This window comes from Prinia subflava, chromosome 1, assembly GCF_021018805.1.
Source record: "Prinia subflava isolate CZ2003 ecotype Zambia chromosome 1, Cam_Psub_1.2, whole genome shotgun sequence".
In the NCBI taxonomy this organism is placed as follows: Eukaryota; Metazoa; Chordata; class Aves; order Passeriformes; family Cisticolidae; genus Prinia; species Prinia subflava.
In genome coordinates this window covers 151,231,608-151,475,400 of record NC_086247.1, presented here as the reverse complement: position 1 = coordinate 151,475,400, position 243,793 = coordinate 151,231,608, and the positions used below count along the sequence as shown (strand labels likewise).

General features: G+C 47.3%; 10 protein-coding genes across 24 annotated transcripts; 6 read left to right on the top strand and 4 right to left on the bottom strand.

The window, feature by feature from the left end:
- The first annotated feature begins 636 nt into the window (after nt 1-636).
- LOC134560777 (obscurin-like) lies at nt 637-27,120 on the top strand. The gene is made up of 23 exons (XM_063417105.1): nt 637-784; nt 2,008-2,176; nt 2,640-2,721; nt 3,205-3,405; nt 3,916-3,976; nt 4,622-4,699; nt 4,846-5,018; nt 5,575-5,601; nt 5,889-6,041; nt 6,753-6,798; nt 7,212-7,289; nt 8,140-11,689; nt 12,267-12,389; nt 14,408-14,518; nt 15,135-15,302; nt 15,697-15,819; nt 18,018-18,188; nt 19,444-19,564; nt 20,399-20,638; nt 22,278-22,501; nt 22,941-23,016; nt 23,498-23,647; nt 24,280-27,120. The coding sequence occupies exons 1-23, from the start codon at nt 683-685 to the stop codon at nt 24,455-24,457; spliced, it is 6,405 nt and encodes a 2,134-aa protein (XP_063273175.1). The 5' UTR covers nt 637-682; the 3' UTR covers nt 24,458-27,120.
- Nucleotides 27,121-27,266: 146 nt separating this feature from the next.
- On the bottom strand, nt 27,267-28,955 carry LOC134560784 (7-alpha-hydroxycholest-4-en-3-one 12-alpha-hydroxylase). The gene has a single exon (XM_063417117.1). It carries the CDS (start codon nt 28,938-28,940, stop codon nt 27,411-27,413), a length of 1,530 nt encoding a protein of 509 aa, XP_063273187.1. The 5' UTR covers nt 28,941-28,955; the 3' UTR covers nt 27,267-27,410.
- A 2,277-nt stretch (nt 28,956-31,232) lies between these two features.
- Nucleotides 31,233-35,058, bottom strand: ACKR2 (atypical chemokine receptor 2). 3 transcript variants are annotated; one of them, XM_063417141.1, is made up of 3 exons: nt 34,718-34,984; nt 34,068-34,129; nt 31,233-32,354 (listed from the first exon to the last, which is right to left on the bottom strand). In XM_063417141.1, the coding sequence occupies exons 1-3, from the start codon at nt 34,736-34,738 to the stop codon at nt 31,244-31,246; spliced, it is 1,194 nt and encodes a 397-aa protein (XP_063273211.1). In that variant the 5' UTR covers nt 34,739-34,984; the 3' UTR covers nt 31,233-31,243. The 3 variants fall into 3 exon arrangements, 2 of the variants coding, with proteins under 2 accessions (XP_063273211.1, XP_063273202.1); XM_063417132.1 differs by having other exon boundaries at nt 31,233-32,358; nt 34,107-34,129; nt 34,718-34,979; XR_010082797.1 differs by lacking the exon at nt 34,068-34,129 and having other exon boundaries at nt 32,229-32,358; nt 34,718-35,058.
- Nucleotides 35,059-37,347: 2,289 nt separating this feature from the next.
- HIGD1A (HIG1 hypoxia inducible domain family member 1A) lies at nt 37,348-43,933 on the top strand. Of its 2 annotated transcripts, none has more exons than XM_063417092.1 (4): nt 37,348-37,433; nt 39,257-39,364; nt 41,142-41,276; nt 43,021-43,933. In XM_063417092.1, exons 2-4 carry the CDS (start codon nt 39,262-39,264, stop codon nt 43,068-43,070), a joined length of 288 nt encoding a protein of 95 aa, XP_063273162.1. In that variant the 5' UTR covers nt 37,348-37,433; nt 39,257-39,261; the 3' UTR covers nt 43,071-43,933. The 2 variants fall into 2 exon arrangements, with proteins under 2 accessions (XP_063273162.1, XP_063273152.1); XM_063417082.1 differs by lacking the exon at nt 37,348-37,433 and adding an exon at nt 37,474-37,630.
- A 128-nt stretch (nt 43,934-44,061) lies between these two features.
- Nucleotides 44,062-74,030, top strand: CCDC13 (coiled-coil domain containing 13). 5 transcript variants are annotated; one of them, XM_063417071.1, is made up of 15 exons: nt 44,062-44,319; nt 47,162-47,382; nt 50,726-50,874; nt 52,761-52,903; nt 55,162-55,251; nt 55,472-55,588; nt 56,401-56,505; nt 57,711-57,875; nt 58,477-58,653; nt 60,031-60,219; nt 61,021-61,112; nt 63,281-63,364; nt 66,569-66,717; nt 69,809-69,908; nt 70,122-74,024. In XM_063417071.1, exons 2-15 carry the CDS (start codon nt 47,168-47,170, stop codon nt 70,279-70,281), a joined length of 1,935 nt encoding a protein of 644 aa, XP_063273141.1. In that variant the 5' UTR covers nt 44,062-44,319; nt 47,162-47,167; the 3' UTR covers nt 70,282-74,024. The 5 variants fall into 5 exon arrangements, with proteins under 5 accessions (XP_063273141.1, XP_063273121.1, XP_063273113.1 ...); XM_063417051.1 differs by lacking the exon at nt 44,062-44,319 and adding an exon at nt 44,331-44,570 and having other exon boundaries at nt 60,031-60,090; nt 70,122-74,030; XM_063417043.1 differs by lacking the exon at nt 44,062-44,319 and adding an exon at nt 44,331-44,570 and having other exon boundaries at nt 61,024-61,112; nt 70,122-74,028.
- A 4,154-nt stretch (nt 74,031-78,184) lies between these two features.
- HHATL (hedgehog acyltransferase like) lies at nt 78,185-95,484 on the top strand. Of its 4 annotated transcripts, none has more exons than XM_063417004.1 (12): nt 78,185-78,654; nt 80,325-80,477; nt 80,976-81,043; nt 81,329-81,442; nt 82,612-82,806; nt 83,824-84,033; nt 87,289-87,460; nt 88,797-88,941; nt 89,287-89,322; nt 90,041-90,242; nt 92,171-92,312; nt 94,186-95,482. In XM_063417004.1, exons 2-12 carry the CDS (start codon nt 80,369-80,371, stop codon nt 94,308-94,310), a joined length of 1,518 nt encoding a protein of 505 aa, XP_063273074.1. In that variant the 5' UTR covers nt 78,185-78,654; nt 80,325-80,368; the 3' UTR covers nt 94,311-95,482. The 4 variants fall into 4 exon arrangements, with proteins under 4 accessions (XP_063273074.1, XP_063273087.1, XP_063273079.1 ...); XM_063417017.1 differs by lacking the exon at nt 78,185-78,654 and adding an exon at nt 78,671-80,173 and having other exon boundaries at nt 94,186-95,483; XM_063417009.1 differs by lacking the exon at nt 78,185-78,654 and adding an exon at nt 78,671-79,862.
- Nucleotides 95,485-99,285: 3,801 nt separating this feature from the next.
- Nucleotides 99,286-112,666, top strand: KLHL40 (kelch like family member 40). The gene is made up of 6 exons (XM_063416992.1): nt 99,286-100,573; nt 104,321-104,481; nt 105,843-105,950; nt 107,039-107,224; nt 107,804-107,950; nt 109,181-112,666. The coding sequence occupies exons 1-6, from the start codon at nt 99,428-99,430 to the stop codon at nt 109,290-109,292; spliced, it is 1,860 nt and encodes a 619-aa protein (XP_063273062.1). The 5' UTR covers nt 99,286-99,427; the 3' UTR covers nt 109,293-112,666.
- Nucleotides 112,667-116,611: 3,945 nt separating this feature from the next.
- ZBTB47 (zinc finger and BTB domain containing 47) lies at nt 116,612-136,216 on the bottom strand. Its single transcript, XM_063416980.1, has 6 exons — nt 135,785-136,216; nt 123,447-124,814; nt 119,910-120,057; nt 119,277-119,392; nt 118,731-118,875; nt 116,612-117,600 (listed from the first exon to the last, which is right to left on the bottom strand). The coding sequence occupies exons 1-6, from the start codon at nt 135,785-135,787 to the stop codon at nt 116,993-116,995; spliced, it is 2,388 nt and encodes a 795-aa protein (XP_063273050.1). The 5' UTR covers nt 135,788-136,216; the 3' UTR covers nt 116,612-116,992.
- Nucleotides 136,217-154,983: 18,767 nt separating this feature from the next.
- On the bottom strand, nt 154,984-189,156 carry NKTR (natural killer cell triggering receptor). Of its 3 annotated transcripts, XM_063416948.1 has the most exons (17): nt 189,118-189,156; nt 188,788-188,867; nt 180,649-180,723; nt 178,537-178,644; nt 177,927-177,971; nt 176,149-176,236; nt 168,222-168,251; nt 167,254-167,399; nt 166,107-166,329; nt 165,431-165,580; nt 164,319-164,406; nt 162,771-162,916; nt 158,867-161,803; nt 158,173-158,268; nt 157,984-158,043; nt 157,029-157,127; nt 154,984-155,319 (listed from the first exon to the last, which is right to left on the bottom strand). In XM_063416948.1, the coding sequence occupies exons 2-17, from the start codon at nt 188,843-188,845 to the stop codon at nt 155,241-155,243; spliced, it is 4,428 nt and encodes a 1,475-aa protein (XP_063273018.1). In that variant the 5' UTR covers nt 188,846-188,867; nt 189,118-189,156; the 3' UTR covers nt 154,984-155,240. The 3 variants fall into 3 exon arrangements, with proteins under 3 accessions (XP_063273018.1, XP_063273027.1, XP_063273037.1); XM_063416957.1 differs by lacking the exon at nt 189,118-189,156 and having other exon boundaries at nt 157,029-157,124; nt 188,788-189,065; XM_063416967.1 differs by lacking the exons at nt 178,537-178,644; nt 180,649-180,723; nt 188,788-188,867; nt 189,118-189,156 and adding an exon at nt 177,585-177,612 and having other exon boundaries at nt 177,927-177,947.
- Nucleotides 189,157-208,572: 19,416 nt separating this feature from the next.
- SEC22C (SEC22 homolog C, vesicle trafficking protein) lies at nt 208,573-227,960 on the top strand. Of its 3 annotated transcripts, none has more exons than XM_063416917.1 (8): nt 208,573-208,672; nt 212,889-212,940; nt 213,497-213,706; nt 216,142-216,305; nt 217,697-217,879; nt 222,394-222,512; nt 223,103-223,168; nt 224,454-227,960. In XM_063416917.1, exons 3-8 carry the CDS (start codon nt 213,525-213,527, stop codon nt 224,652-224,654), a joined length of 915 nt encoding a protein of 304 aa, XP_063272987.1. In that variant the 5' UTR covers nt 208,573-208,672; nt 212,889-212,940; nt 213,497-213,524; the 3' UTR covers nt 224,655-227,960. The 3 variants fall into 3 exon arrangements, with proteins under 3 accessions (XP_063272987.1, XP_063272995.1, XP_063273005.1); XM_063416925.1 differs by lacking the exon at nt 208,573-208,672 and adding an exon at nt 211,022-211,458; XM_063416935.1 differs by lacking the exon at nt 208,573-208,672 and having other exon boundaries at nt 212,928-213,065.
- Nucleotides 227,961-243,793: the final 15,833 nt, after the last annotated feature.

The window sequence follows — 243,793 nt, the reverse complement described above, 5'->3', positions numbered from 1 at the left end:
CTCAGAAACATCAAGCCCACAACAATGCTTTGTCAAAGAAGGGTAAAAACAGGTTGGAGAGAAATTAATCCTCCCCCCATACCAAAATTCTTCCTGCATTAATTTGAAGCAAATAACGCTTTGTCTGATGGTTAAACAGGACGTAATGCTGCACCTCTTGTGTGTGGCTGTGCCATGATTCTTTCTCTTGGGTTTCTTGAAAGAACGTCACCAGAGGCAGGGACAGGAGGCTGGTCCAGGAGAGAAGGTGATGTGGTCTGGGATGTGCACAAGGAAGTTTACATTGAGACCACAGAAAGAACTCGTGTGTATAAGACTGAGGAGAAGACTCCAACAAGTAAGACCAAACTCTGTTTCCCTTCCCCAATCCCATGTCACTGTCTTCTCTTTCGGTAACAGCTCCTGGTTTTTTTTAATATTCCAATTTTTTGAGTGGTAACTGTTTATTAAACAAAAAGTAATAGGTAAGTGTGAAGATAATAAACCTAAAAGTAGTGCCAACATGAAGAACCCCAAATATATTGCTGTTGTACCTCTTGAATTGACTTTAAACTGCTGGTGCATCCTAAATGGCCTGTCCTATAAATCCCATGGAGTAGCTCCACCTCTGTCAGCAAGCTGGGAAAGAAGCTCCAGTGCTGTGCATGCAGCAAATGCTCTTTTCTCACCAGGTCCTCCCTACATGCAAGTGACAATAGAGGATGTGCAGGTGAACTCTGGGGAACGTGCCAAATTCCAGGCAGTCATTGAAGGAACCCCTCAGCCCACAGTTCTGTGGTTTAAGGTGAGTGCAGACTCTTCTCTGGCTGAGAGTGAGGACCATGGGAGGGACTGTAGTGCTCCATTCCACAGGGAATTCTGTGCTCTTTCCTCCCATGCCTCTCACACTGACTCTGGATCGTGTCTGTAGGGTTTGTGGAACCAGCTGTTCTCACTGAACCACCACCTGAGCCTCCCACCCTGGGCTGCCACCGTGTCACCCCAGATCCTTTTGCAGAGAGGGCACCCAAGATGGTTTTGGGGACCAAAAAAAGAGCAGGAAGAGAAAGTGTTTCTGCCTGAGTGCCACTGAGATGTGTGCTGCAGTTTGGGGGGCAGGAATGGGATTGAGTGGTTTGTCTCAATTCTCAGTGTGACTTCCAGGCTCTGTATCCTTCCTGCAGCTACTTAGGAAAATTGGTGTGACTAAGGACGATGAGTATCCCATAGAAAGGAGAGACATTAATTATTATTCCTTGGAATATTGTTGTCATACCTTGCTAGAGCCTCCCTTCCCCAATCTGCTGTCAATCTGAAGAGCCCCAATCTCCTCTCAATCCTCATCCAGAAGCTCTTACAGAGGACACTGATGATGATTTAACAAATAGTACTACACCATGGGCAAACCAAGCATTTATCAAATTATGCTTTGTGCCTTATCCTTCATTTCTTCCCTAATAATTTCAAGTATCTGGTACCTTTTAGCTTCCACCAAGCACTGAACTGGTGCTGCTGTGGAGTGATTTACTCTAACTTAAATTTTTGTTATAGTGTAATAAGGAAAAGCCCAGAAACAGATTTTATGTGGGAAAACAGGAAATCACTCCATTTTGTGTTTTTGTATTCATATATGTACATATTGTATTATGTATGTTTACCTTGCATTGTACTGTCATAGGCACCTTCAGCAAATGCTCACAATCTGCTCTGTGTCACACACACTCCATCCTGCCCCTTTCTTCAGGGCATTTAGGAATGCACAGCCACAGAGCCTGTGACCTCCAAGATCAGTGAGTGCAGCCTCTGACAGAACACCACCCTGTCAACCAGACCCACATCCATTTGTTTCTTGAACATTTCCAGGGATGGTCACTCCCCCACTCCTCTGGGCAGTGTTTTCTCTGTGAGGTTTGCTCACATAAATTGCCTGTGTTGGAGCTCTGCTGCCGTATCTTGTTTCTTGAAGAGCGGAAATGTCTGTTTCTATCTCAGCCTTCCCAGTGCCAAAATGTCATTTCCTTCCCTCAGGGCACTTCTCTGCTGACAGACAGCAGCAGGATCCACCAGGGGAAGGAAGGAACAACGTATTTCCTAGTTGTGGACAATGCTGCCATGGAAGATGGTGGTGTTTATACCTGCGTTGCCAAAAATGCAGGAGGAGAGGTTTTGTGCAAGGCAGAGCTCGTTGTACGTGAAGGTAATGCCACCAATTCTCACTTGTGAAAGCAATGCTGTTGTCTCACCTGTGGAATCTGTTCTGTATTCCTGTGTAGCATTTACACACGGCCAGTATGGCAGGATCCAGGATAAAAGCAAATCACAAAATACCCAGAATGGTCTGGGTTGGAAAGAACTTTAAAGATCCTCTACTTCCAACCCCCTGCCATGGGCAGGGATTCCTTCTACTATCCCAGGTTCCTCCAAACCCCATCCAACCTGGCCCTGAATGCTTCCAGGGATGGGGCAGCCACTTCTCTGGGCACCCCCAAAGTTCATTTTGACACGTTCTGTTATCAAACAACTCTATGTAATTCTCCTTAGAAGTTTAGAAGACCCCTCTAATTTTTCCTCCCTTAAATTGTCCTGTAATAACTTTGCACACTATTAGCAAGGCATTGTTGTCTGAATAATCACCTTTATGTTTTCCTTCATTTCCAAAGCTAAGAAAGACCAAGAAGGAAAGAAAGTGGCCACCAGGAGAAAGCTCCACTCCCATTATGAGGTTAAGCAGGAGATTGGAAGGTAAATGAATTTCCCAGCATCACTGCCAGGGAATATCTCATTGCCCATCTGAGCTGCTGAGGCAGAGGTGGGTCCTGAACAGTCTGAAAAGGTGGAAGTAAAGGCAGAACTGGGAGGTCACTCCAAGGTGTGCTGGGGCAGCTCCAACCAGAAAAAACACACAAAGGCTCAGAGATCAGAGCCTGGATGTGGCTTCCCAGCAATGGGAGCATCCCAAGCCCATCACATCGGCTCTGTCCAAGGCATCCAGGAGCACCAGCCTTTGCCAGAGCCTGCATCAACTGCAGCAGCTTTCCCTCGATGGGAACACTTTGCTTCCCGTTGGAGACAGCCAGGAGAGGGCAACAGCACCTCACACACTGCAAAATGAGCTTCTGGTGCTGGAGAACTGAGGCACTGAGCAGCAGGGAGCTGCCAAAGGCCAGACTGTGGGAAAACCTCTGCCCAGGTCTGATCAGGGCTTTTCTTTCAATTCCTGCACAGGGGCTGCTTCAGCTTTGTGAAACGGGTGGTGCACAAAGGGAACAGGGTGTCTTGTGCTGCCAAATTCATCCCTCTGAGGAGCAAAACCAAGTCTCGGGCCCATCAGGAGAGGGACATTCTTGCCTCTCTGTCCCACGATAGAATTACCAGGCTCCTGGATGAGTTTGAAACACGAAAAACACTGATTTTGATTCTGGAGTTGTATCCTTTTTCTTTTGTGCAGCTGTCTGAAGAGGCTGGGAAGTACTGGGTAGAGCTCATTTATTTAATAACTAAGCAATTTATAATTTTTTTTTCCTGTGAGAGAAGGACACACACAATCCTTCTCTGCACTGCAGGATAGCATAGCTTTGTGAGAGCTTCACTGCAGTCCTCAGCTTCTGCTGGGTGAGAAAAATCAGACTTGTATGCACAAGTGTGAAATTGTTAAGCACCAAAATTATTTTCTGAAACATCTGGAAGTCATGAGCTCTGTTTCCGTGAGATCCAGTCTGGGTGAGCATGAGGGAATTGCAGGACAGAAACCCCAAAATCAACAAGCAGATTTTAGCAGCAGTGATACCAGGTTCAGAGCAGCCCAGTTCTGCAGCAGAGACTTTCATGATGACCTGGGATCACCTGGTGAATTCTGCTGTTGGCTGGATGGAGGTGTTTCCACAGTCAAAATCAGCTTTTCCACGTGGTTTTGTTGTCCCTTAACGCCACTGCCAGGTGCTCCAATGAAGAGCTCCTGGACCGTCTGTTCAAGAAGAGCGTGGTCACTGAAGCTGAGGTAATTTCTCATTTGAAGGCCCAGGGTTGGTCCTTTCTGCATTTCTATTTGGGAATATGAGAAATGTCTTTGAAGCAGTGATAATCTATCAAAGCAGAATCAGCCTTTACAATGTGTTCCTGTCAACTTTCACTGCTAGTTGGGTTTCTTTGGGGAATAACTACAAACAGCCAGGGGGTTTGGCCACCAGCATTGCATTCAGCCTAAAAAAAAAAAGATTATATTTACTCTATTGTCATAATTTCTTTGCTATGTGTCATCTGCAGTTCCTATCTCTGCTTACTTAATACCACTTTATCCCCCTGTAACTGTATTCTATCTACTCCCTTTCTGTCTTTAAAAGAAAAGCTGAAGTTGTGGTTTCTAAGGGATTTTTTTACATCCTTGGTGCTAAAAATGCAAAATGTTTCACATCTTCCATCTAGTGGCCAGGTGTCCAACATTTATTGGTAAAATCAATATTTTTTATTTTTTTAGAAATTCTCAGAGGGAAACATCAGAGGGAAACATCTCAGAGGGAAATTCTGAGAGGTTTGGATTGGGAGGGACCTTTAAAGATCAAATCTTGGAGAAATTAGGGCCTCTCCTATTTACTCTCCCTGTTTACTAATTTATTAATTGTTTGATAATTGACCCAATCCTTAGGTCAAACTGTATATCAAGCAAATTTTGGAAGGGATCAAATATCTCCATGACAACAACATCCTTCATTTGGACATCAAGGTAATGAGCAATGACCAGTCTGGCTTTTCCCAGCCTCTTGCTGGCCAGGGACTGGGTGTCCTCTGTTTGAATTATTCTTACAACTGAAAACACTCCCTGCTCTCGAGGAAAATTCCCCCATTTATTTATTTTTTTCCATTCAACAGCCGCTGAATATCCTGATGGTTTATCCTGAGAGGGAAGACCTGAAGATCTGTGACTTTGGATTTGCCCAGAGGATCACCCCCGTGGAGCCTCAGTACAGCAAATACGGCTCTCCAGAGTTTGTGGCCCCAGAAATTGTTTCCCAGTCACCAGTGTCAAAAGCAACTGATATCTGGTAATCTCTCATTTTCCCTAAAAGCCTTTCCAGGCCCTCAATGGCCTGGATTTCCATTAGCTGTTAATTAGTAAATGGAGCAGTGATAATAACACAAGAAAACGAAAGTGAACGCTGACAATCCAAAAACCATCAAGGCTCTTTCAAGCTCCTTCTGTCTAATTTTTTTTCAGCCATAATTGAACTCTGACTGCTAATTAATGCAAAGGAGCACCTTCAAGGAGATGATCTCTATTCCAGGCAGCAACTAGAGGGAATGATCCTAAAGGGCTTTCTAGAAAAGGCTAATAAAATTAAAAAAAAAAAAAAAAAAAGTATTTTCAGTCTTTTCCTCAATCTGCACTTTAGAAATGAAGGATTGGTTGAGAATAATTTTTTAAAAAATTGAAGGTGAAAAATGAATGGAAAAACCAATAGCTTTTGGGATTTATTATCCTTGAAAGGTGAGGACAAGGTGATCTTGTAGTTCCAGGGTTTCTACTGGCAGGAAGAGGGGATGATGAGAAGGATGGAAAAATAGTGACAAAAATGACATTTGTGTTCCCTCTCTCCTCAGGGCTGTTGGAGTCATCACATACTTAAGGTAAATCAGTCTCAGAAACGCTCCCTCAATAACCCTTTGTCCATCAGAGCCCTCCAATACTTTCAAGTGAGGGACTTGAGAGGAGCATTCAGTCCTTCCATAATAAGGACAATTTATTTTGTGGTTTCCTCATTTCCTGGTTGCTCCTCACGAACATTGCAAGTCCCAGGCATGGAGCCCCTCAAGTATTTAAAAACCTCATATAAGAATTTGTGCTTCTGTCATTTGAACAGAAAGTAGAAATCTAAAACCTGTCTCCTTTCATTTTGTGCTGTTCAATAAATAAGCCTCACGTGCAAGTCTCCATTTGCTGGGGAGAACGACAGGAAAACTCTCCTGAATATCCAGGACGGGGAAATTTCCTGGACCATTCCTGACGTTGTTCACTTGAGTGAAGATGCAAAGGACTTCATGAAAGGGATCCTGCAGCAGCAGCCCAAGTGAGTGCCCTCCTGTGCCTCCCTCTGTGCAGAGCTCTGGGTGTCTCAGCAGGTACAGCCCAGCTCATCATTTGGGTTGAAAAGCTGAAAGCTGAGTGAGATGTGGTGCATTTTGCCCTAATTCTTCCTCATTATTCCCCATTCCCCAACCAAAAACTCGGATATTTGCCAAATTGGCCTCACTCTGGTGTAATGATGTCTTTGCTCCCTGCCTCCTCCAGCCTGAGGAGTTTCTGGAATGACACAGCAGGATGAGCACAGACTGGTTTGGAGGCAGTTATGTGAGAATTAAATAACATTGACCACATTCGTTAAGCAATTTCAAGTACAAAAGTTGGCTTGAAGGCATATTTACAGGCACTTGGTTTTAATTTCCTTTCTACTCCTTCTGCCTGCTGCCTAAGCTATTTTCACTCTGGCCACCTAAAGAGGCAAAGTCACTCTCAGAGCTGCTCCAGACACCCTTGAACCCCTGCAGGGAGCCATGAGCTTTTCCTCAGCATCTGTGGGGAGTGTCAGACTGAAAAAAGAGGATATTTTCCCGTCAGGGGAAGGAAATCTTGAGTTGGAAGCTGCTGTGTCTTTTTGGCTTCTCTGCTCCAAATCATCATTCTAAGGACACACCCCTGAGTGTACCAGTACCTTCAGGAAGATCAGTGATTGCTGCTGGAGGTGATTTCCCACTAAAATGGCAATCTCTTCTCTTACCAGATCCAGGCCCAGTGCTTTGGACTGTCTTTCCCACAAATGGTTCATGGTAAGTTTGTCCTGGTCCTTTGTTAGTCAATTTTCCCTAATATCCAATCTAAAGCTCCCTGGTGCAGCCCGAGGCCGTTCCCTCTTGTTGTCTCATGTCAGTACAGAAAGGAAACTGGCCTTGCAGACCAAAGTTATCGTTTATACTCCAAAGCCTTAAATCACTAAGGAAAAGAGTTAAAAATTAACAACAGCAAAAAGGATTGGTATTGAACAGGTTTTGATTTAATCACTGCAAAGCCGATTTTTTCTGCAATTTAACTATGAAGGGACTGCAGCTTTTGATCTACTGTAACTTTCCTAAATTAAACAATTGTGTAAAGAGAGAATTCTAAAAAAAACCCACAATAATTCCCGAAGAAATGAAATCAGGACTTTTTAAACCAATGGTTTTCCTCTCATTCCACCTGGCAGCACAATGTCCCTCTCGAAGCAGCTCATTTCATTAATACCAAACAGCTCAAATTCATTGTGGCTCGGAGCAAGTGGCAGGTGAGTTGCCTCTAATCTGTGTTGATTCTGTTTAGTTATATCTGGTTTTAATTGCATCTGAATCTTTGAAAATCTTTTGGGCTAGGACAGCGAGCTCAGCAGAGACCTGAGCATGGCTGGGAGTTGGGAAAAAGCTCAGGGAGATGGAATGTCAGGAATTAATTATCCCAGGAGTGTCAGAAATTGATTATCTAGGCTTTTACTGCCTGGAAACCCGTGCAGGTTCCTGTAAGACACAAGATTGTGTCTAAGTTAGGTGCCCTCAGCTGCCTTTGCAATCGGAGTGGAGTTATAGACAGGTGCCAAAAAATGCCTCTTTTCCTGAAGTTCTCTCAAATAATTGCATTGATTACCTTCTGAACATGCCAGTTTCTCTCTGCTGGCTGGAAGGAGAGGCCCAGCTTCATCTGAGATGCCCCACGTAGCAGGATTTAGAGCAGAGGAATCCCATCTCCAACACTTGGTAGGTCTTTTGCTGGCCTAAGTCACTGTAGGTTGCATTGCAATCAAAGGATTTAAAGCCATCTACTCCAGCGAGTCTGTCATCTGATGTTTTCCATCAAAAACTCCATCAGTTTTGAGTGGCCAGATTGACTTTGGAAATCTTAAACAGAGTCCTGTTTATCCCAATCACAAGAGCAAATGTGTTCCCTTAAGTCAATTTAATTTCATGTCTGTGAATGAAGAGGAAGATTTGGAGAGAAAATAAGGCCTGGATTGGTGACACGAGCAGGGGGTGGCAGTGTCTGAATATACCCGTGGGTGTGGTATTTAGGGTGCAGGAGCTCATTTTGATGTGTTTGCTTTCCATACTCCCACCCCTTGTGCTGTGTCTCGTTTTCCTTCCCAGCGCTCCCTGATGTGCTACAAATCCATCCTGGTGATGAGATCCATCCCAGAAATCCTGGAAAGGACCCACGACAACAGCTCCCTGGCCATCTCCCGACACCTCATTGAGGAGAGCACTTCATCCAGCACCAGCGGCTCCTCGTCAGACAACGAAAACTCCAATTTCCCCAAAAAGAGGCACTTTGGCTCCACCCCGGAGCTGCACCTGCCCGCATTTGACGCCCCGAGCCACCCCGAGCCTCTGAAACGTGCAAGTGAACGGCAGCACTCCAAAGCCTCCGTCCCTCCAGTGAAGCCCATGAGGAGGAAACATGCTTCCATGAAGGCTGAGGTGGGGGACAAATCACCCACAGAAAGCAAAGAGCTCATGGCGAGTGTCTTACAGGAGAGAGAGGAGAGGCTCCTTCCCAGCCTTCGGGCAGAGCCGTCCCAAAAAAGCGGTGCCGCCGAGCCTTCATCCCTGAGGGCTTCCACAGAAAGCACCTCACCTGTGCAACAGAAAGAAAAACCAGACACATCTTCATCTGGAAAGGACAGAATTGAAGAGGCAGGGGATGGGGCAGAAAAGCCATCTGCCTGTGTTCCCAGGCAGAGTGTCATTAAGAGCACCTTCTACAGCCAAGCAAGTGAGCTGCCTGCAAGGCCGCCCTCCTCACCAGGCAGGGAGTTCAGGAGGCACCTGGACAGAGCCAGAAGGACTTTCCGGAAGGCTGGGTATTCAAAGGTGCCCCTCAGTGGCCTCCGTGAACCCCTCCTGGAGCAGTTTGAACTGGAAGAAGAAGAAGAGGGAGGAGAAGAGGATCGCAGAGAGAGTCTGCTGGGATCCTTGACCAAGTCGGCGTCATTCGACACCGCCAGGAAGCCACCACACCCTGCCATTGCCGGGGCCAGCCGCAGCCGTTCCCTGGACGACTACAGGCTGAGAGCCTCCAGATCCCTGAGGGAACAAGATATTCTGGAGGAGGACTGTGATGTGCTGTCCCAGGAAAGCTGCCCTGAAGGCAGCGAGCACTGCGACGTTTCCGCAGGGCCCGGAGAGGGATGTTCCGTGGGCACGGCGGAGCAAGGGAGAGCCAGCAGGGAGTGCTCAGGAGAGAAGGCCTCTCCCTCCACACACTGTGAGGGGAATGGGTGCCCACCACCTGCTCTTATACAACAGGTAGAGGGACCTCCAGTGTCACCTCACAGGAGTGAGACTAGGAAGCCTTTGCTGAAGAAATCAAAAGCCACTGAGATTGAGGAGGACATTGAATGTTTGGAGGGCAAAAGGCCCATTCCAGCTGCCTGGTGCTCAGATGTAACAGCACCATCAGCTCCAAAACGTGAGAGCACAGAGGGTAAATCTGCCTCTGGCCGTGCCTCTGACTCTGCTTTTCAGGAGGGCAAAGAGTCCATTTCAACCCTCACACAGTCAGAGAGCACCCCAAAGTCATCTCCTCCGAGTAAGGGAGGCGTGTGTCTGCCCCAGGAGTCTGCTCCCACTGGAAGCTTGCTTATCAAAAGGACAGCCCCAGCCCCGCCTTGGAAAGACAAAAGGCAGAAACATTCAGATGAAAAGACTTCTGCTCATGGCACTGCTGAATCTGAACTCATGGAGCATGAAAGCTCTGCTGTTCCAGCAGAACAAACAGAAACTGATTCACTTCCAGTATGTAAAGACAAAAGTGAGGGAATTCCTGGGAAAAGTGTTCCAGCAGCTACTGTCATGCTGGGCAAACAGCCAGGTACCCTCACAGCTGGTGAAGGTGTTCCTCAGAAGCTGAAGACCCATAAAGATGTGAGATCTGCTGTCCTGGAAGATGCAGAAGCAGCTGTTACAGGAATCACTCCACCATTAGCCCACGGTGAGGAAAGCCAAGCACACAAGAAGGCTCCTGTTCGCTTAGACACAGCATCAGCTGTCCTGAAGGGAGACCAACTCGCTTTTCCCAAAATCCCACCACCAGGATCAGTGCCAGCCCTGGTCTCTGATGGAGCACAGCAGGCTCTCAGCAAGGAGAAACGTGCTGCTCTGAGGAGTAAAAGCTCAGCTGCCACAGAGGTTGTTTCCAGTTTGGCCCATGAAGGAGCTGAACCCCAGAAGGTTCCTGAAGGCCGTGGCTCAGAGGCTGCTGCTCTGGAGAGCAGACACCCAGCCAGAGCTGCATCCTCCCAGAGCACTGCCCTCCCTCAGGTCTGGGAGAGTGAAAATCAAGAACATCCAGAGGTGCCAGTTCACAGTGAGATGAGATCTGTTGTGACAGCAAGTGGAAGCCGAGCAGCTGGACAAGCTGTGGCTGCTCCTTTCCCCAAGGCTGGACAGGGGGTGCTTGAGCAGCACAGGGCTGGGATTTCGGATGGTCTGGAGAGAGGCAGTTCAGGTGCATTAACTGCTTCACAACCAGAAGTTGCTCCAGCTTCAGCCTGTGAACTGGAATATGAGGAATATCCAGAGGTTTACGGCGAGGGGAGAGGCATTGCCTTAGAAAGTGGAAGGTTTGATGCTGGAAAATCTGCCCCGCCGCTGCTCCGCAGGGATCACGGTCAGCAGCTGTCACACCACAGGTCTTCCTTCTACAGTGACGAGGAGTCTGCTGTGCTGGAGGGCTTGGTGGATGAGATGGTTTCCCTCTCTGAAGAGATGAATGTTTGGGCAGAGTCAGTTTCTGGAGAGAAGGGAAGCAGGAGGCACATTTCTCCTCACAGAGAGATGTTCTACGAAGGCAGCCAAGCACACATGGACACCTCCTTCCCTTCTGTCCAACAGGGTGGAAGAGGAGCAGTCTCTGAGCAGGATGACCTTGCAGAACCCTACCTTGCTGTGAGTGAGGAGCCAGGAGTCCTGGAAGGGCAAGGAGCACAGACAGTTCCTCATGAATGTGAGCACCTGGAGGACCTGGCATTTGAGACCTCCCCTTCCAGCCGAGAGAGCGTTTCCTCCACAGAGAGCCTGGACACCGCAGAAAGACCCATCCCCGTGCCAGTGATCAAGGACACTGGGAAACACCCAGAAGTTTCTTTGGTGAAAATCAAAGACCTGTCAGATGAAGCCCCCAGTCATGGCAGCGGCCCCCAGAAATTTGACATCTCGGAAGTGGAGCCCGCCTACATGAATTTCTCGGATTTGTACGACATTGTCTATTTTCCATTTGAGTTTCTGAGCTACAAGAAGCCTTCGCCCAAACCAGTTCCTAGACGGTTTATGCTTCTTGGTGAAAGGGCAAGGTCCCCTCCTGCAGGACATCTCCATAAGGATAAAAGATTGTGCATCAGGGAACAGGAAGACAAGAACAGGAAGAACCGTTTGGAAATATCCGAGGATTCCAAGGCAGCCAATTTATCAGCCATGGGGAAAGGGGCAGAGAGCCACAGAGAAATGTATAGCTCCCAAAAGGACTCCAGTGGGAAGCAGAAAAGCTCCCTCCACACCAAGCCTGGACTCTTTAAGCCATATGCAAGGTCTCATTCAGTGGAGCAGTCGGTGGAGCAGAGTCTGAAAAAGAAAGTAAAAGCTTCTGTTGCCCATATTTCAAGAATCCTAAAAGGAAAGACATCTCCTGAGCCAGAGGAAGGTAATTATTCCCCTCTGTTCTTTCACAGATTTGCTGCCCTAACTGGGCTCTGCTACAGCTGCCTTTTTTTGTCTCCCAGCATATTTGAAGCTGTGGTTAGACTGGAATTGCAAATCTGGCCGTGGCAGGTTCTGAAATCAGCAGTCTCCACCATTAGGTCTCTGTTACTGGCTGCCTTCAGTGCAGAGTCAGCTGGGTTAATCCACTGAGGGAAGGGGCTCAAACTCCCTGTTTGAGGTTGCACAGAAGCAGATCAGGGCTGGGTGATGCTTTCCTTGCTGCAGTTGTCACTTGGCTGTGGCAAAACTCTGAGGTTAAAGTGACTGGGAGAAGCTGAAGCCACCCTGGCTACTGGACATGGGGATCTGTCCTTCCTTCTCTGCCATCCCTGGATATTCCCTTTTCTTCCAGGGTGCTGCTCTGTTTGCAGCAGCTGTCACAGACTTCCCTGTAAATCTAACTCTGGTTAATAAGGGAACCTGTGACCATTTATGAGTGAAGGCAGAACTGTCACTGCCAGTGGGTGCCACGGGGAGAAGGATGGCCTTGAATGACTTCTCATCCTTTCTCACAACAGAGTTTGGTCAGCTGGGAAGTGAGGCAGCAGAAAAGGAGCTGTTAATAGGGGCTGAAGGATCTCTGAAGAGGAAATCAGCGCTCCCTTCATTCAAGCTACCAAGCCTCATCCCAAAGGAGAAAGGTATTGCTGTGGCAGCAGTCACTGGTTTGTTTTACCCTCAGGAGAAAGAATTCAGGAAAGAATTGCTTTTTCCCTGGCATGTTTTCCCTTGACTCCATCAGGAGCATTTTTTGAGGTCGTGTTATAGTCCCAGCATTCAGCAGAGCCCAGACAAACACTGGGAAGGGCAGCTGGGTCAGGCTGGCAGCCCCTGGCCACTGTGGAGAAAACCCCTGGAGAAACACAGAAGAAAACCTGAGTTCTCCCTTTCCCATGGAGATAGGAGCAGATTTGATGCTCCACAGGGTTCTTTTCTTCTTTGATTTCCATATTTCATGTTTCTTTCTCTCTTCTTGTGTTGTCTTGATCACAGAATCATTTAGTTGGCAAAGACCTCTAAGATTACTGAGTCCAACCATTAACCCAGCACTGCCAAGGCCACCAGTGAACCATGTCCCCAAGTGCCACACATCTGTTAAATCCCCCCAGGGATGGGGACTCCCTGGGCATCCTTCTCCAGTCCTTGACAACACTTTCCATTAAGATATTTTCCCTAATATCCAAACTAAACCTCCCTTGGGGCAGCTAGAGGCCACTTCCTCTTGACCTTTTTGATCCCTTCATCGTTGAAATTCTATAATTCAGTTTTGCCCCCACATTTAGGCTCGGCCAGAAGAAAACCCTTGCTGTGACAGGGTCTCTTTCTTCTCTAGGCTGTTCTGCTGCTTTAGCTGTACCAGGACTGGGCAATGCAGATACTCCCCATGGATTTTCCAAGATCCAACCGTGAAATATTCCCCCTACAGCCCCCCAAAGTTCCTAGGCTAGCTCAGATCCTAGAAGGCTTTGGAGGAATATTTCAGGGACAGGGCAAAAGATTCCAAAAGAGGTTCTAACCCTCAGATGTAGTTCAAGACATTTATTCCAGGTGGTTTCCAGGGGGGAAAGAGGAAGAATGAGGAAGAAGAGGGCCTTATCTAGGCTTCTACTAGGGAGAGATAATTGAAACTCAGCCAATAGGGTCAGAAAGGGGAGGAAGGGTTAAACTACATGGTTACAGACTCCAGGGGTCTCTGGGGAGGAACAAACCATTTCCCACAGAAATACAACACATCTGGATCTGTCACACTCCACCCATGGGTGAACAGGGTTCCTTCACCCGTGAGCTCTGTGCCCGGGGGATTCTCCAAATGGTGGTCGAAGGAATGGGAGACCAAGAACCAGAAAGGCTCTTGACCCCATTAAAAAACGTTTTGGTGTCCTGCAGGGTTTGTTTTCCACAAAGCTCTCCGGGTTGTTCTGAACCCCCTGTTACAAATGCCAATACACTTTGCCAATTAAATATAATTTGGTTTATTAAAAAAATCAAATTACAGAATTTTGGTAAAACCAACAAGCAGAGTTATGATGACAATTCCCGGGATCGTCAGAGGGTGAACAGAAAGCAGCCTCTATCACACTGCAATTCCCCAAAGTTCACAAACTGGCCCCTTCTGGGGTCCAGGTTTTATACAGCTTATTTTGCCCCTGGCATAGGATTTCCCCACAGTTCTTTGTTTTCTTGGGGTGGTTACTCGAATGCTGAATGGGGTCTCCTCTGGGAAGGAGAAGTATCAATTTCTTTCCCCTGGTGGGTGGATGGAAGGTGAAATTCTGAATGGGCAGGCGTTCTCCTCCCATGATCAGCGTGATGGTTGGGTGCTCATGGCTGCTTCTGGGAGGAGAACTGATTCCTTATCTTGATGAGTCCTCCTTTCCGATGCCAATGGCAAACTCTCCAATTCCTGGCATTGCACTGTCCTCCTCTGAATGGCCGTTTCTGGGTGTTGCCTCCCTTGGAATTAGTCAGTTCCGTGTCTGACTTGAACTAGTGTTACATTTTACAGAACATATTTACAGTTTGCATGCATCGAAACACGAATTAACATACTGTATTTACTACAATCCATCAAAACACAAATTAAATACTATATTTACTACAATCCATCAAAACACGAATGAACATACAATATTTACTACACCCTTTCCCTCCTCTGCAGCGCCGTCGTTCGTGGAGGAGCTCATGGACCAGGCTGCGGCCGCCGGGCAGTGCGTGACGCTCTCGTGCAGGACGGCAGCTCACTCCTCCCTGCACATCAGCTGGTTCAGAGGTGACACTGCCACCCCTCCAGAGAGCCCCTGACCCCCAGGACAGGGCTGCAGGGAGAGCTGTCAACACCTTGGGATCAATTTGCAGGGTGCTGACTGTGACAATCTTACAGGAGGCCCGTGTATTGTAAGCCCCTTGAAGATGTATCAGGTCCTGAGGGTTGACCTGCAGCCTCTCAGAGTGGCTTAGAATAATATTTGATGGCTTCTTGGGTGTGTTTTGTAAAGCAGAAGGTTTAGTAAATGAGAAAATACCAAGCAACACAGAAACAAAAGGACAGAAGCCGTGCAAAGGTGTCAGAGAAGCCCTTACCTGGCTAGGACACCCCAAAAAGTCCTGAGCACCTCTGTGCTCCTTAAGTACTGAATGTTTTGGGAGGGCTTTTTGCTTGCTGCCCGATAGAAACCAGGCCCATTTCAGAAGAACAGCTACAGAGACCAGCAGGTGCCTCTGTGCTGGACTGAGCCAGTTACCATGAGACAAACACAGAAAGTTCTGGTGCTTCTTCCTTAAAAGTCAGGGGTGAAACTGAAAAACTGAACCCCTTTTTCTTATTTGGAAACATTTGTTTGGGTGTGGAAATGCACTGCTACAACTCACCTCTCTCATCTTTCCAGATGGGATACCTGTCCAGAGCAGCAGCCGGATCCTCATCTCATCCACCCTCAAACATTTCCAGCTGCTAACCATTCTCTCTGTTAATGCTGAGGATTTTGGCATTTACACCTGCGTGGCCACAAACTCTCTGGGCTCAGCCTCCACCTCTTGTGTCATAAGAAAAGCAGGTGAGAAAAGGAGTAACTACAGAAAGAGGTGTTTAAGTACTTCTGCCCCCAAAAATGTAACCTATCAATACCTTTGAGGTGAGATTTCTGCACATGGGTGCAGAGGAAGATCTCTCCTTTGCTGTGGTCCACAACCTGTGCAGGCTTCATTCCCTCTTCATTTTCTCTTCTGGATTAAGAGCCACTCCAAGGCAAAATCTTAGTGCTGAGTTTAAATTAGGGATGGTAAAATTGCTGTTCCACTAGCTGTGTGTATATATATGTATACATAAAAAACATATACATGTTTTATATATATATATCATATCTTTAGCTGAGACATGCTGGGTGTAGAGTTTTGTATCGCAGCAGTGCTGCTGTTAACACTCATGGGGTTTGTGCCTCCTCTCCACAGAGGTTCCCCCCAGCCCTCCACCCCCTGACATCGTGGAGGTCTTCAAGGATGGAGTGCAGGTGGTTTGGAAACCTGTGGAAACCAACACCCCTGTGCACTACACGGTCCAGTGCAAGACTGAAGGTAAAGTTCTGCCCTCATGCTTTGCAAGGAATGTCTCTGTTTGTATGATCTCTTCACCAGCTGGGTATTCCATTGTTATTCAGAAACAGCCTGATTTAACTCCCCAGTTTAGAGTTAGGAATGGGGTTCATACAGCTATCATTTAATCATCTAAAAGTTGGAGGTTGTGCTGGTTAAATTAGCCTGGGATTTGCATATTTATAACAAGGCTTTCCTAAAGTGTGACTCAAACAGGGCTGTGTGGATGCTACCACCATAAAGTGAGCAGCTGCAGGAGAAAATGCCTGGTCTGATACGCAGCTCTGAGTAATCTGACAAAATTAGACACTAATGGAACAACATCATCCCAGGCTCAGGCTTTCTGTACAGTCTTGGAGGAAGATGATTTATCAAATAGGCAATTTACCCTCTGCTGAACAGCCGTGCTTTCTTTGCCCTTTGACTATGGAGGAACCTCAGGGCAAAGAGCCAGGACAAGACAACCAAAGTTTGACAAAACTGCATCAACCCTTTGAGAGTCTCTCTTTTGAGGCTTGGTCCAGAGGCTGATGAAAGTCAGAGGATCATTTAATCATGGAATGGTTTGGAAGACACCTTAAAAATCATCTAATTCCAGCCCCCTGCCATGGGCAGGGACATCTTCCACTATCCCAGGGTGCTCCAAGCCCTGTCCAACTTGGCCTTGGACACTTCCAGGGATCCAGGGGCAGCCACAGCTTCTCTGGGCACCCTGTGCCAGGGCCTCCCCACCCTCTGGATAACAAATTTTTCCTGACATCTACTCTAATTCTCTCACAGTTGAAAGCTGTTCCCACTCATCCTGACACTATCTGCCCTTGTCAAAAGTGAATGTTTTCCTGTTTAGTTACAGAAGCTTTGTTTCAAATCCCCAAGGCTGTTCTGCCTCTCTTGGGAGGGATTTGCTGTTGTTATTGTGAGTGTGATGTCTGATAGCAATTCCTGCTGCAGCCACACAAACACAGCCCTTCAGATGCAGCTGCTCCGTGTTCCTTCGCTTAATTCTCCAAACAAGCAAACCCACAAACACTCCCTTCTGGATCAGCACGGGCAGCAGCTTTCTGCCTTTCCCTCACAACATCACCTCCTTTATCATTATTCCTTTTGACACAACTGCAGGAGAGATTTTGAGGAGGATACAAACACAGGTTCTTCCAATTAGGAAGAAAAATGGGAAACAGCATCTTCAATTTTCCACTGTGTTCTGGCAGTTCCAGGGCATTTGGCAGGAACATACAAAATCCTGCTGTCCTGAACACAGGAGGATTAAGACAGTCAGGAACAAATCCCTTGTTTTATCCATTATTTGAAAACAGGCTTTTCCATGCTGCTTCTGCACATACTTTTCTCTATTTCTAAGCCTTATCTGCTCCTTCTTGCACAAACAGCCCCAAATTCAACCAGTACCCTGTAAAATCATTCATACCTTGAGTTTGGGTGGGGAATTGCTGCTTATCCAATGGTTTGAGGCTCTTTGCCAGAGTTTATTTGAATGGAAGGATGGGTTTAATCTCAGGCAGTTGCAAAGAGTTCAGCCTTGAGCACAGCAGCAAAACATGGGATGCAGCATCATGTGGGAGGAATGCTGATTAAATGTTTGCTGGGGATTTTCTCCTTCCTCACTTAGTCCCACGAATAATGAGTCCAGAACGTACCTACAGTTCTGTGAGAAATCATCTGAATTTCATAAAAGCTGAGTAAAAATGTTTCAAACACTGTGTTTGCTGTGATGGTGTCAATGGATGGTTCTGTCCAGGAATCCTGCACTTCATGGTCTCAACTGGATTTAAGACAGGGCCAACAGGAAAAAAAATCGAGATTTATCTTTGATTTGGAGTTCTGGATGTAAATTTCCAGTAGAGTTTGGTGGCATGAATTAGATAAAGAGAAAAAAAATACAGGAAAATTTCACCCCTCCTCTGAAACAATATTGGCACAACTTGGAATTACCAGATATAAACCAGCTGATTTTAGAGAATAACATGGGTACATCCCCAAAGTTGGCCGTGGTAAGTTGGTTTCTCCACATAAGTAAAATTGGTGGGAAAAACAAACAAACAAACAAACAAAAAAATGAAATCAAAAAACACAACAAAACCCCAAATCTCAAAAACCTCCAAAAAAACATTGTGACCTTCTTAAATGAGTCCTGATCTGTTTTCTCTCTTCTCTTGGTTAAGATGGGGAGTGGACGACTCTTGCCTCTGACATCACCGACTGCTGCTACCACGCCAGAAATCTCCCCCAGGGGTTCACCTACCTCTTCAGGACAGCCTGCAGCAGCAAGGCAGGGATGGGCCCCTACAGCCAGCCCTCAGCCCCGGTGAAAATCACTGGGAAGGATCAGATGGGTAAGACCAAACACCAGGAAAAATTTGGGATTTTCCTGCATCAAACCCGCTGCATCCTTTAGATTTCGGCCCAGAAGCCAAGAGAAAGTGAATCAAGGCCAATTCCACTTGGCTTAGGGTTGTTTGGGGCTTTTGCATCTAAAATTAAGTTGTTTTCTAATTGTTTTCTAATTCTGGACACAGGGGAATAGGTATAAACACATCAAAAACCCCCAATAAGATAACAACATCATGTAAATATAAACAATGTGTAACTATAAAAAATGTAATAATAAAACAAAAACCTGGGAACTATAGATTACCTGCTGAAGACACAGTTTTGATTTGAGGTTATGAGGAAATGGGTCTTGTACAATAAATGTTTTACTGGAGGCATTTATCTACCGATATAGATCTTGCACTGGTGAAAACTCTGGACTTGCTTATGTTACAGACTAAATCCTAAATTCAGTAGTTAACTTGTCTATCCTGGTGTTTTCCATTGGGAATTATTGTCCTTCTCTGGTGAACTTTCCAGCTGTCTTTTGTCTCTGAAGTAAAGAAATCTCTATTTACTATTTTTGTCACGTGTTTGGCTACTTTGTACTGCACAAATGTTTTTAAAATTAAGAGCTCCATGGCCCCACAGCAAACATGTCGTCATGACAAAGGAAATGTGCTTTCTGTAAAGAAAGAGAAGGATGGTCTAGCTGGAACTTCCTCCCAATGGGGAGGATTTCTCTGTAAAAATCGGTTCACAGAGATATTTTTAACTCACCCCAGGTCCTCTGCTTTCCTTTTTCTCAGGATTTGTTATCATACCTCAGCATGTCCAGCTTTTCCAACCAGATGCTTTAAAGGGATGCTTTAATATTTCAGGGGGTCCTGGGACACAGCCACACGCCAGAACCAGAGCAACAAGTTCCAGCTGCTGCTCTGAAATGTCCAACCAAAAGTTTCTAATTTCTTGTCAGTTTTTTACCACATCCCAAGGATTTGTTGTGTGAGAAACTAAGAAACAGTGGCTAAGATGTTTGATACCACAGCACACAACACAGAATCCATCTCGTTCTGTCTGCAGTGGCCGCACCAGGGAATTTGTGGGTGGACAGAGCAGAAGCTGTTGCATTCCAGTGGCACTGGGTGCCACAGCTGGGACACAGAGTCACCTGGAGGAATCTCTCGTTGTTCATGAATAGCAGGGGAGGCTCAGAGAGGCTCCAGTTTCCTCACAGAGCTGTTTTCCCCTGTAACCCCTGTCCCCTTCTCCCTGCAGAGCTTCGTGCTGCCATGCAGGAGCTCCCATCGGCTGCCCCCGAAGAAGAGAGTGAAATGATCACTCCTCCTGAGCCCTTCCCAACCTACCAGACCTACGCCTTCCAAACCGAGATCAAAAGGTAGAGAATCCAAACGAGTTCCTAATGACCCAGGGGGAGATCCCACAAGTGATGGAGCAGCCCTGATACAAAGAAAGGCTGGGAAAATTGGGATTGTTCAGCCTGGAGAGGAGAAGCCTCGGGGTGGCCTAACTGCACCTTCCAGTACCTGAAGGGAGCCTACAAGAAAGATGGAGAGGGTCTTTCTATAAGGGGATTTAGGGACAGGACAAGGCAATGGCTTCAGACTGAAAAAGGGATTAGGTTTAGATTTGATATTAGGAAAAAATTGGTGCCTGTGAGGGTGGGGAGGCCCTGGGACAGGTTGTCCAGAGAACCTGTGTCCCATCCCTGGAAGTGCTCAAGGCCAGGTTGTTTTACCACACTTACTGTAAAAAAAAAAAAACTTCTTTCTCATATCTGGTCTAAATCAACCCTCTTTTAGTTTAATATCATCTCCCGTTGTCCTGTCACAACAGATGTGCTGGGCAGGGGGAAGCCACTTGATTTATCATGAAATGAGCCCAAAGTTTCTTGTCCTTGCTGCACCAACCTTTGCAGACACCACTTCAGTCAGGGTGCTGGGATTCAACTCTCCCTGCCTAGAAGGAAGACACTGATTTCTGCTGCCAACAGGGGTGGTTCTCCTGCTCTCTCCTCTCTCTCCAGAGGAGTTAAGCTCTCACTCCTGTAATTTAAAGTGACTGTACAGTTTAAAGACACAGGAGGGTGTGCAAACTGTGACAGCAGATGCAACAACTCCCCGCCAGGCACAGATGAAAACCAGCCTGGGATCCTGGTGGTTTGAAAGAACAGAAGAGAAGCTTGATGTGCCTTTGTGTTCCTCTGTGCCAGGGGCCGGTTCAGCATCGTCCGGCAGTGCCGGGAGAAGGTGAGCGGCAAGGCTTTGGCTGCCAAAATCATCCCTTACTGGCAGGAGGACAAGCAGGCGGTGCTGCTGGAGTACCAGGTGCTGAGGAAGCTCCACCACACTAACATAGCCCAGCTGAAGGGCGCCTACGTCAGCCCCCGGCACCTGGTGCTGATCCAGGAGATGTGTGTGGGGCCGGAGCTGCTCCACTCCTTGGCCTTACGGTAAGAGCAAGAGGGAAGAGTTTTCCAGTCCGGGCTGCTGTTGGGGAAAAGATACTGATCCAGTCTTACAGCTGGCCAGAGTGTAATGAGCCCCCTGAAGATGGATCAGCTCTGAGGGCTGACCTGCAGCCTCCCAGAGTGGCTTCATAATATTGTGAAACGATTCCTTGGGCGTGTTTTATAAAGCAAAGGTTTTAAAAGGAGAGAAAATGACAAACAGCACAGAAACAAAAGAACAAAAGCTCTGTGGAAGTGACAGAGAAGGATCTGACACCTGACTAGGCACCCCAAAAAGCACTGAGCACCTCTGTGCTCCTTCTTAAACACTTCATGTTTTAGGAGGGACAGTTTGGCTTGCTGCCAATCAAATCTAGCTACATTTCTGAGGAACAGCCAAAGAGACCCATCAGTGTTTTCATCTTGGCATTGAGCCAATCACTGTCAGGAAAACAAAGAAGTGTCTGGGGTCCTCCCCTACAAGGGCCTGGGGTGAAGCTGGAACCCTTTTCCTTAAAGAGAATCACTTGCTTGGTGCAGTGCAACAAGATACCTGTTGCTTTCTCCTGACAAGCTGGATTACCCCTCTCCACGTGTTCCAGTGTGCTGTCATTGTACACGGGATTTGTAAAGTGTTTGTTCTGCATCTTCTTGTGAGATAAAAAAAAAATTACTGAGTTCTCTGCAGTGGGACAATTCAGGGCCACCCAGCTGAGATGCTGAAAGCAGTTTACAGTGGTTGATATGAAACTCTGTCTCCCATAATGTGATAGATGAAAGGTTTCCTTACACCACAACTCATTAACCCCAACACCATAACACGGAGGTTACTGTGGGTCAGGAAGATCCATTGTTTTATGTTGGATTATGCTTTTTTTTGACTTAGACATGGGCAACTGAAAGGCCTTTTAAAAACTTTTATTCCATTTTCAGTCTCATGTGAAGGGTGACATAATACAGATGTTATAATCCACACCATTACAATCAGAAGCCAACCTATTTCCTAATTACAATACAGTATAAGCTTTTCTTGGGCTATCAGCTTTTGCCACACAATGCTGTTAATGCCTTAAAACAAATCATCTAAAATTATCCCTCGTGGGTCCTACTACAATGCATCTTTCACAGTTCTATTTCTCCAAAGTATCCAGTCTTATTTGCAAGGCCATCCTTTGAAACTTGTTTCCAGTTCCATTTCTCTCTCAACAATGTCTGTCCTATTCCCTGGCATTTCTAAGTCAGCGTTTCTTATCTCAAAGTTTGCACACAGATACACACTGTGTGAGCCTTCTGTCAGGCTTTGAGAATTCTCTACAGATCCATTTCCCACAGTTTCTCACAATGGCAGAAAATGGATCTGCTGAAATCCTGTGATTAAACAAGAGGGAATTGTGGGCATCAGATCTGCTTTCTCTCTTTCAGCCCTACAGCATCCTGAGCTTGTTGCACCTGTAAACCTGACTCACAGGGTGCACCAGCCTCTCCACACAGAGCTGATTTGCTAAGCTAGAGTTGTTTGTTCCTGACTCTCAGGGGTCTGATGGGATCAGACACCCAGGGGAGGGTGACAGTGGGTGTAGAAAAGGCATTTTTGGGCCTGCAGACAGGACACCTGTGTTTTCTATCCCCTTTCTCCCACCAGGACATCGTACTCAGAGGTGGAGGTGCGAGACTACCTGTGGCAGATCCTCAGTGCCACCGAGTACCTGCATGCACACAACATCCTGCACCTGGACCTCAGGTCAGAGAACATGATCATCACCGAGCCAAACCTGCTGAAACTCCTGGATTTTGGGAACGCACAGTTCTACACGCCAGACAAATTCATTACCATGGACAAATGCTCGGACTACGTGGAAACCATGGGTGAGTAGAGCTCAGTCATAGCCACTTGGGGCTTATCTGCAACCTGGGATAAACAGAAAGACACAAACGTTGGTCAAGGCAGCAGGTGGTGCCAGCAAGAAAAGTGTTCCAGGTGGTGCTCTCCAGTGACAGGGTGACTTTGTGGGTGACAGCTGTGCCACTGCAGACCACAGGGGACAGAGCTCACAGCAATGCCACTCTGGCTGGCATCCATGTCTGCATTTATCCAGGGATAAAGCATTGCTGCCATCTGCCCAGAGGTTCTCATGGTTTCACTGCAATCAGCATCCATGTGGAAGCTCCTTAACCAGCTCCCTGTCCCGGGAGCTGCCTCTTCTTCCCTCTTGGGAAGGCAGCAAAGCACAGAAGTATCCACTGCCTTTGTGCTGCTCTCAGTGTGTTGGAGAGGAGCTGGCCTCACACCACTTCACTTTTCCAGCTCCAGAACTGCTGACAGAGCAAGGAGCCCTTCCCCAGACTGATATTTGGTCCGTCGGAATCACAGCCTTCATCATGTGAGTCGGTTAATTGTTCCCTACCCTGTGAGTGGCTTTAAAATTACGATTTCAGAGAGTTCATCTCAGCTGTGCCCCTCCTTTGGCTATGCCATGGAAAGCTGGGGGATGGAGGGGATCACTGGGCAACTTGTGCCAGGGCCTCAGTGCCCTCACAGGGAAGAATTTCTTCCCAATATCTAATCTAAAGTTCTTCTCTTTTAATTTAAAACTGTTCACCCTTGTCCTGCTATTACAAGCCCTTATCCAAAGTCCCTCTCCAGCTCTCTTGGAGCCCCTTTATGCACTGGAATGGGCTCAGAGGTCCCTCTGAAGCCGTCTCCAGGATGAACAATCCCAGTTCTCTCAGCTTTTCCCCAAAGGAGAGGTGTTCCATCCCTCTGCCCTCCTGGGTGGCCTGCTCTGGACTCGCTCCAGCAGCTCCACATCCTCCTCATGCTGGAGGCAGCTTCATGTTTTCAATTCTCTCCTCCTGGGGCAGGCTGAGTGCCAACTACCCCGTCAGCTCGGATGTGCCCTGTGAATTCCTGAGAACAGCCAGGAAGGGAAAGCTGAAGCTCACGCGGTGCTACGCGGGTCTCTCCGGGGGAGCAGTGTCCTTCCTCCAGAGCACTCTGTGTGCAAACCCCTGGTAAGAGGCTGGCTGATGGTCCAAACCCCTGGTAAGGGCTGGCTGATGGTCCAAACCCCTGGTAAGGGCTGGCTGATGGTCCAAACCCCTGGTAAGGGCTGGCTGATGTGACAAACCCCTGGTAAGGGGCTGGCTGATGTGACAAACCCCTGGTAAGGGCTGGCTGATGTGACAAACCCCTGGTAAGGGCTGGCTGATGTGACAAACCCCTGGTAAGGGGCTGGCTGATGTGACAAACTCCTGGTAAGAGGCTGGCTGATGGCCCAAACCCCTGGTAAGGGCTGGCTGATGGTCCAAACCCTTGGTAAGGGGCTGGCTGATGGTCCAGACCCCTGGTAAGGGGCTGGCTGATGTACAAACCCCTGGTAAGGGCTGGATGATGGTCCAAACCCCTGGTAAGGGCTGGATGATGGTCCAAACCCCTGGTAAGGGCTGGATGATGGTCCAAACCCCTGGTAAGAAGCAGGCTGATGGTCCAAACCCCTGGTAAGGGGCTGGCTGATGTGACAAACCCCTGGTAAGGGGCTGGCTGTCCTTCCAGCAGCACAGCTGGTACAGATCCTGGGTTTTGCCCCATTTGCTCCTCACGCAGCACGGGTCCCTGACTGACCCCTCACCTTTGTCTGTCCTAGGGGAAGGCCGTCAGCCTCCGAGTGCCTTCAGAGCCCGTGGCTCCAGGAGACAGGTCTGGACAACAGGCAGCAAGCACTGGTCACCTTCCCCACCACCAAACTGAGGAACTTCCTCATGGAACGGGAAAAGAAGAGGGGCCTGCTGTGCTCCAAGTATGGCCTCATGGTTGCACAGTGAGGTGGACGTGGTGACGGATGGGAATTGCCTCCCTGTGTCCTCCTGCACCGAGTGTTTGGTACCAAACCCTCCTGCCAAGCTGTGGTGCAGCAGCTGAGCTGGGGGAGCTGCTCTCTGCCAGACCCCACTGTGTTTTATCTGTGTGTCCTGCCTGCCACGGGCTGTGTCTGTGTATGTGTGACTCGTGGGGGGAACTGGAACACTGGACAGTGAAGGCAGCAAATCCAAGAGTGACCTTGTAAAGTGCAGATTTTGTACCACTAAGAGACTTTGCCCCTTTGGAGCTGATGAGCTGCTCTTCCCTGGGCAGCAGGGACACATCTACCTGGAGATGTGGCAGCAGTGTCCGTGGCAAAGGCTGAGTGCTTTAATTCTTTTTAAAAATCCTGAAATGTCACGTTCCTCTTTGACCTTCAAACCCTGCTTTCCTCTGCAAAGGATGGTGTTGGCTGTGTCGTTGCTTTGTACTCATGACTTCAGTGTTCCTTTGAGTTTCTGTGCAGTGATTGATGTATCCCTCAATTTTCCATGGGAGCAGCAGTAAGAGGAGGCTTTCTCAGAGCTGTGTCTGGCTGTGTTTAGAGGAAGGAGAACAGGAGAACAGTTCCTGATGCATCACAGTTCAATACTAAAAGAGGCTGTTTATTTAGGAAAGCTCCTTTCCAACAAATTTAACCCATATTGTTCCAAACCTGAAAGGTGGAGCATCGTGACTCCTTCCCTTGCTGAGCATGCAGAGCAGGAATTGTGACTGAGCAGAGAAGCTTTCCCTGTGCTCTGGAGAGCAGGCACCAACTCAATAGACTGTAAAATTTGGAATGTTGAAGTGATATTGCCTTCACTGTGTGCTACAGGAGAGAAACCCAAGGGCTGAGGGCCAGACTGTGCTCAGTTCTCTGGGAGGAGAGGAGACAGACACTGCAATGAGGGCTGCCCCCAGGAAACCTCTCAAGACTCTGGGTTCTGTCCAATTTAAATTCTTTCACAAATCCAGTCAGGTTTTTGTTGGCACAGGCTGGTTCTTTGCTCTTGCTGGTGCACTTTGGGATCGAAAGCTCAGTGCCAGGGAAAAACCTATCTAAACACAAAAATTCATTGTAGATTAATTCACTTGGAGCTTTCATGCTCTTCCATATATGACTTCTTTTTTGCTTCTCACAGTTGCATGCATTTGAGCATGTCTGAGCTCTTTTATAGACTCAACACTGTTTGGTTAAATAAACCATTCTGATGAGTAAATAAAGCCACATTTTTCTGCTGAATCATTGTTGTTACTTTTACATCCCTTCCCCTGTCCCAATCCACATTTGTGCAGCACACATCCCTCACCCCTCAGCTCTGACCTGGGCTCTTTGTGATAACCATTATACACTGTCTGCTAGCTGGGAACCACTTCCACGCAAGACACCCACATGAAAAATCCTTTTCCTAGAGTTTTGGAAGGAGCACATCACTTGGTCAGGGTGTGATGATGGCTCTGAGCTGCCCAGCTACCCCGAGGCATTCCTGGGCATGGTTTGGAGCTTGCATTGAATGTGAGAAGGGCTTCAGAGAAGTGAACCCATGGGTGACAAAAAAAAATAGGTGAGAGGTGTAGATGGAGCATGGAAGGAGAGAAAAGGGGCTGGAATCACAGCCAAGTCTTACAGGTAGTTTTTGTTTTTCTTGGTTCTGCCACAACTGCTTGATAGTTTCTGCCTGAATTTCCACCACCCTGAGGTCAGGGCTAATGACCACTCTGGCAGGCTGGGATAGTTTGCCCTTGATGTGCAGTTACAACATCACCCTCCCCCCTTTGCAGAGCAAAGCAGAACCTGGATCTGATGTTTGGACATGTGTGAAAATGTTTGAGTTTCATTCCTCAACCACAAATGATCTCCAAAGTTCAAGGTTAGTGTCAGCACTAAAATCAATCCACTGTTCTCCACGCAGGAGAGGCTTGGATTTAACTTCTGCAGGGAAGTGGGGAGAGCCCTAATTGTTGAAGGGTAATAAAGCAAAGCAGAGCATGTTGAGCAAAGTTTTATCCTGCACTCATCCAGCAGATAAAACATATGTTTGAGGGCTATAAGGTCACAGTGGCTGTAGCCCATGAGGGATTGAGGTTACTCCATTCGGAGGCCTCATCGAATACAAGAAGGGAACCAAGACAATTTGAAAGCCCCAAGGAAATTCTTAAATCTCTGGAGAGGCTATTTGCTGTTCTCTGACCTTTCAGGGGTTTACCATGAGCTGATACCATCTTTCCAATGATACTTCATGTGGAAAATAAATGATCAGGTGCAGGGTGTGACCAGACAAGTCTATGGGCCAGTCACCTATTTGCACCCAACCAGCCAAAGGGCTTACATCCCTTTACATTTCCATTTTCCTCCCCAGATCACCTAAATCCCTCCTTTATCCCCCTTTGGTGCCTCCCCCGAACACTCTACTATTAAAGTCCTGTGCAAATCCCAAATGCTCTTCCCCTACACACCACAGGATGTCTGTCCTGCCTTGACACAATCCCCCTTATCCCAGGTAGTGATCCCGAGAGCTGTCCCATGACACATCTCCATGGGAGGCATGCTGGCACCGTGGGGCTGATGCTCTGCTGGGACAGCCCTGAGAGGAACCTGGACAAAACCCTTGGAAGCCCTGAATTTGGGTCCCCACCTGCCAATCTGACCCTGAGCTCCTCTTGGCTTTCAGTGGGCTGATGGTCCCAGGATGGGGCTGGGAGTAGCCTGGCAGGGCACGTTTTGCCTCTCTGTGCAGATTAACTTCTACCCTGTAACCAACACAACAACACAGCAGCAGCGCATGAAGAGCAGGTAAAAACAACAGCCATGATAAACATTAGGCAAACAAGATCATATCAGTGTTGGCACTGCACGGATCTGATAAGCCCAGGATCAGAAAATCTGTCCCATAGGTGACACCAGAGCAAACAACACCACCAGGACTCCCCAAGTTAAACACGTGGCCGGTATCTGAACCGAACGTCGTGGACAGGCTGCATCGTCCCGAACCCCCAGCGGCTGATGTCTATGGCTGGGATCTCCTCCTCCTCATTGACCAGCTCCAGGTCAAAGTGACTCAGCATCAAGAACACAAACAGTTTCATTTCAGCAGTAGCAAAGAACCGCCCGGGACAGGTGGAAACTCCTGCCCCCCAAGGCATGCTGACAAATTTCAGCTTCTTCCCGTTTCTGTAGAAATCTTTCCTGGTGCCATCTGGGTTTACGAAACGGTCGTACTTAAATTTGTGAGGCTCCTCATGAATTTCTGGGTTCATCTGCAGGGACATGTGTGGGAACAGAGCCACCCTGTCCCCCTTGCGGAGGGTGAACTCTGTCCCACTGCTTGTCCTCAGGCTGGTGTCCTCGAGGACGGCTCTGACCAGTATTGGGGCCGCCACCAGCCTCAGGGTCTCCTCCAGGGCACTGTCCAGCAGAGGAGTCTGGTTCAGCATGTCCCTAGTGACAGTAACTGGGGGGCTCCCTGCCTTTACTTCCTGCCCACTCTCCCTCGAGACCTTATCCACCTCCTCTCTCACAGCCTTCAGAGCCTCTGGATGTTTCAGCAGATACAGGAGGAGCCAGAAGGCAGTTGGGCCCGTGTTGCCTTGGGATGCCCAGAGGAGCACGAACATGAAACGATCCCGCATGTGCTCGGGGACACCACTTTCTGCCAGAAGTTGGTCTTGATCACTTATCCAGCCACTGATATTATCCTTCTGCCAGACCTTCTTCACAGACAGCACGTTCCAGAAGTGCCTCTTCAGCCGCTCAGCTTCTCTCTTGTCCTTGGGAGGCAACAGAGCAGAGGCCAGGTGAGGGAAGAGGCGGTCGTACTTTCGAAACTCCTGGAAGAGCTGGTTGGAGTGGAGGCGATCCTGCTCTTCAGCTTTGTCCTTGTTCCCTGCCCCTCGGGGTGGCTCGGTGCCATACAGAGCCAGATACCCAGCTCTGAAGACAATGTTGTAGCAGTAGTGGAAGAGGTTTTCCTCCTGCCACACCCTCCTCTCTCCTGAGCTCAGGTTGAAAAGCAGCAGCTTCCGAAAGCTCTCCATGGTGGCTTGTGTGAGGACAGTGAGGCCATCTCCCATCAGGTGCTTTAGGCTTGCTGCATGAACGATGTTAGTAGTGGATTCAGTGGGCTTGTAGCCAAAAACCCGCACGACCAGCTGAACTGCATTAGTCCTAAAGTCCAGTTTAGACCGTGATTCCTTCACAATGGTGCCAAAACAGAAGGGATCCATCACAAAGGTGAAGTAATAGCCACCGATCAGCACCGTGAAAATATCCCCGTGTTTCCTCTGCATCCTTTTGAGAAACTCTGAGCTGTCCCTTCTGAATTCCAGCAGATAGCCCAGCCAGGGAATGGTACCTTTGTCCAAGGGCGGCTCATTAGGTCTCCGTCTCCGAAACGCACCCAGGACATAGAGCCCACCGAGCAGCGATGACACCAAGGTGCAGAGGAGAATCACCCAGAGCTCCATGAGAGCCCTGTGCCACCCGGGAGCTGAGACTGGAGACAGGCTGGGGCAGGAATGTGCATTTTATCCCCACCCAGCAGCTGATGCAGAGCTGACATCTGTCCTCATTGGCTGCAAGTGTTTGCCTTGCCCCCGCAGTGCGCTTCAGAGTGAACCTGTCCCTGGATGAACAGAGATTTTTAAGGTGGAAGGTATGTTGGAATCCCGTTGGAGTATCCATGCTGTGTTACGGGGATGGGCTTTGGCAGGAGATAAATTCCCTTCTCTAGGCTGCATGGAGCTTTTTGTAAGGAAAATGTTTTGAGAATCCCACTCTGTGATTTCTGCCAGGCTATGGACACCCACTGAAAAAAATGAAACCAAGAATGGATGTTGGAAATGCTACTGGAAATGAGCACAGGACCAAGGGAAAGGGGTCGAGCTGAACTGATTTGGTCTCAAAAGCCAAGGGAAGGAAAAGGCTCTGACATTTTGGTGTTCTCCACAGCACACGGTGTCCCAGGAGTGCTTTGCCAATGAACAGTGCAAGCACTACTGCTCTGTCTGAGTGAATAGCAAAGCAGCTGAGCTGCCCCACGAGTGAGGAGAGCTTGAGCCACTGCATTTGCTTGGCACCAGAGGAGCCCAGAGTCTCCAAATGTCCCACCCAGCCCCTGGCTGGAGAGCAGTGCCCACATGGTGACCACAGCACTTCTTTTTTACCCACTTTCCCTTTGGCTTCTTGAACTTCCCTGTTACCTCTCTCCAGATGGGGTTTGGGGACAATGTCAGGGACCCTGTGTCCCCACCTAGCACTGCTCCTCTGGGTGCTGCCACCCTGATCTGCCCAGACTGTCACCACAGCCTGTCCCAGCCGCTGGCACTTGGATCTCTTCTCATGCAGGATGGAGAGTGACATTAAGTCCCCTCTATTTCCTCATCTTTGCTCTTCCCCAGAGCATCCCATCATAAGTTTTTCCACTCCAAGAGTCCTCCTCTGCCTGGGATCACAATCTTCATCTTCTTTTTAGCTTCCCAGCTGCTGTCCCTTTCCATGATCCCTCCCGTGACCTGACCCGTGGAGTGAAGGCCATATCATAGCATCAGATAAATATTTCTTCTGGCTTTGTTTTTTTAAGGAAAGCTCTAATCTTACCATTTTGGAAAAAAACACTGTAGTAATTCTGGGATGGAAAATAACAGCTGTGATCAACTCAAAGCCCTTCTCAGTCCCGTAACCTTATGTTGCAGTAAAATAAAGGTGACGAGTGCTTTCCCTTAAGTTCGTAATTTTATTTGCATAACTCTAGGCAACTTCCAGACTTAATAGGTTTGCAGGATGGAAAGGGACCCTTTAAGGTTCAGGAGCATTTGGGGTGAATAATGCCTTTAAATAAAAGTCAGCAAACTCAGAACCTTGACCTTCAAAGCTGCACTGGGGAATAAGGATTGACCATCAGCTCTCTGTGCTCTTCTGTTCGGGCCATGCTCTCACTCTGTGGTGTTTCAAAGCCAATATTTATGTCACAAGTGGTATCCATGGATCTTTTTATCTTGTCAAACCTGATCTTGGAAGGCAAATACCTCCACCACTGTTCTGCCGAGCCCACTTTTTATCTCTTTCTCACTGATTGTTACTGGTTTGAACTTTGCTCTGGTCAACGTGGTCTCAAATCAGCTGATGATCAAACTGACCTCCAGCCAAGGCTCTGCCCCTTGGAGAGTCACAGTTCTCTGCTCAGCAGGTCTGAGTGTGGCACCGCTCATCATCTGAGAGAACAGCTCAGCTCAAAGGTGTCCAGTCCTTCCTGTTGTATCTCCTGCTAGAAAACAAGATTATCCCAGTTAAATCACCTGGCAGATGATAAGATCCAGGAGAAGCAAAGCCATCCTCCAGCAGTGTTTCTGGCCTGATGGATGAGCATGGAAATCCATTCCTCAGCCCATGCCAGGGAGGAGAATCTCTTCTCAAGGTTCAGTTTGCACTTTTTAAGGCACAACACTGAGAAATCTACTCCTTTATTTGCTACTGCCCCACATACTCCAGATGGGAACTGGGTTTCTTCCACTAGTGTAAATCCAGGGACAATCCTTTAGAAATAATTCCACTTGCAACAGAAACAGATCCCACATGTACTTTTCTAATCCCAGTATGGGAAGTCCTCACCTTGAGGTTGTTGCTAGGATGAACTATCTGGTTACACAGTGCTGTGAGCTCACATCAACTCCATCATGGGCAGGACTAGTAAAATACAGCATAGAGAGGGCACACACTGTAATGTAGATAATGTAAATAATGTAAATAATGTAAATAATGTATATATTCATTATGCATTTGTGATGCTCAACATTTCTATCTCAGCTGCGTATCTGCTGCAAGATGGGCTCGTCTGGGAGTCCTGGATGGGAAAGAAAGTGCCTCTCCTGAAAATGGCCTGAGGGATCTTCCACAAATATGCCCTGAACCTTTTCTTCACAAAAGCATAGAGCAAGGGGTTGAGACAGCAGTGGACAAAGGACAAGCTCTCCGTGATCTGTAGGGCATAGTCCAGTTTCCTACTGCTTTCACAGCTCCTGATCACACCGACATCCTGCAGGGAGTGGAGGATGAGCACAACGTTGTAAGGACACCACAGCACAAAGAAGACCCCCACCAGAGTAAGGACTAAGCAGAGAGCTCTCCTGGAGCCAGGTATCTGTGAGGTGTTGAGGACACACGCGATGCGGGAGTAGCAGAACGTCATGAAGAGGAAGGGGAAAAGAAATCCCAGGACATTTTGAATCACCCGAAAGACAACTTTCCAAAATAAGTGCTCCTGGCCATAATCCTGGGTGCACATGATGGTTTTGTTGTGAATTTGCCTTGTGCTGGTGAAGAGGCCATCAGGAATGGAGAGAGCTATGGAAAGGAGCCACATCACCAACAAGACGCGGATGGAATTCCTCCACACTGTGGAGCTGTGAGGAGAGCAAGCATGAACTATCTGCAGATACATGTCCAGGCTCATGGAGCTCACAAAGAAGATGCCACTGTAGAAGTTCAGAGTGTACATGGCGTTCAAGAATGGGCACAAGATGTCCCAGGTGACCCACTGAGAAATGTACAGAGCCCAGAAAGGAAGGGTCAGTAGCAGGAAGAAGTCTGAAACCACCAGGTTCAGCAGATACAGCTCGGTCATCTTCTTCTTCTTCTTGATGTAAATGAGGAGGACGGTAAACAGGAGGGCATTCCCAGCCATTCCAACCAGGAAGATCACGGTGTAAAATGATGGCAAGAACACCCTGCTGAAGGAGAGCACCTCCTCTTTGGTGCAGAGGCCATAGAGCCCATAGTCCTCCTCATCCAGGTACTCGTACGGGTACTCACTCGAATTGGCAGCGTCCTGCCACGTGTCTGTGGTTGCTGCTGTCACTCCTGAGGTTTTGTTTGACCGGTGGCTGCCTAGGAGCAAGGGAAAGGGATCAAAGTGTTGTTCCAATTCACACAGGAAGCAAACATCACATCACAGAGGGTTTTTCTTTAGTTCACAGAATCACAGAATGGTTTGGGTTGGAAGAGACTTCCAAGATCATCCCATTCCAACCCCTGCCATTTGCAGGGACCTTCCACTATCCCAGGTTACCCCAAGCCCTGTCTAACATGGCCTGGGACACTTCCAGGAATTTAGGGCCACAGCTTCTCTGGCCAATCTGTGTCAGGGCCTCACAGCAAAGAAATTCCTCCTAATATTTGTTCCAAACCTACCCTTTTTCAGTTTGAAGCCATTACCTCTTGTCCTGTCACTCCATGCTCTTGCAAAAAGCCCCTCTTCATCTTTCTTGTAGGCTCCCTACAAGAATTCCTACTGGAATTTCAGGTGTTTAAACTTCTGCCACTGTCTGGTGAGTATTTTGTGTCCTGAACAACTTGGCCTTTGCCTAAGCATGGGGATAGCTGTCTACATGTAAATATAAAAAAAAAACAAACCAAAACCAAAACCTAAAATTAATTCTGCTTTCCTTAGTCACATAAAACTTAAAAATGAATGATCATGGTTTCCTCTGACATAAGTCACTACTTCCTCTTGACACCACCATCAGCTTTTAGCGGTTTCTGCTCCAAATTACGGGAAATCCACCACCACAGCTCACTGTGAGCTGCTTATATTCACTCCTGAGAAAGCAGCATCTCAGTCCTTGGTAAAGGAGAACCTGCCACCAGCACCTTTATGTCAGTGGGGCTGTTCCCAGAGGGCAAATGCTGAACATCTCTCTCTGCTCCTGGGAGGACATTGACCCCTCTCCATGCCAACTCTAGGACAACAGACATGGATTCTGGTAAAAGGCATTAGTAAGTGGAAAATATAGAATTCATAGGATCCCAGAATGGTTTGGGTTGGAAGGGACCTTGAAGATCATCTTGTTCCAACCCTTCTGCCCTGGGCAGGGACACCTTCCATTATCCCAGGCTGCTCAAAGACTCATCCAAGGCGAGGACATGGAGGCACCACAATCCCGTCCTGAGTTATGGTGAGAGATTCAGCTGGAAGACATTGCTGGAATCAATTCTGCAAAAGGCATGAGACAACCCCTGCAGTGGTCACTCCCTGGAACCGTGGGTGTCAGTGTTTAGACAGCTGCAGCTAAGATTTCAGGAAATGGTGAGTGATTGGGAGCCTCCTACTTTTGGGATTCCTTTTTCACAAAAACAAGCTGTCGCTGAGGAGCCCATTTCAGACAGTAAGAGATGGGATTTGTCTGGTGACGTTAATCAAGGTTAATCTTCAGATTCTGACAGCAAAACAAAAAAACGGTTTTGCAAAAAATCGTGTAAACCCCTAAACCTAAACCACATGTTTTTTCATCCATGGCCAAAGCTACCCATATTTTCCCTGGGGCTCATTTTCCAGCAATGCCAAACAGGCCGGGCCGTGTAGCTCCAATCTCTCCTCGAGGATCTGTTTCTCCCTGCAGAGATCTGCAGCCGCTCAGAAATGAGAATGTGAAGCTGTTGGTCCCTGGCTGTGCTGTGCATCCCAACAAGGACACATCCATGGTGGATCTGCAGGTTTTAGGGATGGCTCCCTCCCCACAAACACCCGGGGAAAGGGGAGCCCATCCACCCCACGGGCTCAGAGTGGGTGTGCAGCTGTAAGGGGTGAAGCTCTGGACGTGCCTGCTGAGGTCCCATGACTGAAGTTGCTTAAATACCCATTCCAGGCAGTTCCAGGCAGCTGAAAAGAAAAGCAAAAATGGGTTTGAGCTGGATTGAAATGTTTTTGTGCCGTCTCACAGTTCTTTGGCAAGTGCTGCAGAGCACTTCAGACAGAGCAATGGGGGAGCAGGGATCTGCCATGGGAAAGTGCAACAAAAAGACTTGTCTGGGAAGGAGTTTTTAAAATTTTCTTTTAAGTATCATGTTTTGGAGGATATTCACCCTCAGCTGTGACTGCAGGCCTTCGAGAAGAAAGCAAAGCTGCCCACCCTGCTGATCACAGCAACACCTGAGACTCCTAAACACCTTCCCCCTTCCCCCTCACACCCTCTCTGCCCACAGCAGGACAAACCATTCCCAAAATTTGCATTTGGGATCTTTCCCAACCCACCGAGATGCCTTTCCTCCCTCTGCCACATCCTTCTCCCTCCACATGATCCCAGCACTGGCATCCACATCCCCATTCCTTAGCTCAGAGTGGAAGGGAGGGCTGAGCTCAGGAATTAATCCCAATCCCAAACTGGCTACCTTTGAAAAACAAAAGAGAACCTCGCCGGGTTTCTTGTGTGGCTTTGTCTTAAAAGCAAGAAGCAGAAAAGGCACTTACAGGAGCTTCTTCTGTTTCCATCCTGCCAGAGGCTTGAACCAGGCTTTTAGGAACTTCTTTCGTTTGTGTAGGAGGCAAGTCAGGAAATATTATGCTTAGCGTAACTTCCCTGATTTTGTTTTGTTTTTCCTGGTGTTCATCATTCCCTGGCAGTACTGGAAGAATGACCTCAACCTTGTATTTGAGCACATCTACAACAGCTCCCAGGGCTGAGACCCTGCTGTACAAATCCACGTGTTTTCCAGGAAATCTGGACAACCCACGAGCCATCCTGATGCTGCAGGATCCTCATCCCCTGCCGGAGCAGAAATGGCCTCTGCCAAAGTGCTTCTGATGAAGTGGTTGATTGGAGGAGTTTTTTGGCATCAGCATGGGTGAGTGGTCACCCTCCTGCTCGTTTCCTCATCTCACCCACAAACAGGGCCATGGGAACACCCTGGCTGCGCCAAGGCTTCCCCTGTGCCAATGGCAGTGCATTTTATACACCCCAAACCACCCTGGTGAGAACAGGAGAGCAGAGCAGCAGTGACGGCCACAGCTCCACATCCAACCTGCCCTGCGTCCCCTGCCTGGTGGACTCACAGAGAGAAATTTGTGTTATTTTTACCCATTTCCATGTTTGCCACCATCAGCTGCTGCTGCACCTGAAATACATCCTATAATAAATAAATATTATTATAAAGTGTGTGCAACACACACATTAGCAGAGAGCAAGAAGCCACTCATAGAGCTGAGACACTGGGCACACACACAAGGAACCTGCAGGTGACAGAGGTTTCATTAGGCCAGCATTTAAAATGAAATAAGTTTTTGTTTTTAATTGAGTTTCTGCCCTGAGGCAGAGAATTAAACGTGCCTCTGAGAGTCGCTGGACAAAGTGGCCTTCATTGTAATTTATTACAAGATTTTAACTCAATTTCGGGGCTGGTAATTGCATAGATTTTTTGTTTCCTTTCAGACTGCAGGGCCCTAATGGCTTTGGCAATTAAAGTAACCAGATTAGGGGTAATGGGCAGCCCATTTAGAGAGATGCAGCGCTTCTCTGAGCCACTTTATTTTGTGCTGCCCAAAATGCCACATGTCGGTGGCAGCAGCAGCCCTGCCTTCATCAGCTTGGAGATGGGGAGGTACAAACACCACACTGCATTGGGCTTAGGGACAAAAGGGTTTATCTTTGCTGTTTTGCTCTTACAATCTGTTCTCAGATTTTAGGAGAAGGTTTTAGGCATCTTTGGATATTTCTTCCTTTTCAGAGTGCAGTTTAAGTCAGGAATAATTTCTAGGTTGACTTTGGGCATAAAAATCCTGGCACACAGCGGGGGTTAAATGAAGTCTGAAATATGAGAAGCTGAAGCTGAAGTATGGGAAAACAGTCAATGGCATAATTCAGCGGCAAGAAAATCAGACTGAGGGAAAGCCAGAGGAGCTGTGATGCCCCATTCCTGAAGTATTCCAAGCTGGATGGGGCTTGGAGCAACCTGGTCATGTCGAAAGTGTTGGCAGGGGGTGGACCAGGATGAACTTTAAGGTCCCTTCCAACCCAAACCATTCCATGATTCTGACATCAAGTGGAAGCTCTTCAGCAAAGGACAAAGTACGAGCCCAAATTTCACAGCATTTCAGAAGGGTTTGGAAAGAACCTTAAAGATCATCTCGTCTAATAGGGAAGATGTGTGCTGATGTCTTTACAAACAGTTCCATGGGTGAGGGGATGGCTGTTAATGGCCTTGAAATGGGTCTTAATGTCTCTACCCACTCCAAGCTGCGGTTTGTTACAGAGCCCAGGCACTTTGATTTCTGAAACAGACAAACAGGGCAACACAACCTCGAGTTTTTAAACTTTGGGAGTAAATCACATGCTCAAGGGGGGATATGTGGTGTGGGCTGGGGAAGGCTGCACCTTCCCGGTTCCTCGGCCAGTGGGGGAAGGAAGAGGGCAGCGAGCGGCCGGAGTTTGGGATGAGAGGAGGCTGCGCCCTCCGAAACCTCGAGAGAGAAAACCCCGCGGGGATGTGCCCCAGGGGCCTCTGTCCCTTTATCCGAATAAAGCTGTGGGACTTCTCTGTCTCCTTTATGGACACTGGCTTTTCCCAGCGGGGGACACGCCATGGCAGGGACACTTTCCACTATCCCAGGCTGCTCCAAGCCCTGTCCAGCCTGGCCTTGGACACTTCCAGGGATCCAGGGGCAGCCACAGCTTCTCTGGGCACCCTGTGCCAGGGTCTGCCCACCCTCACAGGGAACACTTTATTCCCAGTATCTAATCTAGAGCTCTTCCCTTTTAATTTAACACTGTCCGCCCTTGTCCTGTCAGACAAGCGGCAGAAGGCACCAGCAGCTGTTTTTTCCGCCCTGTACACGCACTGTCCCGGGGCTGATCCAGAGCCCGGCCCCGCCCGGGTCTCGGTACCGGGGCTGAGGCAGGGCCGGGCCCGAGGCAGGGCCGGGCCCCGCAGCGCCCCCTGGCGGCCGCCCCGCGCCACCGCCGCCCCGCCGCAATGCGGAGCGCCGCGCGTGACGTCACCGCCCGCCCCGCCTCCGCCCCCTGTTTGGAAGCACGGGCCGCGGCCACGCTCCTGATTGGCTGTGGGCGGGCGCGCGGGCGCGCGGCACGCTGGGAGTTGTGGTCCCGGCCGAGGGGCGGGGCGGAAGTGGCCAATAAGAGGCGGAGGCGGGGCCAGGCACGGCAGACGCCGGCCGGTATCGGATCAGCGCGGTGAGCGCCGGGCTCGGGGCGGGCGGGACCCACGGCACAGCCGGGGACACAGCCGGGGTTCTGCAGGGGCGGGCGGGTGCCCGCGGCTGGAGCGAGGAAGGGCTCCCATGTGGGGTGAAAGTGACTGGGGCAGGAGTGGAGCTGAGGCCCCATGTGGGCTGTGGGGACGTGGGGCAGAAGGCCGGAGTGCGGTGAAGGTGCGTAGGGCCGCAGTGGGGAGGAGTTCCCGTGTGGGGTGCGGGGGGCTGGAGTGGGGAAGGATCCCCATGTGGAGCTGGGCAGGCGGAAAGCAGCCTGGGGGTACCCGAGGCTTCCCTCTTGCTGGGAGGGATGCTGGGACCTGTCACCTTCTCACCCATGGTGGGCTCGCTCGGTGTCCCCTGCGGGTCACACAGGTGCCCTGGCCTCCCTGTTCGGTGTCGGCAAGGTCAGGGCAGCCGGGCCGTGTGTTCCACCCAGTTTCTTCTGCCCTGTGCCCATCTTGGTCTGAGCTGAAGGTCACAGGAACTTCTCGTGGTGGATGAACTGTTTCGCTTTTAATATAATTTTCTTGTGTAAATCTCACCTCTGGCTGTTTCCTCCTCTGCTGAGTGACACGGTTCTTTTATGCCCGTCTCTGAATGAGTCAGGCTAAAATTATAATTTACATTTAGTGAATAAGAGCAGTTGTAGCAGGCACAGAGAGACCAAATGCTGTGGCCTTGCAGAGGAAATGGTTTGAGAACCAGTCAGTCTGCTCGCATGGGCGTGCACAAAATGCTGCGTAACCAGGGCGCACGGCCACCTTTGAAAAGTCTCTTCTGCCTGTGGTTACTGGCACCTGCTTAATGAAATTCTTCTTGGTTCATTCTGGGAGCTTGGAGCCTTTCCATGTGCCCCTGAGCTGTGTTTTGCCGTTGGTGGCAAAGCTGAAGAATAGCAGTAGAGATTTTTCTAGCAGGACCCTCTGTGGTATCACTGGCAGAAATTGTCATTAACTGGATGATGCTTAAGCCGAGCACTGAGGAGGGAACAGGTCTTGGTGTAATCCATGCAATTCCCAGCACAAAAAGCTGGGTAGTTCTGGAGGATAATCTCACTTTGGTGGTGATGGTTCTGTGAGTGGAGGCTTCTCAGGGCTGTCACTGCGTTTTGTTTTCCTTGGGGAAGTTGAGAAATCACCTGTGGATGAATTCTCCTGATGCGATCCCCCACGAGTCTGCACCTATTGAGGGTATCAGGAGTTGCTCCAGCTCCTCGGTGGTGGCTGTTCTCCATCCCCGTGTTCTCCATCAGGAATTTGGAATTATGTTGATGTGGGATAGGCTGTAGTGACTGAGGGGCTGCCAGGCAGGGCTGACCTTGTGCAGCAGCTCGTGCTTCCCAAGCCGACTGCTGTGGCCGCTGCTCTTGGCAGGGAACGAGGGAGGAGAAGTGAACTTTGCTGAGGTCAGAACTGCCAGAGAGGACCAGCCTGCTAAAGCCAAGCGGAGTAGTGAGGCATGGAATTCCTGAAAGGAAAGGCAGGCAATGACCAAAACTTTCTGTGGCTGCCTGCGGGCATGGAAGGGTCACGGGGATCTGTAATGGTGTGAAAACAGATGGGAGAAATTTGTTGCTTTCCCACTTTTTTTGGTTTTGTTTTGTTCTTACCTCTCCTGGTAAGCAACAGTCCTGCTTCCCAGGCTTCACTTTGAATTAAACTGTCTGTCCATGGTGCCTGTTCTTATATCTCACTACCTGGATATTTGTGACTGGTGGAATACACAAGGGATTTTCTTTTGCTAAAGATTCTCTTTCTTTGGGGTTTCCAAAAGCTGAAGGGAGGCTCTTTGTCTTCACAGCCACCATGTCACCCAGCCAGGAACCCATTTTCCCTGAGTATGAGACAGAGACCAGCCAGACCTCGAAGCTGATCAGAAAATTTAAGGAGACACCACTCGTGCCCATCGGTGAGTTCAGAAATGGAGAAATGTGTTTGCATAATCGATGTGGGAAACACCATCACTGTTCACCTTTTTTCTGTGAACAGGAAATTACTTAGAAATTACTTCCCCATAATAGATGTCCTACCAGAAAGAGGGAAATTAAGTACCTTACATAAAAAACTCAGAACCTACAAGTATAAGAAAAAGCCCCAAACCAAAAAACCTGTAAGGCTTTTTAGGTGAGGCTAGAAAACGTGTGAAGGTGATGCTGTCAGGTGGTTAAGGAGTGTGTTGTGAGCTGTTCTGGAGCACAGCTCCTGGGAATTATGTGACCACTACAAAGTGACTTAAAAGCTATCAAAATACAAACTAGAAGGATTTAAATTGCAGCCTCTCTGGTAAATGCTTCAGCCCTTGGCTGCCATCACTTAGTTTAAAATGCATTTTTTTTAGTAACTTTTATGTTACCCCAGCTTGAGGAAGTTGTTCAAGTCCTCAGCCTCTCTGTTGAGACTCCCAAAAAGCTTGTGAGGAGAGCAGGGATCAGCTTTTGTCTGACACAAGCCACGTTTTGATTTCCAGCCACCTTAAATGGAGAGCAGCGGGGTCACTCGGGGTGAACAGTTCCCAGCGTTTGCCAGCAGATTTCCGTCACTCTTTCCGTGGTCACTGGACTTTGTCTCCACCTTGCTGGGCTGTACCATGAACTCCAGGAGTTCCAGTTCCCCGTAGCAGATTGGCAGAACTCGCCTTTGACCTGGCTCAGAGCTGGGTTGAAGGCTGTAAAACACTTAATTGCTATTTAATGAGAGCGAATTGAGTGTTTACAGCTTCCTAGTGGCACTGGTAGAGCTCTGGCTCAGGAAGATAAACTGCCCATTCTCTACTCACTAAAACACACAGCACTTAAAACTTGGCATCCACCTATGAACTGTGCAAATTATGCTAAAAATGGAATGAAATAGATGGAACTGGAAAAGTTTGTGCATTTCTGCTGTGTATTCTGTAAGAGCATCAGTGTTGGAGCTGGCAAAGCTGGGGCTGTTTGCTCTGCTGAAGGACTATCAGTGAATCCTGGCCCTGGGAAAGAGCCCTGGCAGAGCCTCCCTTATCACAGCTTGGGGACAATAACCTGTGACTTGTCCTGTCCTGGTGGCACCTGGCCAAACGTGACAACACCCAAAACAGCAGCTGCAGCAGGCCAGTGGATACATCAGGAAGCATCCACACACGGAGAGTCTGAGCAGCAGCCCAGTGGAGGTCATGGGTGTGTCTGGGCAGGAAAGGAGGTGCGAGGAGCCCTGGTTCTGTCTGGAAAATATCCAGGGAATTCTGACACCTTGAGCTGCTCCTTTGGCAGTTTAATGCTGGTGGAAGTCTCTTGCTGTTCCCTGTGCTGACTTGTGCATTGAATGAGGTGACACTGGGGTAAAACCAGGGCTAGGATTTACCACTACACAAAACCAGAGTGAGTAGACCAAACCAGGCTTATTTTAGGATGAGAGACAATGGCCTCAAATTGTGCCAGGGGAGGTTTAGACTGGACATGAGGAAAAATTTCTTCAAGGAAAAGGCTGCCCGGGGCAGTGGTGGAATCACCATCCATGAAGGTGTATAAATGTGACACTTGGGGACACAGTTTAGCAGTGGCCTTGGCAGTTGTGGAGGGATGGTTGGACTGGGTGATCCCAAGGGTCTTTTGCAGCCTCACAGCTCAGGGATTTGCAGGCTGTTTTGTTTGGGTGGGTCCCATGGCTCGTGGTGGATCTCCACTCAGAGCCACGCTCTCCTTGCCTTGCAGGGATGGGTGGCTTCGCTGCCGTGGTCGCCTATGGGCTCTACAAGCTGAAGCACAGAGGTGACATGAAAATGTCCCTTCACCTGATCCACATGCGCGTGGCAGCCCAGGGCTTCGTTGTGGGGGCCCTGACGTGTGGTACGTACGGAACAGGAGCTGTCCTTGGCAGTGGCAAACCATGGAGAGCCTCCTGTATCTCTGTATCTTGGCTGGTAGGGCTGGGTGGAAGCATCCAGAACATTTGTGTCAGGATGTTTGTGCTCCTTACTGGTGTAATCTGATTTTATTTACTTTAATATCTCATTTCAGAGTAGCGGTTTGGATTATGTCTAGACATGGAATGTGAGGTTCTGCATCTCTGCCTCTTACAGGCCAAAAATTCCAAACATTCATCTGACATTAATATTTTCCCTTGTAAATATGCTGCTGTTTCTGAATTTAATGCATTGAAAAATGTGCACCATGGTATTATATATTTTTATGCTAGGGTTTATGCTAGGGTTTATGCTAGGGTTTATGCTAGGGTTTATGCTAGGGTTTATGCTAGGGTTTATGCTGCATTTTTAATAACTTTTTATACTACTTTTTATACTACTTTTTATACTACTTTTTATACTACTTTTTATACTACTTGTTATACTACTTGTTATACTACTTGTTATACTACTTGTTATACTACTTGTTATACTACTTGTTATACTACTTGTTATACTACTTGTTATACTACTTGTTATACTACTTGTTATACTACTTGTTATACTACTTGTTATACTACTTGTTATACTACTTGTTATACTACTTGTTATACTACTTGTTATACTACTTGTTATACTACTTGTTATACTACTTGTTATACTACTTGTTATACTACTTGTTATACTACTTGTTATACTACTTGTTATACTACTTGTTATACTACTTGTTATACTACTTGTTATACTACTTGTTATACTACTTGTTATACTACTTGTTATACTACTTGTTATACTACTTGTTATACTACTTGTTATACTACTTGTTATACTACTTGTTATACTACTTGTTATACTACTTGTTATACTACTTGTTATACTACTTGTTATACTACTTGTTATACTACTTGTTATACTACTTGTTATACTACTTGTTATACTACTTGTTATACTACTTGTTATACTACTTGTTATACTACTTGTTATACTACTTGTTATACTACTTGTTATACTACTTGTTATACTACTTGTTATACTACTTGTTATACTACTTGTTATACTACTTGTTATACTACTTGTTATACTACTTGTTATACTACTTGTTATACTACTTGTTATACTACTTGTTATACTACTTGTTATACTACTTGTTATACTACTTGTTATACTACTTGTTATACTACTTGTTATACTACTTGTAATACATTTATTTTTTACATTTATATATTTTTAATACATTTATTTTTTACATTTATATATTTTTAATACATTTATTTTTTACATTTATATATTTTTAATACGGATATATATTTTTTCAGGACTGGACTTGTCTGAATGTACAGGGACACCGTGCCCCTGCTCTGTACATCCCAGGTGTCACCTCTGTGTGAATGTACATCCCATGGAACACTGTTTGTCCATGCTGCATTCCCAGCAGGAACAACAGAAAAGCTCGACTTGGGCCACAAAATCAGCTAGAATTAGCTCAGGATCTGCATTTTCATAAATTGTATCTTTTCATACCCAGTTTCTCTGTATATGATGAATTTTGTAGTGTCCACCACTGCTATTAAAAAAATGCAGCTGAGGAGGAAGGGAAATTCTGTCCTCCTGAGAACTGTTCATATTTTGAAACCCATTATTTCTTATTGAACACAGCTCTTTAATTGTGCTTTTGTTCTTTCTTGCAGGCGTGTTGTATTCCATTTTCCGGGATCACGTGGGGAAGCCCAAGGAATAGCGGGAAGCTGGCTGAAATCCCTGTCCTGGTGTGGTGGCCTGTGTCCTGCAGCTCCAAACCTCCCGTCGAGGAGTTCTTGAGGAAAACAAATAATACATGGCATTAGAGAATTGTTCTATTTTGTGTATGGTACACTGTGCTGAACCTGCAGCCTCGGAATGTGCCCCAGGGGAGCGGGTATGGGGGTCTGAGTCTCTCTGATTGACACCACCACATCCCAGTTTTTAGGGGATATCGTGGAGTGCAATCCCTCTATTTTTCTTTTCAACTCAGTCCTAAAACTGCTGAGTTCTTTTTTTGTTGTTGCCCAAAACCACGATATCTGAACTGGCTTCTGTCAGGGAATGTCAGGAATGCCCTGCTGTCATTTTCTGTCCTCTGCCTCCAACTTTGTAATTTAGAAGCTTCCAGTAGCACTAAATGACTTCTAAAATATTGAGAGAGATATATAAACATCTATTTTTTTTATTTAAGGCATAACTATGTTGCAGCTATTTAAATGTTATATTTATTCATTGTTATCGAAGACACAGGCTCCCTATTTTTGCTATTATCAGAACCTTGGATTATGACATTTTGTAACTTTATTTAGGGTGCTCTTCTGAGTAACATTAAATGTAACATTTAAAATATATATTGTGAAAACTAAACCTTAATTTGGTGGTTTAATGCTTTTAAAGTGTATGATCTAGCTGATTTCTGCAGTACTGTTTCCTACAGAAAATTTTAAACCATTTAAATCTGAAAAGCCCCCCATCACCTTTGAGGTATTAAAGTCCTTGTCTGTGAGTTATTTTACACTCAAACTCCTTGTACTTCCAACGGCAGTCACGAAAATAAAAGCCAATTTCTAAAAAAAAGCACATACTCTTCTTGTAGCTGTCATTCCATGGTGACAGTCTCAGATGTTACAAGGTACAAACTGCACCTGTCTGTGACCTCTTAAACAGAGCAGGGGGAGATTAAACACGAATAAAAGTGAGCGGTGGAGCTAACAATTGTTCACTTATGGATTTGTGGCGGGGGAATCCCATCCCATTGCAGCGGGATGACCTAAGCTTAATAAAAATCAGCGGAGGAGGAAAGGCAATTCCCACCCGCTGCTCTCCTTGATTCCCAGCTGGTATCACCCTGCTGCCCTTGGCCGCTCCCTCACGGATGGAGATGGGGAGGGGCGCCGGTGCCTTTTCCCGTTCCTACCCCCGCGGAGGAGCGGGGGGAAGGAGCCGCTGCCTCGGCGCCGGGCTCGGTGCGGGCATTGCGGGCACGGCGGTGGCGGCGGCGGTGTGAGGGTGGGGGGAGCCATCATGGCGGCCGCGCTGAGGGGAAGGGCGCGCGCGCGCTGCCGTCGCCATGGGCACCGCGTCGGGCCCGGAGCGGCAGCCGGAGCGGGAGCCGGGGCCGCGTCTCCGGTGCCGCCACTGCCCGGGAAAAAACCGCGACAGGCCGGGAAACCCTCCCGCTGCCCTCGGGAAACGCGGCTCGGGTAGGCAGCGAGAGGTGCGGGAAGCGCGGGCAGGAGTTCCCGGGATGGGGCAACAGCGCGGCGCTGCCAGGTCCTAGCAGCTCCTGGCAGGTCCTGGCAGGTCACAGGGCGAGGCGGGAGGGTGACAATTACAGTTACAGGCTTGCAATTCAAAGATATAAACGTAAAACAGGAAGTTCCGCCTCAAAATCAGCAAGAAATTCTTTCCGCTGAGGGCGGCAGAGCTCTGGAAAGGCCTGGCCAGGGAGGGCGTGGAGTCTCTGGAGACTTTCCAAACCTACCTGGATGATTCCTGTGTCACCTGCTCCTGATGACCCTGCCTTGGAGCCAGGCGTGGTTTAGATGAGATATTCGGGAATATTTCCTCACCCAAAGGGTGAGACAGGCTCCCCAGGGAAGCTTGGGAATCGCCGGCTGCCCTGGGAAGCCTGGGAATCGCCATCCCTGGAAGGGCTCAGATCCCACCGGGATGGGGCACTTGGGGACAAGGTTCGGTGCTGTGTTCATGGCTGGACTTGTTAGAAATGAGAGGCTTGACATGGCAAATATATCAAGCAGCAATTCAATTTAATAATTAATTAATTAGCATGGTAGAGTGTGAGCAAAGAAAGCGCACTGGGTACAGTGGAAGGATTTTCCCTTCAGACTGCACCCCGATTGCTGGACTTGCTGGGATTTTATTGGCTATATTCATACATATTCGCTTTTCTGAGCAGTTTCTATTTCCAGTTTTTAACATCATTATTCAATACCTATTGTGGTCTAGTTTAAATTTCAATATTCCAGGGTGTACATCCAGGATATGTATCCCAGGTGGTGGGGTCCAGCTGCTATTTTCCAGGTCTATCAGTCTTTGATAGTGATGTTCAGTTTTCCTTTTTTCAAGAACCATATATCAGCAAGCTGAAATCTTTTCTTCCGTATCCAGGATGTTTTGGGGGTTTTTTTACCAGTCTGTGAGAAAGCCTTTTTACATTCTAAAGCTACAGTTTAAAATTCCTTAATACAAAACAAGCTTCTAAAGTTATAATTCAAAGACACTTATTACAGAATAGCTTGAGATTTATAATAGGTAATTGCAAGCAAAGTTTGTTCTAAAAACCTTCTTCCAGGCTTTCCTCGGTTGTTTATTAGAACTCATCTTTATAACTGTCCCATGGCCGTGTTCTACAATTACAATTACACAGATTCTCTTTATTTACCTGACAGGAAACACAACTTTGTATTTCACAGACTTGAGGGTCTGAGAGGGCTTTTCCCTTGTAGAATTGTGTGATGGAGCTGCACCTTGAGTACCGTGCATGTTTCTGGCCCATAGATTAGTAAATAACTCGATAAGTTATAAAATAATAAATTAATCAATAATGCAGTCCAAGTAAAGAAAATTCTGAGAAAAATCATGAAGGAGATTTAAGGCCTAAAATAAGAATTCTAGGATATTTCCAGAACAGACACAACTAGTGTTTGAAGATATTATTGCTTATCTTTGCTATCTTTAAGGTCAGTAGCTAAAGCCATCAAGAGGTGCAATCTAATTATAAATTTAGTTATCAACCCAAAGGTTGCTGAAATCTGAAGAGCTGTCTGAATTTTATATCCAGTTTGCTTAAGTAAGTAGAATGGACTCCTTATCTCTGTAGGCTTTTCCCAAATCTCAGAATCTACTTTAATCAATTAAAATTAATTTTCCAAGCTCACTGGGTCAGTAATTCTTTGATCCCTCATACCCAGAACCCTGTGGACTGTGCACCTTGTCCAGGTGACTCTCTGCCCATAAGGTACACAAAGGGACACGCTGCATTTTGGTGCATTAATCAGGATTAATTACTCAGTGTTAATTACTCAGTGCAGGGCGTGCCTTTGGAGGTATTTATGTATTGGTTTTCCTAGACCAAAGGTGCAATAGGGCTTTTTTGCTGACAATAAATATCAAACACAAGGAGAAAGTGGCTGCAGTTTATCAGAAAACTGTCTTTTGTCATTCTAAGAAAATGTTTGGGTAGTAATAGTATTATATAAAAATAACGAATAATAATATTTTTTATAATTAAGTATACTTAATAATGAATACATTTAGTTACTTAATGTTATCACTCCGTGATTAGAAATTTGGAGGAAAGGTGTAAGCCACACTTCTGTCTTGCCCAAAGGGAGCATAAGGAAAAAAAAAAGAAGATTTTTCTTCCTCTGTCAGTCCCCTATTAACCCAAAAATGGGGGGATTTGCCCCTTTCCTGGACGTGGGCAGGGAGCCTGGATGGTGTTTGGGACCCTTTAGTGTGATGTGGCTGCCACATTGGCTTGGGTTTGGCCCCAACCTGCTCCTCTGTTAAAATGTTTATTTAAACAGGTCTGTTTAAGAACATTTGGAAACATTGCTTTTTGAGTTCTAGAGTGAAAAAGACCCAACATTTTTTTATTTTAAGGGCTGTTTAAAAGCCATTTATGGAGAAGCAAGGCCGTGGGGCTGGAGAGGAGGAGGAGGTGGTGGGAGAGGGGGCAGAGGTCAGGGAGGAAAAGCTGCAGAGCCAAGAGGGGATGTTTTTCAGAGCAGTGCTGGTCTCTGCTCTCTGTCACTTTTTATTTTCCTCTTGTTATGCTTTTAGTTAACAATGGAGCCAGACATAAAAGCGAATGAAGATGTCAAAAGCCAGTTTAAGGCTTTTCAGGAGCAACAGCAAAGGCGGCTGCAAAATTTGATGGAGAGGAAGAAGGAGAGGCAGAACAGGCACAAGAACACTGGCAGCACAATGGAGACTATCAGAGCTCTGAGTGATCTAAACCTGTTTAAAAAGGAACTTCCTGTGAAGGAAGATACCAGCAAAAGGTAAAGGTCTGGCAGCACCATTCCTTCAGGAAGTCACTGGAGTATATTTTGCTTATGATCTCATGAAACTCAATGTTCTTGAGCTGACAGGACACTTTCTGTCCTCACACAATGCTTTCATTATCCTGAGATGCTCCCTGACCATAATTATCCTCAGGGCATTGTGCTGTGCTCTTTAATATCAGTATTTAACATACTGATATTTCATGTACTTTAATATCAGTACTACCTGACAAAATCCACCCCTCTGGGATCACTGGCATCCTCTGAACTGCTGCTTAGGTCCTGCCTAGCTTTCAGCAAATAGGTTCCCTACATGAATAATTTCCAAAGATGGACAGAGGCAAAACAGCCAATGGTAGCAAGCCAGAGGCCTGCAGTGCAGATGAGTGTTCCCTGGGATTTCTTGGCAGTATATCCTGATTGGGTGGATCACAAGATTACCAGGACATTGGGTATTTTGGTATGGATTTCCCTTAATCTTATTTTTCCTTTTGAGCTGGGTTTCCTTTGGAGCAGAGGTTTAAAGCCCCAGCTGAGATAATTTCTCTTCCTCCCAGGATATGGTCAGCCTTTCCTTCTGACCCAATCAATGCTTCTTTTCCTGACTAAAACAGGTTGGACACATCCCAAATATCTGCAGTGCTGGCTGTTCAGGGCTTTGCTCTGTGGTAGTGGAGAAGCCAAGTGAAGAAACTCCTTCACCCACTGGTGCCTCACCAGAGCTGATTTGCCAAGTTAAGCCCCTGATCTGACCTCTACCAGCTGTCCTCTTCCCTTCAACATTTTTTTCTGAAAATCTGTAGAAGATTACGAAGGAAATCTGATTTTTTAAAAATCTCTGTGAGGCTGATTCCCATGGTTCAGCTGTTAGGCAGAGGAAAGGGGTTTAGGTGCTCCCATGGCACATCATGGGCAGTGTCAGAGTTCAGGAAAGCCCAGCAGTTCTCTGCTATTTCGAGTTCAGTACTGTAAGCCTGAACAATCCCAGATGTTTTATTTACCTCTGTTTCTGTGTCACTGACTGTCAGAAGTCCCCATTTGACATGGCAGGTGTGGCAGACACATCTGACTGTCCTTTGCTTGTGTACATTGAGCAGAGTGGTGGTTGTGAGTGATCAAATCCAGGCAGGATTTGTTTCTGGAAGGGCTTCACCAGGATGTTCTCTGCAGTATTCCCATGACAACACATCAGAGGATTGTTCCAGGATCACAGGACTCCACATGGCCTGCAGTGGCTGTGATTTCAGCTTGTCACTGTTGTTTATGGCAGCAGTCAGAAAACATTCTCTCCTCAGAAGTCTCCCTTCCTCTGAGCCCTGGGAATTCTTTCTTCATTCCTCCCGTCCTCCTCCCAGATCTTGTTTAGACAAGTGTTTAGCTGATATTTCTGCCTTTCTGTTATGTTCTCTCTGTAACTTTATCCTCCCTTCTCTCTTTGGTGTACTTGAATATATCTAAGGGACTTTCCCCATCACATGGAGAATCTCTAACAAGAGCTAGGAAAGGCACAATTTGACAAAAGTTAAATTCCTTACTTTTTTTGGCTTGAACAGGGCATGCAGTTTAGGGAACCACCTGAATTCCAGGCAGAGCCCTGCTCAAGCTCCACCTGGCTGTGATTCCTTGAGGGAGAGGGAAAAGGGGCAGCTTTTGCAGCCTGTTTCTTTTGGCTCATTTTCTGTAGCTGAGGCACTTGGGTGGATCTGCTGCCTCAGTGACAGGGAGAGTCACTCTGGGATGGGGTGGGAGGTTCCTCAGAGGAGACTCCAGCTCTGTGCATTTGGAATTTCTGTTCATCCTCCTCTGAGTGCTTTTCCTCAAGGCTTGGACTCCAGCTCTGAGAAGACTTCACTGCTCAGGTGTGTTAAGAGCTTAGAATCTTTTTTCCATGTTAATCTCCCAACTTTTCAAAATCTTCTGGTTCAAGTGGCTCTAATTGGATCTGAGTTTGATTGCTCACTCCTCTGAGAGGTTCATGTGGGAATAACGCAGTTCTGCCTCTCCTCTGCTCACATTGCCTCTTGCTTTCTTCTTCTTTGTGAGCAGCTGCCTTTGATCTCCCTTTGATTTGCAGCTTTGAAACACAAGTGCATTTCTTAATTATGCATTGTGAGTCCTCTCTAAACTGGCTGTGCTGTTTGTGGCAGTGCCTTAAGGGGTCATTTATTCTGACATGGGCAGATGGAGGGTTTAAAATCAGGTCCAGTGGGTGCTAAGAGCTTGCTAAAACTTTGGAATAAAAAAAAATGAGATGATTATTGAGACATCTGACTTGGCTGTGTCTACAGGTACATGCTGTAACAACTGGGCTTTATCCAAATCACATCTCCAAAGTGTAAACATTTAGGGCTATCCTGTAGAAAATAAGAATCTAGGAGTCAATTTATCCAGCTGATTTATGTGTCTGGATAACTGAGGTGCTGTAGATTATCAGGAACTTCCACATGGGAATCACAGGGCACTGGAGACCTGCATCTTCCACCAGCAGCAGCAGCTGGGGTCAGGTGGGCAGCTCAAATGTCACCTGTGTGTGGGGAATTGTATTTATTCCCAAGTTTTATCAAGGACCTGGGGCAGGGAGCTCAGATAATTCTGAACTCCCACAACTGCATTGAGCCCCTGAGGCCACAGCTCCTGGATTTTATATTTGAAGGACCCATCAGATCAGGGCAGTAAAGAGATTGAAGTTATTAATTCTCTGGATGTCTTAGAGAGATGAAACCTTTAAATGTTGCTAAATGTCCTGAAGGATAGGAGAAGCAGGACTATTTCTTTCCATTCAGAGGGCTTTTTTTGATATTCTCTGTTTCTAAATGAATTCCAAAAGGCACCATTAACAATACAAATGGATGCTCCCAGGGTTCCAAGAGAATCAGCTGAGGACACGGGAAATTGGTCTTTTATGAATTGCTCTAAAACACTGATTTTTAAAGGACCCCAGGGGCAGCTTTGTAGTCGATGCTCTGTTGGCTTCTCTTGGCTTTGTCAAGTAGAGAAAAGGAAGCCTGAATGTCCCACATGTTGAATGCTGCCTGGTTTCCTCTGAGGAACCAGGCAAGTAACACTCAGATGACACTATTTGCTAACCTCCATACACCTGTTCTGTGATGTTTTGCCCCAGACAGCTCAAGAAAGTGCAGATTTTTTATTTTTAGGAAGATGTTAACAGAATAGATCAGATAACCAGCTCCTATTCTATCTGAGGTTTAGGATATTCTGCCTAATTCAATAAACTCACTCCTGGTAAGCTCAGCCCATCTATCGTGCAGTTGTTTCATTATTTTATTTCTAGGAGCACCTATTTGTACATTATTTCCCATTATAGTTTCTTTTTTCCCAGTTTGCTGGAGGCTGAGAATGAGCAGCTGCAGGATCAGCTCCGAGAGGTTCGGGATGAGAACTGCAGGCTCTACAAACTGGTGTCAGAGAAAGATTTTGAAATCCTACAGCTCCAGAAAAGAGTGCAGGAGGAGAGGTTGGCTCTCTCAGGTAAACACAGCAACTTTGGAGTCTCACCAAGTTGGTTTGCTTGATGCTGATGACAGAAAAATGTTCCTGAAAAGAATAGTGCTCTTTTAGGGTACACAGTGATTTCTGTTCCTCACAGAACTATAAATTTGCTATTGTTGACACACAAATAATGATCTTCCATAGAAATAATATTTTGGAAAACTTCCTGTTAGTGTCAAAGAGCTGTGCTGCAACTTTCACTTCTCTGTAGGGTTAAATTTCTTATTCAGGGTTTGTTGTTTTTTTGGGTTTTTTTCTGCCTGAACAGGGCACAGGCAGGATGCTGGGTGAATGCAAAATTCAGCTTCTCAAGTAATTTTGTATCTTTTGAAAACTGAACAGTGCAGGCTCCTCCACTGGGTGCCACTGTTGGTCAGGGCAGCAGTGACGACCAGGCTTGAGGAGAAGGGGGAAACAGCAACGAGGAGAACTAAATAACATTAAATTCCACCTTAATCCTTGAAAAGCAGCTGTAGTTTGTGTGTAGGAGAGGTGATGAGCTCTTCCTGGTCAGGACCACGAGCCAGATGTGCTGTTGCAGCTTCTCTGGCTGATGCCAATCCTTTGCCTCTGTTTTCCCTGTCTGCATTGTGGCAATCCCCACATTGCTTGGGAATGAAAAGCTTTGGTTGAGGGTGTGCAGTGCATTTGAAGACCATCAATTTAACAGGGAAGCAGCAACCTGGCTTTGATTAATTCAGTATTTACTGTAATTCTCAGCAGCATTATTTCTCCTGAAAACTGAGATAAAAGAACCTCCTAGGTGGGAGGGGTAACACAAACCAGAGTGAGAACAGTGGAAATGCTTTTAAAAATAATAAGTTGGTTTTAAGTGCTTTTAAAAAAGCATTTCAAATACTTTTAAAATAAATCCATTAAAAACAATAAATTGTGTTCTTTACAAGTTTTTTAAATAATGGTATAGGAACAAATTCTGTTCCCAGCTGTATTCTGTGGAGCCCCATTAACGTCTCTGGGGATTTATAGGCCTCAACATTCATTTATGAGTGATCTCTCACCTCTTATCCCATAAATAGCTCATAAATATCAGAGAAAAGTGATCACTGCAGAGCTCTGAAGGAGGATGAAAGGGTTAAGAGGAATGACAGCAGCCAAATTCAGTCTTCACACCCCCCACCAGGGGTTTGTTGTTGCAGGCTGGTGTTCCTGGCTGAGCTGGAAGCTCCTGTGGGCATTGTTGGCCATGACATTGATTTTGCACTTGTACAAGAGCTTTCCTTCACCTGTGTGGTGTTAGCAGAGCGAGGGGACACAACAGCCAGGCCTGGGGTTTGCTGTGTTTGTGGCACTAATTAAACCCTCCTTGATGAGGGAGCCAGTGATGTGGCTGTTTAAAAGAGCAATAAGAGTCATCCAGTAAAGCTCCCTGTGTAATCCCAAGGGAGTTATAAATAGGCACAATGAAATTTCCTGGACCTTGTCCAGGACCCAACAGTAACATTGTGCCTGACCTTTGGGGACTGATGTCTAGAAATGTTCACACCACTCTTCTAACAACTCCTCCAGTAGTAAACAACCAGGCAAAGCAGGGGGTTGCCTTTTTCTGTGATAATGCCAAAAAATCCTGTTCCCAAGTGTCCTTCTCTTCCACTGTAGTGGCCTTGTGACACCAGGCTGCTGCCACAGTGGGAAATGTGGCCATGGGGAGCTGCTGAATCAAAGGACCAACCCCTCCAGCTGGCACCTCTGACATCTCTTCCCTCACTTGTTCATTTAAGTGCCTGGCACAGCTCTGAGAGGAAGGGATGGCACAATGAAAGTCCATTGTGACAGAGAACAAAAGCAGCATCTATCCTAAATCCTGCCTGTAAGATGTGCCCTCTGCTTTGCTGTGTTCTTTGCAGGGTTGTCTGGTTTAGGTGGAGACGTGGCAGCCACTAAAATCGTTGAGCTGGCCAAAAAGAACCGTGAGGTGACTGCTGAGTTTGAGAGTGAGAGAGCCAGAGTGAAGCAGCTGAATCACAAAGTCAAAGAGCTGGAGAGAGAAGTGAGGCCTTTTTCTTGTTCTCTTTTGGCACCCGTAAACATGGAAATCCTTTGGGATAGAAAATGGGTTTGATTCATGTTCCCATGTTGAATTTGCTCTTAAACCTGTGTTTGCTTTGGGTTGTGGTCATTTCTGTCTATGATGTGTTCACTCTGCAGACAGGAGGAGCTAGGAAAGGATATCCCCAAGTTATAATGAGCCAAGGATTTATTAAACAACAATTAGGAATGTTCATTTGGAGAAGCACAGAGACTTTTCTCCCAGTTTGGCAAGGATATTTCTCTTATTATTTATTTTTTATGAGGAGAAGCAAATTTCACACCTTTATGTCTTACATTCCCACCTCGTTAATACCAGTCAGTAATTAGCTCTTTATTCTTCTAAGTTTTTGTCATCCCTGTAATGAAAGCTGTTTTCTGGAATAAGTACTTACAGAACTGAAACAACACCAAACTATATCATATAAGACAGCAAATCTTCACTCAGGCTGATTAAATTTTCTGGTTTACTGTGACTTTTTGCCAACCTTTCACAGAAGTAATTTTACTCAGGTGGCTGCTGAATTAAAAATGAGATGTCCTGATGTCAATATTTGCTTTGTCCTTGTACTAGTGCTCCTCTTCTTTACACACTATTGGTGATTTTTATATATTTTTTAATTTTTTTTCTGAACTTTGCTTTCCTAGAAGACATCAGTTAAATGAATCAATAATGCTGACAGATGCATTTGGACTCAGTCTTTCGCCATCACTTATTATCATGAGTCATGCATCTGTCTGAATTGCACTCCAGCTACCTGAAAGATCAAGAAGTCGTAGATTAAATTAAATTTTGGAGAACTCCTGCATAAATCCACAGTGTTCTGGTCAGATGGGTCTTGTCAAACATTTGGCAGGTTGGCAAACAAGAATCAGGTGTAGTTTGGGACCTACAAAATCACACAAGTAGTGGAGCAATTCATGAATAAAATAAGGAAAAATCATCTTGGTTCTGCTCCCTTACTGCAGGAGTGTAATGATCGTTGTTCAAACAGAAATATTAAATATTCTCAGATTTTGACCCAAAAAGAAAGAATCACAAACTTTTCAGAAAGAAGATGAAGATGTAAATGATGTGTAAAATGAAAGCCATGTTTGACACCAGGAGGTGTCTATTAAAAATATGGAGTGATAGATAGAAAACGCTGTTATTTTACATATTTTTAGCTCTGTCCTTGCATGAAAACTGAAAAATCTGTAAATCATAAGTATTTTACCATGATTATGTTGCTCCAAACAGAATGGAAGGTGTGGCCACTGAACAATCACTTGGCAAAGGGTGGACCATGTAAGCAAAGGGATGTTTGCAGAAAACTTCCTCAGAACCTGAGCCAGCAGCTGCCAGCTCCAGCTGAAATTCCTCATTCTCACTCCATTGACTACAAGACTTTATGAACTGGGCAGAAGGAGTGAAACACATGAAAAAGGGAGAAATTAGAGCTGGCTCTGCGTTAGTTTTTCCCCAGATGCCTCTTTAATGAAGGAGCTCTTCCTTAGAGCCTTCTTTATTCAGGCAAATAATCAAGATTTTTCCACCCATCTCAAAGAATGAAGTCCCAAATTTCTAAATCAACACTTCCTGGCCTTTCCAGCCCTAAATTCCTGCACTCTCATTGATTTAGAAATCTTTGCAACAGCAACATAAGGCATGATTCAGAGCAGGAGGAGTTGTGTGTCTGTTTTCTTTTGCTGTGGTAAGCAAGAGGAGACAGAGCCTTTATTTTTCATGGGTTAAACAAATGCTACTTTACAGCTCCCAGCTAAAGAAAAAGAGCCTTAACACCATTCAATCTCAGTCATAAGGTGTCAGGTATATTTTTCCCTTTGTATTCCTCTAGTGAGTGGAACTATTTGTTTTTTATGAAGCATTCTGGGCTGGACAGGATTTGGTTCATGTATATAAACATTAATTTGAGGTGCTTTTGGTGATAAAATGCCTCAGGAGTCTCCATACTTGAAATCTGATCCCATCTTAGTAAGTCAGAGACATCTTCTGAAGTTATTCCACAGTAAAATATAACATAATTCTTTGGGAAGCATTTCAGAAAAAAATAATTATACTTCCCTACTGATTGTATTAAAAAACAAGGAAAAATTAGTGGGTTTTGGCTTTTTTAAAAGTAAATAACACCCAAATTATACTTTTTTACTAATTAATACTCCATGGAGTGATGCTGTTCCCTGCTTCCATTCTGCACTAACAATGGGGTTCTTTTCCAGCTACAGACAGCCACAGAAAAAATCCATTCCCTTGGTGGCAATGCTGCAGGAATGAAGGAATCAACTCTGAAAATGCTGGAAGGAAACTTGGTAGGAGTTGGGATTGAAATGGGGAAAGCAGCAGCTGATACTCAGCTCCTTTGTAGAACAAGGATGTGTCCCTGTCACCAGTTTTGAGACCAAATTCCCCTGTACCTCCTCTGTGCCCCAAAAATTAGGTCTGGAAAAAATAATTCAGTGATCCTGATGGATCTCAATCACTTCAGTTTTTCCCTGAGGGTTCTGTTCTTACCAATTCCTTTCCTCAAAGGCTGAAAGTCCAGAGGTGAAAGCACTGCAAGAAAAATTGAGCGCAGCCAACGCCAAAGTGACGGACTATCGGAACCAGCTCCAGAATGTGAGACAGGAGCTGAGGCTGACCCAAAAGGTACAAAAGGGAGCAGTCTGGGGCTGGCACCCCTGCAGCAGGTGCAGGCTTGGGAAATTGGGGGGATTTTGGCCTTTGGTTGACCCCCAAGGACTATTCCAGTGGAGCAGGGAGGTGAGGAAGACACAAGGAATCGAAATTGTGCTCCTGGACACAATTTCAATTTCAATTTTGCCCTCACTGTGTCCAGCATTCCCACTGTCCAATGGACACAAATCCTTTTGAGTTTCAAAGTCCCAGATCAGCAGAGCTGTTTGTGGCATACATTCAGGTTCATTCCTCCTTTCCCATACATTTAATTATGTATTTATTTTTAATATAGGTTCCAGTCCCATGGGAATCAGTGGGATTAAAGGCCATGCTTGAACTAAAGCATGTGTTTAAAGAGTTTGTTGGAATGACATCCAGAATAACCTTTTCCTCTGATTCATGATGGATTTAAGTGTTATTATGTGCTCTGATTCTCTTTGGTTTCCCTACTTTGTGTAGGAGACCTGCAATGCAGATCAGAGTAGAGAATATGGTCCTAAAAATAGAACTCTGCTGACCTTTTTATAAATAATTTAAATGCTCTTCATCCTAAGTTTAGCTGTGTCAGAATTTTGCAGGGGAGATTGGCTCAATTCCTGGTGTGTATGAAGACAATATCTCCACTCTGCTCCTGGTTAGTTATGGCTAAATACTCATCATATCAAAAATAATTGCGTATATTGAAAACTGCTTGTGTTCCCTGTTAGAGAGAGCTGCTTTTCCTCCCTTCTCACCAGCACATCCTTTTAAGTTTTATTGTTGATATTAATCCCTTTTCCCAGGTTTTAGCCAAAGAAGTTGGGGAAGATGTGAATATCCAAAATCTCTTGACCAGTTCTGGCAGCTGGCGTGGACGAGCTCAGCAAATTCTTCTTCTCCAAACCAGGGTGAGTTACAACCCTGCACGGTGCCATTCCCCCTGGAATTCTCTTTCTAAGTAGAGATACCACCTCAATTTAAGGTAAAAGTGCTGTTAGTTCTTCATTAATTCTTCACATCTCTGTGTTGATGTGTGCACACCGTGTTAATGACTCTGTTGCAGCCGTGCAAGCTTTGGGTATTTCAGCTGGGAATCTTTCACATCTGTGTCAAAGGAAGGAGTTCAGCGACCTTGGAGAGCTGTGGCAGCCTAGTTCAAGTCCCAGGGTGTTTTGAAGGTGCCTCTCCACTGAGAACAGAAGGAGCCCTGTCAGTGTGTGTGCTCTGACTTAGACACCTTAGAAACAAAGACACTTAGAAACAAAGGTTCAGTGCTTGGAGTCAGATGGGAAGAATTGAGGCCAGATCAGGTTTTCAAGTTGTTCCCTCGGGAGCTTCTGTAAAATCTTTAACTCTTGAGTCTTCTGAAGGGCAGAGTTTAGCTGAAATGTCAGCAGGAGGCAGTTTTTTCTGCATCTAAATAAAACTTCTCTCAGGCAATTTGACACATAATTTTCCTATTTTTCTGCTGTTCAACTATATGCCATCAAACTGTGATGTTTTGCACTTTGACTGAGATTTTTAACCTCTGCTTTCCCTTGAGCAAATTCCATTTCCCTCCCTGGGAAATTGTTATATCCCCTGCCTGAAGTTCATCTGAACATTGTTCCTACTGTTCTCTGCTCTAAAGTACAGATTTCTTTCTGATCCAGACTCCTCAGGCCCTCTCTGTAGTCGGTGGAGATCTTACAAATCCAACCACTGCATCAAAAGTGAGGCAGGTTCCTCCAAAACAGGGCAGAGGAGCTGGGCTGTGGCAGTGCCCAGTTCCTTCTGCTGACTGTGAGAGCAGCCTGCAGTGAGCAGTTGACAAGCTGAGTTCACTTAGATTCACACAGCAGCAATTCCAAATGCTCTGGAGTGCCTGTCTGGCCTCCAAACGTGGCTCCACAAAGGCACAGATCTCCCATGTGTCCCAGATCTCCTTCCTGCACAGATGCCCTAAAATCTGCATGTTTATTAGCAGCTAAATTCCAGTCTGAATGGCCAGACACTGCTCTGTGTCATTTAACCATGATAATATCAAGAAATAATCTGAGCTGCCTTTGGCTGTGTCCTCTTTGTGCTGTATCCCCAGTAAAACTCTGGGTGAGCTCTCATTATTGTGCCATAGGTTCAAGAGCTGGAGCATAAACTGAGTCAAAACAAGATCAGAACTTCACTGCTTGAGATGGGTGAGGGATTTCTGGATTTTCCTGATCCTAGGAAGTTGTCAGTCCAAGAGAAGAACTTGCTGAAGATTCGCACCTTGGAAAAAGAAAAGAAAGAATCTTTGGAGGTAAAACCCTGTGAACTGACAGAGTCCTGTTTGGGTGTGGAGCAGTGTGTAATAACTTGTCCTGCCTTCAGGGTGTGTTACACCCCACCTAAAACCATTTCATAAACCCACCTAAAATCATTTCACAAACCCACCTAAAACCATTTCACAAGCCCACTGGTCTGCTGCAGGAAGTTCTGCCCCACTTCACAGCCAAGCCCTGCTGCAGCTGCCCTCCTTAGCACCCCTCTCACCCCTTGGCCAGGTGTGCATTCTTCATCCCAAATCCAGACATCCCCTCACACCTCCTGTGTCTCTGGGGCTCTGGGCTTCTCCATTTGAACAGAATAATGGAGAATCAGAGTTCAGAATAATGGGGAATCAACCCAGACCACCTGCATTCCTGAGCAGACAGACCCTTTTGGATGCTGGCAAGCAGGCAGGAGGTAGCCTTGTATTTATTTAGCAGAAAAATTTATAATTTCTACTTTCTTTGGAATAATGCAGTATTCCACTCCCATTTTTTAGATTCTACCAGGTAACGTGTGGTTCTTTTTGCTCACCACAGCACCTGGAGCTTGGTGATGAGTTATAACTTTGATTTCCTTTTGCATCACTGCAGAAACTCACGGGGCAACACAACACTCTCCAAAAAAACCATGAGGAATTGAAAAAGAAATTTGATGCCTCAAAAGCCAGGAACCAAATTCTGTGTGAAGAAGTGAAGATGCTGAAGAGACAGATTGGAACCTTGCTGGAGAAAGGGAAACACGATGATGAGCTCATAAATGTCTTGCTGGTACAGTCTGTGTGTGTTGGTCCCAGCCCTTTTTCTGTGGGTGACAAACATGATGTCACTTCATGGCACACACAGCCTTAGGGTCTGCAGGAGACTGATGGATCCAAGTGTGACAGCCAGAGGTTTCCTTGTCAGCTGAACTCCTTCTGCAGTTTGGATCAGGTCATGTGAGGGCTGTGAGACAGCACCAGGTGTGACAGTGACAGTCAAGTGGCCCTGAGCTGCAGGCACTGGCAAAAACATTTTGCAGAAGGGTTGAAGCAGGTAGAGAAAAGGCTTCAGTCCTGACCCAAGGTGCTGTGTTCTTTCTTCTGCTTTCAGCTCTACTGCTAGATTTTTTTTTTCCCTTAGAATGTCTGCAGTCCTGCAGGAATTTTTTTGTTTGTAACAACACTTCCATTTATTTTGTTACACAGCCCACAGCACACAAGCTGAACTGTGAGTACTAAACCATGTTCACACTCCTTGCAGTAGCTGGAGCTGAGAGAATTTGGCCTCTTCAAAACCAAGAGCTTTAGCAAAGGCTCAAAGCTGCTGAGAAAGAAATAAATGGCTGCTGGCTTGGTCTTGTTGTGGTTCTAGACAGCCTTCCTCAATTAAAATAGCAAATATATTAGAGAATATGCCACCTCCTAGCAGGGTTAATTCTGTGTTTCCTGATCCAGCCCCTCACTAGTTTCAAAGCACTCAGATTTCCCTGCTGCTGGTTTTAGTTTCTCCCACCAGGCACTGTGGGTGCTGACCAGCAGATTAGTGAAGCCAAAGAACACTTGGCAACTTGTCACTTTTTCTAAGAATTCCCACTAAAATCAGTACAGAAAGATGCGAGTTTATTTGGGAAGGGATGGTTAATCTCTTTTATCCCTTCCATCACAACAGCACTTTACTTGTAGGTTGTTGTAGAACAACTGCCTGACAGGTATTAGATTTGTCAGTGTGGAAAAAAGCCTCCAAAACCACTGGTGAAGCAGCCTGGCCTCATATCTGTCACCCCATGGTACCCTCAGCTTTTAATATCACTATCACACGATCTGATCATGTTCTAATTCCACAAAAAGCACATTGAAATCTTGAGTTTCATTTGGTTTTTACAAAAAGTCACTTCTTTATCAAAGGCCAGCCTTTCTTGCTCTGTTTTCTGCTACACTGAGCATCAGAGCTGGCAGCAAATTGAATCTGGCCATTGCTCAGGTCAACATAACAAATCAAATTGCCAAAGTGGCACCAGTGACTCCAGTGTGCTCCCACCAAGGAGTGGGCTTGGCAGGGCAGGGGCTTGCCCTACCATTCCTAAATGGATATTTGTCTTGGAGGGGGTGGGGTTTAAAACAATCATTGTGTACAAAATAAAGATCTCACCTGTTTCTATTTTACCAGAGCCAGCAGAAGCAAATGCAGGAGATCTTAAAGAGCCTGAGCATGAAGGAGAATGAGAAGATGGGGCAGTGCTTGAACGTTGAGACTCAGGAGCAAAATGACCTGATAGTCCATCTCAGGGAGTTGGGGGCTGAGCAAGAAGCAAAGGTTAAAATGCCAGAGAAGGAGATTGGGCAACTCACATGTCAGGTAGGCAGAGCAAATTAATTAGAGGAGCACACTTGGTAATCATTTTAGTTCTGCTCTTCCACTTCCTTGTCCCTTGTTATCTGAGATGGTCACTGCCTCCAGACAGTGATTCCTGTTCTCCTGACAGTCTTTCCTGGTGGAATAATAAAGCAGGAATCTCTTTTGGAACTCCTCAGTTCCTTTGTGCATAACTTCAGGCTGTTTCAGCAGCAGCAAACACAGAAATACCAATCCCATCCACACGTGGGCCCGTGTCAGGGCTGTCACTGAGTGACAGCAGGGCCTGGGGCTGCACTGGGGCCTCCTCAGTGCTCAGCACCCTTGGGTGCTGGAAGAAGGATGCAGACAAATGTGTCACACCAACACCAGCAGGTACCCAGCTACTGCTGTCCCACAGTCAGGATTTGTGGGGAGTGTTTGGGCATCCCATTCTCATTGATCCAGAGCCCTCCTGGGGTTGTGGTGAGGTTGTGAATCTGCCAAATACCTCGGGAATGGGGCTGGAGCATTGAACCCAGCATCAGACCTGGGTTAGGGACACAAAGCAGCTGTGCTGGCAGTGATGGTGCTGCACTGTGGGCTTTAGTGCACTCTGATTTCATATGAAACTGTCCTTTTTCCTGGCTTCTGCTTTGTTTGCATCCTGCAATGGATGAGAATCAAAGCAAAGCTTCTGAGGAGGTCCTGTAAATCAAAAGTTCTGGCCTGCTTGTAGCAATAATCAAATCTGCTGATTTGGCATTGGTGCAGCTGTTTTCCTCTGAGCTATGTAATTTGGTTTATAACATGCTCCACCATTAGCAGAAGAGATCTGCCCATCCATGTGACAAGTCAGGAGCTGCTCACCCAGCACCCTCTGAGCCCTCAGGAGCTGGAAGGACAGAACCTGCCCGGTAAGAAGACCAGAAAGTCAATATTTCATATTGTTTGAGTAATAATCAAGGAGCCTGGTTCTCCCAGGGAGTTTCATCAAACCACAAGTGCTCTGTGCCAACAGCTGTGGCAGCCTGTTTGCAATATATGGGGATCTCTAATCACATTATCTCTTGGACTTTTGTCCTGGAACTGAGAAGGATGCACAGACTTGCAGACGTGACTAGATTTGGCATGGTGGTGGAGCAGCTATTTCTCCTCCTGCAGCTCAGATAATGTTTATGTGGTCAGCTTAAGTGCCTGGGAATCTTTTCCCTTATGAGACACAGGATTCTAACGAGATTTCTGTGAGCAGGGTGGGGAATGAGTGCAAAGTGCCATTTTAGGTAAGCACTAAATCACCGGTGCATTATTTAAATCAATAAATGCTCCTTGAATAGGATTTACATGCAGAAATGTTGAAAACACACCACATCATTTGTTCTTACCAAACACCCTCTTTAAAGCTGAGGACTGTGTAAATTAAATTACACTAATTTTAGTGCAGCAATAAATCTGATTTCTGTTTACACTGATGTGACTCTGGGTCATTCTGGCTGTGTGAAGGGACCATGGTACCACAGCAAGTTATATCCTTTCCTGTTAAATTGCTGCTAAATTTGTTGCTAAAAAGTACATGGTCTAACTGATAGTAAGGATTTGAGACTGGTCTGATGGGGATGGGGGAAGTTTTTCATCAAATTGAAGTTACAGCTGATCTCTTCTGTGTAATTTCCTACCTCATTACTTTAGACACCAAATGTAACTTTAAAATCAACTCAGTATCCCTGAGTCTAAACAAATCATTACTATAAAATTTAAGAATTCTGTGGTTTTGAGTTAGAGTTAAAATGTTCTTAATTTGAAAGTTTCTGCACCCTTCTGACTGTTTTAATTCTCCCCCTTCTAACTCTGCAGAAGCTGTTGTGCTCTCCTGGAACAAACCTATATTTTATCCTCCCCCTTTTTTTTTTTAAGCTCACATGTCTGCTGATGGTAAGCAGGAACCAAAGCTGGGTAATGGCTTTGTGGAAACCATTAAGTGCAATGCATAAATTATTGCTTGTGTACAGGGCCAAGGGCTCTATCATGGAAAGAGCTGACGTGTCAGGTGGGCAATGAATGATCCTGAAAAACTCTGAGAGCTGTTAATAACTTGGTCAGCAAGGCTCACTCCTTCCATTAACTTTAATATGCTGATGAACTCTCAATTCTGTCTCACTGTAGTGAATCATCTTTTCCTATCAGAAAAGGTGAAATGAAAAATGCTATAAATAGATGCTAAACCCTTTGGAGGTGGCAGAGTAAAAATCTGCATTTTTAGACTGGGCCAAGGCTGTCGGTATCAGCCTTAACTTGATTTTAGCATTAACCACTCCTAGCCTAGAAGGCCCCTCTGTCACTTCCACAATATTAAAGCTTTATCCTCTTGTTAGCTACAGCTAAAATAAGGAAACATGGGGTAAATCTGCAGGAACTTGGCTTTGGGCAAGTGAACTCGTGTTGAGGAAACAAAGTGCCCCTGAAATGTGGTGTCCCAAACAAACCTACATCAAAATGAAATGTCCCAAACCAACAGAAACTGAAATGGGATATCCCAGACACCCACTAAAATGAGGTGTCCCAAATAGACACACAATGAAATGTGATGTCTCAAACAAACCTATATCAAAATAAAATGTCCCAAACCAACAGAAACTGAAATGAGATGTCCCAAATAGACACCCACTGAAATGGGATGTCCCAAACAATCACACATCAAAATGGGATGTCCCAAACACACATCATTATACATAAAACCCATCCAGGCTGGCAGTGATACTCCAGTGTTACCAGCTGGCTCCTCCTCTTACAACAGTGACCCTGACAGATCTTCCCGAGGCTTTTCACAAAGCAGAATCCACAAAGCTGTGTAAAACATGTTTTTAAAGGGCACTGGGAAATACCAGTTGTGCACTGCGTTGCAGAGCAGGGGTGGCTTTGTTAGGAAAATCTGTGATTTGCAAACACCATCAAAGTGCAGAGCTGGGATTGCCTCTCCCAGTGCTGGGTGAAGGTGTGAGGTGAGGGAACTCCTCCCCACAAAGCCCAGACATTGGGAAAGGACTGGAATTCTGTGTGAGGCACTGACACAGCTTTCTCTCCCCAGCACAGTGTCCACCATGGGCCACACGCTGGTGGAGTCAGCAGCCACGGAGCCTTTCTTCCTCAGGGATAGCAGCCCCTCTGGAAGGTGGGTGTATGAACTTCACACTCAGCAGGGACATGCACTGCCATGCTCTGCAAGCTGCTGGAAATCCTTGTCCTGCCTGCCCTGTTTCTGTAATGAAAGCTTCTTGCACCATCCCTCCTACCTGAAGTTGTCCAAGAGCTCTAACATCTGATTTCTCTCTTAATTTTGTAATTGATTGCTTGCTTGACACCAATCTTTTCCATTTTTACTCCCAGCCACTGAGATTTCTCCTGGTTTTTGGTTTGTTGTATTTTTTTTTTTTTTTGTTCTAAAGATCTTCCTGAATGCAGAGAGGTCAGAGAAGTAATGAAGTCCACAATAATGGGATACATGGGAAAACTGCCCCTTCCTTTCAGCACATATTGGACACAAGAACAGCCATTGTGCAAGTGCTGCCTGAAGCCTTTCAGAGGGAGAAATCAATAGCAGGGCATTTGATAGTTTAGTGTAGCACTTGGGAGATACAATCTCCTTTTACTTTGGCAGTAGCAGTGGGAGGAAAGTCAGGGATAATGAATTGATCAGAGGTGGAATTTTGTTCTCGGGGCAATGGGGAGGGGAAGCATCCTGGAAGCAGCTTTCTGATGATGCTCCCTGTGACTTTATATCCAAATATTTCTATTTCTTGCAGTCTAGAGATGGGTGCTGGGGGGAGATAGTGAGCCTGGCTGTGCTCTCTGCCTTCCCCTTCAGACAAGTGTATTGGAGACAGTGCTCAAATCCTGCCTTTGTTTCATTTCTTTCGTTTAAGAAGTGGCAAAGAGACTCTCTGTGCCTGTGCTTTCCTCAGGTCTGCTGGCACAGACAGCTCTGGCTGGGATGTGCTGCAGAGAGAGATCACAGAGCAGAAGGCTTTGCGCCAGGCTGCTGAAGTGGAGAGGAACAAGCTCCTGGAGCTGCAGGAAAGGTGCAGCCTCATCCCAGCAGCCTCCTTTGTGGGGTGCTGGGATCAGGGAACGCTGCAGACTCTGGGACATGCACTGCAGTACATCACACGCTGCCAGCCTTGCCTGAAATAGGGGCTTTTCCTTTTTTTCTGCTCAATTTTCCTGCCTGGCTGATGATTCATTCTTTTTATTATTCTTTTAGAACAAAGGGCAGAAAAAATGGAGCTATCTTCCAGCTTGCTGCACCTAGATAAAACCAGAATTGCTGTATTTATATATGCATGGCCTTATTGAGGCAGCAATATTATTCATCAGTAGTAAATACTATAATTATTGGTATAATATTCTCTTCCAGAGCTTTTCCAATTCTTTTTAAGTTTCATTGTATCCTTTTCTAAATGAATTTATTCTGGTTTAACGGAGGCATAGCAGTGATTTTTTTTTTTTAAATTTTATTTTCTATGGTTCAATTCAATATAGGATGATGTTAAAAGCCAGCCATGTTTTAGGAGAGAAGGGAAAGCAAAGTAATTTTTTTTGGACACCTTTCAGCTACTGGTTTGGGTTTTTTTCCCAGTGTTTGTTATTTGATTCCCAAATCTGTATTCCAGTATTGGAAGTATATTCCTGTCTGTGTGCTTGTCAATACAATAAGCACTGTTAGTTATTTGCTTTAATTCACCACAGTTCTCATTCTCACTTGTAGAACTTCTGTCCTGCATGATTAATCATAGTCAGAAAAAACAGATTTTTTTTTTCTTTTAGAACTATGGAAAAGGTGCTTTTAAAGCTAAATTCTGGAAATACACACTGGGAAAAATCTTTTTCTTGTTTGTAAGCCCAGTGGCTTTAGTGGAGCTGTGAGTAACTGGTAACTGAAGTGTGGCCACCACCAATATGGGATAATGAAAAACAGAGTCAGTGAAATGCACAGTTGCTTGTGAAATGTGCCATAAACTGATGATTCAGCAGCTCCACAGTTATCACACATTTATCAAGCAGGTAACATAAATTTTGTGAGACTGTGTGCAATAACTCTCAGAAGACCACAGGGTAATATAGCACCAGTCAGATTTTCAACGTGAATGTATTTTTAAAGATCAGGTTTTCCTCCTCTTCCCTCCACTGCTGGAGTGTAACAAAGCTCAGGTAACAGAGATAATGCTTAAATCAAGAGAAGAGCTGTGAGAATTGTTACAAGTGGGGTTTTTCTACAGCATTTTAGTTTAAATTATTCCATTTGGCAGATAATTCCATTAAAAAATCCCACAGATCTTGCCATTTTCCTCCAGTTTTTTGTGTAAAGTGGATGCCAGAGGAGCACCAGGGTCAAATGAAAGTTTAGTGAATGCAGAACCACTGAGAGGAATAAAATGTCTCAGAGCACATCACCAGCCTGGGAATTCACTGCCACAGGAGGTCAAGTCTTGCCTGTAGCTACATTTTTAAGCCAGTGATATAATTTTATTAGAGCTGTAATATTTTTTTTTTAGTTATGCCAGCTAGGAGGGAGATAAACTCATCAAGTCTCTTGATTCAGACAGTAACCAGCTCCCACCTGTGTGGTCAGGAGGGAAATTCTCTTATTCACTCCAATCCAGTGAGTCAATCTGTGTTTCTTTTTAGCTTTAAACTCCTTGGAATCACTTGGGTGTCAGTCACTGCCCCACTGGCAGCATCTGTGGGTGCACATCAGATTTTTGCAGTGAATTTTCTGTGAGGTTATGCAGGATGAAGAGAGGAAATTTGCTTTTTCGTGGTGTAACCACCAGTTTCTTTTCCACCCTCTCCCATCCATGGTCATGTCTAATGGCCAAGTTTATTAAAAGCAGCCTCAAGTTTCTTTTCTTCCTCTCAGATAACTGACGCAAATGTTAGGCTGTGTTTTTATAAACTATTTGCCTTCCAAGCTTTCCCAGAGTGTCTAAAAAATGCAGTTTATTATTCCTGTAATAAAAGATCTCTCTCTGCTCAGCAATCTGCAGCTTTCCTGCTCATCTGAGGGGTGCATTCACACAGAGAGCCAGAATTGAGGGATCTGAGCAACCTCCATTAACAAACCCATTGTTCCCAACTGTACTCATCAGTTAATTCTCTTCTGCATATTTAGAAGATGTCATCTGATACAATTTCACTGAGATTTCTGCCTTTGGATGCAGAAAAGTTCTGGAAAAAACCTGGAAAGTTCTTCCCCTTCTGTTGGGAGCTCTGCAGAAGGAGGCAGGATTCAGTACCAAGACTGATTTGATGCAGGCATGACACAAATGAGCTGAATTCCCTTTTTTTGTTGTTTTTTCTTTGGTTTTTTACCTGTCAGGGTGGAGGAAAGCAGCCACGAAGTCTTGGAAGCCGAGAAGACCCTTCAGGGAGAGCAGAGTGACATCTTGGAGCAGCAGCTTGAAAAGCTGCAGGTGGATCCAGGGATCAGCACAAGGGCACAGAGCCCTGCCCTGAGCAGCACAAAAGGTGAGGGAGAGCCCTGAGCCACAGCCACAGCCCCTATTTCACCTCTGGGCTTTGCAGTGACAACTTTGGGGCTCCACCTGCCAAACCCAGCTTCACCTTGCCCGTGGTGCTGGGACCTGCTCAGACCCAGGATTGAGGCAAAATCCTGGCCCTTCTTAACTGAAGAGGCTTTCCCCACAGGTCTGAGTGGCACCAGGATTTTTGCAGCGTGTTTCCATGGGATAACTCCAGGAAAAAAAAGCTTTTCCCTGCTCTGTGTTGCCCCCAGAGCTCCCTTTGCACTGGTGCCTGAGGGATTCAGCTGAAGGTTAAGAGCAGAATTAAAGGACGTATCCCAATTTAAGGCCTGTCAGTGCCTGTGAAAAACTATTGCTGGTGATGAAGTAATTAGATCTGGTGTAATTTATTATCCCATGAACGTGATAATCTCCTGCTATAAATATGAAAGCCTCCCTGGCGTAGTTAAAGAAGAAGAATTCATGGTGGATGTTAAATTTTTATTTCCCTGATCAGATCCTTTTATTGCTTAAGGACTCTGATTCTGTAAAGTGTCTAAACCAATAAAATGGCACATATTCTTAAGGAAATTTTTCCAGTGGTTTCTCTTTTTATGTGTATTTTCATAAAGTAAAGGGGCTTCAAATGCCAGAAGATGAACAGCAGGGAGGGGAATTTCAATTTGGCAAATGTTGGGGTGATGTCAGGCTGAGCTAGGGTGACCACAGGGCTCATCAGAGACCTTGGATGAGCCCTTCAGAGGAATCTTTATATTGAATGGGTGCTTCAAACCTACTCCTCTCTGTAAAACATGGATTTGTTCCTTAGAGCAGGATTGCTGTGTCCTTGGAAGGGGCTCCAGCCCACACTGACTCATTCTTGTGTTGTTTTTTATGAGCACTGATTCTTAGAGTTATCTCACCTGTATTGACTGAGAGCAGAAAAATTTAGATCCCAATAGTGTGGGAGCATTTTGGTGCTGTTTTGTACAGAATTTAACAGAGTTTCTGAGTGCTCAGGCTTCTGCACAGCCTGGTGAAGTGTTGATGTGTTCTGTTGTCAAAGATTCCCCTTGCAAGCTCCAGGAGAGACAAACTCTCCAGGTTTTGAGGCTTTTTGGTCAAGTTTTGTTGTGCTGTAGTAAAGTTTGAGTAACTCCCCTCTGGTAGCTGGCATTTCCTAGGCAGAGGAGGAAGCTGTTTTCACCACTGTGACAGATCCCTTCTCACTAAATGTTTAGTTCATTAATCTCCTCTGCTTAAGGACTGAAAGCAAAAGTAGAAAAGGATTGGCAGTAAGGCTAATAAGGAGAAATCCTCTCTAAATCCACGAGATGAGTAGGTAACAATCTGCTTCACTCCCCTGCTTTGATGAGAGCTTCGTGATGTGCCAAAACTGGAGTTTGTACAAAAACCAAGACTACAAATCTGTAATACACCTCTTCAGCAGAGCATGGAGGTTATCTCAATGCTTTCATGCCAATGGTTGAGGAAATGAGAAGAAATGAAAAGCTTGAATACAAAATAAAGACTGGAGAACCTGCTAATTAACATAATATTTTCCTTTATTTCTGAAAGTGCAAAATTGGAGCGAGCTGATCTAATTGCTAATCTAATGTTTCTGGTCTCCTCAATTCAAGGGAAGGAGATAATGATGCTAAGAAGCTGGAAACAACCCAGTTGTGTTTTAAAATTATTCAGGCTTTTAATTTTCTCTGCTTTTTTTCCTGTTTTATCCAAATTCCAAATTATCAAAGAGTGATCCCAGAGGAGGGATAGGTAAGTAACAGCAGGTTTTCCTCAGCCCTGTAAAGCACAGCCTCAAGATCAAAAGCATTTTTAGTTGCACAATGCAGCCTTTTCTTCTCATTTGTTTTTGTCAGAGTTCAGTCCTCTCCAACCAGGTTCTTTCAGATAATTCCACACAAGGAGGATTTAGTGTTTTAATGCCAAATGTACTTATTTGAAGATATTTGATGTTATGAGGGGTATGAATTGAGAAAAGGGATCCAGAAATGTGCCAACATGACAACACAGGCACCGACCAGGAATTGCAGGGTTCAGTAAAGTCACAACACAGGTGCCTGTCATGGTGCTGTGTTCCCATTTATAAGGACTGCAGCCAGCTCCAGGCTGTTTTCTTCATTTAGCTGTGGGTTTTTTTTAATTTTTAATAATTTATTTGGGGCTGAACCACACAAATCCTTCCCTCATGTTGCCTGACCCCAGGTAGGTGGTGCTGGCTATTGAATATTTTAGAGAAAGCCATTTATTTACATTTGCTAAAATGACTCAGCCTTCTATCTCCAGCAGAGATCACCCTGCAGTCCCTCAGGGCTGGGATAAGTTCAGCATCCTCTGCAATAGCTGTGCTCACTTCTGCACTCCTTTTTGGGCTCCCAGAACACTTCTCAGGTCCTCCTTCCACTGGAGGGATTCACTGCTCACAGGTTTTGCTTCTCCAGTCCCAGTTGTAAATTTGAATTATATTTTCTCTAGAACCCTTTCTGAACTTTGAAATTTTTTTGGAATGACCGAAGCTGCATGTTTTGTGTAGACCTTTATTTAGGAAAGCATTCCTGAGTTAGAACCTTGGTTTGAAGTACACCTTGAAGTACATTTAACCTACATTTTGTTTATGCTGAGGATCAAACTGCTTTACAGAAGTTGTTTCAATGGGTGCCATGTGCAAACTTCGTCCCAGACATTCAGGAAGCAAAACTGTCATAATCTGAAACACAATTACAAGATTAACATCAAATTAATCCTTTTCAGCTGTTTGTCACCTCTTGTTTTGGTCACTTCAATGTTTTGGATTCATTGTTTACTTGTATGCATATGTAGGCACATATTTAGCCCTGAAATGCAAATTCATCATGTTTTCATTTTGCTGGAAGGAAATTAAAATAAGTCTGTCATATATTTATGATATGTTATGGATGTAACATAGAATTTAGGAGATTAAATATTTATTTAAGAGATTAAGTACATTATTTAAGAGAATATTTACTCAGTGTTTCTTGTAATTGACTCAGTGTGCTGCCAAGACTGATTTGCTGTTTTACTAAAGCTCCATCCTGTGATTGAACCCACAGCCCAGCCAAGGCCCAGCCTGAGTGTGAGTGACAGCCAGGAGCTCCCTGCAGCCCCATCCGAGCTGCCCCTGGGCTCTCAGGTGGAGGAGCTGATCCTCAGGTATGTTCTCCCTTTCTCCATGCTGGGATCCCTCTTTCCCACCTCAGGCAGAGGAGGAACAAGTGCTCACTCTGCTCCTTCTCAGGGCTCTCATATAATCACCACAGCTCCTGGGTTTCAGTGTTTCTTCCCCGGAACAGAGGTGACTGTTCTAAATTTGTTTGAAGCTCTCCAGCTCACGAGGAGGTTTTTTTTTCTTTTGTTTCTTTGCAGCCTCGGGATCCAGCTGAATGAGAACCAAGGTTTGAAGGCTCTCCTGGAGTCGACTCTGAGAGACAGAGGAGAAGATTTAAAGCAGTATCAAATCATAGTGGAGCAGCTGAAGGATATTTTTTTACAGGCCATTCAGCAGCACACACAAGGGAAGGGTTAAGCCAGATACTCCCATTCCTTTGAGCTGCAGAGAAGAGAGCGAGCCCAGGCACCAGTGTCATTTTGCAGCCTCAGATCGTGTCACTTCTTTAGCATTTGCAGCAGAGGATGAGAAGCAGAGATGAAATACAGCAAGTGAAGGTTTTATGTGTCAGCAGTTTGTCTGTGAGGGTTGGCAAGCAGGGCTGGTTGGTGCAGCTTGGGGAGCTGCAGTTCTGCAGGGGATTTTGGGCAAAACCTCCCAGGGTTCAGCACAGTGTTCCCTGGGAGGGCTCCATACTCAATCTGCTGCTGCCTTTATCAGTTCAGGAAGGAATTTGCTGTACAAAAGTTTGGCCAACCCCCTTCCTTAGAACAAAACAAGCTCTGTTTTTATCCCCACACTGCTACCTGCCTGTCTCAGCTTTCTGCAGCATTTTCAGTGCTGAGGCACAGGATTAGGCTGACCTGGAACTATCTGCAAATCAACTTTGGGTGGGCTCCTCTCACCATTCCAGCCTCTTTCTTTGCTTGAGCACACTGGCAGCAGTTTTCTGAAACTCCAGTGAGTTTCCACTGAAAAGCTGTGCAGATTACCCCTGCACTGAGTCACCTACCTTAAATTCATCTCATCCCATGCACAACTTGTCATCCAGGTTATGAATTCCCTGTTTCTGCTTCTCTGCATTCATCCATGAGGCAGATCTTGTTCTCTCTGGGAAGAAATGCTACAGAAATGCAGGCAGGGCTTCACTGCAGCAGTGCTGGGACTTCTGGAGCTACTGCAAACCCTGCCAGCCCTGTCCTTCTCTGCTGCAGCACAGTGAGGACACAGAGTGCAAGCTAATCAGGCATTGCCATGCAGCCTGCCAGTGCAGAGCAGCCTTGGGGATTCCAGGCAAATGGAGAGGCAGGCAGTTTTGTACAGTGCTGCTTTGTTTCTCACTTGAAAGTCTTGAAAGCTTTTCTTTTTCTCCTTTGCTTTGTCATTCTCTTTTTATGAGCCTGAAGTTTGTCAGGCTTTAACCCCAGCCAGCACCAGCAGTGCCAAGTGGGCATGAAAACCACTGCTCCCTTCCCTAGCACAGGGATTTTATCCTGTGCAGAGCAGAAAAAAAGCAGAGCAGGAGTCACTCCAGATGTGTTGTCTCTGTCTATTTTCCTGCTTCGGTTCAGAAATGTCTCTCTTCAAGAAATGTCTCTTTTCAAACAGTTCCTGGGGTCCCTGATGGAGGAAGTCAGGGAGAAGAGGATAAGCTCAGCACCTGGGAGTTAACAGGGAATTAACCCTCCCTGTGCTCACAAGGCTCCCCCAGCACTGCCCTAGAGCTCAGCCAAGCTCTCAGGGGCCTCTCTCACAAAAAGCAGGACCCTTCATTGCAATATTTTTCCTGACAGTAGGATCAGAGGAAAAAGCACCTTGCAACCCTCAATCATCTCTGGACAACCTGAGGAATAAATCCTGGACTTTGGTTTCTGTTCAGCTCCATCCTGGTGTCTCTGTAGAGGGGAGGGATCCTCTGTTAGGGATTTTAAGGACCTGCAGGAGTGAGGAGATCCCTTGGAAAAGCTGCCTGAGCAGGAGCAGAGCTGTGGGGACTGTGCTGTGCAGTGGCTGCTAAATTCAGGCTCTAACTTGGAGCTGCAGGTTCTGATTTCACTTACACAGGAGTGTGAATCAGTGATATTTTCCCGGGAGCAGAGCAGAGGCATCTGCTGCCCTTCCTTGTGCCCTGTCCCAGGGAAGCTGTGAAGATCAAACCTCTCTCCAGGAAAAGGGTCCTGAAGCACAGGGAAGAAACTGGGATGTCACAGAACACACGTGGCTCTCCTGCAAGCCTCTTCTCAAGTGCTGCAACACTCATTTCTTTAACCTTGTGCTTGTTTGGGGCTGCACAGAAGCATTTCCTCCTTTTTTTCTGCACCACCGGATGCCTTATCAAGGAAAGAATCCAACCACTATAAGCCAGTTTATTGAGGCAGCCTGTACCTGTAAGCAGCTGCTGCTCATGGAAATGTGCAATCTGTCTCCTGTCACAGAGGGTGGGGGCAGAATGCCCAGAGCTTCTCACTATTTTGAATTACACTCCCCCTGCACTTCCCCAGAGCGACCTGGCTCGAATTCTCCCCTTGCTGGCTCTTGCTGGTTCCCAATTTTCAAGGGGTGAGACCAATTTCCTTGCAGCATTTTGCTAAATGTAAGAAACCCTGGCAGACCTTGGGAGCAGCAGCCCCCTGTACCCCAACCCATCACTCAGAGAACAAAACCAATGGCAATATTTTTCTCTCAGCCTGAAAAATCCCCACACTGGAGAGCCTCAGCCCCAGGATCTCTCCAGCACACTTGTGCTGCTTGTGCTGCAGCATTTCTTTAAGGGATACAGCTGATATGAAATCACCACGACCCCCTGCTTCCCTTGGAATTTTCAGTGTTTTTTTCCCCCTCCTGGATAAACATCAGCCTGTTAAAATCCTGTATTTCTATTCCAATTTAATTTCTCCAGCTCCACTTTGCAGCCAGCCATCGTTTTGCCTCTCTCAGATAAAAGCACTGTGAGTCCCCAGTGTTTCCTCACTGGGACAACCCTCATCCAGCAAGAAGTTGTGTCCCAGGCAGCTTTTTGATAAGCTCTGAGTTTTTTCAGTCTCTCACTGCAGCTGATGGTGGTGACAGCCAAAGGTGACATCGCTGGCATGGGCTGGTGGCTACAGTTAAGGTTAATTTTGCTGCCAGTATTTAGTTATGGGCACTCCTTGTTAGGATTTAGCCGGTTCTTACCTCCAAATATGAGTTCTCCAAACACTTGGGCTGAGCCAAAATTTATCTCCTGCCCTGGAGCTGGGCTGAGCTCTTCCATGGAGCAGCCATAAAGTGCCTGATGGATGCATCCCATTTTACAGTACAGCTGAACTGCTGGGAATAAATGATCTTTGATGAATTGTCCTCCTTTCCTTTGGGCCTGTTGCCAGGAGTTTACCTGCAAAGAGCTTTCCAAAGGGGCTGTAATGTGAATTGAGTTGCATTAGGGTGGTTAAACGGAGACACTGCTGGCACAGGAGAGCTCTCCCTACCCTGGGATCTGCTTGGACAAGGGGCACAGGATCAGCTGGGGGGTCAGAGCCCATCCCATGGGAATTCTGAGCTGTGGATTGGGGCTGTGGGTGGCTCCTGCCCTCCCTGAGTCTCTAAAGCAGGAGGAGATGGATTTCAGTCCTTTACATGGGGAGGAAGCTGGTGGGAAGGGGGAACTGAGTTGGAAACTGCTTTGCTGACCCCCCTGCAGCCCCAGCCATCAGCTGCCACTGCCCTGCAAGGCACAGTGCAGGACAAAAGGGAAGAGGTTCAGCTTTAAATGGAAAAACACTCTGGCAGAGCCCCTGTGCTCTAAATTAAGCCACGGCAGAGCCAAGAGGGGTATTGGGTTTCTCATTTCTCCCTTCATCCTCTCCCCTCCGGGCCCAGCTCCTGAGCTGGCTGCTCCCATGGCACAGGGTGAGCCTCACTCCACAAATGCCACCTAAATCCCTGGGAGTGTCCACTTACAGCTCCAAAACCATCCCAGGCAGGGGCTGAATCCTGGGCTCAGAGCAGCTCAGTGGTCAGGGAGAAGAGGGATCTGTGGGATGCAGTGTGGCAGCAAGGAATAGAGGGGTTATTCCAGCCTGCCACCAACAAAATTGGGGCATTTTTGGGGAATGGGAGGAGATTGTGAGGAGAGGAGCTGGAGGCAGTGGGGTTTGACCCGATCTGGGTAAGGGGAGGTGGTGGGAGCCTCCTTCAGAGCCCTCCCCTGGGGTGCCTGGAGCTTTGGGACTTTTGGTGGGGTCAGTGGGTGCCGTGAGGGATGGGCAGAGCCATTCTGGGGTGCTGAGAGGGCTCCTGGAGGTGATCATGGATGGATGGAGGGATGGAGGGATGGATGGATGGATGGATGGATGGATGGAAGGATGGACGGACGGATGGATGGACGGACGGATGGATGGACGGACGGACGGACGGATGGATGGATGGATGGAGGGATGGATGGAAGGATGGATGGATGGATGGATGGATGGATGGAGGGATGGATGATGGAGGGATGGATGGGTGGATGGATGGAGGGATGGATGGATGGATGGATGGATGGATGGATGGATGGATGGATGGATGGAGGGATGGATGGGTGGATGGATGGAGGGATGGATGGATGGATGGATGGATGGATGGATGGATGGATGGAGGGATGGAGGGAGGGATGGATGGAGGGATGGATGGATGGATGGATGGATGGATGGATGGATGGATGGATGGATGGATGGATGGAGGGATGGAGGGATGGATGGAGGGAGGGAGGGATGGATGGAGGGATGGATGGAAGGATGGAAGGATGGATGGACGGATGGACGGATGGACGGACGGATGGACGGATGGACGGATGGATGGAGGGATGGAGGGATGGATGTATGGATGGAGGGATGGATGGATGGAGGGATGAAGGGATGGATGGATAGATGGATGGATGACACATCCCTCTCCCCTGAGCCATCCCAGTGGGATTGGCATGTTCCCAGTGATGTTTGCATGAGGAACCCGACGGGACAGCCTCAGGCAGTAAAAACAATCCATGTGGGACCTATGAGAACAGGAGAGGGACAAGGTGTGGGAAAAAGGGGAATGGCTTTAAACTGACACAAGAGAGTAGGTTCAGAAGGGATACTGGGAAGGAATTCCTGGCTGGTAGGGAGGTAATGCCTGGCACAGGGTGCCCAGAGCAGCTGTGGCTGCCCCTGGATCCCTGGCAGTGTCCAAGGCCAGGTTGGACAGGGCTTGGAGCAGCCTGGGACAGTGGAAGGTGTCCCTGCCATGGTAGGGAATGGAATTAGAAGAACTTTAGTGTCCCTCCCAGCCCAAACCATTTGAGAATTCTATGATTAAAACCTTCTCTGCTTCCCATTCACACTTCTGCTCCAGCAGCAGGAGCACAGCAGCCAGGGAGTTTCTTTGGTGTCCCCATTAACATCTCCAGTTTGTCCCAACACTCCCTGAGACAGAGCCAAGCACCTTTCTGGAACTCCACCACCTTTCTCAGGCACTAAAGAGGGGCCTGGTCTCAAATCCTGTGCCACAACTTCCAGCAACCCCCCAAATATTTGAAAAAATATCACTTGGAGCAGCTTAGATCCATAAACACTGGGGCAATAAAACACAGAAATGTCCCAGTGCTGAGGAAAACAGCCCGGTCACATTAAAAATAAATCTTATTATACTAGGAATCAGGAGTGAAGGTTAATTTTTTATAATATCTATAAATTAAAGCTAAATTAAGTTTATCACCACAGCTCCCAGAGCCTCCTGACAAACCACTGCCTCGCCCTTCACCTGTGTTGCACTTTGAATTCAGCAGGGTCATGGATTTCTCTGGATTAGAATAAATAAAAAAATAAAGAGGGTGAAAATCTACCATCTGCCTGAAACTCTGTGGATGCCAGTGCCCAGGGGGAGCAGCACGATGGGGCTGGGACAAAACAAAATGGAAAAAAAATGGAAAAAGCATGGAAAAAAAATGGATTTGAGGGTTGCCTTTGCTTTCTGCATGGATTGGGATGGGGAGGGTGACACTGATCTGCTTTTCCTCACTGCACATCCCCATCACCTCACCCAGCCCATGTCCATCTGGGCCACAGCCTTATTTCCCCTCCTGCTTGCTGTCCATAAACCTCTGCCTGCCACGGGCACCGGGAGGGCAAGGAACTGTGAGGAATTATGAGGAATTGTGAGGAACTCGGGGGAATTGTGAGGAATTGTGAGGAATTAGGAGGAATTGGGAGGAACTGGGAGGAATTGGGAGGGACTGGGAGGAATTGTGAGGAATTGTGAGGAATTGTGAGGAATTGTGAGGAATTGTGAGGAATTGTGAGGAATTGTGAAGAATTGTGAGGAATTGTGGGGAATTGTGGGGAACTGTGGGGAACTGTGGGGAACTGTGGGGAACTGTGGGGAACTGTGGGGAACTGTGAGAAACTGTGAGGAACTGGGAGGAATTGTGAAGAATTGTGAGGAACTAGGAGCAATTGGGAGGAATTGTGAAGAATTGTGAGGAACTGTGAGGAATTGGCAGGAACTGTGAGGAATTAGGAGGAATTGTGAGGAATTAGGAGGAATTGGGAGGAACTGGGAGGAATTGGGAGGAATTGGGAGGAACTGGGAGGAACTGGGAGGAACTGGGAGGAACTGGGAGGAATTGTAAGGAATTGGGAGGAATTGGGAGGAACTGGGAGGAACTGGGAGGAATTGTGAAGAATTGTGAGGAATTGTGAGGAATTGTGGGGAATTGTGGGGAACTGTGGGGAACTGTGGGGAACTGTGAGGAACTGGGAGGAATTGTGAAGAATTGTGAGGAACTAGGAGCAATTGGGAGGAATTGTGAAGAACTGTGAGGAATTGGCAGGAATTGTGAGGAATTGGGAGGAATTGTGAGGAATTAGGAGGAACTGGGAGGAACTGGGAGGAATTGGGAGGAACTGTGAGGAACTGGGAGGAACTGGGAGGAATTGGGAGGAACTGTGAGGAACTGGGAGGAATTGTAAGGAATTGGGAGGAACTGGGAGGAATTGGGAGGAATTGGGAGGAACTGTGGGGAACTGTGGGGAACTGTGAGGAACTGTGAGGAACTGGGAGGAATTGGGAGGAACTAGGAGCAATTGGGAGGAACTGTGAGGAATTGGCAGGAATTGGGAGCAATTGTGAGGAATTGGGAGGAATTGGGAGGAATGGTGAGGAATTGGGAGGAATGGTGAGGAATGGTGGGGAATTTTGAGGAATGGTGAGGAATTGGGAGGAATGGTGAGGAATTGGGAGGAATGGTGAGGAATTGGGAGGAATGGTGAGGAATGGGGAGGATTTGTGTCCCGTGCTTATCTGCACCCATCTCTCCTTACCAGGCCCCCAAGCAGTCAATTACTGTGAGGTCCTGGGCAGGGATGGAGCTGCAGCAGCAGGATCTGGGCTGGAGCTCCGGAGCATCCGAGGGGCTGAATCCTGCCCTGGCTGCTGCAGATTAAAACTCCTGGTGAGGTGCTGGAAATGTCACCACAGAGCCCTGGCCGGGGAGAGCCTCTCTCTGTGCACACCAAGTGAAAAACCTGCTAAAAAGCCTTTTTGTTGGCAGGGGATGATCCCAGGGCTGCAGGCTGCCCGGAGCACAGCATCTCACCCCAAAACAAACAAACCATGGAGGGATTGATAAAATCCAGGGCTCTCTGCCTTGTTTCTCTGTGCTGACCCCTCAGGCAGCCCGGAGATGCTCAGGGAGGTGGCCCAGGGTGAGCTGTGCCCGGACCTCACTTGGTGACAGATGTGGGCACAGGCCAGACCCTGAGGCTGTGCTGGCTTCTCCCCTTGGCTGAGCTGTGTTTGCCCACCCTCAAATAACAGAGGCCACAGCCCAACCCTGCCCCTTCCTCCCCATCCCCATCCCTGCTGGGGATGCTGGAAGCTGAGAGGGAGACCCCAAAGGTGTTTTGTAGAGATCCCAGGGTCGTTAAGGTTGGAAAAGAACCCTGAGATCATCGAATCCAAGTGCACTGAACCGTGTCTCCAAAGTACAACTATGTGATTTTTTGAACTCTTCAGGGATGGTGATTCCACCTCTTCCTTCACAGTCTGTTCCAGTGCCTGACAACACTTTCCGTGATTTTCAATAATATCCAACTTAAATCTCCTCTGGCACCTCTTGAGGACGCTTCCTCTTGTCCTGACCCTTCTTACCTGGGAGCAGGAGATGCTGCAGCCTCCGAGCCTCGCTTAGATTAGAACACTGCCCAAGCTGAGTGGGAATGACGCCTCCTTTTGGCTCCGTGCCTCAGTTTCCCCCATCCCCATGCAATGATATCTTCCCTAGGAAAGAGGTGATGGGGACAACCCCCTCCCTTGCAGGGCTAAAAGTGGGGAGGGAGCCGGTTGGGATGGGGAGGAAGGCTCCCTGGGAGGGAGGAAGGCTCCCTGGGAGGGAACCGGTCCCTGCCCGGGGCTGCCGTGCCCCGGAGCTCCCCGGGCCAGCTCCCCTGGCTCGGGGTGAGCTTTGGCAGCCAGCACGGGTCCTCTCAGCAGCTGCCGTGACAGACAGCTCCCGAGCCACCCCCCTCTGCAGTGCTGCTCTAAAATAAAAATACCTCCCGCCTGCTCCGCTCCACTCCCAGCCAAACTTCCTCCAGGGGCAAGGTGGGGGACGGCAGCCCAAAAATACCCGCGCCCCCCCGCCCCAAACCGGGCCGAGAGATGCTGTAGGGCAAACCAGCGGCCCCCAAACCCTGGGTAGCTGTCCCGTGTCCCTTTTTCCACCTCCCGCCCCCACCGCGGTGCCGGACGCTGGATCCCCGACCCTCGCCCGCCTCCCCCGCGGCCCCGGGGCTCAAGGTCAGTAGCGGGGGACGATGCGGGGCTGGGGGGGGACACTGCGGGTGTGACACGCTGCGGGTGTGACACGCTGCTGCTCCCGCACCCCCGGGGCTCCCTGTCACCTCTGCCTGTCCCCAGCGCCCGGCCGGGCTCCGGGGAGGGGAGCGGGGGGATGAGGATGATGAGGATGATGAGGATGATGAGGATGCTGCTGCCACTCGGAGCAGCCGGTGGGACACCCCCGAGCCTCACTGGGCAGCCCGGGAGCGATCGGGAGTCAAAATTGTCCCAGGGGTCCCCGCCAGCCCCCTCGCCCCCGCAGGGTTGGTCACCGCCTGCCGCCGGCTCCTTCGAGGGGTGGCCTCGTCCGCCCCCTCCCAAAAAAATAAAATTAAAAAAAAGAAAAAAAGAAAGAAAAAAAAAAGGCTTCGGAAAGCGTGGAGAGGAGGAAGAAAAGCTGAAAAGCTTTTTTTAAAGCTTTTTAAAAGCACCTCCGTGCGCACCCTGCCGCCGCAGGGGCACCGCAGCGCCCGCCCCGCACCAGGAGCGACCGCGGGGCCACCCCCGAATCCCTCCAGGGATGAACCCGGAATTCCCCCCGGGAAAAACGCGTTTGGTGCCCGCCGGGGGGAGATGGGGTCACCCCGCATCGCTGCCAAGGACCTCCTCCGCCCCCCTTAAAAACCTCGGCGACCAACCAAAAAATAAACCTTCAAAACGAAAACGATGATTTTAATACTATTTAGATTTTTATACGGGATTATTTTAATAACCGCAGGAGCTTTGCAGCGCGGAGGGTCACCAGAGCTGGGGGTGACCGCGGTGCCTTTTACGCCATAATCCCTTCAGCCTCTCAGGGATGGTGGCGGGTCGGGGGTGCCAGCGCGGGGGGACAATGTCCCTGTCCCTTGTCCCTGTCCCTTGTCCCTCATCCCGCCTGCTCCAGCCCCAGCCGCTCTCTGGCAGCTGCCGGACACGCAGTCGAGGAGGCTGAGGAGCTGCAAGGCACGTCGCGCCGAGGTTAATTAGTCTCGTCAGGAGTAATTAGCCCAGGGCTAATTGCGGGGCTGGGTGTCGCCATCACCCGAGCGCTGCTGATGCTGCCGGGGTCGGGGGCACTCAGCCGTGTCTGCGGGGTCCTAAAGGCTCCTGGCAGGGGAAATTTGGGATCACGGGGCTTTGGGAGCCCCCCAAGAGCCGGAGGTTGGGGAAAAGCCCAGCAGAAGGTAAGAGGGGAGCTGGGGACACCCATCACGGCCCCTCCACCAGTGGTGCTCTATCCTGGATGCCCTCCACGGATCCAGCTTGGAATTAGAGGCGGGGACATCGGAGACAGGCTGAGGAGCCGGGTCCTGGACAGCTGGCATCCTGGAGCAGCTCTGAACATCGGGACAGATGGGAGAGATGGGAAAGATGGGAGAGATGGGATAAGAGGGGACGAGCCCCTCGCCAGGAGCACCCGCCCCAAATCCCGGCTCCCGGTGGGGTTTGCAGGAACCTCTCTGCCCCCGGGTGGTGCCCCGGGGCTCAGCCCCAGGTGTGACCCTCTCCTCCTTCCCTCCAGCCTTCAGGGAAGCCCCCAAAGCAGAGCTGGGGAGGAGCAGCAGGGATTCGGGCTGTTTGAGGGGTGGGAGGGCAGGTGAGCTCTCACCCCGGGTTTTCCTCCCTCTGCTCTTTCCCTTTCCCAGGTGTGCATCCCTCCCTCCTTTGGCCGGGGCCGTGACCTCCCACCATGGGGGTGGTTAAGGCGATGCTCCCCAGCTACGAGCTGGGCTTTTATGCCCTGGTGGTGACCTGTGCTGTGCTCTACAGCGGCAGCGGCATCTTCGAGGCGTCCCGAGGTAACGCTCCCACCCTTCCCCCAGCGGGGACCACGGGTGCCAGCAGAAACCTGGCTTTAACTTCGGCAGAGAACAGCTTGGGAAGCCTTTTTAAAGGGATTTTTTTTTTCCTGGTTGTTTCAGGGCAAGAGTATGTGGGATGCCACAGGTCCCCAGGCAGTGCCACACCAGGCACCTACTCAGGACTTTTTTTGTTAGTTTGGTGGAGTTTTTTGTTTGTTTTTGGCTTTTCTGTGTGTTTGCTTGTTTATTTTTGTTCGTAAGCCCCCAAACCTGAAAACTTTGTGGGATCAGCCAGGGGATGTGTGATGAGAAAAAGGCTTTGCTGAAAACTCCTGCAGAAACCTGCGGTCGCTGTTTTGGTAATCAGACACTTTTGGGACGGGGCATTTGAGCCCTGATGGCTCATTATCAACACGAGGAAGGGTCTGGGCCTGGCCTGAACGTGGATCCAGTTCCCAGAGCTGTTTCTCTCCCGTAACTCTGGTTCTTTTGCAGACAGCATGAACAGAAAGGCCTTTCGGGATGGCATAAAGCCAGGCTGGCACTACTTTGGCAGGAAGATGGTGAGTGAGGAGGGCCTTGGGCTTTTCTAGCTACAGACAACCTGGCCAGTGGAGAAACAGAGCTGGTTTTCCTCCTACTGACACACTGTGAGGTCTGGGTGACTTGTATTACTCTTTCTAAAGTAATAGGGAAAATACCAGCCCTGCAGGGCTGTGGATGCTCCTCTGCCCAACCTCCTGGGGTTTTATGTCTGAGCCAAAGAGCCCTCGGGTGGAAAACGGGAAGAAAAAGCTTTGAAAGCCGTGGGGCTGGGGGCAGTAAAGTGCCTGGTGCTGTCCCTGCAGGACGTGGCTGATTTCGAGTGGGTGATGTGGTTCACCTCGTTCAGGAATGTCATCATCTTTGCCCTGTCAGGACACGTCCTCTTCGGCAAGATCTGCTCCATGACCGTGCCACAGGTGAGGCACAGGGACGGGGGGACACGAAATTAGACACCAAATAAAGGTGCAGAGCAGTTAGACACCAAATAAAGGTGCAGAGCAGTTAGACACGAAATAAAGGTGCCTGACTCTTGCAGGTAGAGGAAAATCAGAAGGCTTTATTACCAATTCATTCAGCCTTTTTTTAACATGTTGTGTCCACAGGTTGGACACCTCTCTCTGTTGGTTCAGTAACACAAACAACACCTGGGAGAGAGGTTGTTATGGGAAAGGAATATTGTTTACCCAGAAATGTTATGGGAAGGAAAAGTCATTTACACAAAGCTGCCTGGGGAAGGAGAAACTGCTGAAAACTTTCTCTTGGGAAAGACAGCAATTCTCAGGCTTCAGAAAATGGGACCCACACTCCAGGGGAGGCCTGGGGTCTGTGGAAGGGGTTTTGGGGGGATGTTCTGGGGTCTGTGGAAGGGGTTTTGGGGGGATGTTCTGGGGTCTGTGGAAGGGGTTTTGGGGGATGTTCTGGGGTCTGTGGAAGGGGTTTTGGGGCATGTTCTGGGGTCTGTGGAAGGGGTTTTGGGGGATGTTCTGGGGTCTGTGGAAGGGGTTTTGGGGGGATGTTCTGGGGTCTGTGGAAGGGGTTTTGGGGGATGTTCTGGGGTCTGTGGAAGGGGTTTTGGGGGATGTTCTGGGGTCTGTGGAAGGGGTTTTGGGGGGTGTTCTGGGGTCTGTGGAAGGGGTTTTGGGGGATGTTCTGGGGTCTGTGGAAGGGGTTTTGGGGGATGTTCTGGGGTCTGTGGAAGGGGTTTTGGGGGGATGTTCTGGGGTCTGTGGAAGGGGTTTTGGGGGATGTTCTGGGGTCTGTGGAAGGGGTTTTGGGGGATGTTCTGGGGTCTGTGGAAGGGGTTTTGGGGGGTGTTCTGGGGTCTGTGGAAGGGGTTTTGGGGGATGTTCTGGGGTCTGTGGAAGGGGTTTTGGGGGATGTTCTGGGGTCTGTGGAAGGGGTTTTGGGGGATGTTCTGGGGTCTGTGGAAGGGGTTTTGGGGGATGTTCTGGGGTCTGTGGAAGGGGTTTTGGGGGATGTTCTGGGGTCTGTGGAAGGGGTTTTGGGGGATGTTCTGGGGTCTGTGGAAGGGGTTTTGGGGATGTTCTGGGGCTCTCCCCACGCTGACTGAGCCGCTCTCTCGCAGCACCGGGCTGTGATGTACATGATCTACGGGGCCCTGGCCGTGCTGGGCACCATGGGGCTGCTCTACCTGATGATCATCCTGTCCCACTGCCTGCTCCTCTACTCGGTGGCCCTGGCCAAGCAGAAATGGCTCTGCTACGTGGCCGGGCTCTGCTGCCTCGCCTCCTTCAAGGTGGAGCCCTTTGGCTCGTGGCAGGTGGGTGCTGTCCTGGCCCTCCTCTCCAGCCCACTGGTGTCCATCTCCTTGGGGTCATCCCCAGGGAGGGCTCCAGGGTCTGGCCATTCCTCCTGGCTGCATCAGAGCTCCCACAGCATTGTAGAGGGAAGGGACTGTTGAGGTGTGAGCTTGGGAATAACCCCACAGTGCTTATGTCATGTTCTGGTGGCTTCATGCTGTTCCAGAACAAAGGGCCTCCGAGTCCTTCTTGCTGCCCAGGCAGCGATTTGTCAGCCTGTCGCTGCCCTGTGCCTCAGTTTCCCAGCTGTAACACACAGCTGGGGTGGATTCAGTGATGCCCATCCCTTAGCTCACAGCCTAGCTATGATTTTATCTCACTGGTGAGTGGAGAGAAGCCAGGAAAGACCTTATAAAAATATTCAGTCCCTCAGCAGGGCACTGTTGCCTCTCCCTGCCCCCAAAGTTGTGTTTCCTCCCTCTCCATCACTCCCATGCTGGCTCTGCTTCACTCCACGGGGACACCTGTGACAGGGTGACATTGCCACCCCTGACCAAAGCCTGTGTGACCAACAGCTGCATGGTGACATGGCCAAGAGGATCTACCACTTCCTGGCTGCTCCGGGCTGCAGGAGCCAGCTGGGAAATCGAGCCCCAGTTTCATCTTTCCAGCTCATTAACTTCAGAGACAATTGGTGTCAGAGCATAATTAGAGCTTTTCCTTGAACTGAAAACTAAACTGACAGAGGTCAGGGTTAGATGAGATGTTAGGAAAAAAAATTCCTTACTGTGAGGGTGGGGAAGCCCTGGCACAGGTGCCCAGAGCAGCTGTGGCTGCCCCTGGATCCCTGGCAGTGTCCAAGGCCAGGCTGGACAGGGCTTGGAGCAGCCTGGGACAGTGGAAGGTGTCCCTGCCATGGCAGGGGTGGCACTGGATGGGTTTTAATTCCCCCCAACCCATTCTCCGCTGCCCCACAGAGCAAGGCAGCACAGGAGGGACACCCCATTCCTGGGGATAACTCTCTGTTTCTTGTGCAGAGCGGGTTTGTGACGGGAGCCTTTGATCTCCAAGATGTTCTTTTCTACGGGGGCTGCACCTTCACCATCATGCGCTGCATGAGCTTCGCCCTCGAGAGCTCCGACAAGGAGGAGGGCATCTACTCCATCTTCGACCTCCTCAAGTACAACTTCTACCTCCCTTTCTTCTTCTTCGGGCCTGTCATGACCTTTGACCAGTTCCACGCCCAGGTGAGTGATCCTCAGGCCGGACTAGAGCAGGATTTCTCCCCCAAAAAATTTATTTGCTTGGGGTTAATGTCTACAAAAACCCCAGCTTGTGCCACAGTGAGGATGCATGTGGTTGTAGAACTTCTTGTGGTCACCTCTAGTCTTTGGCTGTGCGTTTTTTGTGGGGAAGGGCATAAACTGATGGATTTCTAACCTTCTTTTTGGCTTTTTTTAGCCATTTTCACTGACCAGTTCACAATGGAAGGTCTTGCTGTGATGTTCTTGCTCCCTGGGCATCTGCACTGCTCAGTGCCTCAGTTCCCTTGTGTTGTCACCCCAGCACCTTCACGGTGAGGGTCACACATGTGGTGACCCCCATGGGGCCTCTGCATGCTGTGACAGCAAGGACACTCCTGTCTCCCATTTCTGTCTCCCACTTCTGTCTGTCTCCCATTTCTATCTCCCACTTCTATCTCCCATTCCTATCCAGCTGCTTCACCCAGGGAGCAGGAGCTTCCAGGGATGGCTTGTGGGTCCTTAGATCAAGTTATTTCTCAGGAAATGAGTAAGATTGGGTGCAAGGCTGAGTTCCAGCAATGGGGGGCTCCATGAAATACCCTGCTGCCCCAAGTCTTTGCATGTTCCGCACAACCAAGGGAGCTTTTGGATGAGCAGACTGCAAACAGAACTGGAAAACAGCAGCAGCAGCCTGGGCTGGGACCTCTGAAGCTGTTCCACAGTCCAAGATCGAGGAAACCAGCAGTGCTGTGTCCCCCCTCACTCTTCCCACCTCAACCTTCTGCACCAAGGATCAGCCTTGGCCCCCAAAGCAAACTGGTGCTGCTGGCTGGGGGAGGTGTTTGCTCAGCAGTGATGCTGTGGAGGATTCCTGCCACCACCCCCAGTTCCTTTTGCAGAAGAACAGCTACACTGAGTTTTCAGACCCAAACTGATGCCTGGGTACAAGAATGTTCTGGAAAAACTTTTGTGAATTCAGAAGAAAAACCAGCTCAGGGCAGAGGAGAGCAGCCAGAGCCTCACAGTGAGGAGAAGACTGATGACCCACCAGCCCAGCACCTTCTCTCACGTGTGGGGCTGGTTCTGGTTGCCTGAGGGTCTGCCCTGGGGTGTTTCCTCCAGGATGAGCCATGATCCCAGTCCTGCTCTTTGCCTGCTCTTCACTTGTGGGATTAACAACTTCATGGTGCCTCCTAAAAGGAACAAAAAACCTCGGGTCTTACTGGATTTATTAAAAATCATTTTTAGAGCATTCCACCCTGAAGATCAAAAGGTCAGCTCTGGTGTCCCTGTCAGGGATGCAACCAGGTCCCCACGAATGGGGACGTGACACTCCTCCTGTCCCCAACACCTGAGCTCCCACTGCTCCTGCAGAGCTGGATCCAGGGGGAATGTTATTCCCTGCTCCTTTGCACAACCCCAAACCAGGATGTCTAAAGCCACTTAATGAGCAACCCCCCTCTCTGCTGCTTCCCACGCTCACCCCAAAGGCACAAGGATTAAGTCCCCTGCCCTGGCCAGGGGTCCTGGCTTGGCCTGGCCACCACTGCCATCTCCTGGCTACATCCCCCCTGCACTGTGGAGCTGCTCCTGGCTGCAGAGGTGAACTCTTAATTGCCCAAGAGCAATTAGGGCAGGAAGCAGATAGAATCCTTCCCCAGGGTGGGATGGCTGGCCCAGTTGGAGATTGGATCTGTCCCTTTGGATCCTACTGGCCCTACAACCTGGTGGAGCTCTTGCATCCCTGTGTGAGATGGGAACTCAGCTGTGCCTGGGCTTGGCCAGCCAAATTTGGGTGGAGAACCATCCTTCTTACTGAGATCAAGGGAACAAATCCCCTTCTCTAGGGTTGGCAGTGTGGGGGACACAGCCCTGATCCCAAGGGCACAGTGGCCAGGTGCTGGCACCACACAGTGGTGTGAGTATGAGAGGAAACAATCTTGAGTTGTACCAGGGAAGGCTTAGACAGGATATTAGGAATAATTTCTCCAAGGAAATGGTTGTTAAGCATTGGAACAGACTATCCAGGGCTGTGGTAGAGTCACCATCCCTGGAGATGTGTAGATGTGGCTCTTGGGGACAGGGTTTAGTGATGGGCTTGGCAGTGCTGGGTTAATGGTTGGACTCGATGATCTTCAGGGATTTTTCCAGCCTAAACCGTTCTGTGATTCCACGGAAGGAGGGTTCTGTGTCCTCCCACACGTCTCCATGCCAGACCCTGTCCTCCCTCAGCTCAGGGTCCAGTGACCTCTTTGTATCTTCAAAGCACCTGGTACTTAACAGACACACACACAAAAATCTGGCAAAGGCTTTAATTCCCAGGAATCATCTGGATTTGACAACAGGGCTGGTGAGGCAGCCTGTGGATTATGCAGGGAGAGCTCCCACCTCTCGCAGGGAATAAAGAGGAAGTAATAAACATAAGAGGATTTTGAATGCAGCAGCAATTTTACGGCGATGCGGGGAAGCAAGGACACGGCTCTGCCCTGTGTAATCCTGAGAGCTCGCCCTGGTGATGTTTGTGTGACAACCACCAGAGATGTGACAGCTCCTGGAGGCAAACCCCAGCCCCTGCTCGTGCAAGACTCAGCAGGGATGAAATCCCCCTCAGTCAGGACCCTCTGATTCAGGATGGCCCCTCCAGCAAGTCCCCCTCTCGTGTGCAGCAGGGGTCTGCAGCAGAAGCCTCAGACACCATCAGCTCTCCTCCTCCTCCTCCCACATGACCCTGGACAAAACACACCAGGCCCTGGCAGAGCTGTCAGGCTGGGATTCCCACCCTGGAATCCACCCTGGAGATGTGATGGGTGCAAACATTTGCTTCCTCCTAGTGCCTTTTGGAAGGGGTCATCCTTAGGCAAAGTTGATTTTCTGGGCACGGAATGAGTGTGAAACCCTGGGATCTCCCTGGTCAGAGAGGATTTCACCCCACCTGGAGTCCCTGAGTGCAGCCAGGCCTTTGTCTGACCACATGCCTGCTCTGCTGGGAGATCCCAGGATGCTGCAGTGGGGACATCTCTGCTGTCCTCAGCACTGCTGGGGGTGGGACATGTCCTGTTCCTTGTGGATGTGCTCACCTGAGCCAGCCCTTGGGTCCTCCTCAGCCAGCAGAAATTTGGGCCACGCACTCCATGGTGTGATTTCCGAAGGAGAATGATGAATCCATCCCTGTTTGGACCTTTCCCATCCTTCTGGATGAAGGAGCAATGCCCGTCCTGTCCCCGGGCTCAGCCCTGCTGTGCTCTGTCCCTCCTGCAGGTGAGCACCCGAGAGCTGCGGTGCAAGGACGACGAGATGAGGAACATCCGTGTCCACGCCCTGCTCCACGTGGGGGCCATCGTGGCTGTGGACATCTTCTTCCACTTCTTCTACATCCTCACCCTCCCTTCCGACCTGAAGTTCGTGAACCGCCTCTCGGACTGGTCCCTGGGTGAGTGGCCGTGCTTGGGCACGTTCACCCCCCTGTGCTCAGCTCCGAGGCAGTGTTGAGGGATCCAGACCTCCACCCACCCCCCTTGAGAGGCTGTGGGGATGCCTGTGCTGGACAGGTTTGAGTAAAAACCCCTCATCCTCCCTCTGGCCAGAGCTGGGGCTGGGCAGCCCTGGAAAGCAGCACATGGTGCTGGTCTGGGCTTTTCACAGTGTGAATTGTTTGGTTTGGGGTTAGGAAACTGAGCACCAAGAGGTTTTTGTTGCCTGTGGACTGGAATTGGGCTCAGCACCTCTAAAAATCAGCAGGACACAGCAAACCACGTGCAACAACGCAAGGCCTGATTGCATGTAAAGAGAGTTGTGCACAGAGTGGGAGAGGTGCCCAGAGAGGTTATGAGCTGCCCCTAAAGTGTCATATTCAACACTTAGGTGGACAATGTCTAGGGCACTGTAATCTCTACCTAAAGTTGTGTGTTCTCCAAGCATGGCTGGACTAGAGACCTCCAGAAGGCAAATTCCCAGGATAAGGGATGGAAGCAGCCCTGGCCTTCAGCTGGCAGCTGGATGGAGGATTCCAGATGATCAAATCCATGTCTGATGGCAACATTCCAGGCACCACCGCCCAGCAGAGGCCAGGCAGGGGCTGGAGGAGCCTCAGCCTCTCCAGAGTGGCAGCTTGAGGCCAGGATAAAATCCTAAAGCAGCTGGAGTGGCACTAACATGGATTTAGGGTGTCCCAAGAGCCCTGGATAGAGGGATCCCATGTTACTCAGAGGGAGCTGAGTTCTTCTGACTGTGCTGGCCACTCCTGCCTGGCCCACAGTGGGAGCATCCCTTAATCTGGGAGCTGATCCCACCAAGGCAGGGGCATTTTAGCAGCTCTTTGCAGAGGCATTTGAAATCTTTAGTAGCTGTCCCTTGCAGGGTTTGTTTCCCAGTGTCAGACACCTCTTTAAGCCAGAGGTTCTGACCGTGGCTCTGCCAGGGACAGAGTATAATATATAATAGACATTATATCCATGGCCAGAGGGAGCTGGGGTGGGGAGAATTTTGATGGAGGTGCCAATAAAACCTCAGAGGCCAGACCTGAGAACTGTGCTGAGCTCATCACAGCTTAACAAGCCTCAGAGAGAAGCCACAAGGATGGAATAAATCTACAAACAGAATTTCTTGGGCTACTACGACCAATAAGCACCTTGCTCCCTAATACCCTGAGAAGAAATTGTCCTTTGGTTGGAGCCTTTTTAAAATATTATTTTAAAAGATTTGCTCTGCAGAAATCCTGATGCATTCCGTGTTCCCTTTTCCCCGTTTGACTCCCATTTTTGCTCCAGCTGGCCTGGCCTACTCCAATTTGGTGTATGACTGGGTGAAAGCTGCTGTCATGTTTGGGGTCACCAACACCATCGCCAGACTGGACCACCTGGAGCCCCCCCAGCCCCCCAAATGCATCACCATGCTCTACATCTTCGCTGAAACGTGAGTACCCCACGAGCAGGAACAAAGAGTGTTGGAGCTGGAGAGGACCTGAGAGGAGGGGGGGACACCTGGGCTGTCTGGGCAGCTGGTCTGTGAACTGGAGATCACCTGAAACCATTGTGTAAACCTGGCCAGAACCCAGGGAAATATTCTGAGGTGGGCAGAAATAGGTAAGGAGAAAAGTTAAACCGTATCTCTGGTGGCCTCTGTCCAAGGAAGGAGCCTGGAGGATTTCTGTGAGCAAGGCCCAAGATGTGCCTTGCCAGGGGATTGGGTGTTTTCTCTTTTTCAACAGGTTTTTATTGTCATTGTGTGTTTTAATGTGTTCTTATCATCTTATTTCAGGCATTTTGACAGAGGGATTAATGACTGGCTGTGCAAGTAAGTGACACCTCTGGTCTGGGTCAGGGTCTTCCCTCCCACCCCAGAGCAGTGAAGCCTCACATGCTGTTCATCCCAAACCTGGGGTGTCCTCTGCTCTGGATAAATCCCACTGATTGCTCTCTTTAGCCCCAAACCTGTTGAATTAATTGCACAAAGAGCAGCAGCCCCCTCCTCCAAAGCTGGGAATAAAGGAGTGCTGTCCCAAAATCCCTTTGAGGCTGGTGGGTTTAGCAGTCCCTCAGAGGAGGAAGAGCCAGCTTTATATTCCTCCAGGAGGAAAGGGGAACTGAGTACTGCAGCTCCATCTGCATCTTCCCCAGCCCTTCACCTCCCCTCATCCCTGAGCTCACACCAGCAAACCTCTGCTGAGGAGGGTGGTGGCTGCTTTGGGATAAAATCCTGAGCACCAGCAAGTCTGAGAGAGCCTCCAGCTCTAAGTTTTACCTGATGGAGGGGGAAAGTGGATATTTTGTCCTTGAGTATTTACAGGACACAAGTCACAAGTGGTTTGGGCTCAGCAAAAATCAAAAGTTTATTGCAGAACGACCAAAAAGTTTAAAGCAAAAAGTTTATTGCCAGAATGAGTCATCCAGAACATCCTCCCTGTTTTCCTGGGATGTTCTGGACCGGCCTGTCTGTGAGGAGCTTAGGAAAAGAAACTGCAGAGGGCTCTCCTGGACTGCAGGGAGCCCCAACCACCTCCCCTGGCTTTTAGGTACGTGTATGACCACATTGGGGAGAGCCACGACAGCGTCCTGAAGGAGCTGGTGGCCAGCACTGCCACCTTTGCTGTCACCACGCTGTGGCTGGGGCCCTGCCAGCTCGTTTACATCTGGTCCCTCGCCAACTGCTTCGGCCTCAACTTCGAGCTCTGGGTGCAGAAGTTCTTCCAGCTGGGGCCCTTTGCCAAGCTGGAGGTGAGGAGCTGGGCTGCACAGGGGCTGGGGACAGCTGGAGGGGGCTGGGGACAGCTGGAGGGGGCTGGGGACAGCTCTGGTGCTGGGGAATGTCCGGGAGTGGAGGGAGCTCATGCTGGTTTGTAGAGGGGGCAGATTTTTGGCTGGGGCTGGAGAGCAGGATCCCTGAGGATGCTGTGAAGCTCCATGGCTTGGCCTCCTGAGTGGAGACCTGAAGCTCTTTCCTGTGGCCTTTAAAATCATGGAATCATTAAGGCTGGAAAAGGCCATGAGGTCCAGCTGTCTACCAGCACCACCACCACGTTCACCACTAAACCACATCCTCACGTGCCATATCCATGTTTTCCTGAACGTTTCCAGGGATGGTGACATCCCTGGACAATCCTTGGGATTGGCTACTGAGCTGTGCAAAGGAAGAACAGCTCCGGTGCTCTGTGTCCCTTCATTTTATGCACTTTGTCACCCACCCAGAGCAAACAAACTCCTGCCCCTGTGATGCTTCACAGGAAATTTAGGTTGGGGTGGAAATTCCAGAGGGAAAACAGAGGTCCAAGAGAAGCAGGAATGTGTCTCCAGTGAGGCATCAAAGTGCCACAGATGGGCACGAAATATGAGATCTGTCCTTGGGAATACATCTATGCATATGGAGAATTCTGTGATCCAATAGGGAAGTGTTTATGTATTTCCTTATGGGAATAATTTGTTCTTGTTCTCCAAAGCATCTTGGCATTCTCTGTGGTTTTGATCTGATTTGTTTTAAAAGCAAGTTTTTGGATGCTAGAACAAATTATTTTTAAAAGCTTAGTGTCCTGTCTCTGTTTGGGACCAAGGTGTCTCAGGGACATACTGGAAAAAAAAATCTTTAAAACTTCCTTTAAAACTGGAAACAATTATGTTCCTTATTTCTTTTTCCCAGTTTAAAGCCTGGAGGTCTTAAATTAGTTAAATAAAGATCTATTTTGAATAAAAGCCGTGGAGAGCAATCCTCCTGTTTGCTCTCCTTGTTGAACTCCTCCTAATCAGATTAAGGCTCTCACAGGCAGTGAAATCTCCTTCCCTGAGGCATCACAATTGCCAGCACTAAGTGGCCTGGGGATTCACCGTGCTCTTTGAAGGCTGCCATAAACTCCTTCCCTGCTCCTCTCACAGCAGCTGATCCTGGTGATTATGTGCCAGTGACAATTCCACTCTGCTGCTGCTGTCATTCGTTTTGAACTTTTTTTTTTTTTTTTAATTCCTAAGAAACTATTTTTACCAGTACCCAGGAGTGATTTGCATGTAGGGCTAATAATAATCCTGAGCTACAACAGATTCCTCTGCCTTGAGGAGTGGCTTGCCCTAGGCAAGAGGTGGAGAAAGCAGGACTCAACCATTTCATTTTAAAGAGGCTCTGAGAGAGCTGGAGAAGGACTCGTGACAAGGATGTGGAGGGACAGGACAAGGAGTAATAAATTTAAACTGGTGGAGGGCAGGGTTAGATGAGATTGTGGGAAGGAATTCTTCCCTGTGAGGGTGGTGGGGCCCTGGCAAGGAGAAGCTGTGGCTGCCCCTGGATCCCTAGAAGTGTCCAAGGCCAGGCTGGATGGGGCTTGGAGCACCCAGGGAGAGTGGGAGGTGTCCCTGCTCCTGACAGGGGATGGAATGGATGATCCTTAAGATCCCTTCCAACCCAAACCCTTCCACATGTCTGTGACTTTACAATTATCATGAAACTCTAATATCTTGCCCCTACCCATGGGTCCCAGCCCAGAGTCCCTGAAGAGCAGGGCAGCTTTGCCTTCTCCTTTTATTTCTTCATTCCAGAGGCACTGAAAGCTGCTCTGAGTTTTGCCTCCTCTCTGGGATCCCAGCAGGAGTGTGCTGGAGCTGCACCAGTCACTCCTTTTCCTTACAGACCCCTTTTCCCTCTGCTGCTCTCTCCTCCACAGGCCAAGCTCTCAGGGGCCATGTCTCGGCGGATCAGGGCAGCTTTTGGGGCTGTGAACTTCTGGGCCATCGTCCTCTACAACATCCTGGCCCTCAACAGCCTGGAGTTTGCCCTGCTGGTGACCAAGAGGCTCCTGGTGATGGGTAAGGTGCTGCCAGCCTTCCCCATTGACACACCCCTGGCTTAGTGGGGGGACAGCAGCTGAGGATGGGGATTTTGAGTCCTTTTTGGGTCCAAAGTGCCCTGGCCACTGGTTTGTGGTGTGGCAGCTCCAAATGTCCTTAACTCTTAAGGTGCAAAAGGTGCGGGCAGAGTTTTCTTCACCCCAATGCTCCTCACTGGGTGCTCTGGGGTGGCAGCTGCCTTCCAGGTGTGCTTGCACAGCTCCTGGCACAGCCTGGCACTGCTTGAGCCTCCCTGGAGCTCTGCAGAGGTCACGTTCACCTCATCAGGCAGGTCTGGGTGAGAAAAGGATTGACTCATCCTGCCTCATGTCCTCTGCTCCAGCAGACGTTCCTGCATCGCCCCGAGGGCGACAGGTACAAATCCTCACCCTGCAGTGTGTACACTTCTGGTCAGTGCTTTGTGGCACTGTTTTGAAGCCCTCCTGAGCTGCCCAGGGTATAATTAGCCATCAGGAGCCGTTGTCCTGCAGCCCTCTCCGGGCTGGGGCTGGCACAGGGAATGGATAATGTCACACTCGGTGTGCCAGGAGTGCCAGCCCGCTGAGCTCGCTGCCTTTTGCTGGTTCATTATTCATTGCAGAGCTCCTGTTTTAGCAGGGACAGACCCTGGATCCACCCCTCTGCTGTGGATACCAGATCTGTGATTGCAAACACCCTTCTGGAGAGGAGGGAGAGCTCCAGGCTCTGTCACTGACGTAGGTGACAAAAATATGTATTTTCCTGGGTGGACACGGTGTCCCCACTCAGTGCAGGACAAGGCTGGGGTTGATCCTCAGCATCAGTGGGGCCCAAAGCTTCCAGAAGGTCACAGTGATGAGTCCATGACCATGATTTCTGAACTTGGGGAGCAGAAGGGTTTTTGGGGGTAAGAGGAGCTCAAAGCCCCTCCAGCACGTCCCCACGTTGGCTGCAGCCCATGGTGCCTTGGTGGGCTCAGGAAAATCTTAATCTAAAATCCAGTCCTGAGGATTTCCCTCCTCTCCCAGTGAAGCTGCAGGGCTGGATCTGTGATGAAAGATGTCACTGGCCACCCTGAGCCTGTGAGACCTCCCAAACCCACCTGAGGGGCAGCTGTGCTGGTGAGGAATTGGTGTCACCAACAGGACAGGACAGAACCAGTCTGGGCTTGCTCAAAAACCCAGAAGGCAGCTGCTGCAGTGTCACCTACAAAGACACCTTTAGCTAGCCAGGGGCTGCAAGAGGTGGGGTTGAGTATGTGAGGACAGCCTGGACTTGCCTGGAGCTCTGGAGAGTTCTCAGTGAGTGAGAGCTGCCTTTTACAGAGGGTAGCTCTTCTTCAGGAATCCTCTGTCGGTGAAGCTTTCGGACTAATGGTGAAGAAGAGAGTCGGTTCTGGTGGGGAAGTTCAAAACAGAGTTTTATTGTAGCTTACAGGCTTCCAAATTCAGCAACAGCCCCGCCAGAACTGCCCAACCACCCCGTTCCCCTAGGTTTTATCTGGGAGAGGGGAGATGGGAAGGGGCAGGAGACTCACCAGTCAGGTAGGGGAGGGATGGGGGGTCTCAAGGGAAGAAGGACACCTGGATAGCAAATACTCTCCAAAAGGTGAAGGGCATCTTTTAAATCAGCCATTCACTCAACACTCCTTAGGAATTTCTCCAGGATAAGGGGAAGGTCTCTTTTTTGGTGACAGCTAGTGCTCTGGAGATTGGCAAGGATCTGGGTGGGGAGAGGAGGAAGGATTGACACAGCTTGGAGGAGGAACCCAGAGGAAGGACCAGGGGTTCAGGGATAAACCACAAAACTACACTGCAACAGCGAAGGGCTGGCCTGGTTGTTTTTGGGTGACCGTGTCTCCCTCCCTCCCCAGGTTTCCCTGTGAGCACCTTGTCCATCTGGTTCATCACCTACTGCGGGGTGCAGCTCATCAAGGAGCGCGAGCGCGTCCTGGCCCTCGAGGAGGAGCAAAAGGCTGACAAGGCAAAGGTGGAGTAGGGGAGGCACCACAGGCTTGTCCTGGAGCCTCGTCTCCCTCCCAGCCCCTGCTGCTGCCAGCCCAGCCACCGACCAGGGCTCCCCAAGCCCTCCTGACACTCGGACTGCTGTAGCTCATCCACGTAGAAGCCACCTGGAAGGCACAGATCCCCCCTTGCTGCAGGGAAGATTTTCCATCAGGCACAGCGGGTGTTTCACAGTCTCCCTGGGCGTGGCAGGATGCTGAGGCAGCTCCCAGGACAGTTCTTTCGTGCCAGAGCTGTCCCCATTGTGTTTCTGACCCTCTGATGTTGTGCAGAGATCCAGAGATTCCACCCCCTGCTTCCCACAGCTCTTGGTCCACCAGCACTGGGCTCCCCCTCTCCCAGAGGAGACTCTCCAGATCCCATGGCTGGAATTTTTAGGGCCCTGCACTGCTGGATCTGAGACTGATGCGGCCACCACGACCACCCCCTGTGACACCTGTCCTGGGACTGAAGCCAAACCCCACCTCAGTTTTTTTATGTGCCATGGACACAGGTCTGAGCTCACATTCCTGCCCACGGCTGAGGGACAGGACGTGCTGTAGCCAAGCCTTGCTCATCTCCATCCCTCTCCTCAGCTGCCTTTGGTGTGCACAGCCCACAGCTGTAGGGCTGAGTGAGCACACGGGAGAACAGTCAAAGGAGAAATAACCCCAGATGAAGGGCAGGGGCTGGGTGGTGGAGGGAAAGCCCATGGGAGACTCCTTGGAGAGTGAGACTTTGGGAGTGTGTGAAACACAGTGCCTTGGGGGAAAGGTGGGTTTGGAACAGAAAAATAGCTCTGGCTCTCTTGCACTTTAGAGTAACTCTCAGTGGCCTTATGTCTGAGTTGTGAGGCTGTGTGGGGAGGGCAGGATCCACACCCCTGTGCAACAGGGGTCGAGAGGCTTGCTGCATCCCTGGGGATGAGCAGGATGGGCTCCCAGCCAGCTTGCAGCTCTGCCAAAGCAATTTGTGGAGTACCTGATAAATGTCACTTGTTTATGTAGCCAATAAATGTTGGATAACTCCGGCACCTGCTGCTCATCCCTGTCACGCTGCTGGGCTGCAGGTGACATCCCCAGAGCTGAGAGGACAAGGATCTGTTTGCAGGTCCTCACCTGGCCCCCAAAGAGTGACACAAGACATTTTTGACTTCAGCAGGAGCCCACTCTGGTGTCATCACCAGACTGAAGGTTGTGCTGCAGCTGGATTCACACTCACCTTTGTTTTGACTCTGCTTTTGTACGTATCTTGAGCCTGTGGCCAGCAAACTGTCACCCATGTGAGTTTGGGGTAAGAAACCAAGTTGGTTTTATTTTTGGGAGCCTGACCAGCAGTGCTGGGAGTAAGAGCAGATATTGTGCCTTGGTGGCATCTTGTCACATCCCTTTTTGACACATCTGTCACTGCTGGATTTTTCATGGGTGTTTCTTGGCATCTCCATTATTTCAGATTTATTTTTTTTTGTCAAACCAGCTCTGCCACCGTTGCTTCCTGCAGGGTTAAATTCATCCCTTCCCCTCCCTAGGGGTGTCCTTGCTCAGGTGGCAGCACCCCGGGGTGGCTGTCACTGTGGTGGCTCAGCTCAGGCCTGTGGCTGCCTGGGAGGACAGAGTCACCTCCCAGTGCCCAAGTGGGTGACTCACATGGCCAAGCCCAGTGACTCTGCACTGCCCTCCTGACTTGGATACTCCAGGAGAGAAAATAGCCCATTCACTAAGGGTCTATATTTACCCAGCAGCTGCATCTGCTGAAGCTGCCAGAAGGAGCTAATCTTAGACACCAACCCAGCCAGTGCTCTGTTAGAGACAGTTCATGGGAGAATTTGGGCTTTGCCCTCCTTTTCCAGGAGTTATCCCTTCAGCTTTTGCTGCTCTGATGAGCCCAGGAGGTCTGGTGGGCCAGGAGCACCCTGGTGCTGTCCCAGGCAACTCAGCCTTGCACAGGACACCCTCAGCCTCACTGAATGCCTCTGTAGGATGGGATTTATCCACTGCTCATCCCTCTGGAAAAGAGCATCTCATCTGCTCTGGTTATTGCCTGCCCCTTCATATAACTCTGCCAAGAAGCCAAGAAAAGCAATTTTTTATTGTAATTACAAATCCCAGTTAATAGCCCTACACTGGATGCTTTCTTGTTCAGCCTGACGTGGCTAAAATTCCTTCATCCATCCTTTTTGTTCCAACATTTTTTATGGATGGGAGTGATCCTGCAATGCTGCATCCCTTTAGGATGTGTCTGTGTCTCCTCACTGTCGTGGTTTAATCCCACGAGTTTCTCACTCAGTCACTCCCCGTCACCCCATAAGGAGGAGAATCAGAAAGAAAAGGTAAACAGGTAAATCTGTTGAGATAAGAACAGTTTAACATTTAAAACAAAACATAATGATGATAATAATAATGCCAATAAGAGGAGAAACAGCAACAGAACCCAAGAGAAACAATTGATGCAGAACACAATTGCTCATCAGCCACTGACTGATGCCCAGCCTGAATCCCAAACAGCAAATTGGTTCCCCCCTGGGTAATTTCCACAGCTGTATCCTGGGAATGATGTTCTGTGGTATGGAATATCCCTCTGGCCAGTTCAGGTCAGCCCTCCTGGCCACGCTGCTGCCCAGCTTTTGGAGCAGCTCCTCACTGGCAGAGTGTGAGACGTGGGAAATCCTTGACTCGGGGTGAGAACGACTCAGCAAGAGCCAAAACATGGGTGAGTTATCAACCCTATCCTCATCCTAAACCAGGAAAACCACAGCACTGTAGGAGGAAAATTAACTCTCCCATTCAAAGCCAGGACATCCACCCTCTCCCATGTCCTGGGGGATTATTGCCCACTGGGGACACACTCAGTGACTGCTCATTGGAAATCCCTGGCTGTGGCTGTGTCAGGTCCAAGCCTTGGAGCTGCTCCAGCTGCTGGGCAAAGCCATGGAGCCCCCAGGGCAGGATTGGGACCAGCACAGCGCCCTTTCCCTGGGTGGGCCACCAACCTGGGAGATGCCAGAGACCCACCAGGTCCCAGAGCTGCTCTAAAGGATGGGCTGTAGCTGCGTTTTAGCAGTGGCACCTCATGGGGTGGGGCGTGAGGAGGCAAAACTCAGATGGCAGCACAACGAAAAGGAAAACAACGCAGAGCTCAAGGGAGATTAGAGGCAGAGGGAGGGGGGAAATCCCAGCTGGTGGCACAACAACACAGGATTAAACCTGGGATGGCACAGAACTAATGCAGAGGGAGCAGAGGGGAGGGTGGGGGTTTCCAGATGTCAGGGAGCAAAGACTCCTGAAGTTAGACCCAGTTCAAAGATCAGCACTCAGGGCTTGATCCCGTCACAGATGAGCAGCACAGAAGAGATTATGATGTGAGCTCTGAAAACAGCTTGTGATTATTCCCCTGCTATATTGGTACTTCCCAGATGCTGCTGGAACCACACCAGCACAGAAGGGCTTCATACTGGTGTAGCTCCTTCCCTCTTCTGGAGATAACCATCATGGCAATTTTTATAGATACATCCCTACCAGAGTAAGGGGTTATGTGGCTTCAAATACACCAAGAATAATGGCTAATATTTTTTCACAGACTTAATTAAATCGTTAATTAAATCTGTGCCATCGCTGAGTGTCAGACAGCCCAGGGGGTCCACAGTAAGAGATAAAACAGATTCATGCACAAGTTTTACTATGGCTATAAATAATTAGAGCTACTCTGCTCACCCATGTCTGTCAAAACTAATTTGCTTCTTTGTGAGCTCTGTGGGAATAGCTGGACCTGGACTGGTCATTTGAGGGCCCAGGGGACTGCCTAGACATCCGTGGGTGGGCAAGCAGGACACAAGAGCTGCTGGAGAGTTCAGACACTCTGCAGCATCAGCTCCAGGCCAGGCAGGTTGTCCTGCTGTGGCTCTAGACTTCGTCATGGGGGTGATGAACCAGAAAGCCTGAGCAGAAGACCTTCAATTTACTACAAGGTATTTGTGTTCAGATGTCTTGATCTGTGAGTTGAAGCCCACCATTGCATTTCCTTTTCTTCTAATCTCCCTCAGACACCCTCTCTGTCACCAGGGTCTGGAAAGGATGGATTTATTGGTGCCAAGGTGCCCAGAGACTGTGCCACTGTGGCCCATTTATGTATGACAGAGCCACAGAATCAGCAAGGCTGGAAAAGAGCTCTGGGATTGACTCCAACCTATGACTGAACCAGACCATGGCCCTGAGTGCCACGTCCAGTCTTTCCTGAACACCTCCAGGGATGGTGACTCCACCACCTACTGCAGGGAAAAAGAGCCATCCCTCTACCTCAGTCCTCAAATCTCCTGCTTTGGTGAGAATTTTAAAGGAACTTCCAGCATAAATCTCGTATCCCATACAGGGCTGTAAATAAACAGCTCTATCTCCATTTCCCACCCACTTCCAGACCCCCGGAAAGTGACTCTAGAGGAGAATAAAGGACAAACCTGTGCCCCAAAGCAGCCCTGGGTGGGAGGTGGCTGGAGCTGGGGATGCCACAAAGCCCACACAAGACCCTCCCTTAGCAAATCTTTCCAGCTTTGACTTCACGGTCTATTTTTAGCCCAGCTAAAGGTCCAGCACTTTCAGAGCAGCCCATTTAGCATCGTCAGGAGGAAGTCCCAGCCTTGCCCATGACCCCAAAGGCAGATTGGGCTGTTGGACTCACCCAGAGGCCTCTTCCCAAGCCCGTGGGTCACACACATCCCCCGTGGTGTCACAGCAGCGAACGCTCCCGCTCCCCCCGCGGTGACTCACGAGCTGACAGACCCTTCCTGAATTACCGGGGCTGGAATTACAGCTGTTCCCCCGGCCCCCTCCCTTCCTCCTTGTCCAGTGTGTCATATTAAAGGGTGATCGGCTTACACATGCTGCAGTATGGATGCCTTAAGCTCTGCAGAGCTGTGTCTATATATAAAGCCCCGCGCTGGAGGCTGAAGTGCACAGACAGCTGGGAGCGCAGCGAGCGTTCCACATCCCCGGTGTGCCGGCGGTCTGGAGGCTGTCAGCTCTGCTTTGAGCAAGTTTCTGTACTCAGGTGTAGGTATAGCCACCAATCTTTATCCATAAAAGGAGGACAGGGGCAAAGAACGAGCGGTTACTCGTCACCATGGGTTTGCCTCTTGACCAAGTGGAAGAATTGCGTCTCTACCAGCAAACTCTTCTCCAGGACGGGCTCAAAGACATGTTGGACCACAACAAGTTTCTGGACTGTGTCTTGAAAGTCAAAGGGAAAGAGTTTCCCTGCCATCGGCTGGTGCTGGCAGCCTGCAGCCCCTATTTCCGGGCCATGTTCCTCTCAGACATGGAAGAGAGCAAGAAGAGGGAGATCAGCTTGGAGGACGTCGATCCGGATGTCATGGGCAAGATCCTCCACTACATCTACACCTCCGAGCTGGAGATCACCGAGCAGAACGTGCAGGACATCTTCTCCGTGGCCAACATGTTCCAGATCCCCTCCATCTTCACCGTGTGCGTGTCCTTCCTGCAGAAGAGGCTCTGCCTGAGCAACTGCCTGGCCATTTTCCGGCTGGGGCTGATGCTGGACTGCGCGCGGCTGGCCGTGGCCGCACGCGACTTCATCTGCGACCGCTTCGCGCTGGTCTCCCGCGACGAGGAGTTCTACCAGCTCTCCCCCGACGAGCTCATTGCCATCATCTCCAGCGACTCCCTCAACGTGGAGAAGGAGGAGAGCGTCTTTGAGGTGGTGATGAAGTGGGTGGGGGCCAAGGACCGCGAGGGCCGGCAGAAGGCCCTGCCTGTCATCTTCGAAAGCATCCGCTTCCGCCTCATGCCCGACGACTACATCAGGGAGCACGTGGAGAAGCACGCCGCCGTCAAGGCCAGCCCGGAGCTGCTCAAGAAGCTGCAGATGGTGAAGGACGCCCAGAAAGGCAAATTCACCGTGGTGAAGAAGAAGAAAGTGAAGAAGAACAGCGAGAATCAAGCAAAGGAGAACGTTGTCAATGGAGCAGTAGATGAAGGGGAGGATACAGAGGAGGATGCTCTGCCTGGGATCTTGAATGACACGATGCGCTTTGGGATGTTCCTCCAGGACCTTATTTTCATGGTGAGCGACAGCGGAGCAGTGGCCTACGACCCCAACGCCAACGAGTGCTATTTTGCCTCCCTGTCAACTCAAATCCCAAAGAACCACATCAGTCTGGTGACCAAAGAGAATCAGATCTTCATTGTTGGAGGACTGTACTACAACGAGGACAACAAAGAGGATCCCATGAGCTCCTACTTCCTACAGGTACTGCCTTTATCTTTCTTTTATTTCTTTGGAGCATCACCGAGCTTTAGCTTCCAAGCAAAGCCCATAGTATTTGTTGTCATGTGATGTTAAAGTTGTAAACAAAGGAGAATGATCTGGATTGCTTTACTGGAGATGCTTCTCCCTTTATTTTTAAGGCAGATGCCACTGAGGGGTGGTTGTAGTAGGTGAGGAAGAAGGTTTGAAGGAGTAGGAAATAGGAATGAGCCTTCCTGATCCAAATCCTGAAGAGAGGATTGTTTAGAACAGTGAATTTGGCCCAGACCTGGCTGCCATAATTTTCACAAACTGGGAGGTTTGTGGCATCAGACCCAGGTTCTGCTTTGCATCCCCTGTCTTCACTGGTTGTGAACCCCAGGAAGACCCAAGGGTGACACTGCCAGGTGCCAAAAAAGGAGCAGCCACAGAGCAAACACCCCAAGGACACAGGGCCTGTCCCTGCCTCCAACATGTGTCCCATTCCTTGTGCTGTTCCTGCCCCTGGAGATGGGCTTGGTCCAGCTCAGTCTCTGCCTCAGCCATTCCCATCCTGTGAGGGGGAAACCACCATGAGGAGCTATTGAGGATCCTCCTCAGGGAAAGTGGCTGCTCTAACCCAGCAGTGACCAAGTTGTGACTGGATTGAGCTGTGCAGGCAATCTGAGCCCCAGCCTGGGCTGCAGCCCAGATTTCTTTCCCTCTGGATAGCTAATGCAAGGCGCCTACCCTTCCTGCTGACCCTGAGGAATCCAGTAAATCCTCTATTCTTCCTCCCATACCCAGAAATCCCTTTTTTGTTCCTCTCCATGGCTCAAGTCTTCTGGAAAGAAACAATAACGTGTCCTGGGCTCACATCTTCTGGGGAAAACAATAACATCTCCAGGCAGAAAGGATAAAATGAGGGTGGTTGCCAAGCTTAGAGCCCTGATCCCTCCCTTGACTCATTGCCCTCATCTGTAGGGCTGCACACCATGCAGGGACCATGCTTGTCCTCACCTGGAAAGGGGGCAGGGGGATGTGCAGGTCAGGTGAAGTCCAGGGAATGAGAAGGAAAAAACCCCAGCCCCATAAAGCAGGAGGGAGTGGGAAAGCTGAGGAAGAGCTGAGGGTGTCTTGTTTGAGATAAACCTTTCACACTGGACAATCCATGGTGACAGAGGTGTGGCCAGCCTCAGCAGTTACCTGGGAAGAGCAGGGTGATGCATCCAGCCCAAACCTGTGCCTAAAGATCAATCTTCCCAGCAGAGGTGGAGCAGGGTCCAGAGAGGTCACAGAACCTTCACAGAATCATAGAATGGCCTGGGTTGAGAGGGACCTTGAAGATACCTTGTTCCAAACCCCTGTCATGAACAGGGACACCTTCCACTAGACCAGGTTGCCCAGAGCTCCATCCAACTTGGCCTTGAACACTTGCAGTGGGGCAGCATCCTTGAAAACATTTAATATTTGACTGCACAAAGCCCTGGGAAACTGCTCTCACCCCAAATCTGTGCCCCTTTGAATATGTGGGTTGGATGAAAAACCTTTGGTGGTCCTTTCCCCCAAAGTACCCTGTGGTTCCAAGCTGCAAACAGCAAAAATTCCCTATTCAGCTCCCATTTTGACTCAGTGGCAAATGCCTTGGGCATCTTGGGGCCAGTTTTAGCTCTTCCCCACAAGAAGGGTCTTGTCACACGTCACCATGTCACTTGTGCTTGGGAGAATCAGACAAACCCTGGGACTGGAGAGTGCAATCAGTTTTCAAATGTTTGATTTATTACATCAGTGTCATTATGTGGCTCACCATTGGTGTATGAGCAAGAGAGGTTTTGAGCCCTTTTTTTCAGCTCTACATATTTAGACATGCAGCTCTATGACAAGCCACTGTGCCACAGCTCCCTACACCTTCTGACTCTTTCTATCCTCCCAAATTTCACATTCCCCCTGCCGGAGCCAGGGCCATCAGGTCAGGGATAATTTAGATTTAAGGACAGGCAGCAAAATATAAAAATGCTGATAAATCCCAAGGGCCTTGCAGATTTTGGCAGGAGCAGAATGATTCCATTGACATTTCGGGTGGAAAAGGGTCTCCTTCCTTTGTCACTTGCAAGATTTATGGCTCGAAAACAATGCAGAATCCATCAAGAAGCAGGAACTATCCCGATGACTGGACTGCTCAGGGTTGCACTATAAATAACACATGTGTGGACCACAGCTTACAAAGAGACAAAAACCACAGGCACCCAGCTGAGGCCGAGTCTTTGGAGCCAACCCATCAGTCTGAAGCTCCTTGGCCTGAGCCCATGGCAAACAATGCTGCAGGCAGTGCTGCGTTACAGCTTCATCCTGCAGCCCCACAAAACTGGCTGCAAGACAGCCCTCCCTCCTCTATCAAGCTACATTATTTTTTCCCTAGTTCCCATTAAGCCACAGTGCTCGGTCTCCAGTCTAAGATTTTTTTTAATTTTTTTTTTTCTGGGTGGGAGATGAGGCAATGCCTTGATTTACAGATGTCCAAGGATTTGGTGATGTGATCCAGCAGCTTGCTCATCTGTCAGATGGGTCTGGCACACTTTATCTGTTACCTGGCAGAGATAAAAAATACCATGATGAAATACTGTGAGGTGTTCTATGCATGAAAGAGTTCAGGAAAATTTCTAGGACTGAAATTCTTCCATTCTTCCAGTCCCAGGAGCAATCTGTTATTAGTCCAGCAAGGGAGTCTTTCACCCAAACTTGACCAAGCTTGCTCCAAGTTCCAGGTTAGAAGAGGAGACTCAGGAGAGAGCTTTTCACTCTACAGCTCCCTGAAGGGAGAGGGGACGGGGAATGGCCTCTCCTCCCAGGCAACCAGTGACAGGGTGAGAGGACAAGGCCTCAAGCTGCACCGAGGGAGGTTCAGGTTGGACATCATGGAGAATTTTTTTTACTGAAAAGGTGGTCAGGCTTTGAGATGGGCTGCCCAGGGAAGTGGTGGAGTCACCATCCCTGGAGGTGTTCAGGAAATGACCTGATGTGGCACTCAGTGCCATGGAATTGACAAAGAGATGACTTTGGATCCAAAGACCTCAGAGGTGTTTTCCAACTTTGGTGTGATTCTATCAAGTCCAGGCTCTGATGGATAGAGCAGAACATGTTGCTGCAGACCCATCTCTGCTCCTATGCCCTGCCATAAAAGGTTTATATACAATACCTGACTTGGGTTTGCACCCAGATCTCCCATCCTGCTCCAGGTGACAAAGGCACAGCTGCAGGAACATTGCAGGGGGTGCTGCTGGGGTGACCAGGCTGCACAGGGGAACAGACTTTGTCACAGAATCACAGAATGACCAGCCTGGAAGAGACCTCCAGGATCATCCAGTCCAACCCAGCCCTAACACCTCAACTAATCCATGGCACCAGTGCCACATCCAGTCTTTGTTTAAACACATCCAGGGATGGTGATTCCACCACCTCCCCAGGCAGGCCATTCCAGTACTTTATTACTCTCTCTGTGTAAAACTTCTTCCCAATATCCTACCTTATAGTTATTTCCCTTGGTGCAGTTTGAGGCTGAGTCCTCTCCTTCTGTCAGTTGTTGCCTGGAGAAAGACACCAAACCCCCCCCGACCACAGCCACCTTTCAGGGAGTTGTGGAGAGTGATGAGGTCACCCTGAGTCTCCTTTTCTCCAGGCTGAACACTCCCAGCTCCCTCAGTCCTCCACCTCTGTCCCCTGACTCTTGCTGGACAAACAGGCCCACCCCAGTGACCATATTTTCCCTTCCAGTACGACCATCTGGATGCAGACTGGCTGGGGATGCCCCCCCTGCCCTCCCCTCGCTGCCTCTTCGGCCTGGGTGAGGCGGAAAACTCGATTTTTGTGGTTGGAGGGAAGGAACTGAAGGAGGGAGAGAAGACCTTGGACTCGGTGCTGTGCTACGACCGGCTGTGAGTGTTCAGTGGGCTGGGAGGGGGCTTGGAGGAGGAGGTGGAGCAGCTGCCATGCAAAGTGGCTCCAGCCCTCCAGGGCTCAAAAGGTCTGGGAGAAGGGCTGGAACTCTGTATTGGGCTGCTGGGACTGCCTGAGCTGTGCCCTGGGGCTCTGAGCTGTCTCTCTCCAGCTGCTCCCTTTATTGAGCCTCCTGGAGAGGGAAGCATTTATGGGGATTTTTTGTTATCTGATATTAGTAGATATTAGATGTTCATGTGAGATGTGTACAGAGGTTTTTTTTTTCTACTGCTGAATCTTCTGCTCTTGCCCATTGATTAAAGGTTCAGTGACATTCACTGTGGTCTCACCAAAATAGGTTTGAACAGAAAAGCTTGTTTTTAAAGTTTTCAGATGTGTCACAGAATGGCTCGTGCTGATTGATATCAGGCTTAATATCTGATTATTTTTGGACAATGGGCTCTGACCCATGCTGGCTCCTGAGCTTTATTAAAAGGCACCATCCTGTTCTTCTCTCAGGGGACAGAAACTTCCAAAGCCTGCTGCTCTCTGCCCCAAAGAGCCAGAGCAGCAGACATCAACAAGCCTTTGCTTGGTCTATATTTAGATGTGTGTGCTTCCAAGCCTGTTTTATGGGCAGAGATTTGAAACCAGTTCCATTCCCACAGAGTGGGGCATTTATCTGCCCTTGCAGACTCTGGGAAAGAATTTGTCTGCCCCCACTAGGTTCTCGGGGGTGGTTTGAGTATCAGTTTAAAGCTGGTAGAGATGTGATCAGCACCACTTTATCTCTGGTTTTGTTTGGTTGGTATTATCCTGCTTGACAGTGACTGAACATGAGCCAGCCGTGTGCCCAGGTGGCCAAGAAGGCTGGTGGCATCTTGGATGTATCAGCAGGACCAGGGAAAGGTTTCTTCCTTTGTGCTGGATGCTGTGAGGCTGCACCTCAAATCCTGTGTCCACTTTTGGGCCCCTCCAGACAAGAAGGACATTGAGGGGCTCGAGTGAGCCCCGAGCAGGGAACAGAGCTGAGGGAGGGTCTGGAGCACCAGGAGCAGCTGAAAGAACTGAGGGGGCTCAGCTTGGAGAAAAGGAGGCTCAAGGGGTCCTTATTGCTCCCTATACCTACCTGAAGACCTCAAGAAAATAATGGATATTAGCATAAATATCCTGCTTATTTCACTGTCACCCCCTTTTAAGATCACATCATTTACTGTCTGAGCCTGTCTCATTGCAGACCTTGTGTTTCTGAGACTGAGCCCAACCCTGTGCCCACCTCTAGGTCTGGGGAATGCCAACTCCTCTAGGTGTCACCCAGCAAGTTACAAATCCTTTTGCTTCCCTTCTCTCTCTGACCCAGGTCCTTCAAGTGGGGCGAGGCCGATCCCCTTCCCTACGCAGTCTATGGCCACGCAGTGGTGTCACACAAGGACCTTGTCTACGTCATCGGGGGCAAAGGAAGTGACAAGTAAGTCAAAAAGAAAGAGAAAATCCAGGAGGCAGTTCCCCAAAGCAGTGGGAGTGCAGAGTTGATACCTCCTCAGCCTGGTTCAGGGAGGGCTGGATGGGATGGGAGATGTGGATCCTTCCCTCCACACTCACCTTTGTGCTTGCAGCCCTTTCCAAAACCTTAGGAGGCCAACAGGGACATCAGGAAGATGGCAGTGTCCTTACAGGAGAGAGAATGGATTGCCCCATCCCTAGGCAGGCTGGAGAGGGCTTTAAGGGAAACTGTTCCAGTGCAAGGTGGCCCTGCCCATGGGGGTCGGAATGAGATGATCTTTAAAGATCCTTCCAAATCAAACCATTCTGTGATCCCCTTTGCTCACAAAGAAATAAATGTCACACAGGTTGGGAGAGGCACTGAAGAGCAAGAAGCCCTTCACTTTTAGGGTCTCCTGTCTTGGACTTGTGGAACAGGGTGGTCACCATGGTCAAATCCAGACATGTATTTGCAACAGGAGGGCGAAACCTCATCCACCCTGACCCCATCCTGCTCTCCTGCAGGAGAGGAGCTCAGCAGGAAAAGCCTTTCTCAGGACCAGCACAGTGGCTGCCTTGCAGGGCACAAATGTGGCTGTTTGCAGAGCAAACATTCCACAATCCAGCAAGGGCTGGTCCTGCCTGGGAAGGGTTTTGGTCTGAAAGGTGTGAACGTGCGTGCATTTCACACCTCACACTGCCCACCTGGCCACAGGAACGTCTCCGAGGATATTTTGCAGGGTCACAGTGGATCAGGAGCAATAAAACAATGCCTTGATGGCTGTCAGAAGTCCTGAGGGGCTGTTGGCTGCCTGGACCTGTATCCAGGTGTGTAAGCACCAAGCTGAGCTCTCAGGGCTCCTATCCAAAGTGGGCACAGCAGGAGGGGATGTGTTACACACACGAGTGGTGACCCCAGGCATGGACACCCTTGGGTGTACCCCCAAAAAAAGGGGTGTGTTCCCCCACTCATGCCAATGTGAAGGAGCAAAATCCTCCCAGCAGACACCCTGCAGTGCAAACCCACCCCTTGGCAGGCCCTCGAGGCTCCTTTCCCTTCTCGTTTTCCTCCAGGAAGTGCCTGAAGAAGATGTGTGTCTACAACCCAGCCAAGTTCGAGTGGAAGGAAGTGGCTCCCATGAAAACGGCCCGCTCCTTGTTCGGAGCCACCGTGCACAAGGACAAAATCTACGTGGCAGCTGGTGTGACAGACTCTGGCTTGACCAGCTCGGTGGAGGTCTACGACATCGCCAGCAACAAGTATGTCCTGAGCTGGGCTTGCACGAGGAGTAGGGGCAGGTGCACGTTCAGCAACTTCCAACCTTTCTGGAGGCTGTTTGTGACTCCTCATGTCAGTTCCTCCAGTTTGTATGCCCATGGCAGGGGAGTTGGAAGTGGATAATCTTAAAGGTCCCTTCCAACCCAAGCCATTCTAGGGTTCTATGGTTCCTCAGAGAGCTGGGTGTCACCAAAGTCACTGGGGCTGAGCTGTGGATCATCTCAGGCTCATCCTCAAAGTGGTTTCACCCACTTTGTGCCATCCTTGGGTTCCCTGGCAGCTTCACCCAACACAATAAACCCTCAGAGTCTGGGTGGCTCTTGCAGCTGCAGTCCCAGCACTGGGACATACTGGTCCATGTACTCAAAGAAAAACAAAATTGAACAACGATGATGGGAACAGTTTCCCTAAAAACAACCAAGGTATGGTCCCATCCCACCTAGACCTGCACGACTGGATCAGTCACCAGTTGAGCTCAGCTGCTGAGTCCTGATTTGAGGCCATCCTCAGCATGGGGGTGGCCAGGATGCTCTAACTTGTCCCCTCTCTTGTTGTGGCAGGTGGGACACCTTCACGGAGTTCCCTCAGGAGCGCAGCTCTGTCAGCCTGGTCAGCCTGTCCGGGGTGCTCTACCTGCTCGGGGGCTTTGCCACGGTGGAGACGGAGTCGGGAGAGCTGGTGCCAACGGAGCTGAACGATGTCTGGAGGTGACCACCCTCCCCAGGGCTGTCCAGGGGGGCATGGGAGGGATGTCAGTGATGATGATGCCTGGAGAGGCTACCTGGAACAGAGGCTGGACTGTGTTAAAGGAATAAAGTAGGTATTTATTAGAAAGGCCTTCAAAGGATACACCTTGGGCAGTACAAGAGCCTGCCCGTGGCTCTACCCAAGATGCACCCAAGATGGACAATGAGTTTTCACATTTTTGTGAGTTTTGGTCCATTGACATATTGGGGTTAATTGTCCAGTTACAGCTTCAGGTCATGAAGTCCCATCCTCTCAGATTGCTCTCCCACTGTTGTTTGCACTTTTTGGGCCTGAAGCTGCAATGGTGTCCTTGGTTCTTGGGCTGGAAAAGGATTGTTTTGTCTAAGCTGTGCAGAGAACTTGCTAACACTTAATATGAAGTTCAGAGTTACATACCAATGCTGTCGAGAGTCTGAAAAATATGAAAGCTAAAACTGAAGGCATCAATGAAATGGACAATTTCTGTCTTTTTTTTGTGCTGTCAGTGTGAGATGGAGGCTGTCACCCCAGCACGAGGCTGCAGGCTCAGCACAGGATGTCTGGGAAGTTTGCCCTGTGCTGTGCTGGAGGGCACACAGGCACTTCAGTGATCTCTCCCAGCCTCACACAGCAACAGACCAGGGAAAACTTGCTCCTTTGGCTTTGCTGTGCGTTGACATTTTGCCTGGAGCTGGTTCCAGCCTCCTCTTTGGTGTGGAGCAGCATCTGTGATGCTTCCTCTCCCTGGGAACAGCCAGTGCCTGGGCTGGGAAGCAGATAAGCTTGGCTAGGAAGCAGATAGGCTTGGCTAGGAAGCAGATAGGCTTGGCTGAGAAGCAGATAGCCTCACATGCAAGAGGAGTGGGCAGAAAGCACCTAGTGACAGCTGCTAATGCAGCCTTGGCTGCTCCTGTCCCTCACGTCAGTGCTCTGGCACCCTCAGCAGGATCTTGCTGTCCTTTACCATGGATATTCCACCTTGGTGCCATCAACCCAATTCCCAGAAGAAAAAATATCCCCTTCCCTGCAAGACCACGTGCTGATATCCACGTCCCCCAAACCAGAGCTCGCCAGGGCTGAAAGTCCCCATGCCAAATAACTCCTGAGGGGTGTCACACAAGGCACCGGGGCTCCCACCGCTGTGGAGGGCAGCTGGAGGGAGGGAGGGGAGACCTTTCCTCACCATTAAGTGTCCATCTGCCTCTCCCCAGGTATGATGAGGAGCAGAAGAAGTGGGAAGGGGTCCTCCGGGAGATCCAGTACGCCTCCGGTGCCACGTTCCTCCCCGTGCGCCTCAACGTGCTGCGCCTCACCAAGATGTAGCCAGGCTGGAGTGGTCTTCTTTCCAAGGGGGATGGGGGGAGGTGGGGAGATGCTGATCAGAGATGTGGCATCTGGACACTGCCCAGGACATTGCATCTGTGATTGGTACTCTTTTGGATAAGTGGGAAAGAGGGGGGAGTATCCAGGAAACCTCTGGGAACTCGAAGGTGCTCACAAGGTAACTGGAGAGGGGATCTGGAGCCTGCAAGGAGCAGGGGAAGACTTAGAAGCACAGAAAAAATAGTTATTCCAGTCTCAGGAGACGGGACAAATAGATGATACATTTTTAAACTTCTGTCTCCATGTTTTTCCCCATCTTTTCAACCTCCAACAAACAGAGGATGCAGGAAGTGGGGACTAAGATGACATTCCCCAGGGAAAGGCATCTACAAAGTATTTCCCAGCCTAAGGTGTCTGTGAGCACAGTGTTCTTTGGAGAGGAGAAGGAAGGGTTAAAGTGAAGTGGTACAGGAGAGACCTGACAGAATTTAAAGAGTTCCTGAGTGAAGAGGGTTGTTGGGATGAGACAGTTAAAAGAAAAGATCGTGTGAGCAGCAGAAGCACCTTGGGAGTTGTAATGAAAAGCAAATAATCTTTGTTCTTTTCCTCCACCTTGGCTTTGGGGTGATGAGAGGCGGGGAGCTGAGTCTCAGGAAGGGAGGGGTCATGGAAATTGTAGGGTGGGAAAGGGAGAGAGATGCACAGGGGATGCTAAGTGTGGTCATCTCCAGCCTTTTGGGCTCCTCATCCTCAATCACAGATCACAATGTCCTCACCCACAGATGGACAAAGGCTGTTTTTTACAGAAAGGTTTTCTATTTTTGCTGTTTCTCTTATTTTTAATGTTCAGACTGTTTTTTTAAGAGTATTTTACTTTGCTAAGGAGATCTCCAATGTGTTTGGTTCAAAGAGAGCTTCTGACTGAGGAAAAATGCATATTTATTTTAAGTTGTCAATAACAATGTTTTGATAGAGGCATGACTGTACAGGCAGCAGGAAAAAAGATCTGTAAGAGCAGAAATCTCCTGATGCCCACACCATTGACCAGTGGTTTATTTAAAAATAAATGTGACTATTCCAAAAGAAATACCCTGTGTTTGCACACTGATAAGAGCTGAAACTGATCCTTCACAGAAACCAAAGACAAGGACTGGGCACAAGTTGTGATGGACACAGGCAGCAAAACAGCCCCATGGAGAAACCCATCTTTTCTTGTTCTTTTCCTCCATTTGAGAGCTGAAATTTTAGAATCTGTATCCTTACAGCTCTTCCCCATGGATACCACAACTAGGAGTTTACCCAGGACTTGAAGGAAGCTGGATGCCTACACTGACAGGGTGAGAGGAGACAGCCTCAGGTTGTGCCAGGGGAGGTTTAGATTGGATATCAGGATGAGTTTTTTTAACAGAAAGGATTTTAAAGCACTGGAAGAGGCAGTGGAGTTGCAGTGGTGGAGTCACCATCCCTGGAAGTGTTCAAAAAACTTGTGGAATTGGCACTCAGGGACATGGTTCAGTGGTGAACGTGGTGGTGGTGCTGGGTTGGTGGCTGGACTCTATGAAATTAAAGGTCTTTTCAAACCTTAACAATTTTATGATTCTGTGATGTCATTGTACCATTTACAGGGGTGATAATCAATAATTTTTTTTTAAAAAAAAGAACAAATACAAACCTTGCAAAATAATTGCCTCAAAGTAGCATGAAAATTCTGGTATCACAAATGATACCTGGCTGATTCATCTAGATCAAAATGCAGCTGTGATGGAACTAAAACATTTTTGGAAGGAAAAAGAATTCAAGGGAAGTAAAGGAACCAGAGACTTGTCCTGGTTTCATTTGAAGGATTTAGGAAGTTACAGGATAAGGTCCTTAGAGGGCAATCACATTAGAACAGTAATGAAATATTTCAGAAGAAAAAGAAATCCAAGGTGACTGGCTGTCACAAAGTAGCTTAAAAAAAAAAAGGGAACAAAAATCTTTGAAACAATCAAATGTGTGAAAAACACACGGAAAAGAAATAAACACCTTCTGCCTAGTTCTGCAGAAATTCATGTAGACAATTCCCAAGATAATTAAAGATGAATCTCTCAAATAGCTTCTGGCACAAAAGAAAAAAAGGAAAATTAAGAAAAAAAAATTAAAAATTAATCCCTGCATAGAATAATCATTTTTAAAAGCATTTATTGCAGTGTCAGGATCCCACCTCCTGCCCCCAGCAACACCATCCTTGGAAGTGTTTAAGGATTGAGTGGAAGTTGCACTCAGGGCTCTGGTCTGGCTGACAAGGTGTGGATTGGTCCAAGGTTGACTCAATGATCGTGAAGGTATTTTCCAGCCCTAATGATTCTGTGATTCCGTGACCTTTGCTTCAGCTCTTCTTGCTGAATGCAGGCTGGAAAGTTGTTGATTATCCTAATAATTAAGAGCTTTAATCCCCACTCACCTCCTGCCACATTTCTTGGCTCTCCTGGAGGAATTCTGGGCTTTTTAAAGCCAGCAGGAGAATGCTGCTAATCTTCCATGAGTTGTTGTGGTGCGGTCCCTGATAAGGACTCAAGATATTTCCAATAAACTGGAGTTTGGTGCTCATGTGTGCTTCACATCCATTATAAAGCTGTGGAGAAGCCACCACTGGCACAGGGCACGAAATGGTAAAAGGAAAATTAGCTGTTGTATAAAAAGACCCAGAAGAACTTGAAATATCCCATTGCTTGAGCAGCAAGAGGCAAATCTCAGCACATGTTAGTCCGAGGAAGGAGGCAAAGCTGGACATCACCAAGTGAAAGTGGGGCCTGGGGATGTTCCTCCACATCTCCAAGAGGCTGTGCCGGTTTAAAGGCCATCACAGATTAGAAATGCCACCAGGAATGCTCAGAGAAACTTCATGCCTTCCTGCTGCCTGATGTTTTCCTGGCTCAGATGCAACAGCTTCAGTGGCAGAGGTCCCCCTACAGATAATGACAGTGGCAAGGACTGCATCCAGAGGCTGAGGGAAAACTGTCTCTTCTTCCATTATCTTCCCAAAATCCATGCTGATGTTGTTGGCAACATTCCCCATGCTCCATTCTAAATTAATAAGGGCACTGGGTACTTTTGGGTGTCCTCCTTGGTTTCTCTCCACTGCCAAGAAGAGGAGATCTTACAGCCCCTACTCAGAGTTCACACCGACCTGATGGAGCCAGTAGGACCAGGTACTCAGTCCTTACTCCAGGGCTGTGAGCACCAAATTCCTTCTTCTATCCACTCATCACCCTTCCCTGAAAAGCCTTTTTGTTGGCCCCACAGCAGTCAAGCTGTCTCACACACACACGCACACACCTCCCACCAAACCCAACACAGAGCCTATACACACAAAGCAGTGGCAGCAGTCAACATTCCATTCCTCATCCTCCCCATCACTGGCTGCTTACACAGTTGCCTGAAAAAAACCCTTTTAAAAGAAAAGGGGAAAAAAAATCGGGAAGAAAAAGATAAAGCAAAATTAAGGTAACAAAGAAAGTGGTGGAGCTTTTGGTTTTCTTTTATAAAAGACAAATCGTTTATTGATTCAGTCCTTCCACTTGCAACCTCTTTGGTAACAGTCATAACACTTCCAGACTGGGAGAACGCAGTGGAAAGGCCCAATTCTGACCTCTCACCAATTCCAGAGCTCAGCGAGCCCCAACGTGCCTTGGTGAGAGGCCAAAAGCAGATTTCAAAGCATGGCCAAGGAGCTGGCCTCGAGGGACAACCCAAACCAGCCTCCCTACCGTGACTCGTCGCGCTTGTGGGCAGCACAGAGAGCAGCCCCAGCACCCCCAGGCAGAAGATGGCTCGGGATGGGCATGTCTGACTGGGAGCTGTGCCCTGGGAGGTGGCTTTGATGAACTTCTTGGGACCTCCTGGACGTTGGCCAACGGGACCATCCATGAAGCAAGACTCGCCCGTTCCTGCGGTAGACAATGACTTGCCTCAGTTGGCCCCAAGGGGATGGACTAATCCAACCATCTCAGCCTCCCCCTCCTCACACCATCCCAAAGAGAGTAACTGCTGTACTTGGAGTTAAAGATAAACATATATTGATTACACATGGTCATAAAAAAAAAAGTAATAATAATAATAATAATACGTTTCCTAGAACATTACTTAAGATGCTTCCGAAAAGCATCCAAGCTTCCCCTCCCCTCCCCGCCTTCCCTTAATCTATACAGAATAAAGTGCTTCGTTTAGTTTGTTCACACTTGTAGAGCCACCAATACACTCCTAACTTGGCATGTTTGGGCAACCGATACTGAATGCCGTAAAATAATACAGAGCCAAACACCAGGCATGAGAAACTAGTTTTGAGGCAAGTGCTTGGGGTTTCATTCATTTCCTTCAAGTTCCATGCTACAGAGGTTGTTCTTATTCCTATTTTTTCTTTTCTCCTTTTTTTAAAAATTATTATTTTCTTCCTTCGTAAGTTCAACCCAACCAACTCCCGTCGTGGTTCCGTGTCTCTAGGCAGGGCTGCGTGTGGGGAAGCTCTCGCCGTCCGTGTGAACAAAGGGCGTCTGTCCGTCTGTCCTTCCCTCCTGACTTCGGGCAAACCAAGAGTCACCTCAGAGGAGTTGTCTAGCAGCGGATGCTCGTCTCTATTGCACTGTCACAGCCATTCCCACCCGTCCGTCCGTCCGTCCATCCGTCACCTTCCCACCGCGCCAGGGTTATGGCTGTGGTCCGAAGGGCCAGCTGTGCCTCATGGATACGTGAGGCGAACTGGTCTGTGCTACCAGGCTCCTGGGATATATAAACCAAAAATGACCCTCCCCACGTGATTCCCTCCCTCCCCAAAAGTTCAAACGAAGGGTGGAGTGGGGGGAAAAAAAAATTCCGACCCAGACGGGTCTGGGGTTTAGGTGTGTGGGAAGAGCTGTCAGCTGAACATTGCGCTACGGCGTATTCAGGAACTGCGTAATGGAAATCAAGCCCCTCTCCACCCTCGCGGTCTGTCAAAGAAGGGATGTGAGAGATTAAGGTGCAAGAGTTAAAAAAAAAAAAGAATTAAAAAAAAAATTAAAACATAAAAAGCTTGAAAACAACGGACCCAGCTCTCCTGCCTCCTGCCCTGCCTAACCCCAAGGGGTGCAACAGCGCCGGCCGGGACGGATCCGGGATGGACGAGGCACTGCGGGAGCGACTCGTCTGAGCTCTCAGTATGCAAACGAAAACCAGACATGAAGACACACTGGGGCTGAGTCAGGGCGTAGACAAAAGGGCTCGGAGGCCTCGTAGGACTCCTGGGAGCTACCCAGGCCTTGGAGAGGGGAGGGAGCAGCAGGGATCTGGTTCTCCAAAGTGCTGTGTGCATGGTCACATCTCGACGTCTCCAAGTGGCTCTAGGAGCAGGCTCTCGAAGGGGATCGACGCGGCTGGGATCAGTCACTGGGCTTTCTAGTGGGCTCCCAGCCTCAAGGAAGCGCTCTCATCTCACAGAGATGTCCAAGGGGAGCAGGTCCTCGCTGGGAGAGGATGAACTGGGACAGGAACAGGGAAAGCCACCTCCAGGTGAGTGGAATGAGGGAGCACAATGCTGGCGTGGGTGTGTTTACACGGGGGGAAGTCTATCAGTGGTGGGCTCCATCACAGAAGACCATCAAAGCAAGGCGAGCCCTCCTCAGGGCACAGCGCTCCCATCCTGTCTCAAGGCTGAGCATGAGGGGAAGGAAGCACAAGGAAGCCCAGGGAGACGGGATCTGGGAGGCAGCAGAGGAAGGGACAGCATGGACCACTCCAACACCTCCACGGGTTTCACTGAATGCTTCTCTAGAGCAAACATCTTCCAGTACGGGTCATGGTCCCTTCAGACAGCCAATGGCCCCAAAGCCCTCATCCCTCACAGGTGTGTTTGAGAAGGCTTTGCACCATCCTGACGAGCCCCAGGGTCATGGAGGGGGACAGCAGAGAAGCCTTTGGAACCCACCTGAGAAGGTCAATATGGTGAGGCAGCTCTGCCATAGCAACCCCCTCGTGCTCGGAGCAGATGGAAGTGGGGGTGAGCTCACTGGTACTGAGAGCCATGCTGGGGATCCACAGGATCCCAGCCAACACAGAGAAAAGGACTTTATGGCTCCAAAATGGCTCCATCAGTCAGCTTTCCCAAGATGCCAGGCACCAGCGGGGCACCACTCAGAAGGAGGTGTCACCACTCACCTCAAAGAGCACAGATGCTGTTCCCTGAGTCCTGTCCCTGTCAGGCTCCTGCATGTCCCCAAGTCAGCAAAGCCCCTGAGCATGTGGCTGAATGCTCCCATCTCTGCAGGGACAGCCTCAATGCTGCCCAAGTGCTTTGCTGATTTGGTCCAGGAGATGAAGCACCAAGACTTTTCACAGAGCCAGGTGTGGCTCCCTGTCCCCAGGACTCTGCTGCCACCCAGCACAAGCTGCATGAGAAAAGGCTCCTGCAGCCCACTCTGCACCCCCCCTCTTCCCTTCTTACCTACCAACGGTGCTTCCACCACCTCCTCCATGACACGACCCACAGGTGACCTCAACACTGGCTTTAGAAGCACTAAATCAGCTGGAAGACCACCCCCACCTCTTGCCAGCCCTTCTCTGCCCACACTGGGTGCTCTCTGACTCCAGAGGGGACAATTCCCCAGGCAGGGACCACACAGCCATGGTCAGGACAATGCATGGCACCCTGGGGCAGAGCACAGCAGTGAGAGACCCTGCTGGCACCTCTGTGCCCAACAAAAAGGGGACAGCAAAGCCTTCCTCTTCTCCTCCTCCTCAGCATGAAGCCAGCCATATTATTTGTAAGTGAAACCAAAGACCAGCTCGACTTCAACATCTTCAACCAGCACTAAGCAACACCACAGGGCTTCACCAAAACAACCACAGCCCTCACTGGTCCCCTCTGGTCCTCCCAAACCAGGACAGGGCAATGAATGCCAGCACCACAAGGAGAAGTGAAGCTTGGGAGAGCAACGCAGGCAACAAACTGGAGATTGGGACATTATTGTCCCCAGGCTGAACACGGTCTTGCTCTAGCTCTGAACCTTGCAGCAGGACTGACCTGGAGCTCACCCAGGGGTCCCTCAGGGGTTATTCAGATTGTTAAGGCACTATTCTGGGCCGATTCTGCCAACAAACAGAAGCGTCCTGCTCCTCTGCCCCAGGCTACCCTCCTGCCAGTCCCAAAGGTGTCTGAGCTCTCCCAGGAACAGCTCCCTGACTCCAGAGCATCCCCAGGAGCCCAGCTTCTGCTGGGATTAGCAGAAAGGGCACACCAGAACCCAGCTCCCTTAGGGCACCCCGAAGCTGAATGGACAGCGAGCTGTAGAAGCCCCGAGATGCAAGGTGGGTGTTTGTGCTTTTGCCTGTGGAGGAGGAAAACCTGTTGTAGGGAAGGAAGACAAGTCGAGGGCTGCTAATGAGAGCATGCTAATGGCTTTCCAGTGGGGACATCTGCTCGCTCGCCACGGGCCACTGGGGCTGGCAGTGGTGGGCTCCTCTGGGGTGCCCACCTTTCCACCCCGTGGGTGAAGAGCCTGACTTGAAAGACCAGCTTTACAGTACAGGGATTCAAGCACCACTAACTAAAATTCAGCTTAGAAATATTGATGCACCAGCCAGCAAGCTCAAGCCCGGACATCCTGCTCCTCCCAGCCTCACCAGCATCCCAGCAGGAAGATGGAGCTGGTGTGTGGGGAGATGAAACTGAGAGTGACACATTCTACCTACACCTTATGGACGGACGGCCGCCTTCCCCCCAACACCCACGCTCCTCCCGGGGGGCTTCCTCCTGCTCCCCCTCTCTGCAGAGAATGACGGGTGAGAATGAGGAATAAAAACCCAAAACAACCCCAAAATGAGGAGGGATGGGGGACGGGGCAGAGAGCAAGCAAAGCCTTGGCTCCCCGGGGGGAAAGGCGTTCCCGAAGGGCAGCGCAGTCCGTGCAGGGGTAGAGGGGGGCACCTAATTGTTGTTTGAATTTATCCTCCCCGCAGGAAACAGGGGAGGGGGGTGGCGGTAGGTGAGGAGGAGGAGGGAGGCTCTGTGGGAGAGGGTGGAGCAGCGGCAGGGGCAGCGGGGACACGCCGGGGCCGGGGGGCAGCGGAGCCGGGCTGGTGGCGGGCTGGGGGGCGGCCGTGTCCGAAGCCAGGGGGTTGCTGACGCGGAAACATTTCTCCTTGTGGGCCTTGAGCATGTTGGAGAAGCGGAAGCGCTGGCCGCAGACGTCGCACGGGTACGGCTTCTCCCCGGTGTGGGTGCGGCGGTGCCGCTTCATGTTGGGGCGGCTGGTGAAGCTCTTCCCGCAGATCTCACAGATGTAGGGCTTCTCCCCTGAGGGAGGGAGGAGAAGTTCCTGGTTAGGCTGGGTGTCGGAGACTTGGAAAGGTTTGATGTCTCAGTTTTGGGGTGTGCGTGCGTGCCTTGCCCTCGCGAGGCAGTGAACACCCCAAATCCCAGCCCCAGAGCCTGTATCCCAGCCTGGCAGTGTCTGTCAGGCATGGCACACTGGAGGCAATGCTCCATTCTCCCCTAATCCACCTCCTCAGGGGCCAAATGACCAGGAGTCCTGTCACCCTGGTTTTGAAGACTTTTCTAAGCCTTCTGTAATGTTCTTCATATTTGAGTCAGAAATTTTACCTTATCACACTTTCTACTACAAACAATGGCCATGTTTTGCTAACTGTAATTCATTGTTTACATATTTCTAGGTGGGAGGAGAAAGGTGATTGACAGTTGGCTTGACCAATGTGGATTGAGAGGTGGAATTCCATCCTCCAATCCGCAGGCCCCTTAGGAAATGCATAAAACTGAGTTTTGTAAATAAACTCATCCCTTTTTCCTGCTTTGCTCACCAGCGTGTCCTCATGTGGTTCTTTCCGTGTCCACTGTGACAGAGTCCCACATGGGAGAAAGGCCTCTGAGGACCAAGGGGTAATTAAAGCCAAACATCAGGACATAACATTCAACTAGATCCCACCTTTCTCTTGGAAGTTCTGTCTGAATTCAGGAGCTTATAGCTATTTATGTACTTTTCTATATCTTTTATGTCTTTCTCTCCTTCTTCTGATTCTCTCTCTTTGGAATATTTTGAGTACCTTCAAATATTTTGAGTACCATCAAACGTGTTTAAAGTTTGCTAAGTTGGATGGGCCAAGTTAATGCTGTGAGAAGTGTTTTATGTTGGTTGAATGCTTTACTAAACCTTTTGCCAAAGTTCCCTGATTTTTCTAAAGTTTGCCACCAAACCTTTGTGTTGTTTTGACCTCTTAAGAAGATCATGTTGGCATTTCTCCTGTGTGCCCAGCTCAGAGATCATAAATTGAATTGTAAGCCCTTACAAAACTCTCGTTGAACGAGTTGACTGGAGACTCACCAGTGCCCCCCAAAACCCACCCAAAGATGTTACCCCCACCCCATCACTCCTCCCAGGGAGAGCCTGCCTGCAGGGATGTGGGTCTCACCCGTGTGCGTCTTCATGTGCTCATCGAAGTACTGCTTCATGTTGAAGTCCTTGCCACACCACTGGCACATGAACTGCTTGTGGCCGATGTGGATGCTCATGTGGGAGCGCAGCTGGTACTTGTACTGGAAGCGCTCGTTGCAGTTCTGCGGGGGAGAGGAGCTGTTGGTGAGCACCCAAAACATCCCCACATTCCCCTCAAATCACCAGCAGCGAGGAAATCCCTTTTTTTTTTTGACAGGAAACCCCCCAAAACAGGCTTTGTGGGACATACCCAGCCAGGTTTGCAGGCTGGATGGGCTTGGGGTGGCTGCAAAATCCAGGCACTCGGGGACAGATCCTGGCATTGGACAAGCTTCATCATGAATTTGGTGGGACCCTCAAACCAGGAGGTGATGCAAAGTTTGGAAAAGCTGTGGGATCATCCCTGCAGCTGCACTGGCACAATGCACAGTGGAAGCCCCAAGGAGTGGAAGATCTTTCCCCAGATCAGTGGTTTTGCCCTCATTTGAGAGGCTGAGGGATGGGGCCACAGCCAGGACCTTACCTCGCATTTGAAAGGCTTTTCCCCGGAGTGCTGCAGCGAGTGGACCTTGAGGGACATGCTGCGCTTGAAGGACTTCCCGCAGGTCTCACAGGTGAAGGGCATGTCCTTGGTGTGTGCTGGTGGGACAGGGGCAGGTCAGGAGCCTCCACACACCTCTGCCATCCATCTCCCCGCACCCCAGCTGTGAGTCCCAGTGCCAACCCCAGAAAACCCAAAGCCTCTTTGGAAGATACATAGCAGCAATATTTCAAGCATTTCCCTTCCAAACTCCCATTTTTTTGGATCTGTTTGGTGGCTCCAAGGCCCAGGGACCCAACCCCTGTTGTCACATGCAATCTGCATTTCAAAGCCCAGCACTGGTGTGATCTGGTCCTTTCACACTGGTTACACTTCAAACCTTCCTTTGATCAATAAAATAAACGGGACTCCCCAGCACCACATCCAGCACTGAGCAGACATTCCTTCAGCATTGAATATCAGGCCAAATTTCAAGATGGGGATGTGGGAAAGCTCACCCAAGAGTAAGCTCAGCCCTGAACACCCAACATGACAGCAACAGGAAAAACCTTTCATTGCCAAACTGATGGACCAACAGCCCTGACAAGACCTCCCCGTGGTGCCCCCCACACTCACCAACCATGTGTTTGCGCACGTGGGCCATGGTGTAGAACTTCTTCTCACAGATCTCACAGGAGAACTTCTTCTCTGCATAGCCATGGACAATCTTGTTGTGCTCGTGGAGAGACCAGAGCTTCTTGAACCCCTTCCCACACGTCACGCACTGCAAGGACACGGGAGATGGTCAGGGGAGAAGGGGAAGCAGCTTCATCCATGGAAAGGGAACGTCACTGGGAAAGCTACAGCTGATATCAAAAATAATAACAACCAGCAGGTCTGATACAGACCTTGCCACTTCAAAACCTCCAAACTTCATATTTCTGTCCATGGGATGAGCAAGGGACAGTGACCTCCCAGGGGAGGATGTGGAATATCCAACAATGGCTACATCATGACTTGGATAAGCACCAGCTCATGCCCTATTCCCAACTGGAATTTTATTCCTAAATGAGGATGTTAGGTAAAATAATCCCAATCCTCCGTGCTTTGGAAGTTTGCAAAAAATATAAAAACAAGGAAAACCCCAAGCCAGGGTCGTACATCTTCAGTCTTCAGCAGATATTATGGATAGTTCACCGCTAAATTGGTTTTCCAAACAGATCTATGATTCCATGATATCCAAAAGGACCAAAATGGACCCAAACCACCAGTCCATCAGCACAAGGAGAACAACGTGACATGCAAAGTCTTCCCCAAGAAGTTAAGACAGAGAATCACTTCAGCTCAAACAAGTTCAATGTTCCTCTGGAAGCTCCCAGGAAAAGCTCCAGCTTCTGTGTGAGACCTCTTGGAGGCACGTGAGACCAGTTCAGTGCCCAGGGAAGCACAGGAGGGAGATGCAGACAAAGGAAACCATGCCAGGAGCCAAGGGTCAACTCTTGACCTTTCCATGGCTCACATTCCTCTTGGTCAGCAGGGATAAAACTATCCCTTCTCTCCTTGCAGATCTGTTGAGAAAATAATTCATGCCTTGAAGGCATCTTGCAACAACGTGGCTGAATTGTACTGGTGAGCCTGGGGAGGGATTGCTCCACTTCTCCTCCTTCCCAGAGGAACAGATGCTCCTTGGTGGGCTTCAACCAAATTTTGCTGTCATTCCGTGGAAAACATACCATTATGCTGTGAAGTCACTGTATTTTTCCATATATATTTATATTTAGGGGCCCCAAAGGAAAATTGAAGGTAACAGAACCATTTCCAAGCCTCATCATCTTCATCTTGCCATGCTCAAATGTCAACATGAGTAGTCCTCCAAGTCCTACTGTTCCCAAGTATGCATTTCCATGGCTCAGAACAGCTTTATCTCTGTTTTAAGGGATATTTCAGGGCAAATTCAGCACTGGAGCCTGGTATCAAGACACATCAATATCCATTTTCTCCACTTAGAATGAAAGAGGCAGGGGAATTTCAAAATAAAAGGTAGAGGAAAGCAGGGGAGGTAGAAAAACCTCCAGGGCTGGGACCAAACACCCTGGAGGGCCATGTTCTCACTTAATGCTGAAAATCATCACTCAAAAATATGGAAGTAATGTCCAAATGAGAGGGAGAAAATGAGGATATAAATTCTCGCAGGTTAAAAGGAAAACCATACTGAAGCTGGCCAAAAAAAGACCTTGAGGGACAACTCAATAAAGGAAAGGATGAATCACTTTTCAGGTGGCAGAGGTAGGATGCACACTATGCAGAAGGGGAATGAACACAGGGAGCAGCATGGTGCTTAAATCCTAAAGCTTTATGGATGAAATTTGGGGATAAAACGGGGAAAGAAAGCAGCAGACCAAACTGGGAAAAGATGGATAGTCCCTCTAAGGATCTGATTAAAACCATTATAGGTAGAGTGTCGAAAAAAAATTCCTTTTCCATCCAGACATAATTCTCTGGGATGCTGATAAAGTTGTGAAATATTATCAGAGCAAATGGAGTGGATTTAGCTATTTGTAAAATTAAAAATGCACAGTTAAGTGGGAGACAATCCCTTTTTATGCAGAAGGAGGTCATTACACGGGCAGTTGTGGTTCATCCTATTCCAAAATGATCTGGAAAAGGGATAAAAAGGAGAGGGCAAAACAAAATACAAGCAATGAGGTGACAGCCCCATGTTATCCACCTGGAAAGTAGATGAAGCTGAATAAACATGCTGGTAAAACTCCTTTTTAACTGCCCAGGTTTTGTGTAAGGCTCTGGAATAGCCAGCACCACGCAGGTATTGGAGCTACACTCATCCATTCTAGGAAAAAGCATCCAAAAAAAAAGCAGCTTCAGTACTGTGAATTTACAAGGATGATGCACCAAAGGGTCAGTGACTGCTTCATCTGTGGACCAAGACTGTTCCTGCATGCCAAGATCTGCCTCATTCCCCATTTTGCTTGGGATGCCATCAGTGAAGGGCTCCAGTAGCACTTGGTTGTGTTACCTCCATCAACGAGAGGTCATTCAAAATCTGGTGGCTGGTGGGAAGGGTGATGGGAGAAGCTCTCCATAAATTGGTATATTTGTAATTATTAGCAGCAGCATCCTGTAAAACAGCTCATCAGGGATTAAGAGTTTGGAGGGATCTTCAGGAACACACGTGTTTGCTGCTCTGATTGGGTGCCTCCTATCCCCCCAAAACTGCTCTGATTTAACAAAGTCAATTTGCAAACACACGATCTCATTAGCACAGGGGAAGGCCACACCAAGCCCGAGCCACGCATGGATGTCAAATGCACTCAGGAATTTGCTAACACACACAAAAAAAAGCACAAAAGGCAGATTAAAACCATTTTAACTCCTGTCAGCAAATCTTCAAATTAAGCTAAAATGGGTTCAGCCTGGGTGGGAATGCTGGAGTGTGTCTCCATCAGGGGCTTGCAGTGTTTTATCCAGATTACTGAATAAACTCAAAAGAAAAACTATTCCTCAAAAATTAACTCTGTGTTTCCACCCAGCCAGTAAGAGGGAAGCCACAGCCCCCTCTGGCACAAATCCTCTGATTCCAGGCCACTGTGGGACCCTCCTGAGTCTGAACACAAGTCATGGGTGAAGGAAGGTTCCCTCCCAACAGCCATGTCCCAACTGCAACACCAATATTATCTGAGCACGAGCCCATCCCATGGTGCAGCTGGACGGGATGACCTCCATCACTGTGTTTGGGATGCCCTTCCCTCACTGGGATGTCCCACAGTGGTGGGATGCTCCTCCTTGGGTGGGCTGTCCCCACCTTGATGGGACATCCATCCATTTTGGTGGGGAATTTCCCCCTTGGTGGGACATCCCTCTCTCGCGGGACTCTCCATCCCAGGGTAAGGCATTTCCCCCTTGGTGGGACGTTCACCCTGGTGGGATCCATGCCCTGGATGGCTCCATGCTCACCTCTGTCCCCATCTTGATGGGACATGCATCCACTTTGGTAGGATATTCCCTCCTTGGTGGGACATCCCTCTTTAACAGGATGCTCCACTCTGGGGTAAGGCATTACCCCTTGGTGGGACGTTCACCCCGGGGTAAGGCATTTCCCCCTTGGTGGGACGCTCACCCCGGTGTGGTCCATGCCCTGGATGGCCCCATGCTCACCTGGATGTTCTTCTCACAGTCGGTCTGGTGGTGCAGCAGGAGCTCGCTCTCCAGCAGGAAGCGTTTCCCGCACTTGTCGCAGATCTGCATCCGGCTGTGCGTGACGTTCATGTGCTTCTCCAGGTACCAGCGGTTGTTGAAGATCCGGGGACACTTCTTGCATGGGTAATGCTGCTTCTCCTCCAGCTTCACCTTCTGGCCCAAGCCATCTTGCTCCTTCTTTCTCTTCCTTCCCCTCTGGCCTTCTTCTTCTTCCTCCTCCTCCTCCTCTTCCACCTTGGCCATCTCCTGGGACCTGGTTGCCATGGCAGGTTTGGTGGCTTTGGATGCCCGGCTGCCCCTGCGGGGCTGCCCGCTCTTTTCCCTTTTCATCTCTGAGGCATCCTCATCGTCATCGTCCTCTTCTTCCGTCGTCTCCTCCAGGTCTTCCTCCTCACTGCGCTCCTCCTCCTCCTCCTCCCCCACCTCCGCATCCTCCTCCTCTTCCTCCTCCTCCTCCCCTTCCTCATTCTCCTCCTCCCCATCCTCCTCTGTGTCGCGCCCATCCCCGTCCGGCCGCCCCATCACGGCCGCCTCGCTGGCGGCCGCCTTCCCCTCCGTGCCCTTGGAGACGTTGAGGGTCTGGTTGTTGAGGTTCACCTCCACGATGATCTGCTCACGGTTGTAGGAGCCCTGGCTATCCAGGTCCTCCTCGGACTCCTCTCCCTCCATCTTACACACAGCACCGGCACCTCCATCCTTCTCCTCCTTGTAGTACTGCTTGGCTGGGCCTGGCGGGAGCGTCCCGCTGCCCGTCCCGTCCTCCACCCGCACCGAGAAGGGGTCGTTGCCCTCCCGGGCGTAGATTTTGGGGTGGGGGGCGTCCACCTCCTGCTTGATCTCGCAGTAGTAGGGCGGGGGCCCGGCGCAGCCCTCGGCGGGCAGGGCCATGTCGGCGGCCAGGCTGAGCGAGCGCGTGTCCAGCAGGTCCTGGCAGGACGACGCGATGTTGTTCATCTGCAGCACGGCGGCCGCGTTCAGCACGTCCTGCACATTGCAGGAGTTGACGAGCAGCTTGGAGGTGTAGATGAAGTTGAGGATCTGCTGGAGGCCCTGCGAGGTGAGGGCCTCCAGAGAGAGCTCCACGCGCTGCAGCTGCTTGTTCTGGGTGAAGAGGGAGTGGAAGAACTGGCTGTAGGCTGCCAGGACCCCCTTGTGCGCCGGGAAGATGCTCTTGTGCTGCACCAGCACGATGTCCACGTCGCACAGGTCCGGCTGAAAGAGGCGCTGCTCGTTCAGTCTGTCCATCAAACACGTGAAGTGGAGGGCTACATCCTCCACCAGGGAGTACTCAGCCGAAGGGTAGTCAGTCGTTTTTTCGACTATCAGCTGTGGGGAGGAAAGAAATAAAATCATTCGGGGCTCTTTCCCCTGAAAACACCCTTCTGGCCACGCCATCTGTCCCTGTCTGTGCATCCCCAAGTCAGAGATGCCACCTGAGAAGCTCTACTGCCAGCCCCAGCTTGGAGGTGCCAGCAAAACATTCTGTCACCAACCCCAGCCTGGAGATACTAATCATGAAGTTCTACCACCAGCCCCAGCTTGCAGATACCAGCTGAGAAACTTCACCACCAACCCCAGTTTGGAGATACCAGCCAAGAAACTCCATCACCAACCCCAGCTTGGAGATTCCAGTAGAGAAATTTCACCACCAACCCCAGCTTGGAGATACCAGCCAAGAAACTCCATCACCAACCCCAGTTTGGAGATCCCAGCTGAGAAACTTCACCACCAATCCCAGTTTGGAGATACCAGCTGAGAAACTACATCACCAATCTCATTTTGGAGATACCCACCAAGAAACTCCATCACCGAACCCAGTTTGGAGATACCAGTCAAGAAACTCCATCACCAGCCCCAGTTTGGTGTTACCAGACAAGAAGGTCCATCACCAGCCCCAGCTTTCATATGTCAACCAAAATACTCCACCACCAGCCCCAGCTTGGAGATACCTGCCAAGAAACTCCATCACCAACTCCAGTTTGGAGATACCAGACAAGAAACTCCATCACCAGCCCCAGCTTGGGAACACCAAGAAGCTCCAGCACCAGGCCAAGCTTGGAGACACCAACCAAGGAGCTCCACCTCCAACTTGAGTCCAGGAGACCCAACCAAGGAGGAGAAGCCCCAGTGAAAGGGCAGGTCAGGGCCACAGGAGCACCCACTGATATTCCTTCAAGGTGAGTAGGAGGCCCCAAGGCCACCAAAGAGGTCCAAAGGCAGGCTCGGGTGTCCACTCACTCAGAGATGTCACACAGAAAAAAGGGATGCCTTGACCTCTTGAACCAGATGGAGATCCAGGTGGATCTTTACCCCAAGCAGGAAGCCAATTTTAGGCACCTGCTGAGATTTAACCCCCTCAATAAAAGGAAATTAAGATTTCATAGCTCCCTGCTTCTACAGATAATTACATAAAGCCCAATATCCTCTGATATTTCTGAATTACGCCGCGTGCTCTCGCTCACGACAGCAGCTCACTCACAGCTGGATTCATTGGGATGATTTATGCACTTTTTAATGCTCATTTTCCATTGCCTGGGGAAAGGCACTACCTGGAAAAATTCAAATCAGGGAGCAGCACCCCCAGGCTGGGAAATGCTGCGACTGCCAACCCTCCCCAGGCTGAGTTTTCTGGGTGTTTAATTCAACTCCCACGTACTTCACATGGTCCAGACCATTCCTGGTGTTCATCCCCCAGCCCCAGGATGAGTCTGCCTGCTCCATCCCAAATCCAAGGGATATCCCCCACCCTAAATCCTGTGCCCTGTATTAAAAGGAGGTGGGACACGCCCTTTCCCTCTGCTGAACACCCAAATCCTGGAAGGAGACAGACCCAGACCCCATAACTCCCTCCTTCCTGACCTTTGTAGGGTGTGACCAAGGACATGGTGCAGAACCTCCTGCCCCAAAAAGGGTTTTTCAGCTCCCATTTTTTTTTTGGAACAAATGGCAGCTCTTGATCAACACACAAGTTTCAGCATGACATGTTCTGTTTGTCTTTCTTTTTTTTTTTTTTTTTTTTTTTTTTTTTTTTTTTTTTTTGACTGGTGAGCCAAAGGCAAAAGCACACACAGACAAAAATGTTTAAATAATAAAAAAGGGTGTTTTCTTCTTTTTTTTTTTCCCAACAAGCAAAAATGCTCTTCCCCCTCCCTGCCAAATTTTTTTCATTTTCATTGGATTTCTGCTCCACAACCAACCCATCCAGCCAATTGGGATCTCAGCTTTGCATGGTCCTGATAGCCCTGGAGAGCCCCAGCAAGTGCTGGCACACAGAAAATCATGGAAAAATCAGTTCTGCTCCAAATTCTTGGCTCTGCAGCCTGGAGTGGGGCAAAGAGGTAGGAAAAGGGTTGGGTGTTTATATATTTTTATATACTTTTAATAATTTATACATATATAATTTGTATATATATTTAATATATAATATTTTATAAATTTGTGCTTATATGTAGTTAAGTACTTACATATAAAAATATAAAGATATAATAAATATATAAATGTATAAATATAATAAATATTATAAATTTATAAATATATAAATATATAAATATATAAATATATACATAAATATTCCTTATTTATGTATTTGTTACAAAATGCTGCTGCATCCCAGCTGGACCACTCATCCACCCCACCATTTTCTGAGCCTCTCGCCACTGCCAAGAACATTTTGATGAGACCTTGGATGGTTCAGCCCCCCCAAAAAACACGTACAAAATAGTTAGGGGTATAATAAATATCAAAAACTGAAGAGACAGCAGGAATTCGGCAGAGCAGTTTGCTGTCTGCCACGTTCTCTCCTGCACAAAAAAAAAAAAGACCTAAATTCAGGTTTTTCCCCCGGGGATCCATCTCACCTCATTCCCCATTTAGGATACGCCAAGCTCGGCATAGACACCACGGAGGAATGGGTGCAAAACAGGGGGAAACGGGTCTGTGGGGCGGCATGGCAAAACAAAAGGCGGCTTTTTTCCCCTGCGGATGGAGGATTTTTGGCAGAGGGGGCCGATCCCTCACCCAGCGCCGGCCCTTGCCAGGCGGCTCTAATCAGTCCCAGCAGCGGCGAGGACAATGCGTGTCTTGGCCGCGTCCCGCCGCTGACTTCAGCCCGGCCTTGTCAGCGGGAGCCTTTTGCTCTTTATTGCTCTCAGATGCTTTTCGTGAGCCTGCCCGGAGCCAGAGCCCCGGCCGAGACGAGAGAGAGGCGCCTGCCGGGGTGAGATCCCCACAAAGACCCCAACTTGCCCCAAAATGCCCCTGCGGCAGCTCTGCTGGGGAGGAGGAACCTGAATAATGGGGATTAATGGGAGGGTTAAATCCAGTGCTCTTCCTCTGGGAAAACGCAAATATTTGATATATATATATATAAAATTTAATATTGCTTATATTAAAAATACATATTTTTAATAAAATAAGAAGAAGAATCACGAGTTTTGCCCTTTTCCACCATCACCAGGAAAAACATGGAAAAAGCAGTTCTGCTCCAAATTCTTGGCTCTGCAGCCTGGAGTGGGGCAAAGAGGTAGGAAAAGGGTTGGGTTTGTCCAGTGCCCATCCCACCTCCATCCCCTGCCGGATCTGGGCAGCTCACTGGATGTACTAAACCAGGGTGAACCCTAAAACTGCAGGCCCCCACCACACATTGCCAACGTCTAAGCAAGATTCTGGCCCCACCAGAGCAGAAAAACACTCCTAAAAATTATTAGAAAGCAGCGTGGCCACGAATTCCGCACCCCGAGGGGCCGGCGGCGCCTCCAGCCAGCTCTCCCCACCCCGGCGCTGCCCTGGCTCTATTTTAAGAGAGTTTTGACATGAAAAAAGTCCCATCCCAAAACAGCCGCTGGGGCAAGAGGGCGGCCAGAGGATGGGGAGGATGCTCGGGGCGAGGGATGGGGGTTGGATGAGCCCCGAGGGCAGGGGGTGGAAGGAAAGGATGAGTAAAGAACGGCGGTGGAAGGAGATGCTGATGTTCTGGCAGCTTCCCTCCAGCCAAACACCAAAACCCCCACCCCAAGCTCCAGTTCCACCTGCACCCCACCCTGTGCCTCAGTTTCCCTAAAGAGCCCCACCACCATCACCTGTCCCCCTGCCCTGAAAGGTGTTTGCTGCTGGATTTAATTCAGTGTACTGTGACAAAACACACTTTCTCTCAGCAGCTACTGAGAACGAGATCCCCCGAACGTTCCTGCAGCTCTAAACCTCCCCAGAGGACCAGAAGATTGGGCCACTCCGGATATATTTAAATACTCAAATCCTCAGACCCCCAGAAGACCATCTCTGACCTTCAGCAGCCTCCTGTTTAATTAATTAATTAATTATTCGTTTATAGCGCCCTCATCGCCACAGCATGGAGGACCACGAGTTATTCTTTCCCACATAAGCACAAGGACAGGGGGTTTTAGGGCACAAAATTCACATTTAAGTGGTGACAAGACCAGCTGCTTGTGAACCACTTTCCATTCAGCACAAAATTTGGGGCTTTCTTTAAATTTTTCACCCTCAAGATGTATAGAAAAAAAAAAGAAAGAAAAAAAAAAAGGCAAGCAATCTGCTTTTCTGTATCATTTCCAACTACCAAAGCATTCATAGCTGACCTTCAGTATTAAATTGCATTAAAGAAAAGTGCTTTAATAAGGAGCTAAATACAATGTCAGCACTTGCTCCTCAAAAAAAAAAAAAAAAAAAAAAAAAGGAAAAGAAGTCTTCCATGCCCTCCTCTCAATTTGGACATTGCTTCACTACAGGACAAAAGAGCCGGGCTGGAACTATTTAATGTCAAAACTTGACTTTTTGCTAAAGAAAGAAACAACATTAACCCCCCATTTTCACAGATTAGTTGGGATGGCACCAAGGGGCATCGTCACGGATCCCAAACACTCGCGCTTTCGGTTTTAATTCTCGGCCTCCTACAACCTGCCCTCTGCCTTCCAGACCCTCGCGTGAAACCCTCAGCCTTTCCTGCCTATTTTTGAAGCTGATTAAAGAGATTTTTCAGGACGATGTGACGCCCGCAGCCCCCCACCCCAGGACACACCGAGGCCGCCCCGGAGCGAGCAGCGCTGCCTGGACCGCGCACATCCCGCGGCCAAACCAGCCCGTCCCGGAGCACGGCCGTGCTGCAGACCTGGCAGAGGGATGGAGCACATCCCAAAGCGCCCGCCCCTGGTGTCGCCTACCTTCACCCTCTGCTGTCCCCTCCCTCCCCGGGGAGCTCTCCGTAGGTGCTTTCGCGGCGGGACCGCGCTGGGGGTGGGGTCCGCTCGCTCCTCCGACGGGTGTTTTTATTTAATTAGGAGAGGGTTGTCCGGAAAAACAAGCAGGAAGGGAAAACAATAGCCCGGCCACAGCCCCGCCTGGCCAGGCGCCGGCCGGCACGGCCCCGAGCGCCCACCGCCGGCATCCTGCCCGCCGGGCACCGGGGAGCGCCCGGGCCGCTCCGGAGCCCGCGGGGATGCTGCTGACACCGTCCCAAGTGGTGATTTTTTCCTCTCTGTGTTGTCTAAAAGGGTGCCCAAGCAGAGCCATGTGCAGCCACAGCGAGAGCAGGTGAGGGGAAGGGGGCTCAGCAATGCTCCTGTCTCATCCCGGGGTGTTGGACGCCCCAAAAACACCTCCCAGCCTCTGCTGGGTGAAGAGGAGCATTAACCCAGCTGTGGGACAGTCAGATCCTCCCCAGGCTTTTTTTCCCCTCCCTTTTGGTTGTTCCTATTTTTTTATTAATGATATCCAGCATTTACAGGCTTTGGCTCAAGGATGCTTTTCCCTGGAAGTTGGTAGCAGCACCAGGCCCACCAGGGCAACGGAACAGGGACAACTCCTTCCCCATCCCTGTCTCCCTAAAACCAAGAGCACACCTTTGCAAAGGGGAAAAGGTTATTTTGGGGTTTCTTTGGAAGCACCACGGCCACCAACACCGTGGGGAGAGGAGCAGGATGAGGTGGGATGAGCAACACAAAGCTTCATCCACTGGGAACAGGCACTGTTCCCAACAGCACAGCCCACAGAGGGTTAATGGCTTCATGCTTTTTTATTTCTCCTGTATTTTTAATTTTTTTGAACCCTACCAGCCACTCTGGGTGCTTTTCTCCTTTCTTTTTGCACACACAGAGCTGAAAAGCCAATGTGACACTTCCAAGGATGGATGGATCAACCCTGCTGTCACCCCCTGTCCCCAAATCATCCCACTGAGGTGATGCTGCTCCTGGGGGATGCCACCACGGTGATGGCATCGAGGACACCGTCCCTCTGTTCCACCAGGGGGGACAGTGAGGGCAGTGCCAAGCCCTGGGAGTCCGTCCCAACAAAGTCAAGCACCGTCCCCTGCTCAGACACTGCCTCTGCTGCAAAAATACGGAGGCTTCAGCAACGCCACCTTATTTTCATCCCAGGATAAATCCCAATCCCTCCACGAGAGCAGAGGCACTGAAACCTGGATGGATGCACCCTTCTGTGTGTCCCTGTCGCCTCGGTCAGGGCTGAAGGAGGTGCAGCTCAGTCAGACCCAACACGTGGTGCAAAAGCTCTGCAGGTGATCCCAGAGCCACACAAAGCCAGGTCTGGGGTTAAACCCCGAAGGGAAGATGCTGGATTTCAGCAGAGCTGGCATGGCCCTGGCAAACACTGAGGGCACACAGGGCAGGCAGGACAGACAGGACAGACAGGACAGAAAGGCCATGGGGGCTCTGCCAGCACCTGGCACAGCCAGTGACATCCAGATGATGGAGATGTCCCCAAGCCACTGCTCTGGCACAGGAGCAGGCAGCGGGATGGGATGGGATGGGATGGGATGGGATGGGATGGGATGGGATGGGATGGGATGGGATGGGATGGGATGGGATGGGATGGGATGGGATGGGATGGGATGGGATGGGATGGGATGGGATGGGATGGGATGGGATGGGATGGGATGGGATGGGGTGGGGTGGGGTGGGGTGGGATGGGATGGGATGGGATGGGATGGGGTGGGGTGGGGTGGGATGGGATGCTGCCTTCCATCTGCAGGATGCAGGACCGCCCACAGAGTCGCTGCCGGGGTGGAAGAGCCCAGGGGACACGCACACGCACGCAAAGCCACTGTCCTCCTCCCTCCCCTGCCTGAGAAAAACAAGCAGAGGGAAGGCTGAGGGAGGAAACGAGGACAAAACCCAAGGCTGACCTCCCCAGCTGGGCTGGCGGCCAAGTGCTGTGCCAGGGGCCAGCTCCAGACCACGGCCCAGCCCAGAGCACCCCACGAGGAGGTGGCATCACCCCCCAGAGGTGTCCCCGCTGCCTCTGAGGGAGGGCGTGGGTGAAACAGGACAGGCGGTGCTCAGATCCCCCCATAGGTCACAGGATCCCCCCCAGACACCCCAAATTCAGTGCTGGGAGCAGGGATGGGAGCAGCGGGGCAGCCACCACGTCTCTTGTGCAGAGCCTGAAGGCCAAGGCACCCCACTGCCAGTGCAGCCAGGGAATGCAGGGATGTCCCAACGCAGGGTGGGACGGATGGATGGATGGAAGGATGGATGGATAGATGGAAGGGTGGATGGATGGATGGATGGATGGAGGGATGGAAGGATGGAAGGCTGGATGGATCGATGGAAGGATGGATGGATGGATGGATGGAGGGATGGATGGAGGGATGGATGGAGGGATGGATGGAGGGATGGATGGAGGGATGGATGGAGGGATGGATGGAGGGATGGATGGAGGGATGGATGGATGGAAGGCTGGATGGATCGATGGAAGGATGGATGGATGGATGGATGGAGGGATGGATGGAGGGATGGATGGAGGGATGGATGGAGGGATGGATGGAGGGGTGGATGGAAGGGTGGATGGAAGGGTGGATGGAAGGGTGGATGGATGGATGGATGGATGGATGGATGGATGGATGGATGGATGGATGGATGGATGGATGGATGGATGGATCGATGGAAGGATGGATGGATGGATGGATGGATGGAAGGCTGGATGGATCGATGGAAGGATGGATGGATGGATGGATGGATGGAAGGCTGGATGGATCGATGGAAGGATGGATGGATGGATGGATGGATCAATGGAAGGATGGATGGATGGAGCCTCCTCCCAAGCGCTGCTGAATGAGGTTTCCATCAAAGGGCAGCGTCCCCTGCCTGGCACCACAGTTCCCATTCCTGGGGCAGCCACCACAACCCTCCAACAGCATGGTGGGATGTGACACCTCCAAGGTTTGCCCCACACTCGGCCCTCAGTAAACCCCAAAACCACAGCATTTCCTAACCCAACCACAAACCTGCCAGAGATATCCAAGACTGATCCCATCCCAACATCCTGGGCAGGACTTTCCATCCATGCTCTCCAAACCCTGGCTCTGACCCCAGGGATGGTCTCCATCTCCAGTTCCATCCTAACCCCAGCCTTGACCAAGGCTCTTTGGGAATGAGCCATGATCCTCCAATCCAGCCATGGAATGGTTTGGGGTGGATGGGACCCTAAATATTATCTTGTTCCAGCTTCCCTGCCATGGGCCATATTCCTTTAGATCCAGTTGCCTGGATCAGGGACCTGGATGCACCAGATCCTTCCTGCCCAACACTTCTAACACTTTTATCAACATGCATTATTTTTATCAACATGCATTATTTTTATCAACATGCATTACTTTTATCCTTATTTTTATCACAATTTTTCCAGTAGCTCGGGGAGCAGGGCTTTAACTCAGACAGGGTGTCAGCAGCCCTGGCTCCAGGCAGAAGATGTCATCATAAAAATAATAATAAAAAGAGACAGTTCATTGTAATTAAGTCTTCTACCCATCACATCTGCAGCACCATGGCCAGTCTTTCCCCACATCCAAAGGCATCCCAATTTTCATCCTCAGGAGAGGTGGATGAACACCGAGCTGGCTGAAGAGGGGACAGCAGCCCCAGAGGACACGGGGACAAGTCCTCAGGTGTCCCCACGCAGGAAACCCAACGGGGCCATCCCTGCCCTGCACAAACCACTCCAACAGCACAACACAATTCCCTTGGAAATGAGGAAAAATTGGAGTCAGCAGGCACAGAGCCTGACCCTGAGCTCATCCTGCCCACCAGTGTCCACTCCTCCAGTTTCACAGGAATGTCACAGGACATTTAGGATGCAAACCACATAGAGGATCTAGATATCCACATTTTGGGGGCCAGGCAGATGTGGCAGCAAATTAAAAACTTCATCCCTTGCTCCTCCTGGAGAGTCACTTTGTCACGACCATCACCAGGTCCCCTCTCTAAAGGCCTGGGAGAGCCCTCAGTTTTCTCCTCCAGCAGGAGCACGGAGGGAGAACGGGGAAAATCTGCAATTCCCCCAAAACCTTCAAAGACCCTCTGATGCTTTGACACATTCAGTTCATCTGCAAAAGGTTTGGGTTCCCCCCACCCTCCTCCTTCTTTTTCCTCGAGCAGAAAAATCTGCATCTTAAAAAGAACCAATATTTAATCAACTCGCGGGCACCCGAGTTCCCGTCCCTCCCTCCCTTTTCCGAAGGATCCCTCTCCAGGGCGGCAGCGGGTTATTTTTGTGGAGGGGGTGGCGATGTCTCTGCTCCAGACAGGAGCACGGGGCCGTTTATCTCTGCTGCTGATAACGCTCCGTTAATTCCTGGCGGGGAGAACAAAGCTCCGCCGTCATTCCAAGCCCAGGTGGCGAAGGGGACCCTCCGGCCATCCCCGGGAAGAGCCCCCGGAGCGGTGCCGAGCCCAGCCAGCATCCTCAGGGAAAACTCTGCAGGCGGAGGCAGAACGTTTGCACCCAGCGAGGTTTCAACACAGATCCAGGAAAAAAAAATTAAAAAAAATAATAAAAATTCCTTAGCGTCTTTCCAAGGAGGAATTTTGCTTTGTAAAGCAAATTTTCCTCTGGTTCTTGAGGGTGTGGAAGGAAGGGCGAATTCCCAACTTTTCCCCGTCCTCCTGGCGGGGTTGCTGGCTCGGGTGGGCTCTGGGGGTCCCCATCCCCACCTCAGGGCAGGAAAGGCTCCCCAGAGCAGCCCGGGGTGTCCCCGGTCCCTCAGCATCTCCTCCGGGCAGGGATGTAGGGCCGGTTCCAGCAGGGATTTCACAGGCCGAGCGTGAACCCGACCCCAATCCCCACCAGTTTAACCCCAGTACCGCGGTCGGGGGGTGCCGAGCCCCATCCCACCATCCCATCCAAGCTTGCACTTTCTTCCCCTTGCCAAAAATCCGCTCGGGCGCTTCCCGGGGCGTTGGGACGGGCACGGAGCCAGCGCTGGGGCAAACCCACAACCCCGCACTTTTCGGGATGGGGGAGGCTCCGGGGTACCGGGAACCTGGATCCCGCGGTCACGGCACATCCCAGGGGGATTTCCCGGGGATCTTCCCAGCTCAGGCCTGCCCTCCGCAACTCCAACTAACCCCCTCCAAAAAAAACCTCCACCGGCCGATAAAATAGGTCACTGCTGCAGGCGAGAGCCTAGAGCTGGTGTTATTATGATTATTATTATTGTTATTATCATTCCTTTTGAAGAGCAGGACTGGAAAATCCCTTTCCGACCCGCGGAGGGGTGGGATGCTGCGCCCTCCCTGCAGCCCCGCTCCTCCGGGAGGGTGGGGAGCGCCCCAGGGCCCCCAGACCCCCCGGGAAAGGGGGGCCCACCACGGGAACCAGCCACGGCGAGGGGGGGGAAGGCGGGCAGGAATTGGCAGAAGGATGGAGTCATCCGGGGAATGGGAATGGCCGAGGAAGCGGCAGATCGTGCGCCACCCCCCCCAGCGAATCCTCTGGCCTGGGGGGCTCCAAAAGTGTGCGCGTCCCCCCAAATCCTCCAAGCAGGGCTGGGGTCCTCCCAAAGGGAGGGGGGGAAAGGGAGTCAGACCCCTCCTCAAGCCCCTTCTGCACCCCCATCCCCCTCTAAAGCATCACATTTTTCTTTTTGTTTTTTTTTTGGGGGGGGCGCGTTTTTAATACCATTTTCACCGCACACAGCCCATTTTCTCCTTGCAGCAGGGGGAAACCCCCATGCAGCCTCCCCTGCACAGCAGCACCGGCCCCAAACACGGCCGGGCTGCGGATTTGCAGCTCTCCCCACCCCCCAAAAAATAAAAAAATAACCCACGACACCCCGAGCCCCCCCACGCGTGGATGCAGCATCCCCCCCCTCCCGCATCCCCCTCCGCAGCCCCGGCCGCGATTTGGGCAAGTTTCGAGGCCTTTGGGAAGTCGGGAAAGGCCCGGGAGAGCGAGGGAGCGGCGGAGGGAGGAAGGGGAAGGGGAGAGGGGAAAATCCAAGCGAGGAGAAAAGGGAGGAAGGGGGAGCGGGGGGGTTCAGGCTCTACCATTTTGATGCAAAGGTCTCCGCGCTGAGGAGTCCCGGTCCTCCTCCGCTGGCCTGGGGTTTGTGCTCTCCATGAAAAAAACAAGGAATTGGTGGGTTGGGTGGCTTGCTGGTTTGGTGGCTTTTTTCCCCCCCTTTTTTTTTTTTCTTTTGGCTGCCTTATTTCTGCTTTTTCCTTTTTTTTTCGCCTTTTGGAGTAGAGGGAGGGGGGGAGAGGAAATCACCGCGCCAGCGCCGCTTGCATCCCCGTCCCTCTTTCCTTTTTCTTTTTCCTATATATCCCTTTTTATATTTTTCCTCTCCCCCTGTTTCATATATATATTTTTTCCTTTCTTTCTTCTTCTTATTTTCTTCTTTTTTTTTTTTTTTTTTTTTCAGTGTTTCCCTCTCCTCCTCCTCCTCCTCCTCTTCACCTCATCCTGCCCATCGCCATGTTCGCCCCTTTTGGGAAGCCGGAGGAATGCGGAGCGGCGGCGGCTCCGGCTGCCAAGAGCCGCGGGGCCGCTGATTGGAGCCGCCGCATCAGCTGGGGCCGCGGCTGCCCCTTTAAAGCGACAGCAGCCACCGCCACCCCCAAGGGGACACCCCCCCGGACACTGTCCCCGCACCCCAGCCCCTCCGCTGGGGCCGCCTCCGCAGCGCAGCATCCCCCGGGAGCATCCCCTGGATCCCGCTGCGGCGGGGAAACTGAGGCACGCACGGCCCCGGCCCGACCTCATCAAAACACCCGGGTTTTGGGGGGTTTTTTGGGGTTTTTTTTTGGTGGGGGGAGTAAAACCTCACTTTGGGGTGTCGTGGAGTGACGTCCGTTTGCTTAAATTGGGATTTTTTGGGGGGCAGTGTTTTCCCATCTCCATGAAACGGGGATGCCCCACCTGGATGTGTTCAAGGCACATCTGGAGCATTAATTGGAAGCATCCTCTGGATCGTGCTGTGGCGGGGGAAACTGAGGCACACAACTCTTTACCCCCTCCTCAAACTCAATAAAAAGACCCCAAGGCTTTTTAGGGGGTGTAAAACCTCATTTGGAGGGACGGGGATGCTGTGGCGGGAGAAACTGAGGCACACAACTCTTTACCCCCTCCCTAAACCAAATAAAAAGATCCCAAGGCTTTTTAGGGGGTGTAAAACCTCAATTTGGAGTGTCATGGAGTAACAGCAATTTACTCAAAGTGGGATTTTTGGAGTGTTCTCCCACTGTTTGGAGGAAATGGGGATGCCCCACCTGGATGCATTTAAGGAACATTTGGAGCATTAATTGGGAGCATCCTCTGGATCGTGCTGCAGTAGGGGAAACTGAGGCACACAACTTTTTAACCCCCCTCCCCAAACCCAATAAGAGGACTCCAAGGCCTTTTAGGGGGCATAAAACCTGAATTTGGAGTGTTATGGAGTAACAGCTCCATGGCAGATTTACTTAAAATGGGATTTTTGGAGTGTTCTCCCACTGTTTGGAGGAAATGGGGATGCCCCACCTGGGTGTGTTTAAGGCAGATTTCGTTTTTGGGGGCACCCCCTATGACAGGGGAAACTGAGGCACACAACCTTTCACCCCCTCCCCAAACCCAATAAAAAGACCCCAAGGCTTTTTAGGGGGCATAAAACTTCAGTTTGGGTTGTAGTGGAATGAGGTTGGTTTATAGAAAAATGGGATTTTGGGGTGTTCTCCCACTGTTCAGAGGAAATGAGGATCCTCCACTGGGAGGGTGTTTAAGATACATTTGGTTCTTGGGAGCACCCTCTGGATCTTGCTGTGGAGGGGGAAACTGAGGCACACAACCCCTCACCCCTCCCCAAAACCCAACAATAAGACCTCAAGGGTTTTCTGGGGCTTAAAACCCCAATTTGAGGAGTCATGAGGCGACATTAATTATTACAAAAGAGGATTTTTTGGCACGTTCTCCCACTGTTCAGAGGAAATGTGGATCCCCCACTGGGATGGTGTTTAAGGAACATTTCCTTACAGGAGAGGGATCCCCCAAAACCTCCTCAGGGCCTGGGGTAGGACCTGTGGGACACAGCCAGCCCCCAACACGCTCAAAAATAAACAGAACTTCATTATCTCACCCCTGCTCTGCTTGGCTCTCCCCGAAGCTGAGCCAGGGGTGGGTTTTACCATCCCAACACCCCCAGCCTCATCCAGGAGCTGGGTACCCCAAAATCCTCCCAGGGTATCCCTGGAGGCCCCGTGCAGAGTCCCAGGGTGCTCCCACACCTCCAGCTCCGGGACAGGCTCTGCCCCTCGGCAGGAAAAGCCCCAGGAGTGCTCAGAGGGGCTCATCAGGATGGTGACACCTCCAACACCACTCCTGCCCCCAGCCCTGCTGCAGACACCGCCCAAAACCTCACAGGCACACGGATCCCCTTCCACCGCCCTCAAATCAGAGCAGCACAACAGCTCTGAAGGGCGCTGGGGCACCCCCAGCACCCCCAAAAGGGGATTTTCACCCCACCTTCCCTGCTCCTCTGGCTCCCCCAGCCACTCCCAGCTGCAGACATCCACGTGGTAACGTCTTGCACTTGTTTAGACCCAGTAACTCCTTCCAGATGTGAGCAGCTCTTTGCATAACACCCCCGTGGCCACGTCCTGCCTATGCCGGGTTTGTTTCTGAGCTTTTTGCATTTTTTCTCTTTTTAAATTTTGTTTTTTAATGCTCTTTCTTGCTTTTGACCCTGCACTGCTCTACAGGAAAAAAAATTCCTGGCCAGTGGCACCAGAACATCTTCCCCATCAGAAGGTTTTTTGTGAGAGGAGTGCTTGGCCTGTCTGACATCTCTCCTACCCTGGAAACCTTTCCAAAAAGCTACATAAGCTCGTGGAAATGCAGCCAGTGCTGGGGGTGAGGGTGAGATGAGGCTGGAGGTGAGAGACAGGGATTGAAGCTCTGCTCCAGGGCCCGAATCCCTGTGGCCTTTTCATGGATGTAGCACAGGGGACCAGGGAGCTCCAGAACCCAGAGCCCTCACAGCTCTGAAATGTGAAGGTCTGCAGGGGTGGTCCAAGCCCTGAGACCACTCTGAGGGGCTCTCCAACAGGTCCTGGCTTTGTTGGAAGAAGCTGAGCCCACCTCTCACATGGAAATCTGGTCTTTGCAGTTTTTCCTTCCTGAGAAGGAAAAGGGAGAAACTGTTCCTGCAGTGGCCACCAAGACAAGGGGAAGAACCTTGGAAGGGGCACAAGCAATGACACACTTGGGTGAAACCCTTTATTTGAGCACAAAGAGCAGAGTTCCTGAGAGACAAAACTCAGGTGGTTTCTCAGCCACAGCCCCACCCAGGGGCTACGTGGGGTTTGCTGAAACAACCTCCTGGAGCTCCCTGTAAATCCCACCCTGCCCAGTTTGGAGAGATCCCACCCAGTTTGGTTTGGGGGCTTTGTTGTGTTGGTTAAAGGGCATGGGGGGACTAACCCCTTGCTGGAGCTGCTTCAGCTGCTGGGATTTCTGAGTGAGGGTAGCTCCAAGCTCTTGGTGCCTTCATACAAAGGTCTGGAAGTTCTGGAGCCTTCCTGGAAGGCTGTGGGCTGGGAAATGGCTCTGGCATGACTTGCACAGCATCACTGACTGTGAAAAATGATGAACAGGGTTAAACAGGGTCCACAGAGGATCTGAGGGTCCAGAGCTCAGCTCAGCTGCTGGTAGGGAACAGGGTCTGCAGGAAGGCAAAATTCTTCCTCCTTCTTCCTTCTTGCAAGGAGCACATGGAATGAGCTTGTTGACACAGGAGGAGTCCTTGGGTCTCCTCCCTCAGACTTTCCAGCAGTGTGGTGGCCACAAAAGGGACATCTCTTGTAGCTTTACCTCTTTATTTCTCTCCCCAGGCCATGAGAGGGTCCTAAATGAAAGATCAGCCTCAACAACACAGAGGAAAATGTTTAGGGAAACCAGAAGTTCCTATTTCCTTGGTTTAACTGACAAATGGTATTTCCATTGCATTTCTGTAGTTTCAGACTTCTCCAAAGGAGGTGTCATCAAGGACAAGGGACAAGCAGAAAGCTGAGACCCCGTGAGAGCTCAGAGGGCTTTGGGTTTGTGAGGAGCCGTGGAAGAACCTGGGGGTGTTTGTGCAGAGGGGACACCTGGGGACAGAGTTTGGTGGTGGATGTGGCAGTCCCTGGCAGTTAATGGTCGGGCTTGATGACCTTGAGGGCTTTTTCCAGCCTAAATGATTCTGTGAAGAGCCAAGTGGACCTGGAATGGTGAATTCCAAGGTGGAACCATGGCTCTGCCTGCCTGGGATTCCCTGCTTTTACAGCTGTGCTCTCCTGCAGCCTGGAATTCTCATGGAGAGGTGCTCCAGGAGATGGTTGGAGGAGGTTCTGTGGTGTCCACCCCTCCTGAGCGGGTCAGGGCTCGGGCAGAGCAGGAGGGAAGAGCCCTCCAGATCCCCTCGGGACACAGGATGGAGGCTGGGGACATGGGCAGCCCTTTGGGGACATACCCTGGGCTTGGCTGGTGGTTTTCACTCAGCAGCTGGTTTTCTGAGCAGGATCATGGGAAAAACGGGATCAAATCAGGCCAAGGGAGGGAGAGAGAAAGAATAAAAAATAGGGGAAGCAAGAACATTCCTGGAGGCTTTCTGGCCTCTCTTCCTCCAACCTCCTGAGAGGAGCAGGAGGAGGAGAGAGACAAAACAAAAGGCACAAGAGAAGCACGAGCCAAAACAACACCAACACGAGGGTTGTGAGGTCCAAAGCAAGCAGTGGCGGGGCAGGCCCCTTCCCAAAATCCCGTCAGCTCCCGGAGGATCCGGGGGTCCTGCAGAAAACGCTGCCCTTTTATGGCCAGGCGAGGAGGGCCGAGCACGGGATGCTGCCCTACTAAGGGAAAACATCTCCCGCTCAGTGTTTGCAAGGAGAACACCCACAGTGAGTATAGACGAGCTCTCAAAGGACGACTGAAATACTGCTGCTCGTGTTGACCCCGATTCTTCTCTTCTTTTTTTCCTTTTTTTCTTTTTTTTTCTCTCTTTGAGTTCTCTCTTCTGCCTCCAAACTGAGGCAGGGAGGGAGGGTGGAAAAAAAAAGGAAAAAAAAAACATTTAAAAAGAAAAGTGATGATCCAGGCAGGGCTGGCTGGGTGCAGGGGACACCCTCCCATCATGGGGTGGGGAGGTGGGTGAAGCCCCCTGAGCTGTTCCCCTCCCTGCAGGCAGCAGAGCAGCAGCTGTGCCGGTGTTTATCCTGCCCTGGGCCGGTGTTTATCCTGCCCTGGGCCCTGGAAGGGCTGTGATCCAAGCAGGGAAGACGTTGTTACTCCACTCTCAAGCACGATGTCGTGTGCCAAGCCCATCCATCCACTGCTGTAAATCCCAGCCCCAGCTGACCTGGAATCTTGCTGCCTGGGGGGGAACCACCACCCCCCAAAGCTGCAGAAGACACTCTATCCCATGGCAGGTGGTGTTTTTACCAGGAATGACTTTTTGCCACTGCTTGGCTGAGACAGGGAGAGGAATCCACACCGCAAGTAAGACCCTGACTCATAGAAACCTCACTGAGATTGTAGTTTCTGTATTTCTAAGAATTTATCCACTCATGGATATCTTCAGGATCCATCAGCAGTCAGGTTTTAAGTTTCAAAGTAGCTCATATTGGATTCTAGACCTTCTTTTTTTTCTACCAACTTTGTAATCACCAGGTTTAATTTAATATTTGGTAACACCAATATTGGGAAGTTTTATCCTTTGAGTCAGCACACAGCAATGAGAAGATCCAACAATTAATGAGAAAATGCTTTGAGGAGTGAATTTGGTTTGGTGGCCGGGTTTTGGTAGTGGGGGGCTACAGGGGTGGCTTCTGTGAGAAGCTGCTGGAAGCTTCCCTTGTGTCCAGCAGAGCCAATTCCAGCCTGCTCCAGGACTGACCCAGCACTGGCCAAACCCATCCGAGATTGGGGCAGCACCTCTGGGGAAAAGAGATTTGGGAAGTGGGGAAAAAACCCTGTGAGGCTGCAGAGAGAGAGTGAGGATATGTGAGAGGAACAGCCCCGCAGACCCCCAGGTCAGAGCAGGAGGAGGGGCAGGAGCCAGAGCTGTGATTCTCCTGAGATTCCAAGGTGCAACCCATGGAGAGGCAGCCCCTGCAGCCCATGGATCCACCTGCAGGACATGGAGGAGCCCTGGGTCTTGGTTTGGGAAAACAGGTGTCTGCCAGGGAAAGCTGGAGCTTCCATTGGAATGGAGAATGTAAACCCCCTCCCTCCAAATTATTGTAATTTTGAAATTAAGGGGCTCTCAGGCAAAGATACGGGAGTAGCAATAACGGTTCTTTAATGTGAAAATTAAAAACCAAAAATGCAGTAGTACAAAAAACCCAAACAAAACAAAACAAAAAAAAACCAACCAACCAACAAACAAACAAATAAACAAACCAACCAAAACAAAAAAAACCCAACCCTGACAGGGTCAGAACACAGCCTGACACCCTGTTGGTCAGGGTGCTGGTACCAGTCCAGTCAAGCCCTCCTGCAGTGACAGATGTGCCTCTGTTGGAGCAGAGATGATCCTGGAGAAGGGTGGAGTTTCCTCTGAAGCTCCAGTGGTGCTGAGATGGGTCTGCTCTTCCTCTGGGAATGCAGAGCACACAGGCTGTGCTGGGCTCTGAATGCCAGGGTTTATCCAGGTGGGAATGCAGAGCACACAGGCTGTGCTGGGCTCTGAATGCCAGGGTTTATCCAGGTGGGAATGCAGTGCACACAGGCTGTGCTGGGCTCTGAATGCCAGGGTTTATCCAGGTGGGAATGCAGAGCACACAGGCTGTGCTGGGCTCTGAATGCCAGGGTTTATCCAGGTGGGAATGCAGAGCACACAGGCTGTGCTGGGCTCTGAATGCCAGGGTTTATCCAGGTGGGAATGCAGAGCACACAGGCTGTGCTGGGCTCTGAATGCCAGGGTTTATCCAGGTGGGAATGCAGAGCACACAGGCTGTGCTGGGCTCTGAATGCCAGGGTTTATCCAGGTGGGAATGCTGGGCTCCTCCCCTGGGTGCAGCATCTCCCATGGATGATGGAATTGGATCAGCCCTGCAGGGATGGCCCATGGACAGCAGAGATCCCCTGGAGGGAGGATGGGTCCTGGAAGGGATAAACAACCCTGCCCCAGCTGGTTTTGAGGTCTGGCCCATTAACAGAAGACACCTGCCCCCTCCCCCCCAGAGTTATGAAGAATGGGTTATACAAGAGATGAAGAAAACCCCTCTTCAAAAGGTTTCGACAGCTGGGACTAGAACACATATTTTTGGTTACATCTTGCATTGCAACCCAAGACACCCTGCTGGAGCTGGGGGATGCTCAAAGCCCCTTGTGACCCCGTGGAAAGCGCAGGCTGGAGCAGGATCCTGGCAGGACCTGTGGATCTGTGGGGGAATGAGTCCACACTGGAGCAGGATCCTGGCAGGACCTGTGGATCTGTGGGGGGATGAGCCCACACTGGAGCAGTTCCTGGCAGGACCTGTGGATCTGTGGGGGAACGAGCCCACAGCGGAGCAGTTCCTGGCAGGACCTGTGGATCTGTGGGAGGATGAGCCCACAGTGGAGCAGGATCCTGACAGGACCTGTGGATCTATGGGGGACAAGCCCACAGTGGAGCAGGCTCCTGGCAGGACCTGTGGATCTGTGGGGGAATGAGCCCACACTGGAGCAGGATCCTGACAGGACCTGTGGATCTGTGGGGGACAAGCCCACACTGGAGCAGGCTCCTGGCCCACGCTGGAGCTGCATCCATCACAGCCCAAACACCAGCCCAGCTGCTGGATTTGCAGAAGGACTCACTGGGCACAGCACTGGAGCCAGGTGAGGCTGTGCTGTGTCTCTGCACGCTGCCTGGCTCAGCGTGGCCTCAGTGTCTGCGCATCCCTGGCTGTGCTGATGTTGGCAGGCACTGACTCGTTAGCAGTGAGACTCATTAGAGCTGGAGCCTTGGGGGATGTTCTCATGGAATTCTGGAATGATTTGGGCTGGAAGGAACCTTAAAGATCATTCATTTCCAGCCCCCTGCCACAGGCAGGGACACCTTCCACTCTCCCAGGTTGCTCCAAGCCCTGGACTTGGACATTTCCAGGGATGAGGCAGGTGAGTCACCTGAATGTGTTACAAACAAGGAGATCATGGAGCAGCTGCCATGATCCTGCTTTTGGAGCTGGCTCTGCTCATCCCTTTGGATGAGATACAGCAGAGCACTGCCAGGTCTTCGTTTCGGGTGGAAAAGAGCTTATTTTGAGAGTTATTCAAGAGCAGGCTTTACGACCAAGGTCTGTGCTCTGCATGCACCGAGTGAGCTGAGCCAAGCCGAGCCAAGCTGAGCCAAGCAGCCCGAGCCAAGTTGTCCTCACTGCTGTTGTGTTGGAGGAACAATCTCTATTAACAACTTGACTTGGCAGTTTCGACATTCTGGGGAAAGAAATATTTTTATTCTCCCACCAGGCCTTTTTCCAGCCATTATTGGCTACTGCTTTCCTGCACGAACAATTTAACCCTTGTGATGTTCAGGGCATTGGACAAATGTAAATTTAGTAAAGTTTCACCTTTTCCTGATAAAGCATGTGGATTCTATGGTCTAGGTAGGAAAACCACAGGATTTTATGTATTTCTCTTTTTTTTTTAAAGCCTTCACAATACAATTAAAGAAACTATGTTGCCACATGGTTGGGGAAAATATCCTTTTGTTGCTTGACAATTGGTGAAAAAGACAGAAAGCGAGAGGTTTCAGTGGTCATTTCTCAGGATGCAAATGAGTCCAGGGTGTGGTACAGCAGAGATTGAGTCCAGGGTTTTTCAAAATCCTCCTCCACAACCTGCAGGAACAAAAGCAGCCCCACATCTCCATCTCAGCTGGAGAAATCTTCTGAGGGCATCAAGTGCCACACTGAGGGCAAGAAACTCCAAAAGGCTCTCAAAAAATGGAAAAGCTGAGAAGAAATTTCAAATAAGCTCTGATGTAAGAATAGATAAAGCAAAACATCTGGAGAAAAAAGATTTGAACAATTCTTGTGCTATGCTGAGGCTGGGTCTTGCACCACGAGCTCTTGGACTGCCCCCAGAAATCACTGGCTCAGCACGTGGCCAAGGAGTGCTCAAGGTGGCAGCTAAAGAGACAAGAAATTGTTGTTCCTCAGCCTTCCCTGTGCACATCCAATGCTGAAGGCATCTCTTTGCTGCTGCAGGAAAGGCTGATGTGTTCTTGTTTCAATAACTCCCTAGCCCTGATCTCCAAGGGGAGCGTGGTGGTGCTGGAGAAGAAGAAGGAGCAATGCAGTGACCACTGGGATGGAGCAGCTGCTTTACAAGGGGAGATGGCAGCCCAGGACTGTTCAGCCTGGAGAAGGGAAGGCTCTTGCACCAGGGGCAGCAAACCCTGGAGGTGCTGAGGTCAGTGAATGTGAGATTATTGATCAAATTACAGAGACTGTATACAATCCTATGGTTTGGGTTGGAAGGCACCTTAAAGCTGATCCCATTCCACCCCCTGCTATGGGCAGGGACAAAACCCACTAGACCAGGCTACTCCAAACCTGGTCTTGGAGTGTTACCTCCTTTTGTTTCTAGAAAAAACCAATAGGTTTGATAAACTCACAGAGAAATGTGGCAGTTCCAGGAGCAGACCCTCCCAGATGCAGCGAGATGCACTCGGATCACTGCTCACCACCTGCAGCCTTCTTCAATTAGGAGCAATAAACTTCATCCCCCACCCAACACACAGCCCAAAGGTGCATTAAAGAGTTCCTGCGCTGTCTTGTGCCGAGTTAAGGCTGGAATTCCTGTGACAGCTCCCAAGGGCGTTGGTGTCAGCCCCGGGTTTGCCAGGTGTGGATCTGCACGGTCTGCCCAGCACGGGGCTGGCAGCTCAAAGGCAGCTTTGCATATCAAAGGAGAACGCGGCAAGGAGCAGCTTTTCATTAGTCAGGAAGTTATAAATTGATACCTTGATTGAAATAATTATCAAGAATTACAGGAAATACCCAGAGATGCATTGATATTCAAGAGAGTCTCCAGGGAGTTGGGGGAACTTTGCCCCAAAGAGGAGTTTCTGTTCGGGGATGCAGCACTGCAAAATGAAGCCCCACCTTTCAAACCCCCCACTATCAGTCCTGGCCTTTACCTGATTTCTTAGATCAGATTCTTGCTTTTTCTTCTTTAGATAATCCTGATTTTTAAGGCTGCTCTGGAAGCGCTGGAGTTCCAAAGCAGATACAGAGGAGCTGCAATAATTTCACATCCCCTTCTCTCCTCTGTGGCTTTTAGGATTCCCTGGAATCCACAGGGAACTACTCATCACAACAGGAGTATCCAGAGAAGCTGAGGCTGCCCCTGGATCCCTGGAAGTGTCCAAGGCCAGGCTGGACAAGGCTTGGAGCAACCTGGGATAGTGGAAGTTGTCCATGCCATGGTAGGGGGTTGGAATGGGATGATCTTTAAAGTTTCTTCCAACCCAACCCACTCTGAGATTCTGGGAAATTTGTAACGTGGAAGACAAGAAACCACCTTACTCTGTAAGTATTCATATACTGGAAATATCCAGTGAGTTTTCCTCTCCTGCCTAAGCCATGTTATATAATGCCCTCCTCTCCCCACCAAAAAAACCCCGCAAAAAACAAACCAAAACAAAAAACTCAAACAAAAAAATCAAAAGAAGAAAAAATCCAGGATGAATAACACACAGAAATAGTCTGATTTTTATCGGTGCCCAAATCCCCCATTAACTGCTGGCATTTGTGCTGAAATATTCAGCAGAGAAGGTTCCCTGCCCATGGCAGAGGGGTAGGAGTAGATGACCTTTTAGGGTCCCTTCCAACAGAAAGTTTTCCATAATTTTATGATCCTAAGGACTCAGGAGTGAAGGGAAGGCCTCAAAGAGGTGTCTCAGGGTGGAAAGCTCAGCTTTTCAAGGGTAAATTTACACAGGAGGTTTAGAAACACCAAGGCTCCAAGGGTGGGTGTGCAAAACAAGCCACGGGCACCTTCAGCCACGGTTTTGTCAGACCCAAATCCAGAAGCTGAAGCCAGACAAGCTGAAGTTGAAATGAAATGAAGATGCAGCCAGCCCCTGCTCACATCCCTGCAGCTCCAGCACAGCTGGAAGAGGGAAGATGGCAGGGACAGATGACACGAAGGCAAAGGAAAGCAGTGCTGGAAGGAGGGAGCATTGCTGGCAGGAGTTATTTATGATCCGCCGGGAAAGCGAGGAGATACACAGCCTGGGACTCCCCGGGGATCTGTCCCAGGCCTGGTGCTGCTCAAAATATTTTTTTAATAATTACTTGCATGAATAGAAAATTTGCTTCTTGCAGCTGCAAATGATACGGAGCCGGGAGGGACTGGGAGCGCTCTGGAGGATGGGCTGGGACTTCAAAACAGTCTTGACGCAGTGGAGAATTAGCCTGGAAAAAATAAATAGTCTGCAATTTGGGAGAAAAAAAGGGAAAATGCTGCTTGTATAAGAGGAGCTGGGCTGAAGAGCATGGCCTGGGAAGGGAAAGGGGGAGCAGGGATGCGGCAGAGGCGTCACATCCCTGCCTGGGATGAGCAGCCCTGCTTATTCTGAGGGAAAAGCAGCAAACCACAGGCAAGGGCAGGTGGATGTTGCCTGCAGGACACGTGGAGTGGTGGTTTGGATCTGTGTGGCTCCATGGATCCTCACCAGGAGTGGGTTGTCTGCATAGATGTGGGGATTTGGGGGGTTGTGGGCTGGAATCCAGAGGTTAATCAATCACAGAGGCTGGAAAAAGAAATCACAACAAACTCACCCAAACTCCAAAACCCCCTCGAGCTCCTCCAGAATAATCAAAGGACTTGGGGTTATTTATTGTGGAGAAGACCAGCTTTGGGCAAGGGCTACCTTGTTACCTTAGACTTTTTACAAATATTTAAGGCAGTCTCTTCTCTTTTATTTAAATATTTACAAGGGCTTGGAGTGACAGGACAAGGGGGAATGGATTCCCACTGCCAGAGGGCAGGGTTAGATGGGATATTGGAAAGGAATTCTTCCCTGTGAGGGTGCTCAGGGGTTGGAATGGAATTCCCAGAGAAGCTGTGGCTCACTGGAAATGTCCAAGGCCAGGCTGGACAGGGCTTGGAGCAGCCTGGGATGGTGGAAGGTGGCACTGGATGGGTTTTAAGGTCCCTTCCCACCCAAACCATTCTGAGATTCTCTGATTTTATTAGAAGGAAACAGGTCGTTCTCTTCCTCTTTGTGACCAGCAGTGATGGGCTTATGCAACAGAAAAGGAGCTTTAATTTGGACAACAACAACAAAGTGGTTTTTTGATTTTTTTTTTTTAATAGAATGAGTAGTTCAGGCAATTTTGATTTTGGCAGTCCAACTGTTCAATATCAGCCCTGAAATTTTTTTGTAGATTGGTTGGATAAGAACTGCTGTGATTTATACAGCTGGAGTTTATCCTGACTCTGCAAAGGAGGAAATTGTGAGGAGCTGAAAAGGTCCCTTTTTGCCACGTTCTCTGGCACAAACTCCTTGTGAAAGGTGTCAGTTCAGAGCTATTCATGGAAATGAAAGATGGGCATGGAATCTATGCAGCTTCCTGCAGAAAGTCAGTAGGAAATCCAGTGCTAAAGCTGGATTTCTCCATCAATATGAGGGTTTTGTTACAGAGAGCAGTTTTGATAAAACAATTTTGTTTTTGCTTTGCTTTCCCTCCTGGTTTAATAGAAGACAGGTGCATTGCTACACTCCTGAAATCAAAAATCACACTGGAGACTCAACCAGGCAGCCTGGGTTTGAGACGGTGTGAGCTCATACTCCCAGATTCCCTTGGGACCAAATTTTCCTTGGACAGCTCTCACTTCTGTAATAACCAATCCTGCCAAGCCCAGAAGGGAATCACATCTTCACAGCAGCCTGGGAGCTCTCAGGAGCAGAGCACGGTCCCAGATGATACTCGGTGGCTTTGGTGGCACTGAGAAACCAACATGCACCCCAAAGTCTCTGGCAGGGCTCCCAGTCACCAGCCCTGATTCCCACAGATGAGAACATCGAGTCCTTGATATCCTCCCTCTCCTTTGATTTTTTTTTTCCCAATTTTTCAGTTTTTAGATGAGCAATTTGTCACAAAGGGAAAGATCTGATCCTTGAAGAAGGGAGTGGTGAGGCACTCATGGGTCCAGAGCCCATGGGCTGAGGGTGATCCCTGTTTAGCCAGAGGTAAAGGAGGTCTGCCTGTAGGTCTGCGTGGAATATGAGATTTCTAACATGTTCCCTAAAATCCTCACAGAATCCCAGAATGGGTTGGGTTGGAAGGGACCTTAAAGCTCATCCAGTGCCACTCCCTGCCATGGCAGGGACATCTTCCACCATCCCAGGCTGCTCCAAGCCCTGTCCAGCCTGGCCTTGGGCACTTCCAGGGATCCAAGGGCAGCCACAGCTGCTCTGGGCAACTTTTTCCATGGTCTTCCCACCCTCACAGCCAAGACTATTCCTAATGTCCAATCTAAATCTATTCTCTCTCAGTTTGAAGCCATTCCCCTCCCATCCTGTCACTTCAGACCTTTGAAAATCCTCTCTCCATCATTCCTGTAGCTCCTCCAGGCACTGGGAGGCCACAGTGAGGTCACCCTGGAGTTCCCCTCCTCCAGGCTGAACAATCCCAGTCCCTGCAGCCTTTCCTGGGTGCCAAAGAGCGATGGCACCTGGGGGGCAGCAGCTGCTCTGTGCCAGTGACACCGGGTGACACCAGCAGCTCACAGGGACACCCCTGGGCAGCCCCGGCCACGGGACCCCACAGGGACTGATCTGTCCCTTCAGGACACAGACTGGGGATGAGGGAAATGAAGTGACAGGGGGTATAATACCTAAAACTGACTTTGCTCCACAAAGTCGTTTTTTTTTAAAATCTTTATTTGTGCTGAAATGTGCGTCCCTCTCAATGAATGGGTTTGTTCTCACTCTTCTTCAAATCTCCTGCTTCTGGAGGCCCATGAAGCTCTGCTGATTGATTCACCTCACATTCCCAAGAGCCAGGTGCTTCTTCTGGGAGTGCAGCAATTCTTGTCCTCTCCCCTTCATGAGGACCATCCCAAACCTCCTCATGCTTTTTCATTTGCCCCAAAATTCATTGGGGTAAAGTTACGTGGATGCTGCCCAAGCGAGTGGCCAAGGCACCAAGGAGAGGGGAAGGATCTTCCTCCTCCTCCCTCACAGGGTGCTCCACAAGCTGGAAGAAAAAGACACCCCAAGAGGGAGGGCAGCCCCTTTCTTGTCTGAAGGAATTAATTAAGGAATTTTGCAGCCTGAGGCCAGGACTGGGATACAATGGCAGAGCTACAAGTGTTCACAAGCTGTGTGGAGCTCAGAACTTTCTGTGTCAGAATCACAGAACCCTCAAGGTTGGAAAAGAGTTCCAAGATCGAGTCCAAGCATTACCCCAACACTGCCGTGTTCACCACAAACCCTGTCCCCAAGCGTCACATCCACACGGGTTTTGAGTGCTTCCAGGGATGGTGACTCCACCACTGCTCTGGGCAGCCTCTTCCAATGCCTGACCGCCCTTTCCATGAAGAAATTGTTGCTGATATCAAATCCAAACCTCCCCTGGCACAGCTCGAAGCTGTTCTCTCTCCTCCTGTCATTGTTCCCTGGTGGCAGAGCCCAAACTGGCTGTCCCCTCCTGTCAGGAGCTGTGCAGAGCCACAGGGTCCCCCTGAGCCTCCTTTTCTCCAGGCTGAGCCCCTTCCCAGCTCCCTCAGCCCCTCCTGATGCTCCAGAGCCTTCCCAGCTCTGTTCCCTTCCCTGGACACGCTCCAGCCCCTCAGTGTTTCTTGTGGTGAGGGGCCCAACCTTGCACACAAAATTCCAGGTGAAAAGTCAGAGAATCCCTGGGATAAGGACATCCCTGTCTCTGGGCGGCACCCCATCCTTGCAAAGAATACACAGTGGAAATATCAATTAATCCCAAATTAATGCCAATCCCTTCTTTGTGCATCCACCATGCACAAATTTATTTCCTTCATTAAAAAACCTCCCCAAACCTGCCCCAGGCCCTCTGATTTCACTCATGTAATCCCATCCACTTCCCAGGGATTACATGGATATGATGAGATTCAGGCCTGGGTCCCTTTAATTGTTCAGCTGATTTGTAAGCAGTTTTAATGTACCAGGTGGAAAATCATTCCTGTTTCACCACCACCTAAAAAGAGAATTATTTACATGGATGTGAAGCAGGGGCGGGGCACACAGAGCTTGATTCCTCCTGATTTAAATCCCAGGCAGCATTCCCTTTGGGAATGACACCAGATGGGATTCCAGGGTGCAGCTCAAGGTCATCCAAACACTGAGTGGGATCATCAGGAACCGCACAAAGCCAGAACAGAAATTTAATCCACTGCCACAGACCCAGGGATCCTCGGGAAGAGCACTGGGAATGTTCCTTTCCCCTCGAGTTTAAGGACACAAATAGCCCTTGTTTGGAAGTGACAGTGTGGGAAGGAAATCTCCTGGCACAGAGGTATGGCAGGGAGAGTGTGTTTATTCTGTGGCTTTGTAAATCTGGGATTTATAAGTGGTTGTTGGAGAGGCAGATGATTCATTTAATATTGTCCTACTTGAGACAAGGCACCCACCTGCAACTGGAGACAGAGCCACCCCACAATATCCTGTGCAAACCTATTCCCAAAAGAACCCCAGACCTGCACACTAAACCTTGCTTAGAGCTTTTTATTTTTGTCTTTTTGATGAAATCACTCCTAATCGAGCACTGATTTCACTCCAGCGCAGGATTTCAGCCCTGTTTCAATCCTGAGCAGTCCATGCCTGGGTGTCACCACTCTATTTTTACCCAGCACTGCCCCAGCCCTGCTGCCGGGGCTGGCTCAAGGTGACAGCGTGACCTCCACAGCAGCAGCACCTGAGAGCAGCCCCGGGATCCCCAGGATTGACTCCTGCAGGGAACAGGGCTCTGGAAACATCAAAAACCTTGTGTTATTAAAGGAAAGGGTGGTGACTACTTCTGTCACACTTCTGCCCCTCCAGCCCACCCTGCTGTGCCCAGCTCTGGGGGTCACCGGCACAGGAGACACCTGGAGCTGCAGGAGCGGGGCCAGAGGAGACCACGGGGATGTTCCAAGGGCTGCAGCCCCTCTGCCCTGGAGCCAGGCTGGGAGAGCTGGGAATGTTCCCCTGGAGAGGAGAAGGCTCCAGGGAGAGCTCAGAGCCCCTGGCAGGGCCTGAAGGGGCTCCAGGAGAGCTGCAGAGGGACTGGGGACAAGGGATGGAGGGACAGGATAGAGGGAATGGCTTCAAACTGAAAGAGGACTGGGTTAGATGAGACAACGCGAAGAAATTCCCAATTTTCTCTGCAACAGCACAGGTTTCCTAAAGAAGCTGTGGCTGCCTCTGGATCCCTGGCAGTGCCCAAGGCCAGGTTGGACATTGGGGCTTGGAGCAATGTGGGACAGTGGAAGGTGTCCCTGCCCATGGCAGGGGGTGGCTTTAAGGGCCCTTTTGAGGTCCCTTCCAACCGAGTCACTCCATGACAAGCTGGTTTCTGCTGCCCTGTGGCACAAGTGTCCTGCACTCACTGCTTTACCTGCACTCCCTCCAAGGGCAGGCAGTGCCAGCTTATCCAGAGCCCACTGAACACCAAGGAATCCCCTCATCCTCACCTCACACCGAGGCAATTGCTCCTTCCCTCATGCCAAAGGCAGCATTTCCACTCAAATCCAGTTTCTGTGGAACAGGAGGTTGGAAACACTAAAGGCTCAGTCTGCAAGCCACCACATCTGCTGCCATGGACTAACAGCACATTTCCAATATGCTGAGGAAATGATCTGGGAATGGGTATTTGGGAAAGAAGATTCAGCAGAGTGGATAAGCTCAGCCCATTCCCAGATTTCCGTGGAGATCTGTTAAGTGTTTCTTTTCACCAAGGAGAACAACCTTTTATAGATCTTGAGGAAACGGCGAGACCTCAAATCACTTGGAAATTTCAAAATATTTGTTCCTCCAATGACTATTATGTAAACCCAGAGTCCTGCTGAGGATTCCTTCCCCTATGTAGGTCAGGAAAAGGAAAAGCAACTTTGTGTCTGAGTCCTGCAAGGGACAAAAGCGGACTCTGAAAGTGTATTTTTAATTTTCCTGCCTGTTTCCTTCAAGCAGCACCACGGATTTTTCCAGATGTAGAGAAAACAGCATTTGCAGATATGTACAAAAGTTTATTTTACAAACAGCGACTACTTTGGAATAGCAAAATTGCAAAAACATAGAGCAGCTTTAGAAAACCAGCTCAGGGGGACATTTTCTATCTGAAGCACAATTTAACAGACTTCACTAAGTAAAAATACCCCCAACCCTTCCCTCAACCCCTCCCCAACCATTCTCTACCTGATGGAATTTCTTTATAAACCTTTGACTAAAGACATGAAAGACTTTAGTGACAGTGCAGTAATTTTTGATAACTACAGTTAATTGTGACTGGATTTCCATTACCTTTTCCTGGCCTTAAAAAAGTCAAATCAGATCTGAAATTTGATAAAAATCTGATCCTGGAGCAACATTTTCACTAATAGGTATTAAATAGTAATGGTTATATTTGTATATTTTGTAACACCATGAACCCCCTAGTTCTATTTTCATAGTAAGGGAAAAAAACAAATGTACTGAAAATGATGAAACTACAACAAATATCACTGAAATATTTGCTCAGGACTCTGAGATTTCTGCTGCTGTTAGAAACATGTCTGTAAATGTATCCTGACTTGGACATTAAATGTATTTAATGCTAAAAAGCATAAGAGGTTAACCAAAGGGTGGAAAGGTTGTGTGCACACACTTTGTCACTAAACTCGAAGTGTAGGAAAAGGTAAGTGCAGAGTTTTGGGTACTTCTAGAAAAGTGAAAAACCTCCATGGCCAATTCAGGAATGTGCTGTGGGTGGACAGAAATGGAGGGAATCATCACCCTCTCCCTCTGAACTTGCTTTTCATGTTTCATAAGTGTACCAAAAATTCATTGAATCTGGGGGAGCTTAATTCAGTCAAAGAGAGAAGGAATTGATGTCTCAGCGAGAAATTACCGCTTCTAATTTTCAAAGCTACTCGGTCCCGATGAGATTAAGAAAAATCATTTCCAATTTTTGAAAATGAGGAAATGAAAGCATCTCCAGATATTACAGAAAGTCAGTAATGGAAACTGTTATGGTACAACAGTGCTCATTAGCTCTAGTCAAATCACATTTGTTTTGTCACTACAGACGCCAATTTTCAGGTTGCATTATGACATTAAAAATCTGATTCTCAATATACAACTTTCTAAACCCCTCCAAAAAACTTTACAGATTATTTTAAATCCACTCAATCAGAATATTGCAAGAATTACTCAATGGTCTTACACCTGAATCTATTTATTTTTTTGCAAACCATTTACCTGTAACCTAAGAGTAATTTTTGGTACTAAACTTTGCTTTGAAACTTTTTTCCATGCTTTTTATGAGGCATCCCAATATTTTTGTAGTCCTGCTTTAACAAGACATAGTTCAATATCTGCAAGATCAGTACCTGATATTCCCTATGGTGAATGGGATACAGAGCTTTTATAAAGGAGGTTTTATGAAGGAACCTTTATGGCTGGTTTTCTCAAAAAGTTATCATCGTGTCAGTTTTTCAAGAGTGCTTTGGACAAACTCATGATACACTCATGGTTTACAACATTCAAAATGTGTTGAAGGATGCCAAGCACTGTAATAGGAACTGAAATCAAAGTCAGGAAGCATTTAGAAACACTTTTTGAGTTTCTGAAGGACACTGCTGTTTATCACATCATTCCTCTTTCAAACATAAAAAGTTTAGACAAGTTGGATATTAAGCTCCAAACTCATTCATCACATTTCTGCTCACTGCTTGTCAGTTTGACAATTCCCACTGTGCATCATCTCACCTTTTCCAGCACAATTCTGCAACATCACAGTTCAGGAGGGATTAAGACAGAGTGGCAGGCTTTGTTTTCCTCGCCTGTATCCTGTGTAGAACGCAATAATCAACAATCAAGACAGCATGGAAACAGCTCCCAGCAATAAAAAAGCATTTTCATCAACTAGAAATGGCAGCCTTTTTAAGAAATTGACTTCACAGTTTAATAGTTGCTAGCACATCTTTCCTAAGGTGTTTATAAACAAACTTGAAGACAGTCCTGACTGCTGCACCCAAAAAGTGGCAGCAGCAATTCACCTAAGTGTCATTCATGGCTTGGAAAAGCTGATTCAAGGAAACCAAACTGGGGTTTTTTTTATTATTATTTTGTAAAAGTTGCATTTGACATAAAAAAAATAAAAAATAACATCAGCTGTTGAGCTCAGTCCTTCTCTCTGTGAGCAGAGAGTTGAGTTCACTGTTAAACGGGAGAGTTTCAGCTAATTCAGCAAACAACCTTCACTTGTGACACTGTCAGAACAGCTTTTTTTGAGTAAAACACTGAAAAAAATCTGGAATACAGTTTCCATCCTCAAAGGAATATTCTCAGCTGTATCTGCTGCTCCCACTGGGGCTCCTGTTGTTGGAGTAGCTGCGATCGCTGTCGCTGTCGGAGCCGTAGGACCTGTAAGGAGAAAAAAGATTTAAATACCCCAAAACTGCAGTTTGAGCTCCCAATTTAAAACTGCATCAAGAAATTGTCACAGATAAGAAAACACACCAGTCTTTTACAGGATTGTATTTCTTGTGAGTGAAGGATTCATTAAAGGATGCTCAAAATGGAAATAATCATTAACTTCATATGATGAAAACTCTGATTAACAGAAGTCAAACTGTTTGTAACTTCTTGCTTTCTCTGTTACAGCTAAAAGCCATCCAAAATTTATGGTTTTTATATAAAATCTAATTGAGCTGAGTGAGAAGTCTATTCTAACAAGTGGAATTTTACACTGCAAGCATTTCTCAACTCGGATAATTTCACAAATCCTTGATTTATAGATTTTATTTTCTTCTTTGAAGGAGGGTCTTAAAAATTAGGCCCCACAACCACAACAGAGGCACATTTGTGTGTCTGCAGTGTGGAAATTGCATTTGAAATGCTTTGGCTCCTCTAGACAAATTCCAAGCTCAGCACCTGGCCAAATGTCAACACAGAGCCCAGATGGTTTCAGACAAGCCACAGGACACGTTCAAATTACACAGAACAAGCTTTCAGAGATTTTCCAGCCTCCTGCCTGTAAGGGAAGCTTTCTAAGTGAAAGGTGAGCATTTCCTAATCCCACACTGTTTCTCTGAAGCTCCTCAATATAATAAAGTGATGGTTTTTAAGTTTATTTCCACATTCTTCATTAAATCTTATTACTTTTCCTTCCAACATAAGATGGAAGTTGTCTTGTGCAAATGGGTGAGAGCAAAGAGCATCATTAAGAGTTGGTATAAAGCTGTGAAAAAATTCTTATGAGGATGAAAATGTACAGTAGTCTTAGAAACCTGATTTATGCCTAATAGGGGACATATTAAAAGGCATAAAACAAATCAGTGATATTAAACATATCTACAACTCTCCATCTGTATCTCTGATCTCTGAAATGTGTTCACTTACACTTTTTTAAATCCCCTGGACTGTGGAGAACAGAATTTATTCTAAACTCATCAGATTTGCAGGTAAAAATACTATTTCAAAATACATCCTACATAGTTAAAAATTAAATCTGGATCACAGCAAAACTTTTAATTTCCTTTCCAGACTGTTTTAAATCCACTTCTGCAGTGTAACCAAAAAGAATTTACTATCCAGTGGAATGCTCTGCATACCAGGCAGCTTTTAATCCATTACAGAGCACGTGATTTAAATCTTGTGAGCTATGTGGGTTTTAAGAAACACTAGATTATTATTAAAAAACCCCAAATCATAGAATCATTACGGTTGGCAGAGACCTTTGAGATCACCAAGTCCAATGATCAACCCAGCCCCACTGTCTTGACTATTAAACCATGTCTTCAATGCCATTTCCACAAGTTTTTAGCACTTCCAGGGATGGGGACTTCATCATTTCCCTGGGAAACTGCTAATTTTGAATGCATGGATACAATGAACTGAGATCAGCCTTTTCCTATCCTGGTTGCTTCCCCATCCTCTTATTTGCAATGTCAGAACTTCCGACTTCCTCGCTCACAAGCACGCTCTGATTTTAATTCGAATTTGGCTTGAATTATTGCTTTTGCTGAGTGTATTTCTTATTCTTATGGGAGAAAAGCAGCACTCTGGCCTTGTTAAACATCCTCTGTTTGTGTTCAGCAAATCCCTGTGCACCAAGGCAGGGTCAGACCCACCTGGATCTCCGGTCGTAACTCCGAGATCTCCGGTAGCTGTCGCTCCTCTTGCTCCTGCTCCGACTCCGGCTGTAGTAACTGTCATAGGTGTAGGACCTGCTTTAAAGGGGGGAAAGGTAATTGTGAACTCACAATTTCTGGTCTAAAATGCTCTTTTAAATGCTGGTTTAAAGGATATTTATATAGAGACATGAAGGGCTGTATAGAAATTACTTTCAAGGATGTGGTGAACAATTCTATCCTTTATAAAGGTTTCAACACAACAACAATCTTCAAAATCACAGTAAAAATCTCAAATTTCATTAGGAAGGGCATACTAAGCATTTATAAAGTTTTGTGCTTTCTCTTTTTTTCTGGTAAAATTCTTGTTTGCTGATACTTCTGAAAACAAGCAAAGCTTGCACTTATAACTCAATTTTATTGAAAAAACCGAAAGCAAATGTGTTCACTACTACTTAGAGCATTACCTGCAACTGTAAGGCCACGATGGTTTGGGTATTTTCAGCTTTTGAAAGTGTGTTGTGCTCATTTTGCTTTGATTCAAGTTGCCATCATGATATTCTAATATTAGTTTTAAGTACTACAGATCCCTGGAAATGTCCAAGGCCAGGGAGGATGGGGCTTAGAGCACCCTGGTTTAGGGGAGGGTGCCCCTGCCCATGGCAGGGGGTTGGAACTGGATCATCTTTAAGGTCTGAACTCAAACCATTCTGGGATTTCATGAGATAAAAGTAATCTTAAAGTATTTTTATAAATAAATCTGTATTTAGATATGCAATTGTATTACAGTATGTATAATAAAATAGGTAGTATGAACGATATATTATAGTATCATATACAATAATTATATAATAAAATTTATTTTAAAGAAATATAAATAGAAGTAGACTTGTACTAAGATGATTTGATGGGCAGCACATTTCTTGCAGAGTTTGTATAAAAGGACACTGCATACCTGGATCGACTGTGGTGACCATAGGAACTGCTCCTGGATCGGCTCCTGCTATAGCTCCGGCTGACAAAAATTCAAACCACAGAGGGGTTTTTAGCCAACAGAAAGGCAAAGTGCTGCAGAGAGCAGGGGGAGAGGGGGAATAAGAGGAGGAGAGCACGTTTGGCACCATCTCCAGCTGCATGAACTCACCTACGGCTCTTGTAGCTGTGGTAGGAGCTGCTGCGGCTCCGGGAGCGGTCTCTGCTGTACCAGCCCCGGCTCCGGCTCCTCGAGTAGCTCCTGGACCTGCAGCCAGGACACCAAGAGAGGACACAGATGAGGAGAGCAGCAGAAAATGGGAACCAGAAGAAGTTATGGAGCTTTAGCTTCCTAGCTAAATATTTATTCCATACTTGCTAGATGATACAGCCACTGAGTTGATCCAAGGGTTGGAGCCCCTCTGCTGTGCAGCCAGGCTGGGAGAGCTGGGGGTGCTCCCCTGGAAAAGGGAAGGATCCAGGCAGAGCTCAGAGCCCCTTCCAGGGCCTAAAGGGGTTCTGGGAGAGCTGGGGAGGGACAGGGGACAAAGGCCTGGCCTGACAGAACAAGGAGGACACTTCCCATTGACACAGGGTGCCCAGAGAAGCTGTGGCTGCCCCTGGATTCCTGGCAGTGTCCAAAACCAGGTTAGATGGGACTTGGAGCACCCTGAGACAGTGGAAGGTGCCCATGGCACGGGGTGGCACTGGATGGTCTTTAAGGTCCCTTCCAACTCAAACCACTCCGTGGTTCTAGAACACAGGACTGTTAAAAAACAAAACCCACAACCTGAAAAGCATTCCTTGAAAATACAAGAACATTCAATTTCCCAGGGCTGGCTGTGGGAGCAGCACGAGCTTCTCACCTATATGAGTATGTAGAACTTCGGGATCGACTTCTCGAATGACTGTAGGACATGGACCTTGTTCTGTGTCTGGATTTAGACTCAGATTTACTTCGTGACCTGCTGAGACTCCTGGAAGGGCTGTTGTCATCTCTGCTTGGAGATTCCTCCTCACTGGAACTTTCCTGGTTCCTTGGCCGACGATTTAGCCGGGCGGTTTTCCTCACTTCATCAAAAAGAGACCCAGGCCTTACTTTATTTTTTGCTTTTATTTCGATTCTTAAACCTGCTGGCTTAGGTTCTGGTGCTGTTGCTACATTTTTAACTTCTGTGGTCGTGGTAATTGCTGCTGGTTTTAAGTTACCAACACCTTGCAAAGGCTTCCATTTATTGTCTATCATATTGCTTGGCGTATTTTCAGAATTTTCACTTTTTAAACTACAGTCTTTAGCACCAGACACAGGGACAGAGTTATTCTCTTGCCTTCCTGTTTCTTTTTCTTCTTTAATATTAATAAAGTCTCTAATGTTGTTTCCCAGTTTGACAACATCTTGCTCAGGGGTCTCAGCCTGTAACTCTTTTTTTACATCAGCACTTAAAGGTTTAGCAGTGAGAATGACAGGAGACAAAACATCCACATCCACCTTCCCTGGCGAGTTACGATCCGGAGTACAAATCTCCATGTTGTCATCTGTCTGAATAACATCTTCCAGCCCATTCTGGTTATTTTCTTCAGCTTGTTTCATCTCACTCTTGCAGGCAGCCACGTTTATTCCTGAGTTTAAAATACCAGTTGAAGCGCTTGTTTCAATGGGCTCTTTATTAAGGTTGCTGCGATCCGGTGAGGCCTCACATGTGGTGTTTTTATCTAAAAGGTTTTCATTCACACACGACTTTTCACCATTTCCCATTTTATCTGTGATTATTTCATCCTTTTCATAAACTTGTTTTTTATCCTTTACATCCCTGCTAAGCTGCTTTTCTTTTTTATCATCCTTGGTAACCAGCTTTTCATTTATCTCATCGTCCTCTTCTTCCCCAAACTCAAGGGGGGGCTGCCAATGAAACATTTCTTTTCTTTTCTGGACTTTGTGTTTTTTCTCCTTTTTGCCTTTCGATTTTTCCTTTGTTTTTTTGGAATGTGATTTTTTAGGAGTCTTTTTCAAACCATGTTTGTGTTTTTTCAACTTGCCTCGAGTGTCTGCTGAGCTGGAACAAGAACTCTCCGATTCAGAAGATGACAACTGTTTGCTTGTCTTCCACGTGCAGTCAGAACCCAAAAAGCCCTCTGAGGAATTGGATTGTTTTTTTATCCTTTTGGTAACACTAAGCTCCGTGTCAGACCCTGAGGTGGCCTCTCCTTCTTCTTTCCCAGAGGAGGGTCTGGAATCTCCCCTATTATGCTTTGCCTCTCCTCTTTCAGAATTCGACTCCGAGTCCCATTTGCTACCTGAGTAGGATTTGCGTTTCGTTTTTGCACCACCTCTGGGTTGCTCCAAGCATTTCTCCTTAGCTGCTTTCTTCTTAGAGTGATCAGAATCCCGCTCACTCTTGGCTTTCTCCTCCCTTCTCTCAGAACTTAAGCTATTTTTATCCTGTTTCTCAGCATCCCCTTCTAATGGAAAGTGGCCTTCTTTTTCTTGGACCGCTTTGGCTTTGGCAGAGCGCTCGCTGTCGGAGGAGAAGTCTGAGGATGACAGACTGTCACTCTCCTTCAACCCTTGGGAAGACTCATCGTAGTCCTTTGGATGCTTGTAAGGCAAAGTGCTTTCAGAGCTCGTTTCCTGCCTCAGTTTGAGGCTCCGAGCTCTGGGGTCGCTGGATGTGGATTTCCTTTTGTTCCTGTGCCTGTCCTCGTCGCTGAGGGAATAGTCGGACGTGGACTCGCTGTACCCCGACCTGTCACTGCGGTATTTACTCGGGGACGGTGACCTGCCAGAAGAAGGGGATTTTGTCCTGGAGCTCGATGGGCTTCTGGACCTTGAGTAAGATCTAGAGTAGGAACGGCTTCGGGAGGACCTGCTCCTGGACCTCTGCCAGCTCTCTGAGCTCCTGTCACTGCGGCCTTTGGAATAAGCGCTCCGGTCGCTCCCGGAGCTCCTCTCCTGCTTGCGATAGGAGGAGGAAGTGTTGGCCTCCTTGACGACTGCTAAATTGTAATTGGTTTGGGTGGGAATTAAGTGGGTTGTTTTAGCTTTCATCTCCTGAATTCGCTCATACGATGGCTTCCAGGGTTTCTGCCCAGGTTTCCACCTTGAAGGTGGGGGGCTGTCACTTAAGGGTATGACAGGGAGGTTTTCTGGGACAACTGGTGGCACGATGACCTTGTCACTGGGCAGTATCACTGCTCGGACAGGCTCAGCAGTCTTGGCCAATTTAGTGTCATTTAACCGTGCTGAAACATTTCGTGGAGAGTTGGGAACAGTCTTTTGCTGCCTGGGGTTAGAACTCGACCGTGACCTACTTCGAGATCGCGATGATTTAGAGGCTGATCTTGATCTAGAACTTCTTCTGGAGTAAGATCTTGATTTAGACCTAGACCTGGATCTGGACCTGTAGTACGATCGAGACCCTCTGCTTGATAAAGATGACAAGCTCTGGTCTTCCTTATCAGATCTAGACCAGTCTCTCCTGGATGAACGCCTGGAAGACAATGAGGAAGAACGAGATTTCCTCTCACGATCACAAGACGATTTTGTCCTCCTGTGGAAGGAATGAGAGGATTCTACATCTGACGAGGCTGATGTTTTCTTTTTCTTTGTTTGCTTGTGCTTCTTGAAATGCTTCTGTTTTTTAGATTTCTTTTTATGCTTCACCTTCTTCTTCTCTTTCCTGTGCTTCTTGTGATGGCTGGAGTATCTCACAGTGCTTAGATCAGCATAACCATTATGGGACCAAGACCTGGATCTCCGGGACGCACTTCTCTCATCCCATCTGCTTGTACAGGGGTCACTCAACCTGGGAAACACACACAGAAACCCCAGACTCAGTGCAAATTCTTTAAAAACCCTTAGATAAATTAAGTATTTTTAAACTTAATTTTAAGTAAGTTTACATTAACCCTAGCACACATACTTTAATACCAGAGAACTCCTTTGAGTTCCTTACACTCATTTTAAGATACAGAATTGCAACACTACCAAGAGCTACTTCTCCCTAAGAAATAAATGCCACCAGCAGCAAATTTTGTGTATTTTAGGACCCATGTAAAGAGATTTAAGGTTTTAATTACCCCAGTCTGCAGGTCTCTGACCTCTACAACTACAGGATCCTTAAACCACATTTAAATTTAACAATTTTAACAATCACATTTAAAGTTTTTAAACATCTCAGTACATAAAAAAGAATAATCAGAAACATTGGCAATTATTCAATAATAGTTACATATAATATTTTTAAGTTTTCCTCTTGGGATTTATCTCTCATGATTTGATAGAAGCTCATATTTAATATCAAGCCATCAGGGATTTTAGAGCTGACTTCCATCCATCATGCAGTTTGCAACTGCTGAAAGAACATACAACTAAAACAATAAAGGCTTAATGGATTTGATTGTTTTACTCCAAAGAAACCATGTAATCCACTTTGAGGAAATCACTGAATCCTTAAGGCTGGAAAAGACCTTGAAGATCACCAAGTCCAACCACCAGCACCACCACCTCGTTCAGCACTAAACCATGTCCTCAGGTGTCACATCCACATGTTTTCTGAACATTTCCAGGGACAGTGACTCCCCACTTTCCTGGGCAGCTTGTTCTAGTGTTTTCTGTGAAAAATAAAAAATCTTAATATCCAACCTAAACCTCTCCTGGCACAACTTGAGGCCATTTCCTCTCCCCCTGCTACTGACGTGGTACATGTACACAATCAGTCAGGGCTTGTTAAAGGCCAGGACACCTCAAATCTGTGGTGAGGCTTCTCTTACTTGTCTCCTTTGCTCCACTTCTCCCCGCTGGGCGCTCGGTACGTGCGCAGCCTCTGCATCTCCTCCTTCCAGTGGGGAGGGGTCTCGCTGCTCTCGTCGTCGTCGGACTCGGAGCAGGAGCGGGAGCGCGGCGGGGTGTGATAGCGCTGGGACAGCAAACACACACAGCTGCAGGAGGGGTTTTCTTACACACTGCTGCATCTTTTACACTCACAGCACTCTGCAAAGCCTGGGACAGGCCAGCAGATCACACAGCTTTTCAAAAAGTGAAAGGAAGAATCGAGGAGGAGGCCGTGGATTCCCTTTTGGAATAACGCAATTACTGCAGATAACCACCCTCGTTTGTAAAGCACAGATGTTTCACTTTAGCCAGATGCTTCACAGTTTGTAGGAGTGAAAAAACTCCATTTCAAAAGTTACTGCTGCTCAACTCCTCAGAAATGGGAATCCAGATTAAGTCACTTTAAGGCAATTTAAAAAAACAGAAAACCAAACAAAAAACCCCACAAAAAACCTCCCCAACTCTTTCACAAAAAGGAGCAGTGATGCTTCACATTTAAAAAATTATGCATAGGCAGAGCATTTAAGTAGAAAATGAGAGCTACTTGTGCAGTAGAGAAAGAAGAACTCTGCTATTGCTAACTCATTATTTTCCATTACCCAGTGGGATACACACTTAGGTAAATTCTGTGAGGAAATCAGATGCTCCTTGACTCAATAAAAGCATATCTGGATTTGACTCAATTATTTCGAGCCACTTATGAAAGCAGTAAAAATAGGGGGGGGGGAAAAGTGTTTTCCCCCAGAATAACATCACAAAAATACATGTATTTATTTATCCAGGTAATTATAGAAGATTTTAAGACATCCTTCTAATATTAAAAAAAAATAATAATCAAGATAACCTGCCACTCAGAGCTTCCCTATTGTTTCAGCTGAAGCAAGGACTATGTAAAAAAACCCAGCTTTTCAGAAGAATGGCCTAAAAGATTGTGGAGGTGCCATGGACCTTCTTAATTCTCACATTTTATACTCTGGAGTCTCGTGGAACCTACCAACAAGTATTCTGAAAAACATACTGAACTTCACCTGGACAGAAATTGTGCTAATAAAGACTGTTAGAGATGGAAGAAAAATGTGCTTCTCTGACTGCCAGCCCTAAATGACATCTTTTTCCACTCTTAATTCTGCTGAGAGAGTGCCAAAGTGATGAAAAAAAGACAGAACCCCAAATATCTGGCAGAAGCCAATTCCACTCTGCTTTAAGTTATTTTATCCCAAGTCTTTATTTACATAAGTATTTCCAAACATTCCATTTAGTCATTTTTTTCTCTAAACAATCTTTAAGTAAAAAGACAGTAACAGGAAGGATGGAAAAAAAGTGTTATAAAATCAACTACTTAACAAGATTTCAATGCTTTCTAAACTGGATCCTACAACATGTAAATAAAGTGTCATACAAAGCCCTCCAGGGAAATTCAAAACTCAAAGTCAGGGAAGATACTCTGGGTGAGAGGAAATAAAGAAATAAATAAAACTGTCACATACTATTGTGCCTCTTCCTTTAATTTTTCGTCCAGATTTAGAGACTGATGGTTTCTGGTCAGTCAGAACTGGAGCAGCATCAAGAAGTTTCCTACATAAATGAATAAAGCATGAAGTTACATAGCAAAAAAACCCAATTAACTTACCATTAATTTAAGTTAAAAAATGAGAAATATTCATCATCTTACTCATTCATTTTCAGACAGAATTCAGCTTTTTTTTTAAGAAACAAAGCAAGAGAGTTCTGCAACAAAAGGCAAGTCAACATGTATTTGTTTTCAACCAAATGTGCAGCCTGATCTCTTGACACAGAAATTAATGCTAACAATGAACTTGCAAAACACTGCCACAAGAGGTTAACTCGTGTTTGCAGCACAAATCCTGAAGACAACATGGGCAGAAGAGTTTCAGGATCTCAGTTCAGGACAGTTCACAGGTTCTAAAGCTCTGCTTCTTTCAGTTTATGTAAAATCCCCAAAAGTAGTTAGTAAATCTTTGAGAACATGAGTGATGTTCCAAGGAAAGACTTACAGGAGACTGTAAGTGAAATTAAAAAACCCAACACCAAACAAACCCAACACTGATTTTAGAGGTATCTGGCACTGTAATGGGTTAGCTCAGTTACAAAAACAAGGAAATTTGACAGTGGAGCTACAAACTACATTGAAAGTATCTCGTGAACTTGTGACTTCCTTTTTAGCAAAGAGTATTTTCTCTTATCCTCAAACATTAATAAGTCACGAAATTCCAGGTGATTGATTCTGAACCAAATTTCTTAATCAGTCTAAGAAAGGTGAAAAATCACCTCTCCTAATCCCAAGTTTCCCTTGCAATCAAGTATTTCCTGTGGTTTGCATTGCACGATTACTTCTGAAATTATTTATTAACTCTTTTAAATTGAGTTTAACATCCCTAAAGACCAATGAAATTAGCTTGAGATGTCAGTGAAAGCCCCTGGCACAGGTCACAAGGAATATTACGAAGGAAACTGAAAAGGACAACGAAATGACCTCATACAGCAATTCTGACACTGCAGCACCAGGAAGAGAATGTCAGCAGGAACATTTCATGCACAGTTTTCAGCAAGTCAGAATAAAAAGCTCGGAGTTCCTTACGGTTCAGGCTCTACATTGACAACAGGCACATCTCTTCTGAGCAAAAATCTGTTTTCAGGCACTGGGGGGATTTCTTCAGGACGTACCACGGGCTTGTCCCGCTTTGTGCTAAAGTCGACTTTGTCTGCGACATCGCTCTTGTCAGAAAGGCTGCCAAGGGAAAGAGCAGGGGGAGAAATCACAACCAGCTGGAAAAAACTGAATTCCAAAAGAAGGTGCATCGAAATTAAAGCTGGCTTAGCAACCAAAGTGTGTTCCATAGCCCTCCATAGGCTAAAGGGAGGATGGGCCACTATTACTGGAGAGAAAGTTCAGTTCTTTGCTTTACAGTAAATAATTCTGCTTTTCATTTACAACTTCTTGAGAAATATTTTAAAAATCTAATCAAATATATTTACAAAGTTCTGCAATTTGCCTTTAGTTACAGGTGTGCTGAGCCCTGAACAGTCTCACATGCTGGGATTTAGTTATTTCAACATGACTCTTGCTTCTATCTACAAAGATCATAGAAAACTCAACAACAAGCTCAGCTTTAGGGTTTTTTGTTTGTTTATAAAATCACCCACCAAACCCCAAACTTAAAAGCATTTTCATATTTACTGCTTGAGCACCTCATGAAAACAAAGCAGAATTCCCCAGATTTCACTGCAACTGTTAAATTTAAGAGATCAGTCACCGTCTTTGGCTTGAGGTTCGCTTGCACCTTGGATCCTCCTTCTTCCTCTCCTCCTTCCTTCGTTTCCTGCACTGTTTGGTTTTAGCTCTCCTTTTCCTCTTTCTCCTCCTGCTCCTCTCATTCTCAGCCTCACTCTCAGATGAGGATTCTGAAGAGCTGGATGCACTGGAGGAGGACTCTGAGGCCTCTGAGTCAGAGCAAACTTTCTTCTTCTTCTCCAAAGCTGGAACAGTTATTTTCAATTTACACTGTGCACATGTGTTGCATGTAAAAGCACAAACCACACTATTTTGTAGATGTATAAATATACAAATGGGTCATTTTAGAGAAGCTCTGTGAACTTTTTACAATACTTAAGAATCACAATAAAGATTCATCTGATTGTGCCCAGTCTAAATCCATGTTGGTATGATACAAATATTTTCCAGCAAAGACAGAATACACAAATAAGCAAAGACCACCTATAGTAAAAAAAGTTCAGTGCTTTTGGAAACAATGCCCAGGTTGCAAATCAAAGATTAAGAACAAATGAGCTGCTGGCTCAGTTGTGTATTTTTTATTTTTAAAACTTTGTCATTTTTCTCTTTTCTGCATCCTCACACTTTTACACTATGGCTTCTCTTGGCTTTCTCTACAGGACATAAATAACCACCTTATCCTTAAGAAAAATCAGAAATCAGGTAGAAAATGCAAACCTGTAACACTCCACTAAGCCACAGAGACTGTCCAAATATATATTTAAGATCATTTATTCTCCATGAATGTTCATGAGAAAGAAAATAAGCTAGACCACACATATTGTATATATTAACTTTAAAAAATCTTGAAATAAACCTTTGGAAAGCGCATAAAATCCAGTTTTAAGAAAAGACCATTTGTGTCTGCCTCTTTCAAACAGAAAAATAACTTTTCACTCCTTTTTGAGTTTGTCATGTCAACCTCTAACATGAACAGGGGACAAATGTTGAGGGAAGAAAATATTTTCTTTTGCTGTGCCTTCCTCTCCTACACCAAGATCTACGTTTTACAAGCTCGCAAGAATTAATTATGATTCTACACATTTACTATGATGATTTTTAGCTGCTGGTGGGATTTTTGTACTCTCTGAGAAGATGCACATCCCAATTTTGGGAATGCTGGCACTCACCATCTTTAGCTGACCTGGTGACCAGCACCCCGCAGTCAATGACCCGGACGTCTGCGTAGGGCCTGCTCGCGGTATCGGTTTTGAGATTTTCTATCTGTTCTATGACCTCAAACCCAGAAATAACCAGTCCAAAGACAACGTGCACACTGCAGAAAGAGAGGATTCACAAAGTACAGGACATCTATGAATCGCTGTAATGATTTTCCAATCAGTCTCACATTTAAAAAGTCAGTCTGAGGTAGACACATTGAGCTCTTAATGCATTAAATAAGATTTTTTAAATGATTTTAAGTTTAACACTGACAACAATGCTAAGGTTTTATGCAATGTGAAATAAAGATCCACTCTGACATCAAGTGTTTGCCTCAAACTGAAGGAGTCCCCTCTCCTCTGCAAGGGCAGAGTAAACAGATTATAATTCCTCACCCACCCTTCTATTTTTGCAGTTTTGTGCAATAGAGATCAAGAGCCCATCTATAAACATGACAAAAGTCCTCCCCAGAGAAGAAGAATTTATAGGTCTCTACAAACCCAGGATACAATTCCCCCTGGCTCTGTAGGGACAGCTAAAATAAAGGAATCCTCTGTTTTGTTCTATGGTGCCACATTTCTCTTTCTGTCTTTCACTTGCCCCGTAAATTTTAGGGATAGAAACATGCCCCAAAAGAGATGACTGCTCAAATATATTCAACTTGGCAATTCAGCTCCCAGATTGATGGGCTGAGGGCAGCAACCAGTTTTAAAGAAATAATCCTAGGATTTAAGACAATTCAAGTTTTAGTCCAGCTTTAGGAAATAAGTTACAACTTGAAATTTTTATAGAATTGTAACTTTTGTTTTCCATCTCATCCCATTATATAATCTTCAACAGAATTAAGGATTTGTTTCCCTATTGTTGTCTACTTTCAATATAACCCTCAAACTTTAGGAATCATTTGAGAAATTGGATTTGAGAAAAGGATTCTTACCCATCAAGATGAGGAGCAGGTTTTGTTGTTCTGTTGGACAAACAGCAAGATGGGAAGATGGTAAAATAAAATAAAATCAGGGATTCAGATGAAGTAAAAGAGGAGAATGACACAGAAAAAAAAAAGAGATGAAGGTAAGACAAAAATAGTGAAAAAGTGCAGTTAAATACATGGAATTAACAAATTAAAATTACAAATTATACACACAGGCTTTCTTAAACTTTTACATGGTATTTGTTTGAAGTTTAGCTAAGTATGCATACTGAAAGTTGTACCAAGTATCATTTCATGCATGCAGTAAACAATTTCCAAGTAAGTGCCTTTAAATACACATTCAATGTAATAACTTTACGATTTTTAATCACAGAGAAGATACAATTTGGTGACAAACACTAGGTGACCAGTGGGATTTAAATGTTTCTGAGCTTGTTAGCTTCTTAGATTGCAAGGTCACTTTAAAGAGAGTGTATTTAGAAAAAGAAGAGTTGTGATATGTCAGAGATTCTCTGCTTTCCCTCACTCCTCACCACTTCTTTCTCCCTCCCCATTTACCTGCTTGGCCTCCTGACTGGGAATACAAAGCAATATTTTGGTCTTAAATCATCAAACACTTCAGCTCAAAAACTCACAGGCTTCCCAAAATCAACAGCAGACATTCTGTGCCATCTGTACTTCACTGATAAATGCAGATTTCCTCCCTATTTTTCAGCTTCTCACACTGAGCCTGAATGGAAAATGCAACTGCCTTTTGAAGAAATCTTTTGGATTCTAATGCTGTGACTCCTTTTCCAAAACCAAACTAAAGTTACTTCTCCAAGTGAGCCTGGATTCCTGCTGCACAGGGGATCCTGCTATGCAGGAATATTGAATAAAAAACAGCAGAACCTGCTCAAATATCGGGGGAGAAATAAAATAGAGATCACTTTTGAAGTTACTTTGATATGTGAAAACATTCTTCCTGTCTCTCCTGCCAAACATTATTGGGCTTTTAAAGCCTTCTTCCAATGAACTCCCCTCTCTCAAAATAAATAATCAATCACTGGTGTTTTTTCTAAATTTACACTAACACAGATTTGGTATGAAGAAGTCAGTTTTCCACTGCTAGAATAAAATATTACTTCTTAAACACTTCTGTTCCCTTGAGTTTTGAACTATTAGGTCACAAAACACTGCAGTGCTGAACACATCCCAAAAGGTGGAACTCTGAATCAGGAGTGTTTACACTCTTGATTTTTTTTTAATCTCCAAATGTCAACCAGCCCATCCACTTCTGTAATACTGAATAATACAGCAAACTCCTTTGGGTTAACACAGGGGAATAAATGCTATTAACATTAAATTTCTCAATAGCAGTGGGTGTTCTTTGATTTTTCCTCGCTAACACAGCATATTGCTACAAAGAGAAAAATCCTTACGGCTTTTGAAGCTCTTGAAGCAAGAGTTAACTGCATTAACAACCTGCTGTTAAGTAAACAGTTTAAGTGGTTTAATTATGAAGCTGATTTAAAGGGGTGAAAAAAATAGAAGTGGGTTACTTCAATGAAATCAATAGCAGTGAAGACTTAGTGTTCAGAATTAGCTACAAACAGCAATAGGCTCAAGCCCAGGGCTGGGGAGGCTGCAGGTGCTCCTGCCATGCTGCAGCAGCATTTGAGACTAATTAAGCAAATTACCCAAGCAGGAGCTGCCTTTAGGCTGGTCCTTACGGAGCAGAGAAAGGGGTGCTGGCTGCATTAAAACCCGTGCAGAGGCTTCCCCTGGCTATTTGAGAGCTAAAATGGACAGAGTTTCTGTCCTTGTTCACCAGGGAGAAGCTCTGTCCCAAAGGGAAACTTTCAGCTGCACCACAAGGACTTGGGGGACTGAGCAACTTCCCTTGGGAAGTAGAGCCCCAAATCCTTGTGGTGCCTTTGAAAGTTTTCTCACCTCAGTGTTAGGGCTGCAAGCTGACATTTATTCTGCAAAGGTGCACTTTAAAAAGGCATTTCAAGGTTTTCTGCATCAATCCTTGCATGTTTGCTTGGGCTTCAGAAGTTAACCAGGAGCAAACCTACCTCCTGTCTTGGCACTATGGAAACCTAAAGTCATGATGAGTTCATCCCCCAAAATAATGTTTTGTTAGAACATTTCTATATAGAGCTCTCATCATTTAAACCATTCAAAATCTGCCTTTTAATAGACACTGTTATGCAAGTTATTTACAGAAGGACAAATACCTTGCTTCATTCAAGTTTAAATTGGTTTAAGGTACTGCTGAAGAGAAAAATCATCTTTTTGATAAAAGCACGTTCTCACCCACCCCCCAGAGAACCTCAGGCCTAACAAAGGGTTCAATGCACATAACAATATGATCAGAAAAACAAGAAAGATAAAAACAGAAAGAAAGGAAAGGACACAGCCTTAGAGGAATGAGACATTACCTTTGGAGCGCACGATGTAACACTGTTTCTGTAAATTTTACACAAAAATGGCAGAAATAAATTGTAATACATTTTCAGACAAAACTGAGTCTATGTTTTATTAAATACAAGTTTAAAATTAATATTAATCAAGTCGTATGCAGAAAAAGGATGCCTAAAAGAGGGCTCTAAATTTTCTTTAGAATACAAGGTACTTTGAAAACTAAAGTTCTCCTTAAAAACAAAAAACAAAACTCAAGATAAAACCTGCTTGCAAAACTACTGCAAAAACAAACAGTTAGAAAGAGATTGCCCCCACTCCCCTCTAAGTCTCAAACCAGCAAAAAATGCCCAACTTGAAGCAGATGAATAACCAATTTCTGTGGGTTTATTCACATGCTTGCAGTTCCACAGGGGTTCAAAGGCTCTGCTGAATCCATTCCTAAACAGAAACTTCCCAGGCTGGCACAGAAACATTTGGATTCACAAAGGAAACGTGTGCAGCCACAAAGTTCACAACTGCAGACATTTCATAATTAGCTGCCATCCTCCTCCTGCTATGAAGCTTTTCTACAACTAAGAAAAATCAGTGTTTTCTCTAAAATATGTGCACTGATTGCTTCTGTTCAGAATTTTAGAACAAAAACCACATTGCAGGTGCAAAAAAGCCCAACCAGCTGCAGCAGCTGATGCTGGATTTGTCCTCCGGTGGAATTCTGAGCAGCAGCAATGTTTTAGAACTGGATTATCAGCTGAGCTTATCCACAGCCCACCCCCACCAATGAACTATCAGTGATTAATTATCTCTGCATAGTCTAGCACTGAAATGATATTTTTGTTACTGATTAAACACAAAAGTATCCTGGGAATGTTTTCATTTTTCCATAGACTTTTGATCAAGCCAATGGGACTGGCTTGTGTGAGAAGTGCACATGTACCAATAATGCTCAAAGATAATGCAACATCAGCCCCTTCCATTTGATATTTTTTCATTTTTGTATTAATCAACTAATAATTACCTCAAAGATATTTCATTTCACAGGAGAAAAAAAAAAAGAAAATTATTAATTGTTGATTAGAAAAATACCTGGTTTGGGACACCAAAAAAAATATTAACTACTTTTAATGAGCTGGTAACATTCCGAAATGATTTGTAAAATCAAAACAAGAAAAGAATCCTCCCAAATTATTTTATCCCTCATTTAGCAGATCAAAGTGGTTCCTTTGTTTCAATTTATAAACTGGGCATGGCACCACACATTAAAACATTTTTAAAACAAAAAATCCTTTTTAGTTCTGAGCAAGAAAGCAGGGCTTGAGAGACACATTAAACCAACAACACTCTCAATAAGGGAAAAAAAAATCAGTCAGTAGTAGGAAATCAGACTCAAGTTTTAAATAGCTGTGGAACAGAGAGGCAAGAACTCCAAGCATTTGACTGATAAGGAACAGAATCCAGGACTCCTCTTTAGGCTACACTAAGGGCTTATTCCTCAGCAAACTGTACAGCTGAAGGAGGCAATAAAGTAATTATTACACAAAACTGCCCTCTTTCAACAAAGAGGTTACTTTGTTTGGCTTCCTCCTGTTGCTCCACTCTTCCTTCTCAGGGGCACTTGTGGTTTGCTACAAATGTAGCCTGGCAGATTTGGCGTGAGGGGAACCAGAGCTGAGCCCGTGGGAGGATCGGGAGTCTCTTTAATTTACTTTATTCCCTCATTTTCACCAGAGCTGCACTGTTTTGTACAGTGAATTTCCTCCCTGGCAGGTAGGGGATGGCCAGGAATGAAGGAATGGCTCTAAAGAGGCACAATATTCCCAGATGAGCTGGACTGAGAAGGGAGCACATTGCTCCAGAACATCACCCAAAGGAATCCAGCCACTGAGCTGGAATATCCAGGATATCAGGGCCCTGAAGAGCTCAGCTCTGTGTGCAGAGCTCCAGTTGTGCTCCCCCAGTAACTACTGCTGCTGTTGGCAGCAGCAATTCAAAGCAGCTCCTGGAGACAGAGAAAAAGAAAAGATTCTGGAGTGGTGCCTGCCAATCTCTGCCCCATCCCAAGGATTGGTGTCTCAGTACCCACATGGAAACAGGACAGCTACAGATTAACACCCCCAGGTGGTTTTAGAACACTTGCAAAATCACTGAGGGTTCTACAGGAAGTCATTCACAAGAAAAAAAAAATCAGAGTGAGGCCCCCTGAAAACAAAGAGCCAATTTCCAACCTGGTGCCCTTACAACTCTCTTCAACACAAGCCTGCAGTGAACTGCTACAAACCTTTGAGCAAAGAAAGCTGAAATTGCAGGATTTCACAAATCTAAAGGGAATCTCTCTGGATGCTTTCTGCTGGACTGCAAAATGCTGTGTTCCTCCAGAGCAGGAAATGTTTCTCAGGCACACGAGAGCAGACTTGGCCTATTTCCAGCACATGTGCATGGAACTCACAATCCTCCCTCAGCTCCACGTTCACCTTCCCACCCAACTGTTGCTCAAGTAAGGGGGGAAAGAAAGGGGAGGGAAATTGTCTACAAGCATTAAACCCAGCACTTGTGACTCTTTCCACCTCTGCACTGTGCCACTCTCCACCAGTGCTTTAATTTCAGCCCATGCTCTTCCCTGAAGCTTCCTGACATCACTTCTGCTGCCTTTTCCATGCCCAGGTCTCATTGTTCCCATAAATCCTCCAAGCTCTTTCATGCCTGAGAAATTCCTGACTAATCTAAGAAAGTTGATGATTTTTAAGGATGGCTCAGATGCCTGTTTACATTAAGATGAGTCTGGCGATTCTATTTCAAGTAAAACTGACCATTTAAAATCACTTTTAACAACTTTTAGGCATTGCAGACTCTTGTTGTGCCTGGTTTGTTGGTGCAATATGCCAAAGAGACATTTGCTACCTGATTACTCCCTGTGAAGACTCATTACTCCAAATAAAACTTTTCTGTGGTGAGCAGGGAATTCTGATGAATTAACAATATTGTTATAACCAGGATCCTTGCTATTATTTTAGCCTTACTTGGATAAACTGTTATATAAAAGAAAATCATTTATTTGCACTCTTTATCTGCTACATTAGATGTGTGTAAGATATGGTTCTCATCTCTGAAAAGAAATGCAGAGCTCTAAAGAAGCTCAGATGAACTATTCCCCTTTCTATAAAATTAATCAATGCCATTAAATAGATACAAGTATTTAAAAAACATCTGAAAGCCACCCTTGAGTTTTGCCTAACACACACTTTTCAGGTTAAACATTTGAAGAATATTTTTTCCAATGATAAACTACAGAGACACTGAGTGTTACTCATAAAAAACCACATTTTAATTTTAGCTTAAAGTGCAAAGGAAGAAAATATTTTCTTACAGGAAAGCTCTATAGATGCACTGTATATTCCCTAATGGAATCAGACAAATGGCACCCAGCAAGAGTAACTGCTTTAATAAACTGCATTTGAAAGTGAAGGCAGAAAGTGCCTAGATAAAACCTTTAGGAGCTGTTTCCCACTTGGAATCCTGGTGCTGTTCCCTGGCTCCAGGGCAGGCTGGTGCCTTTCCAGACATCACAGACACCCCAGAAATCTGCGTGGGCAGGCAGGTGAGGCACGAGCTCCAGAGCAGCCTCATCCTGAGGGCCACAGGGGACACCCCAGGAGCCTCAAGCAGCTCTGGATCCCTGCAGGCAGCTCAGGTGAATCCAGCTCACGTGGGAAATTTTAGGTGTCTCACTCTGCCTCAGTTCCCACTGAACTCACACTTCTCCTTGCTGTGATTCTATGAAAAAACCCTGAATTTTTCAAGGAATCTGCGTCTTTCAGAATCCTCCAGTATTTGATGAAAGTGCTTTTAAACAGCTTTCATTTATTGTCCTGTATTGATTATAATTTAGTATATCCAACACAACCTTGGGTTGTTTGGGTGTGTGGGGAGAGCAAAAGTGTTTAAATCTGATTGAACAAGCTGGGCCTACCAAGCATCAGGGAAAGAAGATGACTTTGCAATCAAATGCAGGAGAGAAAAGAAACTTTAGAGCCCTCAAATGACAGCTGCTTGACTGATGTGACATCATTAGCTTTGCACGTTTAATGTTCAGATAAGCTTAAAAATGGAAAATTGAGGCAAGAGAACCCAAAGGCAAGTCATCAAGTGAAAAATAATGAACCAACGCCTTCAGAGAGCTTATTAAGCCGTGGAGTTGTATTTATATAAACTGTTTTCCATATTAATGGGCACACATATCCTTTCAGATTTAATGTAATGAAGCACAACATCTAAAATTTCCTTTGAAGGGAACACAAAACAAGCTTTTGAAACGATTTTATCTCTACGGAATGTCTGAACAGCAGGAACTGTGCAAGACTTTCTTTTAGGTTCCTGTGCATCTTCCATTTTTAGGACATTTTTTAGGAAAAGACCTAAAAATGTTTCTTATCTGAACTATATCATATCATACTGAAGATCTTTTTCAGGCAAAGAAAAAAAAACAACAAAGATTCTTGAGGACAATTTACTCCTTTACTGAAGACAGGGAAGCGCCATTCATTCTTATACCCCAAGAAAGATGGCAAAGAAAAAAAGACTTTTTCTAGTTAAGTAACTATGTTAAAATTTACTTTTGAAACCCCAGTGTTGTTTCACAAAGTATTTCTAGACTTAAGTTATCAACCTGCTCTTCCCAAATACAGTTAGACATTAACAGGAGGCAATTTTGAAAAGGGAGTTAACAAGAGGAATAATCACATCAAAGTTTAAAGCTTAAAAATACTGATAAATCAACCTAAAATACACCTGCTTTGTCCAGGAAACCCTCAATTATCAGACCTGAGTGTTTTACTTATGTGTTTTCTGTAATTTCTATAATTTAACAGAATGTGGTTACTAGAATGGCATTTTTGTAAAGGTAATGAAGGAAAAGTCTGGTTATCCACATGTAATTTACATAGTGTTGGTATATGCACAAGTTAACAGAATTATGCAGAATATGTCTCTAAAAAGCATGTCAGGAATAAACACTCAAAAAATTAATAATAGTAATCACCATAATCAAATTTAAAAAAAAAAAAAAAGGAAACAAAAGTCCCACTCATTCTCCTCCTGATAAAACAACAAAGAAAACACCCCCCATTAAAAGGAAATCATAAATAATCATTTTTTCTGAGCAAAACCATACAAACCAGCTCTAGATCTCACTCCCCCTTGAACACAACGCTCATCACTGTCATCCGCAGATAATCTGATGAGATTTGTGCACACACAAAGGCAAAGAATCTATTTTCTGGCCACTAAGAACTGAACATAAACCACAGTTTTGGGGGAAAAAGCCACAAAGGAGGTAGACCCACGGAGCACCAGCTTTAATCCAAATGAATGCCACAAGGAAATAGAGATTTCTACCTGCTGCAGGAGCCCCTGACTCCTAGCCAGGATCAGATGGATAACATGAACATGGAGAATTTAGCAATACCATCTTTCTCATGAACAGCGCTTCTCTGGGTGAGAAAAGCTCCACTGGGGGATCACATCTACTCACATGAAAAATTGGGAACCATTGGTATGTTTCCCTCGGTTTGCCATTGACAAAAGGAACGCTCTGTCATGTTTGAGAATAAAGTTTTCATCTGTTTGAAGAAAAAATATGTTTGTCAGATTTCCCCTGGCAAGGGAGGCAGGTTGTATTCTTAGTAACTTATGGATGCTCTAAGGAGAAATTCTGCTGCTGCTGGAGAAACGGGAACAGGTTGGAAAAACAACAAGCAGGTTTAAATAAGTCTCTTAAACTCAAATTAGTTGAGACAAAGCTTTGTTTCTTAAAGAAAAAGGTGCAGTTATAGTGCAAACATTTCTAATTAAAAATAATTCAAGTCATTATGAGTGTCTTCAATAAACATTTGATTATGGATTTAAATCCTGAATTATTTGGATAAGGACAAGGTTGGCAGAATTATTGACATTCTAAACCAATAATTAACATACATGATATTGTTATTTATTATTTATCTCCAGGTAGAAAGATCAGGAGAAAAAGCCATTTATTTCCCTGCTATGGCACACTAAAAGTTGCCACCTCTCCACCCAAAACTTTAAGTCTCAAAGCATAAAAGGAAAAAAACCCTTTCCATACCTGAATTTAAGTATAAAAACAATGAAGACTAAACATGCATTTCACATTACAGTGAATTAAAGAGGAGTTCTGGTTGTACAGCAGAATATAAAACCAGACCTTCTCAAGGTCATTTCCAAAGATAAAAATACTAATTTGAATGTACAAAGCTATTAATTTTTAAATCACATATCAAAACACAATTCTGCATATTTAGCACTCACTGTGAGAAACAAACCCTGAGTAACTTCTTAGTAAATGGATCTGCTCAAGCCTTTCCTTGACTAAAGTTAATACTCCCACATCAAACTACGTCTCTTTTTTAAGAGAAACTTAATTTCATGCATCTAACCAGAGCTACTTGTAACACACACAGAAGCAGAGGCTGTAAATAAATATATTTACTGTCTTAACACTTGAATATCACACTAACCACCTGCTTTTTTCAAGTAATAATTGTATGTCTTTAAACAAGCAATTTATAAACTCACCATTTTCCTTCCAACAGATTTTTACAAGAGGTAATTGTACATTTATTTACCAATTCTTTGCAAGGAAAATGACTTGTGTAGCATATAAATAAAGTCAGAAATGAACCCTAAGCATACAAACCTTGAGTAGGGACGGGGAGGAAAAGAGACATTAACAAAAGAAGAAATCACTGTTTAGAGCTGGAATTATGTAGATTCTCTCTCAGAATAAGTCATTAACCCTCAGAAAGGTTAGACACAGAACTCTTCAATTCTCCAAGCAACACAGATACCCATCTACAAAGGGACTTAGCAGTTGTCTATATATTTATATTTATATCTAGGGAGGGCACAAAACAGAGTTTGAATTTGTGTTACTGAGCTTTTGTCTCTTACCTTTTCATTTTGCAAAAGACCACATTCTCTATAAACAAAAGAATATGTTGACAGTTTTAGGCAGGAAGATAGGAGTTTATTCATGAATAAAGTTGCCTAGCCTCCATGCTGAAAGTCATGTTTAACCAATTATGTTAGCCTTAATTAATTGTCAATTTAAGTTAAATATTAACAAAAAAAAATTATCTGAAAGTCATGCACATAAAAGGAATTGTCATGCAACATTAGTTTCATGCAAAAGGTGATCTATGAGTGGACCTGTTTTCATTAAGTAGTTTGGGAATCAAGACTTGTTTATCTCAGAACTGAACAAAGAATCTGCAAAGACATATTTGCTCTTACCTTTAAAATAGCCACCATAAATAGATTCACCTCCTTTTCCATTACCTACACATTAAAAAGCAGCAATTAAAACTTTTTGTTTCATTTATACAGAAGCTGTGCAGAACATTTCAGGATTTCAGGACACAGTGAAAACAGACATTTTATAAGGACAAGTATTTCAGGAAAGGAATCAAAAATCCTGGAAAACTCCTTCTGGAGACTTTTGAAACATTTCTAGCTCGTTCAATGCTTTGTTATGAATTTTAAACTTAATCAGAGAGTTATATTCCTGTACCAACAGAACATCACCAGTGTTGCCTCCACTGCAGCCACAGAAGTGAAAAGCAGTTAGGACTAGAGTTTGGAGTTCAATTGTTTTAATAAGATGGAATATCATAAAACCCTCCAGTGAGGAGTTTTTAACACACTTTTCTAAGCAAATATTACATCAGTTGCAACATTTTGGAACTTCAAAAATTAACAAATGAAATGAATTAACAATGAAACGGGTGATCACAGTAAATGAAGTGTTTTTATGGCATTTTAATAGAAGTTATATATTATGAACACATAAATGAGAACATTCCTGTTCCATTTTAAACGTGGCAGTTTTAAAAGCCCATTTTACCTTCGCTGAAGTCCCCACCCTGAATCATGAAGTTTTTAACCACACGGTGGAATGTGGTGCCTTTGTAGCACAGCTTCTTTCCAGTTGTTTTGCCAATTCCTTTTTCACCTGCAAGAAGGTGGAACAAAAAGGATCTACAGATTGTCACTGATCAAATCCCAAAGGGGGTGTTTACAATGGGACTCTGAGATGAAAATTGTTTCTTAAAAAAATTTCCTCCCCATTTCATGAAGGAGTGTGTAAATCTACTCAGGATGACTGATAAAAAACCAAGAGTTCAGGATAATGGTGGGTTCAAGTATATTCTGTGGGTACAGCTACTCCTATGCAGGTTCCAGAATCCTTTTCAAACCATTATCTGGATGTGCCAGATAATTCCCAGAAAAAGCCAGGAAAACAGGTTTCAACTCAGTTTCAATGTGATGAAACCTGCAGAAGTGGGATTGAGCTACTCCAAGTTCCCACACCTTCAGCAATCCCTGCACAGTGTCAGGCCAGCCCTTTACACCTGCAGATCAGCTGGACTGGTGATTTCTGGGTTAGTGGTCCCAGAACCCCAGGTTTCATCAGCATTCTTCCAAAATTCAGGAGAGAAGCTGCCCTGGGCTGCTGGATGAGGTCACAGTGACTGGCAGGGCTGAGGTTCATGAGGGATTTGTACTGGGAGCTGGCAGAATGCAGCAATTAAGAGTAAAACTCCCTCATTATTCACATGTCCAGGAGATGCTGTGTACTGAAACACAAATCAACAGGATAAATACCAGGACAAATAACCCAGTGTTCAGTTTCATCCCATCACTGCTTATGGAATAGACATTTGACACTGGGTTAGAGGACATTTCACCAAATATTCTGCACTCTCAGAAATGCAGGTGTACTCATCACCCAGAGCCAAAACTCTCCTGCTGCAATCTATTACAGTGCCACCCCAAATTAACTGACAACTCAATCATCCCAAATTTGCCATTCCAAGCCCCTCACTGCCAGGATGAGGGCAAAGGGCAGATGGTGGCACAAAAGCCACTCAGGGCACTGCTGTTTATCATCCTTCACCCATGGAATAAAAGCTATTTACCTGGCTCTCCACACCCATAATCCCAATCCATGCCTCCTCCTACCCCATTTTTGTTTTCCACGTGAGTTATGCAAGCAAAGCTGTTTGTTACAGGGATGGACACATTCCTCCCCAAATGCCTTCTTTGCCACAGCACTGAAAATCTCTCATCAAACACCACCATGGAATATCTGCCTGTGTGTTTGGGGATGTTTCAGGATGTCCCTCAGGGCTGTGGAAAATCCCCTCAGAGAATGGGATCATGCATGGGATTTGGGCTGCTACACTGAGCTGGGAGCTTTGGCTGTGGCCAGAAGTCACAGTTCCTTTTCTCAGTCCCCTTTCCAGTTCTGCCAGTACTTTCCCAGCCAGGTAAAAGACACAGCAGTTGCTCCCCTGGCAAGAGCTGCAGCACCTCCCTGAGCTCAGACCCTTTTCCACAACAACAGTACAGTGCCCACGAGCTCAGCTTCTCTTTTGTTTCAGGCCAAACACCAGCCTTGTTCTTTTTGCTCTGGACATGCATGAGTTTTGTCTGGAAAAGAAAAATCATTGTCTTTGAGCCCCATCTGCTCACACTGCAAATCCCTTGGGAATGGGATGGCAGAGGAGAGGCAGCTGCCCTGCAGACACCTGGACTGGCAGCTCAGTGTGTCCCATTTTCAATCTGGTGCCAAGGGCAGCCCGTTGAGGTCAGGAGGGAATCAGCTCCTGACAAAGCACCACGGCAGAACTCTGCTTGTTCCATAGGTGGGCAGCATCTGCTGGAGTTTCAAAGCAGGAACCTCTCTGTGTCTGGGCAGAAAGGACCTTTCCAGGGGCCAAATCTACTTCTGACAGCAATGCCAGAATCGCCCTGTCCTCCTCCATCTGCCAAAAACACCCCGGCCTGAGGATGGCTTTATGCAGATGATATGGTCCAGGATGGGACAGCATCCCCTCTATTATAATTTACCTCCTCAGGTGGGCACAGGCCTTGCATCTGGCTGTGGTTTGTACTTGGATGAACAAATAATTATTGTAAGCAACACTAAAAATCTGAAATATCAGATACATACCCGAGCACAGGCAGAGGAAGTTTTTACAAGTCTTCGGACAAATGTCTGAGAAGAGCTGAAACATAATTCGACCAACTAGAAAATAATTTAAAAATAATAATTAGAGTTTTAGAATTGTTTGGAATAAGAAAATCTGCATATAAATCAATCTGTATGTTCTAAAAATGTAATTTTCTGAAAAAAGGTTATTTTATCAAGCAGAATAAGAGAACACCTTAACCATGCATATATTAAAACACAGAGCAAGAAAGAAGAATAACATAATTGTAAAAAAAATTACATTAATTAATATCATTCCATCCAATTTATCAGAAGTCCTAAAGATTCCATTGTGATTTGAGCCTGGAAAGCCAAGCTGATTCACTAAAATAGTTTAATCATGTCAGATCTTTTCCATTTTGAGAATGATTTCCCATAAATACAGCTCCTCAGAGAGCTGGAGCAATTCCCTCCCCAATTACTGTGTTTATACAAATACATTAATAATCACATTTCCACAGTTCTCCCTGTGATCATTACCTACAAAATCCAACTGGCTTAGCTCCATATTGTGCTGAGGATTACAGCTGCACTGGCACTCTTGGCCTGAAATGCTTTAGTTTAAAAAACCCAGATGAACCAAACAGGGAGGATGAAAGGCAGGCAGGAGTCGTGCTCCACTTGTAAGGTACTATAAACCAAATAATTTCTCTTTCCTACTGGTGGTAATTGTGGAATGTACCTTCCAAATCTATTAAAATACTGCTAAAAAGTGGTTGAATATGAAGAAAACTGTTTTAAAACTGATTTACATTATCTACTTTATTTTCCAAGATACTGGGATGTATAGTACTAAAAAAAAATCCACAACAAACCGCTCCCAAATGTATGAAATCTTTAAAAAATACATAATTAATGACGAAAAAATTGGTATCTCTGTGGGTTGTAAAATAGAACACAGAAGCCTCACTGTTGGGCAGGATTACAAGGAGACCAGTATAAATCTGTCAATGAGCACTACACTCTAGTGGTGCACAGTGGTAAAACTTCATCATTTAAAAAAGTAACTACTCCAGGAATAACTTCTCTTTTCTGCCCTTTAAAGAAAAAGAAATTTTAAGTTCAAATGTATTTCATTTAATACTTAGTCACCAGAAAAATTTTGAGAGGCTCCTCAGAAACTGCATTCAATTTGAAAGTGCTGTCCAAATATATATAATTATATGATGGTGAATTGTTAGTTCAGAAAGGAAGAAATAAAATGACAGCAGCAGTACCTGATAATCTTAGATAAAATTCAAGATGCCTTGAGCTGTTGAAAGGTCTGTATCTCATTAACTGTTCTCTAAGCATTCATCACTACAGCAGGAAAATGCAAAGGAAATGGGTAGAGAGAGAGTCCAAAGAATGAAGAAATAGGGAATATTCAAAGATCCCCCATCAAACAGCACTTCTGTAACTACCACTATGACATGATGGCTATCTGCAAGTGAAAAAAGCATTCTAAGCTGCGAGGGTTGAGGATTCCTACAAGGAACACAACAGAGTAGACAGTTTAGTAGAAGAATTATCAATTTTCATTACAGCCCAGGAATTCAGGAGAAAACAAATCCCATTCCTCTGCTGCAAAAGCACCAAACCAAACAGCGACCGAGTGCTTCAGAGAGCCACGTCCAGATTTTACAGAACCATGGCAGAGAACCCCAGAATGGTTTGGATTGGAAGGGACTTTAAAGATCATCCAGTTCCAGCTGCACTGCCATAGCAGGGACACCTTTCAGGTTGCTCCAAGCCCTGTCCAGCCTGGCCTTGGACACTTCCAGGGATCCAGGGGCAGCCACAGCTGCTCTGGGAACCTGTGCCAGGCCCCAGCACCCTCACAGGGAGGAATTCCTGCCTAATATTCATATAAACCCATCCTCCTCCTGTTTGACAGCAATCCCCCTCATGCCATTGCTCCATGCCCATGCGAGTCCCTCTACAGCTCTCTTGGGGACCCTCCAGGTCCTGGGAGAGACTCCAAGGTCTCCCTGGAGCCTTCTCTTCTCCAGGCTGAACAGCCCCAGCTGTCTCTGTGTCAGGAGATTCCTCCTGCATTCACTGTGTGAAATAACACACGACACTTTCCAGGGAAAAAGCTGTCACTACCCTCACTCTGCTCTCCAGCCCAGCTGCTGCCTCACCAAGGTGCAGCTGCCAAGGAACTGAGAGCTGCTCCCTGCAGGCTCCAGAAGGGACTCCTACCCTGAGGCATAAATTGTAGCATTTTGCTGCAAGCCTAATTTCAAACCCACCACATTCTGCTCCTGAAGCAGACACCACCACTGAGGTGTTCCACTGGAAGAACTCTCTTATGTTCCTGCAGATGACGAGGCAGAAGATGGAAAGAGACAGTCATAACTGAGGTATCAGTTCCAGCAGTATTTTTCACCAGTGCTTTGTCAATAACAAAGTCTGCCAGGTGCTCATAAAATCAAAGAGTGATTTTCTGGAAGGGATCTTAAATCATCCAGTTCCACTAGAGCATGTTACTCCATGCCCCATCCAGCCTGGTCTTTTTATACCCTTTAATCCTACAAATTGTACTGCACACATCTCCAACATCCAAAGATCACAGATGCAGTTTATGAGGTAAGGGCTGTCTCCTCCATAAAACCTGGAGCACTGCTTACCCAGCTCCATGCAGCCACAGCAAACTCCTGAGACACGAACCACACGCTGTGTATCCATCTGCTGGGTTACTGGCTGCATTTGACTGCAGCTGCATGAATACCATTATTGCTGAAAGGTTGGATTTTCCACTGACAAACAGGCAAAGGAATGTGCCAGAGAAAGATCAAACCCATTTTCACACCTTGGGCAAAGAGGCATGGAAGAACAGCTGCTAAGAAAAAAATTAATAAAAGTATGCATGATTAAAACCTATGAATCTCTCTTGCCTCATCCCTCACAAATAAAGAAAAATCTCATTTTAAACTCAGACCTGAGGTATATGCTGATATAACACAGACTAAAAAAGCATTTGAGATGCTACTTGGTTCCTCAGATTTAGACACCTCTTCTCTGAAATGATCCACATTCACTGCAGAGAATTTCCAGTGCTTTCTTCTGCTTCATTGCCCCAATGCAAAGGTTAAGTGATCTGATGAGGGAACAAGCTCTCTGTGACTAACCATAATATTTGAACAGCAAATTAAAATAAACAAACAAAAATCACTAAAAAACCCAGCCAAGCAGGCAAAAGCTGCTCACAAACCTACCCAGAGTCCTCAGGTGGCTTTGACCAAGAAATGAGCCTGCACAGACACCTCAATTCCAGGCTAAAGTCTAAACTGCTGGGATTACTGCTGCCTATTATTTACGAAACAATAATTTGATAAAGTATTAATTGTAAGCAATTAATTTGAACTTCTTTTTTAAAGAACCGGAGTAAGTGGTGAAAGCAAGTGGTGTAGGTACATTACACACAGCAGGTGATGCCCATATAAAACCTAAGCTGTTTGGGAATTTGATAAAGTGCTCTCTGCAGCTAATGAGCTGTCCCAACTAGAGAAACCAGAAGGCAAAATGACCAAAAAATAACCCAATTTCAGAACTCTGTCTCCAAAGGAAAAGATGATTTTTTAATTTTGTTTTTGAACTCCCTAACAATTTTCTGGCTGAGGAAGCACTAGTACTTGATTCAAATTAAGTGGTAGAAACTCAGGGTAGGAATAGCCATGCTAGGAGTAAGCATAGCTAAATAAGGGCTCCTTCTAGCAAAGTTTATTTCAAAAATCATTGATTTCCAATGTGTATTGTTTCAAAGGAAAATCCTTCAATTTAGCTGCTTAACTTTTTGGAAAAAAAACCCTTGAGAGCCAAACACACATTGTTTCAAGTTATTTTCCAAGTAATGTGAACTGTTTTGCTACTTTTTATTACCACACAGGTATCAAGTTCAGCTACACAATCCCCCAAAAATTTGGTTTTATTCAAAATTGTACTTGCTGGATTTTATATTTTCTCAGTTTCTTCAGAGCAAACCAAACCAGAGGTCCTTTTCCCCAGCTCATCAGCAGGAATATCCTGCTGAAGGAGAAAGCAGGGATTACAACCAGTGAGACAATGATGCACAGCCCAGGACGGCTGCCAAAGGCCCAGAGGCTCAGACAGATTTCCATACAAGTTTAAATAACAGCTCACTAAAAGGACTCTATTTGAATTTTATTAATTTGTTTATCCTGAAATCTGTGACTGCTAAGGCACATGAATTTTAAAAAAACTGCTTCAAAGGAGAAATGTGGCTACATTTTTCAAGGAAATAAAACCTTAGTGTGGAACAAGAATGGGTTTTATTAAAAATACAAGTTTCAGGAATGGATGCCCCAGTTCCCCTGAGCAGGATCAGATTAACACTTGGTTAACACCTCCCTGCCCCACCTGCTCTCTTTGCAAGGAAAATCTCCATCAGTTCTCTCCCCGTCTCTCTCAGCCCATTCCTCCACAAATACCACCTGAAGTTCCATTTCTTTCCTCCTTGGTCTCCACAACCCCAAACTTCTTTCAGTCCTGCACACACCGAACACTCCCTGGGCTCGGTTTCCCAGGGATCTGGGAGTGAGAGGCAGCCCTTGGCCTTCTCCTGGCAGAAGAGACTGATCAGTTTTTCTTTACTGACCCAGCTTGTTCCAGACCCCAAGGTGAGATATCAGGATATTTCACTCTGCACTGACAACAATCCCACATGATTATTCTGAATAATTTTTTCATTGAATCAATTCCTTTCAAATTTCCATCTTATCACCCCTGAGAGGGGTTTTCTCCATAAGGGATCCCCCCCTTGGCTCCTGCTTTCCCACACACAGTGGTTGCCCATGAATTCAGGGACAGCCAAAGTTCTGGGTTCTATCTTCTGCCAATATACAACTTTTTTCCTTCTAAAGACTAAAAGTTAATGTGGAGCCACTTGAGAACAGTTTCTGCCTTTAGGAAAGGTAAAAAAAATCCACAAGGCATCACTTGGGTCTATTACTGGAGGCACAACAGAATGACTACTGCAGGAGAGCTCATTTCACATAAATTCATAGCAGCTGAAATCCCAAAATACACCAAACTTCAGGCTAAAGTGACTAGAAAAAGTGAAGTAAGGAACGACCAGCCTGGCTGTTCTGGGAAGGGACACACTCCAGGAATGAAAGAAACTGAGGTGGAACAAATCAATGAGCCAGGGGTCAAACAGAAGACAGGAGAAATAAAAAGAAGAAGAAAAAAAGAGATTTGATGAATTATTCTATGAATAAGAATGGAACAAAGCAGAACTGAGTAAATTTACCAAACTTTACGATGGATGAAGCCAGTCAGGGGGGGTGGGGTGAGGGGAGATGAGGGAAGAAGATCTTGGATGGCCACAGGAACTGCTACAGCAGCCAAGTGCATCTGTGACATCCTAGTGGGACATCTGTTCCAATTAGCACGGTACCTGAAAGGATGCAGCTTCACACAGATTTTGCCTCACAGAGTAAAGACAGAATTATTTAAATAGGCATCTGCTGCCATCCCAAAATTCTTGGAATACTGGAAGCAGTTTAATCCTGTGTGCACACTCCGTGTGCCCAAATCCACTGGTGAGGGGCCCAAAAGAAGGGAGATGCAGTTTGTGCCAGTATCAAAATAAATGCTTCTTCCTGATTTGTTTTCCATTCGCCCTTTAAAAATTATGAGCCACAACCTGCATTCATCATAAAAAAAATGCTTAACAGGCAACTTATTTAAAAGCAGACTAAATTTAGCTTTAAAAACCACCAAGCCAACAAAGTTTGCCCCAATGCAAGAGGCAAGTACAAGCTGGCACCGAGTTTTATTCCAGGATGCCGTGGCTGTTATAAAATATGGACACAAAAGCTGTAAAAAGCTTCTGGAAGCACAGCCAAAGCAGAGATATTCACTCCTGCATTTTCCAAGGGGCATTATTAGAGTAAAACTGGCCTGATTTAATTGCTACAGGTATCCTGGCACACCCTGGGCAAGCAGAGCCTGGCACGGGAGAGCCAAGATTCGGCAGCTGCGTGGGGGGAACGTTTTTGGACTCGCAGCAACCTACGGAGTAAAAAACAACACAGTTTTGTGTTCTGCAGGCAAAAAAGCTGCTTCCAGTGCTGCAAGAGGCGCATCCCCTTCTCTCTGCATTTTGTGGGGATCTTGGTTCAGCTTTGCAGTGCACACAAGGTGGGGGCAAGGCCCTTTTTCTTGGCTAGCAATAAAATGCAGGGCTGTGCTGCTCCCCACAACTCCTAAAATTAAATGAGCATTTCAGCTTATTTATTGAAGTCAAAATAAGCAAAACGCTCATTTGGAAATCTGCTGGCAGCTTAAAAGTTAAAATGAATACCTCACTAGTGCCAGCAGGTGAGCACATCTCTCAGAGTTAGTGCTTGGTGTCAGCTGGAAGCACTGATTTACCACTTGATTCAGCTTTTGAAGGTCATCTTAGAGCTAAGAGAGCAACGTTTAAGCTTTTTAAATATATCCTTAAACCCCAAGACAGAGTTGCACAGTGAATTAATAAACAGGCACCAGAATAAAGTAGCACACCCAGACAACACGCAGGTCCCAACAGCAACATTTTACAAACTGGCATTTTTTCCTGCAAAAATCCAATGAAACCAGCAGGGCTCCAAGTCTGATGTGGAGCTGGGAGATTTCTGTTACTCTCCAGAGAAAATAAATGCAGACAGACACAAACAGAGCCAAAGCCCTGGGAGTGCTCCAGGTAACCCAAGCTCTGCAGCACCAAGAACACCAACGCTGCAATTCCTCCCTGACAGCTCCATCAGTCACCAAAGCCAACAGGGCTGGGGGAAAACAAGGCAATCCACTCTCACTCGGGGCAGGAGGAGAGATTAGGAAATGGGAGCAGAGAAAGCAGCACAGGGAGATCCTTCAGATGGATTCAGAACAAAAAAAAACCACCCCACACTAAACCTAGAAAGATCAACAGCAAATGAGATTGAGAATGAATGGTCTTTGCTCTAAATCAAGCCCACCATTCCTGGAAACCCACTCGACCTGAAACAGTTTTAGGGGTCTCATTCCATAGAAAATTCCACCCGAAATTCAAGCAAAGGAACATGTTAAAACTTCATTTACATCACCACTTATTCACCTCATTGGAAGTATTCAGAAAACACAGTGTCAATCAAAATAACTCAGAGAGGAGTTACAACAGCAACAGATTTATAGAAACACCCTATCAGGTCTCTGAAGTTAGAACAGAACCTCTCCTGAAATTGTGGTGAAAATAAAACGCCAAAAGGGTTTCAGTTGCATCTGAATGAGGCTGAAATTTGGAATCTCTGAGATACAAGCTCTTAATTCAAAGGTTTTCAGAGAAACATTGAAGCAGAAAATGAAAGTGAAAGCGTAATGAAGCCATCACATACATTCATTTTTCTAGAGACAAGTGGTAGCAAGATAAAGCACGGAGTATGTGTGAGACAACTAATATGCATTGATAAATGCGTGTTCAAAGAGATGGAAGAGAAAATCTCCACTCCCATCTTTACAGAGAGGGGGAAAACACAAGAGGGAACCAAGCTGCTGTTCAGCATCAAAACTCACAGCCTACCGCTTCTGGGCATTACACTTGTATAGGGAAAACATGAGTTAAAAGATGGATTTATTTTAATTATTGAATTTTTTTAACAGGCCAGCTGGTGAGGTGTTCTGTGCTTCTATGACTGAATGCCCAGTTCTTCCTTTACCTTCAGGACGAGGAAAGATTTAGCCCAGGTGACCTCCTAAGTTCCTTCCCAATTTTAATGACTGTATCATTAAAAATATTTATAGGAGTAAATATCCAGTCTCCTCACAGCCTGCCCCGATTTTCCACAGTTTATAGAAGTGACATAACAAAGGTATAATACAAAAGGTATTATAGATCACCAGACGGCTTTTTACCTTCAGAACAGCGCTTTTCAGCCCTGCTGAACCTTTATATTCATGTGTGCAAATAAAAATCGATCTCAAGGGAGAATGAGGAGCATCCAGCACCCCAGAAAACATCCGAAGTTATTAAAAAGTAACTCAGAAATAACGCATCAATGGCCAAACTCGCTGCTAGCGGCTTGGGCCCATTATGCCGGCAAAAACGTGATTTAAAAGCCCCAAGCACAGCCTTACCTGGCTCCCTGTTGATCTCTATCTCGAAGAAGCACTGGGGCCGGTCCTGCACCCCCATGGCCGCCCCTCGGCCTCGCCACCTGGACACAAAGCAGAGAAGGAGCCCCCACGGTCCCTCCCTCCGTCCCTCCCTCCTCACCCCGGGGTTCAATTACAGCGGGGCGGCTCCGCCTCAGCCCCGACCCCGGCGGCGGGGGAAACTCGCTCTGAGGGGAAGCGGTTCCTGCCGCCAACACGCAAGCCGGGCTCGGTGCCGTCAGCGCGGCCCATCCCCTCCTTCCAGCCGCTTCCCATCCTTCCCCATCCCTCCCGTCTCCCGGGGTGTTTTACCTGGCGGCTCCAGCGCTTTGTCCCCTCACGGAGCGCCCCCCTCAGCCCCCGCTGCCCCCCCGCCCCGCCGCCAGGCGGCGCCGCCGCCCCCGGCCGCCATTACCCGCCCGGCCCCAATGGCCGCGCCAGGCCCCGCCCCTGCCCGCCCTGCCCGCCGCGCTTTCCCGCCCTCTGCGTGAGGGGCCGGGGGGGGCGGTGCCGTGAGGGGGCGCGTGACCGAGCTCCCCCGTGCCGCGTTTGAAATTATGCATGTTTAAATAATAATGATGATAATAGTGTGAAAAATAAATCCAACTCTTAACTCATACTTTGCCGGGATGGAGGGGGGGCGGGGAGTGGCACCATGAGAGGAAGGGGGCTCCGCTCTCTCCTAGACATGGCGTGACCGAGCTTCCCCGTTGCTGCGTTTAAAACGATGAATGTTTAAAAAAACGAAAAAAATCCAGCTCTTAACTCATGCTTTCCCCCTATGGGAGGTGTAATTGCCTGTAAGTGGCAGGCTGTGAGTTTTAATCCTGGAAATAGCGGCTCGATTCCCTGTGGTGTTTTTCCCCTCTCTGCAAAAATGGGAGTGGAAATTTGCTTGCCCACCTCTTTGAACGCGGCTCGGGGAGGAGGACGGGGCTTTCCAGAATGCATAACGAGAATAAATAGCATCATAAATAACCTTTGCCGAATAAATACAGTGAATAAATAACAGAGTAAATAACCTTTACAGAATAAATAACTCTCATGGTGCGAGTGCCTCACTTCCCTGACCCTTCACCCTTATGGCTGTGCTGAGGGACCCCTCCAGTTCCTTCATCTCTTCAATTTGACGTGTCTATGACAACTCTCCATGAAGGAAAAATGTTTTTGCGAGTATAAATAAGCCCTCAGAAGATTATGGATGGAAAATGTTCATTGCAATGCATTTCTCCTTGCCCCTCAGGATGAGAAGGTGGCTGCTGCCAGCCCAAGATCATCCTGCCCCTTGCTCAGTCTCAGCATTGCAATGTCTTAGAAACTAAAAAAAAATTAAGCCAAATACATTTTAATGATTGCAGCAAGCCATAGGTTATTTATTCCGCGTTGGGGATGTTGGACCATGCTGGAGTGTGGAAGTGGTAACGAGAAATTGAAGCGTCAAACTGTTTAGGAAGGAGTATTAAAACTGTAAATCCTCAGCCTAACACATCCTTCAGGCCATGTCACTTCACACCAAGGATATCCAGAAGCTTAAAACAGTTTGTTTTATTAATTTAATTGATATAAATACTCTTGTAACAGTACCTTTAGTAATTCCAGAAAGAAGTTTTGTTTCTTTCTAAACAGGAAGGATACTTAGTCCTTGGCACTCTAAAAGCAAATTATTTCCAATGTTTCTCAAAAGTTGTACAAACTAGAACTCTGCGGTAATTTTACCTGGCAGCAGTATCTGCAATTACGTCCTTGTCTGAGGAGAAATTCAGAGGTTTTAGATGAAAAAAAAAATCCCTGCTGAGAATAAAGTAGCAATGCTGAAATCACAGGATGTTTTAGCAGTTAGGAATGCAGCAAAGTGGGATTGTTTTAGATGTAATTTATCTATAGTTTAATGGTTGCTGTCACGATAGTGTTTGAGGATCTCTTGAAGCTTTAACAGCCAGATTCTGTCATTCTTTATTAGGTCTAATAATACATGATTGTGCAAGTGATGCCTCAGGAATCCTGTCACTGGAGTTGTCACACTGGTTTGCTGGTCCATGGGGGGATACTTACAGGGTAAGCTGTCAAAAAATGTGAAAAAAAAATGTAGCAAGTCTGGTCCTCAATTATTTGGCTGTGAAAAGCTCTTATAAAATAGAAGGGTGTTATTTGCCTCACTTTTCCATGGTAGCTGAGAAACAAAGCTACTGAGAGGCTGAGTTGCAGGAGGTCTGCAGGAATTTCTTGCCAGAATTAAAATTTGAAAACACATCTCCTTGATTTCCTTAATCCTCAAATAGATTATTAATTCCCTTTCACCTGCAGTTTGTTGCTTTTCTGTCCTCAGAACATGAACTTGCTGGAGGCAGATGAGCAAATAAATAAGCAGAAAGTCTCAAAAAAGACATGGAAATGTGCTGCTTGCTCTTGATGAAAATAGCAAAGATTGTGAGCAATAAAAAAAAAAAGGCAGCTGATTTCAAGCCCTGATTATTTTAATAAAGAAGCAAATTGGAAAGAAGTTCTGATCGCTTGGGAGATAAGCTCTTAAGATCATGTCTAGGACTAGAGCTGATAAATATGCAACTTGGTAGAAAAAAAAGATATCCAAAAGAAGATTTTCTGAAGCACATCTGAGGCCGGTCTTTTGAAAGATGAAACACTCAGTTACAAATGAAGATTTTTTTTCCCTCGTGTTCCTCTCTGGGAGTTGCTGCAGATGCTGCTCTGGTCACATCCTGTGTCCATTGAAAGCAGTGACAAAGTCCCCTTTGATGGCAGTGGCTCTGGTGTAGGCTGTGTGAGGGGGATCACACTCAGCAGGGTTATGAATAATTGCTTCTGTATCAGTCTAGTTTTTGATCAGCCCTCCATTTGTGAAACGCCCTCCTTTTATAGGCTGAAATTTTCCTGGTTATTTTCCAGTCCAAGACACAACTTCAGCGCACTCCAAGATCCACGGATCCAACTTTATCCTACCTCAAATCGACTTTAGAGATTTCTTGGTGGTACAATTCATGCCTAAGAATGCACATTAACAAATCTTGGCTGGAAGCTGCATTCTCTCCTGACACAGAGCCCTCTTGGTCTGGAAGGTTGAAAAGTAGGAGGCTGCAAAGCTACAGAGCCTGCAGGCATTTGGGGTGAAACTGCTTGAACTGGGCACAGACTAATTTCTAAAGACTCTTTGATTGCCTTAATAACTGTTAGTCTCCATGTGGCCATGAAAGCTTGAACTAAGCAGCTTCTGTTTAGAGGCTTTTCCTTATCTTTTTTGCAAATTCCATGTGTGGAACCTGAGATTGCAATGGGAAATAAGTTTTTTGTCTGAACAACAAGTTGTTGGTGGAGGGCCTAGTACCTGAAAAACCTCTGCTCTGCTCCTAGATGCTGAATGTTTTCCTACCTAGTTTGTTACTCAAGGAGGAGAAGGATTTTCCAACAAAGCTTTTCATTATCTGGGTCATTTGGAGACTGGTGCTCAGAATACTTTGGTGAGACAAATTCAAATTCACGGCTGCTTGTTCAAAATCTCACTCTTCGCTGTTCCATGTGGATTCTGCTCCAGGAGGGATGCAAAGTGTTGACACCAGGAGAAGAACAGCTCTTCACGAGGGTCACTGAGGTTTTGAGCATTGAATGATAAAAAAAGAGCCAGAAAATTCTACATTTAAATTTAAAAAAACTTGTTACTGAAGAACAGATGAGCACCTGGAGTGTTTCCTTCAGTCAGTCAGTCATGCAAAAAATTTTCTTTGGTATTTGTTATGAAAAGTAAATATTGCAGTCCAGAATAACTGAAAAGGGTCTTTAATTATGCCAAGCCTCAGTGCTGAGCACACATGAAATTAAAAGTGAAAGGCTGATAGGCAGTTTACCCGTTGAACAAATGGGAACAGTAAAAAGGGAATCTATTAAAAATCCCCCAGGTCAGCATTTGAGTTTAGAGAGCTAAAAGGGAAGAAATAGCACATCTCAAGCAAAACTTTTATCCCAGGATTTTTTCTGGGAAGGAGCATTGATGTGGGGACACACTTGGAAGGGTACAGGGTTATCTGTAACCTCAGCCATCCAAACCTGCCTGTGGTTCTCTTCACTCAGGCTTCCCTTTCCCTTGGGATTTCCTGTGAACCCACCTAATACCTGAGCCACTAACACACTTCCTGAAGGATTACTGAGCATCCCCCCATCCTGCCCTGAAGCTTTAGGAGTGTTTCCATCCCTGGCATGAGTAGGTGGCCCCATCTGCTATCCAGGCAGTAAACAGAATTTGTTAATGACTGCCCCAGCGTGATAGAAATATCAGCAACTCATTAATCCATTATGTGTGAATTGCTTAATGGGGCAGGGAATATTCCTGTGCTTGTGGCTCCTTCAGGCCTTGAAATTCACATTTCTTCTGAGCTGCTGCAGGATGATCCCAACCTCCACAACCTTCCTGTCTACCTACATGCTTATTTACTCCCCTGCTTGCATTAGTATGAGTTCTCCCCAAATAATTTCACAAAAATCTCTCTCTATTTTTAAAATATTCTACTGTGTGTAGATAAAGGGGTTGACGATTTTACATTTCCTTAACTAATAAATGCCTGATGTGTGGGTCGGTGTCTTGTGAATCTGTGTCAAGTGTGATCTCAAGATCACACTTGGCTTGATCCCAACCCCAAAGTGATTAATTACTTTTTTTTCATTTCCTTCAGGGTGTTATAATTCAGAATTATTTAAAAAAACCCTCGCCTTGATGTCTTGCTAGCACTCAAAATTATTCTTTGTGCAAAGGCAGAAGTGTATTACCTCATATCAGACACGATTTACCCACTCAGTAACACTCGAACTAGGTCAAAGCAAGAGGTTCGTTTCTACAGCGTATAATTAACCGGTGAAACCTGGAAGATTGAGGAGGTTAATGACACCATGTCTGCTTCTGCAGGTGGAGCCTTGCGTGGAAAGCCCGTAAGTGGGACACACTACAGAACAGCAGCACAAGGGAGTTTTTACCCTTTCCAATAAAATTAGACTGTTGTGTTACAGTGTTCTTGCCATCTCCCATCTGTCTCCCTGCGCCTCTTGTCTCTCGTATTAAATCCTGAGCTCTCGGAGTGGGTGACAACAGAGAGCTTTTGGTAGGGGCTTTGACAACCTCTATCGGTCTGCTGTCGGGAAAAGGGATAAGGCAATTTTGCCTAAAAGCCTGCTCTTGTTCAGAAATGACACCGAGGCAGAGATTAGAAATAAAAAATGGTACCGAGCAAGTAGAAAAGGAAAATTCATGTGTATTGCTGGAGGCAGCCACACAAGCCTGTAAGAGGCTTGGTATGAAGTGTAATATCCCCAGGATCGCTCCAATTCAAACTAATATTTAATTAATAGCTTTTTGAGGGGAACATGGCACATTGATTCCTCTCCCCTAGATTTTTCCCTTTCTTTTTCCCCCTAAAGTTTAATTTACCTTTTTGCCTTTGCATTATTAAAGATGTGTAAACCCAGCTCGATATTCTCACCCGGCACCGTCTGAGAACACTGTGTTATACAGCTTGAAACGCTTGAATCTGAGTCAGCTCAGGTGCTTCAGAGCTTGTTAGCTTTAGCTCAGACAGCTTTTGCAGCCCGGCGCCAGCGCCAGCTCGCAGGAGGGATTGTTAATTAGCTGAGATGCAAATATACGCAGAGATTCGGGGCTTTGCCTGTGCCGGGGACCATCAAAGCAGCTCTGCAGAGCAGCAGAGATTCAGCACTTTGCCGTGCTGAGCCAGAAATGACTTCACGTAGTGCTGGTGGGACACCTTGTCACTGCTGTCCCAAACTTCCTGCTCCAGGGGTGTGACATGTGGCACAGAGAGGCTGGAGCTGGCTCCAAGCAGAACCAGCTGAGCTCTGCATCGTGCTGAGACCCAAATTGGCCCAGGAACAAGTGCAGCTCCATTTGTATGCGCTGCTGATCCTGAACCATTAAATCATATGGAAACCACGCTGACTCCACACAAAGCTGTCTCGGGGACGGATAAATCCATACAGCTGCCAGTGCTTTAAAAATAAAGAATTCAAGGCACAACAGCAAAGGGAACTGGGTGAAATGTAGTGGCCCCTTTGAGCTGGGAGGTCAAACTAATTGATACAGTGCTTTGTTCTGCTGTTAAAGCGGTGAATCTGCAGCTGAGGCTCCAGAACTGAGTGATAATAACAGCAAGAGCAGTGCCAGTAAGGAATAGCTGAGCAGTTGGCAGAGCCGTGGCTGCAGCGAGCCGGGGAATTCGCAGAGGATCTGAGTAGGCAAAAGGGAACAGCTCCCTGCTCTTGAACCCGAGGAGTGAACAGAGAATCCTGGTAACTAATGAGGGCACTGAAAAATTCAGGTCAGCAGGTCAAGGGAGGTGATTCTGCCCCTCTGCTCTGTCCTCCTGGGACCCCACCTGGCAGTGCCCTGTCCAGCTCTGGAGTCGTCAGCACAAGACAGACATGGATCTGTTGAAGCTGGTCCAGAAGAGGCCAAGGAGATGCTCCAAGGGCTGGAACCCCTCTTCTCTGGAGCCAGGCTGGGAGAGCTGGGGGTGTTCACCTGGAGAAGAAGAAGCTCTGAGATGACCTCAGAGCCCCTTTCAGTGCCTGAAGGGGCTCCCGGAGAGCTGGAGAGGGAATTTGGGTGAGAAGGGCCTGGAGTGACAGCAATAGGGGGGATGGCTTCAAACTGAGAGAGAGCAGGGTTAGGTGGGATACTGGGACAAAATCTTTCCCTGTGAGGGTGGTGAGACCCTGGCACAAGGTGCCCCGAGAAGCTGTGGCTGCCCCTGGATCCCTGGGAGTGTCCAAGATCAGGTTGGATGGGGCTTGGAGCAACCTGGGACAGTGGAAGGTGGAAGGAGTGGGAACATGATGATCTTTCAGGTCCCTTCCTTCCCAAATAATTCTGTGATTCTACGACCCTGTGAAATTCTGGCTTGTGGGTACAGGCAGGATGGATTCCTGCAGGGAGTTCCGGCAAAGTGGGCGGTTTCTATCGCGGGAATGAGGGATTGCCAGAAGTCCTCGACTGGCACGGCGCCTTTAGAGAGCAGCAGTAATAAAACACGCAGTGCCTCCTGGTAGCAGTGCTGGTAATACCCATCCAGATGAATATTGATGTTGATATAAATAAAGCTCTATGCAATTACAATCAGCTAAGGTTAGGAAGATATTATTTTTCCGGACTGAACAAAGTGCAGTGTGTGCACTTACGGATGGAGCAGGTTGGAAGAAGGGAAGGATTTATATTTTCTTCTGGAACATTCAACACTGGCCACTGTCAGAGACAGGAAACTGTATTGATCTGTTTGGGAATGACAATTTCTCTTTCCTGCAGCAGCAAAATATCTGTGCTGGGAGTTCAGTGCCTAACTTAATTTGATACTAAAAGATATCTTGGTGGACAGAGATATATGAAACTCTGGCATGATGTAGTGAAAATGTTATTTATGCCTCTGCATAGGAAGAGTTTGCCTTATGATAAGACAGAAGCATGAAGTAAAAACTGAATTTAAACAGGTCAATAAAATGTGAATCAGGAAGCAGCCAGCCTCCAGCCTTCCAGTGCATGCCAAAACTTCCCTTCCGGGGTGAGAAATCAGAATTGGCCATGTGAGAAACCACACAGAAATTTCAAAAATTATAGAATAGTTTGTGTTGGAAGAGACCTTTTAAAGATCATCTTGTTGCAGGTGTCCTGTAGGTGAGGTATCCTGTACCTGCAGCTTGGATATCCTGATCACATCATGTGTTCTTGTCAGTCAAAGGCAGATAAATGTTGCTTTTCTGATGGAGGATTATGGATCAGCTAGGAAATCATTCCTGTTACATTCTGCATCACCCTATTAGATTTAGTCCTGGTGCTCAAATCTGCCAAGTGTTTGTCCAGGGGATTTGATCCTGGCTTTTGGGAGAGTAGTAACAAATAACTAAGCCTTTCACCATCACAATAATAATGAAGTTTTAGTGGCAAATTAAGGAACAGAATGAGGGAAAATCCAGCCATGAAGCTGTTGCTGCCAGTTGGTATCTAACTAGACAGCTGTGGAAGTGTTAATGGATGTGGGTAAATGAAGGAGTGATAAAATCACACCCTGTCTATAAACATAAATCAGGATCAATACAAGAGTGGCTGCACAGACTCAGCCTCAGATTCTGAGGCAAGAAACAGCTGTAAACCTACATAGAGGTTTGTATATAAACCTCATGGAGCCAGGGCTGTTTAGCCCAGAGAAAAGGAGGCTCAGAGGGGACTTAGATCTCTGCAGTTCCCTAATGGGAGGGTGCAGCCAGCTGGGGTTGGTCACTTCTCCCAGGGAAGAGTGACAGCACAAGAGGAAATGGTCTCAAGTTGCACCAGGGGAACTTTAGGATGGATATTAGGGAAGATTTCTTCATGGAAAAGGTGGTGAGGCATTGAAACAGGATGCCCAGGGAAGTGGGGGAGTCACTATTCCTGGAAGGATTTAAAAGATGTGTAGATGTAGCACTTAGAGACATGGTTAAGTGGTGGCCTTGGCAATGTTAATGGTTAATTTTGATTTTAGAAGACCTTAGCAACCTAAACGATTCTGTGTTTCCATTCTATGTCTCTTTATGGCTAGGCTTTTAGATCCTGGCTACACTAGAAAATGTTTCTTCCACATTGTGTAAAGTGCTGGCTGCTTCAGTGCTGCTGACCAACATCTGCAGAGCTGACCAAACTGAAACCCACAGCAGAGAAAAAGATTTTGAGTATAATTTCTGACCCAAACACTGGATGCACCTGGGTCTAGTTAGACCATATGAGCCAAGGAAAATAATTGGAAAACTTCCTTAAAGGGTATTTAATCACATTTCCACGGCCACATTTTCTCCTGCATCCCTTCTGGCACTGATAAGTAAGGTGTGGCTAAAACAAATTCTCCTGATGCTATAAATGGGAATAATGTGTCCTTTAATTCTGAGGTGAAAACAATTGTTTCTTGAAGTAAAACTCTGTCTCTGCCTTAATTTTCTTCCTATTTTCCTGTCAGAGCACGACATCCATCATTTTCCTTCTCTAAAGTCAACCTCAGCCACTGACTTGTCTCAAACAATTGTAGGATGAACCTGCTGTCAGAACCACCTTCTGCTGCTTGGCCTGACTGAGCTGCCACTGACCCCTGGCAGGAATTCGCTCACGCCCTCTCTACACCTTTTATTTGCTGTTCTACTTACAGGGAAATGAAGGGGAAAACCATAAAAATAACGAGCATGTAAACAACTCTGCCGAGCAAACAGCTCCGAGGAAGAGCCGTGAAAAATCACACAGAGCAGAGAAAGTCTCCAGAGATAAATGGGACTATTTAGGGCAGCCAGACAGTAATTGCAGCGTTTGCAAAAGTCAGCATGAATATGCCACATTATTCCCAGCAAACATCATGTTTGAGGGACACAGCTCATTTTCTGTTCCTGAGGCTGGTGATTTTCTCTTGGTTTGTTCTCTCCCTAATGGAGCAGACTTTTTGAATAATTTTCCCGATGCTTTGGACTCTCCCTTGCAGTTTTATGGGCTGTTACCAAGCACTGGTGGTATCTGGTGTGTGAAAACTGAGACAAGTTCATTTGGATTTGATGTAACTGGAATGCTGTAGCGCCACGGTTGGATGAGCTTTGTCCTAGAAGGGAGATTTCTGGGAGAAACAATATCTGTGAGCACAGGCATCATTTGCTGAGAGCAGTGAAATGTGGGCTCCTCGGAGGAAAATTGAAGAAACAGCATTGAAACCACTTGCAAGCCTGAGCCTGCCTCCCTGACTTCGGGGATTTGTGAGAATTTGAGCACATTGTCATTTTCTACATCCTTCCCTGCTCAATACCCACCCAAATATTCATTCTGCAGGATGCAAGGGATGTGTGGGCATTACTCAGGAAGCAGCTCACTGGATCAGGCTGCAATGAAGTCTTGAAGGATGTGGGAGCAAGATGGGAAAGTTTCTGTGAGAGTGGAGGGCCCTGACACAGGGTATCCATGGAAGCTGTGGCTGCTCCATCCCTGGAAGTGTCCAAGGCTGGGTTGGACGGGGCTTGGAGCAGCCTGGGATGGTGGAAGGTGTCCCTGCCATGGCACAGTTTCTGTGGTATCTGGATACATCACCTCCAGTTGCTCATCCCCCGAGTCCAACCCCAAAGGACCATAAATCCAACTGAAAGCCTAAAAGATTTTTAAAGCAAAAACAGCTGGGGTGCTTTTTAAAAAATGCTTTCAGGGATTCCAACCAAAATGATTTAATGAATCCATGAGACATCTCAAAGGTTGCCTCCCTGTGGACAGGGACACGAGGCAGGGGAGGGAGCAGCACCACCACTGTTACTCTCTCTTTGGATGAGCAGGGTGTGCTACACCAGCAGTGTCACTCACTGTAGATGCCACAGTTCCTCCTCCTGTGTTAATCCTGTCCCCAGGATTCATTAAACAACAGCATTTTGGATGAGCTGTGAGCTCTAGTGCTCCTGGCTGCTGCTGCCAGACCTCAATTCCCCCTCTAATTATCCCTGGCCACTTTTGATAAGCATTTTTTTAAATTTGCAGCTCTCCATTGCTGTGCATTCAGCATGAAGGTGTTCCAGCAGGGTGTGTTTGTGTGGTGGATGCTGTTGTTACTCTAAATCACTAATTCTAGAAATCCCCAGGGCGAAAAAAGGTTCTTTGAACATTATAAAACTGCATATTTGCCTATTGCTAATTAGTCAAATACAACCTGAATCTTCTTGATTGAAGAAGAATTCTTGATTCTCTTCTTGAGAATAAAAATACCCTGAGAGCAGGTGGGGAAGGGTTAACAAAGTAAACTCAGGCTGTGAAATTGAAATATTCCTTCTGGCTCAGAGAAAGCAAGAGCACTCATCAAGCACAGAGGCTCTTTATCTGGTGTCTGACAGTGCCACAGGGGACAGCGAGATGCTGCAAACCAAGGTCGTTCCTGCCTCTTTGAAGTGATGCATTCCTACAGGCTGGCACTGAGGGAAAAGTTGGACCTCCAGCTCAGCCAGACTGATCAGTGACACAGGTCAGGACAAAAAAAACAAAGCTGGAAAAGTATCAGCACCCAAATCCTCAGATACTGAGAGCTAAAAGGGATGAGAAACTGTCCCATCTGACCCGATTTGGGATTGGATTTTTCCCCAAGTATTTCTCTGTATAGTCTGTAACTTGTCATGTAACAGGGGGAAGTAAAAGTCAGCAGCCTGTGGATGGCAGGTACATTGAAACTCTCCCATTTTGAGTGGGCAATCAGAGGAGAAAATGAGACAGTTTTTAGGATCAAATCTTAGGAAGAATTAAGTACATATCCACCCCAAGGGCTACATGGACACCTCCAAACCGGTGAAGATGGTCAGACATTGGTATGGACACTTGTCTGTGGCTGTACTGTGCAGTTGTTGGCATCACTTTGGGATGCTGCTGGCATCTCCTGACTGACTCAGGCTTGGCCTGAGGGAGCCATGGACCAGCAGAAGGAAGGACCCAGTCTGTCCTAGGGGGGAGAACAGGAGCACAGTTCAGCTGCATCCACGGGAGCCCTGCTCTCAGGTCAGAGGATGAACCCTGATCTTTATTTACAGGTAGAGATACAGTCAATTAACTTATTTGTGGGGCAGAAAGATGCCTGAGCTTTTAAACCATGTCCTGTCGGTGCTTTCAGCTGGCACAGCACATCCTGAGGAGGAGGAGGAGCAGCAATGATGGAAGTGGAAGAACTGTCATTACATTTATTCTGAGTGACCTGTTAGTTGCCAAGAAACACCAGAGCTCTCCAGTATGAAGCAGCTGACAATTTTTAAAGCCTGAAGATGTTGTGAATTACAGGGGGAAAGGGAACAGAGAGAGGGAGGCTCTGTTTCAAGGAGCACAAAGCTGCAAACAGCTCCCTCACAGTCCCGGTTAGCTGGTGAGGCTCCTGGCCTGTGTCTGCTCTTAAATGTTAATGCAGTGTGACAAGAGGATGTACAGGGAGAGAGGAGACTTCACTGGGGCCTTGCATGCACCACTGAGCTCTACAGCCTCCTCTCCTCCCTGGAATTGTGGCTGCCTGTGCTGGGGGAAGCTCTGGCAAGGTTCAGCCATGGCCTTGGGTACTTCTGCTGTGCTCTGTGTGTGTGGGAGGACCTGTTTGGGGTCTCTTTCCTGTATTTCAGGAGCTGCACTCAAACTCATCCCCTTGCCTGAGGTCTCTCTGTGCCCTGCCTTGTGCCTTGCTGATCCTGACCTGCTCCTGGCTTCCTGGGCCTGCCTCAATGCTTTGGATTTGTCTGGCATCTGCTGGACTCCTGGCCACTCTCACTGGACGTGCTGTGCCCTCCTTGCCCAGGGGCTGTGGGACCAAGCCCACACTGGGAGGCTCTCCCGGGTTATCCCCTGCATTTCCATTCCCCTCCAGGCCATGCAGCTCCTGAGTGCTCTGACTCTGACCCTGACCCTGTCCTGCACTCTCAGGATTTGACCTCTGCCTTGGACACAGGATTCTCCCCCTCATTCTCAGTTTCATATAAATGAAGTGACTGCCAACATCTTTCACAGACTTATAGAGTGGCCTGGGCTGGAAGGGATCATCCAGTTCCACCCTGCCATGAGCAGGGACACCTCCCATTATCCCAGATTGCTCCAAGCCCCATCCAGCCTGGCTTTGGAAGCTCCTAGGGATCCAGGGCAGACACAGCTGCTCAGGGTACCCTGTGCTAGTGCCTCAGCACCCTCAGAGCCAAGAATTCCTTCCTAATATCCCATCTCACCCTGCCCTCTGGCAGTGGGAGCTCCCTTGTCCTGTCACTCCAGGCTCTTGTCCCTCTCCAGCTCTCTTGGAGCCCCTTTAGCTGCTGGAAATTGCTCCAAGGTCTCCCTGGAGCCTTCTGTTCTCCAAGTCTCTCAGCCTGGCTCCAGAGCAGAAGTGCTCCAGCCTTCAGAATAACTTTGTGGCCCTTTGAGAGGGGACAGCAGGGGACAGAAGCCCTGACACTTTGTTGAAGGGGACAGAAGCCCTGCCACACCACTGCTGTGCTGGCTGCCCTGCTGGTGTGATCCCAGCACAGGCAGAGCCTGCTGGGTGCATCTGCACAGCATTGCACCCCAAACTGGTGGCCCCTGGACACCCTGAGGTGAATCTGGCCTCTGAGGGATGATACCTGTGCACCAAGCATTGCACACCTGCTTCTCCAAAGCCGGACCTTTGTAAGGCGTGGGGACAAACAGTGATAGGAAAGGAGGTGACTGTCCCAGCCCTGAGTGCACCAACAGGTTCTGCAGCCTCTTCCCTGCCCCTCCCAGGGCTTCAGCTGCAGGTGCTCAGGTCACCCTGGTGCAGGGCAGCTGTAACATTGATCAGGCTGCTGTGGAAACATGAGAATTCCTGCTTGGAGTTTTTGGTGGAACCTGCAGCCCTGGGCTTGAGAGCTCTGTTTCAGCACAGTGCCTTGCCCCTGGTCCTTGCCTGAGCTGGGGTGCAGATCTGGCTCTGCCTGCTCTGCCTTGCCAAGCACTTGTGCCTGGCAGAGGGAAGTAGGAATTAATGTAATAAAATCAAAGCTTATTCCCGTTCTGTTCACTTAAGTATTATAATTGTGGGATTCTTTGCCAGTATAAATGTGTAATTGATTAATAATTCCCTTTCCAGAGGCATTGTGCCCCTAGCCCTTGTTTCACATGGATTGCAAATGGACCCAGAATGAAACCTCAGTGATGGGGCTGCATTTAGCAGACAACAAGCACATCTGGCTTATTGCTTATGCTCTTCAGGCTTTTAAAAGTCAAAATACTCGGGGCTCCCTGCTGATAAAAATATTCCGAGCTGCTGCTTGACTCCAGGGTGAACGTAACGTGAAACCTCCTCAAAGCTTCAAACACCCTCACCTCCTCCTGAACCGCTCCTTTGGTTGCACCGCCTGGCCCGGGGCTCCGAGAGCTGACAGAGCTCGCAGGGAGGAGTAAATGCATCTCTTTTTTCTGCCCCTGGTCTCTGATCTGTCTCACAGCTGCCCTCACCAAAACCACCGTGGCAGAGTGGGACAAGGATGAGCAGCAGGGTGTCGGAAGACTTCAAGCCAGCTGTGTCAGTTCTACCTCCTGTAAAACCTGGGCAGAGAGTGAAAAGCTGCTGAGAGCTGCCTCGAGGAGCCGGCTGCTTTCTCTGTCCTCGGAGTGTGAACCAGGGAGTTCAAGAGGAAGCCCAGAGGCTCCGGGTTTGCTCAGTGTTCGTGGGACAGTGACTGCAGGAACAACAGAAATTATCTGTATGTAAGCCATGGCAAAGACACAAGAATTCAGGGTAAATTCATCATTAAAAAAACCCAACACCAAAAAACAAAAACCCCAAGTCAAACAACAAACATAAAAAAGAAGGTCAGTATGAATTTGCATATTTCAATATTAATACAGGGGAAGAAGAGATGTTTCTTCATGCTGTGGGCAGCTGAACCTTAGAACTCCTTGCCAGAGGTTGTGGATGGAGAAAGCTTTCCTGGCTTAAAAAGGAAATTGAGACAGGACTTTAGAGAGACCTGCTGAGAATTACCAAGTAGAAAAACCACATAAGGTTCACAGAGCTCTCTGGGATGAAAGGAGTTGGAAGGTCTAGTTCATGTGGGAAATATCACTTATTCTTTCTTCAACATGTGCTTCTAGATACTTTTGAAAACTATTTACACATTCCATCTGAATCAGTATCCCTGTCCCTTTGCCCTTGTGATAGTATTTATATATTACCAAGAAACTATTAACATAAATATGAAAAAGTGGAATAATTATTCAATGATTCTTCCCATATTAAATTTCAAACAAACCCTATATCCTGAGCACATTTAAACAAGCCAAAATTACATTTCTTAAAGGCATGGATGCATTCAGTTCAGGGAGAACAGTCAGACAAATAAACCTCTCATGTGCTCATCAAATGCTCACAAGACTGAGGATTTGGATTACAAATTATGACATATTCTTCTGCAATAATGTACAGCAAATAAAAAGATTTACCTCCTGCTACAGTACTAAATAAGTTGTTCTAGAGGTTAACAAATCTGCTTCCCAAATTCTTAGGAAATGGAAATTTGAGACTTTATTTCCTAAGTTACTCCATCATGGATGTTTTGGGAAGAAATGAAATGAGCATTACAGTGTGATTTGGAGACTGTCATTACTGTGTGAATGTAGAGCTCAGCCAGGGTCTTACACTGATGTGTTGGTGACACAAAATGTTTAATGACATCTCTTGTGACATCCTGTCACCCTCCTGACAGTGTGGGACAGAAATGTGGCTGCTACAGAAGGTCCTGAGCTACCTGGCCTTGCCAGCCACTGTCAGAGGAGTGTCATGATCCACTGCTGTGGGTAAGACATCAAATCTCAGCTCAGAAAGTGACTGATTTCTCCTCCAGCACCTTTCACTGAGGCTCTGGTTCCTGGACAGGTGTAACATTGAGTGTGCTGAGGTTTTAATCTTATACTCCTCCCCCACTTTGCAGCCTTTTGGATTCCCTGTTTACATATCTAAGGTCACTGAATCCCAGAATGGTTTGGGTTGGAAGGGACACTAAAGCTCATCCCACCCTCTGCCATGGGCAGAGACACCTTCCAGGTTGCTCCAAGCCCCATCCAGCCTGCCCTTGGGCACTTCCAGGGATCCAGAGGCACCCACAGCTTCTCTGGGCACCCTGTGCTAGGACCTCACCACCCTCACAGGGGAGAACTCCTTCCCAATATCCCATCTAAACCTTCAGATACACAGCAGTGTTTTAACTCCACTACTGAGACACACACAGGGTGTATCCACATACCATAAATAAGCATTTGAGAAAGGCATAAAGCCTGTCAGAGCTTTGACTGTCAGACCAGGGTGCACCTTTCCTGTCAGGCAGAGCTGTGTTCTATCAGTTGAGTAATTCACAGTTATTTACCTTGGAACCAGCACTGTGGCCTTTTAAACCCAGGATTCTTGTCCAGCCCTCCTGCTCACTCAGGAAATGGTGGTGAAGACATTTGAGCTCTAACAAGCCATTATGTCTATTTTAACACAACCACCAAATGCCAGCTTGTGTTCATCCAGAGAGCTGTCAAGGGTTTTGCACGTCAGTGTGTTCTCTCTTAGTTTAATTTAAAACTTTAGGGAAAGTTACAGTATTTGCCGTGCTCTGCTCTTTCCCAGTCATGGCTAGGATCATTAAATCCCAAGCAAATCCCAAAGGCAAGCAATCTAATAAAGCAGTCTTTTGTTCTGAGGCTGGCAGGATAATTCAAACAGGAGGTCAGTCAAGAAATCCCATTCTCCTGAGTGCCATGGGGAGCTGAGTACACGAGTGCCTGCCTCTTTCTAATGCCATGGCAAGAAGAAGTGAATTTGCATGTGATACAGCCTAAAAACCCACTCAGTGAAATAACTGCAAGGTATTTTCACAGCAAGGCCCTGCTCACGTTGGCTGGCACTTGCCCAGCTCCCTGGGGATTTAGGGAATAAGGCCTGAGTTTGTGTGATCCCTTGGCTGGGCTGCCTGACCCTGCATGTGTCATTTCTAAAATGTGCTGACCCCACTCCACAGCACCCTGAGGAAGAAAACCTTCAAATATATTCAAACCATGCTGCCATTTCAGAATTTGGTTGTTTTGTGGGTTTTTTTCTTGTTTGTTTGCAGTGCTTAACACAGAAAGATTCTCCCACCACTCTAGTATTCAGTGGTGCAAGTTTATTTTTATGCCTTTTGCCCCAAATACTCAGTCCACGCTTTTCTCTACGGTTTTTACATTGACATAAGGATTTTCTGCTTAAAAATGGAAGCAAAGATTGGCTTCAAATTCCCTGGCAAAGCTTCTCATATGGGATACAGATTGTGTTAGCTTATCTGGCTCAAGCCTGTCTGCATGTAAACTTGTTTTCTTTGGAATTTCAGTGGTGCTCTGTGCCTCATTGTTCACATTTCTTACAGCTGGGGTTGTGGCAAGGGAAAAATCAGCTTTTTGTTTCTCTCCTGCGCCACTGGGTAGATCACTGCTGATGTGCAGATGGAAATAATTTTTTTCCTTCTAAATGTTTGGACTCAGCAATCAAACTGGAAGTATTCAAAGCCAGGTTGGACAGGGCTTGGAGCAACCTGGGATAGTGGAATTAATTCCAAAGCATGTCCCTCTCAGCAGGGATGGTCAGATTGTGGAGCAATCTGCAGCAGAGAGATGTGTCCATGGAGAGTGGAAGCTGTCAGAGGAACAGCAGAACACCAGTGGTTATTCACTGCACGTGGTGCTGAGCAGGGCTGCTACTGCTTAGAGACAGCAGCAGCTCAGATAACGTCTCCACATCAAGATTTTTGAGTTCAGAGCTCCCTTGTTCAGGAATGATTTATTGTTTACTCTTTTTATTCTGCTGTTTTTCTGATGGATGCCCTGTGAGAGCCTTTTGTGTTGTGTTGCTGCTGAAACACCTACAATGTGAAACACAGAATGATATCAGAGGATGGTTTGGGGGGTTTGGAAAATTATTAGAGCATCCAGTTCCACCCCCTGCCATGGACAGGAACACTTTCCTCTATCCCAGGTTGCTCCAAGCCCTGTCCAGCCTGGCTTTGGACATTTCCAGGGATCCAGGGGCAGTCACAGCTTCTCTGGGCATCCTGTGCCAGGGCCTGCCCACCCTCACAGGGAAGAATTTCTTCCAAATATATAACCTAAGTCTTCCCTCTTTTAATTTTAAATCATTCCCTCTTGTCCTATCACTGGCTGACCATGTAAAGAGTTATTCTCAGATATTTTTATAAGCCCTTTTTAAGTTCTGAAAGGCCTCAGTGAGGTCTCCCCTGAGCTGCCTCTTCTCCAGGCTGAACAACTCCACGAACACGGACAATCACAAGGCACCGGTGTCAGGTTAGAACCTCCTGACTTGTTCCTATGCCCGGCACCCCCAGAAGGACAGAAGATGGGAATCTGCTTTGTATTCCAGTTCATCTTCTGCAGAAGCTCCTAATTAAAAAGAAAAATCCATCTGCCACCTGGGATGTACAGTGGTACCGAGTTTGTCTGGAAGCACCAGCACAAGAACTGAGCTACAGAGCTCGGTTTGACTCCAACCACAGGTGCCAGGAGAGCTGGGTGAGCCAGCTGTGGTGTCTGAGCTGGATAAACCCCACCGTTTCCTTGGCTGCTGCTGGTGTTCCAGCACAGCTCCCACTGCTCAGCTGGACAGGTGCTTCCACCCAAAGGGCCCCAGACCCCATCCCCAGCCACATCCCCATCCCCTGCCTCCTCTCTGCACCACATCCCATTCCAGCACCCCATCCCCATCCTCCTGCCCATCTGCATCCCCACAGCATCTTCACGCTCACATCCCAATCCCTGCTTATCCCCAGCCTCATCCCCCACCCTGCACCCATCCCCATCCCGACATCCCATCCGTGTCTCCATCCCCACACCTCCATCCCATCTCCAGCCTCATCCCCACCCCTATGCTCTGTCTCTATTCCCATTCTCGTCCCCATCCCCATCCCCATCCTCATTCCAGACAGGGAAGATGTGTGCTGATGTCTTTACAAACAATTCCATGGGTGAGGGGATGGAGTTAATGGCTTTGAAATGGGGCTCAGTGTCTCTGCCACCTTTGGGCAGCGGGTTTGTTACAGAGCACAGCTTGACTCCTGAAAATGGGGCCGCACAAGCCTGAACTCCTGAACTTTGGGGTGAAGTGACAGGTTCAGGGGGATATGTGGTGTGGGTTGGGGAAGGCTGCACCTTCCCAGTTCCTCGGCCAGTGGGGGAAGGAAGAGGGCAGCGAGCGGCCGGAGTTTGGGATGAGAGCAGGCTGCGCCCTCCGAAACCTCGAGAGAGAAAACTCCGCGGGGATGTGCCCCAGCAGCCTCTGTCCCTTTATCCGAATAAAACTGTGGGATTTCCCTGTCTCCTTTACTCACACTGACTTTTCCCAGTGGGATTTTCCGTGGAATCCCCAGGCAGCCCGAGGCTCCGTTCCCAGCCCCGTTCCCGGCCTCACTGCCAGCTCCGCTCCTAGGTCCCGTTCCCAATCCCAGCCCCGTTCCCAGTCCCAGCCCCGTTCCCAGTCTCAGCTCCGTTCCCAGCCCCGTTTCCAGTCCCAGCCCCAGCTCCGTTCCCAGTCCCAGCGCCGTTCCCAGCCCTGTTCCCAATCCCAGCTCCGTTCCCAGTCCCAGCCCCGTTCCCAGTCTCAGTTCCGTTCCCAGCCCCGTTTCTAGTTCCAGCTCTGTTCCCAGTCTCAGCCCCGGTCCCAGCCCCGTTCCCATCCCCGTTCCCAGTCCCAGCTCCGTTCCCAGTCCCATCCCCGTTCCCAGTCCCAGCTCCGTTCCCAGTCCCAGCTCCGTTCCCAGCCCCAGCTCCGTTCCCAGCCCCATTCCCGTTCCCAGCCCCGTTCCCAGCCGTGTTCCCAGCCCCATTCCCAGTTTCAGTTCCGTTCCCAGCCCCGTTCCCAGCTCCGTTCCCGTTCCCGTTCCCAGCCCCAGTCCCAGCCCCGTTCCCGGTCCCAGTCCCAGCCCCGTTCCCGTTCCCAGCCCCGTTCCCAGCTCCGTTCCCGTTCCCAGCCCCGTTCCCAGTTTCAGTTCCGTTCCCGTTCCCGTTCCCAGCCCCGTTCCCAGCCGCGTTCCCAGCTCCGTTCCCGTTCCCAGCCCCGTTCCCAGTTTCAGCTCCGTTCCCAGCCCCGTTCCCAGCCGCGTTCCCAGCTCCGTTCCCGTTCCCAGCCCCGTTCCCAGTTTCAGTTCCGTTCCCGTTCCCGTTCCCAGCCCGCTCCCCGCTCGTTCCCCCCGGTCCTCCCGGCGCTGTCCCGGCGCTCCCCGCGCGGCCGCTCCGCGCCGCCGCCTCGCTGGTGCGGCGGGCGGGGCCGGCCCGGGCGGAGCGAGAGGCCGAGGCCGCGGGGCCGCCGGGGGAAGGGAGGTGAGCGGCGGAGGGTCCTGGGCGGGCAGCGGGACACTGACCCTGCTCCTCATCCTCCTCCCCTGCCCCCGCTCCTCATCCTCCTCCCCTGCCCCCGTCCCCTCCGCGTCCCCGGGGCGGGGCGGTCCGGGCTGTGTGCGCGGCTGGAAGGGCGCGGGGGAGGGAGCTGGGAGGGGACTGGGGTGAACTGGGGGTGCGGGGGTGTCTGGGGGGCTCGGGGTGCTTGGGAAGGAGATGAGCGGAGTTCGGGGATGCGGTGGGGAGCGAGGGGATGTGTGTGTTGGGGTCGGGATCGCCTGGCGTGGATATAGGATTTAGGGGTTCCTTGGGGTGTTTGAGGGGCAGAGGAGGAGGCGTGGGCTGGGTTGGGCTGAGCAGGGATAACCAGAGGGTTTGGGAGCTGCGGGATGCGGGGAGGTTTTGGGGTGCCTGCGTGCTTGAGGGATGTGCGGAAGGCCTTGTCAGTACCAAGCAGACCCTGAGGGTGGGCATGGGTGTGTTTGCTTCCAAGGTGTCCGGCTTTGTTGAAGAGTTTGGGAAAGAGGCTCTTCTGGGGATTTTAGGATGCTTAGGAGAGGTGTGAGCAGGGTGTAGTTCTGTGGAATGTGAGAGGAAGAGGATTGATGTGGGATGGGTCCTTAGTTAGGCTCCTGAAGGGACAGGGCTGAGCTGCTGGGCTTGGGGAGGTGTCAGGATTCAGGCGGGTGGGGTGGGTGAGTATTTGGGAAGTGGCTGGTGTTTCTGAGAGGTGAAGGTGGGGCAGAGCCTCAGAGCATCACAGAGCTGTTGCAGGGTGGTTTGGGCAAGGGTTTGGAAGATTATTGTTGGAACAGTGGGGCTGATGTGGGAGCTGGATGCTGGGGTTGGAATTTTGTGTGTGCTTTATTTCTGGTAATCCACAGGAGTGTGCACAGACAGATTTGTGATGGTAAGGGTTTTCCACATGCTTCCCCTTGGGGATAAGAGTAAGCCTGTAGGATTTATAGGAGCCTAAAAGCTCTGGATGTGCACAAATCCTGAGTTAAATTTTGAGATAGCATCATGTTTTCAAATTGCTTTTATTCACTGCTCAATCTGGAGAGTGGATCTGGCACTTCTGTATCTGCTCAGCACTGCTTGGAGGGAGTTCAGCTGGGAAGCATCAGGTGGATCCTGGTGCAGTTGTGGAAAATGAGAAATTTAACAGTGTTCTGGATTTGTTTTTTAATATATCTGAGAAGAAGATAAACTCCACTTTGTGATCCCTCAGGGGTGTGATAAATTTCCCTCATGAGCCACATCCTTGTTGGGTGAGACCCAAAGCAGCCCTGGAGCTGCAGCTCAGGTTTTGTGTTTGATGAGTCAGCCTGGATCTCTTTCATGTTCACCTCACCTGTAGCTGTCCAGGACTCCCTCTGGAGATCACCTGCCTGAGGGAGGATGCTTTAGTGCAACAGTTGTGGGCAAATATCAAGCTGGTGTGTGTCCAAAAAAAACTTCACACATTGTGCTTCAGGGCCATGGTAACATCTGCTAAAGCTTTTTTGGCTCTTCCTTCAGCAGGAAGGTCAGAACTGGACAAAACAGATGGGATTGAAGCTGGACACCTCTAGAAAGTAGGAAAATGTGTCTCTGAAGAGGGAGAGACAGAATACTTGAGAGAAATCCTGGTCACATTTTTTGTGAGCATTTTGCTGTTCTTGGAAGGAAACTTTCCAAGATATTTTCTGAAAGAACCAGTTTTTTTGACATAATTCCCCCTTATGAACTGTGCACTGGTTTGCATTTGCTTTCCCAGCCTTTTGAGCAGATTGTTTTCTAAGTCCAGGCAATAAAGCAGGAGTTTGTTGAGCGTTTGGGGAAGTGTGGCCTGGTGAGTTGGGTGTAATCTTCTTACCCAGAGGAGCTTGTGTAACACGCAGTGAAGTGCAGGAGGTCTGATTGAGGCTGCCTTGATAATCCCTGCACAGCCACTGGAGAGTTGGCTGCTCCCTGGGAAGTGAGGGAAGGGGGAATTGTGCTCCAGGTCACTGAGATACACTGAAGAATTGTTTATTCTGAGATTTGTGCTGTTAATATGAGTCCTGCACTAGGCAGTTTTACTCTGAAGCATTATTGGATGTAAAGGTGCTTCAGAAATGAAAAAGTTTGTTCTCTTCAGTCATAAATGATAACCTGTTCCTCTGAAATAAGTGCTTGAAACACTTCCCAAGGTTCTGCCTTGTGCCAGAACGGGCGGTCTGATGCTGACTCGATGTTATCGGTTGTGAACTCTGCAAGATTTGATCCCAAAGCTTGGAGTTCACTGTCCAAGTTCAGAGCCAAGGTCAAAGAGCTGCCACGTACGGGCAGATCTTTGGGCTGCTGAGGGTGTGCAGACAGAGAGGCTGCAGAGGGAAGGGCAGCCAGTGTGACACAGTGACAGCATCGAGCCACCCGCTGACGTGCACACCTCGCTGTGCCCACCCAGCTGGGAGACTTTGTCACAGCCTGGTCACAGGTGACGTGGCAGAGCTGCCTTGCAAGTGGTTAAAGTCCCGAGGGCAGTGCCATTGGTGGCTGCCACCTGCCAAAGCAGCACAGCTCTGAGCATCACCTGATGGGAGAATAGCAAGGGCTGTGCCAAGGGAAAACCCAGAGCCTCGCTGGTGGGTGCTTTTCTGAGGAAGGAGCGTGGGCTCATTGCTCCAGTGAAGTCTGGCATTTCATTTGGAAGTTTTCCTGGTGGATCTTTCTTTCCCAGACCAAAGGATCCCTCTGATAGGCAGCTGCTACTCAGTGACAGCATGAGGCACTGCAGCAGGAAGGTTTGTATGTCTTGGAAAGCTGGAAAACTTCATAAGTGCAGTTGGTTAACTGTGAGTGGTGTTATTCTTGGTGATTAATAAAAAAGATAGATATTTAAATTTAAACTCTTGCTGTAGTGGCATAGGGAGCTGAATAATTTCATGTGCTTGGTAGATTTTGGAAAATGTCTTTGGTTTCTCAGTTTGGTGCCTTTTCATTGTCCTGATCATCTTCTGGCTGTTTTGGAGTTATTTTGGAGCTTCATCAGAATTACCAACCCTTCACTCTAAAACTGCAATTCTGAGCAACTGTGCTTAGAAGTTGGCTGTGTTAAAGTTCATACTCCTCTTAAAGTTCATATTTTTTTGGGTTTATTTCATTTCCATGTAGAAGTTTTCTGCACTGTTTTATCAATGGCTATGAGCACATTGAAGATTGATGGAATGTTTCAATCTGGTTTATAATAATCATGATTATTGTTGAAATTCTTTTTGATGTGTGTTGAAGTTGGTGAGCTTAGTTTGCTTTTACAACTTCAGTGACAGCTGGAGGACTTGTGAGAGGGATTGTGGAAAAAAAATCACATCTAATTCTTTAATCTCCATTTGAAAAGTTCAAGATAACACTTCTTAAGAGATGTCTGATCTTCTGTAGTTTTAGTCTGCTTTTCTAAGGAAACAAGTTTTGTCCCATTGTGCTTTTTGCTAATTCCCCTGCTAATTGTCCTCTGATAATTGCAGTTGCTTTAATGTGCTGGCACCTTGGACAGAGGGATGGTTCCCACAATTTCTGTGGGAATGATTCCTGTGGGGTAGAAATGAGACCCTCTCAGTGCTGCCTGTGGCAAGAACTCAACCCTTATCAGACATCAGGAGAGTTTGTGGGGCCGGAATTAGAAAAGGTTTTGCTCTCTGAACTTTTCAGACAAGAAAAGCTCGTCCTGATGAGCCACGTTTCAAAGAGGCTTTGAGCATCCTGATGAATTGTGTGATACAGGGCTGGTCAAAGCAGTTGTTCTATCAAAAGTTTGAGTTCACAAAGTGTTTTTGGTTTTTTTTCTTCTTTTTATTTCCCCAGTGCTTTATTTATGTAGTTTGCCTAAAGCCAAGTAAATATCTTTGGTTTTCCTTTTTTCCCTTTTTTTATTGCTTGAGTTGTTTGTGATAATCCCTTAAAATCTGCTGATTTAGAGCTGCTCTTTTATTGATATAACTTAAAAAATTATGATTGGGGCATCATAAAAATTTTGCATGTCATTCCACAGTATCTTTGAATGAGTCTAGAAATGAATATATTGGATAAGAAAATGACATGTTTGTTTTCCTTCAGGCAAAACACTTCCTAGGCTATATTTTCCCACTTCACAGGAGTCTGATATGCATGTAAATACAGGTAATTAATTAGTTTTTTTAAACTAAATTTTAATTATTTCATTTTGATTCTCTTTCAGAGATGATGTGGAGAGCTATTAATCCTCTGACACAGTGCCCTGGATCCTCATGGTATGTTTGAAGGACACATCTCTGCATGTTCTGAATGTGCCAGAATAACTTTCCACGGGAGTTTGTGACCTCTTAAAGGGGAAGAAATCAAGAGAGGGCAACTTTTATTCTGTATTTAGCCCTAGGTGAGTTTATATAAAGAACCTGACAGGCTCTAGCCTAAAATTTAATTTTGGATTTGTGTGTTACACTAGAAAATAAAGAAGTGGCTCACTCAGGCAGCTTTTTGGAGCTCCAGTGGAGATGCAGCACAGCAGTGGGGCTTAGCAGCTTCCACCAACACCTGTGAGAGCTTTGCTGAGCGTTTCTGATGCTTTGGGCAAAGCAGGAGGGAAATCAGGAATATTTTTCGGGTAGATAATTCCCCTGTCAAATCCCTTGGCTCACCTTTTAACCTGAGAGGCAAGAATTGGGCCCAGGCACGAGCTTTGAGAACAGTTTGGTTGCCTTGCAGGGACAGGGCTGTCACCAGAGGAGCTGATCAGTTCCAGTGGGGAATTCCCTCTGGTCCTGCCTGGAATTCTGCCATGAACTGACTTGAGTCTCTCATTTCCAGGTTGTCCTCATGAATACTCCCGTGGAGAATGTCCATGATCTTCTTTGCCTGTGTGGTGAGGGTGAGGGATGGGCTTCCCCTGTCAGCCTCCACAGATTTCCATCTCAACCAGGACTTTCTGGAATGCAGGAAGAGACTGAAGGCGTTGTCCTCCATCCTGGCTCGCTATCCCAGCCGGGGCACGGCCAGAGGATGTAACCTGAGCATTCAGTGAGTCCCTGCTCTGCTCTGCTGGGCTTCTCCTGCCTTTCATTTGTGAAATGATGCTCTTGGGGATTGGGGTTCTGTTGAAATAATCCTGTGGGTATGGTCTGCAGTGCCTGATTCCAGTCTGAGATCCCACAGTGCCTGTCTAGGCTGTGAACTCCAATCATTTTGGAGCCTTGTTCCTCAGCTCCTGCTCAGTGTAGTCAGCATGTGCTTAGTTATATATTTATATATTTATATATTTATTTATATATTTATATATTTATTTATATATTTATATATTTATATATTTATATATTTATATATTTATATATTTATATATTTATATATTTTATATATTTATATATTTATTTATATATTTATATATTTATATATTTATATATTTATATTTATATTTATAAATATATAATCTAATAATAATATATAATAATACATAACAATACATAATATATAACTAATAAGGCTATATATATATAAGGCTATATATATAAGGCTATATATATTTATATTTTATATTTATATATTTAATATATATTTATATATGTAATTATATATAATATAATTATATATTCATGTATCGTATTGGTAGGTTAATTTATAGAAATATACTTACATAACTGTTATTTATTTTATACTATATTTACACAGATTTCATTTTACACTTACATTTATACATATAAATATTTACATACATATACAATATTTATACATATTTAGTTATATATTTATATATGCATATATATTTTATAATTATATATTTTTATATATATTTATATATTTATATATATAAAATATATTTTTATATATATATATATATACATACATAATATTTACATATATTTAGTTGTATATTTATGTATTATATTATTAATTATATACATACTTCTATGTTTTATATATGTTTATATAATATATATGTTTCTTATTTTATTTATATATGTTTGGCACATTTTAATTTTCATTAATTAAACTAATTAAAATATTATTTTAATTATTATTTAATTATTTAATAATTTAAATAATTAATAAAATAAAATTTAATAAATAAATAAATAATTTAATTATTATTTAATTTAAAAAAGCCTTCTGCCCAATGGGAGTGCTTGTTACTCTTAGCAATTGGATTACCATGGATTTCTACAAATCCTTTTAAGAAGGCATCCAAGTGCCGTGGAATGATTTAGTTGGGGAGAAGAAATTTATTAAAGAAATCACAGAGAAAGAAATTAAGAAATTTGTTTAAACTCATTTAAGAAGTGAATTTTTAGCTTGTCACTGCATTTCTGGTGAGCAAAAGAAAGAAAACTTTAAGTGACCCTAAGCTAAAACTAAGCATCCCTTTTTGGGGGAGTTAAAAATACATGAATTTACTCTGGAACAGTTAGAAAAACAGAGATTTTCATCTCAATTCCTTTTCACTCAAAGCAAACTTGTGCCCTTTGATGCCAACAAGTCCTGCTGCTTTTAATCTGCTGTGGGCTGTGCAGCAGCTCAGCCCTGGCTCTGGAATGAGGGCATTGCAAATGGATCCGTGGCAAAAAGGCCATAAATTATGGACATAAATTATGGGGGTTTTAGGCAGGCACGGTGTTGATCCCAGCTGGGAGCAGCAGGAATTTGGGGAAGCTCCCCAGTGGAGCTGGGCTGGCACAGCCAAGCAAAACTGCAAATCCCAAGTCCGGTGTGCAGCAAATAAATAAAAAAGTGGTGAAATAGAAACCACAAAATGAAGTTGGGGTAAAATATAGGAGCAGGAGGAAGGAGAGAAATTGTTCAGTTTCAAAACTGATTTCCTGCTGACAAATGGCTGGGCTGCACGGGAAGATATCCCTGAAAAATCTCCTGGACCATCTGCAAGTGGAAACTTTTACATAAATATGGATTCACTGTTAGAGGAGCCCCTTTTAGAATAGAATTTTTGTTGTGATGTAGCAGGAAGTGTTTGAAAACCTCAGGTTGTGCAAATTAGCAAATATTTCTTGCTGTTAATATGATGTTGGCATGTTCAAGGGAAGCAAGGAATCCATCTGGTTCCTGGGAACAAGCTTCCTTGCTTTTGCTTTTTTTCTGCATTCTCTTTGAAAATTGGTTCTCTGACCACCTTGGTTTTTATTACTGTGATTTAAAGCCAGCCTGGGAAAAGAATGTCCTCGATTTGTACCTGATGTACCAATTTAATAAAGTCTGTGTTGTGCTCTTCACTGTGCTCAGGCATCCTGGATGAGTTAAGAATAAATAATTGTGTGAGAAAAAATAGATCTACAGGAATTGCAGGACTTTGACAACAACAAAAATCCCTTTATTTTTTTTGCAGTCTGCTGTTTCAGCTCAGTCTGTACATGTTGTTCTGACAGAAAGCACAGCTTCATCCTCACCTTCAGCAGGACTTTCACCTTTTTATGTTGATGTGATTTTTTCTTTTTGACTTTCTATTTCAGTTTCCTTTCTTCTGGGGATATTGCCTGCATGGCAATCTGTTCCAGCAGCTACTCAACCATCATGGCCTTCTGCTTCCTGGAGGAGCTTCGGTGGGAATTTGCTGCTTCCTACAACACCAGGAGCATCAATTCAGCTTCCAGACCATATGCTTTTATTGAATTTGGTTTGTAACTTTCTTCTCTAATAGTAAAAATCCTCTCTGCCAAATTGGTGGTGTTGAACAACATCTCCTGGCCAAAGGCTGGTGATAAAAGTGGCTCTGGGTCTATTTTTGCCTGCATGTGGAGCAGGAGGGAGAGATTTTAATGCCCTAAACTACTGGAATATTTGGTTTGGACTTCCTGAGAGTTCATCTATTATGAACAAAATGCTGTGGTGATTGATGAACAAGCAGAGAAGAAAAAAGCAATTGATATCCCAGACATTTTCTAACTTAATTAAAAAAAATCTTATGAGGGAAGACAGATGAGTACAGGAAAAAAAAGGAGACAGAATAGATTATTATGGGCAGCTTTATTTCTGGCATGACCTGGAGTCAGAATATTTCAGAACCATGCCCAGTGGTTCTTTTTTAACCTGAAGTAATTTGTTTTCTTGCCAAGTAGCAGCTGCTCTGCTGAACCTCACACCTTTGAAAGATAAAATTCCCTTGCAGTGAGAGAATTTTCTGGAGAAGTATAATATCCTGCAGTGTGTTTGCACACTCCTGTCCAGATTTCAGTAACAGTGTTAAACTCAGGCTTAAAAACTTGAGCAATCCCTCAGGAAAGCTTCTTCTAGAGCTTTGGATTTTGGGTGGATTCCCTGCAGGGCACATTACAGCCAGGATGTAATTTTATATTGAGATCCACATTACAACTTTTTTTTAACTTTTTTTTTTTAACTTGAGTAGGAGTGGGGAATTTCTAGCATCTTTTAATTGCATGAAGCTTACTTTTTAAAGAAAAAATTACATATCTAAAATATTTTTTTACTATGATACTTTATTAAGTTCCTGAGTGCCTAATATTGCTGTGTGGTTATTTCTATATAATTTATATTTATTTATTAATTTAATCTTCTTTCCTGTGTTTGAGTCTAAGATGCACTTGATGCTCAAGATTTTAATCTTTTGTTTGGTAGTTCCAGATCATTTTTATGATTATTTAGAGCAGATATTAGAATAAATTCTTTCTTGTGAGGGTGGGCAGACACAGGGTGCCCAGAGAAGCTGTGGCTGCCCCTGGAAGTGTCCAAGGCCAGGCTGGACAGGGCTTGGAGGAACCTGGGGTAGTGAAAGGTGTCCCTGCCCATGGCAGTGGCACTGGATCATCCTTAAAGTCCCTTCCCTCCCAAACCTTTCTGTGCTATAAAATACCTAAAAGAAGAATTTTTCTTCCCTAACCAGCAGTGGAATTTTATGCGTGAACCCCTTAAAAAATAAAATAAATTAAAACAACCAAAGAGAACGCCACCATAAGATAAAATATCACCATAATTAAGGTTTGAATGACACCAAGGGTTAATTAAGCAGCCTTTCCGAGGCGATTTGAGCAGCTTTTCCCCTTGTTTCAGACAACACCATTCAGAAGCTGAAGCACCATTTCAACAGCACCCGCGGCTCCCGCGCCGCGCGCAGCTGGGACAGGGTGGAGGAGGAGCTGCAGCTGCAGCCCCCAGTGCAGCTGCAGCTGGAGAATGCAGAGCTGCTGAACGGGCTGAGCAACGGAGGGCACGCAGGAGGCCGTGTGGAGGTTGGTAAGTCACTGCTGCACCAGGTGACACGGGAGCTCCTCACCCTGCACGGGGCAGGAAAACCTCGTGTGCCGAGAAATGTTCATTGACACCGCGTGTGTGGAACCAGGGAAAGGCTTTTGCCATCCTAGTAAACAACAGATGGGCTTTGCGTTGCAGCAGGTATTGCTGCAGGGTTTTGGAGACTGCTGTGGGGTCTTTTTCCAGCTTTACATCTCCCTCTCTGTATGGAAAATGTAGGCTGGGCTTGATATTTTCCATGTGGGATTCTCTTCTCTTAAAATCCTTGCTTGTTTAGATTTCTAAAGGAGCTCCACTGATTCATTGCCTGTTGCAAACTCGTAATGAAAGATTTGTAATTACAGGCTGAATGAGTTTCTTCAGCCTTGAGGGAAAAGAAGATGAGAAAAATGAGCTGAGGGTTAAAACTCTAGTTCCCACATTGTCTGGCTTGAGTTGTTCTCCCCTCTTTGCTTTTTACTTTTACCTTATTATTTTTTAAATTTAATCCATTTGACTAAAATTCTGAAAGAGGCTTTGTGTATCTGTATGAATAACACAAAGGCTTGACAGCTTTTTTATAACAAAACCTGACATTTTACCTGCTCTTGAAGTACCAACCTCTACTTCTTTATAATAAAAGATGTAGCTCTTACTTGTGTTTCAGTTGCACAGTCAAGGTCCTGCCTGCCTCCCCCACAAATGAAATCATAGATTTATTTAGGTTGGGGAAAACCTTTCAGATCATTGAATCCAACCAGAAACCAAACCCTGCCAAGTCCACCACTAAACCATTCTCTGTTTTAATCCTATTAGCACGGTGGTTTAAATGCAGCTGGAGTGCCATGAGCTGCTATTTCCTTTTTATTTGGTTGTTGTTGTTCTTGGCTTATGAAACACTAATAAAATTAAGTTCCAGTTGCTCAATCTTATTGTTTGTGATAGATGAGCTGGAATCTAATTTGGTATTTTAAATTAGGGTATGGAAGGGCAGTGGCCAGGAGGAATCACAAATAGAATGGAAACCACTTCATTTGCCAGTCAGATTTGTGAGTTCTCCTCAGAACTGTGCTTGAAGGTTAAATCTCTTCATGTTGTGACAGGGCTTAGAAATTCTTTGCACTTTTTCTTTAAATTCGAACAGCTTCAGTGCCAGTAAATATTTGTGATTTAGTCTGTGTCCACAGATCAGAAATATATTTTCACTTCCCTCTTACCCCTAATTGCTTTCCTTTACTTTCCATCTGGCTTTTTATTTCTGGCTGTTCTCTCTGCTCTAACCCAAATACTCTCACAGATTGTTCTGCCTTTATTTTAAGGATCATGTTTATGATCATCTGTTTGCCTCCACTGGAGTCAGCTTTCCTGGCTTGTGTCTCTCTCCTCCCATCACTCCCTCCCAGCTGAATCCCACTTTGCTGCTCTAAGTTTAGCTGTGTGCATGGTGTTTGTTCCACATTAATGTTATTTATACGATGGCTCTGCTCTGCAAGAGGCTGTTTGAAATGCTGTGGCTGCAGGAGAGCAGAGCTGAACTGTGGCTTCACTCCCTGGTGCAGATGGATCGATCCAGGGATGATCCAAACATCCCTCTCCTGATGGTGGAGCTGCTCCTGGCCTCTTTGGAGCTGGCTGAGCTCATCCTCTGGCTCTTCAATTTGCTGTGAAAAGGGCCAGAAAAGTCAGGGCAGCTTTGTCCTTGATCATGAGAACCTGAGATTTTTGCCTTCTTACTTCCATTCTTTCTGCTGTTTGTTCTTCCCTTTGTTAACCCAACCCAGCTCCTGCTACAAACCCCCTTCCCTTGTACCCTTGATGAACACACACAGCAGCCCTGGCTGCTGCTCAGAGCCTGCTCCTGGCAGTGTGGGCACAGCTGGTGCTGCTGCAGAGCTCTGGGGCTGTGTGCAGGGCACAGGGGGCTCTGAGCAGCTCTCTGTGGGCACGGAGGGTTTGCACATCACAGCTGGCCCTGGCAAGCAGCAGAACAACTTGTGCCACTCCTCCTGTGAGCGAGCTGGTGAATCCTGCAGCTCCCCTTGCTGAGTGTTCTCATCTTCCTCAGGCACACAGGGAGTCCTTCAGAGGCCTTTCCAAGGGCTTGTTTTTGAGGCTGTCTCGCTCTCTGCCTTTTGTGTGCTTGTATTTTAGCTTAGGCTGTTGGAGTGTGAGGTCATTCCTCACTCCTGGCTCTCTTTCTGCAGAGCTTTGAGGGAGTGACTCAGTGTCCAGCCTTGTGCTGTGCCTGCAGGAGGCAGATCCGAGCTGCTGCACACTCTGCTGTCTCTCTCCAGTGAAGTGGCCACAGGCCTCTGCCAGAAAATCTTTTATGGGCAGAGGTTTCAATTTCTTCACCCTGTGAGGGTGTTGGCAGTAATTCTGTGCGTGTTCAAACCTGCTGGTGCATCACCCACAGCTCCCAGAAGGTTTCTGTGTGGATCTTGTGTGCTCTGAAGTGCACAACTCCTGTGCTCAAGGAGTCAAATCAATGGGAAGCCTAATTAATGTTTATTTGTGCTTGTGCTGTCTTGGACTGTTTGTTGTCTTCTTTTCCCTCATTTAATGGAATAGGCTGTTCCAGTATGAAATTCTCTTTATACAAGTATGACTGATTTCACCCAGGGAAGTGAAATCATTTTCCCTTAGCAGGACCCATCTCGCTTCTCGGTGCAATTTCAGTTTGTGAGTTAAACCTCAGAATTTAACAGCAGAAATAAATCTCTGCAGCAAACCATTTCAAGGCCAGTTCTCACAGAATATGAACCCTGAGCAACTGGATGTTTTAATCTCCCCTGCATCTGTGACAGCAATTCTTTTTATCCTCCTGGACTAAAAAAAAAAATGTAACTTTTACATAATATTTCATGCTGCAGAAGCAATATATTGAGACCTACATTGTTCTTCCCTGGGGACTGGGAACTCTTGGCACGTGTAGTTTGCAGGATCCTGCTCAATGAATGACACTTGTGCTTGATCATTATAATTTGTTTGACAGACATTTTATGCCTCTGAAGTAAACCTTAGAATTTAAGGAAGAGAAACAGTCTTTATTAGGAAATATCCGTGGGAGACACATATATATAGCTGCAACATTATTTAATTCATCAAAAGTAGGAAGTAGGAATAGCAGGAGAAAATAGAAGGATGCTGGATTCTGGGGTCAGGGAATGAATAAAGATGCTGCAATGAGTTCTTTTTAAATGTCACTGTGTAACAAAAGCCAAATTGCCTGTGAGTGACAGAGTTCCTCACTCCATTGTGTCTGTAACATCCAGTGATGCTCCCTAAAGTGACACATATCAGATTGAGTTGATACAGTTCCTTCTGCAGTTGCTTTGGAGCTGAAATTATGGATGTGTGAGTGCCTGCCAGACAAATTAATTACAGAGACACGGATGAAAGGTGCTTTACATCCCTATGTTAATTTGGCACCAGAGTTTTTTACATCCATCTATCAACATCTGGCTTGAAGGAGAAGGCAGGGGTGTTTTCCTCTCTGAAACCCTGTGGTGGCTGCTGTGGTGTTTTATCTGTCAGAAGGAAGCCAGAGGTGCAGTTTATCTGTAACAGGATCTGGAGACACCTGGACACAGGGAGAGCATCCTGAGGGCTGGATGCTTTTCTTGAGGGCTCATTCATTCTCTCCTGTGTCTTGGGGACGTTTGTGCAGGAGAAGATCTGGATTTGGAATCTGAGCTGCAAATTCTCCTTTTTTGTTAAACTGGCAGTGTCCTACTTGTGCTGACCCAAGGGCAGGGATGAGTTCAGGTGAGGATCAAGGTGTGGAATCTGTTGTTGAACAAGTGAGGGAAAACTGGAGTTGGGCTCTTGGACAAGCCTGGATTAAAGGCAGCAGATTCCAGAGCTAAACACACATTTATGATAATTACTTTGACCTTAATTAGGGGTGTACCAATGAGATTATCCAGCAGAATTGCTGTTCAGCAGTGTGGGTATTAAGTAGTAGCAGAGAAGGTGAGAAAGGAAGGAGGCAGATAATTCACTACCTGTGAAATGTGGGCAGCCTGAGCCCTCAATCTGCCAGTGGGAAGAAATACTTAATTACTGCTTAAGGAGGGGATGAATTGCTGCCTTGCTGTGATGGGTGGCTGAAATCTAAGCCCTTCCCCACCTTTGGGTGGTGAAAGCCTCTGGTTTTTCTGCTGACCTATGAGGAGTGCTGAGCATCCTCATCTGCTGGAATAAACAAAAAATTACCTATGTGCACCATAGTACAAGACATTGATGCCAAATAGGTCAAGAAAAAGTCTGTGCTGACCTGTTTAAAAATACTCCAGAGCTCTTGGTGATTTCTGGATGTGTGAAGAGCTGAATACTGCAATACAACAACAACAAAAAAAGGAGGTTTCTGTTCATAATCAGTCTTCCCTGGAGCAAGCATGAAAGGTTTTGAAAGTGTTTAAAACCCACACGAAGTAATTGTGGTGTTTTCTATTAAAAGATTGAAACCAATAGTGCAAACTTTCATTAATGTCTGGTTTCCATTTCCTTTTAAGTCCCTACTTACAGAATGCAGCCTGTGACCCCGCTGGGGATTCTGTCACTTGTTCTGAACATCATGTGTGGGGCTCTGAACCTCATCCGAGGAGTTCACCTGGCAGAATATTCCTTTCAGGTAACCCTGCTTGCACTCACACCTGGGCATGAGGGGAAGGCAGAGAGATTTTGGGTAACCAGCTCAAGGGTGGCTGTTCTGCCCCTTAGCTGAGCACACATCTTTCCACAAGAAGTGTTTTGTTTCTCCAGGGAATGTACAATTGGTTACTCACCTGCTGCACCTTGTGTATTTTCCTGTACTTCACATTATTCTGCATTTTATTCTGTTCTAGAGAAGTCTAAACATTGAGAAATATTTTATTCTTACCAGGCTGCCTGGATTTTTTTTTCTCCATTCTTGTATTTTATTTTAGATCCTTTTCTATAATTTTTTTTAAATAAACATGAGACTGTAAACAACTTTAAAAAAGGGGGGGAAAAGTGTCCTGATTGTATCCTGACAGCTTTATTTAGCAGGAACTGTCACATAAGCCTCAGTTCTTGGTGTCTTATCCAGTGATATTGATCTTGGTGTTTAACACTGTTACAGTCAATCAACATAAACTGGGATAAGAGGTTCTTGACTATATTTATAATGTTCTCAAATATCAAGCAGCACTTGCTAAAAGCTGTGCCTGACGTACTTGTCACTTCTTTAAATCCCAACAGGAGGACCACGAAGGAATTGGAAATGTGATAGCTTTTTTTCTACCTTTTCTAGCCTGTGTTTTTCAGGTACGTTAACTGGAAATAAAATTTTTTTTGCTGATTATTTTGCTGTTACAATTCACAAGACAGAGCCATTTTCAGCTAAGCAGAGGTTTTTAATATTCTACCTAGATGATTCCACTGATTTATTCCAGTGGAGTGGCACAAAAGCAGTTCAAGGCACTTTTTGACCCTTGGAAAATTACATTTGCAGGCTTTTTCAGTGCTTCTGTGTTTTGACAAGTCAGAGGGGGCTGGGTGTGATGGATAAATGCCATCCCAAAAATGATTTCTTCCCAAAGGGAGGGACACCACATCCTCTTGGCAGTGTCAGATTTAGTGATGGGCTTCTGGAGCAGGAGCACCTTGAAGACAGAGCAAATATTGCACAGCAGCATTATTGAAAATGGTGTAATTCACATGAAAAATCACATTAAATCCTGGTGGTTCCTTAGACTTTTTCCATAATGGGGTTATTTTCTCTGACCTTACACAGAAGAGTTTGAATGAGGAAAATACAACATGTTCCAAATTGGTTTTTCATGAAAGCCTCCTTGAATTCCTAAAAAATTCCACAACCTTTAACTTGAGGGCAATATATGCTGGAAAATCTTTAACCTTTAGTCTGGCATTGCAGAAAGGTGATGCAGTTTTGTTTCTAGGAATAACTGATGCCTACAGTGTATTCATTGCCCTTGCTGCACTTGGATCATGGCTTGGGGACCAGACTTTGATGTATTTATGGGATTATTTATTGTATTTTGATAAAATTTAGCATCTTTCAGCTTCCTTACACCTTTGCTCATGGCAGAGCTTTGAGGTGAAAAGATTAATTTCAATCTAATAGATTAATTTTGATCTAATAGATTAATTTCAATCTAGTAGGTGAATTTAGATCTAAATACTTGATGCAAGTTGTTTTTCACAAAAAAAGGCTCTGTGCTGCTGCTTTCCCTGTGAGTACCTGAAGCCAGGGAAGCTGAATAAAGGAGAATTCTCTCTCCTCCTTTTGATTTATTGCAGCTTCTTCCCAAAGTGGCTGTGCACAGCCTGCAGTGCTTTCCACGTGCTGACCTCTGCCTGTGGCATCAGCACAGCTGGAAACAGTGGCCTGAGGTGGGCAAGGCTGATCTGTCACTGCCTGAGGGGAAAAGGTGACTCCTCTGTCAGCACTGGGAGCTTTTCATTTCCTCCTGTACGAGTTTTACTCTCCACATGCTCAGCAGATGCTGTCCCAGGCAGCAAGTCCCAGCTGGATCCCTGGTTTTGTGCAGAGCTCGGTGCTAACTCCCCCTCTGTGCTCCTTTTGCAGTGTTACCTGTACCTCTTCTACAGCTCAGCCAGGAAGGTGAAGACATTTGTGCTCCTTTTCTGTGTCTGTTCATGCAACATCTACTTGTATGGATTAAGGAACCTCTGGCAAATCTCCTTCCACATTGGAGTGGCTTCTCTCTCCTCTTACCAGATCCTGACAAGGCAGCTCCTGGAGAAGCAGCCTGACTGTGGCGTATGAGAAAAAACCTGGGGTTTGCTACTCTGTTTTTTACAACTCTTTTTTTTGTATTCACTTGGCCAAAAACAGCTCAGAGTGTGTTTTTTTAACCATCCATGGCAATGGTTATTGCAAGGAGAACAGTTGCAAGCAGCTTGGGATGAGCAGGATCCTGTGATGGTGCCCAGCACACAGCAAGGGCTGCAGCTGTATTTCACATGGTGCATGTAGAGCTTGTCAGGTGTCCCCAACAGCTGGAAGTTCTTCCCATCAGCAGCTTTTCCTCCTGGAGTGCCACCATCCAGACAATTTTGTCATTTGTCTCACTGGCTCTGTGACAGCTTGGCAGGTCAGTCTTGCCCTGCTGCTGCAAATCCTCAAATTGTGTGGGAAAACAAAGGTAAAGTGATGGGGAACGTTTTTATCTCTAGAATTTGTTAAGATTCTTGGTAAAGGTGAGTAAAGGCATCATTTGCTGTATTTAGGTGAGTGCAGTATCAGTGGGGAAAATGCTGAGGGTGAGCTTCAGGGTCATTTTTCTAGGTTTGGAAGGACAGGAAAAGGCTGTGACTCTTTTATAAACCATAAAGACTATAAATATCTCCTTGGCTGAACAGCACATTGCAGTTAAGTGTGTGCTCATGGGTTAATTGCAAATATGCTTAGGGCAGCAGAAAATAATCCAAGTGATCTGTCAGCTCTTGTGGCCTTCGTTTCCTTGGCTAAGGTCACTTTTAGGATAAGGGCAATTCCATGTTTGCTTGGCCTGTATGGATGATAAATCTTCCAAGCCTATTTATGACAGGCCACTGACTCCTTCAACTTTTCTTTTTTTAAAAACGAGTAGCTGGTGAATAGAAAGCCATTTCCAGGAATGGAAAGCAAGAGCAGGTTCTCTTTGTTCTGTAGAACAGCTGTGGTTAGTGGTGGTGAGTTCTTACACCAAGATGAATTTCTGGGTGTGCACTTTGGAGCAGGGGACTGCAGGGCTGGAATTCCCAACCTCTGCTGCACTGGGGGTTCTGCTCTGTCATGGACTGAGGTGCACAGGGGCATTTTAGGGCACAGATGAATAATTTAGGCTGGCTGTTAAAAAAAATGCCTATAGCAGTTTGATGCAGCTGTCCTTGAGGGGCTGTAGAGATTCAAACTGAGATGTAGAGAGCTGTAGGTGTGTTATTGTGGAATTACGGTCCTAAAATTTCCTTTTTTTTTTTTTTTTTCTTTCTGGTCATCCCCATTTCTTTTACCAAAGATTGATTTTTCCTCTCACACAGTCTCTACCTCTGGTTGCAAAGAGATTAACATGCAGCAGAGTTGTCTTTTTTGCAGGAACACTTGACACAATTCCTTTCTTTCATCTCAGTGAGTTTTCCTGGGATCTCAGGATGCAAACACGAGGCTCAGACAAGAAATTTGTGGTGCTGTACCTTGGCAGCACTTCTGGCTGCAGCTGACTGCAGCAACAGCATCCATAGGCAGCCCATCAGAACCTGGACATTTTCTAGGACATCAGGAGACTTAGTGCCAGAGCTTTTCCCAGGAGGAAAAGGAAGGGATTGCTTTTTCACTGCACTTACTGTAACAACAGTGTGATGGAAACCTCCAAACCGTGTGGAATAGTCTGGCAGGAATGATGGAGGAATATTTTAGCCAGGCATTTAAGGACACAGCTCGAGCTGTGTGCCATAAGGGAAAGGTTTTCTGTTGTAAGGGAGTGGATTAAAGTTGTTTGTCTGTCATTATCCCAGTTTTCTGCCAGAGAAATGAAGCCACAATTCAACCACTGTCCCTGAGACACCAAGATGACCCCGCAGATGTGAGGGGTTTTGTGCTGCTCTTAATTTTCCTGCTGTTCAGTCCCAGTTTTCCTTGGTAAAATACTTCTGGTGACTGCAGGGAACTCAGCCATGAATTTAGATTCCAAGTTTTTTAAAAAAAATCTGAAAAAAGAACACCCCAAAAATGTGACACTAGAAATGTTAACACTTTAGGGATAATGGATCTGATGGCTGGTGGTGAAATTGGGTATCAACCCACTGTGGGGAAAGGGTGAAGCATTTTATATCTCAGACAGACAAAACTTCATGAAAAGGACTTTAGGACAGGAGCCAACTCCCTGCTCCTGCCTTTTTATCCTCACTCTGGCTAAAGTGTCCAAAAGAACTTTTCCTTTTTTTTCCTGCTCTGGCCTGAGGCACACAGAGCATTTTCAGCTGCCCATTCCTCAGCCTTGCAGGGAGCTGGCTGGAAAATTGTGACATTCCTGATGCTTCCCCAGCATCCAGCTGCTCTGTCCTGAGACAGATCCAGCCCTGAGCCAGGGGATGGCAGCCCCAGCTCTGCAAAGAGGGCTGGAACAGGGGGTTTGGATAATTGTGCAATCAACAGAGGGGGAGAAAGGTTAAATTCAGCTTTTGTTGAATTGGTTCTCCTAAAAACGTTTCAGTAAAATCAAACCAAATCAGTTGGTTCAGTTCTGCCTTTGCCTAAACTTCTGGGTTTTTTTGCTCTGTGGATTTTTGGGGAATGTGAGAATCTTCAGATGTTTTCTACCCAAGGACAGAGCTCTGCTTTGGTGTTGATCTTAATCCCTTTGCAATCTTTTATTTTCCTGCAATAGGTGTAAATCATGTTAAGGAATCTACATGGATTAGTCCAACTTTGTAAGTTTGGATTGGGATTCCAGGACAAGGCAGAGCACACGGAGTTTGACCTATTTTTATTTTTAATTTGGTATTTATCCCATATCTACACGGTATTTATACAGGTAAACATTTTCTGGCAGAACAGCAAGAGGAATAAAATAGTTTACATTGATCTCAGTGTTTTAAGATTTAGTAAAAAAGAATGACTTGCAGTTTGAGAACACAAAATCTGACTCATAACATGGGATTTTTCCAGAATTGAATCAAATCCCCAAAGAGGAATCCATCCCCTTCTTTTTTTTCAACTTTAAACTGGTTAATGTGGTTTGAATTGCACCTTCTTCATTCTGTCACTTTGCAAGATAAGTCTTTTGGAAACTCTTTTCCTCACCCAGCAGCTCAGCACAAGCAAATTAGCGAAGAATCAACTCCAATAATTTCCAGATTTGCAGTGCTTAGTCACTTTATGAAGCTGGTAATTCTCTGGGTTGTTTTTTTTTCCTCTTTTCTCCCAAAGACCTGTTTAGTTTGTAGAAGTTGGGCTGGTACCTTTTTCGACATTTTTGCACTGTATTAATAATTGAACCTGTGTAAATGTGTATAAAATCATTTTGCATGTATATGTATATATGTACATATAGCTAATAAATGGCTTTTTTTTTTGTAATGGTTGTCTTCATTCAGTGTTTGGAATTTATTGATTGTATGAGAAACAGGGTTGATCAATCATTTCATTTTTGCAGGCACCTTCAGTGATCCCTGTGGCCAATTCATCACTGAACTGTGTAAACATATTTATAAATATGTGTATAGGAATTAATTATCCAAGCAGGGGATTGCAGGAGGCTGGGATAGAATCTCTTTGTGGCTTTAACATTGCTCTTTATTTTCAGGGACTCTTGGAGGCTTTCTTTCAAGGCAAAACTTGTGTGTTGAGGTGGGGAAATGAGGTGTAACACATCCCAGAGGTGCCTGGCAGGGAGTAGTGGGGATGTGGCAGTTTGCAGGTGGATTTTTAGCCTTAATGAAAACAGGGCTGTTAATCAGACTGTCCCTACTAAGAGCTTGTGGACTTTTTTGTGGAATTTCAGCCACCTTTGGTAATGGCTTTGAAGACATCAATTCATCAGCTTTAAAGCAGTGAAGGGCTTAATGTGACAGAAAATTCATCCCATCACTGGAATGGGATGGGTTCATGTGTGGCAGAGATGCTCTGTGTGACAGGACAGGATTCTACTGAATCAGGAACCAGAAAACGAAGCAAAAATCAAAGAGCTGGAAGAAATCAGGCTTGTGGAACTACTGACTTCTTCACATTTTTCTGCTCCCTGCTTCTCCACAGGATATCTGATGGCTTTGAGCTGACAGAGGGCAGGGTTAGATAAAATATTAGAAAAATTCCTCACTGGGAGGGTGGGCAGGCCCTGGCACAGGGGAAGCTGTGGCTGCCCCTGGATCCCTGGAAGTGTCCAAGGCAAGGCTGGACAGGGCTTGGAGCAGCCTGGAACAGTGGAAGATGTCCCTGGATGATCTTTAAGGTCCCTTCCAAGCCAAGCCACTCTGGGATTCTGTGACAAAAGCAAAGCAATGCTCAGGGAGAGGGAGAAGCCCCTGAATGAGGAGAGGCAGAGCAGGGGCAGAGCAGTGGGTGGGAATCAGCAGAAGCTGAAGGCTGGGGAGGGAGGAGAGAGCCTCGTTCTTCTCTGTGTGCCCTTTGAAATCCAGATGTTATTTTTGTTCTGTAAATAAATGATTGCTCAAAGCGTGTTTCTTCTCAGGATGCCAGCAGAGGGGAACAGCAGCCTCTCCCTTTCTTCTGTGGTGAGGGGGAAAAGCAATTATAACTCCCTTTCTCTTTTGAAGATGCTGATAAAAGGAGGTGGGAGGATCAGAGGGCCCCTGTGCCGAAAGAGAAACAACTCCTAAGGTGATAGAAATACATGTTTTTATTTTAAACAAAGTAACTCCACTTCTGCTGACTTTGAAAGGTGACCCAGTTGCAGGGAAAAACTCTTTGTGAGAGGGGGGGAAGAAAACCATGGCCACAGAAGCAAGGACAGGCAGGAGGTGGGGACAGGTGAAATGTCCCTCTCAGGTCATCATGGCTTTAAAAACCCTGGGCCACCTAAATTCAGGACAGGGCTTGGAGCAACCTGGGAGAGTGGAGAAGGTGTCCCTGTCCCTGGAGGGGGTTGGACTGAGGTGATCTTTGAGGTCCCTCCCAACCCAAACCATTCTGGGGTTCTGTGGTTCCCTTGGGCCATTTTTCTCCAGCCCTTGGAAGAATCCTTTACAAAGTAATTAAATGGCAACACCAAACAAAGAGCCCTAAAATGTCTTTGCTTCCCGTTCCCACTTAAAATACACAGTAAGAAAAACACAGATGCCTTTAAAATTCCCATTGGTGGAATAAATGGCTTATGTTGTAAGAATGGTAAGGAAGGGTTAAATAATGACCCTTGAAAGGTAAAGCAGTGGTCAGTACAGCATGGAAGGCTGAGATTAATCCTTTCATTATCCAGGGGAAGACATTAGCACCCCAAATCCCTTATTTCATGGGCTGCTGTAGGGAAATAACAGATGAATTAGGCAGAAAGTTCAGCCCTGAAATGCTTTAGTGCCCACCAGAGGGCAAAGCAAGCACGAGGCTTTCCCCAGGGAGCTGCCACCTCCTGCTGTGGTGGCCTTGGGTGGGGGCAAAGGGCACACACCCAGCCTGGTTGGCCCCACAATATTCCTATTTACCTGCTGGACAAGCTCAGAAACCCCACCAAGCTGCAGTGAGATGCTGAAATAACCCGTGCAGGTTCCAGCAGGCTGGCAGAGGCTGAGCCCCCTGTGTTTGAGGGTTCAGTGTGCCCTGAGTGCTCCTCAGAGGATGTGGCACTGCAACCACAGCTGCTGGGGTGGCAGGGATGGGGCCAGGGGCAATCCCTCACCCTGGGATTTGCTGTCCCTGCATTAGGTGTCACCCAGATTTATGTACAGGTTTTTTTCTTGGCCAGGTAAGGGACAGGATGAGAGGAAACACCCTCAGGTTGTGCCAGGTTCTCCCTCAGCCAGGGGAGGATTGGGTTAGGTTTTAGGAAAGATTTTTTTGCTGAAAGGGTGATCAGGCACTGGAGCTGCCCAGGGAAGTTCTGGTTGAGAAACACTCAGGTGATCCTGATGCCCTCAGTTTTCCCTTCCCTGTGTTCCAGCCCCTGTGCAGCTCTGAGCTCACACCCAGGCTCACTCAGCTCTCTGCACACAGCAGCCACACAAAACAAATCCTTCTCCTGCTGCACACCAAGGACAGCTGGCACAAGTTCTCAGGCCCCAGAGCACAACCAGCGGTGGCTGCAGGAGAAAACAAGAAGGATGGGACTGCATCCCCTGCAGCTGGCATTGGACAATCCCACCCCAAAGTGCCAATGGACCCAAACTGATCCAAGGGGGAGGCCTGGGCAGCGTTTGTCCATTTGGGGCCCATTTTGGGCCCCCCTTGGGTGCAGGCCTGGCCAGGCTCTTGTGCTGCCCAAGGTGTGTCCTTCAAGGGCTTTGAATAAATCTCTGCTTTATTCTCCAGCCCTGCCCAGTCTCTGCTCCAGCTCAGCCTTCCCAAGGCATCACTCCAGAGCAGGAACCTCTGGTGCTGGAGGCACCTCAGAGCTGGCAGCTGGGCTTTTGGTTTGGACTCAGAAGCCAAAATTCCCCTGATGAGTCACAATCACAGAATCGATGAGGCTGAAAAAGCCCTGCAAGGATTGAGTCCAACATTGTCAAGTCCACCACTAAATCATGTCCCAGAGTGCCACATCCACGTTTTTTCAACACTTCCAGGGACGATGTCCTGTGCTGGTGGTACCAAAGCTTCTGCTTTGTGTCTGGCCCATATTTAAGTAATAAATTCATTTTCCTCCTCTTTGAATCCTCTTCCTGGTTCATTCTCTGGCTGCTGGGGCTGGAGGGGGCAGGTGGGAGCAGCAGCACTTTGTGGTTAACACACTGAACCGAGCAGGGAGCAGCTTTGTCCCCCCATTCCCAGGGCTCCTTGGCTGTTCCCTGAGCTCACAGAGGATTTCCTGAACCCCCCGAGCATGAACAGGTACCTGACACTTCCCTGGAGGTGCTCAAGGCCAGCTTGGATGGGCCTTCAAGCAGCCTGCTCTAGTGGAAGGTGTCCTTGCCTCAGAACCTGATGATCATGAAGATTTTCCCCAAGCCAAAGCATTCTCGGATTCTGTGGTTCTGTGACAGCCAGGAATACTTTGATGTAAAATAAAAAAATTAAAAAGAATAAAATAATAATAATAAAATAATAATAATTTAAAAAATTGAAACAACCTTCAATTCTTTTTCTGAAGCTTTCTGCTTCTCCCTTTTCCAGGCACTGGGAGGCACCAGTGCACAAGGCTGGGAAGAAGCCGAGCTGCTGGCTCGGGGAACCTGCCAAATTTCGTACCTGCTCCTACAAACGCTACATTGTCCCAGCAGATTTTGCTGTAGGATCCCTGAAACGGAGATCAAACACCCCAGAGACTGTAGCAGGATCACTTCAGGGCTGCAAATCTGCTTACCTGGCGGGGCTGGAACCAGATTATCAGAGGCAAAATGTCACTTTTATTTTTTTTAGTTTCGCTTGTCGTTAAGGAACAAAGCCTCGCTCTTTGTGCTGAGTATTGGCTCTCCTGCCTGAGCCCTGGGGTTTTGTTCCCAGCCTGAGGCATTCAGGAAGGGGCTGGAGGGTTTCTGAGAGGAGCCACACATCCACACCTTCCTGCTCCTTAATCCATCTGCACAAAACGCCTGGAAAGTCGAGTTTAGGAAAGGGATTTGAGGCAAAGCCTTGTTTCCAAAACTGCTCAGAAATGGGCAAAGGGTGATGCTGCCCTTGCAGCCTGGGCAAGAGGAGGTGGCACAGAGTGCCAGGAACAGGTGAACAATATGGATTTTTCCTCAGCTTAACCCCACAGTAAATCTGCTGCTGTTGAGGAGTGAAGGGGAGCAGCCTGGGACGAGAGCCCTGTGTGCCTCTAGAAGAAGTTGCCAAATTTCTGGTGTCACCTGCGGTCAGGAAAAAAATTCCCAGCCACAGTTTTAGAGAATTTTTTCAGCAATTTTTTTCCCCTGTAGCTGTGTAATTTTTGGGTTTTGTTTGTTTGTTTTAAATCTCTTCCTGATCATTGCATGGAGAGTGCTGAGCTGTCATGTGCCACATCTTCACTGGCAAAGAGTGAAGCACTGCAGGGGCACCCTGGGGTCAGTTTTGGGCCCCTCATCACAAAAAGGACATTGAGGGGCAGGAACGTGTGCAGGGAAGGGAATGGGGTTTGGAAAGGGGCTGGAGCAGCTGAGGGAGCTGGAAAGGGGCTCAGCCTGGAGAAAAGGAGGCTCAGGGGGGACCTTGTGGCTCTGCACAGCTCCTGACAGGAGGGGACAGCCGGGGGGGTTGGGCTGTGCTCCCAGGAACAGGGACAGCAGGAGAGGGAACGGCCTCAAATAGTGTCAGGGGAGGTTTAGGGTGAATATTAGGGTAAATTTCTTCCTGGAAAGGGTTTTCAGGCATTGGAACAGGGTGCCCAGGGAGGAGCTGGAATCACCATCCCTGGAAGTGTTCAAAAGCTGTGTGGATGTGGCACCCGGGGTCAGGGTTTGGTGGTGAACACGGCCGGGCTGGGTTAAGGCTGGAGCTGAGGAATCTTTTCCAGCCTTTCTGGTTCTGTGGTTCTGTGATTGCAATTGGCAGGGCCAGGCTGGGTGTTGGATATAAATTCCACCAGGAGGGAACTGAAGCTCTGGAACAGCTCCCACAGGCTGGGGGTTCTCCATGCCCAGAGTGACCCATCTTGGCAGGGCAGAGGGAAGGCTGATGCCTTGGGCAGGCTGAGCTGGAACAGAGACTGAGCAGAGCTGGAGAATAAAGCAGAGATTTATTCAAAGCCCTTGAAGGACACACCTTGGGCAGCACAAGAGCCTGGCCAGGCCTGCACCCAAGGGGGGCCCAAAATGGGCCCCAAATGGACAAACGCTGCCCAGGCCTCCCCCTTGGATCAGTTTGGGTCCATTGGCACTTTGGGGTTGGATTGTCCAATGCCAGCTGCAGGTGATGCAGTCCCATCCTTCTTGTTTTCTCCTGCAGCCACCGCTGGTTGTGCTTCCAAAGCAGGAATGAAGTGTGCTGGGGAGAGAAATGTGGTGTTGTTCCCATATCTTAAGGTAATTAACTTTTTTTCTGATGATTGAGACACATCAGCCTCCAAAAAGGACTTAAAAATACCTTTTACCTCAGATTTGCATGACTGTATCTCCTCATTCCTGGAAATGTCCGAGGCCAGGTTGGACAGGGCTTGGAGTAACCTTGGATAGTGGAAGATGTTCCTGCCCATGGCAGGGGATTGAAATCAGATGATAATTAAGGTCCCATCCAACCCAACCCATTCAGGGATTTCTGGTGTTTCAGTCACAAATAGAAAGAATCCAAACTTGTCTTTAAGAATAAATCCAACTTGAAATGCAGCAATTTTCATTCAAGCTGATACTTCGCTGTCAGCTTCAATCTCGATAAAAGTCAAAAAGAAAACATCCTGAAAATGAAAGATTTTGTTCAACTCAAGACAGTTTTTGTCCAGAAAAGCCTAGAAACAGCAACAGTGGGTTCTGATCAAAGAGTTTAATCACATAGAGATTTTAAAGGCAGGGTATAAATGCTCTCAGCCCTTGTTCTGACAGTCTGGAGTCATTAAAATTCACTGCTCAGTTTTGTGGAGAACCCATTGCCTTTTAAGACTGACTTAAAAATTTAAGTGCTTAATAAATTAATGATTGCAAATTAAGTCACCCTTTGGTGCCTGGTCAGCGGTGCTGTCCCCAAACCCATTGATGTACTGAAGAATTATGGGCCTCAGTTGGTTAATTATGGCACCTCCTGCTGCCTTAGGCACACTTGGGGATGCAGGCAAGAAAGGAGAAGGGCTTTGAGAATATTTTTGACCCAGGTTATTAAGCAGCTCTCCCCCCTGGACGGGCTTTCTCCATCCATCACTGCCTGGGAGGGAAATCAATCCTTTTTACAGCAATGGGCATTTTCAATATTGCAGAAGGTCGCGGCATTAAGCGCGGCGTGGAGGCGCCTCTGGTGAGGGATGGGCTTTGCCTTTCCAGACCTGCACAGCCCCCCTGCACCTCGGCACCTCCTGCACACCCAGCTCCCTCAGGATGGCCAAAATCCCTGCTGTGAGGATCCCCTTCCCACTGGAATCCGCTTTATTCACATGGAGAACTGGCCAGGAGGGGCTGAATCCCCAGAGGAGCCGTGGCTGTCCCATCCCTGGAAGTGCCCAAGGCCAGGCTGGAGCAAACTGGGATAGTGGAAGGTGTTCCTGCCCATGGCAGGGGGTGGAATGGGGTGATCCTTAAGGTCTCTTCCAACCCAGACCATTCTGGGATTCCATGGTTCCCTGAACTTGCCATTCTAGCAGTATCAAAGTGTGGAGATCCACTGGAGGGAAATCTCTCCACAGATCAGGATTTAGGGCATCTCCTTTAACCCATGAGAATCAAGTGAAGCTGGAATTTCTCATAATTTCTCCTCTCTCTTTTAATTGTTTCATATAAAATGTTGCTGGGCTGCATTTCCCTTGCTAACCCCCCCCAGCAGAGGAGTAATTACATTTATTGGAAACACTTTCTGATCACATATTCATTTACCAGCTGCTAAAGGAAAATGAACTGGGCAAAGTGCCACTGGAGACTTGGATTCACAGGCTGGGGAAAACAAATGAAAGAACTGCTCAGTGTGCATTTGCTCTCCCTCTCCAGCAATTCATTATCCTCCTGTTCAGCTGATTTAGGGAGTTAAAAGGCAGTCAGGATGGCAGCATGTGATGCTTTTCAGCATGAGCACAGCTCTGGGGTTGCCAGATTTACCTTTGGCTGCACTGTAAAGGGCACTAAAACTATTCTAACTTTACATCTCAAATATGATGTAATAAATAAACCCAGAACCACTATATTCTTCTTATTTATTGGTTGCTCTCAGTCACTCTCATTGGTGTTGTTATTGACCCATTTTCATCCTTCCTGTCCTTCTTATCCCTCACTCTACCCCAGTATCTCTTTTCTGTTTTCTGGACCCCACAATCAGCATGAAAAACAACCAGCCCCAAAACACCACATGAAGAAACCCCCCAGAGGTCACAGAGACACCTCTGACACCTCCAAACCCACCATGGAATGGTTTGGTTGGGAAGGGACCTTCAAAATAATTTAATTCCAACCCCCTGCTATGGCAGGGACACCTTCCACTATCCCAAAGTTTCTCCAAGCCCCAGTGTCCAGCCTGGCCTTGGACACTTCCAGGGATCCAGGGGCAGCCACAGCTCCTGAACCAAATTCCAAGCTTATCTGTAGGTATCTGTAAGAAATACATCACTGCAAGGTTGCCCAAATCCTCCAAGTCCTGGACAAAGAGAGAGATTTCATTCCAAGTACTGCCAGAGAGCCCAGGAACATGAAAAAACCCACCCACAATGAGCAGAATATTCAAAATAATACAGCCAGAAACCCTCCAGTGCCCAACTGAGAATATTTTCCCAGGCTTCATCACCCTTTTGTGTCTGCTCACTTAATGCTCACCACCACAAAAGATCTGTTGGAGCATGAGCCCTTCCAGTCAAATATATCAACCTGCTGGGTGTGGAAAATCTTTGGGCATTAATTTTACAGTATATCACATTGCCCCCTCCCCACACTGCTCTGGTTCCCCCAGGCAGTGGCAGGCAATAAGTGATTAATTAATTTGATTCCCACGGCTTCCCCATCCCATTATTTTGTGTCTCAGGAGGTCTGACAAGCTTTTAGCCCTACCTGAGTTCTGCAGGTGTGAACTACCCACTGCTTGCAAGTTGCCTAAATGTCTGGTATCATTGAATTTTGGGGTATTTCCCATCTCATTTTATATTTGCCTGCAGTATTTATGATTTTACTTCAGTCTGAAGGTTTGACCTCACCCTCTTTGGCCTTAGTTAACATGTGAAGGGAAGGAACTGGTTAAAAACCTTAAAGACCTTAAAAATCTCGAAAACCTGGTCTAGTGGAAGGTGTCCTTTCCACTTAGATTAAACTAGAACTGGATGATCTTTAAGGTCCCTTCCATCCTAAACCATCCTATAAACCTGTGATATCTCTAACAAACATGGGAGACTTTTCTGATTTAAATTTTAAAGGTTACTTGATAGTCTTCCCATCGTTTTGCACCTCAGGTGCTCTTTGTCAGTGTGGATGCTTTGTGGTTTTTATCCAGAAATTTAGACAAAAACTGTCAGTCTGAAGATGGGTTATTAAACTCATAAAATTCAAACAGAGTGTGTAGTACACATCCTAGACAAGCAGACGCTGGGACTGGGATGAAAAGGGCTGGAATTACTTGAAGAGAGCTTAGCATAATTGCTGGTTTTCTTCTGCAAAGAGATTTCTGCAAAGCACACAAAAGCAGCGCCTAAAGAGAAGTGATTTGTGGCATAAGTGGTGTGATAAACATCTGAATATTAATGTGGTTCTGGTGAAGAGCTCTGTAAACTTGTGTCTTTGAATGTTTATGTTCCTTAAGTTGTGCACAGGGACATTCAGGTGTCTGAGTATCTGTGGCTGGTGCTGTTTGGGGTCTCCTCTTTGGCCACAGGAGGTTTGGGTCTCCTGTAGGTTTTGTCCCAGTCCTGTGTGGACATCTCAGGTGGTTTGTGGAACCACAGCACCCCAGAATGGCCTGGGGTTGAAGGAACCTCAAACATCATCCATTTCCACCCCCTGCCATGGGCAGGGACACCTTCCACTCCCCCAGGGTGCTCCCAGCCCTGTCCAACCTGGCCTTGGACACTTCCAGGGATGAGGCAGCCACAGCTCCTCTGGGCACCCTGAGGCCTTGGCCTCCTCCTTTTGTGTTCATCTGCAAGTGTGATTCATTTCTTGAATCACCACCCTCAATAAAGCATCTCCCTCTAAACACAGAGCTCCCTTTCCGTGGCAGGCAGACCCCAGTGAACACCCACACTGCTGCTGGGGTTGATGGTGGGGTTGATCCTGCCCAGCTCCTCCTGGATCTGCTGGGTGGCTCTGCTTCAATCAACTGCTTTCCTATTTTATCCTATTTTTAGATTTGTCGGTCTAGGCTGTCACAGTGGCGTAAAGCCAGTCCAGCTCAGGTGTGGCTTGTCCTCTGGAAGTGATTTCTTTATTTCTCTATTTCCCATTGCTTCCTTTTGTGTTTACCTTGAATTTATTTGAGGTAGATTGACCTTTTTGTAGTCAAATCACTGAAGGCAGCTGCAACCCTGGTTTAAATGGGAGGACTGGGTGACAGTGGGGTCATTCCCCATTCCAAGGCTGCAGTGACCTTGGTTTGCTCATTCTCCTTAGATCCTTGCCCAATTTTGAGGCCTGAAGCTTTAGGAAGGAAACCACAGGTGCCACAAGGCTGACACATGTTCCTGAGCTGGCAGCAGGGTGAATGGTGCAAATCTTTTGTGATAATGTAAATCTTTGTGCCTCTGTTTGTGCTGGGAGCTGTTCTGGAGCCACAGAAAGGCCGAGATTGGAAAGGACCTCTGGAGTCACCAGCTCCAACCCCCACCTAGATCAGGCTGCCCATTCCCCCTCCAACAAGCCAAATTTTATTTTGAGGCACAGATTTTGCCCCTAGAGCATGTCTGAGTCCTCTCAGAAGAGGGATGGAACCCATTTATCTCTGCAGAGAGAGGTTTGCCAGCAGCACTCCTGCATTATCCTTCGCAGGGGGAGTTTGCTTTGTTCCGGGGTAAGTTATGCCTGTGATCATTTTAAAAGACTGCAAATGGGCTGCAGGAAACAGAGCAGACAGTCAGGGTGTAATGAGGGACCTTCCATCCCAAAACTGTGTTCAGTCTCAAGGATGCCTCTCATCCATTAAGTATTGATCTGAGGGAGAACACCAAACAAAGCTGCCAGCTGGTCTGAGCAGCGTAAATCCAGAGCAGCTCCTCGGGGATCGATGAAATCCCATCGACTGAGAAATGCTGCAATTAAATGAGCTAATGAATGAGGGTTTGGGGGAGGGGGCTGAGGGACAGTGGTGGGATCAGGTGGCAGAAGAGGTGAACTCGACAACTTTGAGTTGGGGGGGACCGTGAGGGGGTTTGGGCACATATTTTGGGTGTGTTTGTTTGTTGTGTGCATCCCCAGAGTGTGGCCAAGACCCCAGTGGGGGACATTGCTCTGTTAGCAGTTGTGGGAAATCCAGGCACAGAAAATTCTAAAAACCTTGTGCCTGCAGGCTGAAACACAGAAACAAATACAGGGTTCAACCTGAGACCTTGGAAAAGGCTTCCAGATCTAGAGACCATGGGCAAGAATGAGGATTTGCAGTTTAGATAGAAACTTATTAAGCTAGGTAGTGGAAGGTTTTAGAGTTGAAAGTGTAGATATAGAAGTAGTTACAGAAAGAGTAAAAAGTTTTAACGTGTAGCTAGTTTGTGTGTCATTGTATGACTGGTTAAGAAAGTCTGCACTGCCACAGAGATGTATAAGACAAATTAATTCACCGTAGGTGTGAAAGCAGAAACAATCTGTGCTGCAGTGGTTTATTGTCTAATAAACCTTTAAAGCACCTTGTAACCTGTGGGCTTGTGAAGATGTTCTCACTCCCTCATGACACTGCACAAGAAGAGAAATAAATCCTGCTTTAAGACGTCTCCCAGTGGTCCCATCTCTCTCAATATCCCAACAAGCAGTGACGTGAGCTGGTCTGGAAAAACTTTCCATCCTGGTCAAGAGAAGACTCTTCAGATTTCAAAATCAAAGACCCAGAGGTTGAGCTCAGGTGCCAGAGGCTGGGTGGTCCTCACTTCCAACCTGCTTGTTTTCCCTCCAGCTGCCCCTTTCCAAGAATGAGGAATGGTGGCCAAAAGCTGAGGGACTGATTCTCCCCCTGTGCTCCACTCTCGTGAGCCCCCACCTGCAGTGTTGTGATGCCTTGGGAGGGCTGAGCTGGAGCAGAGGCTGGGCAGAGCTGGAGAATAAAGCAGAGATTTATTCAAAGCCCTTGAAGGACACACCTTGGGCAGCACAAGAGCCTGGCCAGGGCTGCACCCAAGGGGGGCCCAAAATGGGCCCCAAATGGACAAACGCTGCCCAGGCCTCCCCCTTGGATCAGTTTGGGTCCATTGGCACTTTGGGGTTGGATTGTCCAATGGCAGCTGCAGGTGATGCAGTCCCATCCTTCTTGTTTTCTCCTGCAGCCACCGCTGGTTGTGCTCTGGGGCCTGAGAACTTGTGCCAGCTGTCCTTGGTGTGCAGCAGGAGAAGGATTTGTTTTGTGTGGCTGCTGTGTGCAGAGAGCTGAGTGAGCCTGGGTGTGAGCTCAGAGCTGCACAGGGGCTGGGATACAGGGAAGGGAAAACTGAAGGTATTAGTTGCAGGTCTGGGGTCCCAAAATCAGGATGTGGAGCTGCTGGAGTGAGTCCAGAAAAGGCCACGGAGATGCTCCAGCAGCTGGAGCCCCTCTGCTCTGGAGCCAGGCTGGGGGAGCTGAATGAGTTCAGTTCTGTTGTTCAGTGTTGGGAGAGAGAGCTGAGGGGATTTTATTACCTTTGAGAAAGTGAAGGGAATAAATTCTTTCCCATCTCCAATGGGAAAAGTATAGAAATTGTAGATTTATGTTACAATAGGGGATTTTTAGTTAAATGTTAGGAAAAGCTTCCTTGTGGTGAGGCTGATTCAAATCTGGAAGGATTTGGGAGAAGTTTAACTGTCCCTGGAGGAAGGAAACCCAGAAAAACATTATCACAACCATTAAGTGTCATCAGGGTGGTTTAGGCAGAACTAACAGCTGATTTCAGTACCTATCCAGTCATTTCTCCATGAAGGAAGCAGGAACAGGAGCAGAGACAAAACCCTGTTTCTAAGAGGTGTGGGAAAGAAGATAAACTCAAAAAAAGCTCCAGGGACATGGGATTAATTCCTTACCCTGCTGTAGAATTCCTGTGTTTCCTCCACAATTTCTTTAGCCTTTCCTTGCCTTGACTTCTTGCCCATGGGCATGGCTTGGCAGTCAGGACGTGGCTGTCAGAGCAGCTCAGGCACAAGGACAGGAGGATTTAAGGGTGCCACAGTGCAGGGCAGTGACCCTGTGAGCTGCCTCATGCTGTCCCAGAAGAACACAAAGTCTCCTTTCCCATCCAGCAGAAAGTTTGGGTCTAGCACTGAATGTTCGAGACTTGGAGAAAAGAGTTGAAAAAACTCCTTTTCTCTATGTTATGTCTTATCTTGACCACAGAATCCCAGAATGGATTTGGGTTGGAAAGGACCTCAAAGCCCATCCAGTGCCACCCCTGTCATGGCCAGGGACATCTTCCCCTATCCCAGGTTGCTCCAAGTGCTGTCCAGCCTGGCCTTGGGCATTGCCAGGGATCCAGGGGCAACCATAGCTTCTTTTAATTTAGTTTAATTAGGCTGTCATGAGGCACTCTATCATTATGATTTGGGATGGCAAAATAACAATGTGAGACTCCGAGCCTTCATCAGAGGGCATGTAGTGAAGATTTATTAGAAATAAATATGCTTTTTGTACAGCACTTCAGCACAATGGATGTGGTTGGTCATTTAGAGCTTACACCTTTCTGTAAACATCCTTGCCAGTAAACAAATTACAAACAAACACCACCTGCTGATGGTTTTTCACCTTCCCAGGATTGTTTGGATTCCCCCTTATGATTTCCCAGGTCAGAGTGAGAAAGTTGAGTGCTTGACTTACCCACAGGCTCAGGCTAGTGGCTGAAGCCTGAAAATCTCTTATTTGACCACTGTCAGTTCCCACAGCACTGAGCTGTTTTTGAGCCTTTGGCCTGCCTTTGCTTTATGTGCCTGAGTGTGGCTCTTTGTCCATCAGAAATCACCTCAGACAGGATGGGAATGCTTGGGACACTTGTCTGAGGTGTCTGGCCATGCCCTGGGAGTGACTGGGATGCACAGAGCCACGGGATAACTGGGCTGGCAAGGACCTCTGGAGCTCTCCAGTGCATGCCCACTGCTGAAACCAGGGCAGGGTGTGCTCCCTTGGGTTTGGAATATCTCCAGGGATGGGAATCCCTCAGCATTTCTGGGCAGCCTGCTCTGTGGTTGGATCCTGAATAAACTTTCCCTTATGTTTAAGTGGAATTTCTCCTGCTCTGGGCTGAGCCTGCTGCCTCTTGCCCTGTCAATGAGCATCACTGAGAAGAATCTGGCTCCATCTTCCTTCCCCTCCACACATCAGGAATTTGCAGGCATTGATAAACCCCCCACAGCTTTCTCTTACTGAGGCTGAACAACCCCAGCATTTTCAGCAGATCTTACCCAACAGGTAAAAATTAAATTTTACCTAACAGGTAAAAATTAAATTTCAAATCTAAACCTGTCACCCAGGACTCCTTTTCCAGGAGAAACAAAGAGACACCAGTGGCCCAGAATTCATCTCCCTGATCCTGCAGATCTCAGGTGTGATTCAGTCCCTACACACAGCTGCCAAATACCATTTGGGATGGCATCTGAGACATTTCTATGGGACTGGCAGGTGTCAGAGAGGATTTATGAGGGACCAACATCCTCCTGACAGGGCAGCTGAGGGCCAGGAGGGATATCTGGGGTGTCCAGAATGGATTTAGGGGGGCAGAGCCTGCCCTAGGATCGGAGTTTGTGTTGAGGGAGGGTTCAGCAGTGCGTGCCCTGCTGCACTGCACATGTAAGCCTGGCTTAACTGGGGGCACAGGCCCTCCCAGAGCTTCAGTGAGGATCCCAGTGGCACTGGGGACACCAGGAGCTGCCACATCAAATCCTAACCTCATCCATCACGTGTTTCTCACCCCCAGCCTGGCTGGTTGGGACGTGCTGGACTCCGACCCCCATGGCCCAGCAGCTTTGCAAGCAGCTAAAAACAAAAACAACCTAGAAAAAAGCTCAAATTATGCCAGGGGTTCCACCAGCCCATGCAGAATTTGGTGAGGGGAGGTGGCAATTCACACTTGGACACTGCAGAGCTGAGCTAAGGTGCAGTGGGAGCTGAGGTGGCTGAAATTCGTGTGCATGAGCAAACAGAAGGTGGTGGTTTGGTGGTTTTGCCTTTTTATTTTCCCCGCTGGTTGTGTCTGTACAAGGGGGATATAAAAGGTCTCAGGGTGCTGTGCCTTCCCCTCTCTTTGCTCTGTAGCAGCAGGGGAGGGCTGGGACAGGTTTTATGTGTGCAAGGTAAATGTGGTGCTTGATTTCTTTGTGTGTTCCTGCCCACGTCAGGGAGGAGCCAGCAGGGAAAACCTGCTCCTTCCCCTCCTGTCAAACACAGGGATTGTCATCCCAGCTCCTGGGGAAAAGGCAGCCAGAACTGTCAAACTGGGTGTTAGGAGAAGGCAAATTTAACCCTGGCTGTGGGCGGTGGAGCAGACCCCTCTCCTCTAGCAAGCTTGATACCAAGTGCCATAAATAATTTTAGTGAATAAACAGGATAAGATTTCTGTTGCTGGAGATGTAGAGAGGTTGGAATAAAAGCAGGTGCCTTTCCCTGAAGTATCACAGAATTATTAGGGTTGGAAAAGAGCTACAAGACCATGGAGTCCAAGCTGTGACTGATCCCCACCTTGTCCCCAGCCCAGAGCACTCAGTGCCACCTCCAGCCCTTCCTTGGACACTTCCAGGGATGGGAACTCCAAACCTCCCTGGGCAGCCCCTTTCAATGCCTGGCCACCCTTTCAGGGAGAAATTTTCTTTAAAATCCAATCTACACCTCCCCTGGCACAGCTTGAGGCAATTTCCTCTGGTTCTGTCCCTGTTCTCTGGGAGTAGAGCCTGACTCCCACCCAGCTGCCCTCTCCTGTCAGGGATTTTTTGAGTGAGAATGTTCCCTCTGAGCCTCCTTTTCTCCAAATTAAACATTCCTAGTAATGTTAAATGAAGTTATATTGAGTGAAGCCACAACACTGCTGGTTTAGCTGGGGACCCTGAATGGAACAGAATTGTGATGGGAGGGCTCTGACCCTTCATGAAGGATGATTTCCCTCCTTGGAGACCTGGGATGAGGTTTAGCTGTAGCAAAGCAAACTCCCTCCCTGTGTTTCACCTTTCAAAGGACAAGACATTCCTGACATTACACATATCCTGATTTTTTTTTCCTTGCCTTGCCAGTGGTTTTCAGCTCTGGCAGATCTGGCAGCATCTTTTTGATGTACCTGACAGTTCAAACAGATTTTTTTTTGGGTTTAAATCCAGGAAAATGTTTAAGCCTGGGTGATCTTTGGAGGGGAGATGCTCTACAGAGCTGCTGTGCATGGAGATAAATCTCAATGTCTCTTTTTGATTTGGGTTTCATTGCTAACCCAGGCAGGCTGTGTGGTTTTAAACTTTCACTGAAGCTTCTCATTAAAGAAATAAAGCCCTAAATACCTCCTGGCACCAAAAACCCTGAACTCAAGCACAGGATTTGTTGATAGATTGCATGTTGGAGGTCACACAAACCATGAAACACCACACTGG

Bases quoted from the DNA above. Each gene is read 5' to 3' on its own strand.
- ACKR2 (XM_063417141.1), bottom strand. From the start codon at position 34,738: ATGGAAACAGAAGAAGCTCCT. The intron at 34,130-34,717 runs GTAAGTGCCTTT...TTTTCTTTTCAG, and splicing joins TGGAAACAGAAGAAGCTCCT to CTGCCTGGAACTGCCTGGAA. The intron at 32,355-34,067 runs GTCCAGAGCTTC...GCTCCTAGGCAG, and splicing joins CATGGGACCTCAGCAGGCAC to CCACCGGTCAAACAAAACCT.
- HIGD1A (XM_063417082.1), top strand. From the start codon at position 37,585: ATGTGGGCTGTGGGGACGTGGGGCAGAAGGCCGGAGTGCGGTGAAG. The intron at 39,365-41,141 runs GTGAGTTCAGAA...CTTGCCTTGCAG, and splicing joins GACACCACTCGTGCCCATCG to GGATGGGTGGCTTCGCTGCC. The intron at 41,277-43,020 runs GTACGTACGGAA...TCTTTCTTGCAG, and splicing joins TGTGGGGGCCCTGACGTGTG to GCGTGTTGTATTCCATTTTC.
- LOC134560784 (XM_063417117.1), bottom strand. From the start codon at position 28,940: ATGGAGCTCTGGGTGATTCTCCTCTGCACCTTGGTGTCATCGCTGCTC.
- ZBTB47 (XM_063416980.1), bottom strand. The intron at 119,393-119,909 runs GTGAGTGTGGGG...CTGTCCCACCAG, and splicing joins CGTGCGCAAACACATGGTTG to CACACACCAAGGACATGCCC. The intron at 117,601-118,730 runs GTGAGACCCACA...TCCCTCCCTCAG, and splicing joins GCACATGAAGACGCACACGG to GGGAGAAGCCCTACATCTGT.
- HHATL (XM_063417017.1), top strand. From the start codon at position 80,369: ATGGGGGTGGTTAAGGCGATGCTCCCCAGCTACGAGCTGGGCTTTTAT. The intron at 88,942-89,286 runs GTGAGTACCCCA...ATCTTATTTCAG, and splicing joins CTCTACATCTTCGCTGAAAC to GCATTTTGACAGAGGGATTA. The intron at 92,313-94,185 runs GTAAGGTGCTGC...CTCCCTCCCCAG, and splicing joins CAAGAGGCTCCTGGTGATGG to GTTTCCCTGTGAGCACCTTG.
- LOC134560777 (XM_063417105.1), top strand. From the start codon at position 683: ATGCAAGTGACAATAGAGGATGTGCAGGTGAACTCTGGGGAACGTGCC. The intron at 11,690-12,266 runs GTAATTATTCCC...TTCTCACAACAG, and splicing joins ATCTCCTGAGCCAGAGGAAG to AGTTTGGTCAGCTGGGAAGT. The intron at 22,502-22,940 runs GTGAGTAGAGCT...TCACTTTTCCAG, and splicing joins GGACTACGTGGAAACCATGG to CTCCAGAACTGCTGACAGAG.
- CCDC13 (XM_063417036.1), top strand. From the start codon at position 44,424: ATGGGCACCGCGTCGGGCCCGGAGCGGCAGCCGGAGCGGGAGCCGGGG. The intron at 55,589-56,400 runs GTACAAAAGGGA...CCCTTTTCCCAG, and splicing joins AGCTGAGGCTGACCCAAAAG to GTTTTAGCCAAAGAAGTTGG. The intron at 66,718-69,808 runs GTGAGGGAGAGC...TTGAACCCACAG, and splicing joins TGCCCTGAGCAGCACAAAAG to CCCAGCCAAGGCCCAGCCTG.
- SEC22C (XM_063416917.1), top strand. From the start codon at position 213,525: ATGTCCATGATCTTCTTTGCCTGTGTGGTGAGGGTGAGGGATGGGCTT. The intron at 216,306-217,696 runs GTTTGTAACTTT...CCCTTGTTTCAG, and splicing joins ATATGCTTTTATTGAATTTG to ACAACACCATTCAGAAGCTG. The intron at 217,880-222,393 runs GTAAGTCACTGC...TTTCCTTTTAAG, and splicing joins AGGAGGCCGTGTGGAGGTTG to TCCCTACTTACAGAATGCAG.
- KLHL40 (XM_063416992.1), top strand. From the start codon at position 99,428: ATGGGTTTGCCTCTTGACCAAGTGGAAGAATTGCGTCTCTACCAGCAA. The intron at 105,951-107,038 runs GTAAGTCAAAAA...GTTTTCCTCCAG, and splicing joins GGGGGCAAAGGAAGTGACAA to GAAGTGCCTGAAGAAGATGT. The intron at 107,225-107,803 runs GTATGTCCTGAG...TTGTTGTGGCAG, and splicing joins TACGACATCGCCAGCAACAA to GTGGGACACCTTCACGGAGT.
- NKTR (XM_063416948.1), bottom strand. From the start codon at position 188,845: ATGGGGGTGCAGGACCGGCCCCAGTGCTTCTTCGAGATAGAGATCAAC. The intron at 166,330-167,253 runs GTGAGTGCCAGC...TAACTGTTCCAG, and splicing joins CACCAGGTCAGCTAAAGATG to CTTTGGAGAAGAAGAAGAAA. The intron at 157,128-157,983 runs GTATGCAGTGTC...CCCCCTTTAAAG, and splicing joins GGTCACCACAGTCGATCCAG to CAGGTCCTACACCTATGACA.